Source organism: Podarcis liolepis, assembly GCF_965112155.1.
Source record: "Podarcis liolepis genome assembly, chromosome: 5".
In the NCBI taxonomy this organism is placed as follows: Eukaryota; Metazoa; Chordata; class Lepidosauria; order Squamata; family Lacertidae; genus Podarcis; species Podarcis liolepis.
The window spans coordinates 15,061,297-15,349,654 of record NC_139556.1 but is presented as its reverse complement, the minus strand read 5'-3'; the positions used below and the strand labels follow the sequence as shown (position 1 = coordinate 15,349,654).

Here is a 288,358-nt window from a genome sequence, read left to right as displayed (position 1 = left end):
TTCTCCAATTCACTCAAAGATGGTGCCAAAGTTTTGCAAATACTCCCCTGAAAGGTTTGGCGGTGGAAACAGAAGGCTTTTTTTCATAGGCCAAGAAATCAACCCTCGACAACTTAACCTGTGAAAAAAAAAAATTTCTAAGCCCCGGGGTCACAATTTCAGCAAAAATCTGAAATTCTCCAATTCACTCACAAATGGTGCTAAACTGTTGCACATTCTTCCTGGAAAGGTTTGGCGGTGGAAACAGACGGCTTTTTATCATAGGACATGAAATCAGCCCTCGACAACTTAACCTGTGAAAAAAAAAAAAAAAGCCCCGGGGTCACAACTTCAGCAAAAATCTGAAATTCTCCAATTCACTCAAAAATGGTGCTAAACTGTTGTAAATTCTCCCCTGAAAGTTTTGGCGGTGGAAACAGAAGGCTTTTTATCATAGGCCAAGAAATCAACCCTTGACAACTTAACCTGTGAAAAAAAAAAATTCTAAGCCCCGGGGTCACAACTTCAGCAAAAATCTGAAATTCTCCAATTCACTCAAAAATGGTGCCAAAGTTTTGCAAATACTCCCCTGAAAGGTTTGGCGGTGGAAACAGAAGGCTTTTTATCATAGGCCAAGAAATCAACCCTCGACAACTTAACCTGTGAAAAAAAAAAAATTTCTAAGCCCCAGGGTCACAACTTCAGCAAAAATCTGAAATTCTCCAATTCACTCAAAAATGGTGCCAAAGTTTTGCAAATATTCCATTGAAGGTTTTGGCGGTGGAAACAGAAGGCTTTTTATCATAGGACATGAAATCAGCCCTCGACAACTGAACCTGTGGAAATAAAAATTTCTAAGCCCCGGGGTCACAATTTCTGCAAAAATCTGAAATTCTCCAATTCACTCAAAAATGGTGCTAAACTGTTGCACATTCTTCCTGGAAAGGTTTGGCGGTGGAAACAGACGGCTTTTTATCATAGGACATGAAATCAGCCCTCGACAACTTAACCTGTGGAAAAAAAAATTTCTAAGCCCCGGGGTCACAACTTCAGCAAAAATCTGAAATTCTGCAATTCACTCAAAAATGGTGCTAAACTGTTGGAAATTCTCCCCTGAAAGGATTGGCGGTGGAAACAGAAGGCTTCTTATCATAGGCCAAGAAATCAACCCTCGACAACTTCAACTGTGAAAAAAAAAATTTCTAAGCCCCGGGGTCACAACTTCAGCAAAAATCTGAAATTCTCCAATTCACTCAAAAATGGTGCTAAACTGTTGCGCATTCTTCCTGGAAAGGTTTGGCGGTGGAAACAGACGGCTTTTTATCATAGGACATGAAATCAGCCCTCGACAACTTAACCTGTGAAAAAAAAAAATTCTAAGCCCCGGGGTCACAACTTCAGCAAAAATCTGAAATTCTCCAATTCACTCAAAAATGCTGCTAAACTGTTGCACATTCTTCATGGAAAGGTTTGGCGGTGGAAACAGACGGCTTTTTATCATAGGAGATGAAATCAGCCCTCGACAACTTAACGTGTGAAAAAAAAAATTTCTCAACTCCGGGGTCACAACTTCAGCAAAAATCTGAAATTCTCCAATTCACTCAAAGATGGTGCCAACGTGTTGCAAATACTCCCCTGAAAGGTTTGGCGGTGGAAACAGAAGGCTTTTTATCATAGGACATGAAATCAGCCCTCGACAACTTAACCTGTGAAAAAAAAAATTTCTAAGCCCCGAGGTCACAACTTCAGCAAAAATCTGAAATTCTCCAATTCACTCAAAGATGGTGCCAACGTGTTGCAAATACTCCCCTGAAAGGTTTGGCGGTGGAAACAGGAGGCTTTTTATCATAGGACATGAAATCAGCCCTCGACAACTTAACCTGTGAAAAAAAAAATTTCTAAGCCCCGGGGTCACAATTTCAGCAAAAATCTGAAATTCTCCGATTCACTCAAAAATGGTGCTAAACTGTTGCAAATTCTCCCCTGAAAAGTTCGGCGGTGGAAACAGAAGGCTTTTTATGATAGGACATGAAATGAGCCCTCGACAACTTAACCTGTGAAAAAAAAATTTCTAAGCCCCGGGGTCACAACTTCAGCAAAAATCTGAAATTCTCCAATTCACTCAAAAATGGTGCCAAAGTTTTGCAAATACTCCCCTGAAAGGTTTGGCGGTGGAAACAGAAGGCTTTTTATCATAGGACATGAAATCAGCCCTCGACAACTTAACCTGTGGGAAAAAAAAATTTCTAAGCCCCGGGATCACAACTTCAGCAAAAATCTGAAATTCTCCAATTCACTCAAAAATGGTGCTAAACTGTTGCAAATTCTCCCCTGAAAGGTTCAGCGGTGGAAACAGAAGGCTTTTTATCATAGGACATGAAATCAGCCCTCGACAACTTAACCTGTGAAAAAAAAATTTCTAAGCCCCGGGGTCACAACTTCAGCAAAAATCTGAAATTCTCTAATTCACTCAAAAATGGTGCCAAAGTTTTGCAAATACTCCCCTGAAAGGTTTGGCGGTGGAAACAGAAGTCTTTTTATCATAGGCCAAGAAATCAAGCCTCGACAACTTAACCTGTGAAAAAAAAAATTTCTAAGCCCCGGGGTCACAACTTCAGCAAAAATCTAAAATTCTCCAATTCACTCAAAAATGGTGCCAACGTGTTGCAAATACTCCCCTGAAAGGTTTTGGCGGTGGAAACAGAAGGCTTTTTATCATAGGACATGAAATCAGCCCTCGACAACTTAACCTGTGAAAAAAAAAATTTCTAAGCCCCGGGGTCACAATTTCAGCAAAAATCTGAAATTCTCCGATTCACTCAAAAATGGTGCTAAACTGTTGCACATTCTTCCTGGAAAGGTTTGGCGGTGGAAACAGACGGCTTTTTATCATAGGACATGAAATCAGCCCTCGACAACTTAACCTGTGAAAAAAAAAAATTCTAAGCCCCGGGGTCACAACTTCAGCAAAAATCTGAAATTCTCCAATTCACTCAAAAATGCTGCTAAACTGTTGCAAATTCTCCCCTGAAAGGTTCGGCGGCGGAAACAGAAGGCTTTTTATCATAGGATATGAAATCAGCCCTCGACAACTTAACCTGTGAAAAAAAAAATTTCTAAGCCCCGGGGTCACTATTTCAGCAAAAATCTGAAATTCTCCAATTCACTCAAAAATGGTGCTAAACTGTTGCAAATACTCCCCTGAAAGGTTTGGCGGTGGAAACAGAAGGCTTTTTATCATAGGACATGAAATCAGCCCTCGACAACTTAACCTGTGAAAAAAAAAAATTCTAAGCCCCGGGGTCACAACTTCAGTAAAAATGTGAAATTCTCCAATTCACTCAAAGATGGTGCCAACGTGTTGCAAATACTCCCCTGAAAGGTTTGGCGGTGGAAACAGAAGGCCTTTTATCATAGGACATGAAATCAGCCCTCGACAACTAAACCTGTGAAAAAAAAAATTTCTAAGCCCCGGGGTCACAATTTCAGCAAAAATCTGAAATTCTCCAATTCACTCAAAAATGGTGCTAAACTGTTGCACATTCTTCCTGGAAAGGTTTGGCGGTGGAAACAGACGGCTTTTTATCATAGGACATGAAATCAGCCCTCGACAACTTAACCTGTGAAAAAAAAAATTTCTAAGCCCCGGGGTCACAATTTCAGCAAAAATCTGAAATTCTCCAATTCACTCAAAAATGGTGCTAAACTGTTTCAAATTCTCCCCTGAAAGGTTCGGCGGTGGAAACAGAAGGCTTTTTATCATAGGACATGAAATCAGCCCTCGATAACTTAAGCTGTGGGGAAAAAAATTTCTAAGCCCCGGGGTCACAATTTCAGCAAAAATCTGAAATTCTCCAATTCACTCAAAAATGGTGCCAAAGTTTTGCAAATACTCCCCTGAAAGGTTTGGCGGTGGAAACAGAAGGCTTTTTATCATAGGACATGAAATCAGCCCTCGACAACTAAACCTGTGGAAAAAAAAATTTCTAAGCCCCGGGGTCACAATTTCAGCAAAAATCTGAAATTCTCCAATTCATTCAAAGATGGTGCCAACGTGTTGCAAATACTCCCCTGAAAGGTTTCGCGGTGGAAACAGAAGGCCTTTTATCATAGGACATGAAATCAGCCCTCGACAACTTAACCTGTGAAAAAAAAAAATTCTAAGCCCCGGGGTCACAATTTCAGCAAAAATCTGAAATTCTCCAATTCACTCAAAAATGGTGCTAAACTGTTGCACATTCTTCCTGGAAAGGTTTGGCGGTGGAAACAGACGGCTTTTTATCATAGGACATGAAATCAGCCCTCGACAACTTAACCTGTGGAAAAAAAAATTTCTAAGCCCCGGGGTCACAATTTCAGCAAAAATCTGAAATTCTCCAATTCACTCAAAAATGGTGCTAAACTGTTTCAAATTCTCCCCTGAAAGGTTCGGCGGTGGAAACAGAAGGCTTTTTATCATAGGACATGAAATCAGCCCTCGATAACTTAAGCTGTGGGAAAAAAAATTTCTAAGCCCCGGGGTCACAATTTCAGCAAAAATCTGAAATTCTCCAATTCACTCAAAAATGGTGCCAAAGTTTTGCAAATACTCCCCTGAAAGGTTTGGCGGTGGAAACAGAAGGCTTTTTATCATAGGCCAAGAAATCAAGCCTCGACAACTTAACCTGTGGAAAAAAAAAATTCTAAGCCCCGGGGTCACAATTTAAGCAAAAATCTGAAATTCTCCAATTCATTCAAAGATGGTGCCAACGTGTTGCAAATACTCCCCTGAAAGGTTTCGCGGTGGAAACAGAAGGCCTTTTATCATAGGACATGAAATCAGCCCTCGACAACTTAACCTGTGAAAAAAAAAATTTCTAAGCCCCAGGGTCACAACTTCAGTAAAAATGTGAAATTCTCCAATTCACTCAAAGATGGTGCCAACGTGTTGCAAATACTCCCCTGAAAGGTTTGGCGGTGGAAACAGAAGGCCTTTTATCATAGGACATGAAATCAGCCCTCGACAACTAAACCTGTGGAAAAAAAAATTTCTAAGCCCCGGGGTCACAATTTCAGCAAAAATCTGAAATTCTCCAATTCACTCAAAAATGCTGCTAAACAGTTGCAAATTCTCCCCTGAAAGGTTCGGCGGTGGAAACAGAAGGCTTTTTATCATAGGACATGAAATCAGCCCTCGACAACTTAACCTGTGAAAAAAAAAATTTCTAAGCCCCGGGGTCACAACTTCAGCAAAAATCTGAAATTCTCCAATTCACTCAAAAATGGTGCCAAAGTTTTGCAAATACTCCCCTGAAAGGTTTGGCGGTGGAAACAGAAGGCTTTTTATCATAGGACATGAAATCAGCCCTCGACAACTTAACCTGTGAAAAAAAAAATTTCTAAGCCCCGGGGTCACAACTTCAGCAAAAATCTGAACTTCTCCAATTCACTCTAAAATGGTGCCAAAGTTTCGCAAATACTCCCCTGAAAGGTTTGGCGGTGGAAACAGAAGGCTTTTTATCATAGGACATGAAATCAGCCCTCGACAACTAAACCTGTGAAAAAAAAAATTTCTAAGCCCCGGGGTAACAATTTCAGCAAAAATCTGAAATTCTCCAATTCACTCAAAAATGGTGCTAAACTGTTGCACATTCTTCCTGGAAAGGTTTGGCGGTGGAAACAGACGGCTTTTTATCATAGGACATGAAATCAGCCCTCGACAACTTAACCTGTGGAAAAAAAATTTCTAAGCCCCGGGGTCACAACTTCAGCAAAAATCTGAAATTCTCCAATTCACTCAAAAATGCTGCTAAACTGTTGCAAATTCTCCCCTGAAAGGTTCGGCGGTGGAAACAGAAGGCTTTTTATCATAGGACATGAAATCAGCCCTCGACAACTTAACCTGTGAAAAAAAAAATTTCTAACCCCCGGGGTCACAACTTCAGCAAAAATCTGAAATTCTCCAATTCACTCTAAAATGGTGCCAAAGTTTCGCAAATACTCCCCTGAAAGGTTTGGCGGTGGAAACAGAAGGCTTTTTATCATAGGACATGAAATCAGCCCTCGACAACTAAACCTGTGAAAAAAAAAATTTCTAAGCCCCGGGGTCACAATTTCAGCAAAAATCTGAAATTCTCCAATTCACTCAAAAATGGTGCTAAACTGTTGCACATTCTTCCTGGAAAGGTTTGGCGGTGGAAACAGACGGCTTTTTATCATAGGACATGAAATCAGCCCTCGACAACTTAACCTGTGGAAAAAAAATTTCTAAGCCCCGGGGTCACAACTTCAGCAAAAATCTGAAATTCTCCAATTCACTCAAAAATGCTGCTAAACTGTTGCAAATTCTCCCCTGAAAGGTTCGGCGGTGGAAACAGAAGGCTTTTTATCATAGGACATGAAATCAGCCCTCGACAACTTAACCTGTGAAAAAAAAAATTTCTAACCCCCGGGGTCACAACTTCAGCAAAAATCTGAAATTCTCCAATTCACTCAAAAATGGTGCCAAAGTTTTGCAAATACTCCCCTGAAAGGTTTGGCGGTGGAAACAGAAGGCTTTTTATCATAGGACATGAAATCAGCCCTCGACAACTTAACCTGTGAAAAAAAAAATTTCTAAGCCCCGGGGTCACAACTTCAGCAAAAATCTGAACTTCTCCAATTCACTCTAAAATGGTGCCAAAGTTTCGCAAATACTCCCCTGAAAGGTTTGGCGGTGGAAACAGAAGGCTGTTTATCATAGGACATGAAATCAGCCCTCGACAACTTAACCTGTGAAAAAAAAAATTTCTAAGCCCCGGGGTCACAACTTCAGCAAAAATCTGAAATTCTCCAATTCACTCAAAAATGGTGCCAAAGTTTTGCAAATACTCCCCTGAAAGGTTTGGCGGTGGAAACAGAAGGCTTTTTATCATAGGACATGAAATCAGCCCTCGACAACTTAACCTGTGAAAAAAAAAATTTCTAAGCCCCGGGGTCAAAACTTCAGCAAAAATCTGAAATTCTCCAATTCACTCTAAAATGGTGCCAAAGTTTCGCAAATACTCCCCTGAAAGGTTTGGCGGTGGAAACAGAAGGCTTTTTATCATAGGACATGAAATCAGCCCTCGACAACTTAACTTGTGAAAAAAAAAATTTCTAAGCCCCGGGGTCAAAACTTCAGCAAAAATCTGAAATTCTCCAATTCACTCAAAGATGGTGCCAACGTGTTGCAAATACTCCCCTGAAAGGTTTGGCGGTGGAAACAGAAGGCCTTTTATCATAGGACATGAAATCAGCCCTCGACAACTAAACCTGTGAAAAAAAAAAATTCTAAGCCCCGGGGTCACAATTTCAGCAAAAATCTGAAATTCTCCAATTCACTCAAAAATGCTGCTAAACTGTTGCAAATTCTCCCCTGAAAGGTTCGGCGGTGGAAACAGAAGGCTTTTTATCATAGGACATGAAATCAGCCCTCGACAACTTAACCTGTGAAAAAAAAAATTTCTAAGCCCCGGGGTCACAACTTCAGCAAAAATCTGAAATTCTCCAATTCACTCAAAAATGGTGCCAAAGTTTTGCAAATACTCCCCTGAAAGGTTTGGCGGTGGAAACAGAAGGCTTTTTATCATAGGACATGAAATCAGCCCTCGACAACTTAACCTGTGAAAAAAAAAAATTTCTAAGCCCCGGGGTCACAACTTCAGCAAAAATCTGAACTTCTCCAATTCACTCTAAAATGGTGCCAAAGTTTCGCAAATACTCCCCTGAAAGGTTTGGCGGTGGAAACAGAAGGCTTTTTATCATAGGACATGAAATCAGCCCTCGACAACTAAACCTGTGAAAAAAAAAATTTCTAAGCCCCGGGGTCACAATTTCAGCAAAAATCTGAAATTCTCCAATTCACTCAAAAATGGTGCTAAACTGTTGCACATTCTTCCTGGAAAGGTTTGGCGGTGGAAACAGACGGCTTTTTATCATAGGACATGAAATCAGCCCTCGACAACTTAACCTGTGGAAAAAAAATTTCTAAGCCCCGGGGTCACAACTTCAGCAAAAATCTGAAATTCTCCAATTCACTCAAAAATGCTGCTAAACTGTTGCAAATTCTCCCCTGAAAGGTTCGGCGGTGGAAACAGAAGGCTTTTTATCATAGGACATGAAATCAGCCCTCGACAACTTAACCTGTGAAAAAAAAAATTTCTAACCCCCGGGCTCACAACTTCAGCAAAAATCTGAAATTCTCCAATTCACTCAAAAATGGTGCCAAAGTTTTGCAAATACTCCCCTGAAAGGTTTGGCGGTGGAAACAGAAGGCTTTTTATCATAGGACATGAAATCAGCCCTCGACAACTTAACCTGTGAAAAAAAAAATTTCTAAGCCCCGGGGTCACAACTTCAGCAAAAATCTGAACTTCTCCAATTCACTCTAAAATGGTGCCAAAGTTTCGCAAATACTCCCCTGAAAGGTTTGGCGGTGGAAACAGAAGGCTGTTTATCATAGGACATGAAATCAGCCCTCGACAACTTAACCTGTGAAAAAAAAAAAATTCTAAGCCCCGGGGTCACAACTTCAGCAAAAATCTGAAATTCTCCAATTCACTCAAAAATGGTGCCAAAGTTTTGCAAATACTCCCCTGAAAGGTTTGGCGGTGGAAACAGAAGGCTTTTTATCATAGGACATGAAATCAGCCCTCGACAACTTAACCTGTGAAAAAAAAAATTTCTAAGCCCTGGGGTCAAAACTTCAGCAAAAATCTGAAATTCTCCAATTCACTCTAAAATGGTGCCAAAGTTTCGCAAATACTCCCCTGAAAGGTTTGGCGGTGGAAACAGAAGGCTTTTTATCATAGGACATGAAATCAGCCCTCGACAACTTAACTTGTGAAAAAAAAAATTTCTAAGCCCCGGGGTCAAAACTTCAGCAAAAATCTGAAATTCTCCAATTCACTCAAAAATGGTGTCAAAGTTTTGCAAATACTCCACTGAAGGTTTTGGCGGTGGAAACAGAAGGCTTTTTATCATAGGACATGAAATCAGCCCTCGACAACTTAACCTGTGAAAAAAAAAATTTCTAAGCCCCGGGGTCACAATTTCAGCAAAAATCTGAAATTCTCCAATTCACTCAAAAATGGTGCTAAACTGTTGCAAATTCTCCCCTGAAAGGTTCGGCGGTGGAAACAGAAGGCTTTTTATCATAGGCCAAGAAATCAAGCCTCGACAACTTAACCTGTGGAAAAAAAAATTTCTAAGCCCCGGGGTCACAATTTCAGCAAAAATCTGAAATTCTCCAATTCATTCAAAGATGGTGCCAACGTGTTGCAAATACTCCCCTGAAAGGTTTGGCGGTGGAAACAGAAGGACTTTTATCATAGGACATGAAATCAGCCCTCGACAACTTAACCTGTGAAAAAAAAAATTTCTAAGCCCCGGGGTCACAATTTCAGCAAAAATCTGAAATTCTCCAATTCACTCAAAAATGGTGCTAAACTGTTGCACATTCTTCCTGGAAAGGTTTGGCGGTGGAAACAGACGGCTTTTTATCATAGGACATGAAATCAGCCCTCGACAACTTAACCTGTGGAAAAAAAAATTTCTAAGCCCCGGGGTCACAACTTCAGCAAAAATCTGAAATTCTCCAATTCACTCAAAAATGCTGCTAAACTGTTGCAAATTCTCCCCTGAAAGGTTCGGCGGTGGAAACAGAAGGCTTTTTATCATAGGACATGAAATCAGCCCTCGACAACTTAACCTGTGAAAAAAAAATTTCTAAGCCCCGGGGTCACAACTTCAGCAAAAATCTGAAATTCTCCAATTCACTCAAAAATGGTGCCAACGTGTTGCAAATACTCCCCTGAAAGGTTTGGCGGTGGAAACAGAAGGCTTTTTATCATAGGACATGAAATCAGCACTCGACAACTTAACCTGTGAAAAAAAAAATTTCTAAGCCCCGGGGTCACAACTTCAGCAAAAATCTGAAATTCTCCAATTCACTCAAAAATGGTGCTAAACTGTTGTAAATTCTCCGCTGAAAGGTTCGGCGGTGGAAACAGAAGGCTTTTTATCATAGGCCAAGAAATCAACCCTCGACAACTTAACCTGTGAAAAAAAAATTTTCTAAGCCCCAGGGTCACAACTTCAGCAAAAATCTGAAATTTTCCAATTCACTCAAAAATGGTGCTATACTGTTGCACATTCTTCCTGGAAAGGTTTGGCGGTGGAAACAGACGGCTTTTTATCATAGGACATGAAATCATCCCTCGACAACTTAACCTGTGAAAAAAAAAATTTCTAAGCCCCGGGGTCACAACTTCAGCAGAAATCTGAAATTCTCCAATTCACTCAAAAATGGTGCTAAACTGTTGTAAATTCTCCCCTGAAAGTTTTGGCGGTGGAAACAGAAGGCTTTTTATCATAGGCCAAGAAATCAGCCCTCGACAACTTAACCTGTGAAAAAAAAAATTTCTAAGCCCCGGGGCCACAATTTCAGCAAAAATCTGAAATTCTCCAATTCACTGAAAAATGGTGCTAAATTGTTGCACATTCTTCCTGGAAAGGTTTGGCGGTGGAAACAGACGGCTTTTTATCATAGGATATGAAATCAGCCCTCGACAACTTAACCTGTGAAAAAAAAAATTTCTAAGCCCCGGGGTCACAATTTCAGCAAAAATCTGAATTCTCCAATTCACTCAAAAATGGTGCTAAACTGTTGCAAATTCTCCACTGAAAGGATTGGCGGTGGAAACAGAAGGCTTTTTATTATAGGACATGAAATCAGCCCTCGACAACTTAACCTGTGAAAAAAAAAATTTCTAAGCCCCGGGGTCACAACTTCAGCAAAAATCTGAAATTCTCCAATTCACTCAAAAATGGTGCTAAACTGTTGCAAATACTCCCCTGAAAGGTTTGGCGGTGGAAACAAAAGGCTTTTTATCATAGGCCAAGAAATCAACCCTCGACAACTTAACCTGTGGAAAAAAAAATTTCTAAGCCCCGGGGTCACAATTTTAGCAAAAATCTGAAATTCTCCAATTCACTGAAAAATGGTGCTAAACTGTTGCACATTCTTCCTGGAAAGGTTTGGCGGTGGAAACAGAAGCCTTTTAGTCATAGGACATGAATTCAGCCCTCGACAACTTAACCTGTGAAAAAAAAAATTTCTAAGCCCCGGGGTCACAATTTCAGCAAAAATCTGAAATTCTCCAGTTCACTCAAAAATGGTGCTAAACTGTTGTAAATTCTCCCCTGAAAGTTTTGGCGGTGGAAACAGAAGGCTTTTTATCATAGGCAAAGAAATCAACCCTCGACAACTTAACCTGTGAAAAAAAAAATTCTAAGCCCCAGGATCACAACTTAAGCAAAAATCTGAAATTCTCCAATTCACTCAAAAATGGTGCCAAAGTTTTGCAAATACTCCACTGAAGGTTTTGGCGGTGGAAACAGAAGGCTTTTTATCATAGGACATGAAATCAGCCCTCGACAACTTAACCTGTGAAAAAAAAAATTCTAAGCCCAGGGGTCACAATTTCAGCAAAAATCTGAAATTCTCCAATTCACTCAAAAATGGTGCTAAACTGTTGCAAATTCTCCCTTGAAAGGTTCGGCGGTGGAAACAGACGGCTTTTTATCATAGGACGTGAAATCAGCCCTCGACAACTTAACCTGTGAAAAAAAAAATTTCTAAGCCCCGGGGTCACAACTTCAGCAAAAATCTGAAATTCTCCTATTCAATCAAAAATGGTGCCAAAGTTTTGCAGATACTCCCCTGAAAGGTTTGGCGGTGGAAACAGAAGGCTTTTTATCATAGGACATGAAATCAGCCCTCGACAACTTAACCTGTGAAAAAAAAAATTTCTAAGCCCCGGGGTCACAATTTCAGCAAAAATCTGAAATTCTCCAATTCACTCAAAGATGGTGCCAAAGTTTTGCAAATACTCCCCTGAAAGGTTTGGCGGTGGAAACAGAAGGCTTGTTATCATAGGCCAAGAAATCAACCCTCGACAATTTAACCTGTGAAAAAAAAAATTTCTAAGCCCCGGGGTCACAATTTCAGCAAAAATCTGAAATTCTCCAATTCACTGAAAAATGGTGGTAAACTGTTGCACATTCTTCCTGGAAAGGTTTGGCGGTGGAAACAGACGGCTTTTTATCATAGGACATGAAATCAGCCCTCGACAACTTAACCTGTGAAAAAAAAAATTTCTAAGCCCCGGGGTCACAATTTCAGCAAAAATCTGAAATTCTCCAGTTCACTCAAAAATGGTGCTAAACTGTTGTAAATTCTCCCCTGAAAGTTTTGCCGGTGGAAACAGAAGGCTTTTTATCATAGGCCAAGAAATCAACCCTCGACAACTTAACCTGTGAAAAAAAAAATTCTAAGCCCCGGGGTCACAACTTCAGCAAAAATCTGAAATTCTCCAATTCACTCAAAAATGGTGCCAAAGTTTTGCAAATACTCCACTGAAGGTTTTGGCGGTGGAAACAGAAGGCTTTTTATCATAGGACATGAAATCAGCCCTCGACAACTTAACCTGTGAAAAAAAAAATTCTAAGCCCCGGGGTCACAATTTCAGCAAAAAATCTGAAATTCTCCAATTCACTCAAAAATGGTGCTAAACTGTTGCAAATTATCCCCTGAAAGGTTCGGCGGTGGAAACAGACGGCTTTTTATCATAGGACGTGAAATCAGCCCTCGACAACTTAACCTGTGAAAAAAAAAAATTCTAAGCCCCGGGGTCACAACTTCAGCAAAAATCTGAAATTCTCCTATTCAATCAAAAATGGTGCCAAAGTTTTGCGGATACTCCCCTGAAAGGTTTGGCGGTGGAAACAGAAGGCTTTTTATCATAGGACATGAAATCAGCCCTCGACAACTTAACCTGTGAAAAAAAAAATTTCTAAGCCCCGGGGTCACAATTTCAGCAAAAATCTGAAATTCTCCAATTCACTCAAAAATGGTGCTAAACTGTTGCAAATTATCCCCTGAAAGGTTCGGCGGTGGAAACAGAAGGCTTTTTATCATAGGACATGAAATCAGCCCTCGACAACTTAACCTGTGAAAAAAAAAATTTCTAAGCCCCGGGGTCACAATTTCAGCAAAAATCTGAAATTCTCCAATTCACTCAAAGATGGTGCCAAAGTTTTGCAAATACTCCCCTGAAAGGTTTGGCGGTGGAAACAGAAGGCTTGTTATCATAGGCCAAGAAATCAACCCTCGACAATTTAACCTGTGAAAAAAAAAATTTCTAAGCCCCGGGGTCACAACTTCAGCAAAAATCTGAAATTCTCCAATTCACTCAAAAATGGTGCTAAACTGTTGCAAATACTCCCCTGAAAGGTTTGGCGGTGGAAACAAAAGGCTTTTTATCATAGGCCAAGAAATCAACCCTCGACAACTTAACCTGTGAAAAAAAAATTTCTAAGCCCCGGGGTCACAATTTCAGCAAAAATCTGAAATTCTCCAATTCACTGAAAAATGGTGGTAAACTGTTGCACATTCTTCCTGGAAAGGTTTGGCGGTGGAAACAGACGGCTTTTTATCATAGGACATGAAATCAGCCCTCGACAACTTAACCTGTGAAAAAATAAATTTCTAAGCCCCGGGGTCACAATTTCAGCAAAAATCTGAAATTCTCCAGTTCACTCAAAAATGGTGCTAAACTGTTGTAAATTCTCCCCTGAAAGTTTTGGCGGTGGAAACAGAAGGCTTTTTATCATAGGACATGAAATCAGCCCTCGACAACTTAACCTGTGAAAAAAAAAATTCTAAGCCCCGGGGTCACAATTTCAGCAAAAATCTGAAATTCTCCAATTCACTCAAAAATGGTGCTAAACTGTTGCAAATTATCCCCTGAAAGGTTCGGCGGTGGAAACAGACGGCTTTTTATCATAGGACATGAAATCAGCCCTCGACAACTTAAACTGTGAAAAAAAAAATTTCTAAGCCCCAGGGTCACAATTTCAGCAAAAATCTGAAATTCTCCAATTCACTCAAAAATGGTGCCAAAGTTTTGCAAATACTCCCCTGAAAGGTTCGGCGGTGGAAACAGAAGGCTTTTTATCATAGGACATGAAATCAGCCCTCGACAACTTAACCTGTGAAAAAAAAAAATTCTAAGCCCCGGGGTCACAATTCCACAAAAATCTGAAATTCTCCAATTCACTCAAAAATGGTGCTAAACTGTTGCAAATTCTCCCCTGAAAGGTTCGGCGGTGGAAACAGAAGGCTTTTTATCATAGGATATGAAATCAGCCCTCGACAACTTAACCTGTGAAAAAAAAATTTCTAAGCCCCGGGGTCACAATTTCAGCAAAAATCTGAAATTCTCCAATTCACTGAAAAATGGTGGTAAACTGTTGCACATTCTTCCTGGAAAGGTTTGGCGGTGGAAACAGACGGCTTTTTATCATAGGACATGAAATCAGCCCTCGACAACTTAACCTGTGAAAAAAAAAATTTCTAAGCCCCGGGGTCACAATTTCAGCAAAAATCTGAAATTCTCCAGTTCACTCAAAAATGGTGCTAAACTGTTGTAAATTCTCCCCTGAAAGTTTTGGCGGTGGAAACAGAAGGCTTTTTATCATAGGCCAAGAAATCAACCCTCGACAACTTAACCTGTGAAAAAAAAAATTCTAAGCCCCGGGGTCACAACTTCAGCAAAAATCTGAAATTCTCCAATTCACTCAAAAATGGTGCCAAAGTTTTGCAAATACTCCACTGAAGGTTTTGGCGGTGGAAACAGAAGGCTTTTTATCATAGGACATGAAATCAGCCCTCGACAACTTAACCTGTGAAAAAAAAAATTCTAAGCCCCGGGGTCACAATTTCAGCAAAAATCTGAAATTCTCCAATTCACTCAAAAATGGTGCTAAACTGTTGCAAATTATCCCCTGAAAGGTTCGGCGGTGGAAACAGACGGCTTTTTATCATAGGACATGAAATCAGCCCTCGACAACTTAACCTGTGAAAAAAAAAATTTCTAAGCCCCGGGGTCACAATTTCAGCAAAAATCTGAAATTCTCCAATTCACTCAAAAATGGTGCCAAAGTTTTGCAAATACTCCCCTGAAAGGTTCGGCGGTGGAAACAGAAGGCTTTTTATCATAGGACATGAAATCAGCCCTCGACAACTTAACCTGTGAAAAAAAAAAATTCTAAGCCCCGGGGTCACAATTCCACAAAAATCTGAAATTCTCCAATTCACTCAAAAATGGTGCTAAACTGTTGCAAATTCTCCCCTGAAAGGTTCGGCGGTGGAAACAGAAGGCTTTTTATCATAGGATATGAAATCAGCCCTCGACAACTTAACCTGTGAAAAAAAAATTTCTAAGCCCCGGGGTCACAATTTCAGCAAAAATCTGAAATTCTCCAATTCACTCAAAAATGGTGCTAAACTGTTGTAAATTCTCCCCTGAAAGGTTCGGCGGTGGAAACAGAAGGCTTTTTATCATAGGCCAAGAAATCAACCCTCGACAACGTAACCTGTGAAAAAAAAAAATTCTAAGCCCCGGGGTCACAATTTCAGCAAAAATCTGAAATTCTCCAATTCACTGAAAAATGGTGCTAAACTGTTGCACATTCTTCCTGGAAAGGTTTGGCGGTGGAAACAGACGGCTTTTTATCATAGGACATGAAATCAGCCCTCGACAACTTAACCTGTGAAAAAAAAAATTTCTAAGCCCCGGGGTCACAATTTCAGCAAAAATCTGAAATTCTCCAGTTCACTCAAAAATGGTGCTAAACTGTTACACATTCTTCCTGGAAAGGTTTGGCGGTGGAAACAGAAGGCTTTTTATCATAGGCAAAGAAATCAACCCTCGACAACTTAACCTGTGAAAAAAAAAATTCTAAGCCCCGGGGTCACAACTTCAGCAAAAATCTGAAATTCTCCAATTCACTCAAAAATGGTGCTAAACTGTTGCAAATTTTCCCCTGAAAGGTTCGGCGGTGGAAACAGACGGCTTTTTATCATAGGACGTGAAATCAGCCCTCGACAACTTAACCTGTGAAAAAAAAAATTTCTAAGCCCCGGGGTCACAACTTCAGCAAAAATCTGAAATTCTCCAATTCACTCAAAAATGGTGCCAAAGTTTTGCAAATACTCCCCTGAAAGGTTTGGCGGTGGAAACAGAAGGCTTGTTATCATAGGCCAAGAAATCAACCCTCGACAATTTAACCGGTGAAAAAAAAAATTTCTAAGCCCCGGGGTCACAACTTCAGCAAAAATCTGAAATTCTCCAATTCACTCAAAAATGGTGCTAAACTGTTGCAAATACTCCCCTGAAAGGTTTGGCGGTGGAAACAGAAGGCTTTTTATCATAGGACATGAAATCAGCCCTCGACAACTTAACCTGTGAAAAAAAAATATTTCTAAGCCCCGGGGTCACAACTTCAGTAAAAATGTGAAATTCTCCAATTCACTCAAAGATGGTGCCAACGTGTTGCAAATACTCCCCTGAAAGGTTTGGCGGTGGAAACAGAAGGCCTTTTATCATAGGACATGAAATCAGCCCTCGACAACTAAACCTGTGAAAAAAGAAATTTCTAAGCCCCGGGGTCACAATTTCAGCAAAAATCTGAAATTCTCCAGTTCACTCAAAAATGGTGCTAAACTGTTGTAAATTCTCCCCTGAAAGTTTTGGCGGTGGAAACAGAAGGCTTTTTATCATAGGCCAAGAAATCAACCCTCGACAACTTAACCTGTGAAAAAAAAAATTCTAAGCCCCGGGGTCACAACTTCAGCAAAAATCTGAAATTCTCCAATTCACTCAAAAATGGTGCCAAAGTTTTGCAAATACTCCACTGAAGGTTTTGGCGGTGGAAACAGAAGGCTTTTTATCATAGGACATGAAATCAGCCCTCGACAACTTAACCTGTGAAAAAAAAAATTCTAAGCCCCGGGGTCACAATTTCAGCAAAAATCTGAAATTCTCCAATTCACTCAAAAATGGTGCCAAAGTTTTGCAAATACTCCCCTGAAAGGTTTGGCGTTGGAAACAGAAGGCTTGTTATCATAGGCCAAGAAATCAACCCTCGACAACTTAACCTGTGAAAAAAAAAATTTCTAACCCCGGGGTCACAACTTCAGCAAAAATCTGAAATTCTCCAATTCACTCAAAAATGGTGCTAAACTGTTGCAAATACTCCCCTGAAAGGTTTGGCAGTGGAAACAAAAGGCTTTTTATCATAGGCCAAGAAATCAACCCTCGACAACTTAACCTGTGAAAAAAAAAATTCTAAGCCCCGGGGTCACAACTTCAGCAAAAATCTGAAATTCTCCAATTCACTCAAAAATGGTGCCAAAGTTTTGCAAATACTCCACTGAAGGTTTTGGCGGTGGAAACAGAAGGCTTTTTATCATAGGACATGAAATCAGCCCTCGACAACTTAACCTGTGAAAAAAAAAATTCTAAGCCCCGGGGTCACAATTTCAGCAAAAATCTGAAATTCTCCAATTCACTCAAAAATGGTGCTAAACTGTTGCAAATTCTCCCCTGAAAGGTTCAGCGGTGGAAACAGACGGCTTTTTATCATAGGACGTGAAATCAGCCCTCGACAACTTAACCTGTGAAAAAAAATATTTCTAAGCCCCGGGGTCACAACTTCAGCAAAAATCTGAAATTCTCCAATTCACTCAAAAATGGTGCCAAAGTTTTGCAAATACTCCCCTGAAAGGTTTGGCGGTGGAAACAGAAGGCTTGTTATCATAGGCCAAGAAATCAACCCTCGACAATTTAACCTGTGAAAAAAAAAATTTCTAAGCCCCGGGGTCACAACTTCAGCAAAAATCTGAAATTCTCCAATTCACTCAAAAATGGTGCTAAACTGTTGCAAATACTCCCCTGAAAGGTTTGGCGGTGGAAACAGAAGGCTTTTTATCATAGGACATGAAATCAGCCCTCAACAACTTAACCTGTGAAAAAAAAAATTTCTAAGCCCCGGGGTCACAACTTCAGTAAAAATGTGAAATTCTCCAATTCACTCAAAGATGGTGCCAACGTGTTGCAAATACTCCCCTGAAAGGTTTGGCGGTGGAAACAGAAGGCCTTTTATCATAGGACATGAAATCAGCCCTCGACAACTAAACCTGTGAAAAAAAAAATTTCTAAGCCCCGGGGTCACAATTTCAGCAAAAATCTGAAATTCTCCAGTTCACTCAAAAATGGTCCTAAACTGTTGTAAATTCTCCCCTGAAAGTTTTGGCGGTGGAAACAGAAGGCTTTTTATCATAGGCCAAGAAATCAACCCTCGACAACTTAACCTGTGAAAAAAAAAATTCTAAGCCCCGGGGTCACAACTTCAGCAAAAATCTGAAATTCTCCAATTCACTCAAAAATGGTGCCAAAGTTTTGCAAATACTCCACTGAAGGTTTTGGCGGTGGAAACAGAAGGCTTTTTATCATAGGACATGAAATCAGCCCTCGACAACTTAACCTGTGAAAAAAAAAATTCTAAGCCCCGGGGTCACAATTTCAGCAAAAATCTGAAATTCTCCAATTCACTCAAAAATGGTGCCAAAGTTTTGCAAATACTCCCCTGAAAGGTTTGGCGTTGGAAACAGAAGGCTTGTTATCATAGGCCAAGAAATCAACCCTCGACAACTTAACCTGTGAAAAAAAAAATTTCTAACCCCGGGGTCACAACTTCAGCAAAAATCTGAAATTCTCCAATTCACTCAAAAATGGTGCTAAACTGTTGCAAATACTCCCCTGAAAGGTTTGGCAGTGGAAACAAAAGGCTTTTTATCATAGGCCAAGAAATCAACCCTCGACAACTTAACCTGTGAAAAAAAAAATTCTAAGCCCCGGGGTCACAACTTCAGCAAAAATCTGAAATTCTCCAATTCACTCAAAAATGGTGCCAAAGTTTTGCAAATACTCCCCTGAAAGGTTTGGCGGTGGAAACAGAAGGCTTTTTATCATAGGCCAAGAAATCAACCCTCGACAACTTAACCTGTGAAAAAAAAAATTTCTAAGCCCCGGGGTCACAACTTCAGCAAAAATCTGAAATTCTCCAATTCACTCAAAAATGGTGCCAAAGTTTTGCAAATACTCCCCTGAAAGGTTCGGCGGTGGAAACAGAAGGCTTTTTATCATAGGATATGAAATCAGCCCTCGACAACTTAACCTGTGAAAAAAAAAATTTCTAAGCCCCGGGGTCACAACTTCAGCAAAAATCTGAAATTCTCCAATTCACTCAAAAATGGTGCCAAAGTTTTGCAAATACTCCCCTGAAAGGTTTGGCGGTGGAAACAGAAGGCTTTTTATCATAGGACATGAAATCAGCCCTCGACAACTTAACCTGTGAAAAAAAAAATTTCTAATCCCCGGGGTCACAATTTCAGCAAAAATCTGAAATTCTCCAATTCACTCAAAGATGGTGCCAAAGTTTTGCAAATACTCCGCTGAAAGGTTTGGCGGTGGAAACAGAAGGCTTGTTATCATAGGCCAATAAATCAACCCTCGACAATTTAACCTGTGAAAAAAAAAAATTCTAAGCCCCGGGGTCACAACTTCAGCAAAAATCTGAAGTTCTCCAATTCACTCAAAAATGGTGCTAAACTGTTGCAAATACTCCCCTGAAAGGTTCGGCGGTGGAAACAAAAGGCTTTTTATCATAGGCCAAGAAATCAACCCTCGACAACTTAACCTGTGAAAAAAAAAATTTCTAAGCCCCGGGGTCACAATTTCAGCAAAAATCTGAAATTCTCCAATTCACTGAAAAATGGTGCTAAACTGTTGCACATTCTTCCTGGAAAGGTTTGGCGGTGGAAACAGAAGGCTTGTTATCATAGGCCAAGAAATCAGCCCTCGACAACTTAACCTGTGAAAAAAAAAATTCTAAGCCCCGGGGTCACAACTTCAGCAAAAATCTGAAATTCTCCAATTCACTCAAAAATGGTGCTAAACTGTTGCACATTCTTCCTGGAAAGGTTTGGCGGTGGAAACAGAAGGCTTGTTATCATAGGCCAAGAAATCAGCCCTAGACAACTTAACCTGTGAAAAAAAAAATTCTAAGCCCCGGGGTCACAACTTCAGCAAAAATCTGAAATTCTCCAATTCACTCAAAAATGGTGCCAAAGTTTTGCAAATACTCCCCTGAAAGGTTTGGCGGTGGAAACAGAAGGCTTTTTATCATAGGCCAAGAAATCAACCCTCGACAACTTAACCTGTGAAAAAAAAAATTTCTAAGCCCCGGGGTCACAACTTCAGCAAAAATCTGAAATTCTCCAATTCACTCAAAAATGGTGCCAAAGTTTTGCAAATACTCCCCTGAAAGGTTCGGCGGTGGAAACAGAAGGCTTTTTATCATAGGATATGAAATCAGCCCTCGACAACTTAACCTGTGAAAAAAAAAATTTCTAAGCCCCGGGGTCACAACTTCAGCAAAAATCTGAAATTCTCCAATTCACTCAAAAATGGTGCCAAAGTTTTGCAAATACTCCCCTGAAAGGTTCGGCGGTGGAAACAGAAGGCTTTTTATCATAGGACATGAAATCAGCCCTCGACAACTTAACCTGTGGAAAAAAAAATTTCTAAGCCCCGGGGTCACAATTTCAGCAAAAATCTGAAATTCTCCAGTTCACTCAAAAATGGTGCTAAACTGTTGTAAATTCTCCCCTGAAAGTTTTGGCGGTGGAAACAGAAGGCTTTTTATCATAGGCCAATAAATCAACCCTCGACAACTTAACCTGTGAAAAAAAAAATTCTAAGCCCCGGGGTCACAACTTCAGCAAAAATCTGAAATTCTCCAATTCACTCAAAAATGGTGCCAAAGTTTTGCAAATACTCCCCTGAAAGGTTCGGCGGTGGAAACAGAAGGCTTTTTATCATAGGATATGAAATCAGCCCTCGACAACTTAACCTGTGAAAAAAAAAATTTCTAAGCCCCCGGGGTCACAATTTCAGCAAAAATCTGAAATTCTCCAATTCACTCAAAAATGGTGCTAAACTGTTGCAAATTCTCCCCTGAAAGGTTCGGCGGTGGAAACAGAAGGCTTTTTATCATAGGACATGAAATCAGCCCTCGACAACTTAACCTGTGAAAAAAAAAATTTCTAAGCCCCGGGGTCACAACTTCAGCAAAAATCTGAAATTCTCCAATTCACTCAAAAATGGTGCCAAAGTTTTGCAAATACTCCCCTGAAAGGTTTGGCGGTGGAAACAGAAGGCTTTTTATCATAGGACATTAAATCAGCCCTCGACAACTTAACCTGTGGAAAAAAAAATTTCTAAGCCCCGGGGTCACAACTTCAGCAAAAATCTGAAATTCTCCAATTCACTCAAAAATGGTGCTAAACTGTTGCACATTCTTCCTGGAAAGGTTCGGCGGTGGAAACAGAAGGCTTTTTATTGTAGGCCAAGAAATCAACCCTCGACAACTTAACCTGTGAAAAAAAAAATTTCTAAGCCCCCGGGGTCACAACTTCAGCAAAAATCTGAAATTCTCCAATTCATTCAAAAATGGTGCCAAAGTTTTGCAAATACTCCCCTGAAAGGTTTGGCGATGGAAACAGAAGGCTTTTTATCATAGGACATGAAATCAGCCCTCGACAACTTAACCTGTGAAAAAAAAAAATTTCTAAGCCCCGGGGTCACAACTTCAGCAAAAATCTGAAATTCTCCAATTCACTCAAAAATGGTGCTAAACTGTTGCACATTCCTCCTGGAAAGGTTTGGCGGTGGAAACAGACGACTTTTTATCATAGGACATGAAATCAGCCCTCGACAACTTAACCTGTGGAAAAAAAAAATTCTAAGCCCCGGGGTCACAACTTCAGCAAAAATCTGAAATTCTCCAATTCACTCAAAAATGCTGCTAAACTGTTGCAAATTCTCCCCTGAAAGGTTCGGCGTTGGAAACAGAAGGCTTTTTATCATAGGACATGAAATCAGCCCTCGACAACTTAACCTGTGAAAAAAAAAATTTCTAAGCCCCGGGGTCACAACTTCAGCAAAAATCTGAAATTCTCCAATTCACTCAAAAATGCTGCCAAAGTTTTCCAAATACTCCCCTGAAAGGTTCGGCGGTGGAAACAGAAGGCTTTTTATCATAGGATATGAAATCAGCCCTCGACAACTTAACCTGTGAAAAAAAAAATTTCTAAGCCCCGGGGTCACAACTTCAGCAAAAATCTGAAATTCTCCAATTCACTCAAAAATGGTGCCAAAGTTTTGCAAATACTCCCCTGAAAGGTTCGGCGGTGGAAACAGAAGGCTTTTTATCATAGGCCAAGAAATCAACCCTCGACAACTTAACCTGTGAAAAAAAAAATTCTAAGCCCCGGGGTCACAACTTCAGCAAAAATCTGAAATTCTCCAATTCACTCAAAAATGGTGCTAAACTGTTGCACATTATTCCTGGAAAGGTTTGGCGGTGGAAACAGATGGCTTTTTATCATAGGACATGAAATCAGCCCTCGGCAACTTAACTTGTGAAAAAAATTTTTTCTAAGCCCCGGGGTCACAACTTCAGCAAAAATCTGAAATTCTCCAATTCACTCAAAAATGGTGCTAAACTGTTGTAAATTCTCCCCTGAAAGGTTCGGCGGTGGAAACAGAAGGCTTTTTATCATAGGCCAAGAAATCAACCCTCGACAACTTAACCTGTGAAAAAAAAAATTCTAAGCCCCGGGGTCACAACTTCAGCAAAAATCTGAAATTCTCCAATTCACTCAAAAATGGTGCCAAAGTTTTGCAAATACTCCACTGAAGGTTTTGGCGCTGGAAACAGAAGGCTTTTTATCATTGGACATGAATTCAGCCCTCGACAACTTAACCTGTGAAAAAAAAAATTCTAAGCCCCGGGGTCACAATTTCAGCAAAAATCTGAAATTCTCCAATTCACTCAAAAATGGTGCTAAACTGTTGCAAATTCTCCCCTGAAAGGTTCGGCGGTGGAAACAGACGGCTTTTTATCATACGACATGAAATCAGCCCTCGACAACTTAACCTGTGAAAAAAAATAATTCTAAGCCCCGGGGTCACAACATCAGCAAAAATCTGAAATTCTCCAATTCACTCAAAAATGGTGCCAAAGTTTTGCAAATACTCCCCTGAAAGGTTTCGCGGTGGAAACAGAAGGCTTTTTATCATAGGACATGAAATCAGCCCTCGATAACTTAACCTGTGAAAAAAAAAAATTCTAAGCCCCGGGGTCACAATTTCAGCAAAAATCTGAAATTCTCCAGTTCACTCAAAAATGGTGCTAAACTGTTGTAAATTCTCCCCTGAAAGTTTTGGCGGTGGAAACAGAAGGCTTTTTATCATAGGCCAATAAATCAACCCTCGACAACTTAACCTGTGAAAAAAAAAATTCTAAGCCCCGGGGTCACAACTTCAGCAAAAATCTGAAATTCTCCAATTAACTCAAAAATGGTGCCAAAGTTTTGCAAATACTCCCCTGAAAGGTTCGGCGGTGGAAACAGAAGGCTTTTTATCATAGGATATGAAATCAGCCCTCGACAACTTAACCTGTGAAAAAAAAAATTTCTAAGCCCCCGGGGTCACAATTTCAGCAAAAATCTGAAATTCTCCAATTCACTCAAAAATGGTGCTAAACTGTTGCAAATTCTCCCCTGAAAGGTTCGGCGGTGGAAACAGAAGGCTTTTTATCATAGGACATGAAATCAGCCCTCGACAACTTAACCTGTGAAAAAAAAAATTTCTAAGCCCCGGGGTCACAACTTCAGCAAAAATCTGAAATTCTCCAATTCACTCAAAAATGGTGCCAAAGTTTTGCAAATACTCCCCTGAAAGGTTTGGCGGTGGAAACAGAAGGCTTTTTATCATAGGACATTAAATCAGCCCTCGACAACTTAACCTGTGGAAAAAAAAATTTCTAAGCCCCGGGGTCACAACTTCAGCAAAAATCTGAAATTCTCCAATTCACTCAAAAATGGTGCTAAACTGTTGCACATTCTTCCTGGAAAGGTTCGGCGGTGGAAACAGAAGGCTTTTTATTGTAGGCCAAGAAATCAACCCTCGACAACTTAACCTGTGGGAAAAAAAAATTTCTAAGCCCCCGGGGTCACAACTTCAGCAAAAATCTGAAATTCTCCAATTCACTCAAAAATGGTGCCAAAGTTTTGCAAATACTCCCCTGAAAGGTTTGGCGATGGAAACAGAAGGCTTTTTATCATAGGACATGAAATCAGCCCTCGACAACTTAACCTGTGAAAAAAAAAAATTTCTAAGCCCCGGGGTCACAACTTCAGCAAAAATCTGAAATTCTCCAATTCACTCAAAAATGGTGCTAAACTGTTGCACATTCCTCCTGGAAAGGTTTGGCGGTGGAAACAGACGGCTTTTTATCATAGGACATGAAATCAGCCCTCGACAACTTAACCTGTGGAAAAAAAAAATTCTAAGCCCCGGGGTCACAACTTCAGCAAAAATCTGAAATTCTCCAATTCACTCAAAAATGCTGCTAAACTGTTGCAAATTCTCCCCTGAAAGGTTTGGCGGTGGAAACAGAAGGCTTTTTATCATAGGCCAAGAAATCAACCCTCGACAACTTAACCTGTGAAAAAAAAAAAATTTCTAAGCCCCGGGGTCACAACTTCAGCAAAAATCTGAAATTCTCCAATTAACTCAAAAATGGTGCCAAAGTTTTGCAAATACTCCCCTGAAAGGTTCGGCGGTGGAAACAGAAGGCTTTTTATCATAGGACATGAAATCAGCCCTCGACAACTTAACCTGTGAAAAAAAAAATTTCTAAGCCCCGGGGTCACAATTTCAGCAAAAATCTGAAATTCTCCAGTTCACTCAAAAATGGTGCTAAACTTTTGTAAATTCTCCCCTGAAAGTTTTGGCGGTGGAAACAGAAGGCTTTTTATCATAGGCCAAGAAATCAACCCTCGACAACTTAACCTGTGAAAAAAAAAATTTCTAAGCCCCGGGGTCACAATTTCAGCAAAAATCTGAAATTCTCCAATTCACTCAAAAATGGTGCTAAACTGTTGCACATTCTTCGTGGAAAGGTTTGGCGGTGGAAACAGACGGCTTTTTATCATAGGACATGAAATCAGCCCTCGACAACTTAACCTGTGAAAAAAAAAATTTGTAAGCCCCGGGGTCACAACTTCAGCAAAAATCTGAAATTCTCCAATTCACTCAAAAATGGTGCCAAAGTTTTGCAAATACTGCCCTGAAAGGTTTGGCAGTGGAAACAGAAGGCTTTTTATCATAGGACATGAAATCAGCCCTCGACAACTTAAGCTGTGGAAAAAAAAGATTTCTAAGCCCCGGGGTCACAATTTCAGCAAAAATCTGAAATTCTCCAATTCACTCAAAAATGGTGCTAAACTGTTGTAAATTCTCCCCTGAAAGGTTCGGCGGTGGAAACAGAAGGGTTTTTATCATAGGCCAAGAAATCGACCCTCGAAAACTTAACCTGTGAAAAAAAAAAATTCTAAGCCCCGGGGTCACAACTTCAGCAAAAATCTGAAATTCTCCAATTCACTCAAAAATGGTGCCAAAGTTTTGCAAATACTCCCCTGAAAGGTTTGGCGGTGGAAACAGAAGGCTTTTTATCATAGGACATTAAATCAGCCCTCGACAACTTAACCTGTGAAAAAAAAAATTTCTAAGCCCCGGGGTCACAACTTCAGCAAAAATCTGAAATTCTCCAATTCACTCAAAAATGGTGCTAAACTGTTGCACATTCTTCCTGGAAAGGTTCGGCGGTGGAAACAGAAGGCTTTTTATTGTAGGCCAAGAAATCAACCCTCGACAACTTAACCTGTGAAAAAAAAAATTTCTAAGCCCCCGGGGTCACAACTTCAGCAAAAATCTGAAATTCTCCAATTCATTCAAAAATGGTGCCAAAGTTTTGCAAATACTCCCCTGAAAGGTTTGGCGATGGAAACAGAAGGCTTTTTATCATAGGACATGAAATCAGCCCTCGACAACTTAACCTGTGAAAAAAAAAAATTTCTAAGCCCCGGGGTCACAACTTCAGCAAAAATCTGAAATTCTCCAATTCACTCAAAAATGGTGCTAAACTGTTGCACATTCCTCCTGGAAAGGTTTGGCGGTGGAAACAGACGACTTTTCATCATAGGACATGAAATCAGCCCTCGACAAATTAACCTGTGGAAAAAAAAAATTCTAAGCCCCGGGGTCACAACTTCAGCAAAAATCTGAAATTCTCCAATTCACTCAAAAATGCTGCTAAACTGTTGCAAATTCTCCCCTGAAAGGTTCGGCGTTGGAAACAGAAGGCTTTTTATCATAGGACATGAAATCAGCCCTCGACAACTTAACCTGTGAAAAAAAAAATTTCTAAGCCCCGGGGTCACAATTTCAGCAAAAATCTGAAATTCTCCAATTCACTCAAAAATGGTGCTAAACTGTTGTAAATTCTCCCGTGAAAGGTTCGGCGGTGGAAACAGAAGGGTTTTTATCATAGGCCAAGAAATCGACCCTCGAAAACTTAACCTGTGAAAAAAAAAAATTCTAAGCCCCGGGGTCACAACTTCAGCAAAAATCTGAAATTCTCCAATTCACTCAAAAATGGTGCCAAAGTTTTGCAAATACTCCCCTGAAAGGTTTGGCGGTGGAAACAGAAGGCTTTTTATCATAGGACATTAAATCAGCCCTCGACAACTTAACCTGTGAAAAAAAAAATTTCTAAGCCCCGGGGTCACAACTTCAGCAAAAATCTGAAATTCTCCAATTCACTCAAAAATGGTGCTAAACTGTTGCACATTCTTCCTGGAAAGGTTCGGCGGTGGAAACAGAAGGCTTTTTATTGTAGGCCAAGAAATCAACCCTCGACAACTTAACCTGTGAAAAAAAAAATTTCTAAGCCCCCGGGGTCACAACTTCAGCAAAAATCTGAAATTCTCCAATTCATTCAAAAATGGTGCCAAAGTTTTGCAAATACTCCCCTGAAAGGTTTGGCGATGGAAACAGAAGGCTTTTTATCATAGGACATGAAATCAGCCCTCGACAACTTAACCTGTGAAAAAAAAAAATTTCTAAGCCCCGGGGTCACAACTTCAGCAAAAATCTGAAATTCTCCAATTCACTCAAAAATGGTGCTAAACTGTTGCACATTCCTCCTGGAAAGGTTTGGCGGTGGAAACAGACGACTTTTTATCATAGGACATGAAATCAGCCCTCGACAACTTAACCTGTGGAAAAAAAAAATTCTAAGCCCCGGGGTCACAACTTCAGCAAAAATCTGAAATTCTCCAATTCACTCAAAAATGCTGCTAAACTGTTGCAAATTCTCCCCTGAAAGGTTCGGCGTTGGAAACAGAAGGCTTTTTATCATAGGATATGAAATCAGCCCTCGACAACTTAACCTGTGAAAAAAAAAATTTCTAAGCCCCGGGGTCACAACTTCAGCAAAAATCTGAAATTCTCCAATTCACTCAAAAATGGTGCCAAAGTTTTGCAAATACTCCCCTGAAAGGTTCGGCGGTGGAAACAGAAGGCTTTTTATCATAGGCCAAGAAATCAACCCTCGACAACTTAACCTGTGAAAAAAAAAATTCTAAGCCCCGGGGTCACAACTTCAGCAAAAATCTGAAATTCTCCAATTCACTCAAAAATGGTGCTAAACTGTTGCACATTATTCCTGGAAAGGTTTGGCGGTGGAAACAGACGGCTTTTTATCATAGGACATGAAATCAGCCCTCGGCAACTTAACTTGTGAAAAAAATTTTTTCTAAGCCCCGGGGTCACAACTTCAGCAAAAATCTGAAATTCTCCAATTCACTCAAAAATGGTGCTAAACTGTTGTAAATTCTCCCCTGAAAGGTTCGGCGGTGGAAACAGAAGGCTTTTTATCATAGGCCAAGAAATCAACCCTCGACAACTTAACCTGTGAAAAAAAAAATTCTAAGCCCCGGGGTCACAACTTCAGCAAAAATCTGAAATTCTCCAATTCACTCAAAAATGGTGCCAAAGTTTTGCAAATACTCCACTGAAGGTTTTGGCGCTGGAAACAGAAGGCTTTTTATCATTGGACATGAATTCAGCCCTCGACAACTTAACCTGTGAAAAAAAAAATTCTAAGTCCCGGGGTCACAATTTCAGCAAAAATCTGAAATTCTCCAATTCACTCAAAAATGGTGCTAAACTGTTGCAAATTCTCCCCTGAAAGGTTCGGCGGTGGAAACAGACGGCTTTTTATCATACGACATGAAATCAGCCCTCGACAACTTAACCTGTGAAAAAAAATAATTCTAAGCCCCGGGGTCACAACATCAGCAAAAATCTGAAATTCTCCAATTCACTCAAAAATGGTGCCAAAGTTTTGCAAATACTCCCCTGAAAGGTTTCGCGGTGGAAACAGAAGGCTTTTTATCATAGGACATGAAATCAGCCCTCGACAACTTAACCTGTGAAAAAAAAAATTTCTAAGCCCCGGGGTCACAATTTCAGCAAAAATCTGAAATTCTCCAATTCACTCAAAAATGGTGCTAAACTGTTGTAAATTCTCCCCTGAAAGGTTCGGCGGTGGAAACAGAAGGCTTTTTATCATAGGCCAAGAAATCAACCCTCGACAACTTAACCTGTGAAAAAAAAAATTCTAAGCCCCGGGGTCAAAACTTCAGCAAAAATCTGAAATTCTCCAATTCACTCAAAAATGGTGCCAAAGTTTTGCAAATACTCCACTGAAGGTTTTCGCGGTGGAAACAGAAGGCTTTTTATCATAGGACATGAAATCAGCCCTCGACAACTTAACCTGTGAAAAAAAAAATTCTAAGCCCCGGGGTCACAATTTCAGCAAAAATCTGAAATTCTCCAATTCACTCAAAAATGGTGCTAAACTGTTGCACATTCTCCCCTGAAAGGTTCGGCGGTGGAAACAGAAGGCTTTTTATCATAGGACATGAAATCAGCCCTCGACAACTTAACCTGTGAAAAAAAAATTTCTAAGCCCCGGGGTCACAACTTCAGCAAAAATCTGAAATTCTCCAATTCACTCAAAAATGGTGCCAAAGTTTTGCAAATACTCCCCTGAAAGGTTTGGCGGTGGAAACAGACGGCTTTTTATCATAGGACATGAAATCAGCCCTCGACAACTTAACCTGTGGAAAAAAAAATTTCTAAGCCCCGGGGTCACAACTTCAGCAAAAATCTGAAATTCTCCAATTCACTCAAAAATGGTGCTAAACTGTTGCACATTCTTCCTGGAAAGGTTTGGCGGTGGAAACAGAAGGCTTTTTATCATAGGACATGAAATCAGCCCTCAACAACTTAACCTGTGAAAAAAAAATTTCTAAGCCCCGGGTTCACAATTTCAGGAAAAATCTGAAATTCTCCAATTCACTCAAAAATGGTGCTAAACTGTTGCATATTCTTCCTGGAAAGGTTTGGCGGTGGAAACAGACGGCTTTTTAGCATAGGACATGAAATCAGCCCTCGACAACTTAACCTGTGAAAAAAAAAATTTCTAAGCCCCGGGGTCACAACTTCAGCAAAAATCTGAAATTCTCCAATTCACTCAAAAATTGTGCTAAACTGTTGTAAATTCTCCCATGAAAGGTTTGGCGGTGGAAACAGAAGGCTTTTTATCATAGGCCAAGAAATCAACCCTCGACAACTTAACCTGTGAAAAAAAAAATTTCTAAGCCCCGGGGTCACACATTCAGCAAAAATCTGAAATTCTCCAATTCACTCAAAGATGGTGCCAACGAGTTGCAAATACTCCCCTGAAAGGTTTGGCGGTGGAAACAGAAGGCTTTTTATCATAGGACATGAAATCAGCCCTCGACAACTTAACCTGTGAAAAAAAAAATTTCTAAGCCCCGGGATCACAACTTCAGCAAAAATCTGAAATTCTCCAATTCACTCAAAAATGGTGCTAAACTGCTGCACATTCTTCCTGGAGAGGTTTGGCGCTGGAAACAGACGGCTTTTTATCATAGGACATGAAATCAGCCCTCGACAACTTAACCTGTGAAAAAAAAAAATTCTAAGCCCCGGGGTCACAACTTCAGCAAAAATCTGAAATTCTCCAATTCACTCAAAAATGGTGCTAAACTGTTGTAAATTCTCCCCTAAAAGCTTTGGCGGTGGAAACAGAAGGCTTTTTATCATAGGCCAAGAAATCAACCCTCGACAACTTAAATTGTGGAAAAAAAAATTTCTAAGCCCCGGGGTCACAACTTCAGCAAAAATCTGAAATTCTCCAATTCACTCAAAGATGGTGCCAACGAGTTGCAAATACTCCCCTGAAAGGTTTGGCGGTGGAAACAGACGGCTTTTTATCATAGGACATGAAATCAGCCCTCGACAACTTAACCTGTGAAAAAAAAAATTTCTAAGCCCCGGGGTCACAATTTCAGCAAAAATCTGAAATTCTCCAATTCACTCAAAGATGGTGCCAAACTTTTGCAAATACTCCCCTGAAAGGTTTGGCGGTGGATACAGAAGGCTTTTTATCATAAGCCAAGAAATCAACCCTCGACAACTTAACCTGTGAAAAAAAAAATTTCTAAGCCCCGGGGTCACAATTTCAGCAAAAATCTGAAATTCTCCAATTCACTCAAAGATGGTGCCAAAGTTTTGCAAATACTGCCCTGAAAGGTTTGGCGGTGGAAACAGAAGGCTTTTTATCATAGGCCAAGAAATCAACCCTCAACAACTTAACCTGTGAAAAACAAAATTCTAAGCCCCGGGGTCACAACTTCAGCAAAAATCTGAAATTCTCCAATTCACTCAAAAATGGTGCTAAACTGTTGCACATTCTTCCTGGAAAGGTTTGGCGGTGGAAACAGAAGGCTTTTTATCATAGGAGATGAAATCAGCCCTCAACAACTTAACCTGTGGAAAAAAAAATTTCTAAGCCCCGGGGTCACAATTTCAGCAAAAATCTGAAATTCTCCAATTCACTCAAAAATGGTGCTAAACTGTTGCACATTCTTCCTGGAAAGGTTTGGCGCTGGAAACAGACGGCTTTTTATCATAGGACATGAAATCAGCCCTCGACAACTTAACCTGTGAAAAAAAAAAATTCTAAGTCCCGGGGTCACAACTTCAGCAAAAATCTGAAATTCTCCAATTCACTCAAAAATGGTCCCAAAGTTTTGCAAATACTCCCCTGAAAGGTTTGGCGGTGGAAACAGAAGGCTTTTTATCATAGGCCAAGAAATCAACCCTCGACAACTTAAATTGTGGAAAAAAAAATTTCTAAGCCCCGGGGTCACAACTTCAGCAAAAATCTGAAATTCTCCAATTCACTCAAAGATGGTGCCAACGAGTTGCAAATACTCCCCTGAAAGGTTTGGCGGTGGAAACAGATGGCTTTTTATCATAAGCCAAGAAATCAACCCTCGACAACTTAACCTGTGAAAAAAAAAATTTCTAAGCCCCGGGGTCACAACTTCAGCAAAAATCTGAAATTCTCCAATTCACTCAAAGATGCTGCCAACGTGTTGCAAATACTCCCCTGAAAGGTTTGGCGGTGGAAACAGAAGGCTTTTTATCATAGGACATGAAATCAGCCCTCGACAACTTAACCTGTGAAAAACAAAATTTCTAAGCCCCGGGGTCACAACTTCAGCAAAAATCTGAAATTCTCCAATTCACTCAAAGATGGTGCCAACTTGTTGCAAATACTCCCCTGAAAGGTTTGGCGGTGGAAACAGAAGGCTTTTTATCATAGGACATGAAATCAGCCCTCGACAACTTAACCTGTGAAAAACAAAATTTCTAAGCCCCGGGGTCACAACTTCAGCAAAAATCTGAAATTCTCCAATTCACTCAAAGATGGTGCCAACGTGTTGCAAATACTCCCCTGAAAGGTTTGGCGGTGGAAACAGAAGGCTTTTTATCATAGGACATGAAATCAGCCCTCGACAACTTAACCTGTGAAAAACAAAATTTCTAAGCCCCGGGGTCACAACTTCAGCAAAAATCTGAAATTCTCCAAATCACTCAAAGATGGTGCCAACGTGTTGCAAATACTCCCCTGAAAGGTTTGGCGGTGGAAACAGAAGGCTTTTTATCATAGGACATGAAATCAGCCCTCGACAACTTAACCTGTGAAAAAAAAATATTCTAAGCCCCGGGGTCACAATTTCAACAAAAATCTGAAATTCTCCAATTCACTCAAAAATGGTGATAAACTGTTGCATATTCTTCCTGGAAAGGTTTGGCGGTGGAAACAGAAGGCTTTTTATCATAGGACATGAAATCAGCCCTCAACAACTTAACCTGTGAAAAAAAAAATTTCTAAGCCCCGGGGTCACAATTTCAGCAAAAATCTGAAATTCTCCAATTCACTCAAAAATGGTGCTAAACTGTTGCACATTCTTCCTGGAAAGGTTTGGCGGTGGAAACAGACGGCTTTTTATCATAGGACATGAAATCAGCCCTCGACAACTTAACCTGTGAAAAAAAAAAATTCTAAGCCCCGGGGTCACAACTTCAGCAAAAATCTGAAATTCTCCAATTCACTCAAAAATGGTGCTAAACTGTTGCACATTCTTCCTGGAAAGGTTTGGCGGTGGAAACAGAAGGCTTTTTATCATAGGACATGAAATCAGCCCTCGACAACTTAACCTGTGAAAAAAAAAAATTCTAAGCCCCGGGGTCACAACTTCAGCAAAAATCTGAAATTCTCCAATTCACTCAAAAATGGTGCCAAAGTTTTGCAAATACTCCCCTGAAAGGTTTGGCGGTGGATACAGAAGGCTTTTTATCATAGGCCAAGAAATCAACCCTCGACAACTTAACCTGTGAAAAAAAAAATTTCTAAGCCCCGGGGTCACAACTTCAGCAAAAATCTGAAATTATCCAATTCACTCAAAAATGGTGCCAAAGTTTTGCAAATACTCCCCTGAAAGGTTTGGCGGTGGAAACAGAAGGCTTTTTATCATAGGACATGAAATCAGCCCTCGACAACTTAACCTGTGAAAAAAAAATTTTCTAAGCCCCGGGGTCACAACTTCAGCAAAAATCTGAAATTCTCCAATTCACTCAAAGATGGTGCCAACGTGTTGCAAATACTCCCCTGAAAGGTTTGGCGGTGGAAACAGAAGGCTTTTTATCATAGGACATGAAATCAGCCCTCGACAACTTAACCTGTGAAAAACAAAATTTCTAAGCCCCGGGGTCACAACTTCAGCAAAAATCTGAAATTCTCCAATTCTCTCAAAAATGGTGCTAAACTGTTGCACATTCTTCCTGGAAAGGTTTGGCGTTGGAAACAGATGGCTTTTTATCATAGGACATGAAATCAGCCCTCGACAACTTAACCTGTGAAAAAAAAAAATTCTAAGCCCCGGGGTCACAATTTCAGCAAAAATCTGAAATTCTCCAATTCACTCAAAGATGGTGCCAAAGTTTTGCAAATACTCCCCTGAAAGGTTTGGCGGTGGAAACAGAAGGCTTTTTATCATAGGACATGAAATCAGCCCTCGACAACTTACCCTGTGGGGAAAAAAATTTCTAAGCCCCGGGGTCACAACTTCAGCAAAAATCTGAAATTCTCCAATTCACTCAAAGATGGTGGCAACGTGTTGCAAATACTCCCCTGAAAGGTTTGGCGGTGGAAACAGAAGGCTTTTTATCATAGGACATGAAATCAGCCCTCGACAACTTAACCTGTTGAAAAAAAAATTTCTAAGCCCCGGGGTCACAATTTCAGCAAAAATCTGAAATTCTCCAATTCACTCAAAAATTGAGCTAAACTGTTGCACATTCTTCCTGGAAAGGTTTGGCGGTGGAAACAGAAGGCTTTTTATCATAGGACATGAAATCAGCCCTCGACAACTTAACCTGTGAAAAAAAAAAATTCTAAGCCCCGGGGTCACAATTTCAGCAAAAATCTGAAATTCTCCAATTCACTCAAAGATGGTGCCAAAGTTTTGCAAATACTCCCCTGAAAATTTTGGCGGTGGAAACAGAAGGCTTTTTATCATAGGCCAAGAAATCAACCCTCGACAACTTAACCTGTGAAAAAAAAAATTTCTAAGCCCCGGGGTCACAACTTCAGCAAAAATCTGAAATTCTCCAATTCTCTCAAAAATGGTGCCAAAGTTTTGCAAATACTCCCCTGAAAGGTTTGGCGGTGGAAACAGAAGGCTTTTTATCATAGGACATGAAATCAGCCCTCGACAACTTAACCTGTGAAAAAAAAAATTTCTAAGCCCCGGGGTCACAAGTTCAGCAAAAATCTGAAATTCTCCAATTCACTCAAAAATGGTGCTAAACTGTTGCACATTCTTCCTGGAAAGGTTTGGCGGTGGAAACAGAAGGCTTTTTATCATAGGACATGAAATCAGCCCTCGACAACTTAACCTGTGGGAAAAAAAATTTCTAAGCCCCGGGGTCACAATTTCAGCAAAAATCTGAAATTCTCCAATTCACTCAAAAATGGTGCTAAACTGTTGGACATTCTTCCTGGAAAGGTTTGGCGGTGGAAACAGACGGCTTTTTATCATAGGACATGAAATCAGCCCTCGACAACTTAACCTGTGGGGAAAAAAATTTCTAAGCCCCGGGGTCACAACTTCAGCAAAAATCCGAAATTCTCCAATTCACTCAAAGATGGTGCCAACGTGTTGCAAATACTCCCCTGAAAGGTTTCGCGGTGGAAACAGAAGGCTTTTTATCATAGGACATGAAATCAGCCCTCGACAACTTAACCTGTGAAAAAAAAAAATTTCTAAGCCCCGGGGTCACAACTTCAGCAAAAATCTGAAATTCTCCAATTCACTCAAAAATGGTCCCAAAGTTTTGCAAATACTCCCCTGAAAGGTTTGGCGGTGGAAAGAGAAGGCTTTTTATCATAGGACATGAAATCAGCCCTCGACAACTTAACCTGTGGAAGAAAAAATTTCTAAGCCCCGGGGTCACAACTTCAGCAAAAATCTGAAATTCTCCAATTCACTCAAAAATGGTGCTAAACTGTTGGACATTCTTCCTGGAAAGGTTTGGCGGTGGAAACAGAAGGCTTTTTATCATAGGACATGAAATCAGCCCTCGACAACTTAACCTGAGAAAAAAAAAATTTCTAAGCCCCGGGGTCACAATTTCAGCAAAAATCTGAAATTCTCCAATTCACTCAAAGATGGTGCCAAAGTTTTGCAAATACTCCCCTGAAAGGTTTGGCGGTGGATACAGAAGGCTTTTTATCATAGGCCAAGAAATCAACCCTCGACAACTTAACTTGTGAAAAAAAAAATTTCTAAGCCCCGGGGTCACAACTTCAGCAAAAATCTGAAATTCTCCAATTCACTCAAAGATGGTGCCAACGTGTTGCAAATACTCCCCTGAAAGGTTTGGCGGTGGAAACAGAAGGCTTTTTATCATAGGACATGAAATCAGCCCTCGACAACTTAACCTGTGAAAAACAAAATTTCTAAGCCCCGGGGTCACAACTTCAGCAAAAATCTGAAATTCTCCAATTCTCTCAAAAATGGTGCTAAACTGTTGCACATTCTTCCTGGAAAGGTTTGGCGGTGGAAACAGATGGCTTTTTATCATAGGACATGAAATCAGCCCTCGACAACTTAACCTGTGAAAAAAAAAAATTCTAAGCCCCGGGGTCACAACTTCAGCAAAAATCTGAAATTCTCCAATTCACTCAAAGATGGTGCCAACGTGTTGCAAATACTCCCCTGAAAGGTTTGGCGGTGGAAACAGAAAGCTTTTTATCATAGGACATGAAATCAGCCCTCGACAACTTATCCTGTGAAAAAAAAAAATTTAAGCCCCGGGGTCACAGTTTCAGCAAAAATCTGAAATTCTCCAATTCACTCAAAAATGGTGCAAAATTGTTGTAAATTCTCCCCTGAAAGGTTTGGCGGTGGAAACAGAAGGCTTTTTATCATAGGCCAAGAAATCAGCCCTCGACAACTTAACCTGTGAAAAAAAAAATTTCTAAGCCCCGGGGTCACAATTTCAGCAAAAATCTGAAATTCTCCAATTCACTCAAAAATGGTGCTAAACTGTTGCACATTCTTCCTGGAAAGGTTTGGCGGTGGTAACAGAAGGCTTTTTATCATAGGACATGAAATCAGCCCTCGACAACTTAACCTGTGAAAAAAAAAAATTCTAAGCCCCGGGGTCACAATTTCAGCAAAAATCTGAAATTCTCCAATTCACTCAAAAATCGTGCTAAACTGTTGCACATTCTTCCTGGAAAGGTTTGGCAGTGGAAACAGACGGCTTTTTATCATAGGACATGAAATCAGCCCTCGACAACTTAACCTGTGAAAAAAAAAATTTTAAGCCCCGGGGTCACAGCTTCAGCAAAAATCTGAAATTCTCCAATTCACTCAAAAATGGTGCAAAATTGTTGTAAATTCTCCCCTGAAAGGTTTGGCGGTGGAAACAGAAGGCTTTTTATCATAGGCCAAGAAATCAGCCCTCGACAACTTAACCTGTGAAAAAAAAAATTTCTAAGCCCCGGGGTCACAATTTCAGCAAAAATCTGCAATTCTCCAATTCACTCAAAAATGGTGCTAAACTGTTGCACATTCTTCCTGGAAAGGTTTGGCGGTGGTAACAGAAGGCTTTTTATCATAGGACATGAAATCAGCCCTCGACAACTTAACCTGTGAAAAAAAAAATTTCTAAGCCCCGGGGTCACAATTTCAGCAAAAATCTGACATTCTCCAATTCACTCAAAAATGGTGCTAAACTGTTGCACATTCTTCCTGGAAAGGTTTGGCGGTGGAAACAGACGCCTTTTTATCATAGGACATGAAATCAGCCCTCGACAACTTAACCTGTGAAAAAAAAAATTTCTAAGCCCCGGGGTCACAACTTCAGCAAAAATCTGAAATTCTCCAATTCACACAAAGAGGGTGCCAAAGTTTTGCAAATACTCCCCTGAAAGGTTTGGAGGTGGAAACAGAAGGCTTTTTATCATAGGACATGAAATCAGCCCTCGACAACTTAACCTGTGAAAAAAAAAAATTCTATGCCCCGGGGTCACAACTTCAGCAAAAATCTGAAATTCTCCAATTCACTCAAAAATCGTGCTAAACTGTTGCACATTCTTCCTGGAAAGGTTTGGCGGTGGAAACAGACGGCTTTTTATCATAGGACATGAAATCAGCCCTCGACAACTTAACCTGTGAAAAAAAAAATTTTAAGCCCCGGGGTCACAGCTTCAGCAAAAATCTGAAATTCTCCAATTCACTCAAAAATGGTGCAAAATTGTTGTAAATTCTCCCCTGAAAGGTTTGGCGGTGGAAACAGAAGGCTTTTTATCATAGGCCAAGAAATCAGCCCTCGACAACTTAACCTGTGAAAAAAAAAATTTCTAAGCCCCGGGGTCACAATTTCAGCAAAAATCTGCAATTCTCCAATTCACTCAAAAATGGTGCTAAACTGTTGCACATTCTTCCTGGAAAGGTTTGGCGGTGGTAACAGAAGGCTTTTTATCATAGGACATGAAATCAGCCCTCGACAACTTAACCTGTGAAAAAAAAAAATTCTAAGCCCCGGGGTCACAATTTCAGCAAAAATCTGACATTCTCCAATTCACTCAAAAATGGTGCTAAACTGTTGCACATTCTTCCTGGAAAGGTTTGGCGGTGGAAACAGACGGCTTTTTATCATAGGACATGAAATCAGCCCTCGACAACTTAACCTGTGAAAAAAAAAATTTCTAAGCCCCGGGGTCACAACTTCAGCAAAAATCTGAAATTCTCCAATTCACACAAAGAGGGTGCCAAAGTTTTGCAAATACTCCCCTGAAAGGTTTGGAGGTGGAAACAGAAGGCTTTTTATCATAGGACATGAAATCAGCCCTCGACAACTTAACCTGTGAAAAAAAAAAATTCTATGCCCCGGGGTCACAACTTCAGCAAAAATCTGAAATTCTCCAATTCACTCAAAGATGGTGCCAACGTGTTGCAAATACTCCCCTGAAAGGTTTGGCGGTGGAAACAGAAGGCTTTTTATCATAGGACATGAAATCAGCCCTCGACAACTTAACCTGTGAAAAAAAAAATTTCTAAGCCCCGGGGACACAACTTCAGCAAAAATCTGAAATTCTCCAATTCACTCAAAAATGGTGCTAAACTGTTGCACATTCTTCCTGGAAAGGTTTGGCGGTGGAAACAGAAGGCTTTTTATCATAGGACATGAAATCAGCCCTCGACAACTTAACCTGTGGGACAAAAAATTTCTAAGCCCCGGGGTCACAATTTCAGCAAAAATCTGAAATTCTCCAATTCACTCAAAAATGGTGCTAAACTGTTGCACATTCTTCCTGGAAAGGTTTGGCGGTGGAAACAGACGGCTTTTTATCATAGGACATGAAATCAGCCCTCGACAACTTAACCTGTGGGAAAAAAAATTTCTAAGCCCCGGGGTCACAACTTCAGCAAAAATCTGAAATTCTCCAATTCACTCAAAGATGGTGCCAACGTGTTGCAAATACTCCCCTGAAAGGTTTGGCGGTGGAAACAGAAGGCTTTTTATCATAGGACATAAAATCAGCCGTCGACAACTTAGCCTGTGAAAAAGAAAAATTCTAAGCCCCGTGGTCACAATTTCAGCAAAAATCTGAAATTCTCCAATTCACTCAAAAATGGTGCCAAAGTTTTGCAAATACTCCCCTGAAAGGTTTGGCGGTGGAAACAGAAGGCTTTTTATCATAGGACATGAAATCAGCCCTCGACAACTTAACCTGTGAAAAAAAAAAATTCTAAGCCCCGGGGTCACAACTTCAGCAAAAATCTGAAATTCTCCAATTCACTCAAAAATGGTGCCAATGTTTTGCAAATACTCCCCTGAAAGGTTTGGCGGTGGAAACAGAAGGCTTTTTATCATAGGACATGAAATCAGCCCTCGACAACTTAACCTGTGAAAAACAAAATTTCTAAGCCCCGGGGTCACAACTTCAGCAAAAATCTGAAATTCTCCAATTCACTCAAAAATGGTGCAAAATTGTTGTAAATTCTCCCCTGAAAGGTTTGGCGGTGGAAACAGAAGGCTTTTTATCATAGGCCAAGAAATCAGCCCTCGACAACTTAACCTGTGAAAAAAAAAATTTCTAAGCCCCGGGGTCACAATTTCAGCAAAAATCTGCAATTCTCCAATTCACTCAAAAATGGTGCTAAACTGTTGCACATTCTTCCTGGAAAGGTTTGGCGGTGGTAACAGAAGGCTTTTTATCATAGGACATGAAATCAGCCCTCGACAACTTAACCTGTGAAAAAAAAAAATTCTAAGCCCCGGGGTCACAATTTCAGCAAAAATCTGACATTCTCCAATTCACTCAAAAATGGTGCTAAACTGTTGCACATTCTTCCTGGAAAGGTTTGGCGGTGGAAACAGACGGCTTTTTATCATAGGACATGAAATCAGCCCTCGACAACTTAACCTGTGAAAAAAAAAATTTCTAAGCCCCGGGGTCACAACTTCAGCAAAAATCTGAAATTCTCCAATTCACACAAAGAGGGTGCCAAAGTTTTGCAAATACTCCCCTGAAAGGTTTGGAGGTGGAAACAGAAGGCTTTTTATCATAGGACATGAAATCAGCCCTCGACAACTTAACCTGTGAAAAAAAAAAATTCTATGCCCCGGGGTCACAACTTCAGCAAAAATCTGAAATTCTCCAATTCACTCAAAGATGGTGCCAACGTGTTGCAAATACTCCCCTGAAAGGTTTGGCGGTGGAAACAGAAGGCTTTTTATCATAGGACATGAAATCAGCCCTCGACAACTTAACCTGTGAAAAAAAAAATTTCTAAGCCCCGGGGACACAACTTCAGCAAAAATCTGAAATTCTCCAATTCACTCAAAAATGGTGCTAAACTGTTGCACATTCTTCCTGGAAAGGTTTGGCGGTGGAAACAGAAGGCTTTTTATCATAGGACATGAAATCAGCCCTCGACAACTTAACGTGTGGGACAAAAAATTTCTAAGCCCCGGGGTCACAATTTCAGCAAAAATCTGAAATTCTCCAATTCACTCAAAAATGGTGCTAAACTGTTGCACATTCTTCCTGGAAAGGTTTGGCGGTGGAAACAGACGGCTTTTTATCATAGGACATGAAATCAGCCCTCGACAACTTAACCTGTGGGAAAAAAAATTTCTAAGCCCCGGGGTCACAACTTCAGCAAAAATCTGAAATTCTCCAATTCACTCAAAGATGGTGCCAACGTGTTGCAAATACTCCCCTGAAAGGTTTGGCGGTGGAAACAGAAGGCTTTTTATCATAGGACATAAAATCAGCCCTCGACAACTTAGCCTGTGAAAAAGAAAAATTCTAAGCCCCGTGGTCACAATTTCAGCAAAAATCTGAAATTCTCCAATTCACTCAAAAATGGTGCTATACTGTTGTAAATTCTCCCCTGAAAGGTTTGGCGGTGGAAACAGAAGGCTTTTTATAATAGGACATGAAATCAGCCCTCGGCAACTTAACCTGTGAAAAAAAAAATTTCTAAGCCCCGGGGTCACAACTTCAGCAAAAATCTGAAATTCTCCAATTCACTCAAAGATGGTGCCAAAGTTTTGCAAATACTCCCCTGAAAGGTTTGGCGGTGGAAACAGAAGGCTTTTTATCATAGGCCACGAAATCAACCCTCGAAAACTTAACCTGTGGAAAAAAAAAATTCTAAGCCCCGGGGTCACAACTTCAGCAAAAATCTGAAATTCTCCAATTCACTCAAAAATGGTGCCAAAGTTTTGCAAATACTCCCCTGAAAGGTTTGGCGGTGGAAACAGAAGGCTTTTTATCATAGGACATGAAATCAGCCCTCGACAACTTAACCTGTGAAAAAAAAAAATTCTAAGCCCCGGGGTCACAACTTCAGCAAAAATCTGAAATTCTCCAATTCACTCAAAAATGGTGCCAATGTTTTGCAAATACTCCCCTGAAAGGTTTGGCGGTGGAAACAGAAGGCTTTTTATCATAGGACATGAAATCAGCCCTCGACAACTTAACCTGTGAAAAACAAAATTTCTAAGCCCCGGGGTCACAACTTCAGCAAAAATCTGAAATTCTCCAATTCACTCAAAGATGGTGCCAACGTGTTGCAAATACTCCCCTGAAAGGTTTGGCGGTGGAAACAGAAGGCTTTTTATCATAGGACATGAAATCAGCCCTCGACAACTTAACCTGTGAAAAACAAAATTTCTAAGCCCCGGGGTCACAACTTCAGCAAAAATCTGAAATTCTCCAATTCACTCAAAGATGGTGCCAACGTGTTGCAAATACTCCCCTGAAAGGTTTGGCGGTGGAAACAGAAGGCTTTTTATCATAGGACATGAAATCAGCCCTCGACAACTTAACCTGTGAAAAAAAAAATATTCTAAGCCCCGGGGTCACAATTTCAACAAAAATCTGAAATTCTCCAATTCACTCAAAAATGGTGATAAACTGTTGCACATTCTTCCTGGAAAGGTTTGGCGGTGGAAACAGAAGGCTTTTTATCATAGGACATGAAATCAGCCCTCAACAACTTAACCTGTGAAAAAAAAAATTTCTAAGCCCCGGGGTCACAATTTCAGCAAAAATCTGAAATTCTCCAATTCACTCAAAAATGGTGCTAAACTGTTGCACATTCTTCCTGGAAAGGTTTGGCGGTGGAAACAGACGGCTTTTTATCATAGGACATGAAATCAGCCCTCGACAACTTAACCTGTGAAAAAAAAAAATTCTAAGCCCCGGGGTCACAACTTCAGCAAAAATCTGAAATTCTCCAATTCACTCAAAAATGGTGCTAAACTGTTGCACATTCTTCCTGGAAAGGTTTGGCGGTGGATACAGAAGGCTTTTTATCATAGGCCAAGAAATCAACCCTCGACAACTTAACCTGTGAAAAAAAAAATTTCTAAGCCCCGGGGTCACAACTTCAGCAAAAATCTGAAATTCTCCAATTCACTCAAAGATGGTGCCAACGTGTTGCAAATACTCCCCTGAAAGGTTTGGCGGTGGAAACAGAAGGCTTTTTATCATAGGACATGAAATCAGCCCTCGACAACTTAACCTGTGAAAAACAAAATTTCTAAGCCCCGGGGTCACAACTTCAGCAAAAATCTGAAATTCTCCAATTCTCTCAAAAATGGTGCTAAACTGTTGCACATTCTTCCTGGAAAGGTTTGGCGTTGGAAACAGATGGCTTTTTATCATAGGACATGAAATCAGCCCTCGACAACTTAACCTGTGAAAAAAAAAAATTCTAAGCCCCGGGGTCACAATTTCAGCAAAAATCTGAAATTCTCCAATTCACTCAAAGATGGTGCCAAAGTTTTGCAAATACTCCCCTGAAAGGTTTGGCGGTGGAAACAGAAGGCTTTTTATCATAGGACATGAAATCAGCCCTCGACAACTTACCCTGTGGGGAAAAAAATTTCTAAGCCCCGGGGTCACAACTTCAGCAAAAATCTGAAATTCTCCAATTCACTCAAAGATGGTGGCAACGTGTTGCAAATACTCCCCTGAAAGGTTTGGCGGTGGAAACAGAAGGCTTTTTATCATAGGACATGAAATCAGCCCTCGACAACTTAACCTGTTGAAAAAAAAATTTCTAAGCCCCGGGGTCACAATTTCAGCAAAAATCTGAAATTCTCCAATTCACTCAAAAATCGAGCTAAACTGTTGCAGATTCTTCCTGGAAAGGTTTGGCGGTGGAAACAGAAGGCTTTTTATCATAGGACATGAAATCAGCCCTCGACAACTTAACCTGTGAAAAAAAAAAATTCTAAGCCCCGGGGTCACAATTTCAGCAAAAATCTGAAATTCTCCAATTCACTCAAAGATGGTGCCAAAGTTTTGCAAATACTCCCCTGAAAATTTTGGCGGTGGAAACAGAAGGCTTTTTATCATAGGCCAAGAAATCAAGCCTCGACAACTTAACCTGTGAAAAAAAAAAATTTCTAAGCCCCGGGGTCACAACTTCAGCAAAAATCTGAAATTCTCCAATTCACTCAAAAATGGTGCAAAATTGTTGTAAATTCTCCCCTGAAAGGTTTGGCGGTGGAAACAGAAGGCTTTTTATCATAGGCCAAGAAATCAGCCCTCGACAACTTAACCTGTGAAAAAAAAAATTTCTAAGCCCCGGGGTCACAATTTCAGCAAAAATCTGAAATTCTCCAATTCACTCAAAAATGGTGCTAAACTGTTGCACATTCTTCCTGGAAAGGTTTGGCGGTGGTAACAGAAGGCTTTTTATCATAGGACATGAAATCAGCCCTCGACAACTTAACCTGTGAAAAAAAAAAATTCTAAGCCCCGGGGTCACAATTTCAGCAAAAATCTGAAATTCTCCAATTCACTCAAAAATCGTGCTAAACTGTTGCACATTCTTCCTGGAAAGGTTTGGCAGTGGAAACAGACGGCTTTTTATCATAGGACATGAAATCAGCCCTCGACAACTTAACCTGTGAAAAAAAAAATTTTAAGCCCCGGGGTCACAGCTTCAGCAAAAATCTGAAATTCTCCAATTCACTCAAAAATGGTGCAAAATTGTTGTAAATTCTCCCCTGAAAGGTTTGGCGGTGGAAACAGAAGGCTTTTTATCATAGGCCAAGAAATCAGCCCTCGACAACTTAACCTGTGAAAAAAAAAATTTCTAAGCCCCGGGGTCACAATTTCAGCAAAAATCTGCAATTCTCCAATTCACTCAAAAATGGTGCTAAACTGTTGCACATTCTTCCTGGAAAGGTTTGGCGGTGGTAACAGAAGGCTTTTTATCATAGGACATGAAATCAGCCCTCGACAACTTAACCTGTGAAAAAAAAAATTTCTAAGCCCCGGGGTCACAATTTCAGCAAAAATCTGACATTCTCCAATTCACTCAAAAATGGTGCTAAACTGTTGCACATTCTTCCTGGAAAGGTTTGGCGGTGGAAACAGACGCCTTTTTATCATAGGACATGAAATCAGCCCTCGACAACTTAACCTGTGAAAAAAAAAATTTCTAAGCCCCGGGGTCACAACTTCAGCAAAAATCTGAAATTCTCCAATTCACACAAAGAGGGTGCCAAAGTTTTGCAAATACTCCCCTGAAAGGTTTGGAGGTGGAAACAGAAGGCTTTTTATCATAGGACATGAAATCAGCCCTCGACAACTTAACCTGTGAAAAAAAAAAATTCTATGCCCCGGGGTCACAACTTCAGCAAAAATCTGAAATTCTCCAATTCACTCAAAAATCGTGCTAAACTGTTGCACATTCTTCCTGGAAAGGTTTGGCGGTGGAAACAGACGGCTTTTTATCATAGGACATGAAATCAGCCCTCGACAACTTAACCTGTGAAAAAAAAAATTTTAAGCCCCGGGGTCACAGCTTCAGCAAAAATCTGAAATTCTCCAATTCACTCAAAAATGGTGCAAAATTGTTGTAAATTCTCCCCTGAAAGGTTTGGCGGTGGAAACAGAAGGCTTTTTATCATAGGCCAAGAAATCAGCCCTCGACAACTTAACCTGTGAAAAAAAAAATTTCTAAGCCCCGGGGTCACAATTTCAGCAAAAATCTGCAATTCTCCAATTCACTCAAAAATGGTGCTAAACTGTTGCACATTCTTCCTGGAAAGGTTTGGCGGTGGTAACAGAAGGCTTTTTATCATAGGACATGAAATCAGCCCTCGACAACTTAACCTGTGAAAAAAAAAAATTCTAAGCCCCGGGGTCACAATTTCAGCAAAAATCTGACATTCTCCAATTCACTCAAAAATGGTGCTAAACTGTTGCACATTCTTCCTGGAAAGGTTTGGCGGTGGAAACAGACGGCTTTTTATCATAGGACATGAAATCAGCCCTCGACAACTTAACCTGTGAAAAAAAAAATTTCTAAGCCCCGGGGTCACAACTTCAGCAAAAATCTGAAATTCTCCAATTCACACAAAGAGGGTGCCAAAGTTTTGCAAATACTCCCCTGAAAGGTTTGGAGGTGGAAACAGAAGGCTTTTTATCATAGGACATGAAATCAGCCCTCGACAACTTAACCTGTGAAAAAAAAAAATTCTATGCCCCGGGGTCACAACTTCAGCAAAAATCTGAAATTCTCCAATTCACTCAAAGATGGTGCCAACGTGTTGCAAATACTCCCCTGAAAGGTTTGGCGGTGGAAACAGAAGGCTTTTTATCATAGGACATGAAATCAGCCCTCGACAACTTAACCTGTGAAAAAAAAAATTTCTAAGCCCCGGGGTCACAACTTCAGCAAAAATCTGAAATTCTCCAATTCACTCAAAAATGGTGCTAAACTGTTGCACATTCTTCCTGGAAAGGTTTGGCGGTGGAAACAGAAGGCTTTTTATCATAGGACATGAAATCAGCCCTCGACAACTTAACCTGTGGGACAAAAAATTTCTAAGCCCCGGGGTCACAATTTCAGCAAAAATCTGAAATTCTCCAATTCACTCAAAAATGGTGCTAAACTGTTGCACATTCTTCCTGGAAAGGTTTGGCGGTGGAAACAGACGGCTTTTTATCATAGGACATGAAATCAGCCCTCGACAACTTAACCTGTGGGAAAAAAAATTTCTAAGCCCCGGGGTCACAACTTCAGCAAAAATCTGAAATTCTCCAATTCACTCAAAGATGGTGCCAACGTGTTGCAAATACTCCCCTGAAAGGTTTGGCGGTGGAAACAGAAGGCTTTTTATCATAGGACATAAAATCAGCCGTCGACAACTTAGCCTGTGAAAAAGAAAAATTCTAAGCCCCGTGGTCACAATTTCAGCAAAAATCTGAAATTCTCCAATTCACTCAAAAATGGTGCTATACTGTTGTAAATTCTCCCCTGAAAGGTTTGGCGGTGGAAACAGAAGGCTTTTTATAATAGGACATGAAATCAGCCCTCGGCAACTTAACCTGTGAAAAAAAAAATTTCTAAGCCCCGGGGTCACAACTTCAGCAAAAATCTGAAATTCTCCAATTCACTCAAAGATGGTGCCAAAGTTTTGCAAATACTCCCCTGAAAGGTTTGGCGGTGGAAACAGAAGGCTTTTTATCATAGGCCACGAAATCAACCCTCGAAAACTTAACCTGTGGAAAAAAAAAATTCTAAGCCCCGGGGTCACAACTTCAGCAAAAATCTGAAATTCTCCAATTCACTCAAAAATGGTGCCAAAGTTTTGCAAATACTCCCCTGAAAGGTTTGGCGGTGGAAACAGAAGGCTTTTTATCATAGGACATGAAATCAGCCCTCGACAACTTAACCTGTGAAAAAAAAAAATTCTAAGCCCCGGGGTCACAACTTCAGCAAAAATCTGAAATTCTCCAATTCACTCAAAAATGGTGCCAATGTTTTGCAAATACTCCCCTGAAAGGTTTGGCGGTGGAAACAGAAGGCTTTTTATCATAGGACATGAAATCAGCCCTCGACAACTTAACCTGTGAAAAACAAAATTTCTAAGCCCCGGGGTCACAACTTCAGCAAAAATCTGAAATTCTCCAATTCACTCAAAAATGGTGCAAAATTGTTGTAAATTCTCCCCTGAAAGGTTTGGCGGTGGAAACAGAAGGCTTTTTATCATAGGCCAAGAAATCAGCCCTCGACAACTTAACCTGTGAAAAAAAAAATTTCTAAGCCCCGGGGTCACAATTTCAGCAAAAATCTGCAATTCTCCAATTCACTCAAAAATGGTGCTAAACTGTTGCACATTCTTCCTGGAAAGGTTTGGCGGTGGTAACAGAAGGCTTTTTATCATAGGACATGAAATCAGCCCTCGACAACTTAACCTGTGAAAAAAAAAAATTCTAAGCCCCGGGGTCACAATTTCAGCAAAAATCTGACATTCTCCAATTCACTCAAAAATGGTGCTAAACTGTTGCACATTCTTCCTGGAAAGGTTTGGCGGTGGAAACAGACGGCTTTTTATCATAGGACATGAAATCAGCCCTCGACAACTTAACCTGTGAAAAAAAAAATTTCTAAGCCCCGGGGTCACAACTTCAGCAAAAATCTGAAATTCTCCAATTCACACAAAGAGGGTGCCAAAGTTTTGCAAATACTCCCCTGAAAGGTTTGGAGGTGGAAACAGAAGGCTTTTTATCATAGGACATGAAATCAGCCCTCGACAACTTAACCTGTGAAAAAAAAAAATTCTATGCCCCGGGGTCACAACTTCAGCAAAAATCTGAAATTCTCCAATTCACTCAAAGATGGTGCCAACGTGTTGCAAATACTCCCCTGAAAGGTTTGGCGGTGGAAACAGAAGGCTTTTTATCATAGGACATGAAATCAGCCCTCGACAACTTAACCTGTGAAAAAAAAAATTTCTAAGCCCCGGGGACACAACTTCAGCAAAAATCTGAAATTCTCCAATTCACTCAAAAATGGTGCTAAACTGTTGCACATTCTTCCTGGAAAGGTTTGGCGGTGGAAACAGAAGGCTTTTTATCATAGGACATGAAATCAGCCCTCGACAACTTAACCTGTGGGACAAAAAATTTCTAAGCCCCGGGGTCACAATTTCAGCAAAAATCTGAAATTCTCCAATTCACTCAAAAATGGTGCTAAACTGTTGCACATTCTTCCTGGAAAGGTTTGGCGGTGGAAACAGACGGCTTTTTATCATAGGACATGAAATCAGCCCTCGACAACTTAACCTGTGGGAAAAAAAATTTCTAAGCCCCGGGGTCACAACTTCAGCAAAAATCTGAAATTCTCCAATTCACTCAAAGATGGTGCCAACGTGTTGCAAATACTCCCCTGAAAGGTTTGGCGGTGGAAACAGAAGGCTTTTTATCATAGGACATAAAATCAGCCCTCGACAACTTAGCCTGTGAAAAAGAAAAATTCTAAGCCCCGTGGTCACAATTTCAGCAAAAATCTGAAATTCTCCAATTCACTCAAAAATGGTGCTATACTGTTGTAAATTCTCCCCTGAAAGGTTTGGCGGTGGAAACAGAAGGCTTTTTATAATAGGACATGAAATCAGCCCTCGGCAACTTAACCTGTGAAAAAAAAAATTTCTAAGCCCCGGGGTCACAACTTCAGCAAAAATCTGAAATTCTCCAATTCACACAAAGAGGGTGCCAAAGTTTTGCAAATACTCCCCTGAAAGGTTTGGAGGTGGAAACAGAAGGCTTTTTATCATAGGACATGAAATCAGCCCTCGACAACTTAACCTGTGAAAAAAAAAAATTCTATGCCCCGGGGTCACAACTTCAGCAAAAATCTGAAATTCTCCAATTCACTCAAAGATGGTGCCAACGTGTTGCAAATACTCCCCTGAAAGGTTTGGCGGTGGAAACAGAAGGCTTTTTATCATAGGACATGAAATCAGCCCTCGACAACTTAACCTGTGAAAAAAAAAATTTCTAAGCCCCGGGGACACAACTTCAGCAAAAATCTGAAATTCTCCAATTCACTCAAAAATGGTGCTAAACTGTTGCACATTCTTCCTGGAAAGGTTTGGCGGTGGAAACAGAAGGCTTTTTATCATAGGACATGAAATCAGCCCTCGACAACTTAACCTGTGGGACAAAAAATTTCTAAGCCCCGGGGTCACAATTTCAGCAAAAATCTGAAATTCTCCAATTCACTCAAAAATGGTGCTAAACTGTTGCACATTCTTCCTGGAAAGGTTTGGCGGTGGAAACAGACGGCTTTTTATCATAGGACATGAAATCAGCCCTCGACAACTTAACCTGTGGGAAAAAAAATTTCTAAGCCCCGGGGTCACAACTTCAGCAAAAATCTGAAATTCTCCAATTCACTCAAAGATGGTGCCAACGTGTTGCAAATACTCCCCTGAAAGGTTTGGCGGTGGAAACAGAAGGCTTTTTATCATAGGACATAAAATCAGCCCTCGACAACTTAGCCTGTGAAAAAGAAAAATTCTAAGCCCCGTGGTCACAATTTCAGCAAAAATCTGAAATTCTCCAATTCACTCAAAAATGGTGCTATACTGTTGTAAATTCTCCCCTGAAAGGTTTGGCGGTGGAAACAGAAGGCTTTTTATAATAGGACATGAAATCAGCCCTCGGCAACTTAACCTGTGAAAAAAAAAATTTCTAAGCCCCGGGGTCACAACTTCAGCAAAAATCTGAAATTCTCCAATTCACTCAAAGATGGTGCCAAAGTTTTGCAAATACTCCCCTGAAAGGTTTGGCGGTGGAAACAGAAGGCTTTTTATCATAGGCCACGAAATCAACCCTCGAAAACTTAACCTGTGGAAAAAAAAAATTCTAAGCCCCGGGGTCACAACTTCAGCAAAAATCTGAAATTCTCCAATTCACTCAAAAATGGTGCCAAAGTTTTGCAAATACTCCCCTGAAAAGTTTGGCGGTGGAAACAGAAGGCTTTTTATCATAGGACATGAAATCAGCCCTCGACAACTTAACCTGTGAAAAAAAAAAATTCTAAGCCCCGGGGTCACAACTTCAGCAAAAATCTGAAATTCTCCAATTCACTCAAAAATGGTGCCAATGTTTTGCAAATACTCCCCTGAAAGGTTTGGCGGTGGAAACAGAAGGCTTTTTATCATAGGACATGAAATCAGCCCTCGACAACTTAACCTGTGAAAAACAAAATTTCTAAGCCCCGGGGTCACAACTTCAGCAAAAATCTGAAATTCTCCAATTCACTCAAAGATGGTGCCAACGTGTTGCAAATACTCCCCTGAAAGGTTTGGCGGTGGAAACAGAAGGCTTTTTATCATAGGACATGAAATCAGCCCTCGACAACTTAACCTGTGAAAAACAAAATTTCTAAGCCCCGGGGTCACAACTTCAGCAAAAATCTGAAATTCTCCAATTCACTCAAAGATGGTGCCAACGTGTTGCAAATACTCCCCTGAAAGGTTTGGCGGTGGAAACAGAAGGCTTTTTATCATAGGACATGAAATCAGCCCTCGACAACTTAACCTGTGAAAAAAAAAATATTCTAAGCCCCGGGGTCACAATTTCAACAAAAATCTGAAATTCTCCAATTCACTCAAAAATGGTGATAAACTGTTGCACATTCTTCCTGGAAAGGTTTGGCGGTGGAAACAGAAGGCTTTTTATCATAGGACATGAAATCAGCCCTCAACAACTTAACCTGTGAAAAAAAAAATTTCTAAGCCCCGGGGTCACAATTTCAGCAAAAATCTGAAATTCTCCAATTCACTCAAAAATGGTGCTAAACTGTTGCACATTCTTCCTGGAAAGGTTTGGCGGTGGAAACAGACGGCTTTTTATCATAGGACATGAAATCAGCCCTCGACAACTTAACCTGTGAAAAAAAAAAATTCTAAGCCCCGGGGTCACAACTTCAGCAAAAATCTGAAATTCTCCAATTCACTCAAAAATGGTGCTAAACTGTTGCACATTCTTCCTGGAAAGGTTTGGCGGTGGAAACAGAAGGCTTTTTATCATAGGACATGAAATCAGCCCTCGACAACTTAACCTGTGAAAAAAAAAAATTCTAAGCCCCGGGGTCACAACTTCAGCAAAAATCTGAAATTCTCCAATTCACTCAAAGATGGTGCCAAAGTTTTGCAAATACTCCCCTGAAAGGTTTGGCGGTGGATACAGAAGGCTTTTTATCATAGGCCAAGAAATCAACCCTCGACAACTTAACCTGTGAAAAAAAAAATTTCTAAGCCCCGGGGTCACAACTTCAGCAAAAATCTGAAATTATCCAATTCACTCAAAAATGGTGCCAAAGTTTTGCAAATACTCCCCTGAAAGGTTTGGCGGTGGAAACAGAAGGCTTTTTATCATAGGACATGAAATCAGCCCTCGACAACTTAACCTGTGAAAAAAAAAATTTCTAAGCCCCGGGGTCACAACTTCAGCAAAAATCTGAAATTCTCCAATTCACTCAAAGATGGTGCCAACGTGTTGCAAATACTCCCCTGAAAGGTTTGGCGGTGGAAACAGAAGGCTTTTTATCATAGGACATGAAATCAGCCCTCGACAACTTAACCTGTGAAAAACAAAATTTCTAAGCCCCGGGGTCACAACTTCAGCAAAAATCTGAAATTCTCCAATTCTCTCAAAAATGGTGCTAAACTGTTGCACATTCTTCCTGGAAAGGTTTGGCGTTGGAAACAGATGGCTTTTTATCATAGGACATGAAATCAGCCCTCGACAACTTAACCTGTGAAAAAAAAAAATTCTAAGCCCCGGGGTCACAATTTCAGCAAAAATCTGAAATTCTCCAATTCACTCAAAGATGGTGCCAAAGTTTTGCAAATACTCCCCTGAAAGGTTTGGCGGTGGAAACAGAAGGCTTTTTATCATAGGACATGAAATCAGCCCTCGACAACTTACCCTGTGGGGAAAAAAATTTCTAAGCCCCGGGGTCACAACTTCAGCAAAAATCTGAAATTCTCCAATTCACTCAAAGATGGTGGCAACGTGTTGCAAATACTCCCCTGAAAGGTTTGGCGGTGGAAACAGAAGGCTTTTTATCATAGGACATGAAATCAGCCCTCGACAACTTAACCTGTTGAAAAAAAAATTTCTAAGCCCCGGGGTCACAATTTCAGCAAAAATCTGAAATTCTCCAATTCACTCAAAAATCGAGCTAAACTGTTGCAGATTCTTCCTGGAAAGGTTTGGCGGTGGAAACAGAAGGCTTTTTATCATAGGACATGAAATCAGCCCTCGACAACTTAACCTGTGAAAAAAAAAAATTCTAAGCCCCGGGGTCACAATTTCAGCAAAAATCTGAAATTCTCCAATTCACTCAAAGATGGTGCCAAAGTTTTGCAAATACTCCCCTGAAAATTTTGGCGGTGGAAACAGAAGGCTTTTTATCATAGGCCAAGAAATCAACCCTCGACAACTTAACCTGTGAAAAAAAAAATTTCTAAGCCCCGGGGTCACAACTTCAGCAAAAATCTGAAATTCTCCAATTCTCTCAAAAATGGTGCCAAAGTTTTGCAAATACTCCCCTGAAAGGTTTGGCGGTGGAAACAGAAGGCTTTTTATCATAGGACATGAAATCAGCCCTCGACAACTTAACCTGTGAAAAAAAAATTTTCTAAGCCCCGGGGTCACAAGTTCAGCAAAAATCTGAAATTCTCCAATTCACTCAAAAATGGTGCTAAACTGTTGCACATTCTTCCTGGAAAGGTTTGGCGGTGGAAACAGAAGGCTTTTTATCATAGGACATGAAATCAGCCCTCGACAACTTAACCTGTGGGAAAAAAAATTTCTAAGCCCCGGGGTCACAATTTCAGCAAAAATCTGAAATTCTCCAAATCACTCAAAAATGGTGCTAAACTGTTGGACATTCTTCCTGGAAAGGTTTGGCGGTGGAAACAGACGGCTTTTTATCATAGGACATGAAATCAGCCCTCGACAACTTAACCTGTGGGGAAAAAAATTTCTAAGCCCCGGGGTCACAACTTCAGCAAAAATCCGAAATTCTCCAATTCACTCAAAGATGGTGCCAACGTGTTGCAAATACTCCCCTGAAAGGTTTCGCGGTGGAAACAGAAGGCTTTTTATCATAGGACATGAAATCAGCCCTCGACAACTTAACCTGTGAAAAAAAAAAAATTTCTAAGCCCCGGGGTCACAACTTCAGCAAAAATCTGAAATTCTCCAATTCACTCAAAAATGGTCCCAAAGTTTTGCAAATACTCCCCTGAAAGGTTTGGCGGTGGAAACAGAAGGCTTTTTATCATAGGACATGAAATCAGCCCTCGACAACTTAACCTGTGGAAGAAAAAATTTCTAAGCCCCGGGGTCACAACTTCAGCAAAAATCTGAAATTCTCCAATTCACTCAAAAATGGTGCTAAACTGTTGGACATTCTTCCTGGAAAGGTTTGGCGGTGGAAACAGAAGGCTTTTTATCATAGGACATGAAATCAGCCCTCGACAACTTAACCTGAGAAAAAAAAAAATTCTAAGCCCCGGGGTCACAATTTCAGCAAAAATCTGAAATTCTCCAATTCACTCAAAGATGGTGCCAAAGTTTTGCAAATACTCCCCTGAAAGGTTTGGCGGTGGATACAGAAGGCTTTTTATCATAGGCCAAGAAATCAACCCTCGACAACTTAACTTGTGAAAAAAAAAATTTCTAAGCCCCGGGGTCACAACTTCAGCAAAAATCTGAAATTCTCCAATTCACTCAAAGATGGTGCCAACGTGTTGCAAATACTCCCCTGAAAGGTTTGGCGGTGGAAACAGAAGGCTTTTTATCATAGGACATGAAATCAGCCCTCGACAACTTAACCTGTGAAAAACAAAATTTCTAAGCCCCGGGGTCACAACTTCAGCAAAAGTCTGAAATTCTCCAATTCTCTCAAAAATGGTGCTAAACTGTTGCACATTCTTCCTGGAAAGGTTTGGCGGTGGAAACAGATGGCTTTTTATCATAGGACATGAAATCAGCCCTCGACAACTTAACCTGTGAAAAAAAAAAATTCTAAGCCCCGGGGTCACAACTTCAGCAAAAATCTGAAATTCTCCAATTCACTCAAAGATGGTGCCAACGTGTTGCAAATACTCCCCTGAAAGGTTTGGCGGTGGAAACAGAAAGCTTTTTATCATAGGACATGAAATCAGCCCTCGACAACTTAGCCTGTGAAAAAAAAAATTTTAAGCCCCGGGGTCACAGTTTCAGCAAAAATCTGAAATTCTCCAATTCACTCAAAAATGGTGCAAAATTGTTGTAAATTCTCCCCTGAAAGGTTTGGCGGTGGAAACAGAAGGCTTTTTATCATAGGCCAAGAAATCAGCCCTCGACAACTTAACCTGTGAAAAAAAAAATTTCTAAGCCCCGGGGTCACAATTTCAGCAAAAATCTGAAATTCTCCAATTCACTCAAAAATGGTGCTAAACTGTTGCACATTCTTCCTGGAAAGGTTTGGCGGTGGTAACAGAAGGCTTTTTATCATAGGACATGAAATCAGCCCTCGACAACTTAACCTGTGAAAAAAAAAATTTCTAAGCCCCGGGGTCACAATTTCAGCAAAAATCTGACATTCTCCAATTCACTCAAAAATGGTGCTAAACTGTTGCACATTCTTCCTGGAAAGGTTTGGCGGTGGAAACAGACGCCTTTTTATCATAGGACATGAAATCAGCCCTCGACAACTTAACCTGTGAAAAAAAAAATTTCTAAGCCCCGGGGTCACAACTTCAGCAAAAATCTGAAATTCTCCAATTCACACAAAGAGGGTGCCAAAGTTTTGCAAATACTCCCCTGAAAGGTTTGGAGGTGGAAACAAAAGGCTTTTTATCATAGGACATGAAATCAGCCCTCGACAACTTAACCTGTGAAAAAAAAAAATTCTATGCCCCGGGGTCACAACTTCAGCAAAAATCTGAAATTCTCCAATTCACTCAAAAATCGTGCTAAACTGTTGCACATTCTTCCTGGAAAGGTTTGGCGGTGGAAACAGACGGCTTTTTATCATAGGACATGAAATCAGCCCTCGACAACTTAACCTGTGAAAAAAAAAATTTTAAGCCCCGGGGTCACAGCTTCAGCAAAAATCTGAAATTCTCCAATTCACTCAAAAATGGTGCAAAATTGTTGTAAATTCTCCCCTGAAAGGTTTGGCGGTGGAAACAGAAGGCTTTTTATCATAGGCCAAGAAATCAGCCCTCGACAACTTAACCTGTGAAAAAAAAAATTTCTAAGCCCCGGGGTCACAATTTCAGCAAAAATCTGCAATTCTCCAATTCACTCAAAAATGGTGCTAAACTGTTGCACATTCTTCCTGGAAAGGTTTGGCGGTGGTAACAGAAGGCTTTTTATCATAGGACATGAAATCAGCCCTCGACAACTTAACCTGTGAAAAAAAAAAATTCTAAGCCCCGGGGTCACAACTTCAGCAAAAATCTGAAATTCTCCAATTCACACAAAGAGGGTGCCAAAGTTTTGCAAATACTCCCCTGAAAGGTTTGGAGGTGGAAACAGAAGGCTTTTTATCATAGGACATGAAATCAGCCCTCGACAACTTAACCTGTGAAAAAAAAAAATTCTATGCCCCGGGGTCACAACTTCAGCAAAAATCTGAAATTATCCAATTCACTCAAAGATGGTGCCAACGTGTTGCAAATACTCCCCTGAAAGGTTTGGCGGTGGAAACAGAAGGCTTTTTATCATAGGCCAAGAAATCAGCCCTCGACAACTTAACCTGTGAAAAAAAAAATTTCTAAGCCCCGGGGTCACAATTTCAGCAAAAATCTGCAATTCTCCAATTCACTCAAAAATGGTGCTAAACTGTTGCACATTCTTCCTGGAAAGGTTTGGCGGTGGTAACAGAAGGCTTTTTATCATAGGACATGAAATCAGCCCTCGACAACTTAACCTGTGAAAAAAAAAAATTCTAAGCCCCGGGGTCACAACTTCAGCAAAAATCTGAAATTCTCCAATTCACACAAAGAGGGTGCCAAAGTTTTGCAAATACTCCCCTGAAAGGTTTGGAGGTGGAAACAGAAGGCTTTTTATCATAGGACATGAAATCAGCCCTCGACAACTTAACCTGTGAAAAAAAAAAATTCTATGCCCCGGGGTCACAACTTCAGCAAAAATCTGAAATTATCCAATTCACTCAAAGATGGTGCCAACGTGTTGCAAATACTCCCCTGAAAGGTTTGGCGGTGGAAACAGAAGGCTTTTTATCATAGGACATGAAATCAGCCCTCGACAACTTAACCTGTGAAAAAAAAAATTTCTAAGCCCCGGGGACACAACTTCAGCAAAAATCTGAAATTCTCCAATTCACTCAAAAATGGTGCTAAACTGTTGCACATTCTTCCTGGAAAGGTTTGGCGGTGGAAACAGAAGGCTTTTTATCATAGGACATGAAATCAGCCCTCGACAACTTAACCTGTGGGACAAAAAATTTCTAAGCCCCGGGGTCACAATTTCAGCAAAAATCTGAAATTCTCCAATTCACTCAAAAATGGTGCTAAACTGTTGCACATTCTTCCTTGAAAGGTTTGGCGGTGGAAACAGACGGCTTTTTATCATAGGACATGAAATCAGCCCTCGACAACTTAACCTGTGGGAAAAAAAATTTCTAAGCCCCGGGGTCACAACTTCAGCAAAAATCTGAAATTCTCCAATTCACTCAAAGATGGTGCCAACGTGTTGCAAATACTCCCCTGAAAGGTTTGGCGGTGGAAACAGAAGGCTTTTAATCATAGGACATGAAATCAGCCCTCGACAACTTAACCTGTGGGGAAAAAAAAATTCTAAGCCCCGGGGTCACAACTTCAGCAAAAATCTGAAATTCTCCAATTCACTCAAAGATGGTGCCAACGTGTTGCAAATACTCCCCTGAAAGGTTTGGCGGTGGAAACAGAAGGCTTTTTATCATAGGACATAAAATCAGCCCTCGACAACTTAGCCTGTGAAAAAAAAAAATTCTAAGCCCCGTGGTCACAATTTCAGCAAAAATCTGAAATTCTCCAATTCACTCAAAAATGGTGCTATACTGTTGTAAATTCTCCCCTGAAAGGTTTGGCGGTGGAAACAGAAGGCTTTTTATAATAGGACATGAAATCAGCCCTCGGCAACTTAACCTGTGAAAAAAAAAATTCTAAGCCCCGGGGTCACAACTTCAGCAAAAATCTGAAATTCTCCAATTCACTCAAAGATGGTGCCAAAGTTTTGCAAATACTCCCCTGAAAGGTTTGGCGGTGGAAACAGAAGGCTTTTTATCATAGGCCACGAAATCAACCCTCGAAAACTTAACCTGTGGGAAAAAAAAATTCTAAGCCCCGGGGTCACAACTTCAGCAAAAATCTGAAATTCTCCAATTCACTCAAAAATGGTGCCAAAGTTTTGCAAATACTCCCCTGAAAGGTTTGGCGGTGGAAACAGAAGGCTTTTTATCATAGGACATGAAATCAGCCCTCGACAACTTAACCTGTGAAAAAAAAAAATTCTAAGCCCCGGGGTCACAACTTCAGCAAAAATCTGAAATTCTCCAATTCACTCAAAAATGGTGCCAACGTGTTACAAATACTCCCCTGAAAGGTTTGGCGGTGGAAACAGAAGGCTTTTTATCATAGGACATGAAATCAGCCCTTGACAACTTAACTTGTGAAAAAAAAAATTTCTAAGCCTCGGGGTCACAACTTCAGCAAAAATCTGAAATTCTCCAATTCACTCAAAAATGGTCACATAGTTTTGCAAATACTCCCCTGAAAGGGTTGGCGGTGGAAACAGAAGGCTTTTTATCATAGGACATGAAATCAGCCCTCGACAACTTAACCTGTGGAAAAAAAAAATTCTAAGCCCCGGGGTGACAACTTCAGCAAAAATCTGAAATTCTCCAATTCACTCAAAGATGGTGCCAACGTGTTGCAAATACTCCCCTGAAAGGTTTGGCGGTGGAAACAGAAGGCTTTTTATCATAGGACATGAAATCAGCCCTCGACAACTTAACCTGTGAAAAAAAAAATTTCTAAGTCCCGTGGTCACAATTTCAGCAAAAATCTGAAATTCTCCAATTCACTCAAAAATGGTGCTAAACTGTTGCACATTCTTCCTGGAAAGGTTTGGCGGTGGAAACAGAAGGCTTTTTATCATAGGACATGAAATCAGTCCTCGACAACTTAACCTGTGAAAAAAAAATTTTCTAAGCCCCGGGGTCACAACTTCAGCAAAAATCTGAAATTCTCCAATTCACTCAAAAATGGTGCTAAACTGTTGTAAATTCTCCCCTGAAAGGTTTGGCGGTGGAAACAGAAGGCTTTTTATCATAGGACATTAAATCAGCCCTCGACAACTTAGCCTGTGAAAAAAAAAATTTCTAAGCCCCAGGATCACAATTTCAGCAAAAATCTGAAATTCTCCAATTCACTCAAAAATAGTGCTAAACTGTTGCACATTCTTCCTGGAAAGGTTTGGCGGTGGAAACAGAAGGCTTGTTATCATAGGACATGAAATCAGCCCTCGACAACTTAACCTGTGAAAAAAAAATTCTAAGCCCCGGGGTCACAATTTCAGCAAAAATCTGAAATTCTCCAATTCACTCAAAAATGGTGCTAAACTGTTGTAAATTCTCCCCTGAAAGGTTTGGCGGTGGAAACAGAAGGCTTTTTATCATAGGACATGAAATCAGCCCTCGACAGCTTAACCTGTGAAAAAAAAAAATTCTAAGCCCCGGGGTCACAACTTCAGCAAAAATCTGAAATTCTCCAATTCACTCAAAGATGGTGCCAAAGTTTTGCAAATACTCCCCTGAAAGGTTTGGCGGTGGAAACAGAAGGCTTTTTATCATAGGCCAAGAAATCAACGCTCGACAACTTCACCTGTGAAAAAAAAAAAATTCTAAGCCCCGGGGTCACAACTTCAGCAAAAATCTGAAATTCTCCAATTCACTCAAAAATGGTGCCAAAGTTTTCCAAATACTCCCCTGAAAGGTTTGGCGGTGGAAACAGATGGCTTTTTATCATACGACATGAAATCAGCCCTCGACAACTTAACCTGTGGAAAAAAAAATTTCTAAGCCCCTGGGTCACAACTTCAGCAAAAATCTGAAATTCTCCAATTCACTCAAAAATGGTGCCAAAGTTTTGCAAATACTCCCCTGAAAGGTTTGGCGGTGGAAACAGAAGGCTTTTTATCATAGGACATGAAATCAGCCCTCGACAACTTAACCTGTGAAAAAAAAAAATTCTAAGCCCCGGGGTCACAACTTCAGCAAAAATCTGAAATTCTCCAATTCACTCAAAGATGGTGCCAACGTGTTGCACATTCTTCCTGGAAAGGTTTGGCGGTGGAAACAGATGGCTTTTTATCATACGACATGAAATCAGCCCTCGACAACTTAACCTGAGGAAAAAAAAATTTCTAAGCCCCTGGGTCACAACTTCAGCAAAAATCTGAAATTCTCCAATTCACTCAAAGACGGTGCCAACGTGTTGCAAATACTCCCCTGAAAGGTTTGGCGGTGGAAACAGAAGGCTTTTTATCATAGGACATGAAATCAGCCCTCGACAACTTAACCTGTGAAAAAAAAAAGTTCTAAGCCCCGGGGTCACAACTTCAGCAAAAATCTGAAATTCTCCAATTCACTCAAAGATGGTGCCAACGTGTTGCACATTCTTCCTGGAAAGGTTTGGCGGTGGAAACAGAAGGCTTTTTATCAAACGACATGAAATCAGCCCTCGACAACTTAACCTGTGAAAAAAAAATTCTAAGCCCCGGGGTCACAATTTCAGCAAAAATCTGAAATTCTCCAATTCACTCAAAAATGGTGGAAAACTGTTGTAAATTCTCCCCTGAAAGGTGTGGCGGTGGAAACAGAAGGCTTTTTATCATAGGACATGAAATCAGCCCTCGACAACTTAACATGTGAAAAAAAAAATTTCTAAACCCCGGGGTCTCAACTTCAGCAAAAATCTGAAATTCTCCAATTCACTCAAAAATGGTGCCAAAGTTTTGCAAATACTCCCCTGAAAGGTTTGGCGGTGGAAACAGAAGGCTTTTTATCATAGGCCAAGAAATCAACCCTCGACATCTTAACCTGTGAAAAAAAAAATTTCTAAGCCCCGGGGACACAACTTCAGCAAAAATCTGAAATTCTCCAATTCACTCAAAAATGGTGCTAAACTGTTGCACATTCTTCCTGGAAAGGTTTGGCGGTGGAAACAGAAGGCTTTTTATCATAGGACATGAAATCAGCCCTCGACAACTTAACCTGTGGGACAAAAAATTTCTAAGCCCCGGGGTCACAATTTCAGCAAAAATCTGAAATTCTCCAATTCACTCAAAAATGGTGCTAAACTGTTGCACATTCTTCCTGGAAAGGTTTGGCGGTGGAAACAGACGGCTTTTTATCATAGGACATGAAATCAGCCCTCGACAACTTAACCTGTGGGAAAAAAAAATTCTAAGCCCCGGGGTCACAACTTCAGCAAAAATCTGAAATTCTCCAATTCACTCAAAGATGGTGCCAACGTGTTGCAAATACTCCCCTGAAAGGTTTGGCGGTGGAAACAGAAGGCTTTTAATCATAGGACATGAAATCAGCCCTCGACAACTTAACCTGTGGGGAAAAAAAATTTCTAAGCCCCGGGGTCACAACTTCAGCAAAAATCTGAAATTCTCCAATTCACTCAAAGATGGTGCCAACGTGTTGCAAATACTCCCCTGAAAGGTTTGGCGGTGGAAACAGAAGGCTTTTTATCATAGGACATAAAATCAGCCCTCGACAACTTAGCCTGTGGAAAAAAAAAATTCTAAGCCCCGTGGTCACAATTTCAGCAAAAATCTGAAATTCTCCAATTCACTCAAAAATGGTGCTAAACTGTTGCACATTCTTCCTGGAAAGGTTTGGCGGTGGAAACAGAAGGCTTTTTATCATAGGACATGAAATCAGTCCTCGACAACTTAACCTGTGAAAAAAAAATTCTAAGCCCCGGGGTCACAATTTCAGCAAAAATCTGAAATTCTCCAATTCACTCAAAAATGGTGCTGTACTGTTGTAAATTCTCCCCTGAAAGGTTTGGCGGTGGAAATAGAAGGCTTTTTATAATAGGACATGAAATCAGCCCTCGGCAACTTAACCTGTGAAAAAAAAAATTTCTAAGCCCCGGGGTCACAACTTCAGCAAAAATCTGAAATTCTCCAATTCACTCAAAGATGGTGCCAACGTGTTGCACATTCTTCCTGGAAAGGTTTGGCGGTGGAAACAGATGGTTTTTGTCATACGACATGAAATCAGCCCTAGACAACTTAACCTGTGGAAAAAAAAAATTTCTAAGCCCCTGGGTCACAACTTCAGCAAAAATCTGAAATTCTCCAATTCACTCAAAGACGGTGCTAAACTGTTGCACATTCTTCCTGGAAAGGTTTGGCGGTGGAAACAGAAGGCTTGTTATCATAGGACATGAAATTAGCCCTCGACAACTTAACCTGTGGGACAAAAAATTTCTAAGCCCCGGGGTCACAATTTCAGCAAAAATCTGAAATTCTCCAATTCACTCAAAAATGGTGCTAAACTGTTGCACATTCTTCCTTGAAAGGTTTGGCGGTGGAAACAGACGGCTTTTTATCATAGGACATGAAATCAGCCCTCGACAACTTAACCTGTGGGAAAAAAAATTTCTAAGCCCCGGGGTCACAACTTCAGCAAAAATCTGAAATTCTCCAATTCACTCAAAGATGGTGCCAACGTGTTGCAAATACTCCCCTGAAAGGTTTGGCGGTGGAAACAGAAGGCTTTTAATCATAGGACATGAAATCAGCCCTCGACAACTTAACCTGTGGGGAAAAAAAATTTCTAAGCCCCGGGGTCACAACTTCAGCAAAAATCTGAAATTCTCCAATTCACTCAAAGATGGTGCCAACGTGTTGCAAATACTCCCCTGAAAGGTTTGGCGGTGGAAACAGAAGGCTTTTTATCATAGGACATAAAATCAGCCCTCGACAACTTAGCCTGTGAAAAAAAAAAATTCTAAGCCCCGTGGTCACAATTTCAGCAAAAATCTGAAATTCTCCAATTCACTCAAAAATGGTGCTATACTGTTGTAAATTCTCCCCTGAAAGGTTTGGCGGTGGAAACAGAAGGCTTTTTATAATAGGACATGAAATCAGCCCTCGGCAACTTAACCTGTGAAAAAAAAAATTCTAAGCCCCGGGGTCACAACTTCAGCAAAAATCTGAAATTCTCCAATTCACTCAAAGATGGTGCCAAAGTTTTGCAAATACTCCCCTGAAAGGTTTGGCGGTGGAAACAGAAGGCTTTTTATCATAGGCCACGAAATCAACCCTCGAAAACTTAACCTGTGGGAAAAAAAAATTCTAAGCCCCGGGGTCACAACTTCAGCAAAAATCTGAAATTCTCCAATTCACTCAAAAATGGTGCCAAAGTTTTGCAAATACTCCCCTGAAAGGTTTGGCGGTGGAAACAGAAGGCTTTTTATCATAGGACATGAAATCAGCCCTCGACAACTTAACCTGTGAAAAAAAAAATTTCTAAGCCCGGGGTCACAACTTCAGCAAAAATCTGAAATTCTCCAATTCACTCAAAAATGGTGCCAACGTGTTACAAATACTCCCCTGAAAGGTTTGGCGGTGGAAACAGAAGGCTTTTTATCATAGGACATGAAATCAGCCCTTGACAACTTAACCTGTGAAAAAAAAAATTTCTAAGCCTCGGGGTCACAACTTCAGCAAAAATCTGAAATTCTCCAATTCACTCAAAAATGGTCACATAGTTTTGCAAATACTCCCCTGAAAGGGTTGGCGGTGGAAACAGAAGGCTTTTTATCATAGGACATGAAATCAGCCCTCGACAACTTAACCTGTGGAAAAAAAAAATTCTAAGCCCCGGGGTGACAACTTCAGCAAAAATCTGAAATTCTCCAATTCACTCAAAGATGGTGCCAACGTGTTGCAAATACTCCCCTGAAAGGTTTGGCGGTGGAAACAGAAGGCTTTTTATCATAGGACATGAAATCAGCCCTCGACAACTTAACCTGTGAAAAAAAAAATTTCTAAGTCCCGTGGTCACAATTTCAGCAAAAATCTGAAATTCTCCAATTCACTCAAAAATGGTGCTAAACTGTTGCACATTCTTCCTGGAAAGGTTTGGCGGTGGAAACAGAAGGCTTTTTATCATAGGACATGAAATCAGTCCTCGACAACTTAACCTGTGAAAAAAAAATTTTCTAAGCCCCGGGGTCACAACTTCAGCAAAAATCTGAAATTCTCCAATTCACTCAAAAATGGTGCTAAACTGTTGTAAATTCTCCCCTGAAAGGTTTGGCGGTGGAAACAGAAGGCTTTTTATCATAGGACATTAAATCAGCCCTCGACAACTTAGCCTGTGAAAAAAAAAATTTCTAAGCCCCAGGATCACAATTTCAGCAAAAATCTGAAATTCTCCAATTCACTCAAAAATAGTGCTAAACTGTTGCACATTCTTCCTGGAAAGGTTTGGCGGTGGAAACAGAAGGCTTGTTATCATAGGACATGAAATCAGCCCTCGACAACTTAACCTGTGAAAAAAAAATTCTAAGCCCCGGGGTCACAATTTCAGCAAAAATCTGAAATTCTCCAATTCACTCAAAAATGGTGCTAAACTGTTGTAAATTCTCCCCTGAAAGGTTTGGCGGTGGAAACAGAAGGCTTTTTATCATAGGACATGAAATCAGCCCTCGACAGCTTAACCTGTGAAAAAAAAAAATTCTAAGCCCCGGGGTCACAACTTCAGCAAAAATCTGAAATTCTCCAATTCACTCAAAGATGGTGCCAAAGTTTTGCAAATACTCCCCTGAAAGGTTTGGCGGTGGAAACAGAAGGCTTTTTATCATAGGCCAAGAAATCAACGCTCGACAACTTCACCTGTGAAAAAAAAAAAAATTCTAAGCCCCGGGGTCACAACTTCAGCAAAAATCTGAAATTCTCCAATTCACTCAAAAATGGTGCCAAAGTTTTCCAAATACTCCCCTGAAAGGTTTGGCGGTGGAAACAGATGGCTTTTTATCATACGACATGAAATCAGCCCTCGACAACTTAACCTGTGGAAAAAAAAATTTCTAAGCCCCTGGGTCACAACTTCAGCAAAAATCTGAAATTCTCCAATTCACTCAAAAATGGTGCCAAAGTTTTGCAAATACTCCCCTGAAAGGTTTGGCGGTGGAAACAGAAGGCTTTTTATCATAGGACATGAAATCAGCCCTCGACAACTTAACCTGTGAAAAAAAAAAATTCTAAGCCCCGGGGTCACAACTTCAGCAAAAATCTGAAATTCTCCAATTCACTCAAAGATGGTGCCAACGTGTTGCACATTCTTCCTGGAAAGGTTTGGCGGTGGAAACAGATGGCTTTTTATCATACGACATGAAATCAGCCCTCGACAACTTAACCTGAGGAAAAAAAAATTTCTAAGCCCCTGGGTCACAACTTCAGCAAAAATCTGAAATTCTCCAATTCACTCAAAGACGGTGCCAACGTGTTGCAAATACTCCCCTGAAAGGTTTGGCGGTGGAAACAGAAGGCTTTTTATCATAGGACATGAAATCAGCCCTCGACAACTTAGCCTGTGAAAAAAAAAATTTCTATGCCCCGGGGTCACAATTTCAGCAAAAATCTGAAATTCTCCAATTCACTCAAAAATGGTGCTAAACTGTTGCACATTCTTCCTGGAAAGGTTTGGCGGTGGAAACAGAAGGCTTGTTATCATAGGACATGAAATCAGCCCTCGACAACTTAACCTGTGAAAAAAAATTCTAAGCCCCGGGGTCACAATTTCAGCAAAAATCTGAAATTCTCCAATTCACTCAAAAATGGTGCTAAACTGTTGTAAATTCTCCCCTGAAAGGTTTGGCGGTGGAAACAGAAGGCTTTTTATCATAGGACATGAAATCAGCCCTCGACAACTTAACCTGTGAAAAAAAAAAGTTCTAAGCCCCGGGGTCACAACTTCAGCAAAAATCTGAAATTCTCCAATTCACTCAAAGATGGTGCCAACGTGTTGCACATTCTTCCTGGAAAGGTTTGGCGGTGGAAACAGAAGGCTTTTTATCAAACGACATGATATCAGCCCTCGACAACTTAACCTGTGAAAAAAAAATTCTAAGCCCCGGGGTCACAATTTCAGCAAAAATCTGAAATTCTCCAATTCACTCAAAAATGGTGGAAAACTGTTGTAAATTCTCCCCTGAAAGGTGTGGCGGTGGAAACAGAAGGCTTTTTATCATAGGACATGAACTCAGCCCTCGACAACTTAACATGTGAAAAAAAAAATTTCTAAACCCCGGGGTCACAACTTCAGCAAAAATCTGAAATTCTCCAATTCACTCAAAAATGGTGCCAAAGTTTTGCAAATACTCCCCTGAAAGGTTTGGCGGTGGAAACAGAAGGCTTTTTATCATAGGCCAAGAAATCAACCCTCGACATCTTAACCTGTGAAAAAAAAAATTTCTAAGCCCCGGGGACACAACTTCAGCAAAAATCTGAAATTCTCCAATTCACTCAAAAATGGTGCTAAACTGTTGCACATTCTTCCTGGAAAGGTTTGGCGGTGGAAACAGAAGGCTTTTTATCATAGGACATGAAATCAGCCCTCGACAACTTAACCTGTGGGACAAAAAATTTCTAAGCCCCGGGGTCACAATTTCAGCAAAAATCTGAAATTCTCCAATTCACTCAAAAATGGTGCTAAACTGTTGCACATTCTTCCTGGAAAGGTTTGGCGGTGGAAACAGACGGCTTTTTATCATAGGACATGAAATCAGCCCTCGACAACTTAACCTGTGGGAAAAAAAAATTCTAAGCCCCGGGGTCACAACTTCAGCAAAAATCTGAAATTCTCCAATTCACTCAAAGATGGTGCCAACGTGTTGCAAATACTCCCCTGAAAGGTTTGGCGGTGGAAACAGAAGGCTTTTAATCATAGGACATGAAATCAGCCCTCGACAACTTAACCTGTGGGGAAAAAAAATTTCTAAGCCCCGGGGTCACAACTTCAGCAAAAATCTGAAATTCTCCAATTCACTCAAAGATGGTGCCAACGTGTTGCAAATACTCCCCTGAAAGGTTTGGCGGTGGAAACAGAAGGCTTTTTATCATAGGACATAAAATCAGCCCTCGACAACTTAGCCTGTGGAAAAAAAAAATTCTAAGCCCCGTGGTCACAATTTCAGCAAAAATCTGAAATTCTCCAATTCACTCAAAAATGGTGCTAAACTGTTGCACATTCTTCCTGGAAAGGTTTGGCGGTGGAAACAGAAGGCTTTTTATCATAGGACATGAAATCAGTCCTCGACAACTTAACCTGTGAAAAAAAAATTCTAAGCCCCGGGGTCACAATTTCAGCAAAAATCTGAAATTCTCCAATTCACTCAAAAATGGTGCTGTACTGTTGTAAATTCTCCCCTGAAAGGTTTGGCGGTGGAAATAGAAGGCTTTTTATAATAGGACATGAAATCAGCCCTCGGCAACTTAACCTGTGAAAAAAAAAAATTCTAAGCCCCGGGGTCACAACTTCAGCAAAAATCTGAAATTCTCCAATTCACTCAAAGATGGTGCCAAAGTTTTGCAAATACTCCCCTGAAAGGTTTGGCGGTGGAAACAGAAGGCTTTTTATCATAGGCCACGAAATCAACCCTCGAAAACTTAACCTGTGGAAAAAAAAAATTCTAAGCCCCGGGGTCACAACTTCAGCAAAAATCTGAAATTCTCCAATTCACTCAAAAATGGTGCCAAAGTTTTGCAAATACTCCCCTGAAAGGTTTGGCGGTGGAAACAGAAGGCTTTTTATCATAGGACATGAAATCAGCCCTCGACAACTTAACCTGTGAAAAAAAAAAATTCTAAGCCCCGGGGTCACAACTTCAGCAAAAATCTGAAATTCTCCAATTCACTCAAAAATGGTGCCAACGTGTTACAAATACTCCCCTGAAAGGTTTGGCGGTGGAAACAGAAGGCTTTTTATCATAGGACATGAAATCAGCCCTTGACAACTTAACCTGTGAAAAAAAAAATTTCTAAGCCCCGGGGTCACAACTTCAGCAAAAATCTGAAATTCTCCAATTCACTCAAAAATGGTCACAAAGTTTTGCAAATACTCCCCTGAAAGGTTTGGCGGTGGAAACAGAAGGCTTTTTATCATAGGACATGAAATCAGCCCTCGACAACTTAACCTGTGAAAAAAAAAATTTCTAAGCCCCGGGGTCACAACTTCAGCAAAAATCTGAAATTCTCCAATTCACTCAAAGATGGTGCCAACGTGTTGCAAATACTCCCCTGAAAGGGTTGGCGGTGGAAACAGAAGGCTTTTTATCATAGGACATGAAATCAGCCCTCGACAACTTAACCTGTGAAAAAAAAAATTTCTAAGCCCCGGGGTCACAACTTCAGCAAAAATCTGAAATTCTCCAATTCACTCAAAGATGGTGCCAACGTGTTGCAAATACTCCCCTGAAAGGTTTGGCGGTGGAAACAGAAGGCTTTTTATCATAGGACATGAAATCAGCCCTCGACAACTTAACCTGTGAAAAAAAAAATTTCTAAGTCCCGTGGTCACAACTTCAGCAAAAATCTGAAATTCTCCAATTCACTCAAAAATGGTGCTAAACTGTTGTAAATTCTCCCCTGAAAGGTTTGGCGGTGGAAACAGAAGGCTTTTTATCATAGGACATGAAATCAGCCCTCGACAACTTAACCTGTGAAAAAAAAATTCTAAGCCCCGGGGTCACAATTTCAGCAAAAATCTGAAATTCTCCAATTCACTCAAAGATGGTGCCAAAGTTTTGCAAATACTCCCCTGAAAGGTTTGGCGGTGGAAACAGAAGGCTTTTTATCATAGGCCACGAAATCAACCCTCGAAAACTTAACCTGTGGAAAAAAAAAATTCTAAGCCCCGGGGTCACAACTTCAGCAAAAATCTGAAATTCTCCAATTCACTCAAAAATGGTGCCAAAGTTTTGCAAATACTCCCCTGAAAGGTTTGGCGGTGGAAACAGAAGGCTTTTTATCATAGGACATGAAATCAGCCCTCGACAACTTAACCTGTGAAAAAAAAAAATTCTAAGCCCCGGGGTCACAACTTCAGCAAAAATCTGAAATTCTCCAATTCACTCAAAAATGGTGCCAACGTGTTACAAATACTCCCCTGAAAGGTTTGGCGGTGGAAACAGAAGGCTTTTTATCATAGGACATGAAATCAGCCCTTGACAACTTAACCTGTGAAAAAAAAAATTTCTAAGCCTCGGGGTCACAACTTCAGCAAAAATCTGAAATTCTCCAATTCACTCAAAAATGGTCACAAAGTTTTGCAAATACTCCCCTGAAAGGTTTGGCGGTGGAAACAGAAGGCTTTTTATCATAGGACATGAAATCAGCCCTCGACAACTTAACCTGTGAAAAAAAAAATTTCTAAGCCCCGGGGTCACAACTTCAGCAAAAATCTGAAATTCTCCAATTCACTCAAAGATGGTGCCAACGTGTTGCAAATACTCCCCTGAAAGGGTTGGCGGTGGAAACAGAAGGCTTTTTATCATAGGACATGAAATCAGCCCTCGACAACTTAACCTGTGAAAAAAAAAATTTCTAAGCCCCGGGGTCACAACTTCAGCAAAAATCTGAAATTCTCCAATTCACTCAAAGATGGTGCCAACGTGTTGCAAATACTCCCCTGAAAGGTTTGGCGGTGGAAACAGAAGGCTTTTTATCATAGGACATGAAATCAGCCCTCGACAACTTAACCTGTGAAAAAAAAATTTCTAAGTCCCGTGGTCACAATTTCAGCAAAATTCTGAAATTCTCCAATTCACTCAAAAATGGTGCTAAACTGTTGCACATTCTTCCTGGAAAGGTTTGGCGGTGGAAACAGAAGGCTTTTTATCATAGGACATGAAATCAGTCCTCGACAACTTAACCTGTGAAAAAAATTTTTTCTAAGCCCCGGGGTCACAACTTCAGCAAAAATCTGAAATTCTCCAATTCACTCAAAAATGGTGCTAAACTGTTGTAAATTCTCCCCTGAAAGGTTTGGCGGTGGAAACAGAAGGCTTTTTATCATAGGACATGAAATCAGCCCTCGACAACTTAGCCTGTGAAAAAAAAAATTTCTAAGCCCCGGGGTCACAATTTCAGCAAAAATCTGAAATTCTCCAATTCACTCAAAAATAGTGCTAAACTGTTGCACATTCTTCCTGGAAAGGTTTGGCGGTGGAAACAGAAGGCTTGTTATCATAGGACATGAAATCAGCCCTCTACAACTTAACCTGTGAAAAAAAAATTCTAAGCCCCGGGGTCACAATTTCAGCAAAAATCTGAAATTCTCCAATTCACTCAAAAATGGTGCTAAACTGTTGTAAATTCTCCCCTGAAAGGTTTGGCGGTGGAAACAGAAGGCTTTTTATCATAGGACATGAAATCAGCCCTCGACAGCTTAACCTGTGAAAAAAAAAAATTCTAAGCCCCGGGGTCACAACTTCAGCAATAATCTGAAATTCTCCAATTCACTCAAAGATGGTGCCAAAGTTTTGCAAATACTCCCCTGAAAGGTTTGGCGGTGGAAACAGAAGGCTTTTTATCATAGGACATGAAATCAGCCCTCGACAACTTAATCTGTGAAAAAAAAAATTTCTAAGCCTCGGGGTCACAACTTCAGCAAAAATCTGAAATTCTCCAATTCACTCAAAAATGGTCACAAAGTTTTGCAAATACTCCCCTGAAAGGTTTGGCGGTGGAAACAGAAGGCTTTTTATCATAGGACATGAAATCAGCCCTCGACAACTTAACCTGTGAAAAAAAAAATTTCTAAGCCCCGGGGTCACAACTTCAGCAAAAATCTGAAATTCTCCAATTCACTCAAAGATGGTGCCAACGTGTTGCAAATACTCCCCTGAAAGGGTTGGCGGTGGAAACAGAAGGCTTTTTATCATAGGACATGAAATCAGCCCTCGACAACTTAACCTGTGGAAAAAAAAATTTCTAAGCCCCGGGGTCACAATTTCAGCAAAAATCTGAAATTCTCCAATTCACTCAAAAATGGTGCTAAACTGTTGCACATTCTTCCTGGAAAGGTTTGGCGGTGGAAACAGAAGGCTTTTTATCATAGGACATGAAATCAGTCCTCGACAACTTAACCTGTGAAAAAAAATTTTTCTAAGCCCCGGGGTCACAACTTCAGCAAAAATCTGAAATTCTCCAATTCACTCAAAAATGGTGCTAAACTGTTGTAAATTCTCCCCTGAAAGGTTTGGCGGTGGAAACAGAAGGCTTTTTATCATAGGACATGAAATCAGCCCTCGACAACTTAGCCTGTGAAAAAAAAAATTTCTAAGCCCCGGGGTCACAATTTCAGCAAAAATCTGAAATTCTCCAATTCACTCAAAAATAGTGCTAAACTGTTGCACATTCTTCCTGGAAAGGTTTGGCGGTGGAAACAGAAGGCTTGTTATCATAGGACATGAAATCAGCCCTCGACAACTTAACCTGTGAAAAAAAAATTCTAAGCCCCGGGGTCACAATTTCAGCAAAAATCTGAAATTCTCCAATTCACTCAAAAATGGTGCTAAACTGTTGTAAATTCTCCCCTGAAAGGTTTGGCGGTGGAAACAGAAGGCTTTTTATCATAGGACATGAAATCAGCCCTCGACAGCTTAACCTGTGAAAAAAAAAATTTCTAAGCCCCGGGGTCACAACTTCAGCAAAAATCTGAAATTCTCCAATTCACTCAAAAATGGTGCCAAAGTTTTGCAAATACTCCCCTGAAAGGTTTGGCGGTGGAAACAGATGGCTTTTTATCATACGACATGAAATCAGCCCTCGACAACTTAACCTGTGGAAAAAAAAATTTCTAAGCCCCTGGGTCACAACTTCAGCAAAAATCTGAAATTCTCCAATTCACTCAAAAATGGTGCCAAAGTTTTGCAAATACTCCCCTGAAAGGTTTGGCGGTGGAAACAGAAGGCTTTTTATCATAGGACATGAAATCAGCCCTCGACAACTTAACCTGTGAAAAAAAATTCTAAGCCCCGGGGTCACAATTTCAGCAAAAATCTGAAATTCTCCAATTCACTCAAAAATGGTGCTAAACTGTTGTAAATTCTCCCCTGAAAGGTTTGGCGGTGGAAACAGAAGGCTTTTTATCATAGGACATGAAATCAGCCCTCGACAACTTAACCTGTGAAAAAAAAAATTTCTAAGCCCCGGGGTCACAACTTCAGCAAAAATCTGAAATTCTCCAATTCACTCAAAAATGGTGCCAAAGTTTTGCAAATACTCCCCTGAAAGGTTTGGCGGTGGAAACAGATGGCTTTTTATCATACGACATGAAATCAGCCCTCGACAACTTAACCTGTGGAAAAAAAAATTTCTAAGCCCCTGGGTCACAACTTCAGCAAAAATCTGAAATTCTCCAATTCACTCAAAAATGGTGCCAAAGTTTTGCAAATACTCCCCTGAAAGGTTTGGCGGTGGAAACAGAAGGCTTTTTATCATAGGACATGAAATCAGCCCTCGACAACTTAACCTGTGAAAAAAAAAAATTCTAAGCCCCGGGGTCACAACTTCAGCAAAAATCTGAAATTCTCCAATTCACTCAAAGATGGTGCCAACGTGTTGCACATTCTTCCTGGAAAGGTTTGGCGGTGGAAACAGATGGCTTTTTATCATACGACATGAAATCAGCCCTCGACAACTTAACCTGAGGAAAAAAAAATTTCTAAGCCCCTGGGTCACAACTTCAGCAAAAATCTGAAATTCTCCAATTCACTCAAAGACGGTGCCAACGTGTTGCAAATACTCCCCTGAAAGGTTTGGCGGTGGAAACAGAAGGCTTTTTATCATAGGACATGAAATCAGCCCTCGACAACTTAGCCTGTGAAAAAAAAAATTTCTATGCCCCGGGGTCACAATTTCAGCAAAAATCTGAAATTCTCCAATTCACTCAAAAATGGTGCTAAACTGTTGCACATTCTTCCTGGAAAGGTTTGGCGGTGGAAACAGAAGGCTTGTTATCATAGGACATGAAATCAGCCCTCGACAACTTAACCTGTGAAAAAAAATTCTGAGCCCCGGGGTCACAATTTCAGCAAAAATCTGAAATTCTCCAATTCACTCAAAAATGGTGCTAAACTGTTGTAAATTCTCCCCTGAAAGGTTTGGCGGTGGAAACAGAAGGCTTTTTATCATAGGACATGAAATCAGCCCTCGACAACTTAACCTGTGAAAAAAAAAAGTTCTAAGCCCCGGGGTCACAACTTCAGCAAAAATCTGAAATTCTCCAATTCACTCAAAGATGGTGCCAACGTGTTGCACATTCTTCCTGGAAAGGTTTGGCGGTGGAAACAGAAGGCTTTTTATCAAACGACATGAAATCAGCCCTCGACAACTTAACCTGTGAAAAAAAAATTCTAAGCCCCGGGGTCACAATTTCAGCAAAAATCTGAAATTCTCCAATTCACTCAAAGATGGTGCCAAAGTTTTGCAAATACTCCCCTGAAAGGTTTGGCGGTGGAAACAGAAGGCTGTTTATCATAGGCCAAGAAATCAGCCCTCGACAACTTAACCTGTGAAAAAAAAAATTTCTAAGCCCCGGGGTCACAACTTCAGCAAAAATCTGAAATTCTCCAATTCACTCAAAGATGGTGCCAACGTGTTGCACATTCTTCCTGGAAAGGTTTGGCGGTGGAAACAGATGGCTTTTTGTCATACGACATGAAATCAGCCCTAGACAACTTAACCTGTGGAAAAAAAAAATTTCTAAGCCCCTGGGTCACAACTTCAGCAAAAATCTGAAATTCTCCAATTCACTCAAAAATGGTGCTAAACTGTTGCACATTCTTCCTGGAAAGGTTTGGCGGTGGAAACAGAAGGCTTGTTATCATAGGACATGAAATCAGCCCTCGACAACTTAACCTGTGAAAAAAAATTCTAAGCCCCGGGGTCACAATTTCAGCAAAAATCTGAAATTCTCCAATTCACTCAAAAATGGTGCTAAACTGTTGTAAATTCTCCCCTGAAAGGTTTGGCGGTGGAAACAAAAGGCTTTTTATCATAGGACATGAAATCAGCCCTCGACAACTTAACCTGTGAAAAAAAAAAGTTCTAAGCCCCGGGGTCACAACTTCAGCAAAAATCTGAAATTCTCCAATTCACTCAAAGATGGTGCCAACGTGTTGCACATTCTTCCTGGAAAGGTTTGGCGGTGGAAACAGAAGGCTTTTTATCAAACGACATGAAATCAGCCCTCGACAACTTAACCTGTGAAAAAAAAATTCTAAGCCCCGGGGTCACAATTTCAGCAAAAATCTGAAATTCTCCAATTCACTCAAAAATGGTGGAAAACTGTTGTAAATTCTCCCCTGAAAGGTTTGGCGGTGGAAACAGAAGGCTTTTTATCATAGGATATGAAATCAGCCCTCGACAACTTAACCTGTGAAAAAAAAAATTTCTAAGCCCCGGGGTCACAATTTCAGCAAAAATCTGAAATTCTCCAATTCACTCAAAAATGGTGCTAAACTGTTGCAAATTCTTCCCGGAAAGGTTTGGCGGTGGAAACAGAAGGCTTTTTATCATAGGACATGAAATCAGCCCTCGACAACTTAACCTGTGGAAAAAAAAATTTCTAAGCCCCGGGGTCACAACTTCAGCAAAAATCTGAAATTCTATAATTCACTCAAAGATGGTGCCAACGTGTTGCAAATACTCCCCTGAAAGGTTTGGCGGTGGAAACAGAAGGCTTTTTATCATAGGACATGAAATCAGCCCTCGACAACTTAACCTGTGAAAAAAAAAATTTCTAAGCCCCAGGGTCACAACTTCAGCAAAAATCTGAAATTCTCCAATTCACTCAAAGATGGTGCCAACGTGATGCAAAAACTCCCCTGAAAGGTTCGGCAGTGGAAAGAGAAGGCGTTTTATCATAGGATATGAAATCAGCCCTCGACAACTTAACCTGTGAAAAAAAAAATTTCTAAGCCCCGGGGTCACAATTTCAGCAAAAATCTGAAATTCTCCAATTCACTCAAAAATGGTGCTAAACTGTTGCAAATTCTTCCCGGAAAGGTTTGGCGGTGGAAACAGAAGGCTTTTTATCATAGGACATGAAATCAGCCCTCGACAACTTAACCTGTGGAAAAAAAAATTTCTAAGCCCCGGGGTCACAACTTCAGCAAAAATCTGAAATTCTCCAATTCACTCAAAGATGGTGCCAAAGTTTTGCAAATACTCCCCTGAAAGGTTTGGCGGTGGAAACTGAAGGCTTTTTATCATAGAACATGAAATCAGCCCTCGACAACTTAACCTGTGGAAAAAAAATTTTCTAAGCCCCGGGGTCACAATTTCAGCAAAAATCTGAAATTCTCCAATTCACTCAAAGATGGTGCCAACGTTTTGCAAATACTCCCCTGAAAGGTTTGGCGGTGGAAACAGAAGGCTTTTTATCATAGGACATGAAATCAGCCCTCGACAACCTGTGAAAAAAAAATTTTCTAAGCCCCGGGGTCACAACTTCAGCAAAAATCTGAAATTCTCCAATGCGCTCAAAAATGGTGCCAAAGTTTGGCAAATACTGCCCTGAAAGGTTTGGCGGTGGAAACAGAAGGCTTTTTATCATAGGACATGAAATCAGCCCTCGACAACTTAACCTGTGTAAAAAAAAATTTCTAAGCCCCGGGGTCACAACTTCAGCAAAAATCTGAAATTCTCCAATTCACTCAAAGCTGGTGCCAACGTGTTGCAAATACTCCCCTGAAAGGTTTGGTGGTGGAAACAGAAGGCTTTTTATCATAGGACATGAAATCAGCCCTCGACAACTTTACCTGTGAAAAAAAAAATTTCTAAGCCCCGGGGTCACAATTTCAGAAAAAATCTGAAATTCTCCAATTCTCTCAAAAATGGTGCTAAACTGTTGCAAATTCTTCCCGGAAAGGTTTGGCGGTGGAAACAGAAGGCTTTTTATCATAGGACATGAAATCAGCCCTCGACAACTTTACCTGTGAAAAAAAAAATTTCAAAGCCCCGGGGTCACAACTTTAGCAAAAATCTGAAATTCTCCAATTCACTCAAAGATGGTGCTAAGCTGTTGTAAATTCTCCCATGAAAGGTTCGGCGGTGGAAACAGAAGGCTTTTTATCATAGGCCAAGAAATCAGCCCTCAACAACATAACCTGTGAAAAAAAAAATTTCTAAGCCCTGGGGTCACAATTTCAGAAAAAATCTGAAATTCTCCAATTCTCTCAAAAATGGTGCTAAACTGTTGCAAATTCTTCCCGGAAAGGTTTGGCGGTGGAAACAGAAGGCTTTTTATCATAGGACATGAAATCAGCCCTCGACAACTTAACCTGTGAAAAAAAAAATTTCTAAGCCCCGGGGTCACAACTTCAGCAAAAATCTGAAATTCTCCAATTCACTCAAAGATGGTGCCAACGTGTTGCAAATACTCCCCTGAAAGGTTCGGCAGTGGAAACAAAAGGCGTTTTATCATAGGACATGAAATCAGCCCTCGACAACTTAACCTGTGAAAAAAAAAAATTCTAAGCCCCGGGGTCACAATTTCAGCAAAAATCTGAAATTCTCCAATTCACTCAAAAATGGTGCTAAACTGTTGCACATTCTTCCTGGAAAGGTTTGGCGGTGGAAACAGAAGGCTTTTTATCATAGGACATGAAATCAGCCCTCGACAACTGAACCTGTGGGAAAAAAAATTTCCATGCCCCGGGGTCACAATTTCAGCAAAAATCTGAAATTCTCCAATTCACTCAAAAATGGTGCTAAACTGTCGCAAATTCTTCCCGGAAAGGATTGGCGGTGGAAACAGAAGGCTTTTTATCATAGGACATGAAATCAGCCCTCGACAACTTAACCTGTGGAAAAAAAAAATTCTAAGCCCCGGGGTCACAACTTCAGCAAAAATCTGAAATTCTTCAATTCACTCAAAGATGGTGCCAACGTGTTGCAAATATTCCCCTGAAAGGTTTGGCGGTGGAAACAGACGGCTTTTTATCATAGGACATGAAATCAGCCCTCGACAACTTAACCTGTGAAAAAAAAAATTTCTAAGCCCCGGGGTCACAACTTCAGCAAAAATCTGAAATTCTCCAATGCGCTCAAAAATGGTGCCAAAGTTTGGCAAATACTCCCCTGAAAAGTTTGGCGGTGGAAACAGAAGGCTTTTTATCATAGGATATGAAATCAGCCCTCGACAACTTAACCTGTGGAAAAAAAAATTTCTAAGCCCCGGGGTCACAATTTCAGCAAAAATCTGAAATTCTCCAATTCACTCAAAAATGGTGCTAAACTGTTGTAAATTCTCCCCTGAAAGGTTCGGCGGTGGAAACAGAAGGCTTTTTATCATAGGCCAAGAAATCAACCCTCGACAACTTAACCTGTGAAAAAAAAATTTCTAAGCCCCGGGGTCACAACTTCAGCAAAAATCTGAAATTCTCCAATTCACTCAAAAATGGTGCCAAAGTTTTGCAAATACTCCCCTGAAAGGTTTGGCGGTGGAAACAGAAGGCTTTTTATCATAGAACATGAAATCAGCCCTCGACAACTTAACCTGTGAAAAAAAAAATTCTAAGCCCCGGGGTCACAACTTCAGCAAAAATCTGAAATTCTCCAATTCACTCAAAGATGGTGCCAACGTGTTGCAAATACTCTCCTGAAAGGTTTGGCGGTGGAAACAGAAGGCTTTTTATCATAGGCCAAGAAATCAGCCCTCGACAACTTAACCTGTGGAAAAAAAATTTTCTAAGCCCCGGGGTCACAATTTCAGCAAAAATCTGAAATTCTCCAATTCACTCAAAGATGGTGCCAACGTTTTGCAAATACTCCCCTGAAAGGTTTGGCGGTGGAAACAGAAGGCTTTTTATCATAGGACATGAAATCAGCCCTCGACAACTTAACCTGTGAAAAAAAAAATTTCTAAGCCCCGGGGTCACAACTTCAGCAAAAATCTGAAATTCTCCAATGCGCTCAAAAATGGTGCCAAAGTTTGGCAAATACTGCCCTGAAAGGTTTGGCGGTGGAAACAGAAGGCTTTTTATCATAGGACATGAAATCAGCCCTCGACAACTTAACCTGTGTAAAAAAAAATTTCTAAGCCCCGGGGTCACAACTTCAGCAAAAATCTGAAATTCTCCAATTCACTCAAAGCTGGTGCCAACGTGTTGCAAATACTCCCCTGAAAGGTTTGGCGGTGGAAACAGAAGGCTTTTTATCATAGGACATGAAATCAGCCCTCGACAACTTTACCTGTGAAAAAAAAAATTTCTAAGCCCCGGGGTCACAATTTCAGAAAAAATCTGAAATTCTCCAATTCTCTCAAAAATGGTGCTAAACTGTTGCAAATTCTTCCCGGAAAGGTTTGGCGGTGGAAACAGAAGGCTTTTTATCATAGGACATGAAATCAGCCCTCGACAACTTAACCTGTGAAAACAAAAATTTCTAAGCCCCGGGGTCACAACTTTAGCAAAAATCTGAAATTCTCCAATTCACTCAAAGATGGTGCTAAGCTGTTGTAAATTCTCCCATGAAAGGTTCGGCGGTGGAAACAGAAGGCTTTTTATCATAGGCCAAGAAATCAGCCCTCAACAACTTAACCTGTGAAAAAAAAAATTTCTAAGCCCTGGGGTCACAATTTCAGCAAAAATCTGAAATTCTCCAATTCACTCAAAGATGGTGCCAACGTGTTGCAAATACTCCCCTGAAAGGTTCGGCAGTGGAAACAAAAGGCGTTTTATCATAGGACATGAAATCAGCCCTCGACAACTTAACCTGTGAAAAAAAAAAATTCTAAGCCCCGGGGTCACAACTTCAGCAAAAATCTGAAATTCTCCAATTCACTCAAAGATGGTGCCAACGTGTTGCAAATATTCCCCTGAAAGGTTTGGCGGTGGAAACAGACGGCTTTTTATCATAGGACATGAAATCAGCCCTCGACAACTTAACCTGTGAAAAAAAAAATTTCTAAGCCCCGGGGTCACAATTTCAGCAAAAATCTGAAATTCTCCAATTCACTCAAAAATGGTGCTAAACTGTTGCACATTCTTCCTGGAAAGGTTTGGCGGTGGAAACAGACGGCTTTTTATCATAGGACATGAAATCAGCCCTCGACAACTTAACCTGTGGAAAAAAAATAAATTCTAAGCCCCGGGGTCACAACTTCAGCAAAAATCTGAAATTCTCCAATTCACTCAAAAATGGTGCCAAAGTTTTGCAAATACTCCCCTGAACGGTTTGGCGGTGGAAACAGAAGGCTTTTTATCATAGGACTTGAAATCAGCCCTCGACAACTTAACCTGTGAAAAAAAAAATTCTAAGCCCCAGGGTCACAACTTCACCAAAAATCTGAAATTCTCCAATTCACTCAAAGATGGTGCCAAAGTTTTGCAAATACTCCCCTGAAAGGTTTGGCGGTGGAAACAGACGGCTTTTTATCATAGGACATGAAATCAGCCCTCGACAACTTAACCTGTGAAAAAAAAAAAATTCTAAGCCCCGGGGTCACAACTTCAGCAAAAATCTGAAATTCTCCAATTCACTCAAAAATGGTGCCAAAGTTTTGCAAATACTCCCCTGAACGGTTTGGCGGTGGAAACAGAAGGCTTTTTATCATAGGACATGAAATCAGCCCTCGACAACTGAACCTGTGGGGAAAAAAATTTCCATGCCCCGGGGTCACAATTTCAGCAAAAATCTGAAATTCTCCAATTCACTCAAAAATGGTGCTAAACTGTCGCAAATTCTTCCCGGAAAGGTTTGGCGGTGGAAACAGAAGGCTTTTTATCATAGGACATGAAATCAGCCCTCGACAACTTAACCTGTGAAAAAAAAATTTCTGAGCCCCGGGGTCACAACTTCAGCAAAAATCTGAAATTCTTCAATTCACTCAAAGATGGTGCCAACGTGTTGCAAATATTCCCCTGAAAGGTTTGGCGGTGGAAACAGACGGCTTTTTATCATAGGACATGAAATCAGCCCTCGACAACTTAACCTGTGGAAAAAAAAATTTCTAAGCCCCGGGGTCACAATTTCAGCAAAATCTGAAATTCTCCAATTCACTCAAAAATGGTGCTAAACTGTTGCAAATTCTTCCCGGAAAGGTTTGGCGGTGGAAACAGAAGGCTTTTTATCATAGGACATGAAATCAGCCCTCGACAACTTTACCTGTGAAAAAAAAAATTTCTAAGCCCCGGGGTCACAACTTTAGCAAAAATCTGAAATTCTCCAATTCACTCAAAGATGGTGCTAAGCTGTTGTAAATTCTCCCATGAAAGGTTCGGCGGTGGAAACAGAAGGCTTTTTATCATAGGCCAAGAAATCAGCCCTCAACAACTTAACCTGTGAAAAAAAAAATTTCTAAGCCCTGGGGTCACAATTTCAGAAAAAATCTGAAATTCTCCAATTCTCTCAAAAATGGTGCTAAACTGTTGCAAATTCTTCCCGGAAAGGTTTGGCGGTGGAAACAGAAGGCTTTTTATCATAGGACATGAAATCAGCCCTCGACAACTTAACCTGTGAAAAAAAAAATTTCTAAGCCCCGGGGTCACAACTTCAGCAAAAATCTGAAATTCTCCAATTCACTCAAAAATGGTGCTAAACTGTTGCAAATTCTTCCCGGAAAGGTTTGGCGGTGGAAACAGAAGGCTTTTTATCATAGGACATGAAATCAGCCCTCGACAACTTTACCTGTGAAAAAAAAAATTTCAAAGCCCCGGGGTCACAACTTTAGCAAAAATCTGAAATTCTCCAATTCACTCAAAGATGGTGCTAAGCTGTTGTAAATTCTCCCATGAAAGGTTCGGCGGTGGAAACAGAAGGCTTTTTATCATAGGCCAAGAAATCAGCCCTCAACAACTTAACCTGTGAAAAAAAAAATTTCTAAGCCCTGGGGTCACAATTTCAGAAAAAATCTGAAATTCTCCAATTCTCTCAAAAATGGTGCTAAACTGTTGCAAATTCTTCCCGGAAAGGTTTGGCGGTGGAAACAGAAGGCTTTTTATCATAGGACATGAAATCAGCCCTCGACAACTTAACCTGTGAAAAAAAAAATTTCTAAGCCCCGGGGTCACAACTTCAGCAAAAATCTGAAATTCTCCAATTCACTCAAAGATGGTGCCAACGTGTTGCAAATACTCCCCTGAAAGGTTCGGCAGTGGAAACAAAAGGCGTTTTATCATAGGACATGAAATCAGCCCTCGACAACTTAACCTGTGAAAAAAAAAAATTCTAAGCCCCGGGGTCACAATTTCAGCAAAAATCTGAAATTCTCCAATTCACTCAAAAATGGTGCTAAACTGTTGCACATTCTTCCTGGAAAGGTTTGGCGGTGGAAACAGAAGGCTTTTTATCATAGGACATGAAATCAGCCCTCGACAACTGAACCTGTGGGAAAAAAAATTTCCATGCCCCGGGGTCACAATTTCAGCAAAAATCTGAAATTCTCCAATTCACTCAAAAATGGTGCTAAACTGTCGCAAATTCTTCCCGGAAAGGATTGGCGGTGGAAACAGACGGCTTTTTATCATAGGACATGAAATCAGCCCTCGACAACTTAACCTGTGAAAAAAAAAATTTCTAAGCCCCGGGGTCACAACTTCAGCAAAAATCTGAAATTCTCCAATGCGCTCAAAAATGGTGCCAAAGTTTGGCAAATACTCCCCTGAAAAGTTTGGCGGTGGAAACAGAAGGCTTTTTATCATAGGATATGAAATCAGCCCTCGACAACTTAACCTGTGGAAAAAAAAATTTCTAAGCCCCGGGGTCACAATTTCAGCAAAAATCTGAAATTCTCCAATTCACTCAAAAATGGTGCTAAACTGTTGTAAATTCTCCCCTGAAAGGTTCGGCGGTGGAAACAGAAGGCTTTTTATCATAGGCCAAGAAATCAACCCTCGACAACTTAACCTGTGAAAAAAAAATTTCTAAGCCCCGGGGTCACAACTTCAGCAAAAATCTGAAATTCTCCAATTCACTCAAAAATGGTGCCAAAGTTTTGCAAATACTCCCCTGAAAGGTTTGGCGGTGGAAACAGAAGGCTTTTTATCATAGAACATGAAATCAGCCCTCGACAACTTAACCTGTGAAAAAAAAAATTCTAAGCCCCGGGGTCACAACTTCAGCAAAAATCTGAAATTCTCCAATTCACTCAAAGATGGTGCCAACGTGTTGCAAATACTCTCCTGAAAGGTTTGGCGGTGGAAACAGAAGGCTTTTTATCATAGGCCAAGAAATCAGCCCTCGACAACTTAACCTGTGGAAAAAAAATTTTCTAAGCCCCGGGGTCACAATTTCAGCAAAAATCTGAAATTCTCCAATTCACTCAAAGATGGTGCCAACGTTTTGCAAATACTCCCCTGAAAGGTTTGGCGGTGGAAACAGAAGGCTTTTTATCATAGGACATGAAATCAGCCCTCGACAACTTAACCTGTGAAAAAAAAAATTTCTAAGCCCCAGGGTCACAACTTCGGCAAAAATCTGAAATTCTCCAATTCACTCAAAGATGGTGCCAACGTGATGCAAATACTCTCCTGAAAGGTTCGGCAGTGGAAACAGAAGGCTTTTTATCATAGGACATGAAATCAGCCCTCGACAACTTAACCTGTGAAAAAAAAAATTTCTAAGCCCCGGGGTCACAACTTCAGCAAAAATCTGAAATTCTCCAATGCGCTCAAAAATGGTGCCAAAGTTTGGCAAATACTGCCCTGAAAGGTTTGGCGGTGGAAACAGAAGGCTTTTTATCATAGGACATGAAATCAGCCCTCGACAACTTAACCTGTGTAAAAAAAAATTTCTAAGCCCCGGGGTCACAACTTCAGCAAAAATCTGAAATTCTCCAATTCACTCAAAGCTGGTGCCAACGTGTTGCAAATACTCCCCTGAAAGGTTTGGCGGTGGAAACAGAAGGCTTTTTATCATAGGACATGAAATCAGCCCTCGACAACTTTACCTGTGAAAAAAAAAATTTCTAAGCCCCGGGGTCACAATTTCAGAAAAAATCTGAAATTCTCCAATTCTCTCAAAAATGGTGCTAAACTGTTGCAAATTCTTCCCGGAAAGGTTTGGCGGTGGAAACAGAAGGCTTTTTATCATAGGACATGAAATCAGCCCTCGACAACTTAACCTGTGAAAAAAAAAATTTCTAAGCCCCGGGGTCACAACTTTAGCAAAAATCTGAAATTCTCCAATTCACTCAAAGATGGTGCTAAGCTGTTGTAAATTCTCCCATGAAAGGTTCGGCGGTGGAAACAGAAGGCTTTTTATCATAGGCCAAGAAATCAGCCCTCAACAACTTAACCTGTGAAAAAAAAAATTTCTAAGCCCTGGGGTCACAATTTCAGAAAAAATCTGAAATTCTCCAATTCTCTCAAAAATGGTGCTAAACTGTTGGAAATTCTTCCCGGAAAGGTTTGGCGGTGGAAACAGAAGGCTTTTTATCATAGGACATGAAATCAGCCCTCGACAACTTAACCTGTGAAAAAAAAAATTTCTAAGCCCCGGGGTCACAACTTCAGCAAAAATCTGAAATTCTCCAATTCACTCAAAGATGGTGCCAACGTGTTGCAAATACTCCCCTGAAAGGTTCGGCAGTGGAAACAAAAGGCGTTTTATCATAGGACATGAAATCAGCCCTCGACAACTTAACCTGTGAAAAAAAAAAATTCTAAGCCCTGGGGTCACAACTTCAGCAAAAATCTGAAATTCTCCAATTCACTCAAAGATGGTGCCAACGTGTTGCAAATATTCCCCTGAAAGGTTTGGCGGTGGAAACAGACGGCTTTTTATCATAGGACATGAAATCAGCCCTCGACAACTTAACCTGTGAAAAAAAAAATTTCTAAGCCCCGGGGTCACAATTTCAGCAAAAATCTGAAATTCTCCAATTCACTCAAAAATGGTGCTAAACTGTTGCACATTCTTCCTGGAAAGGTTTGGCGGTGGAAACAGACGGCTTTTTATCATAGGACATGAAATCAGCCCTCGACAACTTAACCTGTGGAAAAAAAATGAATTCTAAGCCCCGGGGTCACAACTTCAGCAAAAATCTGAAATTCTCCAATTCACTCAAAAATGGTGCCAAAGTTTTGCAAATACTCCCCTGAACGGTTTGGCGGTGGAAACAGAAGGCTTTTTATCATAGGACTTGAAATCAGCCCTCGACAACTTAACCTGTGAAAAAAAAAATTCTAAGCCCCAGGGTCACAACTTCACCAAAAATCTGAAATTCTCCAATTCACTCAAAGATGGTGCCAAAGTTTTGCAAATACTCCCCTGAAAGGTTTGGCGGTGGAAACAGACGGCTTTTTATCATAGGACATGAAATCAGCCCTCGACAACTTAACCTGTGAAAAAAAAAAATTCTAAGCCCCGGGGTCACAACTTCAGCAAAAATCTGAAATTCTCCAATTCACTCAAAAATGGTGCCAAAGTTTTGCAAATACTCCCCTGAACGGTTTGGCGGTGGAAACAGAAGGCTTTTTATCATAGGACATGAAATCAGCCCTCGACAACTGAACCTGTGGGAAAAAAAATTTCCATGCCCCGGGGTCACAATTTCAGCAAAAATCTGAAATTCTCCAATTCACTCAAAAATGGTGCTAAACTGTCGCAAATTCTTCCCGGAAAGGTTTGGCGGTGGAAACAGAAGGCTTTTTATCATAGGACATGAAATCAGCCCTCGACAACTTAACCTGTGAAAAAAAAATTTCTAAGCCCCGGGGTCACAACTTCAGCAAAAATCTGAAATTCTTCAATTCACTCAAAGATGGTGCCAACGTGTTGCAAATATTCCCCTGAAAGGTTTGGCGGTGGAAACAGACGGCTTTTTATCATAGGACATGAAATCAGCCCTCGACAACTTAACCTGTGGAAAAAAAAAATTCTAAGCCCCGGGGTCACAATTTCAGCAAAATCTGAAATTCTCCAATTCACTCAAAAATGGTGCTAAACTGTTGCAAATTCTTCCCGGAAAGGTTTGGCGGTGGAAACAGAAGGCTTTTTATCATAGGACATGAAATCAGCCCTCGACAACTTTACCTGTGAAAAAAAAAATTTCTAAGCCCCGGGGTCACAACTTTAGCAAAAATCTGAAATTCTCCAATTCACTCAAAGATGGTGCTAAGCTGTTGTAAATTCTCCCATGAAAGGTTCGGCGGTGGAAACAGAAGGCTTTTTATCATAGGCCAAGAAATCAGCCCTCAACAACTTAACCTGTGAAAAAAAAAATTTCTAAGCCCTGGGGTCACAATTTCAGAAAAAATCTGAAATTCTCCAATTCTCTCAAAAATGGTGCTAAACTGTTGCAAATTCTTCCCGGAAAGGTTTGGCGGTGGAAACAGAAGGCTTTTTATCATAGGACATGAAATCAGCCCTCGACAACTTAACCTGTGAAAAAAAAAATTTCTAAGCCCCGGGGTCACAACTTCAGCAAAAATCTGAAATTCTCCAATTCACTCAAAGATGGTGCCAACGTGTTGCAAATACTCCCCTGAAAGGTTCGGCAGTGGAAACAAAAGGCGTTTTATCATAGGACATGAAATCAGCCCTCGACAACTTAACCTGTGAAAAAAAAAATTTCTAAGCCCCGGGGTCACAACTTCAGCAAAAATCTGAAATTCTCCAATTCACTCAAAGATGGTGCCAACGTGTTGCAAATATTCCCCTGAAAGGTTTGGCGGTGGAAACAGACGGCTTTTTATCATAGGACATGAAATCAGCCCTCGACAACTGAACCTGTGGGAAAAAAAATTTCCATGCCCCGGGGTCACAATTTCAGCAAAAATCTGAAATTCTCCAATTCACTCAAAAATGGTGCTAAACTGTCGCAAATTCTTCCCGGAAAGGTTTGGCGGTGGAAACAGAAGGCTTTTTATCATAGGACATGAAATCAGCCCTCGACAACTTAACCTGTGAAAAAAAAATTTCTATGCCCCGGGGTCACAACTTCAGCAAAAATCTGAAATTCTTCAATTCACTCAAAGATGGTGCCAACGTGTTGCAAATATTCCCCTGAAAGGTTTGGCGGTGGAAACAGACGGCTTTTTATCATAGGACATGAAATCAGCCCTCGACAACTTAACCTGTGAAAAAAAAAAATTTCTAAGCCCCGGGGTCACAACTTCAGCAAAAATCTGAAATTCTTCAATGCGCTCAAAAATGGTGCCAAAGTTTGGCAAATACTCCCCTGAAAAGTTTGGCGGTGGAAACAGAAGGCTTTTTATCATAGGATATGAAATCAGCCCTCGACAACTTAACCTGTGGAAAAAAAAATTTCTAAGCCCCGGGGTCACAATTTCAGCAAAAATCTGAAATTCTCCAATTCACTCAAAAATGGTGCTAAACTGGTGCAAATTCTCCCCTGAAAGGATTGGCGGTGGAAACAGAAGGCTTTTTATCATAGGATATGAAATTAGCCCTCGACAACTTAACCTGTGGAAAAAAAAATTTCTAAGCCCCGGGGTCACAATTTCAGCAAAAATCTGAAATTCTCCAATTCACTCAAAAATGGTGCTAAACTGTTGTAAATTCTCCCCTGAAAGGTTCGGCGGTGGAAACAGAAGGCTTTTTATCATAGGCCAAGAAATCAACCCTCGACAACTTAACCTGTGAAAAAAAAATTTCTAAGCCCCGGGGTCACAACTTCAGCAAAAATCTGAAATTCTCCAATTCACTCAAAAATGGTGCCAAAGTTTTGCAAATACTCCCCTGAAAGGTTTGGCGGTGGAAACAGAAGGCTTTTTATCATAGGACATGAAATCAGCCCTCGACAACTTAACCTGTGAAAAAAAAAATTTCTAAGCCCCGGGGTCACAACTTCAGCAAAAATCTGAAATTCTCCAATTCACTCAAAAATGGTGCTAAACTGTTGCAAATTCTTCCTGGAAAGGTTTGGCGGTGGAAACAGACGGCTTTTTATCATAGAACATGAAATCAGCCCTCGACAACTTAACCTGTGAAAAAAAAAATTTCTAAGCCCCGGGGTCACAACTTCAGCAAAAATCTGAAATTCTCCAATTCACTCAAAAATGCTGCTAAACTGTTGCAAATTCTCCCCTGAAAGGTTCGGCGGTGGAAACAGAAGGCTTTTTATCATAGGACATGAAATCAGCCCTCGACAACTTAACCTGTGAAAAAAAAAATTTCTAAGCCCCGGGGTCACAACTTCAGCAAAAATCTGAAATTCTCCAATTCACTCAAAAATGGTGCTAAACCGTTGCAAATTCTCCCCTGAAAGGTTTGGAGGTGGAAACAGAAGGCTTTTTATCATAGGACATGAAATCAGCCCTCGACAACTTAACCTGTGAAAAAAAAAAATTCTAAGCCCCGGGGTCACAACTTCAGCAAAAATCTGAAATTCTCCTATTCACTCAAAAATGCTGCTAAACCGTTGCAAATTCTCCCCTGAAAGGTTTGGAGGTGGAAACAGAAGGCTTTTTATCATAGGACATGAAATCAGCCCTCGACAACTTAACCTGTGAAAAAAAAAAATTCTAAGCCCTGGGGTCACAACTTCAGCAAAAATCTGAAATTCTCCAATTCACTCAAAAATGCTGCTAAACTGTTGCAAATTCTCCCCTGAAAGGTTTGGCGGTGGAAACAGATGTCTTTTTATCATAGGCCAAGAAATCAACCCTCGACAACTTAACCTGTGGAAAAAAAAAATTCTAAGCCCCGGGGTCACAATTTCAGCAAAAATCTGAAATTCTCCAATTCTCTCAAAAATGGTGCTAAACTGTTGCAAATTCTTCCCGGAAAGGTTTGGCGGTGGAAACAGAAGGCTTTTTATCATAGGACATGAAATCAGCCCTCGACAACTTAACCTGTGGAAAAAAAAATTTCTAAGCCCCGGGGTCACAATTTCAGCAAAAATCTGAAATTCTCCAATTCACTCAAAAATGGTGCTAAACTGTTGTAAATTCTCCCCTGAAAGGTTCGGCGGTGGAAACAGAAGGCTTTTTATCATAGGCCAAGAAATCAACCCTCGACAACTTAACCTGTGAAAAAAAAATTTCTAAGCCCCGGGGTCACAACTTCAGCAAAAATCTGAAATTCTCCAATTCACTCAAAAATGGTGCCAAAGTTTTGCAAATACTCCCCTGAAAGGTTTGGCGGTGGAAACAGAAGGCTTTTTATCATAGGACATGAAATCAGCCCTCGACAACTTAACCTGTGAAAAAAAAAATTTCTAAGCCCCGGGGTCACAACTTCAGCAAAAATCTGAAATTCTCCAATTCACTCAAAAATGGTGCTAAACTGTTGCACATTCTTCCTGGAAAGGTTTGGCGGTGGAAACAGACGGCTTTTTATCATAGAACATGAAATCAGCCCTCGACAACTTAACCTGTGAAAAAAAAAATTTCTAAGCCCCGGGGTCACAACTTCAGCAAAAATCTGAAATTCTCCAATTCACTCAAAAATGCTGCTAAACTGTTGCAAATTCTCCCCTGAAAGGTTCGGCGGTGGAAACAGAAGGCTTTTTATCATAGGACATGAAATCAGCCCTCGACAACTTAACCTGTGAAAAAAAAAATTTCTAAGCCCCGGGGTCACAACTTCAGCAAAAATCTGAAATTCTCCAATTCACTCAAAAATGGTGCTAAACCGTTGCAAATTCTCCCCTGAAAGGTTTGGAGGTGGAAACAGAAGGCTTTTTATCATAGGACATGAAATCAGCCCTCGACAACTTAACCTGTGAAAAAAAAAAATTCTAAGCCCCGGGGTCACAACTTCAGCAAAAATCTGAAATTCTCCTATTCACTCAAAAATGCTGCTAAACCGTTGCAAATTCTCCCCTGAAAGGTTTGGAGGTGGAAACAGAAGGCTTTTTATCATAGGACATGAAATCAGCCCTCGACAACTTAACCTGTGAAAAAAAAAAATTCTAAGCCCTGGGGTCACAACTTCAGCAAAAATCTGAAATTCTCCAATTCACTCAAAAATGCTGCTAAACTGTTGCAAATTCTCCCCTGAAAGGTTTGGCGGTGGAAACAGATGTCTTTTTATCATAGGCCAAGAAATCAACCCTCGACAACTTAACCTGTGGAAAAAAAAAATTCTAAGCCCCGGGGTCACAATTTCAGCAAAAATCTGAAATTCTCCAATTCTCTCAAAAATGGTGCTAAACTGTTGCAAATTCTTCCCGGAAAGGTTTGGCGGTGGAAACAGAAGGCTTTTTATCATAGGACATGAAATCAGCCCTCGACAACTTAACCTGTGGAAAAAAAAATTTCTAAGCCCCGGGGTCACAATTTCAGCAAAAATCTGAAATTCTCCAATTCACTCAAAAATGGTGCTAAACTGTTGTAAATTCTCCCCTGAAAGGTTCGGCGGTGGAAACAGAAGGCTTTTTATCATAGGCCAAGAAATCAACCCTCGACAACTTAACCTGTGAAAAAAAAATTTCTAAGCCCCGGGGTCACAACTTCAGCAAAAATCTGAAATTCTCCAATTCACTCAAAAATGGTGCCAAAGTTTTGCAAATACTCCCCTGAAAGGTTTGGCGGTGGAAACAGAAGGCTTTTTATCATAGGACATGAAATCAGCCCTCGACAACTTAACCTGTGAAAAAAAAAATTTCTAAGCCCCGGGGTCACAACTTCAGCAAAAATCTGAAATTCTCCAATTCACTCAAAAATGGTGCTAAACTGTTGCACATTCTTCCTGGAAAGGTTTGGCGGTGGAAACAGACGGCTTTTTATCATAGAACATGAAATCAGCCCTCGACAACTTAACCTGTGAAAAAAAAAATTTCTAAGCCCCGGGGTCACAACTTCAGCAAAAATCTGAAATTCTCCAATTCACTCAAAAATGCTGCTAAACTGTTGCAAATTCTCCCCTGAAAGGTTCGGCGGTGGAAACAGAAGGCTTTTTATCATAGGACATGAAATCAGCCCTCGACAACTTAACCTGTGAAAAAAAAAATTTCTAAGCCCCGGGGTCACAACTTCAGCAAAAATCTGAAATTCTCCAATTCACTCAAAAATGGTGCTAAACCGTTGCAAATTCTCCCCTGAAAGGTTTGGAGGTGGAAACAGAAGGCTTTTTATCATAGGACATGAAATCAGCCCTCGACAACTTAACCTGTGAAAAAAAAAAATTCTAAGCCCCGGGGTCACAACTTCAGCAAAAATCTGAAATTCTCCTATTCACTCAAAAATGCTGCTAAACCGTTGCAAATTCTCCCCTGAAAGGTTTGGAGGTGGAAACAGAAGGCTTTTTATCATAGGACATGAAATCAGCCCTCGACAACTTAACCTGTGAAAAAAAAAATTTCTAAGCCCCAGGGTCACAACTTCAGCAAAAATCTGAAATTCTCCAATTCACTCAAAGATGGTGCCAACGTGATGCAAATACTCCCCTGAAAGGTTCGGCAGTGGAAACAGAAGGCTTTTTATCATAGAACATGAAATCAGCCCTCGACAACTTAACCTGTGAAAAAAAAATTTCTAAGCCCCGGGGTCACAACTTCAGCAAAAATCTGAAATTCTCCAATTCACTCAAAGATGGTGCCAACGTGTTGCAAATATTCCCCTGAAAGGTTTGGCGGTGGAAACAGACGGCTTTTTATCATAGGACAAGAAATCAGCCCTCGACAACTTAACCTGTGAAAAAAAAAATTTCTAAGCCCCGGGGTCACAACTTCAGCAAAAATCTGAAATTCTCCAATGCGCTCAAAAATGGTGCCAAAGTTTGGCAAATACTGCCCTGAAAGGTTTGGCGGTGGAAACAGAAGGCTTTTTATCATAGGACATGAAATCAGCCCTCGACAACTTAACCTGTGAAAAAAAAAATTTCTAAGCCCCGGGGTCACAACTTCAGCAAAAATCTGAAATTCTCCAATTCACTCAAAGCTGGTGCCAACGTGTTGCAAATACTCCCCTGAAAGGTTTGGCGGTGGAAACAGAAGGCTTTTTATCATAGGACATGAAATCAGCCCTCGAAAACTTTACCTGTGAAAAAAAAAATTTCTAAGCCCCGGGGTCACAATTTCAGAAAAAATCTGAAATTCTCCAATTCTCTCAAAAATGCTGCTAAACTGTTGCAAATTCTTCCCGGAAAGGTTTGGCGGTGGAAACAGAAGGCTTTTTATCATAGGACATGAAATCAGCCCTCGACAACTTAACCTGTGAAAAAAAAAATTTCTAAGCCCCGGGGTCACAACTTTAGCAAAAATCTGAAATTCTCCAATTCACTCAAAGATGGTGCTAAACCGTTGCAAATTCTCCCCTGAAAGGTTTGGAGGTGGAAACAGAAGGCTTTTTATCATAGGACATGAAATCAGCCCTCGACAACTTAACCTGTGAAAAAAAAAAATTCTAAGCCCCGGGGTCACAACTTCAGCAAAAATCTGAAATTCTCCTATTCACTCAAAAATGCTGCTAAACCGTTGCAAATTCTCCCCTGAAAGGTTTGGAGGTGGAAACAGAAGGCTTTTTATCATAGGACATGAAATCAGCCCTCGACAACTTAACCTGTGAAAAAAAAAATTTCTAAGCCCTGGGGTCACAACTTCAGCAAAAATCTGAAATTCTCCAATTCACTCAAAAATGCTGCTAAACTGTTGCAAATTCTCCCCTGAAAGGTTTGGCGGTGGAAACAGATGTCTTTTTATCATAGGCCAAGAAATCAACCCTCGACAACTTAACCTGTGGAAAAAAAAATTTCTAAGCCCCGGGGTCACAACTTCAGCAAAAATCTGAAATTCTCCAATTCACTCAAAGATGGTGCCAAAGTTTTGCAAATACTCCCCTGAAAGGTTTGGCGGTGGAAACTGAAGGCTTTTTATCATAGAACATGAAATCAGCCCTCGACAACTTAACCTGTGAAAAAAAAAAATTCTAAGCCCCAGGGTCACAACTTCAGCAAAAATCTGAAATTCTCCAATTCACTCAAAGATGGTGCTAAACTGTTGCGCATTCTTCCTGGAAAGGTTTGGCGGTGGAAACAGACGGCTTTTTATCATAGGACATGAAATCAGCCCTCGACAACTTAACCTGTGAAAAAAAAAAATTTCTAAGCCCCGGGGTCACAACTTCAGCAAAAATCTGAAATTCTCCAATTCACTCAAAATTGGTGCCAAAGTTTTGCAAATACTCCCCTGAAAGGTTTGGCGGTGGAAACAGAAGGCTTTTTATCATAGGCCAAGAAATCAACCCTCGACAACTTAACCTGTGGAAAAAAAAAAATTCTAAGCCCCGGGGTCACAACTTCAGCAAAAATCTGAAATTCTCCAATTCACTCAAAGATGGTGCCAACGTTTTGCAAATACTCCCCTGAAAGGTTTGGCGGTGGAAACAGAAGGCTTTTTATCATAGGACATGAAATCAGCCCTCGACAACTTAACCTGTGAAAAAAAAAATTTCTAAGCCCCAGGGTCACAACTTCAGCAAAAATCTGAAATTCTCCAATTCACTCAAAGATGGTGCCAACGTGATGCAAATACTCCCCTGAAAGGTTCGGCAGTGGAAACAGAAGGCTTTTTATCATAGAACATGAAATCAGCCCTCGACAACTTAACCTGTGAAAAAAAAATTTCTAAGCCCCGGGGTCACAACTTCAGCAAAAATCTGAAATTCTCCAATTCACTCAAAGATGGTGCCAAAGTTTTGCAAATACTCCCCTGAAAGGTTTGGCGGTGGAAACTGAAGGCTTTTTATCATAGAACATGAAATCAGCCCTCGACAACTTAACCTGTGAAAAAAAAAAATTCTAAGCCCCAGGGTCACAACTTCAGCAAAAATCTGAAATTCTCCAATTCACTCAAAGATGGTGCTAAACTGTTGCGCATTCTTCCTGGAAAGGTTTGGCGGTGGAAACAGACGGCTTTTTATCATAGGACATGAAATCAGCCCTCGACAACTTAACCTGTGAAAAAAAAAAATTTCTAAGCCCCGGGGTCACAACTTCAGCAAAAATCTGAAATTCTCCAATTCACTCAAAATTGGTGCCAAAGTTTTGCAAATACTCCCCTGAAAGGTTTGGCGGTGGAAACAGAAGGCTTTTTATCATAGGCCAAGAAATCAACCCTCGACAACTTAACCTGTGGAAAAAAAAAAATTCTAAGCCCCGGGGTCACAACTTCAGCAAAAATCTGAAATTCTCCAATTCACTCAAAGATGGTGCCAACGTTTTGCAAATACTCCCCTGAAAGGTTTGGCGGTGGAAACAGAAGGCTTTTTATCATAGGACATGAAATCAGCCCTCGACAACTTAACCTGTGAAAAAAAAAATTTCTAAGCCCCAGGGTCACAACTTCAGCAAAAATCTGAAATTCTCCAATTCACTCAAAGATGGTGCCAACGTGATGCAAATACTCCCCTGAAAGGTTCGGCAGTGGAAACAGAAGGCTTTTTATCATAGAACATGAAATCAGCCCTCGACAACTTAACCTGTGAAAAAAAAATTTCTAAGCCCCGGGGTCACAACTTCAGCAAAAATCTGAAATTCTCCAATTCACTCAAAGATGGTGCCAACGTGTTGCAAATATTCCCCTGAAAGGTTTGGCGGTGGAAACAGACGGCTTTTTATCATAGGACAAGAAATCAGCCCTCGACAACTTAACCTGTGAAAAAAAAAATTTCTAAGCCCCGGGGTCACAACTTCAGCAAAAATCTGAAATTCTCCAATGCGCTCAAAAATGGTGCCAAAGTTTGGCAAATACTGCCCTGAAAGGTTTGGCGGTGGAAACAGAAGGCTTTTTATCATAGGACATGAAATCAGCCCTCGACAACTTAACCTGTGAAAAAAAAAATTTCTAAGCCCCGGGGTCACAACTTCAGCAAAAATCTGAAATTCTCCAATTCACTCAAAGCTGGTGCCAACGTGTTGCAAATACTCCCCTGAAAGGTTTGGCGGTGGAAACAGAAGGCTTTTTATCATAGGACATGAAATCAGCCCTCGAAAACTTTACCTGTGAAAAAAAAAATTTCTAAGCCCCGGGGTCACAATTTCAGAAAAAATCTGAAATTCTCCAATTCTCTCAAAAATGCTGCTAAACTGTTGCAAATTCTTCCCGGAAAGGTTTGGCGGTGGAAACAGAAGGCTTTTTATCATAGGACATGAAATCAGCCCTCGACAACTTAACCTGTGAAAAAAAAAATTTCTAAGCCCCGGGGTCACAACTTTAGCAAAAATCTGAAATTCTCCAATTCACTCAAAGATGGTGCTAAACCGTTGCAAATTCTCCCCTGAAAGGTTTGGAGGTGGAAACAGAAGGCTTTTTATCATAGGACATGAAATCAGCCCTCGACAACTTAACCTGTGAAAAAAAAAAATTCTAAGCCCCGGGGTCACAACTTCAGCAAAAATCTGAAATTCTCCTATTCACTCAAAAATGCTGCTAAACCGTTGCAAATTCTCCCCTGAAAGGTTTGGAGGTGGAAACAGAAGGCTTTTTATCATAGGCCAAGAAATCAACCCTCGACAACTTAACCTGTGGAAAAAAAAAAATTCTAAGCCCCGGGGTCACAACTTCAGCAAAAATCTGAAATTCTCCAATTCACTCAAAGATGGTGCCAACGTTTTGCAAATACTCCCCTGAAAGGTTTGGCGGTGGAAACAGAAGGCTTTTTATCATAGGACATGAAATCAGCCCTCGACAACTTAACCTGTGAAAAAAAAAATTTCTAAGCCCCAGGGTCACAACTTCAGCAAAAATCTGAAATTCTCCAATTCACTCAAAGATGGTGCCAACGTGATGCAAATACTCCCCTGAAAGGTTCGGCAGTGGAAACAGAAGGCTTTTTATCATAGAACATGAAATCAGCCCTCGACAACTTAACCTGTGAAAAAAAAATTTCTAAGCCCCGGGGTCACAACTTCAGCAAAAATCTGAAATTCTCCAATTCACTCAAAGATGGTGCCAAAGTTTTGCAAATACTCCCCTGAAAGGTTTGGCGGTGGAAACTGAAGGCTTTTTATCATAGAACATGAAATCAGCCCTCGACAACTTAACCTGTGAAAAAAAAAAATTCTAAGCCCCAGGGTCACAACTTCAGCAAAAATCTGAAATTCTCCAATTCACTCAAAGATGGTGCTAAACTGTTGCGCATTCTTCCTGGAAAGGTTTGGCGGTGGAAACAGACGGCTTTTTATCATAGGACATGAAATCAGCCCTCGACAACTTAACCTGTGAAAAAAAAAAATTTCTAAGCCCCGGGGTCACAACTTCAGCAAAAATCTGAAATTCTCCAATTCACTCAAAATTGGTGCCAAAGTTTTGCAAATACTCCCCTGAAAGGTTTGGCGGTGGAAACAGAAGGCTTTTTATCATAGGCCAAGAAATCAACCCTCGACAACTTAACCTGTGGAAAAAAAAAAATTCTAAGCCCCGGGGTCACAACTTCAGCAAAAATCTGAAATTCTCCAATTCACTCAAAGATGGTGCCAACGTTTTGCAAATACTCCCCTGAAAGGTTTGGCGGTGGAAACAGAAGGCTTTTTATCATAGGACATGAAATCAGCCCTCGACAACTTAACCTGTGAAAAAAAAAATTTCTAAGCCCCAGGGTCACAACTTCAGCAAAAATCTGAAATTCTCCAATTCACTCAAAGATGGTGCCAACGTGATGCAAATACTCCCCTGAAAGGTTCGGCAGTGGAAACAGAAGGCTTTTTATCATAGAACATGAAATCAGCCCTCGACAACTTAACCTGTGAAAAAAAAATTTCTAAGCCCCGGGGTCACAACTTCAGCAAAAATCTGAAATTCTCCAATTCACTCAAAGATGGTGCCAACGTGTTGCAAATATTCCCCTGAAAGGTTTGGCGGTGGAAACAGACGGCTTTTTATCATAGGACAAGAAATCAGCCCTCGACAACTTAACCTGTGAAAAAAAAAATTTCTAAGCCCCGGGGTCACAACTTCAGCAAAAATCTGAAATTCTCCAATGCGCTCAAAAATGGTGCCAAAGTTTGGCAAATACTGCCCTGAAAGGTTTGGCGGTGGAAACAGAAGGCTTTTTATCATAGGACATGAAATCAGCCCTCGACAACTTAACCTGTGAAAAAAAAAATTTCTAAGCCCCGGGGTCACAACTTCAGCAAAAATCTGAAATTCTCCAATTCACTCAAAGCTGGTGCCAACGTGTTGCAAATACTCCCCTGAAAGGTTTGGCGGTGGAAACAGAAGGCTTTTTATCATAGGACATGAAATCAGCCCTCGAAAACTTTACCTGTGAAAAAAAAAATTTCTAAGCCCCGGGGTCACAATTTCAGAAAAAATCTGAAATTCTCCAATTCTCTCAAAAATGCTGCTAAACTGTTGCAAATTCTTCCCGGAAAGGTTTGGCGGTGGAAACAGAAGGCTTTTTATCATAGGACATGAAATCAGCCCTCGACAACTTAACCTGTGAAAAAAAAAATTTCTAAGCCCCGGGGTCACAACTTTAGCAAAAATCTGAAATTCTCCAATTCACTCAAAGATGGTGCTAAACCGTTGCAAATTCTCCCCTGAAAGGTTTGGAGGTGGAAACAGAAGGCTTTTTATCATAGGACATGAAATCAGCCCTCGACAACTTAACCTGTGAAAAAAAAAAATTCTAAGCCCCGGGGTCACAACTTCAGCAAAAATCTGAAATTCTCCTATTCACTCAAAAATGCTGCTAAACCGTTGCAAATTCTCCCCTGAAAGGTTTGGAGGTGGAAACAGAAGGCTTTTTATCATAGGACATGAAATCAGCCCTCGACAACTTAACCTGTGAAAAAAAAAATTTCTAAGCCCTGGGGTCACAACTTCAGCAAAAATCTGAAATTCTCCAATTCACTCAAAAATGCTGCTAAACTGTTGCAAATTCTCCCCTGAAAGGTTTGGCGGTGGAAACAGATGTCTTTTTATCATAGGCCAAGAAATCAACCCTCGACAACTTAACCTGTGGGAAAAAAAATTTCTAAGCCCCGGGGTCACAACTTCAGCAAAAATCTGAAATTCTCCAATTCACTCAAAGATGGTGCCAAAGTTTTGCAAATACTCCCCTGAAAGGTTTGGCGGTGGAAACTGAAGGCTTTTTATCATAGAACATGAAATCAGCCCTCGACAACTTAACCTGTGAAAAAAAAAAATTCTAAGCCCCAGGGTCACAACTTCAGCAAAAATCTGAAATTCTCCAATTCACTCAAAGATGGTGCTAAACTGTTGCGCATTCTTCCTGGAAAGGTTTGGCGGTGGAAACAGACGGCTTTTTATCATAGGACATGAAATCAGCCCTCGACAACTTAACCTGTGAAAAAAAAAATTCTAAGCCCCGGGGTCACAACTTCAGCAAAAATCTGAAATTCTCCAATTCACTCAAAATTGGTGCCAAAGTTTTGCAAATACTCCCCTGAAAGGTTTGGCGGTGGAAACAGAAGGCTTTTTATCATAGGCCAAGAAATCAACCCTCGACAACTTAACCTGTGGAAAAAAAAAAATTCTAAGCCCCGGGGTCACAACTTCAGCAAAAATCTGAAATTCTCCAATTCACTCAAAGATGGTGCCAACGTTTTGCAAATACTCCCCTGAAAGGTTTGGCGGTGGAAACAGAAGGCTTTTTATCATAGGACATGAAATCAGCCCTCGACAACTTAACCTGTGAAAAAAAAAATTCTAAGCCCCGGGGTCACAACTTCAGCAAAAATCTGACATTCTCCAATTCACTCAAAGATGGTGCCAACGTGTTGCAAATATTCCCCTGAAAGGTTTGGAGGTGGAAACAGACGGCTTTTTATCATAGGACATGAAATCAGCCCTCGACAACTTAACCTGTGAAAAAAAAAATTTCTAAGCCCCGGGGTCACAACTTCAGCAAAAATCTGAAATTCTCCAATGCGCTCAAAAATGGTGCCAAAGTTTGGCAAATACTGCCCTGAAAGGTTTGGCGGTGGAAACAGAAGGCTTTTTATCATAGGACATGAAATCAGCCCTCGACAACTTAACCTGTGAAAAAAAAAATTTCTAAGCCCCGGGGTCACAACCTCAACAAAAATCTGAAATTCTCCAATTAACTCAAACATGGTGCTAAACTGTTGCAAATTCTCCCCAGAAAGGTTTGGCGGTGGAAACAGAAGGCTTTTTATCATAGGACATGAAATCAGCCCTCGACAACTTTACCTGTGAAAAAAAAAATTTCTAAGCCCCGGGGTCACAATTTCAGAAAAAATCTGAAATTCTCCAATTCTCTCAAAAATGGTGCTAAACTGTTGCAAATTCTTCCCGGAAAGGTTTGGCGGTGGAAACAGAAGGCTTTTTATCATAGGACATGAAATCAGCCCTCGACAACTTAACCTGTGAAAAAAAATTTTCTAAGCCCCGGGGTCACAACTTTAGCAAAAATCTGAAATTCTCCAATTCACTCAAAGATGGTGCTAAGCTGTTGTAAATTCTCCCATGAAAGGTTCGGCGGTGGAAACAGAAGGCTTTTTATCATAGGCCAAGAAATCAGCCCTCAACAACTTAACTTGTGAAAAAAAAAATTTCTAAGCCCTGGGGTCACAATTTCAGAAAAAATCTGAAATTCTCCAATTCTCTCAAAAATGGTGCTAAACTGTTGCAAATTCTTCCCGGAAAGGTTTGGCGGTGGAAACAGAAGGCTTTTTATCATAGGACATGAAATCAGCCCTCGACAACTTAACCTGTGAAAAAAAAAATTTCTAAGCCCCGGGGTCACAACTTCAGCAAAAATCTGAAATTCTCCAATTCACTCAAAGATGGTGCCAACGTGTTGCAAATACTCCCCTGAAAGGTTCGGCAGTGGAAACAAAAGGCGTTTTATCATAGGACATGAAATCAGCCCTCGACAACTTAACCTGTGGGAAAAAAAAATTCTAAGCCCCGGGGTCACAACTTCAGCAAAAATCTGAAATTCTCCAATTCACTCAAAGATGGTGCCAACGTGTTGCAAATATTCCCCTGAAAGGTTTGGCGGTGGAAACAGACGGCTTTTTATCATAGGACATGAAATCAGCCCTCGACAACTTAACCTGTGAAAAAAAAAAATTTCTAAGCCCCGGGGTCACAATTTCAGCAAAAACCTGAAATTCTCCAATTCACTCAAAAATGGTGCTAAACTGTTGCACATTCTTCCTGGAAAGGTTTGGCGGTGGAAACAGACGGCTTTTTATCATAGGACATGAAATCAGCCCTCGACAACTTAACCTGTGGAAAAAAAATAAATTCTAAGCCCCGGGGTCACAACTTCAGCAAAAATCTGAAATTCTCCAATTCACTCAAAAATGGTGCCAAAGTTTTGCAAATACTCCCCTGAACGGTTTGGCGGTGGAAACAGAAGGCTTTTTATCATAGGACTTGAAATCAGCCCTCGACAACTTAACCTGTGAAAAAAAAAAATTCTAAGCCCCGGGGTCACAACTTCAGCAAAAATCTGAAATTCTCCAATTCACTCAAAGATGGTGCCAAAGTTTTGCAAATACTCCCCTGAAAGGTTTGGCGGTGGAAACAGACGGCTTTTTATCATAGGACATGAAATCAGCCCTCGACAACTTAACCTGTGAAAAAAAAAAAATTCTAAGCCCCGGGTTACAACTTCAGCAAAAATCTGAAATTCTCCAATTCACTCAAAAATGGTGCCAAAGTTTTGCAAATACTCCCCTGAACGGTTTGGCGGTGGAAACAGAAGGCTTTTTATCATAGGACATGAAATCAGCCTTCGACAACTTAACCTGTGGAAAAAAAAATTTCTAAGCCCCGGGGTCACAATTTCAGCAAAAATCTGAAATTCTCCAATTCACTCAAAAATGGTGCTAAACTGGTGCAAATTCTCCCCTGAAAGGATTGGCGGTGGAAACAGAAGGCTTTTTATCATAGGATATGAAATCAGCCCTCGACAACTTAACCTGTGGAAAAAAAAATTTCTAAGCCCCGGGGTCACAATTTCAGAAAAAATCTGAAATTCTCCAATTCACTCAAAAATGGTGCTAAACTGTTGTAAATTCTCCCCTGAAAGGATTGGCGGTGGAAACAGAAGGCTTTTTATCATAGGACATGAAATCAGCCCTCGACAACTTAACCTGTGGGAAAAAAAAATTCTAAGCCCCGGGGTCACAACTTCAGCAAAAATCTGAAATTCTCCAATTCACTCAAAGATGGTGCCAACGTGTTGCAAATACTCCCCTGAAAGGTTTGGCGGTGGAAACAGAAGGCTTTTTATCATAGGATATGAAATCAGCCCTCGGCAACTTAACCTGTGAAAAAAAAAATTTCTAAGCCCCGGGGTCACAACTTCAGCAAAAATCTGAAATTCTCCAATTCACTTTAAAATGGTGCCAAAGTTTTGCAAATACTCCCCTGAAAGGTTTGGAGGTGGAAACAGAAGGCTTTTTATAATAGGACATGAAATCAGCCCTCGACAACTTAACCTGTGAAAAAAAAAAAATTCTAAGCCCCGGGGTCACAACTTCAGCAAAAATCTGAAATTCTCCAATTCACTCAAAAATGGTGCCAAAGTTTTGCAAATACTCCCCTGAAAGGTTTGGAGGTGGAAACAGAAGGCTTTTTATCATAGGACATGAAATCAGCCCTCGACAACTTAACCTGTGGGGAAAAAAATTTCTAAGCCCCGGGGTCACAATTTCAGCAAAAATCTGAAATTCTCCAATTCACTCAAAAATGGTGCTAAACTGTTGCAAATTAACCCCTGAAAGGATTGGCGGTGGAAACAGAAGGCTTTTTATCATAATACATGAAATCAGCCCTCGACAACTTAACCTGTGAAAAAAAAAATTTCTAAGCCCCGGGGTCACAACTTTAGCAAAAATCCGAAATTCTCCAATTCACTCAAAGATGGTGCTAAGCTGTTGTAAATTCTCCCATGAAAGGTTCGGCGGTGGAAACAGAAGGCTTTTTATCATAGGCCAAGAAATCAGCCCTCAACAACTTAACCTGTGAAAAAAAAAATTTCTAAGCCCTGGGGTCACAATTTCAGAAAAAATCTGAAATTCTCCAATTCTCTCAAAAATGGTGCTAAACTGTTGCAAATTCTTCCCGGAAAGGTTTGGCGGTGGAAACAGAAGGCTTTTTATCATAGGACATGAAATCAGCCCTCGACAACTTAACCTGTGAAAAAAAAAATTTCTAAGCCCCGGGGTCACAACTTCAGCAAAAATCTGAAATTCTCCAATTCACTCAAAGATGGTGCCAACGTGTTGCAAATACTCCCCTGAAAGGTTCGGCAGTGGAAACAAAAGGCGTTTTATCATAGGACATGAAATCAGCCCTCGACAACTTAACCTGTGGGAAAAAAAAATTCTAAGCCCCGGGGTCACAACTTCAGCAAAAATCTGAAATTCTCCAATTCACTCAAAGATGGTGCCAACGTGTTGCAAATATTCCCCTGAAAGGTTTGGCGGTGGAAACAGACGGCTTTTTATCATAGGACATGAAATCAGCCCTCGACAACTTAACCTGTGAAAAAAAAAAAATTCTAAGCCCCGGGTTACAACTTCAGCAAAAATCTGAAATTCTCCAATTCACTCAAAAATGGTGCCAAAGTTTTGCAAATACTCCCCTGAACGGTTTGGCGGTGGAAACAGAAGGCTTTTTATCATAGGACATGAAATCAGCCCTCGACAACTGAACCTGTGGGGAAAAAAAATTCCATGCCCCGGGGTCACAATTTCAGCAAAAATCTGAAATTCTCCAATTCACTCAAAAATGGTGCTAAACTGTCGCAAATTCTTCCCGGAAAGGTTTGGCGGTGGAAACAGAAGGCTTTTTATCATAGGACATGAAATCAGCCCTCGACAACTTAACCTGTGAAAAAAAAAATTTCTAAGCCCCGGGGTCACAACTTCAGCAAAAATCTGAAATTCTCCAATGCGCTCAAAAATGGTGCCAAAGTTTGGCAAATACTCCCCTGAAAAGTTTGGCGGTGGAAACAGAAGGCTTTTTATCATAGGATATGAAATCAGCCTTCGACAACTTAACCTGTGGAAAAAAAAATTTCTAAGCCCCGGGGTCACAATTTCAGCAAAAATCTGAAATTCTCCAATTCACTCAAAAATGGTGCTAAACTGGTGCAAATTCTCCCCTGAAAGGATTGGCGGTGGAAACAGAAGGCTTTTTATCATAGGATATGAAATCAGCCCTCGACAACTTAACCTGTGGGAAAAAAAATTTCTAAGCCCCGGGGTCACAATTTCAGCAAAAATCTGAAATTCTCCAATTCACTCAAAAATGGTGCTAAACTGTTGTAAATTCTCCCCTGAAAGGATTGGCGGTGGAAACAGAAGGCTTTTTATCATAGGACATGAAATCAGCCCTCGACAACTTAACCTGTGGGGAAAAAAAATTCTAAGCCCCGGGGTCACAACTTCAGCAAAAATCTGAAATTCTCCAATTCACTCAAAGATGGTGCCAACGTGTTGCAAATACTCCCCTGAAAGGTTTGGCGGTGGAAACAGAAGGCTTTTTATCATAGGATATGAAATCAGCCCTCGGCAACTTAACCTGTGAAAAAAAAAATTTCTAAGCCCCGGGGTCACAACTTCAGCAAAAATCTGAAATTCTCCAATTCACTCAAAAATGGTGCCAAAGTTTTGCAAATACTCCCCTGAAAGGTTTGGAGGTGGAAACAGAAGGCTTTTTATAATAGGACATGAAATCAGCCCTCGACAACTTAACCTGTGAAAAAAAAAAAATTCTAAGCCCCGGGGTCACAACTTCAGCAAAAATCTGAAATTCTCCAATTCACTCAAAAATGGTGCCAAAGTTTTGCAAATACTCCCCTGAAAGGTTTGGAGGTGGAAACAGAAGGCTTTTTATCATAGGACATGAAATCAGCCCTCGACAACTTAACCTGTGGGGAAAAAAATTTCTAAGCCCCGGGGTCACAATTTCAGCAAAAATCTGAAATTCTCCAATTCACTCAAAAATGGTGCTAAACTGTTGCAAATTAACCCCTGAAAGGATTGGCGGTGGAAACAGAAGGCTTTTTATCATAATACATGAAATCAGCCCTCGACAACTTAACCTGTGAAAAAAAAAATTTCTAAGCCCCGGGGTCACAACTTCAGCAAAAATCTGAAATTCTCCAATTCACTCAAAAATGCTGCTAAACTGTTGTAAATTCTCCCCTGAAAGGTTCGGCGGTGAAAACAGAAGGCTTTTTATCATAGGCCAAGAAATCAACCCTCGACAACTTAACCTGTGAAAAAAAAAATTTCTAAGCCCCGGGATCACAACTTCAGCAAAAATCTGAAATTCTCCAGTTCACTCAAAAATGGTGCTAAACTGTTGCACATTCTTCCTCTAAAGGTTTGGCGGTGGAAACAGACGGCTTTTTATCATAGGACATGAAATCAGCCCTCGACAACTTAACCTGTGAAAAAAAAAATTTCTAAGCCCCGGGGTCACAACTTCAGCAAAAATCTGAAATTCTCCAATTCACTCAAAAATGGTGCCAAAGTTTTGCAAATACTCCCCTGAAAGGTTTGGAGGTGGAAACAGAAGGCTTTTTATCATAGGACATGAAATCAGCCCTCGACAACTTAACCTGTGAAAAAAAAAAAATTCTAAGCCCCGGGGTCACAACTTCAGCAAAAATCTGAAATTCTCCAATTCACTCAAAAATGCTGCTAAACTGTTGCAAATTCTCCCCTGAAAGGTTCGGAGGTGGAAACAGAAGGCTTTTTATCATAGGACATGAAATCAGCCCTCGACAACTTAACCTGTGAAGAAAAAAAATTTCTAAGCCCCGGGGTCACAACTTCAGCAAAAATCTGAAATTCTCCAATTCACTCAAAAATGGTGCCAAAGTTTTGCAAATACTCCCCTGAAAGGTTTGGAGGTGGAAACAGAAGGCTTTTTATCATAGGACATGAAATCAACCCTCGACAACTTAACCTGTGAAAAAAAAAAATTTCTAAGCCCCGGGGTCACAACTTCAGCAAAAATCTGAAATCCTCCAATTCACTCAAAAATGGTGCTAAACTGTTGTAAATCCTCCCCTGAAAGGTTCGGCGGTGAAAACAGAATGCTTTTTATCATAGGCCAAGAAATCAACCCTCGACAACTTAACCTGTGAAAAAAAAAAATTTCTAAGCCCCGGGGTCACAACTTCAGCAAAAATCTGAAATTCTCCAATTCACTCAAAAATGGTGCCAAAGTTTTGCAAATACTCCCCTGAAAGGTTTGGCGGTGGAAACAGAAGGCTTTTTATCATAGGACATGAAATCAGCCCTCGACAACTTAACCTGTGAAAAAAAAAATTTCTAAGCCCCGGGGTCACAACTTCAGCAAAAATCTGAAATTCTCCAATTCACTCAAAAATGCTGCTAAACTGTTGCACTTTCTCCCCTGAAAGGATTGGCGGTGGAAACAGAAGGCTTTTTATCATAGGACATGAAATCAGCCCTCGACAACTTAACCTGTGAAAAAAAAAATTTTGAAGCCCCGGGGTCACAACTTCAGCAAAAATCTGAAATTCTCCAATTCACTCAAAAATGCTGCTAAACTGTTGCAAATTCTCCCCTGAAAGGTTCGGCGGTGGAAACAGAAGGCTTTTTATCATAGGCCAAGAAATCAACCCTCGACAACTTAACCTGTGAAAAAAAAAATTTCTAAGCCCCGGGTTCACAACTTCAGCAAAAATCTGAAATTCTCCAATTCACTCAAAAATGGTGCCAAAGTATTGCAAATACTCCCCTGAAAGGTTTGGCGGTGGAAACAGAAGGCTTTTTATCATAGGACATGAAATCAGCCCTCGACAACTTAACCTGTGAAAAAAAAAAATTCTAAGCCCCGGGGTCACAACTTCAGCAAAAATCTGAAATTCTCCAATTCACTAAAAAATGGTGCTAAACAGTTGCACATTCTTCCTGGAAAGGTTTGGCGGTGGAAACAGACGGCTTTTTATCATAGGACATGAAATCAGCCCTCGACAACTTAACCTGTGAAAAAAAAAAAATTCTAAGCCCCGGGGTCACAACTTCAGCAAAAATCTGAAATTCTCCAATTCACTCAAAAATGCTGCTAAACTGTTGCACTTTCTCCCCTGAAAGGATTGGCGGTGGAAACAGAAGGCTTTTTATCATAGGACATGAAATCAGCCCTCGACAACTTAACCTGTGAAAAAAAAAATTTCGAAGCCCCGGGGTCACAACTTCAGCAAAAATCTGAAATTCTCCAATTCACTCAAAGATGGTGCCAACGTGTTGCAAATACTCCCCTGAAAGGTTTGGCGGTGGAAACAGAAGGCTTTTTATCATAGGATATGAAATCAGCCCTCGACAACTTAACCTGTGAAAAAAAAAATTTCTAAGCCCCGGGGTCACAACTTCAGCAAAAATCTGAAATTCTCCAATTCACTCAAAAATGGTGCCAAAGTTTTGCAAATACTCCCCTGAAAGGTTTGGAGGTGGAAACAGAAGGCTTTTTATCATAGGACATGAAATCAGCCCTCGACAACTTAACCTGTGAAAAAAAAAAATTTCTAAGCCCCGGGGTCACAATTTCAGCAAAAATCTGAAATTCTCCAATTCACTCAAAGATGGTGCCAACGTGTTGCACATTCTTCCTGGAAAGGTTTGGCGGTGGAAACAGAAGGCTTTTTATCATAGGACATGAAATCAGCCCTCGACAACTTAACCTGTGAAAAAAAAAAATTCTAAGCCCTGGGGTCACAATTTCAGCAAAAATCTGAAATTCTCCAATGCACTCAAAAATGGTGCTAAACTGTTGTAAATTCTCCCCTGAAAGGTTCGGCGGTGGAAACAGAATGCTTTTTATCATAGGACATGAAATCAGCCCTCGACAACTTAACCTGTGAAAAAAAAAATTTCTAAGCCCCGGGGTCACAATTTCAGCAAAAATCTGAAATTCTCCAATTCACTCAAAGATGGTGCCAAAGTTTTGCAAATACTCCCCTGAAAGGTTTGGCGGTGGAAACAGAAGGCTTTTTATCATAGGCCAAGAAATCAAGCCTCGACAACTTAACCTGTGAAAAAAAAATTTCTAAGCCCCGGGGTCACAATTTCAGCAAAAATCTGAAATTCTCCAATTCACTCAAAAATGGTGCCAAAGTTTTGAAAATACTCCCCTGAAAGGTTTGGCGGTGGAAACAGAAGGCTTTTTATCATAGGACATGAAATCAGCCCTCGACAACTTAACCTGTGAAAAAAAAAATTTCTAAGCCCCGGGGTCACAACTTCAGCAAAAATCTGAAATTCTCCAATTCACTCAAAAATGGTGCTAAACTGTTGTAAATTCTCCCCTGAAAGGTTCGGAGGTGAAAACAGAAGGCTTTTTATCATAGGCCAAGAAATCAGCCCTCGACAACTTAACCTGTGAAAAAAAAAATTTCTAAGCCCCGGGGTCACAACTTCAGCAAAAATCTGAAATTCTCCAATTCACTCAAAAATGGTGCCAAAGTTTTGCAAATACTCCCCTGAAAGGTTTGGAGGTGGAAACAGAAGGCTTTTTATCATAGGACATGAAATCAGCCCTCGACAACTTAACCTGTGAAAAAAAAAATTTCTAAGCCCCGGGGTCACAACTTCAGCAAAAATCTGAAATTCTCCAATTCACTCAAAGATGGTGCCAACGTGTTGCACATTCTTCCTGGAAAGGTTTGGCGGTGGAAACAGAAGGCTTTTTATCATAGGACATGAAATCAGCCCTCGACAACTTAACCTGTGAAAAAAAAAATTCTAAGCCCTGGGGTCACAATTTCAGCAAAAATCTGAAATTCTCCAATGCACTCAAAGATGGTGCCAAAGTTTTGCAAATACTCCCCTGAAAGGTTTGGCGGTGGAAACAGAAGGCTTTTTATCATAGGCCAAGAAATCAAGCCTCGACAACTTAACCTGTGAAAAAAAAATTTCTAAGCCCCGGGGTCACAATTTCAGCAAAAATCTGAAATTCTCCAATTCACTCAAAGATGGTGCCAAAGTTTTGCAAATACTCCCCTGAAAGGTTTGGCGGTGGAAACAGAAGGCTTTTTATCATAGGACATGAAATCAGCCCTCGACAACTTAACCTGTGAAAAAAAAAAATTCTAAGCCCCGTGGTCACAATTTCAGCAAAAATCTGAAATTCTCCAATTCACTCAAAAATGGTGCTAAACTGTTGCAAATTCTCCCCTGAAAGGTTTGGCGGTGGAAACAGAAGGCTTTTTATCATAGGCCAAGAAATCAACCCTCGACAACTTAACCTGTGAAAAAAAAAAATTTCTAAGCCCCGGGGTCACAACTTCAGCAAAAATCTGAAATTCTCCAATTCACTCAAAGATGGTGCCAAAGTTTTGCAAATACTCCCCTGAAAGGTTTGGCGGTGGAAACAGAAGGCTTGTTATCATAGGCCAAGAAATCAACCCTCGGCAATTTAACCTGTGAAAAAAAAAATTTCTAAGCCCCGTGGTCACAACTTCAGCAAAAATCTGAAATTCTCCAATTCACTCAAAAATGGTGCTAAACTGTTGTAAATTCTCCCCTGAAAGGTTCGGAGGTGAAAACAGAAGGCTTTTTATCATAGGCCATGAAATCAGCCCTCGACAACTTAACCTGTGAAAAAAAAAAATTCTAAGCCCCGGGGTCACAACTTCAGCAAAAATCTGAAATTCTCCAATTCACTCAAAAATGGTGCCAAAGTTTTGCACATTCTTCCTGGAAAGGTTTGGCGGTGGAAACAGAAGGCTTTTTATCATAGGACATGAAATCAGCCCTCGACAACTTAACCTGTGAAAAAAAAAAATTCTAAGCCCTGGGGTCACAATTTCAGCAAAAATCTGAAATTCTCCAATGCACTCAAAGATGGTGCCAAAGTTTTGCAAATACTCCCCTGAAAGGTTTGGCGGTGGAAACAGAAGGCTTTTTATCATAGGACATGAAATCAGCCCTCGACAACTTAACCTGTGAAAAAAAAAATTTCTAAGCCCCGGGGTCACAATTTCAGCAAAAATCTGAAATTCTCCAATTCACTCAAAAATGGTGCTAAACTGTTGTAAATTCTCCCCTGAAAGGTTCGGAGGTGAAAACAGAAGGCTTTTTATCATAGGACATGAAATCAGCCCTCGACAACTTAACCTGTGAAAAAAAAAATTTCTAAGCCCCGGGGTCACAACTTCAGCAAAAATCTGAAATTCTCCAATTCACTCAAAAATGGTGCTAAACTGTTGCAAATTCTCCCCTGAAAGGTTTGGCGGTGGAAACAGAAGGCTTTTTATCATAGGCCAAGAAATCAACCCTCGACAACTTAACCTGTGAAAAAAAAAAATTTCTAAGCCCCGGGGTCACAATTTCAGCAAAAATCTGAAATTCTCCAATTCACTCAAAGATGGTGCCAAAGTTTTGCAAATACTCCCCTGAAAGGTTTGGCGGTGGAAACAGAAGGCTTGTTATCATAGGCCAAGAAATCAACCCTCGACAATTTAACCTGTGAAAAAAAAAATTTCTAAGCCCCGGGGTCACAACTTCAGCAAAAATCTGAAATTCTCCAATTCACTCAAAGATGGTGCCAACGTGTTGCAAATACTCCCCTGAAAGGTTTGGCGGTGGAAACAGAAGGCTTTTTATCATAGGACATGAAATCAGACCTCGACAACTTAACCTGTGAAAAAAAAAAATTCTAAGCCCCGGGGTCACAATTTCAGCAAAAATCTGAAATTCTCCAATTCACTCAAAAATGGTGCTAAACTGTTGCACATTCTTCCTGGAAAGGTTTGGCGGTGGAAACAGACGGCTTTTTATCATAGGAAATGAAATCAGCCCTCAACAACTTAACCTGTGAAAAAAAAAATTCTAAGCCCCGGGGTCACAATTTCAGCAAAAATCTGAAATTCTCCAATTCACTCAAAAATGGTGCCAAAGTTTTGCAAATACTCCCCTGAAAGGTTTGGCGGTGGAAACAGAAGGCTTTTTATCATAGGACATGAAATCAGCCCTCGACAACTTAACCTGTGAAAAAAAAAATTTCTAAGCCCCGGGGTCACAACTTCAGCAAAAATCTGAAATTCTCCAGTTCACTCAAAAATGGTGCTAAACTGTTGCACATTCTTCCTCTAAAGGTTTGGCGGTGGAAACAGACGGCTTTTTATCATAGGACATGAAATCAGCCCTCGACAACTTAACCTGTGAAAAAAAAAATTTCTAAGCCCCGGGGTCACAACTTCAGCAAAAATCTGAAATTCTCCAATTCACTCAAAAATGGTGCCAAAGTTTTGCAAATACTCCCCTGAAAGGTTTGGAGGTGGAAACAGAAGGCTTTTTATCATAGGACATGAAATCAGCCCTCGACAACTTAACCTGTGAAAAAAAAAAATTTCTAAGCCCCGGGGTCACAACTTCAGCAAAAATCTGAAATTCTCCAATTCACTCAAAAATGGTGCCAATGTTTTGCAAATACTCCCCTGAAAGGTTTGGCGGTGGAAACAGAAGGCTTTTTATCATAGGACATGAAATCAGACCTCGACAACTTAACCTGTGAAAAAAAAAAATTTCTAAGCCCCGGGGTCACAACTTCAGCAAAAATCTGAAATTCTCCAATTCACTCAAAAATGGTGCCAAAGTTTTGCAAAGACTCCCCTGAAAGGTTTGGAGGTGGAAACAGAAGGCTTTTTATCATAGGACATGAAATCAGCCCTCGACAACTTAACCTGTGAAAAAAAAAATTTCTAAGCCCCGGGGTCACAACTTCAGCAAAAATCTGAAATTCTCCAATTCACTCAAAAATGCTGCTAAACTGTTGGAAATTCTCCCCTGAAAGGTTCGGCGGTGGAAACAGAAGGCTTTTTATCATAGGCCAAGAAATCAACCCTCGACAACTTAACCTGTGAAAAAAAAAATTTCTAAGCCCCGGGGTCACAACTTCAGCAAAAATCTGAAATTCTCCAATTCACTCAAAAATGGTGCCAAAGTATTGCAAATACTCCCCTGAAAGGTTTGGCGGTGGAAACAGAAGGCTTTTTATCATAGGACATGAAATCAGCCCTCGACAACTTAACCTGTGAAAAAAAAAATTTCTAAGACCCGGGGTCACAATTTCAGCAAAGATCTGAAATTCTCCAATTCACTCAAAAATGGTGCTAAACTGTTGCAAATTCTCCCCTGAAAGGTTCGGCGGTGGAAACAGACGGCTTTTTATCATAGGACATGAAATCAGCCCTCGACAACTTAACCTGTGAAAAAAAAAATTTCTAAGCCCCGGGGTCACAACTTCAGCAAAAATCTGAAATTCTCCAGTTCACTCAAAAATGGTGCTAAACTGTTGCACATTCTTCCTCTAAAGGTTTGGCGGTGGAAACAGACGGCTTTTTATCATAGGACATGAAATCAGCCCTCGACAACTTAACCTGTGAAAAAAAAAATTTCTAAGCCCCGGGGTCACAACTTCAGCAAAAATCTGAAATTCTCCAGTTCACTCAAAAATGGTGCTAAACTGTTGCAAATTCTCCCCTGAAAGGTTCGGCGGTGGAAACAGAAGGCTTTTTATCATAGGCCAAGAAATCAACCCTCGACAACTTAACCTGTGAAAAAAAAAATTTCTAAGCCCCGGGGTCACAACTTCAGCAAAAATCTGAAATTCTCCAATTCACTCAAAAATGCTGCTAAACTGTTGCAAATACTCCCCTGAAAGGTTTGGCGGTGGAAACAGAAGGCTTTTTATCATAGGACATGAAATCAGCCCTCGACAACTTAACCTGTGAAAAAAAAAATTTCTAAGCCCCGGGGTCACAACTTCAGCAAAAATCTGAAATTCTCCAATTCACTCAAAAATGGTGCCAATGTTTTGCAAATACTCCCCTGAAAGGTTTGGCGGTGGAAACAGAAGGCTTTTTATCATAGGACATGAAATCAGACCTCGACAACTTAACCTGTGAAAAAAAAAATTTTCTAAGCCCCGGGGTCACAACTTCAGCAAAAATCTGAAATTCTCCAATTCACTCAAAAATGGTGCCAAAGTTTTGCAAAGACTCCCCTGAAAGGTTTGGAGGTGGAAACAGAAGGCTTTTTATCATAGGACATGAAATCAGCCCTCGACAACTTAACCTGTGAAAAAAAAAATTTCTAAGCCCCGGGGTAACAACTTCAGCAAAAATCTGAAATTCTCCAATTCACTCAAAAATGCTGCTAAACTGTTGCAAATTCTCCCCTGAAAGGTTCGGCGGTGGAAACAGAAGGCTTTTTATCATAGGCCAAGAAATCAACCCTCGACAACTTAACCTGTGAAAAAAAAAATTTCTAAGCCCCGGGGTCACAACTTCAGCAAAAATCTGAAATTCTCCAATTCACTCAAAAATGCTGCTAAACTGTTGCAAATACTCCCCTGAAAGGTTTGGCGGTGGAAACAGAAGGCTTTTTATCATAGGACATGAAATCAGCCCTCGACAACTTAACCTGTGAAAAAAAAAATTTCTAAGTCCCGGGGTCACAATTTCAGCAAAAATCTGAAATTCTCCAATTCACTCAAAAATGGTGCTAAACTGTTGCAAATTCTCCCCTGAAAGGTTCGGCGGTGGAAACAGACGGCTTTTTATCATAGGACATGAAATCAGCCCTCGACAACTTAACCTGTGAAAAAAAAAATTTCTAAGCCCCGGGGTCACAACTTCAGCAAAAATCTGAAATTCTCCAGTTCACTCAAAAATGGTGCTAAACTGTTGCACATTCTTCCTCTAAAGGTTTGGCGGTGGAAACAGACGGCTTTTTATCATAGGACATGAAATCAGCCCTCAACAACTTAACCTGTGAAAAAAAAAATTTCTAAGCCCCGGGGTCACAACTTCAGCAAAAATCTGAAATTCTCCAGTTCACTCAAAAATGGTGCTAAACTGCTGCACATTCTTCCTCTAAAGGTTTGGCGGTGGAAACAGACGGCTTTTTATCATAGGACATGAAATCAGCCCTCGACAACTTAACCTGTGAAAAAAAAATTTCTAAGCCCCGGGGTCACAACTTCAGCAAAAATCTGAAATTCTCCAATTCACTCAAAAATGGTGCTAAACTGTTGCACATTCTTCCTGGAAAGGTTTGGCGGTGGAAACAGACGGCTTTTTATCATAGGACATGAAATCAGCCCTCGACAACTTAACCTGTGAAAAAAAAAATTCTAAGCCCCGGGGTCACAACTTCAGCAAAAATCTGAAATTCTCCAATTCACTCAAAAATGCTGCTAAACTGTTGCAAATTCTCCCCTAAAAGGTTCGGCGGTGGAAACAGAAGGCTTTTTATCAAAGTTCAAGAAATCAACCCTCGACAACTTAACCTGTGAAAAAAAAAATTTCTAAGCCCCGGGGTCACAACTTCAGCAAAAATCTGAAATTCTCCAATTCACTCAAAAATGGTGCCAAAGTATTGCAAATACTCCCCTGAAAGGTTTGGCGGTGGAAACAGAAGGCTTTTTATCATAGGACATGAAATCAGCCCTCGACAACTTAACCTGTGAAAAAAAAAATTTCTAAGCCCCGGGGTCACAACTTCAGCAAAAATCTGAAATTCTCCAATTCACTCAAAAATGGTGCTAAACAGTTGCACATTCTTCCTGGAAAGGTTTGGCGGTGGAAACAGACGGCTTTTTATCATAGGACATGAAATCAGCCCTCGACAACTTAACCTGTGAAAAAAAAAAATTCTAAGCCCCGGGGTCACAACTTCAGCAAAAATCTGAAATTCTCCAATTCACTCAAAAATGCTGCTAAACTGTTGCACTTTCTCCCCTGAAAGGATTGGCGGTGGAAACAGAAGGCTTTTTATCATAGGACATGAAATCAGCCCTCAACAACTTAACCTGTGAAAAAAAAAATTTCGAAGCCCCGGGGTCACAACTTCAGCAAAAATCTGAAATTCTCCAATTCACTCAAAGATGGTGCCAACGTGTTGCAAATACTCCCCTGAAAGGTTTGGCGGTGGAAACAGAAGGCTTTTTATCATAGGATATGAAATCAGCCCTCGACAACTTAACCTGTGAAAAAAAAAATTTCTAAGCCCCGGGGTCACAACTTCAGCAAAAATCTGAAATTCTCCAATTCACTCAAAGATGGTGCCAAAGTTTTGCAAATACTCCCCTGAAAGGTTTGGAGGTGGAAACAGAAGGCTTTTTATCATAGGACATGAAATCAGCCCTCGACAACTTAACCTGTGAAAAAAAAAATTTCTAAGCCCCGGGGTCACAACTTCAGCAAAAATCTGAAATTCTCCAATTCACTCAAAAATGGTGCTAAACAGTTGCACATTCTTCCTGGAAAGGTTTGGCGGTGGAAACAGACGGCTTTTTATCATAGGACATGAAATCAGCCCTCGACAACTTAACCTGTGAAAAAAAAAAATTCTAAGCCCCGGGGTCACAACTTCAGCAAAAATCTGAAATTCTCCAATTCACTCAAAAATGCTGCTAAACTGTTGCACTTTCTCCCCTGAAAGGATTGGCGGTGGAAACAGAAGGCTTTTTATCATAGGACATGAAATCAGCCCTCGACAACTTAACCTGTGAAAAAAAAAAAATTCTAAGCCCCGTGGTCACAATTTCAGCAAAAATCTGAAATTCTCCAATTCACTCAAAAATGGTGCTAAACTGTTGCACATTCTTCCTCTAAAGGTTTGGCGGTGGAAACAGACGGCTTTTTATCATAGGAAATGAAATCAGCCCTCGACAACTTAACCTGTGAAAAAAAAAATTTCTAAGCCCCGGGGTCACAACTTCAGCAAAAATCTGAAATTCTCCAATTCACTCAAAAATGGTGCCAAAGTTTTGCAAATACTCCCCTGAAAGGTTTGGAGGTGGAAACAGAAGGCTTTTTATCATAGGACATGAAATCAGCCCTCGACAACTTAACCTGTGAAAAAAAAAAATTCTAAGCCCCGGGGTCACAACTTCAGCAAAAATCTGAAATTCTCCAATTCACTCAAAAATGGTGCCAAAGTTTTGCAAATACTCCCCTGAAAGGTTTGGCGGTGGAAACAGAAGGCTTTTTATCATAGGACATGAAATCAGACCTCGACAACTTAACCTGTGAAAAAAAAAAATTTCTAAGCCCCGGGGTCACAACTTCAGCAAAAATCTGAAATTCTCCAATTCACTCAAAAATGGTGCCAAAGTTTTGCAAAGACTCCCCTGAAAGGTTTGGAGGTGGAAACAGAAGGCTTTTTATCATAGGACATGAAATCAGCCCTCGACAACTTAACCTGTGAAAAAAAAAATTTCTAAGCCCCGGGGTAACAACTTCAGCAAAAATCTGAAATTCTCCAATTCACTCAAAAATGCTGCTAAACTGTTGCAAATTCTCCCCTGAAAGGTTCGGCGGTGGAAACAGAAGGCTTTTTATCATAGGCCAAGATATCAACCCTCGACAACTTAACCTGTGAAAAAAAAAATTTCTAAGCCCCGGGGTCACAACTTCAGCAAAAATCTGAAATTCTCCAATTCACTCAAAAATGGTGCCAAAGTATTGCAAATACTCCCCTGAAAGGTTTGGCGGTGGAAACAGAAGGCTTTTTATCATAGGACATGAAATCAGCCCTCGACAACTTAACCTGTGAAAAAAAAATTTCTAAGCCCCGGGGTCACAACTTCAGCAAAAATCTGAAATTCTCCAATTCACTCAAAAATGGTGCTAAACTGTTGCACATTCTTCCTGGAAAGGTTTGGCGGTGGAAACAGACGGCTTTTTATCATAAGACATGAAATCAGCCCTCGACAACTTAACCTGTGAAAAAAAAAAATTCTAAGCCCCGGGGTCACAACTTCAGCAAAAATCTGAAATTCTCCAATTCACTCAAAAATGCTGCTAAACTGTTGCAAATTCTCCCCTGAAAGGTTCGGCGGTGGAAACAGAAGGCTTTTTATCATAGGACATGAAATCAGCCCTCGACAACTTAACCTGTGAAAAAAAAAATTTCTAAGCCCTGGGGTCACAATTTCAGCAAAAATCTGAAATTCTCTAATTCACTCAAAAATGGTGCTAAACTGTTGCACATTCTTCCTGGAAAGGTTTGGCGGTGGAAACAGACGGCTTTTTATCATAGGACATGAAATCAGCCCTCGACAACTTAACCTGTGGAAAAAAAAATTTCTAAGCCCCGGGGTCACAACTTCAGCAAAAATCTGAAATTCTCCAATTCACTCAAAAATGGTGCTAAACTGTTGTAAATTCTCCCCTGAAAGTTTTGGCGGTGGAAACAGAAGGCTTTTTATCATAGGCCAAGAAATCAACCCTAGACAACTTAACCTGTGAAAAAAAAACTTCTAAGCCCCGGGGTCACAACTTCAGCAAAAATCTGAAATTCTCCAATTCACTCAAAGATGGTGCCAACGTGTTGCACATTCTTCTTGGAAAGGTTTGGCGGTGGAAACAGAAGGCTTGTTATCATAGGCCAAGAAATCAGCCCTCGACAACTTAACCTGTGAAAAAAAAAATTTCTAAGACCCGGGGTCACAATTTCAGCAAAAATCTGAAATTCTCCAATTCACTCAAAAATGGTGCTAAACTGTTGCAAATTCTCCCCTGAAAGGTTCGGCGGTGGAAACAGACGGCTTTTTATCATAGGACATGAAATCAGCCCTCGACAACTTAACCTGTGAAAAAAAAAATTCTAAGCCCCGGGGTCACAACTTCAGCAAAAATCTGAAATTCTCCAATTCACTCAAAAATGCTGCTAAACTGTTGCAAATTCTCCCCTGAAAGGTTCGGCGGTGGAAACAGAAGGCTTTTTATCATAGGACATGAAATCAGCCCTCGACAACTTAACCTGTGAAAAAAAAAATTTCTAAGCCCTGGGGTCACAATTTCAGCAAAAATCTGAAATTCTCTAATTCACTCAAAAATGGTGCTAAACTGTTGCACATTCTTCCTGGAAAGGTTTGGCGGTGGAAACAGACGGCTTTTTATCATAGGACATGAAATCAGCCCTCGACAACTTAACCTGTGGAAAAAAAAATTTCTAAGCCCCGGGGCCACAACTTCAGCAAAAATCTGAAATTCTCCAATTCACTCAAAAATGGTGCTAAACTGTTGTAAATTCTCCCCTGAAAGTTTTGGCGGTGGAAACAGAAGGCTTTTTATCATAGGCCAAGAAATCAACCCTAGACAACTTAACCTGTGAAAAAAAAACTTCTAAGCCCCGGGGTCACAACTTCAGCAAAAATCTGAAATTCTCCAATTCACTCAAAGATGGTGCCAACGTGTTGCACATTCTTCTTGGAAAGGTTTGGCGGTGGAAACAGAAGGCTTTTTATCATAGGACATGAAATCAGCCCTCGACAACTTAACCTGTGAAAAAAAAAATTTCTAAGACCCGGGGTCACAATTTCAGCAAAAATCTGAAATTCTCCAATTCACTCAAAAATGGTGCTAAACTGTTGCAAATTCTCCCCTGAAAGGTTCGGCGGTGGAAACAGACGGCTTTTTATCATAGGACATGAAATCAGCCCTCGACAACTTAACCTGTGAAAAAAAAAATTTCTAAGCCCCGGGGTCACAACTTCAGCAAAAATCTGAAATTCTCCAGATCACTCAAAAATGGTGCTAAACTGTTGCACATTCTTCCTCTAAAGGTTTGGCGGTGGAAACAGACGGCTTTTTATCATAGGACATGAAATCAGCCCTCGACAACTTAACCTGTGAAAAAAAAAAATTCTAAGCCCCGGGGTCACAACTTCAGCAAAAATCTGAAATTCTCCAATTCACTCAAAAATGGTGCCAAAGTTTTGCAAAGACTCCCCTGAAAGGTTTGGAGGTGGAAACAGAAGGCTTTTTATCATAGGACATGAAATCAGCCCTCGACAACTTAACCTGTGAAAAAAAAAATTTCTAAGCCCCGGGGTAACAACTTCAGCAAAAATCTGAAATTCTCCAATTCACTCAAAAATGCTGCTAAACTGTTGCAAATTCTCCCCTGAAAGGTTCGGCGGTGGAAACAGAAGGCTTTTTATCATAGGCCAAGAAATCAACCCTCGACAACTTAACCTGTGGGAAAAAAAATTTCTAAGCCCCGGGGTCACAACTTCAGCAAAAATCTGAAATTCTCCAATTCACTCAAAAATGGTGCCAAAGTATTGCAAATACTCCCCTGAAAGGTTTGGCGGTGGAAACAGAAGGCTTTTTATCATAGGACATGAAATCAGCCCTCGACAACTTAACCTGTGAAAAAAAAATTTCTAAGCCCCGGGGTCACAACTTCAGCAAAAATCTGAAATTCTCCAATTCACTCAAAAATGGTGCTAAACTGTTGCACATTCTTCCTGGAAAGGTTTGGCGGTGGAAACAGACGGCTTTTTATCATAGGACATGAAATCAGCCCTCGACAACTTAATCTGTGAAAAAAAAAATTCTAAGCCCCGGGGTCACAACTTCAGCAAAAATCTGAAATTCTCCAATTCACTCAAAAATGCTGCTAAACTGTCGCAAATTCTCCCCTGAAAGGTTCGGCGGTGGAAACAGAAGGCTTTTTATCATAGGACATGAAATCAGCCCTCGACAACTTAACCTGTGGGAAAAAAAATTTCTAAGCCCCGGGGTCACAACTTCAGCAAAAATCTGAAATTCTCCAATTCACTCAAAAATGGTGCTAAACTGTTGTAAATTCTCCCCTGAAAGTTTTGGCGGTGGAAACAGAAGGCTTTTTATCATAGGACATGAAATCAGCCCTCGACAACTTAACCTGTGAAAAAAAAAATATCTAAGCCCCGGGGTCACAATTTCAGCAAAAATCTGAAATTCTCCAATTCACTCAAAAATGGTGCTAAACTGTTGCAAATTCTCCCCTGAAAGGTTTGGCGGTGGAAACAGAAGGCTTTTTATCATAGGCCAAGAAATCAACCCTCGACAACTTAACCTGTGAAAAAAAAAAATTTCTAAGCCCCGGGGTCACAATTTCAGCAAAAATCTGAAATTCTCCAATTCACTCAAAGATGGTGCCAAAGTTTTGCAAATACTCCCCTGAAAGGTTTGGCGGTGGAAACAGAAGGCTTGTAATCATAGGCCAAGAAATCAACCCTCGACAATTTAACCTGTGAAAAAAAAAATTTCTAAGACCCTGTGTCACAATTTCAGCAAAAATCTGAAATTCTCCAATTCACTCAAAAATGGTGCTAAACTGTTGCAAATTCTCCCCTGAAAGGTTCGGCGGTGGAAACAGACGGCTTTTTATCATAGGACATGAAATCAGCCCTCGACAACTTAACCTGTGAAAAAAAAAATTTCTAAGCCCCGGGGTCACAACTTCAGCAAAAATCTGAAATTCTCCAGATCACTCAAAAATGGTGCTAAACTGTTGCACATTCTTCCTCTAAAGGTTTGGCGGTGGAAACAGACGGCTTTTTATCATAGGACATGAAATCAGCCCTCGACAACTTAACCTGTGAAAAAAAAAAATTCTAAGCCCCGGGGTCACAACTTCAGCAAAAATCTGAAATTCTCCAATTCACTCAAAAATGGTGCCAAAGTTTTGCAAAGACTCCCCTGAAAGGTTTGGAGGTGGAAACAGAAGGCTTTTTATCATAGGACATGAAATCAGCCCTCGACAACTTAACCTGTGAAAAAAAAAATTTCTAAGCCCCGGGGTAACAACTTCAGCAAAAATCTGAAATTCTCCAATTCACTCAAAAATGCTGCTAAACTGTTGCAAATTCTCCCCTGAAAGGTTCGGCGGTGGAAACAGAAGGCTTTTTATCATAGGCCAAGAAATCAACCCTCGACAACTTAACCTGTGGAAAAAAAATTTCTAAGCCCCGGGGTCACAACTTCAGCAAAAATCTGAAATTCTCCAATTCACTCAAAAATGGTGCCAAAGTATTGCAAATACTCCCCTGAAAGGTTTGGCGGTGGAAACAGAAGGCTTTTTATCATAGGACATGAAATCAGCCCTCGACAACTTAACCTGTGAAAAAAAAATTTCTAAGCCCCGGGGTCACAACTTCAGCAAAAATCTGAAATTCTCCAATTCACTCAAAAATGGTGCTAAACTGTTGCACATTCTTCCTGGAAAGGTTTGGCGGTGGAAACAGACGGCTTTTTATCATAGGACATGAAATCAGCCCTCCACAACTTAATCTGTGAAAAAAAAAATTCTAAGTCCCGGGGTCACAACTTCAGCAAAAATCTGAAATTCTCCAATTCACTCAAAAATGCTGCTAAACTGTCGCAAATTCTCCCCTGAAAGGTTCGGCGGTGGAAACAGAAGGCTTTTTATCATAGGACATGAAATCAGCCCTCGACAACTTAACCTGTGGGAAAAAAAATTTCTAAGCCCCGGGGTCACAACTTCAGCAAAAATCTGAAATTCTCCAATTCACTCAAAAATGGTGCTAAACTGTTGTAAATTCTCCCCTGAAAGTTTTGGCGGTGGAAACAGAAGGCTTTTTATCATAGGACATGAAATCAACCCTAGACAACTTAACCTGTGAAAAAAAAAATATCTAAGCCCCGGGGTCACAATTTCAGCAAAAATCTGAAATTCTCCAATTCACTCAAAGATGGTGCCAAAGTTTTGCAAATACTCCCCTGAAAGGTTTGGCGGTGGAAACAGAAGGCTTGTAATCATAGGCCAAGAAATCAACCCTCGACAATTTAACCTGTGAAAAAAAAAATTTCTAAGCCCCGGGGTCACAACTTCAGCAAAAATCTGAAATTCTCCAATTCACTCAAAGATGGTGCCAACGTGTTGCAAATACTCCCCTGAAAGGTTTGGCGGTGGAAACAGAAGGCTTTTTATCATAGGATATGAAATCAACCCTCAACAACTTAACCTGTGGAAAAAAAAAATTCTAAGCCCCGGGGTCACAATTTCAGCAAAAATCTGAAATTCTCCAATTCACTCAAAATGGTGCTAAACTGTTGCACATTCTTCCTGGAAAGGTTTGGCGGTGGAAACAGACGGCTTTTTATCATAGGAAATGAAATCAGCCCTCAACAACTTAACCTGTGGGAAAAAAAAAATTCTAAGCCCCGGGGTCACAATTTCAGCAAAAATCTTAAATTCTCCAATTCACTCAAAAATGGTGCCAAAGTTTTGCAAATACTCCCCTGAAAGGTTTGGCGGTGGAAACAGAAGGCTTTTTATCATAGGACATGAAATCAGCCCTCGACAACTTAACCTGTGAAAAAAAAAAATTCTAAGCCCCGGGGTCACAACTTCAGCAAAAATCTGAAATTCTCCAATTCACTCAAAGATGGTGCCAACGTGTTGCAAATACTCCCCTGAAAGGTTTGGTGGTGGAAACAGAGACTTTTTATCATAGGACATGAAATCAGCCCTCGACAACTTAACCTGTGAAAAAAAAATTTCTAAGCCCCGGGGTCACAATTTCAGCAAAAATCTGAAATTCTCCAATTCACTCAAAAATGGTGCTAAACTGTTGCAAATTCTCCCCTGAAAGGTTTGGCGGTGGAAACAGAAGGCTTTTTATCATAGGCCAAGAAATCAACCCTCGACAACTTAACCTGTGAAAAAAAAAATTTCTAAGCCCCGGGGTCACAATTTCAGCAAAAATCTGAAATTCTCCAATTCACTCAAAAATGGTGCTAAACTGTTGCACATTCTTCCTGGAAAGGTTTGGCGGTGGAAACAGACAGCTTTTTATCATAGGACATAAAATCAGCCCTCGACAACTATACCTGTGAAAAAAAAAATTTCTAAGCCCCGGGGTCACAATTTCAGCAAAAATCTGAAATTCTCCAATTCACTCAAAGATGGTGCCAAAGTTTTGCAAATACTCCCCTGAAAGGATTGGCGGTGGAAACAGAAGGCTTGTTATCATAGGCCAAGAAATCAACCCTCGACAATTTAACCTGTGAAAAAAAAAAATTCTAAGCCCCGGGGTCACAATTTCAGCAAAAATCTGAAATTCTCCAATTCACTGAAAAATGGTGCTAAACTGTTGCACATTCTTCCTGGAAAGGTTTGGCGGTGGAAACAGACGGCTTTTTATCATAGGACATGAAATCAGCCCTCGACAACTTAACCTGTGGAAAAAAAAAATTTCTAAGCCCCGGGGTCACAATTTCAGCAAAAATCTGAAATTCTCCAATTCACTCAAAAATGGTGCTAAACTGTTGCAAATTCTCCCCTGAAAGGTCCGGCGGTGGAAACAGACGGCTTTTTATCATAGGACATGAAATCAGCCCTCGACAACTTAACCTGTGAAAAAAAACTTTCTAAGCCCCGGGGTCACAACTTCAGCAAAAATCTGAAATTCTCCAATTCACTCAAAAATGGTGCCAAAGTTTTGCAAATACTCCCCTGAAAGGTTTGGCGGTGGAAACAGAAGGCTTTTTATCATAGGACATGAAATCAGCCCTCGACAACTTAACCTGTGGAAAAAAAAAATTCTAAGCCCTGGGGTCACAACTTCAGCAAAAATCTGAAATTCTCCAATTCACTCAAAAATGGTACTAAACTGTTGTAAATTCTCCCCTGAAAGTTTTGGCGGTGGAAACAGAAGGCTTTTTATCATAGGCCAAGAAATCAACCCTAGACAACTTAACCTGTGAAAAAAAAAATTTCTAAGCCCCGGGGTCACAACTTCAGCAAAAATCTGAAATTCTCCAATTCACTGAAAAATGGTGCTAAACTGTTGCACATTCTTCCTGGAAAGGTTTGGCGGTGGAAACAGACGGCTTTTTATCATAGGACATGAAATCAACCCTAGACAACTTAACCTGTGAAAAAAAAAATTTCCAAGCCCCGGGGTCACAACTTCAGCAAAAATCTGAAATTCTCCAATTCACTCAAAGATGGTGCCAACGTGTTGCAAATACTCCCCTGAAAGGTTTGGCGGTGGAAACAGAAGGCTTGTTATCATAGGCCAAGAAATCAACCCTCGACAATTTAACCTGTGAAAAAAAAAAAATTCTAAGCCCCGGGGTCACAACTTCAGCAAAAATCTGAAATTCTCCAATTCACTGAAAAATGGTGCTAAACTGTTGCACATTCTTCCTGGAAAGGTTTGGCGGTGGAAACAGACGGCTTTTTATCATAGGACATGAAATCAACCCTAGACAACTTAACCTGTGAAAAAAAAAATTTCCAAGCCCCGGGGTCACAACTTCAGCAAAAATCTGAAATTCTCCAATTCACTCAAAGATGGTGCCAACGTGTTGCAAATACTCCCCTGAAAGGTTTGGCGGTGGAAACAGAAGGCTTTTTATCATAGGATATGAAATCAGCCCTCGACAACTTAACCTGTGAAAAAAAAATTTCTAAGCCCCGGGGTCACAATTTCAGCAAAAATCTGAAATTCTCCAATTCACTCAAAGATGGTGCCAAAGTTTTGCAAATACTCCCCTGAAAGGTTTGGTGGTGGAAACAGAGACTTTTTATCATAGGACATGAAATCAGCCCTCGACAACTTAACCTGTGAAAAAAAAAATTTCTAAGCCCCGGGGTCACAATTTCAGCAAAAATCTGAAATTCTCCAATTCACTCAAAGATGGTGCCAAAGTTTTGCAAATACTCCCCTGAAAGGTTTGGCGGTGGAAACAGAAGGCTTGTTATCATAGGCCAAGAAATCAACCCTCGACAATTTAACCTGTGAAAAAAAAAAAATTCTAAGCCCCGGGGTCACAATTTCAGCAAAAATCTGAAATTCTCCAATTCACTGAAAAATGGTGCTAAACTGTTGCACATTCTTCCTGGAAAGGTTTGGCGGTGGAAACAGACGGCTTTTTATCATAGGACATGAAATCAGCCCTCGACAACTTAACCTGTGGAAAAAAAAAATTTCTAAGCCCCGGGGTCACAATTTCAGCAAAAATCTGAAATTCTCCAATTCACTCAAAAATGGTGCTAAACTGTTGCAAATTCTCCCCTGAAAGGTCCGGCGGTGGAAACAGACGGCTTTTTATCATAGGACATGAAATCAGCCCTCGACAACTTAACCTGTGAAAAAAAACTTTCTAAGCCCCGGGGTCACAATTTCAGCAAAAATCTGAAATTCTCCAATTCACTCAAAAATGGTGCCAAAGTTTTGCAAATACTCCCCTGAAAGGTTTGGCGGTGGAAACAGAAGGCTTTTTATCATAGGACATGAAATCAGCCCTCGACAACTTAACCTGTGAAAAAAAAAAATTCTAAGCCCTGGGGTCACAATTTCAGCAAAAATCTGAAATTCTCCAATTCACTCAAAAATGGTGCTAAACTGTTGTAAATTCTCCCCTGAAAGTTTTGGCGGTGGAAACAGAAGGCTTTTTATCATAGGCCAAGAAATCAACCCTAGACAACTTAACCTGTGAAAAAAAAAATTTCTAAGCCCCGGGGTCACAACTTCAGCAAAAATCTGAAATTCTCCAATTCACTGAAAAATGGTGCTAAACTGTTGCACATTCTTCCTGGAAAGGTTTGGCGGTGGAAACAGAAGGCTTTTTATCATAGGACATGAAATCAACCCTAGACAACTTAACCTGTGAAAAAAAAAATTTCCAAGCCCCGGGGTCACAACTTCAGCAAAAATCTGAAATTCTCCAATTCACTCAAAGATGGTGCCAACGTGTTGCAAATACTCCCCTGAAAGGTTTGGCGGTGGAAACAGAAGGCTTGTTATCATAGGCCAAGAAATCAACCCTCGACAATTTAACCTGTGAAAAAAAAAAATTCTAAGCCCCGGGGTCACAACTTCAGCAAAAATCTGAAATTCTCCAATTCACTAAAAAATGGTGCTAAACAGTTGCACATTCTTCCTGGAAAGGTTTGGCGGTGGAAACAGACGGCTTTTTATCATAGGACATGAAATCAGCCCTCGACAACTTAACCTGTGAAAAAAAAAATTTCTAAGCCCCGGGGTCACAACTTCAGCAAAAATCTGAAGGTTCGGCGGTGGAAACAGAAGGCTTTTTATCATAGGACATGAAAGCAGCCCTCGACAACTTAACCTGTGAAAAAAAAAAATTCTAAGCCCCGGGGTCACAACTTCAGCAAAAATCTGAAATTCTCCAATTCACTCAAAAATGGTGCTAAACTGTTGCACATTCTTCCTGGAAAGGTTTGGCGGTGGAAACAGACGGCTTTTTATCATAGGACATGAAATCAGCCGTCGACAACTTAACCTGTGGAAAAAAAAATTTCTAAGCCCCGGGGTCACAACTTCAGCAAAAATCTGAAATTCTCCAATTCACTCAAAAATGCTGCTAAACTGTTGCAAATACTCCCCTGAAAGGTTTGGAGGTGGAAACAGAAGGCTTTTTATCATAGGACATGAAATCAGCCCTCGACAACTTAACCTGTGAAAAAAAAAAAATTCTATGCCCCGGGGTCACAACTTCAGCAAAAATCTGAAATTCTCCAATTCACTCAAAAATGGTGCCAAAGTTTTGCAAATACTCCCCTGAAAGGTTTGGCGGTGGAAACAGAAGGCTGTTTATCATAGGACATGAAATCAGCCCTCGACAACTTAACCTGTGAAAAAAAAAATTTCTAAGCCCCGGGGTCACAACTTCAGCAAAAATCTGAAATTCTCCAATTCACTCAAAAATGGTGCTAAACTGTTGCACATTCTTCGTGGAAAGGTTTGGCGGTGGAAACAGACGGCTTTTTATAATAGGACATGAAATCAGCCCTCGACAACTTAACCTGTGAAAAAAAAAATTTCTAAGCCACAACTTCAGCAAAAATCTGAAATTCTCCAATTCACTCAAAAATGGTGCTAAACTGTTGCACATTCTCCCCAGAAAGGTTTGGCGGTGGAAACAGACGGCTTTTTATCATAGGACATGAAATCAGCCCTCGACAACTTAACCTGTGAAAAAAAAAATTTCTAAGCCCCGGGGTCACAACTTCAGCAAAAATCTGAAATTCTCCAATTCACTCAAAAATGGTGCCAAAGTTTTGCAAATACTCCCCTGAAAGGTTTTGCGGTGGAAACAGAAGGCTTTTTATCATAGGACATGAAATCAGCCCTCGACAACTTAACCTGTGAAAAAAAAATTTTCTAAGCCCCGGGGTCACAACTTCAGCAAAAATCTGAAATTCTCCAATTCACTCAAAAATGGTGCCAAAGTTTTGCAAATACTCCCCTGAAAGGTTTGGCGGTGGAAACAGAAGGCTGTTTATCATAGGACATGAAATCAGCCCTCGACAACTTAACCTGTGAAAAAAAAATTTTCTAAGCCCCGGGGTCACAACTTCAGCAAAAATCTGAAATTCTCCAATTCACTCAAAAATGGTGCTAAACTGTTGCACATTCTTCCTGGAAAGGTTTGGCGGTGGAAACAGACGGCTTTTTATCATAGGACATGAAATCAGCCGTCGACAACTTAACCTGTGGAAAAAAAAATTTCTAAGCCCCGGGGTCACAACTTCAGCAAAAATCTGAAATTCTCCAATTCACTCAAAAATGCTGCTAAACTGTTGCAAATACTCCCCTGAAAGGTTTGGAGGTGGAAACAGAAGGCTTTTTATCATAGGACATGAAATCAGCCCTCGACAACTTAACCTGTGAAAAAAAAAAAATTCTATGCCCCGGGGTCACAACTTCAGCAAAAATCTGAAATTCTCCAATTCACTCAAAAATGGTGCCAAAGTTTTGCAAATACTCCCCTGAAAGGTTTGGCGGTGGAAACAGAAGGCTGTTTATCATAGGACATGAAATCAGCCCTCGACAACTTAACCTGTGAAAAAAAAAATTTCTAAGCCCCGGGGTCACAACTTCAGCAAAAATCTGAAATTCTCCAATTCACTCAAAAATGGTGCTAAACTGTTGCACATTCTTCGTGGAAAGGTTTGGCGGTGGAAACAGACGGCTTTTTATAATAGGACATGAAATCAGCCCTCGACAACTTAACCTGTGAAAAAAAAAATTTCTAAGCCACAACTTCAGCAAAAATCTGAAATTCTCCAATTCACTCAAAAATGGTGCTAAACTGTTGCACATTCTCCCCAGAAAGGTTTGGCGGTGGAAACAGACGGCTTTTTATCATAGGACATGAAATCAGCCCTCGACAACTTAACCTGTGAAAAAAAAAATTTCTAAGCCCCGGGGTCACAACTTCAGCAAAAATCTGAAATTCTCCAATTCACTCAAAAATGGTGCCAAAGTTTTGCAAATACTCCCCTGAAAGGTTTTGCGGTGGAAACAGAAGGCTTTTTATCATAGGACATGAAATCAGCCCTCGACAACTTAACCTGTGAAAAAAAAATTTTCTAAGCCCCGGGGTCACAACTTCAGCAAAAATCTGAAATTCTCCAATTCACTCAAAAATGGTGCCAAAGTTTTGCAAATACTCCCCTGAAAGGTTTGGCGGTGGAAACAGAAGGCTGTTTATCATAGGACATGAAATCAGCCCTCGACAACTTAACCTGTGAAAAAAAAATTTTCTAAGCCCCGGGGTCACAACTTCAGCAAAAATCTGAAATTCTCCAATTCACTCAAAAATGGTGCTAAACTGTTGCACATTCTTCCTGGAAAGGTTTGGCGGTGGAAACAGACGGCTTTTTATAATAGGACATGAAATCAGCCCTCGACAACTTAACCTGTGAAAAAAAAAATTTCTAAGCCCCGGGGCCACAACTTCAGCAAAAATCTGAAATTCTCCAATTCACTCAAAAATGGTGCTAAACTGTTGCACATTCTCCCCAGAAAGGTTTGGCGGTGGAAACAGACGGCTTTTTATCATAGGACATGAAATCAGCCCTCGACAACTTAACCTGTGGAAAAAAAAAATTCTAAGCCCCGGGGTCACAACTTCAGCAAAAATCTGAAATTCTCCAATTCACTCAAAAATGGTGCCAAAGTTTTGCAAATACTCCCCTGAAAGGTTTGGCGGTGGAAACAGAAGGCTTTTTATCATAGGACATGAAATCAGCCCTCGACAACTTAACCTGTGAAAAAAAAAATTTCTAAGCCCCGGGGTCACAATTTCAGCAAAAATCTGAAATCCTCCAATTCACTCAAAAATGGTGCTAAATTGTTGCAAATTCTCCCCTGAAAGGATTGGCGGTGGAAACAGAAGGCTTTTTATCATAGGACATGAAATCAGCCCTCGACAACTTAACCTGTGAAAAAAAAATTTCTAAGCCCCGGGGTCACAATTTCAGCAAAAATCTGAAATTCTCCAATTCACTCAAAAATGGTGCTAAACTGTTGCAAATTCTCCCCTGAAAGGTTTGGCGGTGGAAACAGAAGGCTTTTTATCATAGGCCAAGAAATCAACCCTCGACAACTAAACCTGTGAAAAAAAAAATTTCTAAGCCCCGGGGTCACAATTTCAGCAAAAATCTGAAATTCTCCAATTCACTCAAAAATGGTGCTAAACTGTTGCAGATTCTTCCTGGAAAGGTTTGGCGGTGGAAACAGACGGCTTTTTATCATAGGACATGAAATCAGCCCTCGACAACTATACCTGTGAAAAAAAAAATTTCTAAGCCCCGGGGTCACAATTTCAGCAAAAATCTGAAATTCTCCAATTCACTCAAAGATGGTGCCAAAGTTTTGCAAATACTCCCCTGAAAGGATTGGCGGTGGAAACAGAAGGCTTGTTATCATAGGCCAAGAAATCAACCCTCGACAATTTAACCTGTGAAAAAAAAAAATTCTAAGCCCCGGGGTCACAATTTCAGCAAAAATCTGAAATTCTCCAATTCACTGAAAAATGGTGCTAAACTGTTGCACATTCTTCCTGGAAAGGTTTGGCGGTGGAAACAGACGGCTTTTTATCATAGGACATGAAATCAGCCCTCGACAACTTAACCTGTGGAAAAAAAAAATTTCTAAGCCCCGGGGTCACAATTTCAGCAAAAATCTGAAATTCTCCAATTCACTCAAAAATGGTGCTAAACTGTTGCAAATTCTCCCCTGAAAGGTCCGGCGGTGGAAACAGACGGCTTTTTATCATAGGACATGAAATCAGCCCTCGACAACTTAACCTGTGAAAAAAAACTTTCTAAGCCCCGGGGTCACAACTTCAGCAAAAATCTGAAATTCTCCAATTCACTCAAAAATGGTGCCAAAGTTTTGCAAATACTCCCCTGAAAGGTTTGGCGGTGGAAACAGAAGGCTTTTTATCATAGGACATGAAATCAGCCCTCGACAACTTAACCTGTGAAAAAAAAAAATTCTAAGCCCTGGGGTCACAACTTCAGCAAAAATCTGAAATTCTCCAATTCACTCAAAAATGGTGCTAAACTGTTGTAAATTCTCCCCTGAAAGTTTTGGCGGTGGAAACAGAAGGCTTTTTATCATAGGCCAAGAAATCAACCCTAGACAACTTAACCTGTGAAAAAAAAAATTTCTAAGCCCCGGGGTCACAACTTCAGCAAAAATCTGAAATTCTCCAATTCACTCAAAAATGGTGCCAAAGTTTTGCAAATACTCCCCTGAAAGGTTTTGCGGTGGAAACAGAAGGCTTTTTATCATAGGACATGAAATCAACCCTAGACAACTTAACCTGTGAAAAAAAAAATTTCCAAGCCCCGGGGTCACAACTTCAGCAAAAATCTGAAATTCTCCAATTCACTCAAAGATGGTGCCAACGTGTTGCAAATACTCCCCTGAAAGGTTTGGCGGTGGAAACAGAAGGCTTGTTATCATAGGCCAAGAAATCAACCCTCGACAATTTAACCTGTGAAAAAAAAAAATTCTAAGCCCCGGGGTCACAACTTCAGCAAAAATCTGAAATTCTCCAATTCACTCAAAAATGGTGCTAAACTGTTGCACATTCTTCGTGGAAAGGTTTGGCGGTGGAAACAGACGGCTTTTTATAATAGGACATGAAATCAGCCCTCGACAACTTAACCTGTGAAAAAAAAAATTTCTAAGCCCCGGGGCCACAACTTCAGCAAAAATCTGAAATTCTCCAATTCACTCAAAAATGGTGCTAAACTGTTGCACATTCTCCCCAGAAAGGTTTGGCGGTGGAAACAGACGGCTTTTTATCATAGGACATGAAATCAGCCCTCGACAACTTAACCTGTGAAAAAAAAAATTTCTAAGCCCCGGGGTCACAACTTCAGCAAAAATCTGAAATTCTCCAATTCACTCAAAAATGGTGCCAAAGTTTTGCAAATACTCCCCTGAAAGGTTTTGCGGTGGAAACAGAAGGCTTTTTATCATAGGACATGAAATCAGCCCTCGACAACTTAACCTGTGAAAAAAAAATTTTCTAAGCCCCGGGGTCACAACTTCAGCAAAAATCTGAAATTCTCCAATTCACTCAAAAATGGTGCCAAAGTTTTGCAAATACTCCCCTGAAAGGTTTGGCGGTGGAAACAGAAGGCTGTTTATCATAGGACATGAAATCAGCCCTCGACAACTTAACCTGTGAAAAAAAAATTTTCTAAGCCCCGGGGTCACAACTTCAGCAAAAATCTGAAATTCTCCAATTCACTCAAAAATGGTGCTAAACTGTTGCACATTCTTCCTGGAAAGGTTTGGCGGTGGAAACAGACGGCTTTTTATAATAGGACATGAAATCAGCCCTCGACAACCTGTGAAAAAAAAAATTTCTAAGCCCCGGGGCCACAACTTCAGCAAAAATCTGAAATTCTCCAATTCACTCAAAAATGGTGCTAAACTGTTGCACATTCTCCCCAGAAAGGTTTGGCGGTGGAAACAGACGGCTTTTTATCATAGGACATGAAATCAGCCCTCGACAACTTAACCTGTGGAAAAAAAAAATTCTAAGCCCCGGGGTCACAACTTGAGCAAAAATCTGAAATTCTCCAATTCACTCAAAAATGGTGCCAAAGTTTTGCAAATACTCCCCTGAAAGGTTTGGCGGTGGAAACAGAAGGCTTTTTATCATAGGACATGAAATCAGCCCTCGACAACTTAACCTGTGAAAAAAAAAAATTCTAAGCCCCGGGGTCACAATTTCAGCAAAAATCTGAAATCCTCCAATTCACTCAAAAATGGTGCTAAATTGTTGCAAATTCTCCCCTGAAAGGATTGGCGGTGGAAACAGAAGGCTTTTTATCATAGGACATGAAATCAGCCCTCGACAACTTAACCTGTGAAAAAAAAATTTCTAAGCCCCGGGGTCACAACTTCAGCAAAAATCTGAAATTCTCCAATTCACTCAAAGATGGTGCCAACGTGTTGCAAATACTCCCCTGAAAGGTTTGGCGGTGGAAACAGAGACTTTTTATCATAGGCCAAGAAATCAACCCTCGACAACTTAACCTGTGAAAAAAAAAATTTCTAAGCCCCGGGGTCACAATTTCAGCAAAAATCTGAAATTCTCCAATTCACTCAAAAATGGTGCTAAACTGTTGCAGATTCTTCCTGGAAAGGTTTGGCGGTGGAAACAGAAGGCTTTTTATCATAGGACATGAAATCAGCCCTCGACAACTATACCTGTGAAAAAAAAAATTTCTAAGCCCCGGGCTCACAATTTCAGCAAAAATCTGAAATTCTCCAATTCACTCAAAGATGGTGCCAAAGTTTTGCAAATACTCCCCTGAAAGGATTGGCGGTGGAAACAGAAGGCTTGTTATCATAGGCCAAGAAATCAACCCTCGACAATTTAACCTGTGAAAAAAAAATATTCTAAGCCCCGGGGTCACAATTTCAGCAAAAATCTGAAATTCTCCAATTCACTGAAAAATGGTGCTAAACTGTTGCACATTCTTCCTGGAAAGGTTTGGCGGTGGAAACAGACGGCTTTTTATCATAGGACATGAAATCAGCCCTCGACAACTTAACCTGTGGAAAAAAAAAATTTCTAAGCCCCGGGGTCACAATTTCAGCAAAAATCTGAAATTCTCCAATTCACTCAAAAATGGTGCTAAACTGTTGCAAATTCTCCCCTGAAAGGTCCGGCGGTGGAAACAGACGGCTTTTTATCATAGGACATGAAATCAGCCCTCGACAACTTAACCTGTGAAAAAAAACTTTCTAAGCCCCGGGGTCACAACTTCAGCAAAAATCTGAAATTCTCCAATTCACTCAAAAATGGTGCCAAAGTTTTGCAAATACTCCCCTGAAAGGTTTGGCGGTGGAAACAGAAGGCTTTTTATCATAGGACATGAAATCAGCCCTCGACAACTTAACCTGTGAAAAAAAAAAATTCTAAGCCCTGGGGTCACAACTTCAGCAAAAATCTGAAATTCTCCAATTCACTCAAAAATGGTGCTAAACTGTTGTAAATTCTCCCCTGAAAGTTTTGGCGGTGGAAACAGAAGGCTTTTTATCATAGGCCAAGAAATCAACCCTAGACAACTTAACCTGTGAAAAAAAAAATTTCTAAGCCCCGGGGTCACAACTTCAGCAAAAATCTGAAATTCTCCAATTCACTGAAAAATGGTGCTAAACTGTTGCACATTCTTCCTGGAAAGGTTTGGCGGTGGAAACAGACGGCTTTTTATCATAGGACATGAAATCAACCCTAGACAACTTAACCTGTGAAAAAAAAAATTTCCAAGCCCCGGGGTCACAACTTCAGCAAAAATCTGAAATTCTCCAATTCACTCAAAGATGGTGCCAACGTGTTGCAAATACTCCCCTGAAAGGTTTGGCGGTGGAAACAGAAGGCTTGTTATCATAGGCCAAGAAATCAACCCTCGACAATTTAACCTGTGAAAAAAAAAAATTCTAAGCCCCGGGGTCACAACTTCAGCAAAAATCTGAAATTCTCCAATTCACTGAAAAATGGTGCTAAACTGTTGCACATTCTTCCTGGAAAGGTTTGGCGGTGGAAACAGACGGCTTTTTATCATAGGACATGAAATCAACCCTAGACAACTTAACCTGTGAAAAAAAAAATTTCCAAGCCCCGGGGTCACAACTTCAGCAAAAATCTGAAATTCTCCAATTCACTCAAAAATGGTGCTAAACTGTTGCAAATTCTCCCCTGAAAGGTTTGGCGGTGGAAACAGAAGGCTTTTTATCATAGGCCAAGAAATCAACCCTCGACAACTTAACCTGTGAAAAAAAAAATTTCTAAGCCCCGGGGTCAAAATTTCAGCAAAAATCTGAAATTCTCCAATTCACTCAAAAATGGTGCTAAACTGTTGCACATTCTTCCTGGAAAGGTTTGGCGGTGGAAACAGACGGCTTTTTATCATAGGACATGAAATCAGCCCTCGACAACTATACCTGTGAAAAAAAAAATTTCTAAGCCCCGGGGTCACAATTTCAGCAAAAATCTGAAATTCTCCAATTCACTCAAAGATGGTGCCAAAGTTTTGCAAATACTCCCCTGAAAGGATTGGCGGTGGAAACAGAAGGCTTGTTATCATAGGCCAAGAAATCAACCCTCGACAATTTAACCTGTGAAAAAAAAAAATTCTAAGCCCCGGGGTCACAATTTCAGCAAAAATCTGAAATTCTCCAATTCACTGAAAAATGGTGCTAAACTGTTGCACATTCTTCCTGGAAAGGTTTGGCGGTGGAAACAGACGGCTTTTTATCATAGGACATGAAATCAGCCCTCGACAACTTAACCTGTGGGAAAAAAAAATTTCTAAGCCCCGGGGTCACAATTTCAGCAAAAATCTGAAATTCTCCAATTCACTCAAAAATGGTGCTAAACTGTTGCAAATTCTCCCCTGAAAGGTCCGGCGGTGGAAACAGACGGCTTTTTATCATAGGACATGAAATCAGCCCTCGACAACTTAACCTGTGAAAAAAAACTTTCTAAGCCCCGGGGTCACAACTTCAGCAAAAATCTGAAATTCTCCAATTCACTCAAAAATGGTGCCAAAGTTTTGCAAATACTCCCCTGAAAGGTTTGGCGGTGGAAACAGAAGGCTTTTTATCATAGGACATGAAATCAGCCCTCGACAACTTAACCTGTGAAAAAAAAAAATTCTAAGCCCTGGGGTCACAACTTCAGCAAAAATCTGAAATTCTCCAATTCACTCAAAAATGGTGCTAAACTGTTGTAAATTCTCCCCTGAAAGTTTTGGCGGTGGAAACAGAAGGCTTTTTATCATAGGCCAAGAAATCAACCCTAGACAACTTAACCTGTGAAAAAAAAAATTTCTAAGCCCCGGGGTCACAACTTCAGCAAAAATCTGAAATTCTCCAATTCACTGAAAAATGGTGCTAAACTGTTGCACATTCTTCCTGGAAAGGTTTGGCGGTGGAAACAGACGGCTTTTTATCATAGGACATGAAATCAACCCTAGACAACTTAACCTGTGAAAAAAAAAATTTCCAAGCCCCGGGGTCACAACTTCAGCAAAAATCTGAAATTCTCCAATTCACTCAAAGATGGTGCCAACGTGTTGCAAATACTCCCCTGAAAGGTTTGGCGGTGGAAACAGAAGGCTTGTTATCATAGGCCAAGAAATCAACCCTCGACAATTTAACCTGTGAAAAAAAAAAATTCTAAGCCCCGGGGTCACAACTTCAGCAAAAATCTGAAATTCTCCAATTCACTGAAAAATGGTGCTAAACTGTTGCACATTCTTCCTGGAAAGGTTTGGCGGTGGAAACAGACGGCTTTTTATCATAGGACATGAAATCAACCCTAGACAACTTAACCTGTGAAAAAAAAAATTTCCAAGCCCCGGGGTCACAACTTCAGCAAAAATCTGAAATTCTCCAATTCACTCAAAGATGGTGCCAACGTGTTGCAAATACTCCCCTGAAAGGTTTGGCGGTGGAAACAGAAGGCTTTTTATCATAGGATATGAAATCAGCCCTCGACAACTTAACCTGTGAAAAAAAAATTTCTAAGCCCCGGGGTCACAATTTCAGCAAAAATCTGAAATTCTCCAATTCACTCAAAGATGGTGCCAAAGTTTTGCAAATACTCCCCTGAAAGGTTTGGTGGTGGAAACAGAGACTTTTTATCAGAGGACATGAAATCAGCCCTCGACAACTTAACCTGTGAAAAAAAAAATTTCTAAGCCCCGGGGTCACAATTTCAGCAAAAATCTGAAATTCTCCAATTCACTCAAAAATGGTGCTAAACTGTTGCAAATTCTCCCCTGAAAGGTTTGGCGGTGGAAACAGAAGGCTTTTTATCATAGGCCAAGAAATCAACCCTCGACAACTTAACCTGTGAAAAAAAAAATTTCTAAGCCCCGGGGTCACAATTTCAGCAAAAATCTGAAATTCTCCAATTCACTCAAAAATGGTGCTAAACTGTTGCACATTCTTCCTGGAAAGGTTTGGCGGTGGAAACAGACGGCTTTTTATCATAGGACATGAAATCAGCCCTCGACAACTATACCTGTGAAAAAAAAAATTTCTAAGCCCCGGGGTCACAATTTCAGCAAAAATCTGAAATTCTCCAATTCACTCAAAGATGGTGCCAAAGTTTTGCAAATACTCCCCTGAAAGGTTTGGCGGTGGAAACAGAAGGCTTGTTATCATAGGCCAAGAAATCAACCCTCGACAATTTAACCTGTGAAAAAAAAAAATTCTAAGCCCCGGGGTCACAATTTCAGCAAAAATCTGAAATTCTCCAATTCACTGAAAAATGGTGCTAAACTGTTGCACATTCTTCCTGGAAAGGTTTGGCGGTGGAAACAGACGGCTTTTTATCATAGGACATGAAATCAGCCCTCGACAACTTAACCTGTGGGAAAAAAAAATTTCTAAGCCCCGGGGTCACAACTTCAGCAAAAATCTGAAATTCTCCAATTCACTCAAAAATGGTGCCAAAGTTTTGCAAATACTCCCCTGAAAGGTTTTGCGGTGGAAACAGAAGGCTTTTTATCATAGGACATGAAATCAGCCCTCGACAACTTAACCTGTGAAAAAAAAAATTTCTAAGCCCCGGGGTCACAACTTCAGCAAAAATCTGAAATTCTCCAATTCACTCAAAGATGGTGCCAAAGTTTTGCAAATACTCCCCTGAAAGGTTTGGCGGTGGAAACAGAAGGCTTGTTATCATAGGCCAAGAAATCAACCCTCGACAATTTAACCTGTGAAAAAAAAATTTTCTAAGCCCCGGGGTCACAACTTCAGCAAAAATCTGAAGGTTCGGCGGTGGAAACAGAAGGCTTTTTATCATAGGACATGAAAGCAGCCCTCGACAACTTAACCTGTGAAAAAAAAAATTTCTAAGCCCCGGGGTCACAACTTCAGCAAAAATCTGAAATTCTCCAATTCACTCAAAAATGGTGCTAAACTGTTGCACATTCTTCCTGGAAAGGTTTGGCGGTGGAAACAGACGGCTTTTTATCATAGGACATGAAATCAGCCCTCGACAACTTAACCTGTGAAAAAAAAAATTTCTAAGCCCCGGGGTCACAACTTCAGCAAAAATCTGAAATTCTCCAATTCACTCAAAAATGCTGCTAAACTGTTGCAAATACTCCCCTGAAAGGTTTGGAGGTGGAAACAGAAGGCTTTTTATCATAGGACATGAAATCAGCCCTCGACAACTTAACCTGTGAAAAAAAAAAAATTCTATGCCCCGGGGTCACAACTTCAGCAAAAATCTGAAATTCTCCAATTCACTCAAAAATGGTGCCAAAGTTTTGCAAATACTCCCCTGAAAGGTTTGGCGGTGGAAACAGAAGGCTGTTTATCATAGGACATGAAATCAGCCCTCGACAACTTAACCTGTGAAAAAAAAAATTTCTAAGCCCCGGGGTCACAACTTCAGCAAAAATCTGAAATTCTCCAATTCACTCAAAAATGGTGCTAAACTGTTGCACATTCTTCGTGGAAAGGTTTGGCGGTGGAAACAGACGGCTTTTTATAATAGGACATGAAATCAGCCCTCGACAACTTAACCTGTGAAAAAAAAAATTTCTAAGCCCCGGGGCCACAACTTCAGCAAAAATCTGAAATTCTCCAATTCACTCAAAAATGGTGCTAAACTGTTGCACATTCTCCCCAGAAAGGTTTGGCGGTGGAAACAGACGGCTTTTTATCATAGGACATGAAATCAGCCCTCGACAACTTAACCTGTGAAAAAAAAAATTTCTAAGCCCCGGGGTCACAACTTCAGCAAAAATCTGAAATTCTCCAATTCACTCAAAAATGGTGCCAAAGTTTTGCAAATACTCCCCTGAAAGGTTTTGCGGTGGAAACAGAAGGCTTTTTATCATAGGACATGAAATCAGCCCTCGACAACTTAACCTGTGAAAAAAAAAATTTCTAAGCCCCGGGGTCACAACTTCAGCAAAAATCTGAAATTCTCCAATTCACTCAAAAATGGTGCCAAAGTTTTGCAAATACTCCCCTGAAAGGTTTGGCGGTGGAAACAGAAGGCTGTTTATCATAGGACATGAAATCAGCCCTCGACAACTTAACCTGTGAAAAAAAAATTTTCTAAGCCCCGGGGTCAAAACTTCAGCAAAAATCTGAAATTCTCCAATTCACTCAAAAATGGTGCTAAACTGTTGCACATTCTTCGTGGAAAGGTTTGGCGGTGGAAACAGACGGCTTTTTATAATAGGACATGAAATCAGCCCTCGACAACTTAACCTGTGAAAAAAAAAATTTCTAAGCCCCGGGGCCACAACTTCAGGAAAAATCTGAAATTCTCCAATTCACTCAAAAATGGTGCTAAACTGTTGCACATTCTCCCCAGAAAGGTTTGACGGTGGAAACAGACGGCTTTTTATCATAGGACATGAAATCAGCCCTCGACAACTTAACCTGTGAAAAAAAAAATTTCTAAGCCCCGGGGTCACAACTTCAGCAAAAATCTGAAATTCTCCAATTCACTCAAAAATGGTGCCAAAGTTTTGCAAATACTCCCCTGAAAGGTTTTGCGGTGGAAACAGAAGGCTTTTTATCATAGGACATGAAATCAGCCCTCGACAACTTAACCTGTGAAAAAAAAAATTTCTAAGCCCCGGGGTCACAACTTCAGCAAAAATCTGAAATTCTCCAATTCACTCAAAAATGGTGCCAAAGTTTTGCAAATACTCCCCTGAAAGGTTTGGCGGTGGAAACAGAAGGCTGTTTATCATAGGACATGAAATCAGCCCTCGACAACTTAACCTGTGAAAAAAAAATTTTCTAAGCCCCGGGGTCAAAACTTCAGCAAAAATCTGAAATTCTCCAATTCACTCAAAAATGGTGCTAAACTGTTGCACATTCTTCCTGGAAAGGTTTGGCGGTGGAAACAGACGGCTTTTTATAATAGGACATGAAATCAGCCCTCGACAACTTAACCTGTGAAAAAAAAAATTTCTAAGCCCCGGGGCCACAACTTCAGCAAAAATCTGAAATTCTCCAATTCACTCAAAAATGGTGCTAAACTGTTGCACATTCTCCCCAGAAAGGTTTGGCGGTGGAAACAGACGGCTTTTTATCATAGGACATGAAATCAGCCCTCGACAACTTAACCTGTGGAAAAAAAAAATTCTAAGCCCCGGGGTCACAACTTCAGCAAAAATCTGAAATTCTCCGATTCACTCAAAAATGGTGCCAAAGTTTTGCAAATACTCCCCTGAAAGGTTTGGCGGTGGAAACAGAAGGCTTTTTATCATAGGACATGAAATCAGCCCTTGACAACTTAACCTGTGAAAAAAAAAATTTCTAAGCCCCGGGGTCACAATTTCAGCAAAAATCTGAAATCCTCCAATTCACTCAAAAATGGTGCTAAATTGTTGCAAATTCTCCCCTGAAAGGATTGGCGGTGGAAACAGAAGGCTTTTTATCATAGGACATGAAATCAGCCCTCGACAACTTAACCTGTGAAAAAAAAAATTTCTAAGGCCCGGGGTCACAATTTCAGCAAAAATCTGAAATTCTCCAATTCACTCAAAAATGGTGCTAAACTGTTGTAAATTCTCCCCTGAAAGTTTTGGCGGTGGAAACAGAAGGCTTTTTATCATAGGACATGAAATCAGCCCTCGACAACTTAACCTGTGAAAAAAAAAAAATTCTAAGCAAAAATCTGAAATTCTCCAATTCACTCAAAAATGGTGCTAAACTGTTGTAAATTCTCCCCTGAAAGTTTTGGCGGTGGAAATAGAAGGCTTTTTATCATAGGCCAAGATATCAACCCTCGACAACTTAACCTGTGAAAAAAAAAATTTCTAAGCCCCGGGGTCACAACTTCAGCAAAAATCTGAAATTCTCCAATTCACTCAAAAATGGTGCCAAAGTTTTGCAAATACTCCCCTGAAAGGTTTGGCGGTGGAAACAGAAGGCTGTTTATCATAGGACATGAAATCAGCCCTCGACAACTTAACCTGTGAAAAAAAAATTTTCTAGGCCCCGGGGTCAAAACTTCAGCAAAAATCTGAAATTCTCCAATTCACTCAAAAATGGTGCTAAACTGTTGCACATTCTTCCTGGAAAGGTTTGGCGGTGGAAACATACGGCTTTTTATAATAGGACATGAAATCAGCCCTCGACAACTTAACCTGTGAAAAAAAAAATTTCTAAGCCCCGGGGCCACAACTTCAGCAAAAATCTGAAATTCTCCAATTCACTCAAAAATGGTGCTAAACTGTTGCACATTCTCCCCAGAAAGGTTTGGCGGTGGAAACAGACGGCTTTTTATCATAGGACATGAAATCAGCCCTCGACAACTTAACCTGTGGAAAAAAAAAATTCTAAGCCCCGGGGTCACAACTTCAGCAAAAATCTGAAATTCTCCAATTCACTCAAAAATGGTGCCAAAGTTTTGCAAATACTCCCCTGAAAGGATTGGCGGTGGAAACAGAAGGCTTATCATAGGACATGAAATCAGCCCTCGACAACTTAACCTGTGAAAAAAAAAATTTCTAAGCCCCGGGGTCACAATTTCAGCAAAAATCTGAAATTCTCCAATTCACTCAAAAATGGTGCTAAACTGTTGCAAATTCTCCCCTGAAAGGTTTGGAGGTGGAAACAGAAGGCTTTTTATCATAGGCCAAGAAATCAAGCCTCGACAACTTAACCTGTGAAAAAAAAAATTTCTAAGCCCCGGGGTCACAACTTCAGCAAAAATCTGAAATTATCCAATTCACTCAAAAATGGCGCTAAACTGTTGCAAATTCTCCCCTGAAAGGATTGGCGGTGGAAACAGAAGGCTTTTTATCATAGGACATGAAATCAGCCCTCGACAACTTAACCTGTGAAAAAAAAAAATTCTAAGCAAAAATCTGAAATTCTCCAATTCACTCAAAGATGGTGCCAAAGTTTTGCAAATACTTCCCTGAAAGGTTTGGCGGTGGAAACAGACGGCTTTTTATCATAGGACATGAAATCAGCCCTCGACAACTTAACCTGTGAAAAAAAAAATTTCTAAGCCCCGGGGTCACAACTTCAGCAAAAATCTGAAATTCTCCAATTCACACAAAATGGTGCCAAAGTTTTGCAAATACTCCCCTGAAAGGTTTGGAGGTGGAAACAGAAGGCTTTTTATCATAGGACATGAAATCAGCCCTCGACAACTTAACCTGTGAAAAAAAAAATTTTCTAAGCCCCGGGGTCACAATTTCAGCAAAAATCTGAAATTCTCCAATTCACTCAAAAATGGTGCTAAACTGTTGCAAATTCGCCCCTGAAAGGTTTGGCGGTGGAAACAGAAGGCTTTTTATCATAGGCCAAGAAATCAACCCTCAACAATTTAACATGTGAAAAAAAAAATTTCTAAGCCCCGGGGTCACAACTTCAGCAAAAATCTGAAATTCTCCAATTCACTCAAAAATGGTGCCAAAGTTTTGCAAATACTCCCCTGAAAGGTTTGGCGGTGGAAACAGAAGGCTTTTTATCATAGGATATGAAATCAGCCCTCGACAACTTAACCTGTGAAAAAAAAAATTTCTAAGCCCCGGAGTCACAACTTCAGCAAAAATCTGAAATTCTCCAATTCACTCAAAAATGGTGCTAAACTGTTGCACATTCTTCCCTGAAAGGTTCGGCGGTGGAAACAGAAGGCTTTTTATCATAGGACATGAAATCAGCCCTCGACAACTTAACCTGTGAAAAAAAAAATTTCTAAGCCCCGGGGTCACAACTTCAGCAAAAATCTGAAATTCTCCAATTCACTCAAAAATGGTGCCAAAGTTTTGCAAATACTCCCCTGAAAGGTTTGGAGGTGGAAACAGAAGGCTTTTTATCATAGGACATGAAATCAGCCCTCGACAACTTAACCTGTGAAAAAAAAAAAATTCTAAGCCCCGGGGTCACAACTTCAGCAAAAATCTGAAATTCTCCAATTCACTCAAAAATGGTGCTAAACTGTTGCACATTCTCCCCTGAAAGGTTCGGCGGTGGAAACAGAAGGCTTTTTATCATAGGACATGAAATCAGCCCTCGACAACTTAACCTGTGAAAAAAAAAATTTCTAAGCCCCGGGGTCACAACTTCAGCAAAAATCTGAAATTCTCCAATTCACTCAAAAATGCTGCTAAACTGTTGCAAATTCTCCCTTGAAAGGTTCGGCGGTGGAAACAGAAGGCTTTTTATCATAGGACATGAAATCAGCCCTCGACAACTTAACCTGTGAAAAAAAAAATTTCTAAGCCCCGGGGTCAAAAATTCAGCAAAAATATGAAATTCTCCAATTCACTCAAAAATGGTGCCAAAGTTTTGCAAATACTCCCCTGAAAGGTTTGGAGGTGGAAACAGAAGGCTTTTTATAATAGGACATGAAATCAGCCCTCGACAACTTAACCTGTGAAAAAAAAAAATTCTAAGCCCCGGGGCCACAACTTCAGCAAAAATCTGAAATTCTCCAATTCACTCAAAAATGGTGCCAAAGTTTTGCAAATACTCCCCTGAAAGGTTTGGCGGTGGAAACAGAAGGCTTTTTATCATAGGATATGAAATCAGCCCTCGACAACTTAACCTGTGAAAAAAAAAATTTCTAAGCCCCGGAGTCACAACGTCAGCAAAAATCTGAAATTCTAAAAATTCACTCAAAAATGCTGCTAAACTGTTGCAAATTCTCCCCTGAAAGGTTCGGCGGTGGAAACAGAAGGCTTTTTATCATAGGACATGAAATCAGCCCTCGACAACTTAACCTGTGAAAAAAAAAATTTCTAAGCCCCGGGGTCACAACTTCAGCAAAAATCTGAAATTCTCCAATTCACTCAAAAATGGTGCCAAAGTTTTGCAAATACTCCCCTGAAAGGTTTGGAGGTGGAAACAGAACGATTTTTATCATAGGACATGAAATCAGCCCTCGACAACTTAACCTGTGAAAAAAAAAAAATTCTAAGCCCCGGGGTCACAACTTCAGCAAAAATCTGAAATTCTCCAATTCACTCAAAAATGGTGCTAAACTGTTGCACATTCTCCCCTGAAAGGTTCGGCGGTGGAAACAGAAGGCTTTTTATCATAGGACATGAAATCAGCCCTCGACAACTTAACCTGTGAAAAAAAAAATTTCTAAGCCCCGGGGTCACAACTTCAGCAAAAATCTGAAATTCTCCAATTCACTCAAAAATGCTGCTAAACTGTTGCAAATTCTCCCCTGAAAGGTTCGGCGGTGGAAACAGAAGGCTTTTTATCATAGGACATGAAATCAGCCCTCGACAACTTAACCTGTGAAAAAAAAAAATTTCTAAGCCCCGGGGTCACAACTTCAGCAAAAATCTGAAATTCTCCAATTCACTCAAAAATGGTGCTAAACTGTTGCACATTCTTCCTGGAAAGGTTTGGCGGTGGAAACAGACGGCTTTTTATCATAGGACATGAAATCAGCCGTCGACAACTTAACCTGTGAAAAAAAAAATTCTAAGCCCCGGGGCCACAACTTCAGCAAAAATCTGAAATTCTCCAATTCACTCAAAAATGGTGCCAAAGTTTTGCAAATACTCCCCTGAAAGGTTTGGCGGTGGAAACAGAAGGCTTTTTATCATAGGATATGAAATCAGCCCTCGACAACTTAACCTGTGAAAAAAAAAATTTCTAAGCCCCGGAGTCACAACGTCAGCAAAAATCTGAAATTCTCCAATTCACTCAAAAATGCTGCTAAACTGTTGCAAATTCTCCCCTGAAAGGTTCGGCGGTGGAAACAGAAGGCTTTTTATCATAGGACATGAAATCAGCCCTCGACAACTTAACCTGTGAAAAAAAAAATTTCTAAGCCCCGGGGTCACAACTTCAGCAAAAATCTGAAATTCTCCAATTCACTCAAAAATGCTGCTAAACTGTTGCAAATTCTCCCCTGAAAGGTTCGGCGGTGGAAACAGAAGGCTTTTTATCATAGGACATGAAATCAGCCCTCGACAACTTAACCTGTGAAAAAAAAAAATTTCTAAGCCCCGGGGTCACAACTTCAGCAAAAATCTGAAATTCTCCAATTCACTCAAAAATGGTGCTAAACTGTTGCACATTCTTCCTGGAAAGGTTTGGCGGTGGAAACAGACGGCTTTTTATCATAGGACATGAAATCAGCCCTCGACAACTTAACCTGTGAAAAAAAAAATTTCTAAGCCCCGGGGTCACAACTTCAGCAAAAATCTGAAATTCTCCAATTCACTCAAAAATGGTGCCAAAGTTTTGCAAATACTCCCCTGAAAGGTTTGGAGGTGGAAACAGAAGGCTTTTTATCATAGGACATGAAATCAGCCCTCGACAACTTAACCTGTGAAAAAAAAAAATTCTAAGCCCCGGGGACACAACTTCAGCAAAAATCTGAAATTCTCCAATTCACTCAAAAATGGTGCTAAACTGTTGCACATTCTCCCCTGAAAGGTTCGGCGGTGGAAACAGAAGGCTTTTTATCATAGGACATGAAATCAGCCCTCGACAACTTAACCTGTGAAAAAAAAAATTTCTAAGCCCCGGGGTCACAACTTCAGCAAAAATCTGAAATTCTCCAATTCACTCAAAAATGCTGCTAAACTGTTGCAAATTCTCCCCTGAAAGGTTCGGCGGTGGAAACAGAAGGCTTTTTATCATAGGACATGAAATCAGCCCTCGACAACTTAACCTGTGAAAAAAAAAAATTTCTAAGCCCCGGGGTCACAACTTCAGCAAAAATCTGAAATTCTCCAATTCACTCAAAAATGGTGCCAAAGTTTTGCAAATACTCTCCTGAAAGGTTTGGAGGTGGAAACAGAAGGCTTTTTATCATAGGACATGAAATCAGCCCTCGACAACTTAACCTGTGGAAACAAAAAAATTCTATGCCCCGGGGTCACAACTTCAGCAAAAATCTGAAATTCTCCAATTCACTCAAAAATGGTGCTAAACTGTTGCACATTCTTCCTGGAAAGGTTTGGCGGTGGAAACAGACGGCTTTTTATAATAGGACATGAAATCAGCCCTCGACAACTTAACCTGTGAAAAAAAAAATTTCTAAGCCCCGGGGCCACAACTTCAGCAAAAATCTGAAATTCTCCAATTCTCTCAAAAATGGTGCCAAAGTTTTGCAAATACTCCCCTGAAAGGTTTGGCGGTGGAAACAGAAGGCTTTTTATCATAGGACATGAAATCAGCCCTCGACAACTTAACCTGTGAAAAAAAAAAAATTCTAAGCCCCGGGGTCACAACTTCAGCAAAAATCTGAAATTCTCCAATTCACTCAAAAATGGTGCTAAACTGTTGCACATTCTCCCCTGAAAGGTTCAGCGGTGGAAACAGAAGGCTTTTTATCATAGGACATGAAATCAGCCCTCGACAACTTAACCTGTGAAAAAAAAAATTTCTAAGCCCCGGGGTCACAAATTCAGCAAAAATATGAAATTCTCCAATTCACTCAAAAATGGTGCCAAAGTTTTGCAAATACTCCCCTGAAAGGTTTGGAGGTGGAAACAGAAGGCTTTTTATAATAGGACATGAAATCAGCCCTCGACAACTTAACCTGTGAAAAAAAAAAATTCTAAGCCCCGGGGCCACAACTTCAGCAAAAATCTGAAATTCTCCAATTCACTCAAAAATATTGCTAAACTGTTGTAAATTCTCCCCTGAAAGGTTTGGCGGTGGAAACAGAAGGGTTTTTATCATAGGCCAAGAAATCAACCCTCGAGAACTTAACCTGTGAAAAAAAAAATTTCTAAGCCCCGGGGTCACAACTTCAGCAAAAATCTGAAATTCTCCAATTCACTCAAAAATGGTGCCAAAGTTTTGCAAATACTCCCCTGAACGGTTTGGCGGTGGAAACAGAAGGCTTTTTATCATAGGACATGAAATCAGCCCTCGACAACTTAACCTGTGAAAAAAAAAAATTTCTAAGCCCCGGGGTCACAACTTCAGCAAAAATCTGAAATTCTCCAATTCACTCAAAAATGGTGCTAAACTGTTGCACATTCTCCCCTGAAAGGTTCGGCGGTGGAAACAGAAGGCTTTTTATCATAGGACATGAAATCAGCCCTCGACAACTTAACCTGTGAAAAAAAAATTTTCTAAGCCCCGGGGTCACAACTTCAGCAAAAATCTGAAATTCTCCAATTCACTCAAAAATGGTGCCAAAGTTTTGCAAATACTCCCCTGAAAGGTTTGGCGGTGGAAACAGAAGGCTTTTATATCATAGGACATGAAATCAGCCCTCGACAACTTAACCTGTGAAAAAAAAAATTTCTAAGCCCCGGGGTCACAACTTCTGCAAAAATCTGAAATTCTCCAATTCACTCAAAAATGGTGCTTAAACTGTTGCACATTCTTCCTGGAAAGGTTTGGCGGTGGAAACAGACGGCTTTTTATCATAGGACATGAAATCAGCCCTCGACAACTTAACCTGTGGAAAAAAAAATTTCTAAGCCCCGGGGTCACAACTTCAGCAAAAATCTGAAATTCTCCAATTCACTCAAAAATGCTGCTAAACTGTTGCAAATTCTCCCCTGAAAGGTTCGGCGGTGGAAACAGAAGGCTTTTTATCATAGGACATGAAATCAGCCCTCGACAACTTAACCTGTGAAAAAAAAAATTTCTAAGCCCCGGGGTCACAACTTCAGCAAAAATCTGAAATTCTCCAATTCACTCAAAAATGGTGCCAAAGTTTTGCAAATACTCCCCTGAAAGGTTTGGCGGTGGAAACAGAAGGCTTTTATATCATAGGACATGAAATCAGCCCTCGACAACTTAACCTGTGAAAAAAAAAATTTCTAAGCCCCGGGGTCACAACTTCAGCAAAAATCTGAAATTCTCCAATTCACTCAAAAATGGTGCTAAACTGTTGCACATTCTTCCTGGAAAGGTTTGGCGGTGGAAACAGACGGCTTTTTATCATAGGACATGAAATCAGCCCTCGACAACTTAACCTGCGGGAAAAAAAATTTCTAAGCCCCGGGGTCACAACTTCAGCAAAAATCTGAAATTCTCCAATTCACTCAAAAATGCTGCTAAACTGTTGCAAATTCTCCCCTGAAAGGTTCGGCGGTGGAAACAGAAGGCTTTTTATCATAGGACATGAAATCAGCCCTCGACAACTTAACCTGTGAAAAAAAAAATTTCTAAGCCCCGGCGTCACAACTTCAGCAAAAATCTGAAATTCTCCAATTCACTCAAAAATGGTGATAAACTGTTGCAAATTCTCCCCTGAAAGGTTTGGCGGTGGAAACAGACGGCTTTTTATCATAGGACATGAAATCAGCCCTCGACAACTTAACCTGTGGAAAAAAAAATTTCTAAGCCCCGGGGTCACAACTTCAGCAAAAATCTGAAATTCTCCAATTCACTCAAAAATGCTGCTAAACTGTTGCAAATTCTCCCCTGAAAGGTTCGGCGGTGGAAACAGAAGGCTTTTTATCATAGGACATGAAATCAGCCCTCGACAACTTAACCTGTGAAAAAAAAAATTTCTAAGCCCGGGGTCACAACTTCAGCAAAAATCTGAAATTCTCCAATTCACTCAAAAATGCTGCTAAACTGTTGCACATTCTTCCTGGAAAGGTTTGGCGGTGGAAACAGACGGCTTTTTTTAATAGGACATGAAATCAGCCCTCGACAACTTAACCTGTGAAAAAAAAAAATTTCTAAGCCCCGGGGCCACAACTTCAGCAAAAATCTGAAATTCTCCAATTCACTCAAAAATGGTGCTAAACTGTTGTAAATTCTCCCCTGAAAGGTTCGGCGGTGGAAACAGAAGGCTTTTTATCATAGGACATGAAATCAGCCCTCGACAACTTAACCTGTGAAAAAAAAAATTTCTAAGCCCCGGGGTCACAACTTCAGCAAAAATCTGAAATTCTCCAATTCACTCATAAATGGTGCTAAACTGTTGCACATTCTTCCTGGAAAGGTTTGGCGGTGGAAACAGACGGCTTTTTATCATAGGACATGAAATCAGCCCTCGACAACTTAACCTGTGGAAAAAAAAATTTCTAAGCCCCGGGGTCACAACTGCAGCAAAAATCTGAAATTCTCCAATTCACTCAAAAATGGTGCCAAAGTTTTGCAAATACTCCCCTGAAAGGTTTGGCGGTGGAAACAGAAGGCTTTTTATCATAGGACATGAAATCAGCCCTCGACAACTTAACCTGTGAAAAAAAAAATTTTCTAAGCCCCGGGGTCACAACTTCAGCAAAAATCTGAAATTCTCCAATTCACTCAAAAAGAGTGCTAAACTGTTGCACATTCTCCCCTGAAAGGTTCGGCGGTGGAAACAGAAGGCTTTTTATCATAGGACATGAAATCAGCCCTCGACAACTTAACCTGTGAAAAAAAAAATTTCTAAGCCCCGGGGTCACAACTGCAGCAAAAATCTGAAATTCTCCAATTCACTCAAATATGGTGCCAAAGTTTTGCAAATACTCCCCTGAAAGGTTTGGCGGTGGAAACAGAAGGCTTTTTATCATAGGACATGAAATCAGCCCTCGACAACTTAACCTGTGAAAAAAAAAATTTCTAAGCCCCGGGGTCAAAACTTCAGCAAAAATCTGAAATTCTCCAATTCACTCAAAAATGGTGCCAAAGTTTTGCAAATACTCCCCTGAAAGGTTTGGCGGTGGAAACAGAAGGCTTTTTATCATAGGACATGAAATCAGCCCTCGACAACTTAACCTGTGAAAAAAAAAAATTTCTAAGCCCCGGGGTCACAACTTCAGCAAAAATCTGAAATTCTCCAATTCACTCAAAAAGAGTGCTAAACTGTTGCACATTCTCCCCTGAAAGGTTTGGCGGTGGAAACAGAAGGCTTTTTATCATAGGACATGAAATCAGCCCTCGACAACTTAACCTGTGAAAAAAAAAATTTCTAAGCCCCGGGGTCAAAACTTCAGCAAAAATCTGAAATTCTCCAATTCACTCAAAAATGGTGCCAAAGTTTTGCAAATACTCCCCTGAAAGGTTTGGCGGTGGAAACAGAAGGCTTTTTATCATAGGACATGAAATCAGCCCTCGACAACTTAACCTGTGAAAAAAAAAATTCTAAGCCCCGGGGTCACAACTTCAGCAAAAATCTGAAATTCTCCAATTCACTCAAAAATGGTGCCAAAGTTTTGCAAATACTCCCCTGAAAGGTTTGGCGGTGGAAACAGAAGGCTTTTTATCATAGGACATGAAATGAGCCCTCGACAACTTAACCTGTGAAAAAAAAAAATTTCTAAGCCCCGGGGTAACAACTTCAGCAAAAATCTGAAATTCTCCAATTCACTCAAAAATGGTGCTAAACTGTTGCACATTCTCCCCAGAAAGGTTTGGCGGTGGAAACAGACGGCTTTTTATCATAGGACATGAAATCAGCCCTCGACAACTTAACCTGTTAAAAAGAAAATTTCTAAGCCCCGGGGTCACAACTTCAGCAAAAATCTGAAATTCTCCAATTCACTCAAAAATGGTGCCAAAGTTTTGCAAATACTCCCCTGAAAGGTTTGGCGGTGGAAACAGAAGGCTTTTTATAATAGGACATGAAATCAGCCCTCGACAACTTAACCTGTGAAAAAAAAAAATTTCTAAGCCCGGGGTCACAACTTCAGCAAAAATCTGAAATTCTCCAATTCACTCAAAAATGGTGCTAAACTGTTGCACATTCTTCCTGGAAAGGTTCGGCGGTGGAAACAGAAGGCTTTTTATCATAGGCCAAGAAATCAACCCTCGACAACTTAACCTGTGAAAAAAAAAATTTCTAAGCCCCGGGGTCACAACTTCAGCAAAAATCTGAAATTCTCCAATTCACTCAAAAATGGTGCCAATGTTTTGCAAATACTCCCCTGAAAGGTTTGGAGGTGGAAACAGAAGGCTTTTTATCATAGGACATGAAATCAGCCCTCGACAATTTAACCTGTGAAAAAAAAAATTTCTAAGCCCCGGGGTCACAACTTCAGCAAAAATCTGAAATCCTCCAATTCACTCAAAAATGGTGCTAAACTGTTGCACATTCTTCCTGGAAAGGTTTGGCGGTGGAAACAGACGGCTTTTTATAATAGGACATGAAATCAGCCCTCGACAACTTAACCTGTGAAAAAAAAAATTTCTAAGCCCCGGGGCCACAACTTCAGCAAAAATGTGAAATTCTCCAATTCACTCAAAAATGGTGCTAAACTGTTGTAAATTCTCCCCTGAAAGGTTCGGCGGTGGAAACAGAAGGCTTTTTATCATAGGCCAAGAAATCAACCCTCGACAACTTAACCTGTGAAAAAAAAAATTTCTAAGCCCCGGGGTCACAACTTCAGCAAAAATCTGAAATTCTCCAATTCACTCAAAAATGGTGCTAAACTGTTGCACATTCTCCCCTGAAAGGTTCGGCGGTGGAAACAGAAGGCTTTTTATCATAGGACATGAAATCAGCCCTCGACAACTTAACCTGTGAAAAAAAAAATTTCTAAGCCCCGGGGTCACAACTTCAGCAAAAATCTGAAATTCTCCAATTCACTCAAAAATGGTGCCAAAGTTTTGCAAATACTCCCCTGAAATGTTTGGCGGTGGAAACAGACAGCTTTTTATAATAGGACATGAAATCAGCCCTCGACAACTTAACCTGTGAAAAAAAAAATTTCTAAGCCCCGGGGCCACAACTTCAGCAAAAATCTGAAATTCTCCAATTCACTCAAAAATGGTGCTAAACTGTTGTAAATTCTCCCCTGAAAGGTTCGGCGGTGGAAACAGAAGGCTTTTTATCATAGGCCAAGAAATCAACCCTCGACAACTTAACCTGTGAAAAAAAAAATTTCTAAGCCCCGGGGTCACAACTGCAGCAAAAATCTGAAATTCTCCAATTCACTCAAAAATGGTGCCAAAGTTTTGCAAATACTCCCCTGAAAGGTTTGGCGGTGGAAACAGAAGGCTTTTTATCATAGGACATGAAATCAGCCCTCGACAACTTAACCTGTGAAAAAAAAAATTTCTAAGCCCCGGGGTCACAACTGCAGCAAAAATCTGAAATTCTCCAATTCACTCAAAAATGGTGCCAAAGTTTTGCAAATACTCCCCTGAAAGGTTTGGCGGTGGAAACAGAAGGCTTTTCATCATAGGACATGAAATCAGCCCTCGACAACTTAACCTGTGAAAAAAAAAAATTTCTAAGCCCCGGGGTCAAAACTTCAGCAAAAATCTGAAATTCTCCAATTCACTCAAAAATGGTGCCAAAGTTTTGCAAATACTCCCCTGAAAGGTTTGGCGGTGGAAACAGAAGGCTTTTTATCATAGGACTTGAAATCAGCCCTCAACAACTTAACCTGTGAAAAAAAAAATTTCTAAGCCCCGGGGTCACAATTTCAGCAAAAATCTGAAATTCTCCAATTCACTCAAAAATAGTGCTAAACTGTTGTAAATTCTCCCCTGAAAGTTTTGGCGGTGGAAACAGAAGGCTTTTTATCATAGGCCAAGAAATCAACCCTCGACAACTTAACCTGTGAAAAAAAAAATTTCTAAGCCCCGGGGTCACAACTTCAGCAAAAATCTGAAATTCTCCAATTCACTCAAAAATGGTGCGAAAGTTTTGCAAATACTCCCCTGAAAGGTTTGGCGGTGGAAACAGAAGGCTTTTTATCATAGGACATGAAATCAGCCCTCGACAACTTAACCTGTGAAAAAAAAAATTTTCTAAGCCCCGGGGTCACAACTTCAGCAAAAATCTGAAATTCTCCAATTCACTCAAAAATGGTGCTAAACTGTTGCACATTCTCCCCAGAAAGGTTTGGCGGTGGAAACAGACGGCTTTTTATCATAGGACATGAAATCAGCCCTCGACAACTTAACCTGGGGGAAAAAAAATTTCTAAGCCCCGGGGTCACAACTTCAGCAAAAATCTGAAATTCTCCAATTCACTCAAAAATGCTGCTAAACTGTTGCAAATTCTCCCCTGAAAGGTTTGGCGGTGGAAACAGAAGGCTTTTTATCATAGGACATGAAATCAGCCCTCGACAACTTAACCTGTGAAAAAAAAAATTTCTAAGCCCGGGGTCACAACTTCAGCAAAAATCTGAAATTCTCCAATTCACTCAAAAATGGTGCTAAACTGTTGCACATTCTTCCTGGAAAGGTTTGGCGGTGGAAACAGACGGCTTTTTTTAATAGGACATGAAATCAGCCCTCGACAACTTAACCTGTGAAAAAAAAAATTTCTAAGCCCCGGGGCCACAACTTCAGCAAAAATCTGAAATTCTCCAATTCACTCAAAAATGGTGCTAAACTGTTGTAAATTCTCCCCTGAAAGGTTCGGCGGTGGAAACAGAAGGCTTTTTATCATAGGCCAAGAAATCAACCCTCGACAACTTAACCTGTGAAAAAAAAAATTTCTAAGCCCCGGGGTCACAACTGCAGCAAAAATCTGAAATTCTCCAATTCACTCAAAAATGGTGCCAAAGTTTTGCAAATACTCCCCTGAAAGGTTTGGAGGTGGAAACAGAAGGCTTTTTATCATAGGACATGAAATCAGCCCTCGACAATTTAACCTGTGAAAAAAAAAATTTCTAAGCCCCGGGGTCACAACTTCAGCAAAAATCTGAAATCCTCCAATTCACTCAAAAATGGTGCTAAACTGTTGCACATTCTCCCCTGAAAGGTTCGGCGGTGGAAACAGAAGGCTTTTTATCATAGGACATGAAATCAGCCCTCGACAACTTAACCTGTGAAAAAAAAAATTTCTAAGCCCCGGGGTCACAACTTCAGCAAAAATCTGAAATTCTCCAATTCACTCAAAAATGGTGCTAAACTGTTGTAAATTCTCCCCTGAAAGGTTCGGCGGTGGAAACAGAAGGCTTTTTATCATAGGCCAAGAAATCAGCCCTCGACAACTTAACCTGTGAAAAAAAAAATTTCTAAGCCCGGGGTCACAACTTCAGCAAAAATCTGAAATTCTCCAATTCACTCAAAAATGGTGCTAAACTGTTGCACATTCTTCCTGGAAAGGTTTGGCGGTGGAAACAGACGGCTTTTTTTAATAGGACATGAAATCAGCCCTCGACAACTTAACCTGTGAAAAAAAAAATTTCTAAGCCCCGGGGCCACAACTTCAGCAAAAATCTGAAATTCTCCACTTCACTCAAAAATGGTGCTAAACTGTTGTAAATTCTCCCCTGAAAGGTTCGGCGGTGGAAACAGAAGGCTTTTTATCATAGGCCAAGAAATCAACCCTCGACAACTTAACCTGTGAAAAAAAAAATTTCTAAGCCCCGGGGTCACAACTGCAGCAAAAATCTGAAATTCTCCAATTCACTCAAAAATGGTGCCAAAGTTTTGCAAATACTCCCCTGAAAGGTTTGGAGGTGGAAACAGAAGGCTTTTTATCATAGGACATGAAATCAGCCCTCGACAATTTAACCTGTGAAAAAAAAAATTTCTAAGCCCCGGGGTCACAACTTCAGCAAAAATCTGAAATACTCCAATTCACTCAAAAATGGTGCTAAACTGTTGCACATTCTCCCCTGAAAGGTTCGGCGGTGGAAACAGAAGGCTTTTTATCATAGGACATGAAATCAGCCCTCGACAACTTAACCTGTGAAAAAAAAAATTTCTAAGCCCCGGGGTCACAACTTCAGCAAAAATCTGAAATCCTCCAATTCACTCAAAAATGGTGCCAAAGTTTTGCAAATACTCCCCTGAAATGTTTGGCGGTGGAAACAGACAGCTTTTTATAATAGGACATGAAATCAGCCCTCGACAACTTAACCTGTGAAAAAAAATATTTCTAAGCCCCGGGGCCACAACTTCAGCAAAAATCTGAAATTCTCCAATTCACTCAAAAATGGTGCTAAACTGTTGTAAATTCTCCCCTGAAAGGTTCGGCGGTGGAAACAGAAGGCTTTTTATCATAGGCCAAGAAATCAACCCTCGACAACTTAACCTGTGAAAAAAAAAATTTCTAAGCCCCGGGGTCACAACTGCAGCAAAAATCTGAAATTCTCCAATTCACTCAAAAATGGTGCCAAAGTTTTGCAAATACTCCCCTGAAAGGTTTGGCGGTGGAAACAGAAGGCTTTTTATCATAGGACATGAAATCAGCCCTCGACAACTTAACCTGTGAAAAAAAAAATTTCTAAGCCCCGGGGTCACAACTGCAGCAAAAATCTGAAATTCTCCAATTCACTCAAAAATGGTGGCAAGGTTTTGCAAATACTCCCCTGAAAGGTTTGGCGGTGGAAACAGAAGGCTTTTTATCATAGGACATGAAATCAGCCCTCGACAACTTAACCTGTGAAAAAAAAAATTTCTAAGCCCCGGGGTCACAACTTCAGCAAAAATCTGAAATTCTCCAATTCACTCAAAAAGAGTGCTAAACTGTTGCACATTCTCCCCTGAAAGGTTCGGCGGTGGAAACAGAAGGCTTTTTATCATAGGAAATGAAATCAGCCCTCGACAACTTAACCTGTGAAAAAAAAAATTTCTAAGCCCCGGGGTCACAACTGCAGCAAAAATCTGAAATTCTCCAATTCACTCAAAAATGGTGCCAAAGTTTTGCAAATACTCCCCTGAAAGGTTTGGCGGTGGAAACAGAAGGCTTTTTATAATAGGACATGAAATCAGCCCTCGACAACTTAACCTGTGAAAAAAAAAATTTCTAAGCCCCGGGGTCAAAACTTCAGCAAAAATCTGAAATTCTCCAATTCACTCAAAAATGGTGCCAAAGTTTTGCAAATACTCCCCTGAAAGGTTTGGCGGTGGAAACAGAAGGCTTTTTATCATAGGACATGAAATCAGCCCTCGACAACTTAACCTGTGAAAAAAAAAATTTCTAAGCCCCGGGGTCACAACTGCAGCAAAAATCTGAAATTCTCCAATTCACTCAAAAATGGTGGCAAGGTTTTGCAAATACTCCCCTGAAAGGTTTGGCGGTGGAAACAGAAGGCTTTTTATCATAGGACATGAAATCAGCCCTCGACAACTTAACCTGTGAAAAAAAAAATTTCTAAGCCCCGGGGTCACAACTTCAGCAAAAATCTGAAATTCTCCAATTCACTCAAAAAGAGTGCTAAACTGTTGCACATTCTCCCCTGAAAGGTTCGGCGGTGGAAACAGAAGGCTTTTTATCATAGGAAATGAAATCAGCCCTCGACAACTTAACCTGTGAAAAAAAAAATTTCTAAGCCCCGGGGTCACAATTTCAGCAAAAATCTGAAATTCTCCAATTCACTCAAAAATGGTGCTAAACTGTTGTAAATTCTCCCCTGAAAGTTTTGGCGGTGGAAACAGAAGGCTTTTTATCATAGGCCAAGAAATCAACCCTCGACAACTTAACCTGTGAAAAAAAAATTTCTAAGCCCCGGGGTCACAACTTCAGCAAAAATCTGAAATTCTCCAATTCACTCAAAAATGGTGCCAAAGTTTTGCAAATACTCCCCTGAAAGGTTTGGCGGTGGAAACAGAAGGCTTTTTATCATAGGACATGAAATCAGCCCTCGACAACTTAACCTGTGAAAAAAAAAATTTTCTAAGCCCCGGGGTCACAACTTCAGCAAAAATCTGAAATTCTCCAATTCACTCAAAAATGGTGCTAAACTGTTGCACATTCTCCCCAGAAAGGTTTGGCGGTGGAAACAGACGGCTTTTTATCATAGGACATGAAATCAGGCCTCGACAACTTAACCTGTGAAAAAAAAAATTTCTAAGCCCCGGGGTCACAACTTCAGCAAAAATCTGAAATTCTCCAATTCACTCTAAAATGGTGCCAAAGTTTTGCAAATACTCCCCTGAAAGGTTTGGCGGTGGAAACAGAAGGCTTTTTATCATAGGACATGAAATCAGCCCTCAACAACTTAACCTGTGAAAAAAAAAATTTCTAAGCCCCGGGGTCACAATTTCAGCAAAAATCTGAAATTCTCCAATTCACTCAAAAATGGTGCTAAACTGTTGTAAATTCTCCCCTGAAAGTTTTGGCGGTGGAAACAGAAGGCTTTTTATCATAGGCCAAGAAATCAACCCTCGACAACTTAACCTGTGAAAAAAAAAATTTCTAAGCCCCGGGGTCACAACTTCAGCAAAAATCTGAAATTCTCCAATTCACTCAAAAATGGTGCCAAAGTTTTGCAAATACTCCCCTGAAAGGTTTGGCGGTGGAAACAGAAGGCTTTTTATCATAGGACATAAAATCAGCCCTCAACAACTTAACCTGTGGAAAAAAAAATTTCTAAGCCCCGGGGTCACAATTTCAGCAAAAATCTGAAATTCTCCAATTCACTCAAAAATGGTGCTAAACTGTTGTAAATTCTCCCCTGAAAGTTTTGGCGGTGGAAACAGAAGGCTTTTTATCATAGGCCAAGAAATCAACCCTCGACAACTTAACCTGTGAAAAAAAAAATTTCTAAGCCCCGGGGTCACAACTTCAGCAAAAATCTGAAATTCTCCAATTCACTCAAAAATGGTGCCAAAGTTTTGCAAATACTCCCCTGAAAGGTTTGGCGGTGGAAACAGAAGGCTTTTTATCATAGGACATGAAATCAGCCCTCGACAACTTAACCTGTGAAAAAAAAAATTTTCTAAGCCCCGGGGTCACAACTTCAGCAAAAATCTGAAATTCTCCAATTCACTCAAAAATGGTGCTAAACTGTTGCACATTCTCCCCAGAAAGGTTTGGCGGTGGAAACAGACGGCTTTTTATCATAGGACATGAAATCAGGCCTCGAAAACTTAACCTGTGAAAAAAAAAATTTCTAAGCCCCGGGGTCACAACTTCAGCAAAAATCTGAAATTCTCCAATTCACTCAAAAATGGTGCCAAAGTTTTGCAAATACTCCCCTGAAAGGTTTGGCGGTGGAAACAGAAGGCTTTTTATCATAGGACATGAAATCAGCCCTCAACAACTTAACCTGTGAAAAAAAAAATTTCTAAGCCCCGGGGTCACAATTTCAGCAAAAATCTGAAATTCTCCAATTCACTCAAAAATGGTGCTAAACTGTTGTAAATTCTCCCCTGAAAGTTTTGGCGGTGGAAACAGAAGGCTTTTTATCATAGGCCAAGAAATCAACCCTCGACAACTTAACCTGTGAAAAAAAAAATTTCTAAGCCCCGGGGTCACAACTTCAGCAAAAATCTGAAATTCTCCAATTCACTCAAAAATGGTGCCAAAGTTTTGCAAATACTCCCCTGAAAGGTTTGGCGGTGGAAACAGAAGGATTTTTATCATAGGACATGAAATCAGCCCTCGACAACTTAACCTGTGAAAAAAAAAATTTTCTAAGCCCCGGGGTCACAACTTCAGCAAAAATCTGAAATTCTCCAATTCACTCAAAAATGGTGCTAAACTGTTGCACATTCTCCCCAGAAAGGTTTGGCGGTGGAAACAGACGGCTTTTTATCATAGGACATGAAATCAGGCCTCGACAACTTAACCTGTGAAAAAAAAAAATTCTAAGCCCCGGGGTCACAACTTAAGCAAAAATCTGAAATTCTCCAATTCACTCAAAAATGGTGCCAAAGTTTTGCAAATACTCCCCTGAAAGGTTTGGCGGTGGAAACAGAAGGCTTTTTATCATAGGACATGAAATCAGCCCTCGACAACTTAACCTGTGAAAAAAAAAATTTTCTAAGCCCCGGGGTCACAACTTCAGCAAAAATCTGAAATTCTCCAATTCACTCAAAAATGGTGCTAAACTGTTGCACATTCTCCCCAGAAAGGTTTGGCGGTGGAAACAGACGGCTTTTTATCATAGGACATGAAATCAGCCCTCGACAACTTAACCTGTGAAAAAAAAAATTTCTAAGCCCCGGGGTCACAACTTCAGCAAAAATCTGAAATTCTCCAATTCACTCAAAAATGGTGCCAAAGTTTTGCAAATTCTCCCCTGAAAGGTTTGGCGGTGGAAACAGAAGGCTTTTTATCATAGGACATGAAATCAGCCCTCGACAACTTAACCTGTGAAAAAAAAAATTTCTAAGCCCGGGGTCACAACTTCAGCAAAAATCTGAAATTCTCCAATTCACTCAAAAATGGTGCTAAACTGTTGCACATTCTTCCTGGAAAGGTTTGGCGGTGGAAACAGACGGCTTTTTTTAATAGGACATGAAATCAGCCCTCGACAACTTAACCTGTGAAAAAAAAAATTTCTAAGCCCCGGGGCCACAACTTCAGCAAAAATCTGAAATTCTCCAATTCACTCAAAAATGGTGCTAAACTGTTGTAAATTCTCCCCTGAAAGGTTCGGCGGTGGAAACAGAAGGCTTTTTATCATAGGCCAAGAAATCAACCCTCGACAACTTAACCTGTGAAAAAAAAAATTTCTAAGCCACGGGGTCACAACTGCAGCAAAAATCTGAAATTCTCCAATTCACTCAAAAATGGTGCCAAAGTTTTGCAAATACTCCCCTGAAAGGTTTGGAGGTGGAAACAGAAGGCTTTTTATCATAGGACATGAAATCAGCCCTCGACAATTTAACCTGTGAAAAAAAAAAATTCTAAGCCCCGGGGTCACAACTTCAGCAAAAATCTGAAATCCTCCAATTCACTCAAAAATGGTGCTAAACTGTTGCACATTCTCCCCTGAAAGGTTCGGCGGTGGAAACAGAAGGCTTTTTATCATAGGACATGAAATCAGCCCTCGACAACTTAACCTGTGAAAAAAAAAATTTCTAAGCCCCGGGGTCACAACTTCAGCAAAAATCTGAAATTCTCCAATTCACTCAAAAATGGTGCTAAACTGTTGCACATTCTTCCTGGAAAGGTTTGGCGGTGGAAACAGACGGCTTTTTTTAATAGGACATGAAATCAGCCCTCGACAACTTAACCTGTGAAAAAAAAAATTTCTAAGCCCCGGGGCCACAACTTCAGCAAAAATCTGAAATTCTCCACTTCACTCAAAAATGGTGCTAAACTGTTGTAAATTCTCCCCTGAAAGGTTCGGCGGTGGAAACAGAAGGCTTTTTATCATAGGCCAAGAAATCAACCCTCGACAACTTAACCTGTGAAAAAAAAAATTTCTAAGCCCCGGGGTCACAACTGCAGCAAAAATCTGAAATTCTCCAATTCACTCAAAAATGGTGCCAAAGTTTTGCAAATACTCCCCTGAAAGGTTTGGAGGTGGAAACAGAAGGCTTTTTATCATAGGACATGAAATCAGCCCTCGACAATTTAACCTGTGAAAAAAAAAATTTCTAAGCCCCGGGGTCACAACTTCAGCAAAAATCTGAAATCCTCCAATTCACTCAAAAATGGTGCTAAACTGTTGCACATTCTCCCCTGAAAGGTTCGGCGGTGGAAACAGAAGGCTTTTTATCATAGGACATGAAATCAGCCCTCGACAACTTAACCTGTGAAAAAAAAAATTTCTAAGCCCCGGGGTCACAACTTCAGCAAAAATCTGAAATTCTCCAATTCACTCAAAAATGGTGCCAAAGTTTTGCAAATACTCCCCTGAAATGTTTGGCGGTGGAAACAGACAGCTTTTTATAATAGGACATGAAATCAGCCCTCGACAACTTAACCTGTGAAAAAAAAAATTTTCTAAGCCCCGGGGCCACAACTTCAGCAAAAATCTGAAATTCTCCAATTCACTCAAAAATGGTGCTAAACTGTTGCACATTCTCCCCTGAACGGTTCGGCGGTGGAAACAGAAGGCTTTTTATCATAGGACATGAAATCAGGCCTCGACAACTTAACCTGTGAAAAAAAAAATTTCTAAGCCCCGGGGTCACAACTGCAGCAAAAATCTGAAATTCTCCAATTCACTCAAAAATGGTGCCAAAGTTTTGCAAATACTCCCCTGAAAGGTTTGGCGGTGGAAACAGAAGGCTTTTTATCATAGGACATGAAATCAGCCCTTGACAACTTAACCTGTGAAAAAAAAAATTTTCTAAGCCCCGGGGTCACAATTTCAGCAAAAATCTGAAATTCTCCAATTCACTCAAAAATGGTGCTAAACTGTTGTAAATTCTCCCCTGAAAGGTTCGGCGGTGGAAACAGAAGGCTTTTTATCATAGGCCAAGAAATCAACCCTCGACAACTTAACCTGTGAAAAAAAAAATTTCTAAGCCCCGGGGTCACAACTGCAGCAAAAATCTGAAATTCTCCAATTCACTCAAAAATGGTGGCAAGGTTTTGCAAATACTCCCCTGAAAGGTTTGGCGGTGGAAACAGAAGGCTTTTTATCATAGGACATGAAATCAGCCCTCGACAACTTAACCTGTGAAAAAAAAAATTTTCTAAGCCCCGGGGTCACAACTTCAGCAAAAATCTGAAATTCTCCAATTCACTCAAAAATGGTGCTAAACTGTTGCACATTCTCCCCAGAAAGGTTTGGCGGTGGAAACAGACGGCTTTTTATCATAGGACATGAAATCAGGCCTCGACAACTTAACCTGTGAAAAAAAAAAATTCTAAGCCCCGGGGTCACAACTTCAGCAAAAATCTGAAATTCTCCAATTCACTCAAAAATGGTGCCAAAGTTTTGCAAATACTCCCCTGAAAGGTTTGGCGGTGGAAACAGAAGGCTTTTTATCATAGGACATGAAATCAGCCCTCGACAACTTAACCTGTGAAAAAAAAAATTTCTAAGCCCGGGGTCACAACTTCAGCAAAAATCTGAAATTCTCCAATTCACTCAAAAATGGTGCTAAACTGTTGCACATTCTTCCTGGAAAGGTTTGGCGGTGGAAACAGACGGCTTTTTTTAATAGGACATGAAATCAGCCCTCGACAACTTAACCTGTGAAAAAAAAAAATTCTAAGCCCCGGGGCCACAACTTCAGCAAAAATCTGAAATTCTCCAATTCACTCAAAAATGGTGCTAAACTGTTGCACATTTTCCCCAGAAAGGTTTGGCGGTGGAAACAGACGGCTTTTTATCATAGGACATGAAATCAGGCCTCGACAACTTAACCTGTGAAAAAAAAAATTTCTAAGCCCCGGGGTCACAACTTCAGCAAAAATCTGAAATTCTCCAATTCACTCAAAAATGGTGCCAAAGTTTTGCAAATACTCCCCTGAAAGGTTTGGCGGTGGAAACAGAAGGCTTTTTATCATAGGACATGAAATCAGCCCTCGACAACTTAACCTGTGAAAAAAAAAATTTCTAAGCCCGGGGTCACAACTTCAGCAAAAATCTGAAATTCTCCAATTCACTCAAAAATGGTGCTAAACTGTTGCACATTCTTCCTGGAAAGGTTTGGCGGTGGAAACAGACGGCTTTTTTTAATAGGACATGAAATCAGCCCTCGACAACTTAACCTGTGAAAAAAAAAAATTCTAAGCCCCGGGGCCACAACTTCAGCAAAAATCTGAAATTCTCCAATTCACTCAAAAATGGTGCTAAACTGTTGTAAATTCTCCCCTGAAAGGTTCGGCGGTGGAAACAGAAGGCTTTTTATCATAGGCCAAGAAATCAAGCCTCGACAACTTAACCTGTGAAAAAAAAAATTTCTAAGCCCCGGGGTCACAATTTCAGCAAAAATCTGAAATTCTCCAATTCACTCAAAAATGGTGCCAAAGTTTTGCAAATACTCCCCTGAAAGGTTTGGCGGTGGAAACAGAAGGCTTTTTATCATAGGACATGAAATCAGCCCTCGACAACTTAACCTGTGAAAAAAAAAATTTCTAAGCCCCGGGGTCACAACTTCAGCAAAAATCTGAAATTCTCCAATTCACTCAAAAAGAGTGCTAAACTGTTGCACATTCTCCCCTGAAAGGTTCGGCGGTGGAAACAGAAGGCTTTTTATCATAGGACATGAAATCAGCCCTCGACAACTTAACCTGTGAAAAAAAAAATTTCTAAGCCCCGGGGTCACAATTTCAGCAAAAATCTGAAATTCTCCAATTCACTCAAAAATGGTGCCAAAGTTTTGCAAATACTCCCCTGAAAGGTTTGGCGGTGGAAACAGAAGGCTTTTTATCATAGGACATGAAATCAGCCCTCGACAACTTAACCTGTGAAAAAAAAAATTTCTAAGCCCCGGGGTCACAACTTCAGCAAAAATCTGAAATTCTCCAATTCACTCAAAAAGGGTGCTAAACTGTTGCACATTCTTCCTGGAAAGGTTTGGCGGTGGAAACAGACGGCTTTTTATAATAGGACATGAAATCAGCCCTCGACAACTTAACCTGTGAAAAAAAAAAATTCTAAGCCCCGGGGCCACAACTTCAGCAAAAATCTGAAATTCTCCAATTCACTCAAAAATGGTGCTAAACTGTTGCACATTCTCCCCAGAAAGGTTTGGCGGTGGAAACAGACGGCTTTTTATCATAGGACATGAAATCAGGCCTCGACAACTTAACCTGTGAAAAAAAAAATTTCTAAGCCCCGGGGTCACAACTTCAGCAAAAATCTGAAATTCTCCAATTCACTCAAAAATGGTGCCAAAGTTTTGCAAATACTCCCCTGAAAGGTTTGGCGGTGGAAACAGAAGGCTTTTTATCATAGGACATGAAATCAGCCCTCGACAACTTAACCTGTGAAAAAAAAAATTTCTAAGCCCGGGGTCACAACTTCAGCAAAAATCTGAAATTCTCCAATTCACTCAAAAATGGTGCTAAACTGTTGCACATTCTTCCTGGAAAGGTTTGGCGGTGGAAACAGACGGCTTTTTTTAATAGGACATGAAATCAGCCCTCGACAACTTAACCTGTGAAAAAAAAAATTCTAAGCCCCGGGGCCACAACTTCAGCAAAAATCTGAAATTCTCCAATTCACTCAAAAATGGTGCTAAACTGTTGTAAATTCTCCCCTGAAAGGTTCGGCGGTGGAAACAGAAGGCTTTTTATCATAGGCCAAGAAATCAAGCCTCGACAACTTAACCTGTGAAAAAAAAAATTTCTAAGCCCCGGGGTCACAATTTCAGCAAAAATCTGAAATTCTCCAATTCACTCAAAAATGGTGCCAAAGTTTTGCAAATACTCCCCTGAAAGGTTTGGCGGTGGAAACAGAAGGCTTTTTATCATAGGACATGAAATCAGCCCTCGACAACTTAACCTGTGAAAAAAAAAATTTCTAAGCCCCGGGGTCACAACTTCAGCAAAAATCTGAAATTCTCCAATTCACTCAAAAAGAGTGCTAAACTGTTGCACATTCTCCCCTGAAAGGTTCGGCGGTGGAAACAGAAGGCTTTTTATCATAGGACATGAAATCAGCCCTCGACAACTTAACCTGTGAAAAAAAAAATTTCTAAGCCCCGGGGTCACAACTGCAGCAAAAATCTGAAATTCTCCAATTCACTCAAAAATGGTGCCAAAGTTTTGCAAATACTCCCCTGAAAGGTTTGGCGGTGGAAGCAGAAGGCTTTTTATCATAGGACATGAAATCAGCCCTCGACAACTTAACCTGTGAAAAAAAAAATTTCTAAGCCCCGGGGCCACAACTTCAGCAAAAATCTGAAATTCTCCAATTCACTCAAAAATGGTGCTAAACTGTTGTAAATTCTCCCCTGAAAGGTTCGGCGGTGGAAACAGAAGGCTTTTTATCATAGGCCAAGAAATCAACCCTCGACAACTTAACCTGTGAAAAAAAAAATTTCTAAGCCCCGGGGTCACAATTTCAGCAAAAATCTGAAATTCTCCAATTCACTCAAAAATGGTGCCAAAGTTTTGCAAATACTCCCCTGAAAGGTTTGGCGGTGGAAACAGAAGGCTTTTTATCATAGGACATGAAATCAGCCCTCGACAACTTAACCTGTGAAAAAAAAAATTTCTAAGCCCCGGGGTCACAACTTCAGCAAAAATCTGAAATTCTCCAATTCACTCAAAAAGGGTGCTAAACTGTTGCACATTCTTCCTGGAAAGGTTTGGCGGTGGAAACAGACGGCTTTTTATAATAGGACATGAAATCAGCCCTCGACAACTTAACCTGTGAAAAAAAAATTTTTTAAGCCCCGGGGCCACAACTTCAGCAAAAATCTGAAATTCTCCAATTCACTCAAAAATGGTGCTAAACTGTTGTAAATTCTCCCCTGAAAGGTTCGGCGGTGGAAACAGAAGGCTTTTTATCATAGGCCAAGAAATCAACCCTCGACAACTTAACCTGTGAAAAAAAAAAATTCTAAGCCCCGGGGTCACAACTTCAGCAAAAATCTGAAATTCTCCAATTCACTCAAAAATGGTGCTAAACTGTTGCACATTCTCCCCTGAAAGGTTCGGCGGTGGAAACAGAAGGCTTTTTATCATAGGACATGAAATCAGCCCTCGACAACTTAACCTGTGAAAAAAAAAATTTCTAAGCCCCGGGGTCACAACTTCAGCAAAAATCTGAAATTCTCCAGTTCACTCAAAAATGGTGCTAAACTGTTGCACATTCTTCCTCTAAAGGTTTGGCGGTGGAAACAGACGGCTTTTTATCATAGGACATGAAATCAGCCCTCGACAACTTAACCTGTGAAAAAAAAAAATTCTAAGCCCCGGGGTCACAAGTTCAGCAAAAATCTGAAATTCTCCAATTCACTCAAAAATGGTGCCAAAGTTTTGCAAATACTCCCCTGAAAGGTTTGGAGGTGGAAACAGAAGGCTTTTTATCATAGGACATGAAATCAGCGCTCGACAACTTAACCTGTGAAAAAAAAAAATTCTAAGCCCCGGGGTCACAACTTCAGCAAAAATCTGAAATTCTCCAATTCACTCAAAAATGGTCCTAAACTGTTGTAAATTCTCCCCTGAAAGGTTCGGCGGTGGAAACAGAAGGCTTTTTATCATAGGCCAAGAAATCAACCCTCGACAACTTAACCTGTGAAAAAAAAAATTTCTAAGCCCCGGGGTCACAACTTCAGCAAAAATCTGAAATTCTCCAATTCACTCAAAAATGGTGCTAAACTGTTGTAAATTCTCCCCTGAAAGGTTCGGCGGTGGAAACAGAAGGCTTTTTATCATAGGCCAAGAAATCAACCCTCGACAACTTAACCTGTGAAAAAAAAAATTTCTAAGCCCCGGGGTCACAACTTCAGCAAAAATCTGAAATTCTCCAATTCACTCAAAAATGGTGCTAAACTGTTGCACATTCTCCCCTGAAAGGTTCGGCGGTGGAAACAGAAGGCTTTTTATCATAGGACATGAAATCAGCCCTCGACAACTTAACCTGTGAAAAAAAAAATTTCTAAGCCCCGGGGTCACAACTTCAGCAAAAATCTGAAATTCTCCAATTCACTCAAAAATGGTGCCAAATTTTTGCAAATACTCCCCTGAAATGTTTGGCGGTGGAAACAGACAGCTTTTTATAATAGGACATGAAATCAGCCCTCGACAACTTAACCTGTGAAAAAAAAAATTTCTAAGCCCCGGGGCCACAACTTCAGCAAAAATCTGAAATTCTCCAATTCACTCAAAAATGGTGCTAAACTGTTGTAAATTCTCCCCTGAAAGGTTCGGCGGTGGAAACAGAAGGCTTTTTATCATAGGCCAAGAAATCAACCCTCGACAACTTAACCTGTGAAAAAAAAAATTTCTAAGCCCCGGGGTCACAACTGCAGCAAAAATCTGAAATTCTCCAATTCACTCAAAAATGGTGCCAAAGTTTTGCAAATACTCCCCTGAAAGGTTTGGCGGTGGAAACAGAAGGCTTTTTATCATAGGACATGAAATCAACCCTCGACAACTTAACCTGTGAAAAAAAAAAAATTCTAAGCCCCGGGGTCACAACTTCAGCAAAAATCTGAAATTCTCCAATTCACTCAAAAAGAGTGCTAAACTGTTGCACATTCTCCCCTGAAAGGTTCGGCGGTGGAAACAGAAGGCTTTTTATCATAGGACATGAAATCAGCCCTCGACAACTTAACCTGTGAAAAAAAAAATTTCTAAGCCCCGGGGTCACAACTGCAGCAAAAATCTGAAATTCTCCAATTCACTCAAAAATGGTGCCAAAGTTTTGCAAATACTCCCCTGAAAGGTTTGGCGGTGGAAACAGAAGGCTTTTTATCATAGGACATGAAATCAGCCCTCAACAACTTAACCTGTGAAAAAAAAAATTTCTAAGCCCCGGGGTCACAATTTCAGCAAAAATCTGAAATTCTCCAATTCACTCAAAAATGGTGCTAAACTGTTGTAAATTCTCCCCTGAAAGTTTTGGCGGTGGAAACAGAAGGCTTTTTATCATAGGCCAAGAAATCAACCCTCGACAACTTAACCTGTGAAAAAAAAAATTTCTAAGCCCCGGGGTCACAACTTCAGCAAAAATCTGAAATTCTCCAATTCACTCAAAAATGGTGCCAAAGTTTTGCAAATACTCCCCTGAAAGGTTTGGCGGTGGAAACAGAAGGCTTTTTATCATAGGACATGAAATCAGCCCTCGACAACTTAACCTGTGAAAAAAAAAATTTCTAAGCCCGGGGTCACAACTTCAGCAAAAATCTGAAATTCTCCAATTCACTCAAAAATGCTGCTAAACTGTTGCACATTCTTCCTGGAAAGGTTTGGCGGTGGAAACAGACGGCTTTTATTAATAGGACATGAAATCAGTCCTCGACAACTTAACCTGTGAAAAAAAAAATTTCTAAGCCCCGGGGCCACAACTTCAGCAAAAATCTGAAATTCTCCAATTCACTCAAAAATGGTGCTAAACTGTTGTAAATTCTCCCCTGAAAGGTTCGGCGGTGGAAACAGAAGGCTTTTTATCATAGGCCAAGAAATCAACCCTCGACAACTTAACCTGTGAAAAAAAAAATTTCTAAGCCCCGGGGTCACAACTTCAGCAAAAATCTGAAATTCTCCAATTCACTCAAAAATGGTGCCAATGTTTTGCAAATACTCCCCTGAAAGGTTTGGAGGTGGAAACAGAAGGCTTTTTATCATAGGACATGAAATCAGCCCTCGACAATTTAACCTGTGAAAAAAAAAAATTCTAAGCCCCGGGGTCACAACTTCAGCAAAAATCTGAAATTCTCCAATTCACTCAAAAATGGTGCCAATGTTTTGCAAATACTCCCCTGAAAGGTTTGGAGGTGGAAACAGAAGGCTTTTTATCATAGGCCAAGAAATCAACCCTCGACAACTTAACCTGTGAAAAAAAAAATTTCTAAGCCCCGGGGTCACAACTTCAGCAAAAATCTGAAATTCTCCAATTCACTCAAAAATGGTGCTAAACTGTTGCACATTCTCCCCTGAAAGGTTCGGCGGTGGAAACAGAAGGCTTTTTATCATAGGACATGAAATCAGCCCTCGACAACTTAACCTGTGAAAAAAAAAATTTCTAAGCCCCGGGGTCACAACTTCAGCAAAAATTTGAAATTCTCCAATTCACTCAAAAATGGTGCCAAAGTTTTGCAAATACTCCCCTGAAATGTTTGGCGGTGGAAACAGACAGCTTTTTATAATAGGACATGAAATCAGCCCTCGACAACTTAACCTGTGAAAAAAAAAATTTCTAAGCCCCGGGGCCACAACTTCAGCAAAAATCTGAAATTCTCCAATTCACTCAAAAATGGTGCTAAACTGTTGTAAATTCTCCCCTGAAAGGTTCGGCGGTGGAAACAGAAGGCTTTTTATCATAGGCCAAGAAATCAACCCTCGACAACTTAACCTGTGAAAAAAAAAATTTTCTAAGCCCCGGGGTCACTACTTCAGCAAAAATCTGAAATTCTCCAATTCACTCAAAAATGGTGCTAAACTGTTGCACATTCTCCCCAGAAAGGTTTGGCGGTGGAAAGAGACGGCTTTTTTTAATAGGACATGAAATCAGCCCTCGACAACTTAACCTGTGAAAAAAAAAAAATTTCTAAGCCCCGGGGCCACAACTTCAGCAAAAATCTGAAATTCTCCAATTCACTCAAAAATGGTGCTAAACTGTTGTAAATTCTCCCCTGAAAGGTTCGGCGGTGGAAACAGAAGGCTTTTTATCATAGGCCAAGAAATCAACCCTCAACAACTTAACCTGTGAAAAAAAAATTTTCTAAGCCCCGGGGTCACAACTTCAGCAAAAATCTGAAATTCTCCAATTCACTCAAAAATGGTGCCAATGTTTTGCAAATACTCCCCTGAAAGGTTTGGAGGTGGAAACAGAAGGCTTTTTATCATAGGACATGAAATCAGCCCTCGACAATTTAACCTGTGAAAAAAAAAATTTCTAAGCCCCGGGGTCACAACTTCAGCAAAAATCTGAAATCCTCCAATTCACTCAAAAATGGTGCTAAACTGTTGCACATTCTTCCTGGAAAGGTTTGGCGGTGGAAACAGACGGCTTTTTATAATAGGACATGAAATCAGCCCTCGACAACTTAACCTGTGAAAAAAAAAATTTCTAAGCCCCGGGGCCACAACTTCAGCAAAAATCTGAAATTCTCCAATTCACTCAAAAATGGTGCTAAACTGTTGTAAATTCTCCCCTGAAAGGTTCGGCGGTGGAAACAGAAGGCTTTTTATCATAGGCCAAGAAATCAACCCTCGACAACTTAACCTGTGAAAAAAAAAATTTCTAAGCCCCGGGGTCACAACTTCAGCAAAAATCTGAAATTCTCCAATTCACTCAAAAATGGTGCCAAAGTTTTGCAAATACTCCCCTGAAAGGTTTGGCGGTGGAAACAGAAGGCTTTTTATCATAGGACATGAAATCAGCCCTCGACAACTTAACCTGTGAAAAAAAAATTTTCTAAGCCCCGGGGTCACAACTTCAGCAAAAATCTGAAATTCTCCAATTCACTCAAAAATGGTGCTAAACTGTTGCACATTCTCCCCAGAAAGGTTTGGCGGTGGAAACAGACGGCTTTTTATCATAGGACATGAAATCAGCCCTCGACAACTTAACCTGTGAAAAAAAAAATTTCTAAGCCCCGGGGTCACAACTTCAGCAAAAATCTGAAATTCTCCAATTCACTCAAAAATGGTGCCAAAGTTTTGCAAATACTCCCCTGAAAGGTTTGGCGGTGGAAACAGAAGGCTTTTTATCATAGGACATGAAATCAGCCCTCGACAACTTAACCTGTGAAAAAAAAAAATTTCTAAGCCCCGGGGCCACAACTTCAGCAAAAATCTGAAATTCTCCAATTCACTCAAAAATGGTGCTAAACTGTTGTAAATTCTCCCCTGAAAGGTTCGGCGGTGGAAACAGAAGGCTTTTTATCATAGGCCAAGAAATCAACCCTCGACAACTTAACCTGTGAAAAAAAAAATTTCTAAGCCCCGGGGTCACAACTTCAGCAAAAATCTGAAATTCTCCAATTCACTCAAAAATGGTGCCAATGTTTTGCAAATACTCCCCTGAAAGGTTTGGAGGTGGAAACAGAAGGCTTTTTATCATAGGACATGAAATCAGCCCTCGACAATTTAACCTGTGAAAAAAAAAATTTCTAAGCCCCGGGGTCACAACTTCAGCAAAAATCTGAAATCCTCCAATTCACTCAAAAATGGTGCTAAACTGTTGCACATTCTTCCTGGAAAGGTTTGGCGGTGGAAACAGACGGCTTTTTATAATAGGACATGAAATCAGCCCTCGACAACTTAACCTGTGAAAAAAAAAATTTCTAAGCCCCGGGGCCACAACTTCAGCAAAAATCTGAAATTCTCCAATTCACTCAAAAATGGTGCTAAACTGTTGTAAATTCTCCCCTGAAAGGTTCGGCGGTGGAAACAGAAGGCTTTTTATCATAGGCCAAGAAATCAACCCTCGACAACTTAACCTGTGAAAAAAAAAATTTCTAAGCCCCGGGGTCACAACTTCAGCAAAAATCTGAAATTCTCCAATTCACTCAAAAATGGTGCCAAAGTTTTGCAAATACTCCCCTGAAAGGTTTGGCGGTGGAAACAGAAGGCTTTTTATCATAGGACATGAAATCAGCCCTCGACAACTTAACCTGTGAAAAAAAAATTTTCTAAGCCCCGGGGTCACAACTTCAGCAAAAATCTGAAATTCTCCAATTCACTCAAAAATGGTGCTAAACTGTTGCACATTCTCCCCAGAAAGGTTTGGCGGTGGAAACAGACGGCTTTTTATCATAGGACATGAAATCAGCCCTCGACAACTTAACCTGTGAAAAAAAAAATTTCTAAGCCCCGGGGTCACAACTTCAGCAAAAATCTGAAATTCTCCAATTCACTCAAAAATGGTGCCAAAGTTTTGCAAATACTCCCCTGAAAGGTTTGGCGGTGGAAACAGAAGGCTTTTTATCATAGGACATGAAATCAGCCCTCGACAACTTAACCTGTGAAAAAAAAAATTTCTAAGCCCGGGGTCACAACTTCAGCAAAAATCTGAAATTCTCCAATTCACTCAAAAATGGTGCTAAACTGTTGCACATTCTTCCTGGAAAGGTTTGGCGGTGGAAACAGACGGCTTTTTTTAATAGGACATGAAATCAGCCCTCAACAACTTAACCTGTGAAAAAAAAAATTTCTAAGCCCCGGGGTCACAATTTCAGCAAAAATCTGAAATTCTCCAATTCACTCAAAAATGGTGCTAAACTGTTGTAAATTCTCCCCTGAAAGTTTTGGCGGTGGAAACAGAAGGCTTTTTATCATAGGCCAAGAAATCAACCCTCGACAACTTAACCTGTGAAAAAAAAAATTTCTAAGCCCCGGGGTCACAACTTCAGCAAAAATCTGAAATTCTCCAATTCACTCAAAAATGGTGCCAAAGTTTTGCAAATACTCCCCTGAAAGGTTTGGCGGTGGAAACAGAAGGCTTTTTATCATAGGACATGAAATCAGCCCTCGACAACTTAACCTGTGAAAAAAAAAATTTCTAAGCCCGGGGTCACAACTTCAGCAAAAATCTGAAATTCTCCAATTCACTCAAAAATGCTGCTAAACTGTTGCACATTCTTCCTGGAAAGGTTTGGCGGTGGAAACAGACGGCTTTTATTAATAGGACATGAAATCAGTCCTCGACAACTTAACCTGTGAAAAAAAAAATTTCTAAGCCCCGGGGCCACAACTTCAGCAAAAATCTGAAATTCTCCAATTCACTCAAAAATGGTGCTAAACTGTTGTAAATTCTCCCCTGAAAGGTTCGGCGGTGGAAACAGAAGGCTTTTTATCATAGGCCAAGAAATCAACCCTCGACAACTTAACCTGTGAAAAAAAAAATTTCTAAGCCCCGGGGTCACAACTTCAGCAAAAATCTGAAATTCTCCAATTCACTCAAAAATGGTGCCAATGTTTTGCAAATACTCCCCTGAAAGGTTTGGAGGTGGAAACAGAAGGCTTTTTATCATAGGACATGAAATCAGCCCTCGACAATTTAACCTGTGAAAAAAAAAAATTCTAAGCCCCGGGGTCACAACTTCAGCAAAAATCTGAAATTCTCCAATTCACTCAAAAATGGTGCCAATGTTTTGCAAATACTCCCCTGAAAGGTTTGGAGGTGGAAACAGAAGGCTTTTTATCATAGGCCAAGAAATCAACCCTCGACAACTTAACCTGTGAAAAAAAAAATTTCTAAGCCCCGGGGTCACAACTTCAGCAAAAATCTGAAATTCTCCAATTCACTCAAAAATGGTGCTAAACTGTTGCACATTCTCCCCTGAAAGGTTCGGCGGTGGAAACAGAAGGCTTTTTATCATAGGACATGAAATCAGCCCTCGACAACTTAACCTGTGAAAAAAAAAATTTCTAAGCCCCGGGGTCACAACTTCAGCAAAAATTTGAAATTCTCCAATTCACTCAAAAATGGTGCCAAAGTTTTGCAAATACTCCCCTGAAATGTTTGGCGGTGGAAACAGACAGCTTTTTATAATAGGACATGAAATCAGCCCTCGACAACTTAACCTGTGAAAAAAAAAATTTCTAAGCCCCGGGGCCACAACTTCAGCAAAAATCTGAAATTCTCCAATTCACTCAAAAATGGTGCTAAACTGTTGTAAATTCTCCCCTGAAAGGTTCGGCGGTGGAAACAGAAGGCTTTTTATCATAGGCCAAGAAATCAACCCTCGACAACTTAACCTGTGAAAAAAAAAATTTTCTAAGCCCCGGGGTCACTACTTCAGCAAAAATCTGAAATTCTCCAATTCACTCAAAAATGGTGCTAAACTGTTGCACATTCTCCCCAGAAAGGTTTGGCGGTGGAAAGAGACGGCTTTTTTTAATAGGACATGAAATCAGCCCTCGACAACTTAACCTGTGAAAAAAAAAAAATTTCTAAGCCCCGGGGCCACAACTTCAGCAAAAATCTGAAATTCTCCAATTCACTCAAAAATGGTGCTAAACTGTTGTAAATTCTCCCCTGAAAGGTTCGGCGGTGGAAACAGAAGGCTTTTTATCATAGGCCAAGAAATCAACCCTCAACAACTTAACCTGTGAAAAAAAAATTTTCTAAGCCCCGGGGTCACAACTTCAGCAAAAATCTGAAATTCTCCAATTCACTCAAAAATGGTGCCAATGTTTTGCAAATACTCCCCTGAAAGGTTTGGAGGTGGAAACAGAAGGCTTTTTATCATAGGACATGAAATCAGCCCTCGACAATTTAACCTGTGAAAAAAAAAATTTCTAAGCCCCGGGGTCACAACTTCAGCAAAAATCTGAAATCCTCCAATTCACTCAAAAATGGTGCTAAACTGTTGCACATTCTTCCTGGAAAGGTTTGGCGGTGGAAACAGACGGCTTTTTATAATAGGACATGAAATCAGCCCTCGACAACTTAACCTGTGAAAAAAAAAATTTCTAAGCCCCGGGGCCACAACTTCAGCAAAAATCTGAAATTCTCCAATTCACTCAAAAATGGTGCTAAACTGTTGTAAATTCTCCCCTGAAAGGTTCGGCGGTGGAAACAGAAGGCTTTTTATCATAGGCCAAGAAATCAACCCTCGACAACTTAACCTGTGAAAAAAAAAATTTCTAAGCCCCGGGGTCACAACTTCAGCAAAAATCTGAAATTCTCCAATTCACTCAAAAATGGTGCCAAAGTTTTGCAAATACTCCCCTGAAAGGTTTGGCGGTGGAAACAGAAGGCTTTTTATCATAGGACATGAAATCAGCCCTCGACAACTTAACCTGTGAAAAAAAAATTTTCTAAGCCCCGGGGTCACAACTTCAGCAAAAATCTGAAATTCTCCAATTCACTCAAAAATGGTGCTAAACTGTTGCACATTCTCCCCAGAAAGGTTTGGCGGTGGAAACAGACGGCTTTTTATCATAGGACATGAAATCAGCCCTCGACAACTTAACCTGTGAAAAAAAAAATTTCTAAGCCCCGGGGTCACAACTTCAGCAAAAATCTGAAATTCTCCAATTCACTCAAAAATGGTGCCAAAGTTTTGCAAATACTCCCCTGAAAGGTTTGGCGGTGGAAACAGAAGGCTTTTTATCATAGGACATGAAATCAGCCCTCGACAACTTAACCTGTGAAAAAAAAAAATTTCTAAGCCCCGGGGCCACAACTTCAGCAAAAATCTGAAATTCTCCAATTCACTCAAAAATGGTGCTAAACTGTTGTAAATTCTCCCCTGAAAGGTTCGGCGGTGGAAACAGAAGGCTTTTTATCATAGGCCAAGAAATCAACCCTCGACAACTTAACCTGTGAAAAAAAAAATTTCTAAGCCCCGGGGTCACAACTTCAGCAAAAATCTGAAATTCTCCAATTCACTCAAAAATGGTGCCAATGTTTTGCAAATACTCCCCTGAAAGGTTTGGAGGTGGAAACAGAAGGCTTTTTATCATAGGACATGAAATCAGCCCTCGACAATTTAACCTGTGAAAAAAAAAATTTCTAAGCCCCGGGGTCACAACTTCAGCAAAAATCTGAAATCCTCCAATTCACTCAAAAATGGTGCTAAACTGTTGCACATTCTTCCTGGAAAGGTTTGGCGGTGGAAACAGACGGCTTTTTATAATAGGACATGAAATCAGCCCTCGACAACTTAACCTGTGAAAAAAAAAATTTCTAAGCCCCGGGGCCACAACTTCAGCAAAAATCTGAAATTCTCCAATTCACTCAAAAATGGTGCTAAACTGTTGTAAATTCTCCCCTGAAAGGTTCGGCGGTGGAAACAGAAGGCTTTTTATCATAGGCCAAGAAATCAACCCTCGACAACTTAACCTGTGAAAAAAAAAATTTCTAAGCCCCGGGGTCACAACTTCAGCAAAAATCTGAAATTCTCCAATTCACTCAAAAATGGTGCCAAAGTTTTGCAAATACTCCCCTGAAAGGTTTGGCGGTGGAAACAGAAGGCTTTTTATCATAGGACATGAAATCAGCCCTCGACAACTTAACCTGTGAAAAAAAAATTTTCTAAGCCCCGGGGTCACAACTTCAGCAAAAATCTGAAATTCTCCAATTCACTCAAAAATGGTGCTAAACTGTTGCACATTCTCCCCAGAAAGGTTTGGCGGTGGAAACAGACGGCTTTTTATCATAGGACATGAAATCAGCCCTCGACAACTTAACCTGTGAAAAAAAAAATTTCTAAGCCCCGGGGTCACAACTTCAGCAAAAATCTGAAATTCTCCAATTCACTCAAAAATGGTGCCAAAGTTTTGCAAATACTCCCCTGAAAGGTTTGGCGGTGGAAACAGAAGGCTTTTTATCATAGGACATGAAATCAGCCCTCGACAACTTAACCTGTGAAAAAAAAAATTTCTAAGCCCGGGGTCACAACTTCAGCAAAAATCTGAAATTCTCCAATTCACTCAAAAATGGTGCTAAACTGTTGCACATTCTTCCTGGAAAGGTTTGGCGGTGGAAACAGACGGCTTTTTTTAATAGGACATGAAATCAGCCCTCGACAACTTAACCTGTGAAAAAAAAAAATTTCTAAGCCCCGGGGCCACAACTTCAGCAAAAATCTGAAATTCTCCAATTCACTCAAAAATGGTGCTAAACTGTTGTAAATTCTCCCCTGAAAGGTTCGGCGGTGGAAACAGAAGGCTTTTTATCATAGGCCAAGAAATCAACCCTCGACAACTTAACCTGTGAAAAAAAAAATTTCTAAGCCCCGGGGTCACAACTTCAGCAAAAATCTGAAATTCTCCAATTCACTCAAAAATGGTGCCAATGTTTTGCAAATACTCCCCTGAAAGGTTTGGAGGTGGAAACAGAAGGCTTTTTATCATAGGACATGAAATCAGCCCTCGACAATTTAACCTGTGAAAAAAAAAATTTCTAAGCCCCGGGGTCACAACTTCAGCAAAAATCTGAAATCCTCCAATTCACTCAAAAATGGTGCTAAACTGTTGCACATTCTTCCTGGAAAGGTTTGGCGGTGGAAACAGACGGCTTTTTATAATAGGACATGAAATCAGCCCTCGACAACTTAACCTGTGAAAAAAAAAATTTCTAAGCCCCGGGGCCACAACTTCAGCAAAAATCTGAAATTCTCCAATTCACTCAAAAATGGTGCTAAACTGTTGTAAATTCTCCCCTGAAAGGTTCGGCGGTGGAAACAGAAGGCTTTTTATCATAGGCCAAGAAATCAACCCTCGACAACTTAACCTGTGAAAAAAAAAATTTCTAAGCCCCGGGGTCACAACTTCAGCAAAAATCTGAAATTCTCCAATTCACTCAAAAATGGTGCCAAAGTTTTGCAAATACTCCCCTGAAAGGTTTGGCGGTGGAAACAGAAGGCTTTTTATCATAGGACATGAAATCAGCCCTCGACAACTTAACCTGTGAAAAAAAAAATTTTCTAAGCCCCGGGGTCACAACTTCAGCAAAAATCTGAAATTCTCCAATTCACTCAAAAATGGTGCTAAACTGTTGCACATTCTCCCCTGAAAGGTTCGGCGGTGGAAACAGAAGGCTTTTTATCATAGGACATGAAATCAGCCCTCGACAACTTAACCTGTGAAAAAAAAAAATTTCTAAGCCCCGGGGTCACAACTTCAGCAAAAATCTGAAATTCTCCAATTCACTCAAAAATGGTGCCAAAGTTTTGCAAATACTCCCCTGAAATGTTTGGCGGTGGAAACAGACAGCTTTTTATAATAGGACATGAAATCAGCCCTCGACAACTTAACCTGTGAAAAAAAAAATTTCTAAGCCCCGGGGCCACAACTTCAGCAAAAATCTGAAATTCTCCAATTCACTCAAAAATGGTGCTAAACTGTTGTAAATTCTCCCCTGAAAGGTTCGGCGGTGGAAACAGAAGGCTTTTTATCATAGGCCAAGAAATCAACCCTCGACAACTTAACCTGTGAAAAAAAAAATTTCTAAGCCCCGGGGTCACAACTGCAGCAAAAATCTGAAATTCTCCAATTCACTCAAAAATGGTGCTAAACTGTTGCACATTCTCCCCAGAAAGGTTTGGCGGTGGAAACAGACGGCTTTTTATCATAGGACATGAAATCAGCCCTCGACAACTTAACCTGTGAAAAAAAAAATTTCTAAGCCCCGGGGTCACAACTTCAGCAAAAATCTGAAATTCTCCAATTCACTCAAAAATGGTGCCAATGTTTTGCAAATACTCCCCTGAAAGGTTTGGAGGTGGAAACAGAAGGCTTTTTATCATAGGACATGAAATCAGCCCTCGACAATTTAACCTGTGAAAAAAAAAAATTCTAAGCCCCGGGGTCACAACTTCAGCAAAAATCTGAAATCCTCCAATTCACTCAAAAATGGTGCTAAACTGTTGCACATTCTTCCTGGAAAGGTTTGGCGGTGGAAACAGACGGCTTTTTATAATAGGACATGAAATCAGCCCTCGACAACTTAACCTGTGAAAAAAAAAATTTCTAAGCCCCGGGGCCACAACTTCAGCAAAAATCTGAAATTCTCCAATTCACTCAAAAATGGTGCTAAACTGTTGTAAATTCTCCCCTGAAAGGTTCGGCGGTGGAAACAGAAGGCTTTTTATCATAGGCCAAGAAATCAACCCTCGACAACTTAACCTGTGAAAAAAAAAATTTCTAAGCCCCGGGGTCACAACTTCAGCAAAAATCTGAAATTCTCCAATTCACTCAAAAATGGTGCCAAAGTTTTGCAAATACTCCCCTGAAAGGTTTGGCGGTGGAAACAGAAGGCTTTTTATCATAGGACATGAAATCAGCCCTCGACAACTTAACCTGTGAAAAAAAAAATTTTCTAAGCCCCGGGGTCACAACTTCAGCAAAAATCTGAAATTCTCCAATTCACTCAAAAATGGTGCTAAACTGTTGCACATTCTCCCCTGAAAGGTTCGGCGGTGGAAACAGAAGGCTTTTTATCATAGGACATGAAATCAGCCCTCGACAACTTAACCTGTGAAAAAAAAAAATTTCTAAGCCCCGGGGTCACAACTTCAGCAAAAATCTGAAATTCTCCAATTCACTCAAAAATGGTGCCAAAGTTTTGCAAATACTCCCCTGAAATGTTTGGCGGTGGAAACAGACAGCTTTTTATAATAGGACATGAAATCAGCCCTCGACAACTTAACCTGTGAAAAAAAAAATTTCTAAGCCCCGGGGCCACAACTTCAGCAAAAATCTGAAATTCTCCAATTCACTCAAAAATGGTGCTAAACTGTTGTAAATTCTCCCCTGAAAGGTTCGGCGGTGGAAACAGAAGGCTTTTTATCATAGGCCAAGAAATCAACCCTCGACAACTTAACCTGTGAAAAAAAAAATTTCTAAGCCCCGGGGTCACAACTGCAGCAAAAATCTGAAATTCTCCAATTCACTCAAAAATGGTGCCAAAGTTTTGCAAATACTCCCCTGAAAGGTTTGGCGGTGGAAACAGAAGGCTTTTTATCATAGGACATGAAATCAGCCCTCGACAACTTAACCTGTGGAAAAAAAAAATTTCTAAGCCCCAGGGTCACAACTTCAGCAAAAATCTGAAATTCTCCAATTCACTCAAAAAGAGTGCTAAACTGTTGCACATTCTCCCCAGAAAGGTTTGGCGGTGGAAACAGACGGCTTTTTATCATAGGACATGAAATCAGCCCTCGACAACTTAACCTGTGAAAAAAAAAATTTCTAAGCCCCGGGGTCACAACTTCAGCAAAAATCTGAAATTCTCCAATTCACTCAAAAATGGTGCCAAAGTTTTGCAAATACTCCCCTGAAAGGTTTGGCGGTGGAAACAGAAGGCTTTTTATCATAGGACATGAAATCAGCCCTCGACAACTTAACCTGTGAAAAAAAAAATTTCTAAGCCCCGGGGTCACAACTTCAGCAAAAATCTGAAATTCTCCAATTCACTCAAAAATGGTGCCAAAGTTTTGCAAATACTCCCCTGAAAGGTTTGGCGGTGGAAACAGAAGGCTTTTTATCATAGGACATGAAATCAGCCCTCGACAACTTAACCTGTGAAAAAAAAAATTTCTAAGCCCGGGGTCACAACTTCAGCAAAAATCTGAAATTCTCCAATTCACTCAAAAATGGTGCTAAACTGTTGCACATTCTTCCTGGAAAGGTTTGGCGGTGGAAACAGACGGCTTTTTTTAATAGGACATGAAATCAGCCCTCGACAACTTAACCTGTGAAAAAAAAAATTTCTAAGCCCCGGGGCCACAACTTCAGCAAAAATCTGAAATTCTCCAATTCACTCAAAAATGGTGCTAAACTGTTGTAAATTCTCCCCTGAAAGGTTCGGCGGTGGAAACAGAAGGCTTTTTATCATAGGCCAAGAAATCAACCCTCGACAACTTAACCTGTGGAAAAAAAAATTTCTAAGCCCCGGGGTCACAACTTCAGCAAAAATCTGAAATTCTCCAATTCACTCAAAAATGGTGCCAAAGTTTTGCAAATACTCCCCTGAAAGGTTTGGCGGTGGAAACAGAAGGCTTTTTATCATAGGACATGAAATCAGCCATCGACAACTTAACCTGTGAAAAAAAAATTTTCTAAGCCCCGGGGTCACAACTTCAGCAAAAATCTGAAATTCTCCAATTCACTCAAAAATGGTGCTAAACTGTTGCACATTCTCCCCAGAAAGGTTTGGCGGTGGAAACAGACGGCTTTTTATCATAGGACATGAAATCAGCCCTCGACAACTTAACCTGTGAAAAAAAAAATTTCTAAGCCCCGGGGTCACAACTTCAGCAAAAATCTGAAATTCTCCAATTCACTCAAAAATGGTGCCAAAGTTTTGCAAATACTCCCCTGAAAGGTTTGGCGGTGGAAACAGAAGGCTTTTTATCATAGGACATGAAATCAGCCCTCGACAATTTAACCTGTGAAAAAAAAAATTTCTAAGCCCCGGGGTCACAACTTCAGCAAAAATCTGAAATCCTCCAATTCACTCAAAAATGGTGCTAAACTGTTGCACATTCTTCCTGGAAAGGTTTGGCGGTGGAAACAGACGGCTTTTTATAATAGGACATGAAATCAGCCCTCGACAACTTAACCTGTGAAAAAAAAAATTTCTAAGCCCCGGGGCCACAACTTCAGCAAAAATCTGAAATTCTCCAATTCACTCAAAAATGGTGCTAAACTGTTGTAAATTCTCCCCTGAAAGGTTCGGCGGTGGAAACAGAAGGCTTTTTATCATAGGCCAAGAAATCAACCCGCGACAACTTAACCTGTGAAAAAAAAAATTTCTAAGCCCCGGGGTCACAACTTCAGCAAAAATCTGAAATTCTCCAATTCACTCAAAAATGGTGCCAAAGTTTTGCAAATACTCCCCTGAAAGGTTTGGCGGTGGAAACAGAAGGCTTTTTATCATAGGACATGAAATCAGCCCTCGACAACTTAACCTGTGAAAAAAAAAATTTTCTAAGCCCCGGGGTCACAACTTCAGCAAAAATCTGAAATTCTCCAATTCACTCAAAAATGGTGCTAAACTGTTGCACATTCTCCCCTGAAAGGTTCGGCGGTGGAAACAGAAGGCTTTTTATCATAGGACATGAAATCAGCCCTCGACAACTTAACCTGTGAAAAAAAAAAATTTCTAAGCCCCGGGGTCACAACTTCAGCAAAAATCTGAAATTCTCCAATTCACTCAAAAATGGTGCCAAAGTTTTGCAAATACTCCCCTGAAATGTTTGGCGGTGGAAACAGACAGCTTTTTATAATAGGACATGAAATCAGCCCTCGACAACTTAACCTGTGAAAAAAAAAATTTCTAAGCCCCGGGGCCACAACTTCAGCAAAAATCTGAAATTCTCCAATTCACTCAAAAATGGTGCTAAACTGTTGTAAATTCTCCCCTGAAAGGTTCGGCGGTGGAAACAGAAGGCTTTTTATCATAGGCCAAGAAATCAACCTTCGACAACTTAACCTGTGAAAAAAAAAATTTCTAAGCCCCGGGGTCACAACTGCAGCAAAAATCTGAAATTCTCCAATTCACTCAAAAATGGTGCCAAAGTTTTGCAAATACTCCCCTGAAAGGTTTGGCGGTGGAAACAGAAGGCTTTTTATCATAGGACATGAAATCAGCCCTCGACAACTTAACCTGTGGAAAAAAAAAATTTCTAAGCCCCGGGGTCACAACTTCAGCAAAAATCTGAAATTCTCCAATTCACTCAAAAAGAGTGCTAAACTGTTGCACATTCTCCCCAGAAAGGTTTGGCGGTGGAAACAGACGGCTTTTTATCATAGGACATGAAATCAGCCCTCGACAACTTAACCTGTGAAAAAAAAAATTTCTAAGCCCCGGGGTCACAACTTCAGCAAAAATCTGAAATTCTCCAATTCACTCAAAAATGGTGCCAAAGTTTTGCAAATACTCCCCTGAAAGGTTTGGCGGTGGAAACAGAAGGCTTTTTATCATAGGACATGAAATCAGCCCTCGACAACTTAACCTGTGAAAAAAAAAATTTCTAAGCCCCGGGGTCACAACTTCAGCAAAAATCTGAAATTCTCCAATTCACTCAAAAATGGTGCCAAAGTTTTGCAAATACTCCCCTGAAAGGTTTGGCGGTGGAAACAGAAGGCTTTTTATCATAGGACATGAAATCAGCCCTCGACAACTTAACCTGTGAAAAAAAAAATTTCTAAGCCCGGGGTCACAACTTCAGCAAAAATCTGAAATTCTCCAATTCACTCAAAAATGGTGCTAAACTGTTGCACATTCTTCCTGGAAAGGTTTGGCGGTGGAAACAGACGGCTTTTTTTAATAGGACATGAAATCAGCCCTCGACAACTTAACCTGTGAAAAAAAAAATTTCTAAGCCCCGGGGCCACAACTTCAGCAAAAATCTGAAATTCTCCAATTCACTCAAAAATGGTGCTAAACTGTTGTAAATTCTCCCCTGAAAGGTTCGGCGGTGGAAACAGAAGGCTTTTTATCATAGGCCAAGAAATCAACCCTCGACAACTTAACCTGTGGAAAAAAAAATTTCTAAGCCCCGGGGTCACAACTTCAGCAAAAATCTGAAATTCTCCAATTCACTCAAAAATGGTGCCAAAGTTTTGCAAATACTCCCCTGAAAGGTTTGGCGGTGGAAACAGAAGGCTTTTTATCATAGGACATGAAATCAGCCCTCGACAACTTAACCTGTGAAAAAAAAATTTTCTAAGCCCCGGGGTCACAACTTCAGCAAAAATCTGAAATTCTCCAATTCACTCAAAAATGGTGCTAAACTGTTGCACATTCTCCCCAGAAAGGTTTGGCGGTGGAAACAGACGGCTTTTTATCATAGGACATGAAATCAGCCCTCGACAACTTAACCTGTGAAAAAAAAAATTTCTAAGCCCCGGGGTCACAACTTCAGCAAAAATCTGAAATTCTCCAATTCACTCAAAAATGGTGCCAAAGTTTTGCAAATACTCCCCTGAAAGGTTTGGCGGTGGAAACAGAAGGCTTTTTATCATAGGACATGAAATCAGCCCTCGACAACTTAACCTGTGAAAAAAAAAATTTCTAAGCCCGGGGTCACAACTTCAGCAAAAATCTGAAATTCTCCAATTCACTCAAAAATGGTGCTAAACTGTTGCACATTCTTCCTGGAAAGGTTTGGCGGTGGAAACAGACGGCTTTTTTTAATAGGACATGAAATCAGCCCTCGACAACTTAACCTGTGAAAAAAAAAAAAAATTTCTAAGCCCCGGGGCCACAACTTCAGCAAAAATCTGAAATTCTCCAATTCACTCAAAAATGGTGCTAAACTGTTGTAAATTCTCCCCTGAAAGGTTCGGCGGTGGAAACAGAAGGCTTTTTATCATAGGCCAAGAAATCAACCCTCGACAACTTAACCTGTGAAAAAAAAAATTTCTAAGCCCCGGGGTCACAACTTCAGCAAAAATCTGAAATTCTCCAATTCACTCAAAAATGGTGCCAATGTTTTGCAAATACTCCCCTGAAAGGTTTGGAGGTGGAAACAGAAGGCTTTTTATCATAGGACATGAAATCAGCCCTCGACAATTTAACCTGTGAAAAAAAAAATTTCTAAGCCCCGGGGTCACAACTTCAGCAAAAATCTGAAATCCTCCAATTCACTCAAAAATGGTGCTAAACTGTTGCACATTCTTCCTGGAAAGGTTTGGCGGTGGAAACAGACGGCTTTTTATAATAGGACATGAAATCAGCCCTCGACAACTTAACCTGTGAAAAAAAAAATTTCTAAGCCCCGGGGCCACAACTTCAGCAAAAATCTGAAATTCTCCAATTCACTCAAAAATGGTGCTAAACTGTTGTAAATTCTCCCCTGAAATGTTCGGCGGTGGAAACAGAAGGCTTTTTATCATAGGCCAAGAAATCAACCCTCGACAACTTAACCTGTGAAAAAAAAAATTTCTAAGCCCCGGGGTCACAACTTCAGCAAAAATCTGAAATTCTCCAATTCACTCAAAAATGGTGCCAAAGTTTTGCAAATACTCCCCTGAAAGGTTTGGCGGTGGAAACAGAAGGCTTTTTATCATAGGACATGAAATCAGCCCTCGACAACTTAACCTGTGAAAAAAAAAAATTTCTAAGCCCCGGGGTCACAACTTCAGCAAAAATCTGAAATTCTCCAATTCACTCAAAAATGGTGCTAAACTGTTGCACATTCTCCCCAGAAAGGTTTGGCGGTGGAAACAGACGGCTTTTTATCATAGGACATGAAATCAGCCCTCGACAACTTAACCTGTGAAAAAAAAAATTTCTAAGCCCCGGGGTCACAACTTCAGCAAAAATCTGAAATTCTCCAATTCACTCAAAAATGGTGCCAAAGTTTTGCAAATACTCCCCTGAAAGGTTTGGCGGTGGAAACAGAAGGCTTTTTATCATAGGACATGAAATCAGCCCTCGACAACTTAACCTGTGAAAAAAAAAATTTCTAAGCCCGGGGTCACAACTTCAGCAAAAATCTGAAATTCTCCAATTCACTCAAAAATGGTGCTAAACTGTTGCACATTCTTCCTGGAAAGGTTTGGCGGTGGAAACAGACGGCTTTTTTTAATAGGACATGAAATCAGCCCTCGACAACTTAACCTGTGAAAAAAAAAATTTCTAAGCCCCGGGGCCACAACTTCAGCAAAAATCTGAAATTCTCCAATTCACTCAAAAATGGTGCTAAACTGTTGTAAATTCTCCCCTGAAAGGTTCGGCGGTGGAAACAGAAGGCTTTTTATCATAGGCCAAGAAATCAACCCTCGACAACTTAACCTGTGGAAAAAAAAATTTCTAAGCCCCGGGGTCACAACTTCAGCAAAAATCTGAAATTCTCCAATTCACTCAAAAATGGTGCCAAAGTTTTGCAAATACTCCCCTGAAAGGTTTGGCGGTGGAAACAGAAGGCTTTTTATCATAGGACATGAAATCAGCCCTCGACAACTTAACCTGTGAAAAAAAAATTTTCTAAGCCCCGGGGTCACAACTTCAGCAAAAATCTGAAATTCTCCAATTCACTCAAAAATGGTGCTAAACTGTTGCACATTCTCCCCAGAAAGGTTTGGCGGTGGAAACAGACGGCTTTTTATCATAGGACATGAAATCAGCCCTCGACAACTTAACCTGTGAAAAAAAAAATTTCTAAGCCCCGGGGTCACAACTTCAGCAAAAATCTGAAATTCTCCAATTCACTCAAAAATGGTGCCAAAGTTTTGCAAATACTCCCCTGAAAGGTTTGGCGGTGGAAACAGAAGGCTTTTTATCATAGGACATGAAATCAGCCCTCGACAACTTAACCTGTGAAAAAAAAAATTTCTAAGCCCGGGGTCACAACTTCAGCAAAAATCTGAAATTCTCCAATTCACTCAAAAATGGTGCTAAACTGCTGCACATTCTTCCTGGAAAGGTTTGGCGGTGGAAACAGACGGCTTTTTTTAATAGGACATGAAATCAGCCCTCGACAACTTAACCTGTGAAAAAAAAAAATTTCTAAGCCCCGGGGCCACAACTTCAGCAAAAATCTGAAATTCTCCAATTCACTCAAAAATGGTGCTAAACTGTTGTAAATTCTCCCCTGAAAGGTTCGGCGGTGGAAACAGAAGGCTTTTTATCATAGGCCAAGAAATCAACCCTCGACAACTTAACCTGTGAAAAAAAAAATTTCTAAGCCCCGGGGTCACAACTTCAGCAAAAATCTGAAATTCTCCAATTCACTCAAAAATGGTGCCAATGTTTTGCAAATACTCCCCTGAAAGGTTTGGAGGTGGAAACAGAAGGCTTTTTATCATAGGACATGAAATCAGCCCTCGACAATTTAACCTGTGAAAAAAAAAATTTCTAAGCCCCGGGGTCACAACTTCAGCAAAAATCTGAAATCCTCCAATTCACTCAAAAATGGTGCTAAACTGTTGCACATTCTCCCCAGAAAGGTTTGGCGGTGGAAACAGACGGCTTTTTATCATAGGACATGAAATCAGCCCTCGACAACTTAACCTGTGAAAAAAAAAATTTCTAAGCCCCGGGGCCACAACTTCAGCAAAAATCTGAAATTCTCCAATTCACTCAAAAATGGTGCCAAAGTTTTGCAAATACTCCCCTGAAAGTTTTGGCGGTGGAAACAGAAGGCTTTTTATCATAGGACATGAAATCAGCCCTCGACAACTTAACCTGTGAAAAAAAATTTTTTCTAAGCCCCGGGGTCACAACTTCAGCAAAAATCTGAAATTCTCCAATTCACTCAAAAATGGTGCTAAACTGTTGCACATTCTCCCCTGAAAGGTTCGGCGGTGGAAACAGAAGGCTTTTTATCATAGGACATGAAATCAGCCCTCGACAACTTAACCTGTGAAAAAAAAAATTTCTAAGCCCCGGGGTCACAACTTCAGCAAAAATCTGAAATTCTCCAATTCACTCAAAAATGGTGCCAAAGTTTTGCAAATACTCCCCTGAAATGTTTGGCGGTGGAAACAGACAGCTTTTTATAATAGGACATGAAATCAGCCCTCGACAACTTAACCTGTGAAAAAAAAAATTTCTAAGCCCCGGGGCCACAACTTCAGCAAAAATCTGAAATTCTCCAATTCACTCAAAAATGGTGCTAAACTGTTGTAAATTCTCCCCTGAAAGGTTCGGCGGTGGAAACAGAAGGCTTTTTATCATAGGCCAAGAAATCAACCCTCGACAACTTAACCTGTGAAAAAAAAAATTTCTAAGCCCCGGGGTCACAACTGCAGCAAAAATCTGAAATTCTCCAATTCACTCAAAAATGGTGCCAAAGTTTTGCAAATACTCCCCTGAAAGGTTTGGCGGTGGAAACAGAAGGCTTTTTATCATAGGACATGAAATCAGCCCTCGACAACTTAACCTGTGGAAAAAAAAATTTCTAAGCCCCGGGGTCAAAACTTCAGCAAAAATCTGAAATTCTCCAATTCACTCAAAAATGGTGCCAAAGTTTTGCAAATACTCCCCTGAAAGGTTTGGCGGTGGAAACAGAAGGCTTTTTTTAATAGGACATGAAATCAGCCCTCAACAACTTAACCTGTGAAAAAAAAAATTTCTAAGCCCCGGGGTCACAATTTCAGCAAAAATCTGAAATTCTCCAATTCACTCAAAAATGGTGCTAAACTGTTGTAAATTCTCCCCTGAAAGTTTTGGCGGTGGAAACAGAAGGCTTTTTATCATAGGCCAAGAAATCAACCCTCGACAACTTAACCTGTGAAAAAAAAAAATTTCTAAGCCCCGGGGTCACAACTTCAGCAAAAATCTGAAATTCTCCAATTCACTCAAAAATGGTGCCAAAGTTTTGCAAATACTCCCCTGAAAGGTTTGGCGGTGGAAACAGAAGGCTTTTTATCATAGGACATGAAATCAGCCCTCGACAACTTAACCTGTGAAAAAAAAAATTTTCTAAGCCCCGGGGTCACAACTTCAGCAAAAATCTGAAATTCTCCAATTCACTCAAAAATGGTGCTAAACTGTTGCACATTCTCCCCAGAAAGGTTTCGCGGTGGAAACAGACGGCTTTTTATCATAGGACATGAAATCAGCCCTCGACAACTTAACCTGTGAAAAAAAAAATTTCTAAGCCCCGGGGTCACAACTTCAGCAAAAATCTGAAATTCTCCAATTCACTCAAAAATGGTGCCAAAGTTTTGCAAATACTCCCCTGAAAGGTTTGGCGGTGGAAACAGAAGGCTTTTTATCATAGGACATGAAATCAGCCCTCGACAACTTAACCTGTGAAAAAAAAAATTTCTAAGCCCGGGGTCACAACTTCAGCAAAAATCTGAAATTCTCCAATTCACTCAAAAATGGTGCTAAACTGTTGCACATTCTTCCTGGAAAGGTTTGGCGGTGGAAACAGACGGCTTTTTTTAATAGGACATGAAATCAGCCCTCGACAACTTAACCTGTGAAAAAAAAAAATTTCTAAGCCCCGGGGCCACAACTTCAGCAAAAATCTGAAATTCTCCAATTCACTCAAAAATGGTGCTAAACTGTCGTAAATTCTCCCCTGAAAGGTTCGGCGGTGGAAACAGAAGGCTTTTTATCATAGGCCAAGAAATCAACCCTCGACAACTTAACCTGTGGGAAAAAAAATTTCTAAGCCCCGGGGTCACAACTTCAGCAAAAATCTGAAATTCTCCAATTCACTCAAAAATGGTGCCAAAGTTTTGCAAATACTCCCCTGAAAGGTTTGGAGGTGGAAACAGAAGGCTTTTTATCATAGGACATGAAATCAGCCCTCGACAACTTAACCTGTGAAAAAAAAAAATTCTAAGCCCCGGGGTCACAACTTCAGCAAAAATCTGAAATTCTCCAATTCACTCAAAAATGGTGCTAAACTGTTGCACATTCTTCCTGGAAAGGTTTGGCGGTGGAAACAGACGGCTTTTTATAATAGGACATGAAATCAGTCCTCGACAACTTAACCTGTGAAAAAAAAAATTTCTAAGCCCCGGGGCCACAACTTCAGCAAAAATCTGAAATTCTCCAATTCACTCAAAAATGGTGCTAAACTGTTGTAAATTCTCCCCTAAAAGGTTCGGCGGTGGAAACAGAAGGCTTTTTATCATAGGACATGAAATCAACCCTCGACAACTTAACCTGTGAAAAAAAAAAATTCTAAGCCCCGGGGTCACAACTTCAGCAAAAATCTGAAATTCTCCAATTCACTCAAAAATGGTGCCAAAGTTTTGCAAATACTCCCCTGAAAGGTTTGGCGGTGGAAACAGAAGGCTTTTTATCATAGGACATGAAATCAGCCCTCGACAACTTAACCTGTGGAAAAAAAAAATTTCTAAGCCCCGGGGTCACAACTTCAGCAAAAATCTGAAATTCTCCAATTCACTCAAAAAGGGTGCTAAACTGTTGCACATTCTTCCTGGAAAGGTTTGGCGGTGGAAACAGACGGCTTTTTATAATAGGACATGAAATCAGCCCTCGACAACTTAACCTGTGAAAAAAAAAATTTCTAAGCCCCGGGGTCACAACTTCAGCAAAAATCTGAAATTCTCCAATTCACTCAAAAATGGTGCCAAAGTTTTGCAAATACTCCCCTGAAAGGTTTGGCGGTGGAAACAGAAGGCTTTTTATCATAGGACATGAAATCAGCCCTCGACAACTTAACCTGTGGGAAAAAAAAATTCTAAGCCCCGGGGTCACAACTTCAGCAAAAATCTGAAATTCTCCAATTCACTCAAAAATGGTGCTAAACTGTTGCACATTCTCCCCTGAAAGGTTCGGCGGTGGAAACAGAAGGCTTTTTATCATAGGACATGAAATCAGCCCTCGACAACTTAACCTGTGAAAAAAAAAATTTCTAAGCCCCGGGGTCACAACTTCAGCAAAAATCTGAAATTCTCCAATTCACTCAAAAATGGTGCCAAAGTTTTGAAAATACTCCCCTGAAAGGTTTGGAGGTGGAAACAGAAGGCTTTTTATCATAGGACATGAAATCAGCCCTCGACAACTTAACCTGTGAAAAAAAAAATTTCTAAGCCCCGGGGTCAAAACTTCAGCAAAAATCTGAAATTCTCCAATTCACTCAAAAATGGTGCCAAAGTTTTGCAAATACTCCCCTGAAAGGTTTGGCGGTGGAAACAGAAGGCTTTTTATTATAGGACATGAAATCAGCCCTCAACAACTTAACCTGTGAAAAAAAAAATTTCTAAGCCCCGGGGTCACAATTTCAGCAAAAATCTGAAATTCTCCAATTCACTCAAAAATGGTGCTAAACTGTTGTAAATTCTCCCCTGAAAGTTTTGGCGGTGGAAACAGAAGGCTTTTTATCATAGGACATGAAATCAGCCCTCGACAACTTAACCTGTGAAAAAAAAAAATTCTAAGCCCGGGGTCACAACTTCAGCAAAAATCTGAAATTCTCCAATTCACTCAAAAATGGTGCTAAACTGTTGCACATTCTTCCTGGAAAGGTTTGGCGGTGGAAGCAGACGGCTTTTTTTAATAGGACATGAAATCAGCCCTCGACAACTTAACCTGTGAAAAAAAAAAATTTCTAAGCCCCGGGGCCACAACTTCAGCAAAAATCTGAAATTCTCCAATTCACTCAAAAATGGTGCTAAACTGTTGTAAATTCTCCCCTGAAAGGTTCGGCGGTGGAAACAGACGGCTTTTTATCATAGGCCAAGAAATCAACCCTCGACAACTTAACCTGTGGAAAAAAAAATTTCTAAGCCCCGGGGTCACAACTTCAGCAAAAATCTGAAATTCTCCAATTCACTCAAAAATGGTGCCAAAGTTTTGCAAATACTCCCCTGAAAGGTTTGGAGGTGGAAACAGAAGGCTTTTTATCATAGGACATGAAATCAGCCCTCGACAACTTAACCTGTGAAAAAAAAAATTTCTAAGCCCCGGGGTCACAACTTCAGCAAAAATCTGAAATTCTCCAATTCACTCAAAAATGGTGCTAAACTGTTGCACATTCTTCCTGGAAAGGTTTGGCGGTGGAAACAGACGGCTTTTTATAATAGGACATGAAATCAGCCCTCGACAACTTAACCTGTGGAAAAAAAAATTTCTAAGCCCCGGGGCCACAACTTCAGCAAAAATCTGAAATTCTCCAATTCACTCAAAAATGGTGCTAAACTGTTGTAAATTCTCCCCTGAAAGGTTCGGCGGTGGAAACAGAAGGCTTTTTATCATAGGCCAAGAAATCAACCCTCGACAACTTAACCTGTGAAAAAAAAAATTTCTAAGCCCCGGGGTCACAACTTCAGCAAAATCTGAAATTCTCCAATTCACTCAAAAATAGTGCTAAACTGTTGCACATTCTCCCCTGAAAGGTTCGGCGGTGGAAACAGAAGGCTTTTTATCATAGGACATGAAATCAGCCCTCGACAACTTAACCTGTGAAAAAAAAAATTTCTAAGCCCCGGGGTCACAACTGCAGCAAAAATCTGAAATTCTCCAATTCACTCAAAAATAGTGCTAAACTGTTGCACATTCTCCCCTGAAAGGTTCGGCGGTGGAAACAGAAGGCTTTTTATCATAGGACATGAAATCAGCCCTCGACAACTTAACCTGTGAAAAAAAAAATTTCTAAGCCCCGGGGTCACAACTTCAGCAAAAATCTGAAATTCTCCAATTCACTCAAAAATGGTGCTAAACTGTTGCACATTCTTCCTGGAAAGGTTTGGCGGTGGAAACAGACGGCTTTTTATAATAGGACATGAAATCAGCCCTCGACAACTTAACCTGTGAAAAAAAAAATTTCTAAGCCCCGGGGCCACAACTTCAGCAAAAATCTGAAATTCTCCAATTCACTCAAAAATGGTGCTAAACTGTTGTAAATTCTCCCCTGAAAGGTTCGGCGGTGGAAACAGAAGGCTTTTTATCATAGGCCAAGAAATCAACCCTCGACAACTTAACCTGTGAAAAAAAAAATTTCTAAGCCCCGGGGTCACAACTTCAGCAAAAATCTGAAATTCTCCAATTCACTCAAAAATGGTGCCAAAGTTTTGCAAATACTCCCCTGAAAGTTTTGGCGGTGGAAACAGAATGCTTTTTATCATAGGACATGAAATCAGCCCTCGACAACTTAACCTGTGGAAAAAAAAATTTTCTAAGCCCCGGGGTCACAACTTCAGCAAAAATCTGAAATTCTCCAATTCACTCAAAAATAGTGCTAAACTGTTGCACATTCTCCCCTGAAAGGTTCGGCGGTGGAAACAGAAGGCTTTTTATCATAGGACATGAAATCAGCCCTCGACAACTTAACCTGTGAAAAAAAAAATTTCTAAGCCCCAGGGTCACAACTGCAGCAAAAATCTGAAATTCTCCAATTCACTCAAAAATGGTGCCAAAGTTTTGCAAATACTCCCCTGAAAGGTTTGGCGGTGGAAACAGAAGGCTTTTTATCATAGGACATGAAATCAGCCCTCGACAACTTAACCTGTGAAAAAAAAAATTTTCTAAGCCCCGGGGTCACAACTTCAGCAAAAATCTGAAATTCTCCAATTCACTCAAAAATGGTGCTAAACTGTTGCACATTCTCCCCTGAAAGGTTCGGCGGTGGAAACAGAAGGCTTTTTATCATAGGACATGAAATCAGCCCTCGACAACTTAACCTGTGAAAAAAAAAATTTCTAAGCCCCGGGGTCACAACTTCAGCAAAAATCTGAAATTCTCCAATTCACTCAAAAATGGTGCCAAAGTTTTGCAAATACTCCCCTGAAAGGTTTGGAGGTGGAAACAGAAGGCTTTTTATCATAGGACATGAAATCAGCCCTCGACAACTTAACCTGTGAAAAAAAAAAATTCTAAGCCCCGGGGTCAAAACTTCAGCAAAAATCTGAAATTCTCCAATTCACTCAAAAATGGTGCCAAAGTTTTGCAAATACTCCCCTGAAATGTTTGGCGGTGGAAACAGAAGGCTTTTTATCATAGGACATGAAATCAGCCCACGACAACTTAACATGTGAAAAAAAAAAATTCTAAGCCCCGGGGTCACAATTTCAGCAAAAATCTGAAATTCTCCAATTCACTCAAAAATGGTGCTAAACTGTTGTAAATTCTCCCCAGAAAGGTTCGGCGGTGGAAACAGAAGGCTTTTTATCATAGGCCAAGAAATCAACCCTCGACAACTTAACCTGTGAAAAAAAAAATTTCTAAGCCCCAGGGTCACAACTTCAGCAAAAATCTGAAATTCTCCAAATCACTCAAAAATGGTGCCAAAGTTTTGCAAATACTCCCCTGAAAGTTTTGGCGGTGGAAACAGAATGCTTTTTATCATAGGACATGAAATCAGCCCTCGACAACTTAACCTGTGAAAAATAAAATTTTCTAAGCCCCGGGGTCACAACTTCAGCAAAAATCTGAAATTCTCCAATTCACTCAAAAATAGTGCTAAACTGTTGCACATTCTCCCCTGAAAGGTTCGGCGGTGGAAACAGAAGGCTTTTTATCATAGGACATGAAATCAGCCCTCGACAACTTAACCTGTGAAAAAAAAAATTTCTAAGCCCCAGGGTCACAACTGCAGCAAAAATCTGAAATTCTCCAATTCACTCAAAAATGGTGCCAAAGTTTTGCAAATACTCCCCTGAAAGGTTTGGCGGTGGAAACAGAAGGCTTTTTATCATAGGACATGAAATCAGCCCTCGACAACTTAACCTGTGAAAAAAAAAATTTTCTAAGCCCCGGGGTCACAACTTCAGCAAAAATCTGAAATTCTCCAATTCACTCAAAAATGGTGCTAAACTGTTGCACATTCTCCCCTGAAAGGTTCGGCGGTGGAAACAGAAGGCTTTTTATCATAGGACATGAAATCAGCCCTCGACAACTTAACCTGTGAAAAAAAAAATTTCTAAGCCCCGGGGTCACAACTTCAGCAAAAATCTGAAATTCTCCAATTCACTCAAAAATGGTGCCAAAGTTTTGCAAATACTCCCCTGAAAGGTTTGGAGGTGGAAACAGAAGGCTTTTTATCATAGGACATGAAATCAGCCCTCGACAACTTAACCTGTGAAAAAAAAAAATTCTAAGCCCCGGGGTCAAAACTTCAGCAAAAATCTGAAATTCTCCAATTCACTCAAAAATGGTGCCAAAGTTTTGCAAATACTCCCCTGAAATGTTTGGCGGTGGAAACAGAAGGCTTTTTATCATAGGACATGAAATCAGCCCACGACAACTTAACCTGTGAAAAAAAAAAATTCTAAGCCCCGGGGTCACAATTTCAGCAAAAATCTGAAATTCTCCAATTCACTCAAAAATGGTGCTAAACTGTTGTAAATTCTCCCCTGAAAGTTTTGGCGGTGGAAACAGAAGGCTTTTTATCATAGGCCAAGAAATCAACCCTCGACAACTTAACCTGTGAAAAAAAAAATTTCTAAGCCCCGGGGTCACAACTTCAGCAAAAATCTGAAATTCTCCAATTCACTCAAAAATGGTGCCAAAGTTTTGCAAATACTCCCCTGAAAGGTTTGGCGGTGGAAACAGAAGGCTTTTTATCATAGGACATGAAATCAGCCCTCGACAACTTAACCTGTGGAAAAAAAAATTTCTAAGCCCCGGGGTCACAACTTCAGCAAAAATCTGAAATTCTCCAATTCACTCAAAAATGGTGCCAAAGTTTTGCAAATACTCCCCTGAAAGGTTTGGCGGTGGAAACAGAAGGCTTTTTATCATAGGACATGAAATCAGCCCTCGACAACTTAACCTGTGGAAAAAAAAATTTCTAAGCCCCGGGGTCACAATTTCAGCAAAAATCTGAAATCCTCCAATTCACTCAAAAATGGTGCTAAATTGTTACAAATTCTCCCCTGAAAGGATTGGCGGTGGAAACAGAAGGCTTTTTATCATAGGACATGAAATCAGCCCTCGACAACTTAACCTGTGAAAAAAAAAATTTCTAAGCCCCGGGGTCACAACTTCAGCAAAAATCTGAAATTATCCAATTCACTCAAAAATGGCGCTAAACTGTTGCAAATTCTCCCCTGAAAGGATTGGCGGTGGAAACAGAAGGCTTTTTATCATAGGACATGAAATCAGCCCTCGACAACTTAACCTGTGAAAAAAAAAAAATTCTAAGCAAAAATCTGAAATTCTCCAATTCACTCAAAAATGGTGCTAAACTGTTGCACATTCTCCCCTGAAAGGTTCGGCGGTGGAAACAGAAGGCTTTTTATCATAGGACATGAAATCAGCCCTCGACAACTTAACCTGTGAAAAAAAAAATTTTCTAAGCCCCGGGGTCACAACTTCAGCAAAAATCTGAAATTCTCCAATTCACTCAAAAATGGTGCTAAACTGTTGCACATTCTCCCCTGAAAGGTTCGGCGGTGGAAACAGAAGGCTTTTTATCATAGGACATGAAATCAGCCCTCGACAACTTAACCTGTGAAAAAAAAAATTTCTAAGCCCCGGGGTCACAACTTCAGCAAAAATCTGAAATTCTCCAATTCACTCAAAAATGGTGCCAAAGTTTTGCAAATACTCCCCTGAAAGGTTTGGAGGTGGAAACAGAAGGCTTTTTATCATAGGACATGAAATCAGCCCTCGACAACTTAACCTGTGAAAAAAAAAAATTCTAAGCCCCGGGGTCAAAACTTCAGCAAAAATCTGAAATTCTCCAATTCACTCAAAAATGGTGCCAAAGTTTTGCAAATACTCCCCTGAAATGTTTGGCGGTGGAAACAGAAGGCTTTTTATCATAGGACATGAAATCAGCCCACGACAACTTAACCTGTGAAAAAAAAAAATTCTAAGCCCCGGGGTCACAATTTCAGCAAAAATCTGAAATTCTCCAATTCACTCAAAAATGGTGCTAAACTGTTGTAAATTCTCCCCTGAAAGTTTTGGCGGTGGAAACAGAAGGCTTTTTATCATAGGCCAAGAAATCAACCCTCGACAACTTAACCTGTGAAAAAAAAAATTTCTAAGCCCCGGGGTCACAACTTCAGCAAAAATCTGAAATTCTCCAATTCACTCAAAAATGGTGCCAAAGTTTTGCAAATACTCCCCTGAAAGGTTTGGCGGTGGAAACAGAAGGCTTTTTATCATAGGACATGAAATCAGCCCTCGACAACTTAACCTGTGGAAAAAAAAATTTCTAAGCCCCGGGGTCACAACTTCAGCAAAAATCTGAAATTCTCCAATTCACTCAAAAATGGTGCCAAAGTTTTGCAAATACTCCCCTGAAAGGTTTGGCGGTGGAAACAGAAGGCTTTTTATCATAGGACATGAAATCAGCCCTCGACAACTTAACCTGTGGAAAAAAAAATTTCTAAGCCCCGGGGTCACTATTTCAGCAAAAATCTGAAATCCTCCAATTCACTCAAAAATGGTGCTAAATTGTTACAAATTCTCCCCTGAAAGGATTGGCGGTGGAAACAGAAGGCTTTTTATCATAGGACATGAAATCAGCCCTCGACAACTTAACCTGTGAAAAAAAAAATTTCTAAGCCCCGGGGTCACAACTTCAGCAAAAATCTGAAATTATCCAATTCACTCAAAAATGGCGCTAAACTGTTGCAAATTCTCCCCTGAAAGGATTGGCGGTGGAAACAGAAGGCTTTTTATCATAGGACATGAAATCAGCCCTCGACAACTTAACCTGTGAAAAAAAAAAAATTCTAAGCAAAAATCTGAAATTCTCCAATTCACTCAAAAATGGTGCTAAACTGTTGTAAATTCTCCCCTGAAAGTTTTGGCGGTGGAAACAGAAGGCTTTTTATCATAGGCCAAGAAATCAACCCTCGACAACTTAACCTGTGAAAAAAAAAATTTCTAAGCCCCGGGGTCACAACTTCAGCAAAAATCTGAAATTCTCCAATTCACTCAAAAATGGTGCTAAACTGTTGCAAATTCTCCCCTGAAAGGTTTGGAGGTGGAAACAGAAGGCTTTTTATCATAGGCCAAGAAATCAAGCCTCGACAACTTAACCTGTGAAAAAAAAAATTTCTAAGCCCCGGGGTCACAACTTCAGCAAAAATCTGAAATTATCCAATTCACTCAAAAATGGCGCTAAACTGTTGCAAATTCTCCCCTGAAAGGATTGGCGGTGGAAACAGAAGGCTTTTTATCATAGGACATGAAATCAGCCCTCGACAACTTAACCTGTGAAAAAAAAATTTCTAAGCCCCGGGGTCACAATTTCAGCAAAAATCTGAAATTCTCCAATTCACTCAAAAATGGTGCTAAACTGTTGCAAATTCTCCCCTGAAAGGATTGGCGGTGGAAACAGAAGGCTTTTTATCATAGGACATGAAATCAGCCCTCGACAACTTAACCTGTGAAAAAAAAAATTTCTAAGCCCCGGGGTCACAACTTCAGCAAAAATCTGAAATTCTCCAATTCACTCAAAAATGGTGCTAAACTGTTGCACATTCTTTCTGGAAAGGTTTGGCGGTGGAAACAGACGGCATTTTATCATAGGACATGAAATCAGCCCTCGACAACTTAACCTGTGAAAAAAAAAATTTCTAAGCCCCGGGGTCACAACTTCAGCAAAAATCTGAAATTCTCCAATTCACTCAAAAATGCTGCTAAACTGTTGCAAATTCTCCCCTGAAAGGTTCGGCGGTGGAAACAGAAGGCTTTTTATCATAGGACATGAAATCAGCATTCGACAACTTAACCTGTGAAAAAAAAAATTTCTAAGCCCCGGGGTCACAACTTCAGCAAAAATCTGAAATTCTCCAATTCACTCAAAAATGGTGCCAAAGTTTTGCAAATACTCCCCTGAAAGGTTTGGCGGTGGAAACAGAAGGCTTTTTATCATAGGACATGAAATCAGCCCTCGACAACTTAACCTGTGAAAAAAAAAATTTCAAAGCCCCGGGGTCACAATTTCAGCAAAAATCTGAAATTCTCCAATTCACTCAAAAATGGTGCTAAACTGTTGCAAATTCTCCCCTGAAAGGATTGGCGGTGGAAACAGAAGGCTTTTTATCATAGGACATGAAATCAGCCCTCGACAACTTAACCTGTGAAAAAAAAAAATTTCTAAGCCACGGGGTCACAATTTCAGCAAAAATCTGAAATTCTCCAATTCACTCAAAAATGCTGCTAAACTGTTGTAAATTCTCCCCTGATAGTTTTGGCGGTGGAAACAGAAGCCTTTTTATCATAGGCAAAGAAATCAACCCTCGACAACTTAACCTGTGAAAAAAAAATTTCTAAGCCCCGGGGTCACAATTTCAGCAAAAATCTGAAATTCTCCAATTCACTCAAAAATGGTGCTAAACTGTTGCAAATTCTCCCCTGAAAGGTTCGGCGGTGGAAACAGAAGGCTTGTTATCATAGGACATGAAATCAGCCCTCGACAACTTAACCTGTGAAAAAAAAAATTTCTAAGCCCCGGGGTCACAATTTCAGCAAAAATCTGAAATTCTTCAATTCACTCAAAAATGGTGCTAAACTGTTGCAAATTCTCCCCTGAAAGGATTGGCGGTGGAAACAGAAGGCTTTTTATCATAGGACATGAAATCAGCCCTCGACAACTTAACCTGTGAAAAAAAAAATTTCTAAGCCCCGGGGTCACAATTTCAGCAAAAATCTGAAATTCTCCAATTCACTCAAAAATGGTGCCAAAGTTTTGCAAATACTCCCCTGAAAGGTTTGGCGGTGGAAACAGAAGGCTTTTTATCATAGGACATGAAATCAGCCCTCGACAACTTAACCTGTGAAAAAAAAAATTTCTAAGCCCCGGGGTCACAATTTCAGCAAAAATCTAAGCAAAAATCTGAAATTCTCCAATTCACTCAAAAATGGTGCTAAACTGTTGCACATTCTCCCCTGAAAGGTTTGGCGGTGGAAACAGAAGGCTTTTTATCATAGGATATGAAATCAACCCTCAACAACTTAACCTGTGGAAAAAAAAATTTCTAAGCCCCGGGGTCACAACTTCAGCAAAAATCTGAAATTCTCCAATTCACTCAAAAATGGTGCCAAAGTTTTGCAAATACTCCCCTGAAAGGTTTGGCGGTGGAAACAGAAGGCTTGTTATCATAGGACATGAAATCAGCCCTCGACAACTTAACCTGTGAAAAAAAAAATTTCTAAGCCCCGGGGTCACAATTTCAGCAAAAATCTGAAATTCTTCAATTCACTCAAAAATGGTGCTAAACTGTTGCAAATTCTCCCCTGAAAGGATTGGCGGTGGAAACAGAAGGCTTTTTATCATAGGACATGAAATCAGCCCTCGACAACTTAACCTGTGAAAAAAAAAATTTCTAAGCCCCGGGGTCACAATTTCAGCAAAAATCTGAAATTCTCCAATTCACTCAAAAATGGTGCCAAAGTTTTGCAAATACTCCCCTGAAAGGTTTGGCGGTGGAAACAGAAGGCTTTTTATCATAGGACATGAAATCAGCCCTCGACAACTTAACCTGTGAAAAAAAAAATTTCTAAGCCCCGGGGTCACAATTTCAGCAAAAATCTGAAATTCTCCAATTCACTCAAAAATGGTGCCAAAGTTTTGCAAATACTCCCCTGAAAGGTTTGGCGGTGGAAACAGAAGGCTTTTTATCATAGGACATGAAATCAGCCCTCGACAACTTAACCTGTGAAAAAAAAAAATTGTAAGCCCCGGGGTCACAACTTCAGCAAAAATCTGAAATTCTCCAATTCACTCAAAAATGGTTCTAAACTGTTGCAAATTCTCCCCTGAAAGGATTGGCGGTGGAAACAGAAGGCTTTTTTATCATAGGACATGAAATCAGCCCTCAACAACTTAACCTGTGAAAAAAAAAATTTCTAAGCCCCGGGGTCACAACTTCAGCAAAAATCTGAAATTCTCCAATTCACTCAAAAATGCTGCTAAACTGTTGCAAATTCTCCCCTGAAAGGTTCGGCGGTGGAAACAGAAGGCTTTTTATCATAGGCCAAGAAATCAACCCTCGACAACTTAACGTGTGAAAAAAAAAAATTCTAAGCCCCGGGGTTACAACTTCAGCAGAAATCTGAAATTCTCCAATTCACTCAAAAATGGTGCCAAAGTTTTGCAAATACTCCCCTGAAAGGTTTGGCGGTGGAAACAGAAGGCTTTTTATCATAGGACATGAAATCAGCCCTCGACAACTTAACCTGTGAAAAAAAAAATTTTTAAGCCCCGGGGTCACAACTTCAGCAAAAATCTGAAATTCTCCAATTCACTCAAAAATGGTGCCAAAGTTTTGCAAATACTCCCCTGAAAGGTTTGGCGGTGGAAACAGAAGGCTTTTTATCATAGGACATGAAATCAGCCCTCGACAACTTAACCTGTGAAAAAAAAAATTTCTAAGCCCCGGGGTCACAATTTCAGCAAAAATCTGAAATTCTCCAATTCACTCAAAAATGCTGCTAAGCTGTTGTAAATTCTCCCCTGAAAGTTTTGGCGGTGGAAACAGAAGGCTTTTTATCATAGGATATGAAATCAGCCCTCGACAACTTAACCTGTGAAAAAAAAAATTTCTAAGCCCCGGGGTCACAACTTCAGCAAAAATCTGAAATTCTCCAATTCACTCAAAAATGGTGCCAAAGTTTTGCAAATACTCCCCTGAAAGGTTTGGCGGTGGAAACAGAAGGCTTTTTATCATAGGACATGAAATCAGCCCTCGACAACTTAACCTGTGAAAAAAAAAATTTCTAAGCCCCGGGGTCACAACTTCAGCAAAAATCTGAAATTCTCCAGTTCACTCAAAAATGGTGCCAAAGTTTTGCAAATACTCCCCTGAAAGGTTTGGCGGTGGAAACAGAAGGCTTTTTATCATAGGACATGAAATCAGCCCTCGACAACTTAACCTGTGAAAAAAAAAATTTCTAAGCCCCGGGGTCACAATTTCAGCAAAAATCTGAAATTCTTCAATTCACTCAAAAATGGTGCTAAACTGTTGCAAATTCTCCCCTGAAAGGATTGGCGGTGGAAACAGAAGGCTTTTTATCATAGGACATGAAATCAGCCCTCGACAACTTAACCTGTGAAAAAAAAAATTTCTAAGCCCCGGGGTCACAATTTCAGCAAAAATCTGAAATTCTCCAATTCACTCAAAAATGGTGCCAAAGTTTTGCAAATACTCCCCTGAAAGGTTTGGCGGTGGAAACAGAAGGCTTTTTATCATAGGACATGAAATCAGCCCTCGACAACTTAACCTGTGAAAAAAAAAATTTCTAAGCCCCGGGGTCACAATTTCAGCAAAAATCTGAAATTCTCCAATTCACTCAAAAATGGTGCCAAAGTTTTGCAAATACTCCCCTGAAAGGTTTGGCGGTGGAAACAGAAGGCTTTTTATCATAGGACATGAAATCAGCCCTCGACAACTTAACCTGTGAAAAAAAAAAATTGTAAGCCCCGGGGTCACAACTTCAGCAAAAATCTGAAATTCTCCAATTCACTCAAAAATGGTTCTAAACTGTTGCAAATTCTCCCCTGAAAGGATTGGCGGTGGAAACAGAAGGCTTTTTTATCATAGGACATGAAATCAGCCCTCAACAACTTAACCTGTGAAAAAAAAAATTTCTAAGCCCCGGGGTCACAACTTCAGCAAAAATCTGAAATTCTCCAATTCACTCAAAAATGCTGCTAAACTGTTGCAAATTCTCCCCTGAAAGGTTCGGCGGTGGAAACAGAAGGCTTTTTATCATAGGCCAAGAAATCAACCCTCGACAACTTAACGTGTGAAAAAAAAAAATTCTAAGCCCCGGGGTTACAACTTCAGCAGAAATCTGAAATTCTCCAATTCACTCAAAAATGGTGCCAAAGTTTTGCAAATACTCCCCTGAAAGGTTTGGCGGTGGAAACAGAAGGCTTTTTATCATAGGACATGAAATCAGCCCTCGACAACTTAACCTGTGAAAAAAAAAATTTTTAAGCCCCGGGGTCACAACTTCAGCAAAAATCTGAAATTCTCCAATTCACTCAAAAATGGTGCCAAAGTTTTGCAAATACTCCCCTGAAAGGTTTGGCGGTGGAAACAGAAGGCTTTTTATCATAGGACATGAAATCAGCCCTCGACAACTTAACCTGTGAAAAAAAAAATTTCTAAGCCCCGGGGTCACAATTTCAGCAAAAATCTGAAATTCTCCAATTCACTCAAAAATGCTGCTAAGCTGTTGTAAATTCTCCCCTGAAAGTTTTGGCGGTGGAAACAGAAGGCTTTTTATCATAGGATATGAAATCAGCCCTCGACAACTTAACCTGTGAAAAAAAAAATTTCTAAGCCCCGGGGTCACAACTTCAGCAAAAATCTGAAATTCTCCAATTCACTCAAAAATGGTGCCAAAGTTTTGCAAATACTCCCCTGAAAGGTTTGGCGGTGGAAACAGAAGGCTTTTTATCATAGGACATGAAATCAGCCCTCGACAACTTAACCTGTGAAAAAAAAAATTTCTAAGCCCCGGGGTCACAACTTCAGCAAAAATCTGAAATTCTCCAGTTCACTCAAAAATGGTGCCAAAGTTTTGCAAATACTCCCCTGAAAGGTTTGGCGGTGGAAACAGAAGGCTTTTTATCATAGGACATGAAATCAGCCCTCGACAACTTAACCTGTGAAAAAAAAAATTTCTAAGCCCCGGGGTCACAACTTCAGCAAAAATCTGAAATTCTCCAATTCACTCAAAAATGGTGCCAAAGTTTTGCAAATACTCCCCTGAAAGGATTGGCGGTGGAAACAGAAGGCTTTTTATCATAGGACATGAAATCAGCCCTCGACAACTTAACCTGTGAAAAAAAAAATTTCTAAGCCCCGGGGTCACAATTTCAGCAAAAATCTGAAATTCTCCAATTCACTCAAAAATGGTGCTAAACTGTTGCAAATTCTCCCCTGAAAGGATTGGCGGTGGAAACAGAAGGCTTTTTATCATAGGACATGAAATCAGCCCTCGACAACTTAACCTGTGCAAAAAAAAAATTTCTAAGCCCCGGGGTCACAATTTCAGCAAAAATCTGAAATTCTCCAATTCACTCAAAAATGGTGCTAAACTGTTGCAAATTCTCCCCTGAAAGGTTCGGCGGTGGAAACAGACGGTTTTTATCATAGGACATGAAATCAGCCCTCGACAACTTAAACTGTGAAAAAAAAAAATTCTAAGCCCCGGGGTCACAACTTCAGCAAAAATCTGAAATTCTCCAATTCACTCAAAAATGGTGCCAAAGTTTTGCAAATACTCCCCTGAAAGGTTTGGCGGTGGAAACAGAAGGCTTTTTATCATAGGATATGAAATCAACCCTCAACAACTTAACCTGTGAAAAAAAAAATTTCTAAGCCCCGGGGTCACAACTTCAGCAAAAATCTGAAATTCTCCAATTCACTCAAAAATGGTGCCAAAGTTTTGCAAATACTCCCCTGAAAGGTTTGGCGGTGGAAACAGAAGGCTTGTTATCATAGGACATGAAATCAGCCCTCGACAACTTAACCTGTGAAAAAAAAAAATTCTAAGCCTTGGGGTCACAACTTCAGCAAAAATCTGAAATTCTCCAATTCACTCAAAAATGGTGCCAAAGTTTTGCAAATACTCCCCTGAAAGGATTGGCGGTGGAAACAGAAGGCTTTTTATCATAGGACATGAAATCAGCCCTCGACAACTTAACGTGTGAAAAAAAAAAATTCTAAGCCTTGGGGTCACAACTTCAGCAAAAATCTGAAATTCTCCAATTCACTCAAAAATGGTGCCAAAGTTTTGCAAATACTCCCCTGAAAGGATTGGCGGTGGAAACAGAAGGCTTTTTATCATAGGACATGAAATCAGCCCTCAACAACTTAACCTGTGAAAAAAAAAAATTCTAAGCCCCGGGGTCACAATTTCAGCAAAAATCTGAAATTCTCCAATTCACTCAAAAATGGTGCTAAACTGTTGCAAATTCTCCCCTGAAAGGATTGGCGGTGGAAACAGAAGGCTTTTTATCATAGGACATGAAATCAGCCCTCGACAACTTAACCTGTGGGAAAAAAAAATTTCTAAGCCCTGGGGTCACAATTTCAGCAAAAATCTGAAATTCTCCAATTCACTCAAAAATGCTGCTAAACTGTTGTAAATTCTCCCCTGATAGTTTTGGCGGTGGAAACAGAAGCCTTTTTATCATAGGCCAAGAAATCAACCCTCGACAACTTAACCTGTGAAAAAAAAATTTCTAAGCCCCGGGGTCACAATTTCAGCAAAAATCTGAAATTCTCCAATTCACTCAAAAATGGTGCCAAAGTTTTGCAAATACTCCCCTGAAAGGTTTGGCGGTGGAAACAGAAGGCTTTTTATCATAGGATATGAAATCAACCCTCAACAACTTAACCTGTGGGAAAAAAAATTTCTAAGCCCCGGGGTCACAACTTCAGCAAAAATCTGAAATTCTCCAATTCACTCAAAAATGGTGCCAAAGTTTTGCAAATACTCCCCTGAAAGGTTTGGCGGTGGAAACAGAAGGCTTGTTATCATAGGACATGAAATCAGCCCTCGACAACTTAACCTGTGAAAAAAAAAATTTCTAAGCCCCGGGGTCACAATTTCAGCAAAAATCTGAAATTCTCCAATTCACTCAAAAATGGTGCTAAACTCTTGCAAATTCTCCCCTGAAAGGATTGGCGGTGGAAACAGAAGGCTTTTTATCATAGGACATGAAATCAGCCCTCGACAACTTAACCTGTGAAAAAAAAAATTTCTAAGCCCCGGGGTCACAATTTCAGCAAAAATCTGAAATTCTCCAATTCACTCAAAAATGGTGCTAAACTGTTGTAAATTCTCCCCTGAAAGTTTTGGCGGTGGAAACAGAAGGCTTTTTATCATAGGCCAAGAAATCAACCCTCGACAACTTAACCTGTGAAAAAAAAAAAATCTAAGCCCCGGGGTCACAACTTCAGCAAAAATCTGAAATTCTCCAATTCACTCAAAAATGGTGCCAAAGTTTTGCAAATACTCCCCTGAAAGGTTTGGCGGTGGAAACAGAAGGCTTTTTATCATAGGACATGAAATCAGCCCTCGACAACTTAACCTGTGAAAAAAAAAAATTCTAAGCCTTGGGGTCACAACTTCAGCAAAAATCTGAAATTCTCCAATTCACTCAAAAATGGTGCCAAAGTTTTGCAAATACTCCCCTGAAAGGATTGGCGGTGGAAACAGAAGGCTTTTTATCATAGGACATGAAATCAGCCCTCGACAACTTAACGTGTGAAAAAAAAAAATTCTAAGCCTTGGGGTCACAACTTCAGCAAAAATCTGAAATTCTCCAATTCACTCAAAAATGGTGCCAAAGTTTTGCAAATACTCCCCTGAAAGGATTGGCGGTGGAAACAGAAGGCTTTTTATCATAGGACATGAAATCAGCCCTCAACAACTTAACCTGTGAAAAAAAAAAATTCTAAGCCCCGGGGTCACAATTTCAGCAAAAATCTGAAATTCTCCAATTCACTCAAAAATGGTGCTAAACTGTTGCAAATTCTCCCCTGAAAGGATTGGCGGTGGAAACAGAAGGCTTTTTATCATAGGACATGAAATCAGCCCTCGACAACTTAACCTGTGGAAAAAAAAAATTTCTAAGCCCTGGGGTCACAATTTCAGCAAAAATCTGAAATTCTCCAATTCACTCAAAAATGCTGCTAAACTGTTGTAAATTCTCCCCTGATAGTTTTGGCGGTGGAAACAGAAGCCTTTTTATCATAGGCCAAGAAATCAACCCTCGACAACTTAACCTGTGAAAAAAAAATTTCTAAGCCCCGGGGTCACAATTTCAGCAAAAATCTGAAATTCTCCAATTCACTCAAAAATGGTGCCAAAGTTTTGCAAATACTCCCCTGAAAGGTTTGGCGGTGGAAACAGAAGGCTTTTTATCATAGGATATGAAATCAACCCTCAACAACTTAACCTGTGGGAAAAAAAATTTCTAAGCCCCGGGGTCACAACTTCAGCAAAAATCTGAAATTCTCCAATTCACTCAAAAATGGTGCCAAAGTTTTGCAAATACTCCCCTGAAAGGTTTGGCGGTGGAAACAGAAGGCTTTTTATCATAGGACATGAAATCAGCCCTCGACAACTTAACCTGTGAAAAAAAAAATTTCTAAGCCCCGGGGTCACAATTTCAGCAAAAATCTGAAATTCTCCAATTCACTCAAAAATGGTGCTAAACTGTTGCAAATTCTCCCCTGAAAGGATTGGCGGTGGAAACAGAAGGCTTTTTATCATAGGACATGAAATCAGCCCTCGACAACTTAACCTGTGAAAAAAAAAATTTCTAAGCCCCGGGGTCACAATTTCAGCAAAAATCTGAAATTCTCCAATTCACTCAAAAATGGTGCTAAACTGTTGTAAATTCTCCCCTGAAAGTTTTGGTGGTGGAAACAGAAGGCTTTTTATCATAGGCCAAGAAATCAACCCTCGACAACTTAACCTGTGGAAAAAAAAAATTCTAAGCCCCGGGGTCACAACTTCAGCAAAAATCTGAAATTCTCCAATTCACTCAAAAATGGTGCCAAAGTTTTGCAAATACTCCCCTGAAAGGTTTGGCGGTGGAAACAGAAGGCTTTTTATCATAGGACATGAAATCAGCCCTCGACAACTTAACCTGTGAAAAAAAAAAATTCTAAGCCCCGGGGTCACAAGTTCAGCAAAAATCTGAAATTCTCCAATTCACTCCAAAATGGTTCTAAACTGTTGCAAATTCTCCCCTGAAAGGATTGGCGGTGGAAACAGAAGGCTTTTTATCATAGGACATGAAATCAGCCCTCAACAACTTAACCTGTGAAAAAAAAAATTTCTAAGCCCCGGGGTCACAACTTCAGCAAAAATCTGAAATTCTCCAATTCACTCAAAAATGGTGCTAAACTGTTGCAAATTCTCCCCTGAAAGGTTCGGCGGTGGAAACAGAAGGCTTTTTATCATAGGCCAAGAAATCAACCCTCGACAACTTAACGTGTGAAAAAAAAAATTTCTAAGCCCCGGGGTCACAACTTCAGCAAAAATCTGAAATTCTCCAATTCACTCAAAAATGGTGCCAAAGTTTTGCAAATACTCCCCTGAAAGGATTGGCGGTGGAAACAGAAGGCTTTTTATCATAGGACATGAAATCAGCCCTCGACAACTTAACCTGTGAAAAAAAAAATTTCTAAGCCCCGGGGTCACAATTTCAGCAAAAATCTGAAATTCTCCAATTCACTCAAAAATGGTGCTAAACTGTTGCAAATTCTCCCCTGAAAGGATTGGCGGTGGAAACAGAAGGCTTTTTATCATAGGACATGAAATCAGCCCTCGACAACTTAACCTGTGCAAAAAAAAAATTTCTAAGCCCCGGGGTCACAATTTCAGCAAAAATCTGAAATTCTCCAATTCACTCAAAAATGGTGCTAAACTGTTGCAAATTCTCCCCTGAAAGGTTCGGCGGTGGAAACAGACGGTTTTTATCATAGGACATGAAATCAGCCCTCGACAACTTAACCTGTGAAAAAAAAAATTTCTAAGCCCCGGGGTCACAACTTCAGCAAAAATCTGAAATTCTCCAATTCACTCAAAAATGGTGCCAAAGTTTTGCAAATACTCCCCTGAAAGGTTTGGCGGTGGAAACAGAAGGCTTTTTATCATAGGATATGAAATCAACCCTCAACAACTTAACCTGTGAAAAAAAAAATTTCTAAGCCCCGGGGTCACAACTTCAGCAAAAATCTGAAATTCTCCAATTCACTCAAAAATGGTGCCAAAGTTTTGCAAATACTCCCCTGAAAGGTTTGGCGGTGGAAACAGAAGGCTTGTTATCATAGGACATGAAATCAGCCCTCGACAACTTAACCTGTGAAAAAAAAAATTTCTAAGCCCCGGGGTCACAATTTCAGCAAAAATCTGAAATTCTCCAATTCACTCAAAAATGGTGCTAAACTCTTGCAAATTCTCCCCTGAAAGGATTGGCGGTGGAAACAGAAGGCTTTTTATCATAGGACATGAAATCAGCCCTCGACAACTTAACCTGTGAAAAAAAAAATTTCTAAGCCCCGGGGTCACAATTTCAGCAAAAATCTGAAATTCTCCAATTCACTCAAAAATGGTGCTAAACTGTTGTAAATTCTCCCCTGAAAGTTTTGGCGGTGGAAACAGAAGGCTTTTTATCATAGGCCAAGAAATCAACCCTCGACAACTTAACCTGTGAAAAAAAAAAAATCTAAGCCCCGGGGTCACAACTTCAGCAAAAATCTGAAATTCTCCAATTCACTCAAAAATGGTGCCAAAGTTTTGCAAATACTCCCCTGAAAGGTTTGGCGGTGGAAACAGAAGGCTTTTTATCATAGGACATGAAATCAGCCCTCGACAACTTAACCTGTGAAAAAAAAAAATTCTAAGCCTTGGGGTCACAACTTCAGCAAAAATCTGAAATTCTCCAATTCACTCAAAAATGGTGCCAAAGTTTTGCAAATACTCCCCTGAAAGGATTGGCGGTGGAAACAGAAGGCTTTTTATCATAGGACATGAAATCAGCCCTCGACAACTTAACGTGTGAAAAAAAAAAATTCTAAGCCTTGGGGTCACAACTTCAGCAAAAATCTGAAATTCTCCAATTCACTCAAAAATGGTGCCAAAGTTTTGCAAATACTCCCCTGAAAGGATTGGCGGTGGAAACAGAAGGCTTTTTATCATAGGACATGAAATCAGCCCTCAACAACTTAACCTGTGAAAAAAAAAAATTCTAAGCCCCGGGGTCACAATTTCAGCAAAAATCTGAAATTCTCCAATTCACTCAAAAATGGTGCTAAACTGTTGCAAATTCTCCCCTGAAAGGATTGGCGGTGGAAACAGAAGGCTTTTTATCATAGGACATGAAATCAGCCCTCGACAACTTAACCTGTGGGAAAAAAAAATTTCTAAGCCCTGGGGTCACAATTTCAGCAAAAATCTGAAATTCTCCAATTCACTCAAAAATGCTGCTAAACTGTTGTAAATTCTCCCCTGATAGTTTTGGCGGTGGAAACAGAAGCCTTTTTATCATAGGCCAAGAAATCAACCCTCGACAACTTAACCTGTGAAAAAAAAATTTCTAAGCCCCGGGGTCACAATTTCAGCAAAAATCTGAAATTCTCCAATTCACTCAAAAATGGTGCCAAAGTTTTGCAAATACTCCCCTGAAAGGTTTGGCGGTGGAAACAGAAGGCTTTTTATCATAGGATATGAAATCAACCCTCAACAACTTAACCTGTGGGAAAAAAAATTTCTAAGCCCCGGGGTCACAACTTCAGCAAAAATCTGAAATTCTCCAATTCACTCAAAAATGGTGCCAAAGTTTTGCAAATACTCCCCTGAAAGGTTTGGCGGTGGAAACAGAAGGCTTTTTATCATAGGACATGAAATCAGCCCTCGACAACTTAACCTGTGAAAAAAAAAATTTCTAAGCCCCGGGGTCACAATTTCAGCAAAAATCTGAAATTCTCCAATTCACTCAAAAATGGTGCTAAACTGTTGCAAATTCTCCCCTGAAAGGATTGGCGGTGGAAACAGAAGGCTTTTTATCATAGGACATGAAATCAGCCCTCGACAACTTAACCTGTGAAAAAAAAAATTTCTAAGCCCCGGGGTCACAATTTCAGCAAAAATCTGAAATTCTCCAATTCACTCAAAAATGGTGCTAAACTGTTGTAAATTCTCCCCTGAAAGTTTTGGTGGTGGAAACAGAAGGCTTTTTATCATAGGCCAAGAAATCAACCCTCGACAACTTAACCTGTGGAAAAAAAAAATTCTAAGCCCCGGGGTCACAACTTCAGCAAAAATCTGAAATTCTCCAATTCACTCAAAAATGGTGCCAAAGTTTTGCAAATACTCCCCTGAAAGGTTTGGCGGTGGAAACAGAAGGCTTTTTATCATAGGACATGAAATCAGCCCTCGACAACTTAACCTGTGAAAAAAAAAAATTCTAAGCCCCGGGGTCACAAGTTCAGCAAAAATCTGAAATTCTCCAATTCACTCCAAAATGGTTCTAAACTGTTGCAAATTCTCCCCTGAAAGGATTGGCGGTGGAAACAGAAGGCTTTTTATCATAGGACATGAAATCAGCCCTCAACAACTTAACCTGTGAAAAAAAAAATTTCTAAGCCCCGGGGTCACAACTTCAGCAAAAATCTGAAATTCTCCAATTCACTCAAAAATGGTGCTAAACTGTTGCAAATTCTCCCCTGAAAGGTTCGGCGGTGGAAACAGAAGGCTTTTTATCATAGGCCAAGAAATCAACCCTCGACAACTTAACGTGTGAAAAAAAAAATTTCTAAGCCCCGGGGTCACAACTTCAGCAAAAATCTGAAATTCTCCAATTCACTCAAAAATGGTGCCAAAGTTTTGCAAATACTCCCCTGAAAGGATTGGCGGTGGAAACAGAAGGCTTTTTATCATAGGACATGAAATCAGCCCTCGACAACTTAACCTGTGAAAAAAAAAATTTCTAAGCCCCGGGGTCACAATTTCAGCAAAAATCTGAAATTCTCCAATTCACTCAAAAATGGTGCTAAACTGTTGCAAATTCTCCCCTGAAAGGATTGGCGGTGGAAACAGAAGGCTTTTTATCATAGGACATGAAATCAGCCCTCGACAACTTAACCTGTGCAAAAAAAAAATTTCTAAGCCCCGGGGTCACAATTTCAGCAAAAATCTGAAATTCTCCAATTCACTCAAAAATGGTGCTAAACTGTTGCAAATTCTCCCCTGAAAGGTTCGGCGGTGGAAACAGACGGTTTTTATCATAGGACATGAAATCAGCCCTCGACAACTTAACCTGTGAAAAAAAAAATTTCTAAGCCCCGGGGTCACAACTTCAGCAAAAATCTGAAATTCTCCAATTCACTCAAAAATGGTGCCAAAGTTTTGCAAATACTCCCCTGAAAGGTTTGGCGGTGGAAACAGAAGGCTTTTTATCATAGGATATGAAATCAACCCTCAACAACTTAACCTGTGAAAAAAAAAATTTCTAAGCCCCGGGGTCACAACTTCAGCAAAAATCTGAAATTCTCCAATTCACTCAAAAATGGTGCCAAAGTTTTGCAAATACTCCCCTGAAAGGTTTGGCGGTGGAAACAGAAGGCTTGTTATCATAGGACATGAAATCAGCCCTCGACAACTTAACCTGTGAAAAAAAAAAATTCTAAGCCTTGGGGTCACAACTTCAGCAAAAATCTGAAATTCTCCAATTCACTCAAAAATGGTGCCAAAGTTTTGCAAATACTCCCCTGAAAGGATTGGCGGTGGAAACAGAAGGCTTTTTATCATAGGACATGAAATCAGCCCTCGACAACTTAACGTGTGAAAAAAAAAAATTCTAAGCCTTGGGGTCACAACTTCAGCAAAAATCTGAAATTCTCCAATTCACTCAAAAATGGTGCCAAAGTTTTGCAAATACTCCCCTGAAAGGATTGGCGGTGGAAACAGAAGGCTTTTTATCATAGGACATGAAATCAGCCCTCAACAACTTAACCTGTGAAAAAAAAAAATTCTAAGCCCCGGGGTCACAATTTCAGCAAAAATCTGAAATTCTCCAATTCACTCAAAAATGGTGCTAAACTGTTGCAAATTCTCCCCTGAAAGGATTGGCGGTGGAAACAGAAGGCTTTTTATCATAGGACATGAAATCAGCCCTCGACAACTTAACCTGTGGGGAAAAAAAATTTCTAAGCCCTGGGGTCACAATTTCAGCAAAAATCTGAAATTCTCCAATTCACTCAAAAATGCTGCTAAACTGTTGTAAATTCTCCCCTGATAGTTTTGGCGGTGGAAACAGAAGCCTTTTTATCATAGGCCAAGAAATCAACCCTCGACAACTTAACCTGTGAAAAAAAAATTTCTAAGCCCCGGGGTCACAATTTCAGCAAAAATCTGAAATTCTCCAATTCACTCAAAAATGGTGCCAAAGTTTTGCAAATACTCCCCTGAAAGGTTTGGCGGTGGAAACAGAAGGCTTTTTATCATAGGATATGAAATCAACCCTCAACAACTTAACCTGTGGGAAAAAAAATTTCTAAGCCCCGGGGTCACAACTTCAGCAAAAATCTGAAATTCTCCAATTCACTCAAAAATGGTGCCAAAGTTTTGCAAATACTCCCCTGAAAGGTTTGGCGGTGGAAACAGAAGGCTTGTTATCATAGGACATGAAATCAGCCCTCGACAACTTAACCTGTGAAAAAAAAAATTTCTAAGCCCCGGGGTCACAATTTCAGCAAAAATCTGAAATTCTCCAATTCACTCAAAAATGGTGCTAAACTGTTGCAAATTCTCCCCTGAAAGGATTGGCGGTGGAAACAGAAGGCTTTTTATCATAGGACATGAAATCAGCCCTCGACAACTTAACCTGTGAAAAAAAAAAATTCTAAGCCCCGGGGTCACAATTTCAGCAAAAATCTGAAATTCTCCAATTCACTCAAAAATGGTGCTAAACTGTTGTAAATTCTCCCCTGAAAGTTTTGGCGGTGGAAACAGAAGGCTTTTTATCATAGGCCAAGAAATCAACCCTCGACAACTTAACCTGTGAAAAAAAAAAAATCTAAGCCCCGGGGTCACAACTTCAGCAAAAATCTGAAATTCTCCAATTCACTCAAAAATGGTGCCAAAGTTTTGCAAATACTCCCCTGAAAGGTTTGGCGGTGGAAACAGAAGGCTTTTTATCATAGGACATGAAATCAGCCCTCGACAACTTAACCTGTGAAAAAAAAAAATTCTAAGCCTTGGGGTCACAACTTCAGCAAAAATCTGAAATTCTCCAATTCACTCAAAAATGGTGCCAAAGTTTTGCAAATACTCCCCTGAAAGGATTGGCGGTGGAAACAGAAGGCTTTTTATCATAGGACATGAAATCAGCCCTCGACAACTTAACGTGTGAAAAAAAAAAATTCTAAGCCTTGGGGTCACAACTTCAGCAAAAATCTGAAATTCTCCAATTCACTCAAAAATGGTGCCAAAGTTTTGCAAATACTCCCCTGAAAGGATTGGCGGTGGAAACAGAAGGCTTTTTATCATAGGACATGAAATCAGCCCTCAACAACTTAACCTGTGAAAAAAAAAAATTCTAAGCCCCGGGGTCACAATTTCAGCAAAAATCTGAAATTCTCCAATTCACTCAAAAATGGTGCTAAACTGTTGCAAATTCTCCCCTGAAAGGATTGGCGGTGGAAACAGAAGGCTTTTTATCATAGGACATGAAATCAGCCCTCGACAACTTAACCTGTGGAAAAAAAAAATTTCTAAGCCCTGGGGTCACAATTTCAGCAAAAATCTGAAATTCTCCAATTCACTCAAAAATGCTGCTAAACTGTTGTAAATTCTCCCCTGATAGTTTTGGCGGTGGAAACAGAAGCCTTTTTATCATAGGCCAAGAAATCAACCCTCGACAACTTAACCTGTGAAAAAAAAATTTCTAAGCCCCGGGGTCACAATTTCAGCAAAAATCTGAAATTCTCCAATTCACTCAAAAATGGTGCCAAAGTTTTGCAAATACTCCCCTGAAAGGTTTGGCGGTGGAAACAGAAGGCTTTTTATCATAGGATATGAAATCAACCCTCAACAACTTAACCTGTGGGGAAAAAAATTTCTAAGCCCCGGGGTCACAACTTCAGCAAAAATCTGAAATTCTCCAATTCACTCAAAAATGGTGCCAAAGTTTTGCAAATACTCCCCTGAAAGGTTTGGCGGTGGAAACAGAAGGCTTTTTATCATAGGACATGAAATCAGCCCTCGACAACTTAACGTGTGAAAAAAAAAAATTCTAAGCCCCGGGGTCACAATTTCAGCAAAAATCTGAAATTCTCCAATTCACTCAAAAATGGTGCCAAAGTTTTGCAAATTCTCCCCTGAAAGGATTGGCGGTGGAAACAGAAGGCTTTTTATCATAGGACATGAAATCAGCCCTCGACAACTTAACCTGTGAAAAAAAAAATTTCTAAGCCCCGGGGTCACAATTTCAGCAAAAATCTGAAATTCTCCAATTCACTCAAAAATGGTGCTAAACTGTTGTAAATTCTCCCCTGAAAGTTTTGGTGGTGGAAACAGAAGGCTTTTTATCATAGGCCAAGAAATCAACCCTCGACAACTTTACCTGTGGAAAAAAAAAATTCTAAGCCCCGGGGTCACAACTTCAGCAAAAATCTGAAATTCTCCAATTCACTCAAAAATGGTGCCAAAGTTTTGCAAATACTCCCCTGAAAGGTTTGGCGGTGGAAACAGAAGGCTTTTTATCATAGGACATGAAATCAGCCCTCGACAACTTAACCTGTGAAAAAAAAAAATTCTAAGCCCCGGGGTCACAAGTTCAGCAAAAATCTGAAATTCTCCAATTCACTCCAAAATGGTTCTAAACTGTTGCAAATTCTCCCCTGAAAGGATTGGCGGTGGAAACAGAAGGCTTTTTATCATAGGACATGAAATCAGCCCTCAACAACTTAACCTGTGAAAAAAAAAATTTCTAAGCCCCGGGGTCACAACTTCAGCAAAAATCTGAAATTCTCCAATTCACTCAAAAATGGTGCTAAACTGTTGCAAATTCTCCCCTGAAAGGTTCGGCGGTGGAAACAGAAGGCTTTTTATCATAGGCCAAGAAATCAACCCTCGACAACTTAACGTGTGAAAAAAAAAAATTCTAAGCCCCGGGGTCACAACTTCAGCAAAAATCTGAAATTCTCCAATTCACTCAAAAATGGTGCCAAAGTTTTGCAAATACTCCCCTGAAAGGTTTGGCGGTGGAAACAGAAGGCTTTTTATCATAGGACATGAAATCAGCCATAGACAACTTAACCTGTGAAAAAAAAAAATTCTAAGCCCCGGGGTCACAACTTCAGCAAAAATCTGAAATTCTCCAATTCACTCAAAAATGGTGCTAAACTGTTGTAAATTCTCCCCTGAAAGTTTTGGCGGTGGAAACAGAAGGCTTTTTATCATAGGCCAAGAAATCAACCCTCGACAACTTAACCTGTGAAAAAAAAAAATTCTAAGCCCCGGGGTCACAACTTCAGCAAAAATCTGAAATTCTCCAATTCACTCAAAAATGGTGCCAAAGTTTTGCAAATACTCCCCTGAAAGGTTTGGCGGTGGAAACAGAAGGCTTTTTATCATAGGACATGAAATCAGCCCTCGACAACTTAACCTGTGAAAAAAAAAAATTCTAAGCCCCGGGGTCACAACTTCAGCAAAAATCTGAAATTCTCCAATTCACTCAAAAATGGTGCCAAAGTTTTGCAAATTCTCCCCTGAAAGGTTCGGCGGTGGAAACAGAAGGCTTTTTATCATAGGCCAAGAAATCAACCCTCGACAACTTAACGTGTGAAAAAAAAAATTCTAAGCCCCGGGGTCACAACTTCAGCAAAAATCTGAAATTCTCCAATTCACTCAAAAATGGTGCCAAAGTTTTGCAAATACTCCCCTGAAAGGTTTGGCGGTGGAAACAGAAGGCTTTTTATCATAGGACATGAAATCAGCCCTAGACAACTTAACCTGTGAAAAAAAAAAATTCTAAGCCCCGGGGTCACAACTTCAGCAAAAATCTGAAATTCTCCAATTCACTCAAAAATGGTGCTAAACTGTTGTAAATTCTCCCCTGAAAGTTTTGGCGGTGGAAACAGAAGGCTTTTTATCATAGGCCAAGAAATCAACCCTCGACAACTTAACCTGTGAAAAAAAAAAAATTCTAAGCCCCGGGGTCACAACTTCAGCAAAAATCTGAAATTCTCCAATTCACTCAAAAATGGTGCCAAAGTTTTGCAAATACTCCCCTGAAACGTTTGGCGGTGGAAACAGAAGGCTTTTTATCATAGGACATGAAATCAGCCCTCGACAACTTAACCTGTGGAAAAAAAAAATTCTAAGCCCCGGGGTCACAATTTCAGCAAAAATCTGAAATTCTCCAACTCACTCAAAAATGGTTCTAAACTGTTGCAAATTCTCCCCTGAAAGGATTGGCGGTGGAAACAGAAGGCTTTTTATCATAGGACATGAAATCAGCCCTCAACAACTTAACCTGTGAAAAAAAAAATTTCTAAGCCCCGGGGTCACAACTTCAGCAAAAATCTGAAATTCTCCAATTCACTCAAAAATGGTGCTAAACTGTTGCAAATTCTCCCCTGAAAGGTTCGGCGGTGGAAACAGAAGGCTTTTTATCATAGGCCAAGAAATCAACCCTCGACAACTTAACGTATGAAAAAAAAAAATTCTAAGCCCCGGGGTCACAACTTCAGCAAAAATCTGAAATTCTCCAATTCACTCAAAAATGGTGCCAAAGTTTTGCAAATACTCCCCTGAAAGGTTTGGCGGTGGAAACAGAAGGCTTTTTATCATAGGACATGAAATCAGCCCTGGACAACTTAACCTGTGGGAAAAAAAATTTCTAAGCCCCGGGGTCACAATTTCAGCAAAAATCTGAAATTCTCCAATTCACTCAAAAATGGTGCCAAAGTTTTGCAAATACTCCCCTGAAAGGTTTGGCGGTGGAAACAGAAGGCTTTTTAGCATAGGACATGAAATCAGCCCTCGACAACTTAACCTGTGAAAAAAAAAAATTCTAAGCCCCGGGGTCACAACTTCAGCAAAAATCTGAAATTCTCCAATTCACTCAAAAATGGTGCCAAAGTTTTGCAAATACTCCCCTGAAAGGTTTGGCGGTGGAAACAGAAGGCTTTTTATCATAGGACATGAAATCAGCCCTCGACAACTTAACCTGTGAAAAAAAAAAATTCTAAGCCCCGGGGTCACAATTTCAGCAAAAATCTGAAATTCTCCAATTCACTCAAAAATGGTGCTAAACTGTTGCAAATTCTCCCCTGAAAGGATTGGCGGTGGAAACAGAAGGCTTTTTATCATAGGACATGAAATCAGCCCTCGACAACTTAACCTGTGAAAAAAAAAAAATCTAAGCCCCGGGGTCACAATTTCAGCAAAAATCTGAAATTCTCCAATTCACTCAAAAATGGTGCTAAACTGTTGCAAATTCTCCCCTGAAAGGTTCGGCGGTGGAAACAGACGGTTTTTATCATAGGACATGAAATCAGCCCTCGACAACTTAACCTGTGAAAAAAAAAATTTCTAAGCCCCGGGGTCACAACTTCAGCAAAAATCTGAAATTCTCCAATTCACTCAAAAATGGTGCCAAAGTTTTGCAAATACTCCCCTGAAAGGTTTGGAGGTGGAAACAGAAGGCTTTTTATCATAGGACATGAAATCAGCCCTCGACAACTTAACCTGTGAAAAAAAAAATTTCTAAGCCCCGGGGTCACAACTTCAGCAAAAATCTGAAATTCTCCAATTCACTCAAAAATGGTGCCAAAGTTTTGCAAATACTCCCCTGAAAGGTTTGGCGGTGGAAACAGAAGGCTTGTTATCATAGGACATGAAATCAGCCCTCGACAACTTAACCTGTGAAAAAAAAAATTTCTAAGCCCCGGGGTCACAATTTCAGCAAAAATCTGAAATTCTCCAATTCACTCAAAAATGGTGCTAAACTGTTGTAAATTCTCCCCTGAAAGTTTTGGCGGTGGAAACAGAAGGCTTTTTATCATAGGCCAAGAAATCAACCCTCGAAAACTTAACCTGTGAAAAAAAAAAATTCTAAGCCTTGGGGTCACAACTTCAGCAAAAATCTGAAATTCTCCAATTCACTCAAAAATGGTGCCAAAGTTTTGCAAATACTCCCCTGAAAGGATTGGCGGTGGAAACAGAAGGCTTTTTATCATAGGACATGAAATCAGCCCTCGACAACTTAACCTGTGGAAAAAAAAATTTCTAATCCCCGGGGTCACAACTTCAGCAAAAATCTGAAATTCTCCAATTCACTCAAAAATGGTGCTAAACTGTTGTAAATTCTCCCCTGAAACGTTCGGCGGTGGAAACAGAAGGCTTTTTATCATAGGCCAAGAAATCAACCCTCGACAACTTAACGTGTGAAAAAAAAAATTCTAAGCCCCGGGGTCACAACTTCAGCAAAAATCTGAAATTCTCCAATTCACTCAAAAATGGTGCCAAAGTTTTTCAAATACTCCCCTGAAAGGTTTGGCGGTGGAAACAGAAGGCTTTTTATCATAGGACATGAAATCAGCCCTAGACAACTTAACCTGTGAAAAAAAAAAATTCTAAGCCCCGGGGTCACAACTTCAGCAAAAATCTGAAATTCTCCAATTCACTCAAAAATGGTGCTAAACTGTTGTAAATTCTCCCCTGAAAGTTTTGGCGGTGGAAACAGAAGGCTTTTTATCATAGGCCAAGAAATCAACCCTCGACAACTTAACCTGTGAAAAAAAAAAAATCTAAGCCCCGGGGTCACAACTTCAGCAAAAATCTGAAATTCTCCAATTCACTCAAAAATGGTGCCAAAGTTTTGCAAATACTCCCCAGAAAGGTTTGGCGGTGGAAACAGAAGGCTTTTTATCATAGGACATGAAATCAGCCCTCGACAACTTAACCTGTGAAAAAAAAAAATTCTAAGCCCCGGGGTCACAAGTTCAGCAAAAATCTGAAATTCTCCAACTCAGTCAAAAATGGTTCTAAACTGTTGCAAATTCTCCCCTGAAAGGATTGGCGGTGGAAACAGAAGGCTTTTTATCATAGGACATGAAATCAGCCCTCAACAACTTAACCTGTGAAAAAAAAAATTTCTAAGCCCCGGGGTCACAACTTCAGCAAAAATCTGAAATTCTCCAATTCACTCAAAAATGGTGCTAAACTGTTGCAAATTCTCCCCTGAAAGTTTCGGCGGTGGAAACAGAAGGCTTTTTATCATAGGCCAAGAAATCAACCCTCGACAACTTAACGTGTGAAAAAAAAATTTCTAAGCCCCGGGGTCACAATTTCAGCAAAAATCTGAAATTCTCCAATTCACTCAAAAATGGTGCCAAAGTTTTGCAAATACTCCCCTGAAAGGTTTGGCGGTGGAAACAGAAGGCTTTTTATCATAGGACATGAAATCAGCCCTCGACAACTTAACCTGTGAAAAAAAAAAATTCTAAGCCCCGGGGTCACAATTTCAGCAAAAATCTGAAATTCTCCAATTCACTCAAAAATGGTGCTAAACTGTTGCAAATTCTCCCCTGAAAGGATTGGCGGTGGAAACAGAAGGCTTTTTATCATAGGACATGAAATCAGCCCTCGACAACTTAACCTGTGAAAAAAAAAATTTCTAAGCCCCGGGGTCACAATTTCAGCAAAAATCTGAAATTCTCCAATTCACTCAAAAATGGTGCCAAAGTTTTGCAAATACTCCCCTGAAAGGTTTGGCGGTGGAAACAGAAGGCTTTTTATCATAGGACATGAAATCAGCCCTAGACAACTTAACCTGTGAAAAAAAAAATTTCTAAGCCCCGGGGTCACAATTTCAGCAAAAATCTGAAATTCTCCAATTCACTCAAAAATGGTGCCAAAGTTTTGCAAATACTCCCCTGAAAGGTTTGGCGGTGGAAACAGAAGGCTTTTTATCATAGGACATGAAATCAGCCCTCGACAACTTAACCTGTGAAAAAAAAAATTTCTAAGCCCCGGGGTCACAATTTCAGCAAAAATCTGAAATTCTCCAATTCACTCAAAAATGGTGCTAAACTGTTGCAAATTCTCCCCTGAAAGGATTGGCGGTGGAAACAGAAGGCTTTTTATCATAGGACATGAAATCAGCCCTCGACAACTTAACCTGTGAAAAAAAAAATTTCTAAGCCCCGGGGTCACAATTTCAGCAAAAATCTGAAATTCTCCAATTCACTCAAAAATGGTGCTAAACTGTTGCAAATTCTCCCCTGAAAGGTTCGGCGGTGGAAACAGACGGTTTTTATCATAGGACATGAAATCAGCCCTCGACAACTTAACCTGTGAAAAAAAAAATTTCTAAGCCCCGGGGTCACAACTTCAGCAAAAATCTGAAATTCTCCAATTCACTCAAAAATGGTGCCAAAGTTTTGCAAATACTCCCCTGAAAGGTTTGGCGGTGGAAACAGAAGGCTTTTTATCATAGGATATGAAATCAACCCTCAACAACTTAACCTGTGAAAAAAAAAATTTCTAAGCCCCGGGGTCACAACTTCAGCAAAAATCTGAAATTCTCCAATTCACTCAAAAATGGTTCCAAAGTTTTGCAAATACTCCCCTGAAAGGTTTGGCGGTGGAAACAGAAGGCTTGTTATCATAGGACATGAAATCAGCCCTCGACAACTTAACCTGTGAAAAAAAAAATTTCTAAGCCCCGGGGTCACAATTTCAGCAAAAATCTGAAATTCTCCAATTCACTCAAAAATGGTGCTAAACTGTTGTAAATTCTCCCCTGAAAGTTTTGGCGGTGGAAACAGAAGGCTTTCTATCATAGGCCAAGAAATCAACCCTCGAAAACTTAACCTGTGAAAAAAAAAAATTCTAAGCCTTGGGGTCACAACTTCAGCAAAAATCTGAAATTCTCCAATTCACTCAAAAATGGTGCCAAAGTTTTGCAAATACTCCCCTGAAAGGATTGGCGGTGGAAACAGAAGGCTTTTTATCATAGGACATGAAATCAGCCCTCGACAACTTAACCTGTGAAAAAAAAAATTTCTAAGCCCCGGGGTCACAACTTCAGCAAAAATCTGAAATTCTCCAATTCACTCAAAAATGGTGCTAAACTGTTGTAAATTCTCCCCTGAAAGGTTCGGCGGTGGAAACAGAAGGCTTTTTATCATAGGCCAAGAAATCAACCCTCGACAACTTAACATGTGAAAAAAAAAAATTCTAAGCCCCGGGGTCACAACTTCAGCAAAAATCTGAAATTCTCCAATTCATTCAAAAATGGGGCCAAAGTTTTGCAAATACTCCCCTGAAAGGTTTGGCGGTGGAAACAGAAGGCTTTTTATCATAGGATATGAAATCAGCCCTCGAAAACTTAACCTGTGAAAAAAAAAAATTTCTAAGCCCCGGGGTCACAACTTCAGCAAAAATCTGAAATTCTCCAATTCACTCAAAAATGGTGCTAAACTGTTGCACATTCTTTCTGGAAAGGTTTGGCGGTGGAAACAGACGGCATTTTATCATAGGACATGAAATCAGCCCTCGACAACTTAACCTGTGAAAAAAAAAATTTCTAAGCCCCGGGGTCACAACTTCAGCAAAAATCTGAAATTCTCCAATTCACTCAAAAATGGTGCTAAACTGTTGCACATTCTTCCTGGAAAGGTTTGGCGGTGGAAACAGACGGCTTTTTATCATAGGACATGAAATTAGCCCTCGACAACTTAACCTGTGAAAAAAAAAATTTCTAAGCCCCGGGGTCACAACTTCAGCAAAAATCTGAAATTCTCCAATTCACTCAAAAATGGTGCCAAAGTTTGGCAAATACTCCCCTGAAAGGTTCGGCGGTGGAAACAGAAGGCTTTTTATCATAGGACATGAAATCAGCCCTCAACAACTTAACCTGTGAAAAAAAAATTTCTAAGCCCCGGGGTCAAAACTTCAGCAAAAATCTGAAATTCTCCAATTCACTCAAAAATGGTGCCAAAGTTATTCAAATACTCCCCTGAAAGGTTTGGCGGTGGAAACAGAAGGCTTTTTATCATAGGACATGAAATCAGCCCTCGACAACGTAACCTGTGAAAAAAAAAATTTCTAAGCCCCGGGGTCACAACTTCAGCAAAAATCTGAAATTCTCCAATTCACTCAAAAATGGTGCCAAAGTTTTGCAAATACTCCCCTGAAAGGTTTGGCGGTGGAAACAGAAGGCTTTTTATCATAGGACATGAAATCAGCCCTCGACAACTTAACCTGTGAAAAAAAAAATTTCTAAGCCCCGGGGTCACAATTTCAGCAAAAATCTGAAATTCTCCAATTTACTCAAAAATGGTGCTAAACTGTTGCAATTTCTCCCCGGAAAGGATTGGCGGTGGAAACAGAAGGCTTTTTATCATAGGACATGAAATCAGCCCTCAACAACTTAACCTGTGAAAAAAAAAATTCTAAGCCCCGGGATCACAACTTCAGCAAAAATCTGAAATTCTCCAATTCATTCAAAAATGGGGCCAAAGTTTTGCAAATACTCCCCTGAAAGGTTTGGCGGTGGAAACAGAAGGCTTTTTATCATAGGATATGAAATCAGCCCTCGAAAACTTAACCTGTGAAAAAAAAAAATTTCTAAGCCCCGGGGTCACAACTTCAGCAAAAATCTGAAATTCTCCAATTCACTCAAAAATGGTGCTAAACTGTTGCACATTCTTTCTGGAAAGGTTTGGCGGTGGAAACAGACGGCATTTTATCATAGGACATGAAATCAGCCCTCGACAACTTAACCTGTGAAAAAAAAAATTTCTAAGCCCCGGGGTCACAACTTCAGCAAAAATCTGAAATTCTCCAATTCACTCAAAAATGGTGCTAAACTGTTGCACATTCTTCCTGGAAAGGTTTGGCGGTGGAAACAGACGGCTTTTTATCATAGGACATGAAATTAGCCCTCGACAACTTAACCTGTGAAAAAAAAAATTTCTAAGCCCCGGGGTCACAACTTCAGCAAAAATCTGAAATTCTCCAATTCACTCAAAAATGGTGCCAAAGTTTGGCAAATACTCCCCTGAAAGGTTCGGCGGTGGAAACAGAAGGCTTTTTATCATAGGACATGAAATCAGCCCTCAACAACTTAACCTGTGAAAAAAAAATTTCTAAGCCCCGGGGTCAAAACTTCAGCAAAAATCTGAAATTCTCCAATTCACTCAAAAATGGTGCCAAAGTTATTCAAATACTCCCCTGAAAGGTTTGGCGGTGGAAACAGAAGGCTTTTTATCATAGGACATGAAATCAGCCCTCGACAACGTAACCTGTGAAAAAAAAAATTTCTAAGCCCCGGGGTCACAACTTCAGCAAAAATCTGAAATTCTCCAATTCACTCAAAAATGGTGCCAAAGTTTTGCAAATACTCCCCTGAAAGGTTTGGCGGTGGAAACAGAAGGCTTTTTATCATAGGACATGAAATCAGCCCTCGACAACTTAACCTGTGAAAAAAAAAATTTCTAAGCCCCGGGGTCACAATTTCAGCAAAAATCTGAAATTCTCCAATTTACTCAAAAATGGTGCTAAACTGTAGCAATTTCTCCCCGGAAAGGATTGGCGGTGGAAACAGAAGGCTTTTTATCATAGGACATGAAATCAGCCCTCAACAACTTAACCTGTGAAAAAAAAAATTCTAAGCCCCGGGATCACAACTTCAGCAAAAATCTGAAATTCTCCAATTCACTCAAAAATGCTGCTAAACTGTTGCAAATTCTCCCCTGAAAGGTTCGGCGGTGGAAACAGAAGGCTTGTTATCATAGGCCAAGAAATCAACCCTCGACAACTTAACGTGTGAAAAAAAAAAATTCTAAGCCCCGGGGTCACAACTTCAGCAAAAATCTGAAATTCTCCAATTCACTCAAAAATGGTGCCAAAGTTTTGCAAATACTCCCCTGAAAGGTTTGGCGGTGGAAACAGAAGGCTTTTTATCATAGGACATGAAATCAGCCCTCGACAACTTAACCTGTGAAAAAAAAAAATTCTAAGCCCCGGGGTCACAATTTCAGCAAAAATCTGAAATTCTCCAATTCACTCAAAAATGGTGCCAAAGTTTTGCAAATACTCCCCTGAAAGGTTTGGCGGTGGAAACAGAAGGCTTTTTATCATAGGCCAAGAAATCAGCCCTCGACAACTTAACCTGTGAAAAAAAAAAAATTTCTAAGCCCCGGGGTCACAATTTCAGCAAAAATCTGAAATTCTCCAATTCACTCAAAAATGGTGCTAAACTGTTGTAAATTCTCCCCTGAAAGTTTTGGCGGTGGAAACAGAAGGCTTTTTATCATAGGACATGAAATCAGCCCTCGACAACTTAACCTGTGAAAAAAAAAATTTCTAAGCCCCGGGGTCACAATTTCAGCAAAAATCTGAAATTCTCCAATTCACTCAAAAATGGTGCCAAAGTTTTGCAAATACTCCCCTGAAAGGTTTGGCGGTGGAAACAGAAGGCTTTTTATCATAGGACATGAAATCAGCCCTCAACAACTTAACCTGTGAAAAAAAAAATTCTAAGCCCCGGGATCACAACTTCAGCAAAAATCTGAAATTCTCCAATTCACTCAAAAATGCTGCTAAACTGTTGCAAATTCTCCCCTGAAAGGTTCGGCGGTGGAAACAGAAGGCTTGTTATCATAGGCCAAGAAATCAACCCTCGACAACTTAACGTGTGAAAAAAAAAAATTCTAAGCCCCGGGGTCACAACTTCAGCAAAAATCTGAAATTCTCCAATTCACTCAAAAATGGTGCCAAAGTTTTGCAAATACTCCCCTGAAAGGTTTGGCGGTGGAAACAGAAGGCTTTTTATCATAGGACATGAAATCAGCCCTCGACAACTTAACCTGTGAAAAAAAAAAATTCTAAGCCCCGGGGTCACAATTTCAGCAAAAATCTGAAATTCTCCAATTCACTCAAAAATGGTGCCAAAGTTTTGCAAATACTCCCCTGAAAGGTTTGGCGGTGGAAACAGAAGGCTTTTTATCATAGGCCAAGAAATCAGCCCTCGACAACTTAACCTGTGAAAAAAAAAAAATTTCTAAGCCCCGGGGTCACAATTTCAGCAAAAATCTGAAATTCTCCAATTCACTCAAAAATGGTGCTAAACTGTTGTAAATTCTCCCCTGAAAGTTTTGGCGGTGGAAACAGAAGGCTTTTTATCATAGGACATGAAATCAGCCCTCGACAACTTAACCTGTGAAAAAAAAAATTTCTAAGCCCCGGGGTCACAATTTCAGCAAAAATCTGAAATTCTCCAATTCACTCAAAAATGGTGCCAAAGTTTTGCAAATACTCCCCTGAAAGGTTTGGCGGTGGAAACAGAAGGCTTTTTATCATAGGACATGAAATCAGCCCTCGACAACTTAACCTGTGAAAAAAAAAAATTCTAAGCCCCGGGGTCACAAGTTCAGCAAAAATCTGAAATTCTCCAATTCACTCAAAAATGGTGCTAAACTGTTGCAAATTCTCCCCTGAAAGGATTGGCGGTGGAAACAGAAGGCTTTTTATCATAGGACATGAAATCAACCCTCGACAACTTAACCTGTGAAAAAAAAAATTTCTAAGCCCCGGGGTCACAACTTCAGCAAAAATCTGAAATTCTCCAATTCACTCAAAAATGGTGCTAAACTGTTGTAAATTCTCCCCTGAAAGGTTCGGCGGTGGAAACAGAAGGCTTTTTATCATAGGCCAAGAAATCAACCCTCGACAACTTAACGTGTGAAAAAAAAAAATTCTAAGCCCCGGGGTCACAACTTCAGCAAAAATCTGAAATTCTCCAATTCACTCAAAAATTGTGCCAAAGTTTTGCAAATACTCCCCTGAAAGGTTTGGCGGTGGAAACAGAAGGCTTTTTATCATAGGATATGAAATCAGCCCTCGACAACTTAACCTGTGAAAAAAAAAATTTTCTAAGCCCCGGGGTCACAACTTCAGCAAAAATCTGAAATTCTCCAATTCACTCAAAAATGGTGCTAAACTGTTGCACATTCTTTCTGGAAAGGTTTGGCGGTGGAAACAGACGGCATTTTATCATAGGACATGAAATCAGCCCTCGACAACTTAACCTGTGAAAAAAAAAATTTCTAAGCCCCGGGGTCACAACTTCAGCAAAAATCTGAAATTCTCCAATTCACTCAAAAATGGTGCTAAACTGTTGCACATTCTTCCTGGAAAGGTTTGGCGGTGGAAACAGACGGCTTTTTATCATAGGACATGAAATCAGCCCTCGACAACTTAACCTGTGAAAAAAAAAATTTCTAAGCCCCGGGGTCACAACTTCAGCAAAAATCTGAAATTCTCCAATTCACTCAAAAATGGTGCCAAAGTTTTGCAAATACTCCCCTGAAAGGTTCGGCGGTGGAAAGAGACGGCTTTTTTTAATAGGACATGAAATCAGCCCTCGACAACTTAACCTGTGAAAAAAAAAAATTTCTAAGCCCCGGGGCCACAACTTCAGCAAAAATCTGAAATTCTCCAATTCACTCAAAAATGGTGCCAAAGTTTTGCAAATACTCCCCTGAAAGGTTTGGCGGTCGAAACAGAAGGCTTTTTATCATAGGACATGAAATCAGCCCTCAACAACGTAACCTGTGAAAAAAAAAATTTCTAAGCCCCGGGGTCACAATTTCAGCAAAAATCTGAAATTCTCCAATTCACTCAAAAATGGTGCTAAACTGTTGCAAATTCTCCCCTGAAAGGATTGGCGGTGGAAACAGAAGGCTTTTTATCATAGGACATGAAATCAGCCCTCGACAACTTAACCTGTGAAAAAAAAAAATTCTAAGCCCCGGGGTCACAATTTCAGCAAAAATCTGAAATTCTCCAATTCACTCAAAAATGGTGCTAAACTGTTGTAAATTCTCCCCTGAAAGTTTTTGGCGGTGGAAACAGAAGGCTTTTTATCATAGGCCAAGAAATCAGCCCTCGACAACTTAACCTGTGAAAAAAAAATTTCTAAGCCCCGGGGTCACAATTTCAGCAAAAATCTGAAATTCTCCAATTCACTCAAAAATGCTGCTAAACTGTTGTAAATTCTCCCCTTAAAGTTTTGGCGGTGGAAACAGAAGGCTTTTTATCATAGGATATGAAATCAACCCTCAACAACTTAACCTGTGAAAAAAAAAATTTCTAAGCCCCGGGGTCACAACTTCAGCAAAAATCTGAAATTCTCCAATTCACTCAAAAATGGTGCCAAAGTTTTGCAAATACTTCCCTGAAAGGTTTGGCGGTGGAAACAGAAGGCTTGTTATCATAGGACATGAAATCAGCCCTCGACAACTTAACCTGTGAAAAAAAAAAATTTCTAAGCCCCGGGGTCACAACTTCAGCAAAAATCTGAAATTCTCCAATTCACTCAAAAATGGTGCCAAAGTTTTGCAAATACTCCCCTGAAAGGTTTGGCGGTGGAAACAGAAGGCTTTTTATCATAGGATATGAAATCAGCCCTCGACAACTTAACCTGTGAAAAAAAAAATTTTCTAAGCCCCGGGGTCACAACTTCAGCAAAAATCTGAAATTCTCCAATTCACTCAAAAATGGTGCTAAACTGTTGCACATTCTTTCTGGAAAGGTTTGGCGGTGGAAACAGACGGCATTTTATCATAGGACATGAAATCAGCCCTCGACAACTTAACCTGTGAAAAAAAAAATTTCTAAGCCCCGGGGTCACAACTTCAGCAAAAATCTGAAATTCTCCAATTCACTCAAAAATGCTGCTAAACTGTTGTAAATTCTCCCCTTAAAGTTTTGGCGGTGGAAACAGAAGGCTTTTTATCATAGGATATGAAATCAACCCTCAACAACTTAACCTGTGAAAAGAAAAATTTCTAAGCCCCGGGGTCACAACTTCAGCAAAAATCTGAAATTCTCCAATTCACTCAAAAATGGTGCCAAAGTTTTGCAAATACTTCCCTGAAAGGTTTGGCGGTGGAAACAGAAGGCTTGTTATCATAGGACATGAAATCAGCCCTCGACAACTTAACCTGTGAAAAAAAAAAATTTCTAAGCCCCGGGGTCACAACTTCAGCAAAAATCTGAAATTCTCCAATTCACTCAAAAATGGTGCCAAAGTTTTGCAAATACTCCCCTGAAAGGTTTGGCGGTGGAAACAGAAGGCTTTTTATCATAGGACATGAAATCAGCCCTCGACAACTTAACCTGTGAAAAAAAAAAAATTCTAAGCCCCGGGGTCACAATTTCAGCAAAAATCTGAAATTCTCCAATTCACTCAAAAATGGTGCTAAACTGTTGCAAATTCTCCCCTGAAAGGTTCGGCAGTGGAAACAGAAGGCTTTTTATCATAGGACATGAAATCAGCCCTCGACAACTTAACCTGTGAAAAAAAAAAATTCTAAACCCCGGGGTCACAATTTCAGCAAAAATCTGAAATTCTCCAATTCACTCAAAAATGGTGCTAAACTGTTGTAAATTCTCCCCTGAAAGTTTTGGCGGTGGAAACAGACGGCTTTTTATCATAGGCCAAGAAATCAACCCTCGACAACTTAACCTGTGAAAAAAAAAAATTCTAAGCCCCGGGGTCACAACTTCAGCAAAAATCTGAAATTTTCCAATTCACTCAAAAATGGTGCTAAACTGTTGCACATTCTTCCTGGAAAGGTTTGGCGGTGGAAACAGAAGGCTTTTTATCATAGGCCAAGAAATCAAGCCTCGACAACTTAACCTGTGGGAAAAAAAATTTCTAAGCCCCGGGGTCACAATTTCAGCAAAAATCTGAAATTCTCCAATTCACTCAAAGATGGTGCCAAAGTTTTGCAAATACTCCCCTGAAAGGTTTGGCGGTGGAAACAGAAGGCTTGTTATCATAGGCCAAGAAATCAACCCTCGACAATTTAACCTGTGAAAAAAAAGAATTCCTAAGCCCCGGGGTCACAACTTCAGCAAAAATCTGAAATTCTCCAATTCACTCAAAAATGCTGCCAAAGTTTTGCAAATACTCCCCTGAAAGGTTTGGCGGTGGAAACAGAAGGCTTTTTATCATAGGACATGAAATCAGCCCTCGACAACTTAACCTGTGAAAAAAAAAAATTCTAAGCCCCGGGGTCACAAGTTCAGCAAAAATCTGAAATTCTCCAATTCACTCAAAAATGGTGCTAAACTGTTGCAAATTCTCCCCTGAAAGGATTGGCGGTGGAAACAGAAGGCTTTTTATCATAGGACATGAAATCAACCCTCGACAACTTAACCTGTGAAAAAAAAAATTTCTAAGCCCCGGGGTCACAACTTCAGCAAAAATCTGAAATTCTCCAATTCACTCAAAAATGGTGCTAAACTGTTGTAAATTCTCCCCTGAAAGGTTCGGCGGTGGAAACAGAAGGCTTTTTATCATAGGCCAAGAAATCAACCCTCGACAACTTAACGTGTGAAAAAAAAAAATTCTAAGCCCCGGGGTCACAACTTCAGCAAAAATCTGAAATTCTCCAATTCACTCAAAAATTGTGCCAAAGTTTTGCAAATACTCCCCTGAAAGGTTTGGCAGTGGAAACAGAAGGCTTTTTATCATAGGATATGAAATCAGCCCTCGACAACTTAACCTGTGAAAAAAAAAATTTTCTAAGCCCCGGGGTCACAACTTCAGCAAAAATCTGAAATTCTCCAATTCACTCAAAAATGGTGCTAAACTGTTGCACATTCTTTCTGGAAAGGTTTGGCGGTGGAAACAGACGGCATTTTATCATAGGACATGAAATCAGCCCTCGACAACTTAACCTGTGGAAAAAAAAATTTCTAAGCCCCGGGGTCACAACTTCAGCAAAAATCTGAAATTCTCTTATTCACTCAAAAATGGTGCTAAACTGTTGCACATTCTTCCTGGAAAGGTTTGGCGGTGGAAACAGATGGCTTTTTATCATAGGACATGAAATCAGCCCTCGACAACTTAACCTGTGAAAAAAAAAAATTCTAAGCCCCGGGGTCACAACTTCAGCAAAAATCTGAAATTCTCCAATTCACTCAAAAATGCTGCTAAACTGTTGCAAATTCTCCCCTGAAAGGTTCGGCGGTGGAAACAGAAGGCTTTTTATCATAGGACATGAAATCAGCCCTCGACAACTTAACCTGTGAAAAAAAAAATTTCTAAGCCCCGGGGTCACAATTTCAGCAAAAATCTGAAATTCTCCAATTCACTCAAAAATGGTGCTAAACTGTTGCACGTTCTTCCTGGAAAGGTTTGGCGGTGGAAACAGAAGGCTTTTTATCATAGGCCAAGAAATCAAGCCTCGACAACTTAACCTGTGGGGAAAAAAATTTCTAAGCCCCGGGGTCACAATTTCAGCAAAAATCTGAAATTCTCCAATTCACTCAAAGATGGTGCCAAAGTTTTGCAAATACTCCCCTGAAAGGTTTGGCGGTGGAAACAGAAGGCTTGTTATCATAGGCCAAGAAATCAACCCTCGACAATTTAACCTGTGAAAAAAAAGAATTTCTAAGCCCCGGGGTCACAACTTCAGCAAAAATCTGAAATTCTCCAATTCACTCAAAAATGGTGCCAAAGTTTTGCAAATACTCCCCTGAAAGGTTTGCCGGTGGAAACAGAAGGCTTTTTATCATAGGACATGAAATCAGCCCTCGACAACTTAACCTGTGAAAAAAAAAATTTCTAAGCCCCGGGGTCATAATTTCAGCAAAAATCTGAAATTCTCCAATTCACTCAAAAATGGTGCTAAACTGTTGCAAATTCTCCCCTGAAAGGTTTGGCGGTGGAAACAGAAGGCTTTTTATCATAGGCCAAGAAATCAACCCTCAACAACTTAACCTGTGAAAAAAAAAATTTCTAAGCCCCGGGGTCACAACTTCAGCAAAAATCTGAAATTCTCCAATTCACTCAAAAATGGTGCCAAAGTTTTGCAAATACTCCCCTGAAATGTTTGGAGGTGGAAACAGAAGGCTTTTTATCATAGGACATGAAATCAGCCCTCGACAACTTAACCTGTGAAAAAAAAAATTTCTAAGCCCCGGGGTCACAACTTCAGCAAAAATCTGAAATTCTCCAATTCACTCAAAAATGGTGCCAAAGTTTTGCAAATACTCCCCTGAAAGGTTTGGCGGTGGAAACAGAAGGCTTTTTATCATAGGATATGAAATCAGCCCTCGACAACTTAACCTGTGAAAAAAAAAAATTCTAAGCCCCGGGGTCACAAGTTCAGCAAAAATCTGAAATTCTCCAATTCACTCAAAAATGCTGCCAAACTGTTGCATTTACTCCCCTGAAAGGTTTGGAGGTCGAAACAGAAGGCTTTTTATCATAGGACATGAAATCAGCCCTCGACAACTTAACCCGTGAAAAAAAAAATTTCTAAGCCCCGGGGTCAAAACTTCAGCAAAAATCTGAAATTCTCCAATTCACTCAAAAATGGTGCCAAAGTTTTGCAAATATTCCCTGAAAGGTTTGGCGGTGGAAACAGAAGGCTTTTTATCATAGGACATGAAATCAGCCCTCGACAACTTAACCTGTGGAAAAAAAAAAATTATAAGCCCCGGGGTCACAACTTCAGCAAAAATCTGAAATTTTCCAATTCACTGAAAAATGCTGCTAAACTGTTGCAAATTCTCCCCTGAAAGGTTCGGCGGTGGAAACAGAAGGCTTTTTATCATAGGACATGAAATCAGCCCTCGACAACTTAACCTGTGGGGAAAAAAATTTCTAAGCCCCGGGGTCACAAATTCAGCAAAAATCTGAAATTCTCCAATTCACTCAAAAATGGTGCCAAAGTTTTGCAAATACTCCCCTGAAAGGTTTGGAGGTGGAAACAGAAGGCTTTTTATCATAGGACATGAAATCTGCCCTCGACAACTTAACCCGTGAAAAAAAAAATTTCTAAGCCCCGGGGTCACAACTTCAGCAAAAATCTGAAATTCTCCAATTCACTCAAAGATTGTGCCAAAGTTTTGCAAATACTCCCCTGAAAGGTTTGGCGGTGGAAACAGACGGCTTTTTATCATAGGACATGAAATCAGCCCTCGACAACTTAACCTGTGAAAAAAAAAAATTCTAAGCCCCGGGGTCACAACTTCAGCAAAAATCTGAAATTCTCCAATTCACTCAAAAATGCTGCTAAACTGTTGCAAATTCTACCCTGAAAGGGTTGGCGGTGGAAACAGAAGGCTTTTTATCATAGGACATGAAATCAGCCCTCGACAACTTAACCTGTGGGAAAAAAAATTTCGAAGCCCCGGGGTCACAACTTCAGCAAAAATCTGAAATTCTCCAATTCACTCAAAAATGGTGCCAAAGTTTTGCAAATACTCCCCTGAAAGGTTTGGCGGTGGAAACAGAAGGCTTTTTATCATAGGACATGAAATCAGCCCTCGACAACTTAACCTGCGAAAAAAAAAAATTCTAAGCCCCGGGGTCACAACTTCAGCAAAAATCTGAAATTCTCCAATTCACTCAAAAATGGTGCTAAACTGCTGCACATTCTTCCTGGAAAGGTTTGGCGGTGGAAACAGACGGCTTTTTATCATAGGACATGAAATCAGCCCTCGACAACTTAACCTGTGAAAAAAAAAATTTCTAAGCCCCGGGGTCACAACTTCAGCAAAAATCTGAAATTCTCCAATTCACTCAAAAATGCTGCCAAACTGTTGCATTTACTCCCCTGAAAGGTTTGGAGGTCGAAACCGAAGGCTTTTTATCATAGGACATGAAATCAGCCCTCGACAACTTAACCCGTGAAAAAAAAAAATTTCTAAGCCCCGGGGTCAAAACTTCAGCAAAAATCTGAAATTCTCCAATTCACTCAAAAATGGTGCCAAAGTTTTGCAAATACTCCCCTGAAAGGTTTGGCGGTGGAAACAGAAGGCTTTTTATCATAGGACATGAAATCAGCCCTCGACAACTTAACCTGTGGAAAAAAAAAAATTTCTAAGCCCCGGGGTCACAACTTCAGCAAAAATCTGAAATTTTCCAATTCACTGAAAAATGCTGCTAAACTGTTGCAAATTCTCCCCTGAAAGGTTCGGCGGTGGAAACAGAAGGCTTTTTATCATAGGACATGAAATCAGCCCTCGACAACTTAACCTGTGGGGAAAAAAATTTCTAAGCCCCGGGGTCACAAATTCAGCAAAAATCTGAAATTCTCCAATTCACTCAAAAATGGTGCCAAAGTTTTGCAAATACTCCCCTGAAAGGTTTGGAGGTGGAAACAGAAGGCTTTTTATCATAGGACATGAAATCTGCCCTCGACAACTTAACCCGTGAAAAAAAAAATTTCTAAGCCCCGGGGTCACAACTTCAGCAAAAATCTGAAATTCTCCAATTCACTCAAAGATTGTGCCAAAGTTTTGCAAATACTCCCCTGAAAGGTTTGGCGGTGGAAACAGACGGCTTTTTATCATAGGACATGAAATCAGCCCTCGACAACTTAACCTGTGAAAAAAAAAATTCTAAGCCCCGCGGTCACAACTTCAGCAAAAATCTGAAATTCTCCAATTCACTCAAAAATGCTGCTAAACTGTTGCAAATTCTACCCTGAAAGGGTTGGCGGTGGAAACAGAAGGCTTTTTATCATAGGACATGAAATCAGCCCTCGACAACTTAACCTGTGGAAAAAAAAATTTCTAAGCCCCGGGGTCACAACTTCAGCAAAAATCTGAAATTCTCCAATTCACTCAAAAATGGTGCCAAAGTTTTGCAAATACTCCCCTGAAAGGTTTGGAGGTGGAAACAGAAGGCTTTTTATCATAGGACATGAAATCAGCCCTCGACAACTTAACCTGTGGGGAAAAAAAATTTCTAAGCCCCGGGGTCACAATTTCAGCAAAAATCTGAAATTCTCCAATTCACTCAAAAATGGTGCTAAACTGTTGCACATTCTTCCTGGAAAGGTTTGGGGGTGGAAACAGACGGCTTTTTATCATAGGACATGAAATCAGCCCTCGACAACTTAACCTGTGAAAAAAAAAATTTCTAAGCCCCGGGGTCACAATTTCAGCAAAAATCTGAAATTCTCCAATTCACTGAAAAATGCTGCTAAACTGTTGCAAATTCTCCCCTGAAAGGTTCGGCGGTGGAAACAGAAGGCTTTTTATCATAGGACATGAAATCAGCCCTCGACAACTTAACCTGTGGAAAAAAAAAAATTCTAAGCCCCGGGGTCACAACTTCAGCAAAAATCTGAAATTCTCCAATTCACTCAAAAATGGTGCCAAAGTTTTGCAAATACTCCCCTGAAAGGTTTGGATGTGGAAACAGAAGGCTTTTTATCATAGGACATGAAATCAGCCCTCGACAACTTAACCGGTAAAAAAAAAAAATTTCTAAGCCCCGGGGTCACAACTTCAGCAAAAATCTGAAATTCTCCAATTCACTCAAAAATGGTGCTAAACTGTTGCACATTCTTCCTGGAAAGGTTTGGCGGTGGAAACAGACGGCTTTTTATCATAGGACATGAAATCAGCCCTCAACAACATAACCTGTGGGAAAAAAAAATGCTAAGCCCCGGGGTCACAACTTCAGCAAAAATCTGAAATTCTCCAATTCACTCAAAAATGGTGCTAAACTGTTGTAAATTCTCCCCTGAAAGGATTGGCGGTGGAAACAGAAGGCTTTTTATCATAGGCCAAGAAATCAACCCTCGACAACTTAACCTGTGAAAAAAAAAATTTCTAAGCCCCGGGGTCACAACTTCAGCAAAAATCTGAAATTCTCCAATTCACTCAAAAATGCTGCCAAACTGTTGCATTTACTCCCCTGAAAGGTTTGGAGGTCGAAACAGAAGGCTTTTTATCATAGGACATGAAATCAGCCCTCGACAACTTAACCCGTGAAAAAAAAAAATTTCTAAGCCCCGGGGTCAAAACTTCAGCAAAAATCTGAAATTCTCCAATTCACTCAAAAATGGTGCCAAAGTTTTGCAAATACTCCCCTGAAAGGTTTGGCGGTGGAAACAGAAGGCTTTTTATCATAGGACATGAAATCAGCCCTCGACAACTTAACCTGTGGAAAAAAAAATTTTCTAAGCCCCGGGGTCACAACTTCAGCAAAAATCTGAAATTTTCCAATTCACTGAAAAATGCTGCTAAACTGTTGCAAATTCTCCCCTGAAAGGTTCGGCGGTGGAAACAGAAGGCTTTTTATCATAGGACATGAAATCAGCCCTCGACAACTTAACCTGTGGGGAAAAAAATTTCTAAGCCCCGGGGTCACAAATTCAGCAAAAATCTGAAATTCTCCAATTCACTCAAAAATGGTGCCAAAGTTTTGCAAATACTCCCCTGAAAGGTTTGGAGGTGGAAACAGAAGGCTTTTTATCATAGGACATGAAATCTGCCCTCGACAACTTAACCCGTGAAAAAAAAAATTTCTAAGCCCCGAAGTCACAACTTCAGCAAAAATCTGAAATTCTCCAATTCACTCAAAGATTGTGCCAAAGTTTTGCAAATACTCCCCTGAAAGGTTTGGCGGTGGAAACAGACGGCTTTTTATCATAGGACATGAAATCAGCCCTCGACAACTTAACCTGTGAAAAAAAAAAATTCTAAGCCCCGGGGTCACAACTTCAGCAAAAATCTGAAATTCTCCAATTCACTCAAAAATGCTGCTAAACTGTTGCAAACTCTCCCCTGAAAGGTTCGGCGGTGGAAACAGAAGGCTTTTTATCATAGGACATGAAATCAGCCCTCGACAACTTAACCTGTGGGAAAAAAAATTTCTAAGCCCCGGGGTCACAACTTCAGCAAAAATCTGAAATTCTCCAATTCACTGAAAAATGCTGCCAAAGTTTTGCAAATACTCCCCTGAAAGGTTTGGCGGTGGAAACAGAAGGCTTTTTATCATAGGACATGAAATCAGCCCTCGACAACTTAACCTGTGGAAAAAAAAATTTCTAAGCCCCGGGGTCACAACTTCAGCAAAAATCTGAAATTCTCCAATTCACTCAAAAATGGTGCCAAAGTTTTGCAAATACTCCCCTGAAAGGTTTGGCGGTGGAAACAGAAGGCTTTTTATCATAGGACATGAAATCAGCCCTCGACAACTTAACCTGCGAAAAAAAAAAAATTCTAAGCCCCGGGGTCACAACTTCAGCAAAAATCTGAAATTCTCCAATTCACTCAAAAATGGTGCTAAACTGCTGCACATTCTTCCTGGAAAGGTTTGGCGGTTGAAACAGACGGCTTTTTATCATAGGACATGAAATCAGCCCTCGACAACTTAACCTGTGAAAAAAAAAAATTCTAAGCCCCGGGGTCACAATTTCAGCAAAAATCTGAAATTCTCCAATTCACTGAAAAATGCTGCTAAACTGTTGCAAATTCTCCCCTGAAAGGTTCGGCGGTGGAAACAGAAGGCTTTTTATCATAGGACATGAAATCAGCCCTCGACAACTTAACCTGTGAAAAAAAAAATTTCTAAGCCCCGGGGTCACAACTTCAGCAAAAATCTAAAATTCTCCAATTCACTCAAAAATGGTGCCAAAGTTTTGCAAATACTCCCCTGAAAGGTTTGGAGGTGGAAACAGAAGGGTTTTTATCATAGGACATGAAATCAGCCCTCGACAACTTAACCTGTGGAAAAAAAAATTTCTAAGCCCCGGGGTCACAATTTCAGCAAAAATCTGAAATTCTCCAATTCACTGAAAAATGCTGCTAAACTGTTGCAAATTCTCCCCTGAAAGTTTCGGCGGTGGAAACAGAAGGCTTTTTATCATAGGACATGAAATCAGCCCTCGACAACTTAACCTGTGGAAAAAAAAAATTTCTAAGCCCCGGGGTCACAACTTCAGCAAAAATCTGAAATTCTCCAATTCACTCAAAAATGGTGCCAAAGTTTTGCAAATACTCCCCTGAAAGGTTTGGATGTGGAAACAGAAGGCTTTTTATCATAGGAGAAGGAATCAACCCTCGACAACTTAACCCGTAAAAAAAAAAAATTTCTAAGCCCCGGGGTCAAAACTTCAGCAAAAATCTGAAATTCTCCAATTCACTCAAAAATGGTGCCAAAGTTTTGCAAATACTCCCCTGAAAGGTTTGGCGGTGGAAACAGAAGGCTTTTTATCATAGGACTTGAAATCAGCCCTCGACATCTTAACCTGTGAAAAAAAAAAATTCTAAGCCCCGGGGTCACAACTTCAGCAAAAATCTGAAATTCTCCAATTCACTCAAAAATGGTGCCAAACTGTTGCACATTCTTCCTGGATAGGTTTGGTGGTGGAAACAGACGGCTTTTTATCATAGGACATGAAATCAGCTCTTGACAACTTAACCTGTGAAAAAAAAAATTTCTAAGCCCCGGGGTCACAACTTCAGCAAAAATCTGAAATTCTCCAATTCACTCAAAAATGCTGCTAAACTGTTGCAAATTCTCCCCTGAAAGGTTCGGCGGTGGAAACAGAAAGCTTTTTATCAAAGGACATGAAATCAGCCCTCGACAACTTAACCTGTGGAAAAAAAATTTTCTAAGCCCCGGGGTCACAACTTCAGCAAAAATCTGAAATTCTCCAATTCACTCAAAAATGGTGCCAAAGTTTTGCAAATACTCCCCTGAAAGGTTTGGCGGTGGAAACAGAAGGCTTTTTATCATAGGACATGAAATCAGCCCTCGACAACTTAACCTGCGAAAAAAAAAAATTTCTAAGCCCCGGGGTCACAACTTCAGCAAAAATCTGAAATTCTCCAATTCACTCAAAAATGGTGCTAAACTGCTGCACATTCTTCCTGGAAAGGTTTGGCGGTGGAAACAGACGGCTTCTTATCATAGGACATGAAACCAGCCTTCGACAACTTAACCTGTGGAAAAAAAAAATTCTAAGCCCCGGGGTCACAATTTCAGCAAAAATCTGAAATTCTCCAATTCACTGGAAAATGCTGCTAAACTGTTGCAAATTCTCCCCTGAAAGGTTCGGCGGTGGAAACAGAAGGCTTTTTATCATAGGACATGAAATCAGCCCTCGACAACTTAACCTGTGAAAAAAAAAATTTCTAAGCCCCGGGGTCACAATTTCAGCAAAAATCTGAAATTCTCCAATTCACTCAAAAATGGTGCTAAACTGTTGCAAATTCTCCCCTGAAAGGTTCGGCGGTGGAAACAGAAGGCTTTTTATCATAGGACATGAAATCAGCCCTCGACACCTTAACCTGTGGGAAAAAAAAATTTCTAAGCCCCGGGGTCACAACTTCAGCAAAAATCTGAAATTCTCCAATTCACTCAAAAATGGTGCCAAAGTTTTGCAAATACTCCCCTGAAAGGTTTGGCGGTGGAAACAGAAGGCTTTTTATCATAGGACATGAAATCAGCCCTCGACAACTTAACCTGTGGGGAAAAAAAATTTCTAAGCCCCGGGGTCACAACTTCAGCAAAAATCTGAAATTCTCCAATTCACTCAAAAGTGGTGCCAAAGTTTTGCAAATACTCCCCTGAAAGGTTTGGCGGTGGAAACAGAAGGCTTTTTATCATAGGATATGAAATCAGCCCTCGCCAACTTAACCTGTGAAAAAAAAAAATTCTAAGCCCCGGGGTTACAAGTTCAGCAAAAATCTGAAATTCTCCAATTCACTCAAAAATGGTACTAAACTGTTGCAAATTCTCCCCTGAAAGGATTGGCGGTGGAAACAGAAGGCTTTTTATCATAGGACATGAAATCAGCCCTCGACAACTTAACCTGTGAAAAAAAAAATTTCTAAGCCCCGGGGTCACAACTTCAGCAAAAATCTGAAATTCTCCAATTCACTCAAAAATGGTGCTAAACTGTTGTAAATTCTCCCCTGAAAGGATTGGCGGTGGAAACAGAAGGCTTTTTATCATAGGCCAAGAAATCAACCCTCGACAACTTAACCTGTGAAAAAAAAATTTCTAAGCCCCGGGGTCACAACTTCAGCAAAAATCTGAAATTCTCCAATTCACTCAAAAATGCTGCCAAACTGTTGCATTTACTCCCCTGAAAGGTTTGGAGGTCGAAACAGAAGGCTTTTTATCATAGGACATGAAATCAGCCCTCGACAACTTAACCCGTGAAAAAAAAAAATTTCTAAGCCCCGGGGTCAAAACTTCAGCAAAAATCTGAAATTCTCCAATTCACTCAAAAATGGTGCCAAAGTTTTGCAAATACTCCCCTGAAAGGTTTGGCGGTGGAAACAGAAGGCTTTTTATCATAGGACATGAAATCAGCCCTCGACAACTTAACCTGTGGAAAAAAAAAATTTCTAAGCCCCGGGGTCACAACTTCAGCAAAAATCCGAAATTTTCCAATTCACTGAAAAATGCTGCTAAACTGTTGCAAATTCTCCCCTGAAAGGTTCGGCGGTGGAAACAGAAGGCTTTTTATCATAGGACATGAAATCAGCCCTCGACAACTTAACCTGTGGGGAAAAAAATTTCTAAGCCCCGGGGTCACAAATTCAGCAAAAATCTGAAATTCTCCAATTCACTCAAAAATGGTGCCAAAGTTTTGCAAATACTCCCCTGAAAGGTTTGGAGGTGGAAACAGAAGGCTTTTTATCGTAGGACATGAAATCTGCCCTCGACAACTTAACCCGTGAAAAAAAAAATTTCTAAGCCCCGGGGTCACAACTTCAGCAAAAATCTGAAATTCTCCAATTCACTCAAAGATTGTGCCAAAGTTTTGCAAATACTCCCCTGAAAGGTTTGGCGGTGGAAACAGACGGCTTTTTATCATAGGACATGAAATCAGCCCTCGACAACTTAACCTGTGAAAAAAAAAAATTCTAAGCCCCGGGGTCACAACTTCAGCAAAAATCTGAAATTCTCCAATTCACTCAAAAATGGTGCTAAACTGTTGTAAATTCTCCCCTGAAAGGATTGGCGGTGGAAACAGAAGGCTTTTTATCATAGGCCAAGAAATCAACCCTCGACAACTTAACCTGTGAAAAAAAAAATTTCTAAGCCCCGGGGTCACAACTTCAGCAAAAATCTGAAATTCTCCAATTCACTCAAAAATGCTGCCAAACTGTTGCATTTACTCCCCTGAAAGGTTTGGCGGTGGAAACAGAAGGCTTTTTATCATAGGACATGAAATCAGCCCTCGACAACTTAACCCGTGAAAAAAAAAAATTTCTAAGCCCCGGGGTCAAAACTTCAGCAAAAATATGAAATTCTCCAATTCACTCAAAAATGGTGCCAAAGTTTTGCAAATACTCCCCTGAAAGGTTTGGCGGTGGAAACAGAAGGCTTTTTATCATAGGACATGAAATCAGCCCTCGACAACTTAACCTGTGGAAAAAAAAAAATTCTAAGCCCCGGGGTCACAACTTCAGCAAAAATCCGAAATTTTCCAATTCACTGAAAAATGCTGCTAAACTGTTGCAAATTCTCCCCTGAAAGGTTCGGCGGTGGAAACAGAAGGCTTTTTATCATAGGACATGAAATCAGCCCTCGACAACTTAACCTGTGGGGAAAAAAATTTCTAAGCCCCGGGGTCACAAATTCAGCAAAAATCTGAAATTCTCCAATTCACTCAAAAATGGTGCCAAAGTTTTGCAAATACTCCCCTGAAAGGTTTGGAGGTGGAAACAGAAGGCTTTTTATCATAGGACATGAAATCTGCCCTCGACAACTTAACCCGTGAAAAAAAAAATTTCTAAGCCCCGGGGTCACAACTTCAGCAAAAATCTGAAATTCTCCAATTCACTCAAAGATTGTGCCAAAGTTTTGCAAATACTCCCCTGAAAGGTTTGGCGGTGGAAACAGACGGCTTTTTATCATAGGACATGAAATCAGCCCTCGACAACTTAACCTGTGGAAAAAAAAATTTCTAAGCCCCGGGGTCAAAACTTCAGCAAAAATCTGAAATTCTCCAATTCACTCAAAAATGGTGCCAAAGTTTTGCAAATACTCCCCTGAAAGGTTTGGCGGTGGAAACAGAAGGCTTTTTATCATAGGACATGAAATCAGCCCTCGACAACTTAACCTGTGGAAAAAAAAATTTCTAAGCCCCGGGGTCAAAACTTCAGCAAAAATCTGAAATTCTCCAATTCACTCAAAAATGGTGCCAAAGTTTTGCAAATACTCCCCTGAAAGGTTTGGCGGTGGAAACAGAAGGCTTTTTATCATAGGACATGAAATCAGCCCTCGACAACTTAACCTGCGAAAAAAAAAAAATTCTAAGCCCCGGGGTCACAACTTCAGCAAAAATCTGAAATTCTCCAATTCACTCAAAAATGGTGCTAAACTGCTGCACATTCTTCCTGGAAAGGTTTGGCGGTGGAAACAGACGGCTTTTTATCATAGGACATGAAATCAGCCCTCGACAACTTAACCTGTGAAAAAAAAAATTTCTAAGCCCCGGGGTCACAATTTCAGCAAAAATCTGAAATTCTCCAATTCACTGAAAAATGCTGCTAAACTGTTGCAAATTCTCCCCTGAAAGGTTTGGCGGTGGAAACAGAAGGCTTTTTATCATAGGACATGAAATCAGCCCTCGACAACTTAACCTGTGGGGAAAAAAAGTTTCTAAGCCCCGGGGTCAAAACTTTAGCAAAAATCTGAAATTCTCCAATTCACTCAAAAATGGTGCCAAAGTTTTGCAAAAACTCCCCTGAAAGGTTTGGCGGTGGAAACAGAAGGCTTTTTATCATAGGACATGAAATCAGCCCTCGACAACTTAACCTGTGAAAAAAAAAAAATTCTAAGCCCCGGGGTCACAACTTCAGCAAAAATCTGAAATTCTCCAATTCACTCAAAAATGGTGCTAAACTGCTGCACATTCTTCCTGGAAAGGTTTGGCGGTGGAAACAGACGGCTTTTTATCATAGGACATGAAATCAGCCCTCGACAACTTAACCTGTGAAAAAAAAAATTTCTAAGCCCCGGGGTCACAATTTCAGCAAAAATCTGAAATTCTCCAATTCACTGAAAAATGCTGCTAAACTGTTGCAAATTCTCCCCTGAAAGGTTTGGCGGTGGAAACAGAAGGCTTTTTATCATAGGACATGAAATCAGCCCTCGACAACTTAACCTGTGGGAAAAAAAAGTTTCTAAGCCCCGGGGTCACAACTTCAGCAAAAATCTGAAATTCTCCAATTCACTCAAAAATGGTGCCAAAGTTTTGCAAATACTCCCCTGAAAGGTTTGGAGGTGGAAACAGAAGGCTTTTTATCATAGGACATGAAATCAGCCCTCGACAACTTAACCTGTGAAAAAAAAAATTTCTAAGCCCCGGGGTCACAACTTCAGCAAAAATCTGAAATTCTCCAATTCACTCAAAAATGGTGCCAAAGTTTTGCAAATACTCCCCTGAAAGGTTTGGATGTGGAAACAGAAGGCTTTTTATCATAGGACATGAAATCAGCCCTCGACAACTTAACCCGTAAAAAAAAAAAAATTCTAAGCCCCGGGGTCAAAACTTCAGCAAAAATCTGAAATTCTCCAATTCACTCAAAAATGGTGCCAAAGTTTTGCAAATACTCCCCTGAAAGGTTTGGCGGTGGAAACAGAAGGCTTTTTATCATAGGACATGAAATCAGCCCTCGACATCTTAACCTGTGAAAAAAAAAAATTCTAAGCCCCGGGGTCACAACTTCAGCAAAAATCTGAAATTCTCCAATTCACTCAAAAATGGTGCCAAACTGTTGCACATTCTTCCTGGAAAGGTTTGGTGGTGGAAACAGACGGCTTTTTATCATAGGACATGAAATCAGCTCTTGACAACTTAACCTGTGAAAAAAAAAAATTCTAAGCCCCGGGGTCACAACTTCAGCAAAAATCTGAAATTCTCCAATTCACTCAAAAATGCTGCTAAACTGTTGGAAATTCTCCCCTGAAAGGTTCGGCGGTGGAAACAGAAGGCTTTTTTTCATAGGACATGAAATCAGCCTTCGACAACTTAACCTGTGAAAAAAAAAAATTCTAAGCCCCGGGGTCACAAAATCAGCAAAAATCTGAAATTCTCCAATTCACTCAAAAATGGTGCTAAACTGTTGCACATTCTTCCTGGAAAGGTTTGGCGGTGGAAACAGATGGCTTTTTATCATAGGACATGAAATCAGCCCTCGACAACATAACCTGTGGGAAAAAAAAATACTAAGCCCCGGGGTCACAACTTCAGCAAAAATCTGAAATTCTCCAATTCACTCAAAAATGCTGCTAAACTGTTGCAAATTATCCCCTGAAAGGTTCGGCGGTGGAAACAGAAGGCCTTTTATCATAGGACATGAAATCAGCCCTCGACAACTTAACCTGTGGAAAAAAAATTTTCTAAGCCCCGGGGTCACAACTGCAGCAAAAATCTGAAATTCTCCAATTCACTCAAAAATGGTGCCAAAGTTTTGCAAATACTCCCCTGAAAGGTTTGGCGGTGGAAACAGAAGGCTTTTTATCATAGGACATGAAATCAGCCCTCGACAACTTAACCTGCGAAAAAAAAAAAATTCTAAGCCCCGGGGTCACAACTTCAGCAAAAATCTGAAATTCTCCAATTCACTCAAAAATGGTGCTAAACTGTTGTAAATTCTCCCCTGAAAGGATTGGCGGTGGAAACAGAAGGCTTTTTATCATAGGCCAAGAAATCAACCCTCGACAACTTAACCTGTGAAAAAAAAAATTTCTAAGCCCCGGGGTCACAACTTCAGCAAAAATCTGAAATTCTCCAATTCACTCAAAAATGCTGCCAAACTGTTGCATTTACTCCCCTGAAAGGTTTGGAGGTCGAAACAGAAGGCTTTTTATCATAGGACATGAAATCAGCCCTCGACAACTTAACCCGTGAAAAAAAAAAATTTCTAAGCCCCGGGTTCAAAACTTCAGCAAAAATCTGAAATTCTCCAATTCACTCAAAAATGGTGCCAAAGTTTTGCAAATACTCCCCTGAAAGGTTTGGCGGTGGAAACAGAAGGCTTTTTATCATAGGACATGAAATCAGCCCTCGACAACTTAACCTGTGGAAAAAAAAAATTTCTAAGCCCCGGGGTCACAACTTCAGCAAAAATCTGAAATTTTCCAATTCACTGAAAAATGCTGCTAAACTGTTGCAAATTCTCCCCTGAAAGGTTCGGCGGTGGAAACAGAAGGCTTTTTATCATAGGACATGAAATCAGCCCTCGACAACTTAACCTGTGGGGAAAAAAATTTCTAAGCCCCGGGGTCACAAATTCAGCAAAAATCTGAAATTCTCCAATTCACTCAAAAATGGTGCCAAAGTTTTGCAAATACTCCCCTGAAAGTTTTGGAGGTGGAAACAGAAGGCTTTTTATCATAGGACATGAAATCTGCCCTCGACAACTTAACCCGTGAAAAAAAAAATTTCTAAGCCCCGGAGTCACAACTTCAGCAAAAATCTGAAATTCTCCAATTCACTCAAAGATTGTGCCAAAGTTTTGCAAATACTCCCCTGAAAGGTTTGGCGGTGGAAACAGACGGCTTTTTATCATAGGACATGAAATCAGCCCTCGACAACTTAACCTGTGAAAAAAAAAAATTCTAAGCCCCGGGGTCACAACTTCAGGAAAAATCTGAAATTCTCCAATTCACTCAAAAATGCTGCTAAACTGTTGCAAATTCTCCCCTGAAAGGTTCGGCGGTGGAAACAGAAGGCTTTTTATCATAGGACATGAAATCAGCCCTCGACAACTTAACCTGTGGGAAAAAAAATTTCTAAGCCCCGGGGTCACAACTTCAGCAAAAATCTGAAATTCTCCAATTCACTGAAAAATGCTGCCAAAGTTTTGCAAATACTCCCCTGAAAGGTTTGGCGGTGGAAACAGAAGGCTTTTTATCATAGGACATGAAATCAGCCCTCGACAACTTAACCTGTGGGAAAAAAAATTTCTAAGCCCCGGGGTCACAACTTCAGCAAAAATCTGAAATTCTCCAATTCACTCAAAAATGCTGCCAAAGTTTTGCAAATACTCCCCTGAAAGGTTTGGCGGTGGAAACAGAAGGCTTTTTATCATAGGACATGAAATCAGCCCTCGACAACTTAACCTGCGAAAAAAAAAAAATTCTAAGCCCCGGGGTCACAACTTCAGCAAAAATCTGAAATTCTCCAATTCACTCAAAAATGGTGCTAAACTGCTGCACATTCTTCCTGGAAAGGTTTGGCGGTGGAAACAGACGGCTTTTTATCATAGGACATGAAATCAGCCCTCGACAACTTAACCTGTGAAAAAAAAAATTTCTAAGCCCCGGGGTCACAATTTCAGCAAAAATCTGAAATTCTCCAATTCACTGAAAAATGCTGCTAAACTGTTGCAAATTCTCCGCTGAAAGGTTCGGCGGTGGAAACAGAAGGCTTTTTATCATAGGACATGAAATCAGCCCTCGACAACTTAACCTGTGGAAAAAAAAATTTCTAAGCCCCGGGGTCACAACTTCAGCAAAAATCTAAAATTCTCCAATTCACTCAAAAATGGTGCCAAAGTTTTGCAAATACTCCCCTGAAAGGTTTGGAGGTGGAAACAGAAGGCTTTTTATCATAGGACATGAAATCAGCCCTCGACAACTTAACCTGTGGGGAAAAAAAATTTCTAAGCCCCGGGGTCACAACTTCAGCAAAAATCTGAAATTCTCAAATTCACTCAAAAATGGTGCTAAACTGTTGCACATTCTTCCTGGAAAGGTTTGGGGGTGGAAACAGACGGCTTTTTATCATAGGACATGAAATCAGCCCTCGACAACTTAACCTATGAAAAAAAAAAATTCTAAGCCCCGGGGTCACAATTTCAGCAAAAATCTGAAATTCTCCAATTCACTGAAAAATGCTGCTAAACTGTTGCAAATTCTCCCCTGAAAGGTTCGGCGGTGGAAACAGAAGGCTTTTTATCATAGGACATGAAATCAGCCCTCGACAACTTAACCTGTGGAAAAAAAAAATTTCTAAGCCCCGGGGTCACAACTTCAGCAAAAATCTGAAATTCTCCAATTCACTCAAAAATGGTGCCAAAGTTTTGCAAATACTCCCCTGAAAGGTTTGGATGTGGAAACAGAAGGCTTTTTATCATAGGACATGAAATCAGCCCTCGACAACTTAACCTGTGGGGAAAAAAATTTCTAAGCCCCGGGGTCACAAATTCAGCAAAAATCTGAAATTCTCCAATTCACTCAAAAATGGTGCCAAAGTTTTGCAAATACTCCCCTGAAAGGTTTGGAGGTGGAAACAGAAGGCTTTTTATCATAGGACATGAAATCTGCCCTCGACAACTTAACCCGTGAAAAAAAAAATTTCTAAGCCCCGGAGTCACAACTTCAGCAAAAATCTGAAATTCTCCAATTCACTCAAAGATTGTGCCAAAGTTTTGCAAATACTCCCCTGAAAGGTTTGGCGGTGGAAACAGATGGCTTTTTATCATAGGACATGAAATCAGCCCTCGACAACTTAACCTGTGAAAAAAAAAAATTCTAAGCCCCGGGGTCACAACTTCAGCAAAAATCTGAAATTCTCCAATTCACTCAAAAATGCTGCTAAACTGTTGCAAATTCTCCCCTGAAAGGTTTGGATGTGGAAACAGAAGGCTTTTTATGATAGGACATGAAATCAGCCCTCGACAACTTAACCTGTGGGGAAAAAAATTTCTAAGCCCCGGGGTCACAAATTCAGCAAAAATCTGAAATTCTCCAATTCACTCAAAAATGGTGCCAAAGTTTTGCAAATACTCGACTGAAAGGTTTGGAGGTGGAAACAGAAGGCTTTTTATCATAGGACATGAAATCTGCCCTCGACAACTTAACCCGTGAAAAAAAAAATTTCTAAGCCCCGGAGTCACAACTTCAGCAAAAATCTGAAATTCTCCAATTCACTCAAAGATTGTGCCAAAGTTTTGCAAATACTCCCCTGAAAGGTTTGGCGGTGGAAACAGATGGCTTTTTATCATAGGACATGAAATCAGCCCTCGACAACTTAACCTGTGAAAAAAAAAAATTCTAAGCCCCGGGGTCACAACTTCAGCAAAAATCTGAAATTCTCCAATTCACTCAAAAATGCTGCTAAACTGTTGCAAATTCTCCCCTGAAAGGTTCGGCGGTGGAAACAGAAGGCTTTTTATTATAGGACATGAAATCAGCCCTCGACAACTTAACCTGTGGGAAAAAAAATTTCTAAGCCCCGGGGTCACAACTTCAGCAAAAATCTGAAATTCTCCAATTCACTGAAAAATGCTGCCAAAGTTTTGCAAATACTCCCCTGAAAGGTTTGGGGGTGGAAACAGAAGGCTTTTTATCATAGGACATGAAATCAGCCCTCGACAACTTAACCTGTGGGAAAAAAAATTTCTAAGCCCCGGGGTCACAACTTCAGCAAAAATCTGAAATTCTCCAATTCACTCAAAAATGCTGCCAAAGTTTTGCAAATACTCCCCTGAAAGGTTTGGCGGTGGAAACAGAAGGCTTTTTATCATAGGACATGAAATCAGCCCTCGACAACTTAACCTGCGAAAAAAAAAAAATTCTAAGCCCCGGGGTCACAACTTCAGCAAAAATCTGAAATTCTCCAATTCACTCAAAAATGGTGCTAAACTGCTGCACATTCTTCCTGGAAAGGTTTGGCGGTGGAAACAGACGGCTTTTTATCATAGGACATGAAATCAGCCCTCGACAACTTAACCTGTGAAAAAAAAAATTTCTAAGCCCCGGGGTCACAATTTCAGCAAAAATCTGAAATTCTCCAATTCACTGAAAAATGCTGCTAAACTGTTGCAAATTCTCCCCTGAAAGGTTCGGCGGTGGAAACAGAAGGCTTTTTATCATAGGACATGAAATCAGCCCTCGACAACTTAACCTGTGGAAAAAAAAATTTCTAAGCCCCGGGGTCACAACTTCAGCAAAAATCTAAAATTCTCCAATTCACTCAAAAATGGTGCCAAAGTTTTGCAAATACTCCCCTGAAAGGTTTGGAGGTGGAAACAGAAGGCTTTTTATCATAGGACATGAAATCAGCCCTCGACAACTTAACCTGTGGGGAAAAAAAATTTCTAAGCCCCGGGGTCACAACTTCAGCAAAAATCTGAAATTCTCAAATTCACTCAAAAATGGTGCTAAACTGTTGCACATTCTTCCTGGAAAGGTTTGGGGGTGGAAACAGACGGCTTTTTATCATAGGACATGAAATCAGCCCTCGACAACTTAACCTGTGAAAAAAAAAATTTCTAAGCCCCGGGGTCACAATTTCAGCAAAAATCTGAAATTCTCCAATTCACTGAAAAATGCTGCTAAACTGTTGCAAATTCTCCCCTGAAAGGTTCGGCGGTGGAAACAGAAGGCTTTTTATCATAGGACATGAAATCAGCCCTCGACAACTTAACCTGTGGAAAAAAAAAATTTCTAAGCCCCGGGGTCACAACTTCAGCAAAAATCTGAAATTCTCCAATTCACTCAAAAATGGTGCCAAAGTTTTGCAAATACTCCCCTGAAAGGTTTGGATGTGGAAACAGAAGGCTTTTTATCATAGGACATGAAATCAGCCCTCGACAACTTAACCCGTAAAAAAAAAAAAAATTCTAAGCCCCGGGGTCAAAACTTCAGCAAAAATCTGAAATTCTCCAATTCACTCAAAAATGGTGCCAAAGTTTTGCAAATACTCCCCTGAAAGGTTTGGCGGTGGAAACAGAAGGCTTTTTATCATAGGACATGAAATCAGCCCTCGACATCTTAACCTGTGAAAAAAAAAAATTCTAAGCCCCGGGGTCACAACTTCAGCAAAAATCTGAAATTCTCCAATTCACTCAAAAATGGTGCCAAACTGTTGCACATTCTTCCTGGATAGGTTTGGTGGTGGAAACAGACGGCTTTTTATCATAGGACATGAAATCAGCTCTTGACAACTTAAACTGTGAAAAAAAAAATTTCTAAGCCCCGGGGTCACAACTTCAGCAAAAATCTGAAATTCTCCAATTCACTCAAAAATGCTGCTAAACTGTTGCAAATTCTCCCCTGAAAGGTTCGGCGGTGGAAACAGAAGGCTTTTTATCATAGGACATGAAATCAGCCCTCGACAACTTAACCTGTGGGAAAAAAAATTTCTAAGCCCCGGGGTCACAACTTCAGCAAAAATCTGAAATTCTCCAATTCACTCAAAAATGGTGCCAAAGTTTTGCAAATACTCCCCTGAAAGGTTTGGCGGTGGAAACAGAAGGCTTTTTATCATAGGACATGAAATCAGCCCTCGACAACATAACCTGTGGGGAAAAAAAATGCTAAGCCCCGGGGTCACAACTTCAGCAAAAATCTGAAATTCTCCAATTCACTCAAAAATGCTGCTAAACTGTTGCAAATTCTCCCCTGAAAGGTTCGGCGGTGGAAACAGAAGGCTTTTTATCATAGGACATGAAATCAGCCCTCGACAACTTAACCTGTGGAAAAAAAATTTTCTAAGCCCCGGGGTCACAACTTCAGCAAAAATCTGAAATTCTCCAATTCACTCAAAAATGGTGCCAAAGTTTTGCAAATACTCCCCTGAAAGATTTGGCGGTGGAAACAGAAGGCTTTTTATCATAGGACATGAAATCAGCCCTCGACAACTTAACCTGCGAAAAAAAAAAATTTCTAAGCCCCGGGGTCACAACTTCAGCAAAAATCTGAAATTCTCCAATTCACTCAAAAATGGTGCTAAACTGCTGCACATTCTTCCTGGAAAGGTTTGGGGGTGGAAACAGACGGCTTTTTATCATAGGACATGAAATCAGCCCTCGACAACTTAACCTGTGAAAAAAAAAATTTCTAAGCCCCGGGGTCACAATTTCAGCAAAAATCTGAAATTCTCCAATTCACTGAAAAATGCTGCTAAACTGTTGCAAATTCTCCCCTGAAAGGTTCGGCGGTGGAAACAGAAGGCTTTTTATCATAGGACATGAAATCAGCCCTCGACACCTTAACCTGTGGGGAAAAAAAATTTCTAAGCCCCGGGGTCACAACTTCAGCAAAAATCTGAAATTCTCCAATTCACTCAAAGATGGTGCTAAGCTGTTGTAAATTCTCCCATGAAAGGTTCGGCGGTGGAAACAGAAGGCTTTTTATCATAGGACATGAAATCAGCCCTCGACAACTTAACCTGTGGGGAAAAAAAATTTCTAAGCCCCGGGGTCACAACTTCAGCAAAAATCTGAAATTCTCCAATTCACTCAAAAGTGGTGCTAAACTGTTGCACATTCTTCCTGGAAAGGTTTGGCGGTGGAAACAGACGGCTTTTTATCATAGGACATGAAATCAGCCTTCGACAACTTAACCTGTGAAAAAAAAAAATTTCTAAGCCCCGGGGTCACAATTTCAGCAAAAATCTGAAATTCTCCAATTCACTGGAAAATGCTGCTAAACTGTTGCAAATTCTCCCCTGAAAGGTTCGGCGGTGGAAACAGAAGGCTTTTTATCATAGGACATGAAATCAGCCCTCGACAACTTAACCTGTGAAAAAAAAAATTTCTAAGCCCCGGGGTCACAATTTCAGCAAAAATCTGAAATTCTCCAATTCACTGGAAAATGCTGCTAAACTGTTGCAAATTCTCCCCTGAAAGGTTCGGCGGTGGAAACAGAAGGCTTTTTATCATAGGACATGAAATCAGCCCTCGACACCTTAACCTGTGGGAAAAAAAAATTTCTAAGCCCCGGGGTCACAACTTCAGCAAAAATCTGAAATTCTCCAATTCACTCAAAAATGGTGCCAAAGTTTTGCAAATACTCCCCTGAAAGGTTTGGCGGTGGAAACAGAAGGCTTTTTATCATAGGACATGAAATCAGCCCTCGACAACTTAACCTGTGGGGAAAAAAAATTTCTAAGCCCCGGGGTCACAACTTCAGCAAAAATCTGAAATTCTCCAATTCACTCAAAAGTGGTGCTAAACTGTTGCACATTCTTCCTGGAAAGGTTTGGCGGTGGAAACAGACGGCTTTTTATCATAGGACATGAAATCAGCCCTCGACAACTTAACCTGTGAAAAAAAAAATTTCTAAGCCCCGGGGTCACAATTTCAGCAAAAATCTGAAATTCTCCAATTCACTGGAAAATGCTGCTAAACTGTTGCAAATTCTCCCCTGAAAGGTTCGGCGGTGGAAACAGAAGGCTTTTTATCATAGGACATGAAATCAGCCCTCGACAACTTAACCCGTGAAAAAAAAAAATTTCTAAGCCCCGGGGTCAAAACTTCAGCAAAAATCTGAAATTCTCCAATTCACTGAAAAATGCTGCTAAACTGTTGCAAATACTCCCCTGAAAGGTTTGGCGGTGGAAACAGACGGCTTTTTATCATAGGACATGAAATCAGCCCTCGACAACTTAACCTGTGAAAAAAAAAATTTCTAAGCAATTTCAGCAAAAATCTGAAATTCTCCAATTCACTGAAAAATGCTGTTAAACTGTTGCAAATTCTCCCATGAAAGGTTCGGCGGTGGAAACAGAAGGATTTTTATCATAGGACATGAAATCAGCCCTCGACAACTTAACCTGTGGGAAAAAAAAATTTCTAAGCCCCGGGGTCACAACTTCAGCAAAAATCTGAAATTCTCCAATTCACTCAAAAATGGTGCTAAACTGTTGCACATTCTTCCTGGAAAGGTTTGGCGGTGGAAACAGACGGCTTTTTATCATAGGACATGAAATCAGCCCTCGACAACTTAACCTGTGAAAAAAAAAATTTCTAAGCCCCGGGGTCACAACTTCAGCAAAAATCTGAAATTCTCCAATTCACTCAAAAATGCTGCTAAACTGTTGCAAATTCTCCCCTGAAAGGTTCGGCGGTGGAAACAGAAGGCTTTTTATCATAGGACATGAAATCAGCCCTCGACAACTTAACCTGAGGAAAAAAAAATTTCTAAGCCCCGGGGTCACAACTTCAGCAAAAATCTGAAATTCTCCAATTCACTCAAAAATGCTGCTAAACTGTTGCAAATTCTCCCCTGAAAGGTTTGGCGGTGGAAACAGAAGGCTTTTCATCATAGGACATGAAATCAGCCCTCGACATCTTAACCTGTGAAAAAAAAAAATTCTAAGCCCCGGGGTCACAACTTCAGCAAAAATCTGAAATTCTCCAATTCACTCAAAAATGGTGCCAAACTGTTGCACATTCTTCCTGGAAAGGTTTGGTGGTGGAAACAGACGGCTTTTTATCATAGGACATGAAATCAGCCCTCGACAACTTAACCCGTGAAAAAAAAAATTTCTAAGCCCCGGGGCACAACTTCAGCAAAAATCTGAAATTCTCCAATTCACTCAAAAATGCTGCTAAACTGTTGCAAATTCTCCCCTGAAAGGTTCGGCGGTGGAAACAGAAAGCTTTTTATCATAGGACATGAAATCAGCCCTCGACAACTTAACCTGTGGAAAAAAAAATTTCTAAGCCCCGGGGTCACAACTTCAGCAAAAATCTGAAATTCTCCAATTCACTCAAAAATGGTGCGAAAGTTTTGCAAATACTCCCCTGAAAGGTTTGGCGGTGGAAACAGAAGGCTTTTTATCATAGGACATGAAATCAGCCCTCGACAACTTAACCTGTGGAAAAAAAAAAATTCTAAGCCCCGGGGTCACAACTTCAGCAAAAATCTGAAATTCTCCAATTCACTCAAAAATGGTGCTAAACTGTTGCACATTCTTCCTGGAAAGGTTTGGCGGTGGAAACAGACGGCTTTTTATCATAGGACATGAAATCAGCCCTCGACAACTTAAGCTGTGAAAAAAAAAAATTCTAAGCCCCGGGGTCACAACTTCAGCAAAAACCTGAAATTCTCCAATTCACTCAAAAATGCTGCTAAACTGTTGCAAATTCTCCCCTGAAAGGTTCGGCGGTGGAAACAGAAGGCTTTTTATCATAGGACATGAAATCAGCCCTCGACAACTTAACCTGTGGGAAAAAAAATTTCTAAGCCCCGGGGTCACAACTTCAGCAAAAATCTGAAATTCTCCAATTCACTCAAAAATGGTGCCAAAGTTTTGCAAATACTCCCCTGAAAGGTTTGGAGGTGGAAACAGAAGGCTTTTTATCATAGGACATGAAATCAGCCCTCGACAACTTAACCTGTGGAAAAAAAAAAATTCTAAGCCCCGGGGTCACAACTTCAGCAAAAATCTGAAATTCTCCAATTCACTCAAAAATGGTGCTAAACTGCTGCACATTCTTCCTGGAAAGGTTTGGCGGTGGAAACAGACGGCTTTTTATCATAGGACATGAAATCAGCCCTCGACAACTTAACCTGTGGAAAAAAAAATTTCTAAGCCCCGGGGTCACAACTTCAGCAAAAATCTGAAATTCTCCAATTCACTCAAAAATGGTGCCAAAGTTTTGCAAATACTCCCCTGAAAGGTTTGGCGGTGGTAACAGAAGGCTTTTTATCATAGGACATGAAATCAGTGTGACATTTGTTATCAGCCGTGACACCCGCTAATTGATTTACGAACCTCGATTAGCGATTTATGGCTGCCCGGCACACTTCCGCTCCGGCTCTCCGTCACGGCTCAGCAGAGTTTCGCACAGCGGTGTAGAACTGTCACGCAGCTTGATTCAGCTTCCAGACAAACACACAGAGTCCAGTTTGTCTATTTACAGCTTTTATTCCAACATTTCTCTGGAATTTCCAGGACTATTTGCAGCCATGCCAAAACTGCATCTGTTCCCCACTGAACACAGAGTGGGACTGGCAATCTTTGCCCAAGCTCCTCCCAGGCTTCCATAATTGACGTCAGAATGGTGTGGCATCATGGGAAGAACTTAACTCGTTAAGTTCCAGCTCCAACACCCCCCTTTGCCGCACCTTCTGACAAGACCCTTTTGAGTTCAACACCTTTCCCTTTGCCTTGTGCTCCTTCCCAGCATCTTTCCCAGGCACCTGTTGAACCCCTTCAACACTCCCAGAATCACACTGTGCGAACCAGGCCCACGCACTTGTCGCTTGGTACCTTTCCGGCGGAATGCCCTTTGTTGAGCGACTAGACCTTCTGGGCACAAACTCAGATGTTACCTCTGACTCACTGCCACCAGGACCTGTGTCCTCAGCCTCACGGGATTCCCCCTCTGACTTAAAACGTTTTCGAATCCTCTCCATTACACTCACAGGAGAACTGGGCTCGCTTTTGGGTGTTCTCTTAACCTGTGGAGAAACTACAGATACCTCCTCCTGTTCCTGACTTTGGTCAGTTACCTGATCGTCATCATCAGACTCAGTTTCTTCTTCCTCCCCCTCAGAATCTTCCTGTTCTGAATCAGAAAGACATTCTGAAAGAACATCACGCTTGTCAGCAGGTTTTGACTTTTCATCCTGCTCATAGAACTCAGCGTGCTTGCTGATCAGTAACTTACTCTGATCACCTGATGGAAATGCAAACCTCCATGCACTCGCTGTTGGCTCATACCCACAGAAGATCATTTTCCGGAACTTGGATCCATCTGGCCCCTGCAAAGCAGCAGGTACTGACACAGATGCACGTGACCCGAACATACGCAAAAAATGAATCTGGGGTTTCCTGCCATGCAACAGCCCAAACGGTGTGTCCCCTACCATGGAATTGTAGGTGCGATTCCAGGTGAAGCTCACATACTTGATTGCCTCCAGCCAAAACCTCGGAGGTAACCCAGAATCTTTCAGCAACACCTGTGCAGTTTTAACCAGAGCCTGACACTTGAGCTCTGCCTCCCCCCTCTGATTGGGTGAAGTCACTGTGTGACGTATCCCTTTCTTGCGAAAGTACTTTTGCAAAGCAGAACCCGTAAACTCAGCTTCCCTGTCACTTGTGACAGCTTGCACTTTGGTGGAAAACCTTACTTCCACCTCCTCAATCCAACGTTTGATCAGCTGTGCTGCATCACCCTTGGATTTGAGACCGTGTGTCCAGGAATTCTGTGTAAAATTATCCTGCATCAAGAGCAGAAACCTTGACCCTCCCAGACTTGGTTCTTTTACAGGACCCCACAAATCTACGTGAATTTGTTCAAAAGGCCTAGTGGTTGTCCTCTCAACTTTTGGATAACTGCATCCTTTTACCTTTGCCAGCTTGCAAGTTTCACAACTTACAGCATGTCCACATTCTAAAATCTTACACCCTTTAGAAACTTCCGGCAGCACCTGTAGTTCTTCTACTGAACTATGAGCCGTCCTAGCATGCCAAATATGGGCACATTGCATATGAGCGGGAATTTCAGCACACAGGGCTTGTGCTTTCTCAACCTTCCCCTCACCCTCCAGAGACGTTTTAAGAATGAAGAGATCATTCTGCCCCTTTTTAACCTTGGCAAGCATCCTCCCTCCTTTGGAGATTGTGCACACATCATTCTGAAAACAAACCATAAATCCCTTTTTCAGTAAATAAGGCACAGATAAAAGACAGTGGTGTATCCCAGGAACGGTACAAAACTTCATCGTCTCCTGTAACACAAACACATGTAAATCAACAATACTGTTTACTTTCTTTTTCTGCCCATTTGCAAACAGCACAGTTTGTCCTTTTGGAACTGCCTTGCAATTCCACATCTCGACTGCAGGGGTCTCTGGAATCAAATTGCGATTAGCTGCAGAGTCAATAACAAAGCAGAACATGGAATTTTCCACACGGCCGTCTTCGAACAAAGCCATGCTCGCAGAGACTTGATAAGACTCGTGTTGTTTACCACGACCACCTGGTTCAGCTCTACGCCTGCCTGCCTTCCCAGGCCTGTTGCCATGGAAACCCGACTGGCTCCCATGAAAAGTGTCCTTGACAACATCCTGCCGCGCCTGTGTGCTCCGGTGGGGGCAACTGCCACGCAGATGTTGAACTCCAGTGGAAAAACACTGCCTGGGGCTCTTTTCAGCTGGCTTGGCCCTCCTTCTTCCGGAAAAGCACTCCTTGCCAGATCCGCCCCCCTTGAACTGCCGCTTCATTCCAGCAGGTTCAGTGGAAAACTTTTCAAACTTGCCTTTGGAACTTTCTGCCCCCCCGACTTGCTCACTAGCACTCCTTGAGGCTAAATCATCAGGAACAGGGGCTCCAGCCATCTCTAGGCTTCCAGCATCAATCTGCCCTTGGCCTCCTGCTGAGCCTTCACACAGACGTTTCAGTATATTCCAGGCAGCCCACGCTGATTTCACACCCTCTAAGTGGGGTCTCAGTGATGCATCAACGCATGCCTTGAGCATCTCCAGCTCTCTTTGCATTTTCTGCTGGCTATCTTCAGGCAACGCAGCATCACAGCCTGCAACGTCTCCAGCCGCTTTAGCGCTGGGTGGTGGTGGTAGTGGCTCCCTCTGGCTTGCTTCCCAAAGCCCATGGACCAGGAACCACCCCTTTATTCTTTGCCTCCAGGTTGCCCAACTCTTTAGAGTGAGCTTTTCCACCGGTACATCCTGGCTCTCTGCCATCTTCTCCCGTTCTCCCAAGGGGCCCCAAGCTGTACTTACAAACGCACCAGCTCCTCCGGCTCCTCAGCTCCGTGGAGAAACGGTACCTTGCTGCCCTCAGCTCTTGGCTCCACAGCAACACAGGCACTCTCTGCGTCTTGCAGCTTGCTTGTTTGCTTCTGTCTGTGCCTCCTGCCGTCTCTGCTGGACACCGCAGATTTCACAGCTCCCGTGACAGTTTTACAAGCGATGATTTAGGACATCCATAACCTGTGACATTTGTTATCAGCCGTGACACCCGCTAATTGATTTACGAACCTCGATTAGCGATTTATGGCTGCCCGGCACACTTCCGCTCCGGCTCTCCGTCACGGCTCAGCAGAGTTTCGCACAGCGGTGTAGAACTGTCACGCAGCTTGATTCAGCTTCCAGACAAACACACAGAGTCCAGTTTGTCTATTTACAGCTTTTATTCCAACATTTCTCAGGAATTTCCAGGACTATTTGCAGCCATGCCAAAACTGCATCTGTTCCCCACTGAACACAGAGTGGGACTGGCAATCTTTGCCCAAGCTCCTCCCAGGCTTCCAAAATTGACGTCAGAATGGTGTGGCATCATGGGAAGAACTTAACTCGTTAAGTTCCAGCTCCAACAATCAGCCCTCGACAACTTAACCTGTGGAAAAAAAAAATTCTAAGCCCCGGGGTCACAACTTCAGCAAAAATCTGAAATTCTCCAATTCACTCAAAAATGGTGCTAAACTGTTGCACATTCTTCCTGGAAAGGTTTGGCGGTGGAAACAGACGGCTTTTTATCATAGGACATGAAATCAGCCCTCGACAACTTAACCTGTGAAAAAAAAAATTTCTAAGCCCCAGGGTCACAACTTCAGCAAAAATCTGAAATTCTCCAATTCACTCAAAAATGCTGCTAAACTGTTGCAAATTCTCCCCTGAAAGGTTCGGCGGTGGAAACAGAAGGCTTTTTATCATAGGACATGAAATCAGCCCTCGACAACTTAACCTGTGGAAAAAAAAATTTCTAAGCCCCGGGGTCACAACTTCAGCAAAAATCTGAAATTCTCCAATTCACTCAAAAATGGTGCCAAAGTTTTGCAAATACTCCCCTGAAAGGTTTGGCGGTGGAAACAGAAGGCTTTTTATCATAGGACATGAAATCAGCCCTCGACAACTTAACCTGTGGGAAAAAAAATTTCTAAGCCCCGGGGTCACAACTTCAGCAAAAATCTGAAATTCTCCAATTCACTCAAAAATGGTGCCAAAGTTTTGCAAATACTCCCCTGAAAGGTTTGGCGGTGGAAACAGAAGGCTTTTTATCATAGGACATGAAATCAGTGTGACATTTGTTATCAGCCATGACACCCGCTAATTGATTTACGAACCTCGATTAGCGATTTATGGCTGCCCGGCACACTTCCGCTCCGGCTCTCCGTCACGGCTCAGCAGAGTTTCGCACAGCGGTGTAGAACTGTCACGCAGCTTGATTCAGCTTCCAGACAAACACACAGAGTCCAGTTTGTCTATTTACAGCTTTTATTCCAACATTTCTCAGGAATTTCCAGGACTATTTGCAGCCATGCCAAAACTGCATCTGTTCCCCACTGAACACAGAGTGGGACTGGCAATCTTTGCCCAAGCTCCTCCCAGGCTTCCAAAATTGACGTCAGAATGGTGTGGCATCATGGGAAGAACTTAACTCGTTAAGTTCCAGCTCCAACACCCCCCTTTGCCGCACCTTCTGACAAGACCCTTTTGAGTTCAACACCTTTCCCTTTGCCTTGTGCTCCTTCCCAGCATCTTTCCCAGGCACCTGTTGAACCCCTTCAACACTCCCAGAATCACACTGTGCGAACCAGGCCCACGCACTTGTCGCTTGGTACCTTTCCGGCGGAATGCCCTTTGTTGAGCGACTAGACCTTCTGGGCACAAACTCAGATGTTACCTCTGACTCACTGCCACCAGGACCTGTGTCCTCAGCCTCACGGGATTCCCCCTCTGACTTAAAACGTTTTCGAATCCTCTCCATTACACTCACAGGAGAACTGGGCTCGCTTTTGGGTGTTCTCTTAACCTGTGGAGAAACTACAGATACCTCCTCCTGTTCCTGACTTTGGTCAGTTACCTGATCGTCATCATCAGACTCAGTTTCTTCTTCCTCCCCCTCAGAATCTTCCTGTTCTGAATCAGAAAGACATTCTGAAAGAACATCACGCTTGTCAGCAGGTTTTGACTTTTCATCCTGCTCATAGAACTCAGCGTGCTTGCTGATCAGTAACTTACTCTGATCACCTGATGGAAATGCAAACCTCCATGCACTCGCTGTTGGCTCATACCCACAGAAGATCATTTTCCGGAACTTGGATCCATCTGGCCCCTGCAAAGCAGCAGGTACTGACACAGATGCACGTGACCCGAACATACGCAAAAAATGAATCTGGGGTTTCCTGCCATGCAACAGCCCAAACGGTGTGTCCCCTACCATGGAATTGTAGGTGCGATTCCAGGTGAAGCTCACATACTTGATTGCCTCCAGCCAAAACCTCGGAGGTAACCCAGAATCTTTCAGCAACACCTGTGCAGTTTTAACCAGAGCCTGACACTTGAGCTCTGCCTCCCCCCTCTGATTGGGTGAAGTCACTGTGTGACGTATCCCTTTCTTGCGAAAGTACTTTTGCAAAGCAGAACCCGTAAACTCAGCTTCCCTGTCACTTGTGACAGCTTGCACTTTGGTGGAAAACCTTACTTCCACCTCCTCAATCCAACGTTTGATCAGCTGTGCTGCATCACCCTTGGATTTGAGACCGTGTGTCCAGGAATTCTGTGTAAAATTATCCTGCATCAAGAGCAGAAACCTTGACCCTCCCAGACTTGGTTCTTTTACAGGACCCCACAAATCTACGTGAATTTGTTCAAAAGGCCTAGTGGTTGTCCTCTCAACTTTTGGATAACTGCATCCTTTTACCTTTGCCAGCTTGCAAGTTTCACAACTTACAGCATGTCCACATTCTAAAATCTTACACCCTTTAGAAACTTCCGGCAGCACCTGTAGTTCTTCTACTGAACTATGAGCCGTCCTAGCATGCCAAATATGGGCACATTGCATATGAGCGGGAATTTCAGCACACAGGGCTTGTGCTTTCTCAACCTTCCCCTCACCCTCCAGAGACGTTTTAAGAATGAAGAGATCATTCTGCCCCTTTTTAACCTTGGCAAGCATCCTCCCTCCTTTGGAGATTGTGCACACATCATTCTGAAAACAAACCATAAATCCCTTTTTCAGTAAATAAGGCACAGATAAAAGACAGTGGTGTATCCCAGGAACGGTACAAAACTTCATCGTCTCCTGTAACACAAACACATGTAAATCAACAATACTGTTTACTTTCTTTTTCTGCCCATTTGCAAACAGCACAGTTTGTCCTTTTGGAACTGCCTTGCAATTCCACATCTCGACTGCAGGGGTCTCTGGAATCAAATTGCGATTAGCTGCAGAGTCAATAACAAAGCAGAACATGGAATTTTCCACACGGCCGTCTTCGAACAAAGCCATGCTCGCAGAGACTTGATAAGACTCGTGTTGTTTACCACGACCACCTGGTTCAGCTCTACGCCTGCCTGCCTTCCCAGGCCTGTTGCCATGGAAACCCGACTGGCTCCCATGAAAAGTGTCCTTGACAACATCCTGCCGCGCCTGTGTGCTCCGGTGGGGGCAACTGCCACGCAGATGTTGAACTCCAGTGGAAAAACACTGCCTGGGGCTCTTTTCAGCTGGCTTGGCCCTCCTTCTTCCGGAAAAGCACTCCTTGCCAGATCCGCCCCCCTTGAACTGCCGCTTCATTCCAGCAGGTTCAGTGGAAAACTTTTCAAACTTGCCTTTGGAACTTTCTGCCCCCCCGACTTGCTCACTAGCACTCCTTGAGGCTAAATCATCAGGAACAGGGGCTCCAGCCATCTCTAGGCTTCCAGCATCAATCTGCCCTTGGCCTCCTGCTGAGCCTTCACACAGACGTTTCAGTATATTCCAGGCAGCCCACGCTGATTTCACACCCTCTAAGTGGGGTCTCAGTGATGCATCAACGCATGCCTTGAGCATCTCCAGCTCTCTTTGCATTTTCTGCTGGCTATCTTCAGGCAACGCAGCATCACAGCCTGCAACGTCTCCAGCCGCTTTAGCGCTGGGTGGTGGTGGTAGTGGCTCCCTCTGGCTTGCTTCCCAAAGCCCATGGACCAGGAACCACCCCTTTATTCTTTGCCTCCAGGTTGCCCAACTCTTTAGAGTGAGCTTTTCCACCGGTACATCCTGGCTCTCTGCCATCTTCTCCCGTTCTCCCAAGGGGCCCCAAGCTGTACTTACAAACGCACCAGCTCCTCCGGCTCCTCAGCTCCGTGGAGAAACGGTACCTTGCTGCCCTCAGCTCTTGGCTCCACAGCAACACAGGCACTCTCTGCGTCTTGCAGCTTGCTTGTTTGCTTCTGTCTGTGCCTCCTGCCATCTCTGCTGGACACCGCAGATTTCACAGCTCCCGTGACAGTTTTACAAGCGATGATTTAGGACATCCATAACCTGTGACATTTGTTATCAGCCGTGACACCCGCTAATTGATTTACGAACCTCAATTAGCGATTTATGGCTGCCCGGCACACTTCCGCTCCGGCTCTCCGTCACGGCTCAGCAGAGTTTCGCACAGCGGTGTAGAACTGTCACGCAGCTTGATTCAGCTTCCAGACAAACACACAGAGTCCAGTTTGTCTATTTACAGCTTTTATTCCAACATTTCTCAGGAATTTCCAGGACTATTTGCAGCCATGCCAAAACTGCATCTGTTCCCCACTGAACACAGAGTGGGACTGGCAATCTTTGCCCAAGCTCCTCCCAGGCTTCCAAAATTGACGTCAGAATGGTGTGGCATCATGGGAAGAACTTAACTCGTTAAGTTCCAGCTCCAACAATCAGCCCTCGACAACTTAACCTGTGGAAAAAAAAAAAATTCTAAGCCCCGGGGTCACAACTTCAGCAAAAATCTGAAATTCTCCAATTCACTCAAAAATGGTGCTAAACTGTTGCACATTCTTCCTGGAAAGGTTTGGCGGTGGAAACAGACGGCTTTTTATCATAGGACATGAAATCAGCCCTCGACAACTTAACCTGTGAAAAAAAAAATTTCTAAGCCCCGGGGTCACAACTTCAGCAAAAATCTGAAATTCTCCAATTCACTCAAAAATGCTGCTAAACTGTTGCAAATTCTCCCCTGAAAGGTTCGGCGGTGGAAACAGAAGGCTTTTTATCATAGGACATGAAATCAGCCCTCGACAACTTAACCTGTGGAAAAGAAAATTTCTAAGCCCCGGGGTCACAATTTCAGCAAAAATCTGAAATTCTCCAATTCACTCAAAAATGCTGCTAAACTGTTGCAAATTCTCCCCTGAAAGGTTTGGCGGTGGAAACAGAAGGCTTTTCATCATAGGACATGAAATCAGCCCTCGACATCTTAACCTGTGAAGAAAAAAAATTCTAAGCCCCAGGGTCACAACTTCAGCAAAAATCTGAAATTCTCCAATTCACTCAAAAATGGTGCCAAACTGTTGCACATTCTTCCTGGAAAGGTTTGGTGGTGGAAACAGACGGCTTTTTATCATAGGACATGAAATCAGCCCTCGACAACTTAACCCGTGAAAAAAACAATTTCTAAGCCCCGGGGCACAACTTCAGCAAAAATCTGAAATTCTCCAATTCACTCAAAAATGCTGCTAAACTGTTGCAAATTCTCCCCTGAAAGGTTCAGCGGTGGAAACAGAAAGCTTTTTATCATAGGACATGAAATCAGCCCTCGACAACTTAACCTGTGGAAAAAAAAATTTCTAAGCCCCGGGGTCACAACTTCAGCAAAAATCTGAAATTCTCCAATTCACTCAAAAATGGTGCCAAAGTTTTGCAAATACTCCCCTGAAAGGTTTGGCGGTGGAAACAGAAGGCTTTTTATCATAGGACATGAAATCAGCCCTCGACAACTTAACCTGTGGAAAAAAAAAAATTCTAAGCCCCGGGGTCACAACTTCAGCAAAAATCTGAAATTCTCCAATTCACTCAAAAATGGTGCTAAACTGTTGCACATTCTTCCTGGAAAGGTTTGGCGGTGGAAACAAACGGCTTTTTGTCATAGGACATGAAATCAGCCCTCGACAACTTAACCTGTGAAAAAAAAAATTTCTAAGCCCCGGGGTCACAACTTCAGCAAAAATCTGAAATTCTCCAATTCACTCAAAAATGCTGCTAAACTGTTGCAAATTCTCCCCTGAAAGGTTCGACGGTGGAAACAGAAGGCTTTTTATCATAGGACATGAAATCAGCCCTCGACAACTTAACCTGTGGAAAAAAAAATTTCTAAGCCCCGGGGTCACAACTTCAGCAAAAATCTGAAATTCTCCAATTCACTCAAAAATGGTGCCAAAGTTTTGCAAATACTCCCCTGAAAGGTTTGGCGGTGGAAACAGAAGGCTTTTTATCATAGGACATGAAATCAGCCCTCGACAACTTAACCTGTGAAAAAAAAAATTTCTAAGCCCCGGGGTCACAACTTCAGCAAAAATCTGAAATTCTCCAATTCACTCAAAAATGGTGCTAAACTGCTGCACATTCTTCCTGGAAAGGTTTGGCGGTGGAAACAGACGGCTTTTTATCATAGGACATGAAATCAGCCCTCGACAACTTAACCTGTGAAAAAAAAAAATTCTAAGCCCCGGGGTCACAATTTCAGCAAAAATCTGAAATTCTCTAATTCACTCAAAAATGCTGCTAAACAGTTGCAAATTCTCCCCTGAAAGGTTCGGCGGTGGAAACAGACGGCTTTTTATCATAGGACATGAAATCAGCCCTCGACAACTTAACTCGTGAAAAAAAAAATTTCTAAGCCCCGGGGTCAAAACTTCAGCAAAAATCTGAAATTCTCCAATTCACTCAAAAATGGTGCCAAAGTTTAGCAAATACTCCCCTGAAAGGTTTGGCGGTGGAAACAGAAGGCTTTTTATCATAGGACATGAAATCAGCCCTCGACAACTTAACCTGTGGAAAAAAAAAATTCTAAGCCCCGGGGTCACAACTTCAGCAAAAATCTGAAATTCTCCAATTCACTCAAATATGGTGCTAAACTGTTGCACATTCTTCCTGGAAAGGTTTGGCGGTGGAAACAGACGGCTTTTTATCATAGGACATGAAATCAGCCCTCGACAACTTAACCTGTGAAAAAAAAAATTTCTAAGCCCCGGGGTCGCAACTTCAGCAAAAATCTGAAATTCTCCAATTCACTCAAAAATGCTGCTAAACTGTTGCAAATTCTCCCCTGAAAGGTTCAGCGGTGGAAACAGAAGGCTTTTTATCATAGGACATGAAATCAGCCCTCGACAACTTAACCTGTGGAAAAAAAAATTTCTAAGCCCCGGGGTCACAACTTCAGCAAAAATCTGAAATTCTCCAATTCACTCAAAAATGGTGCCAAAGTTTAGCAAATACTCCCCTGAAAGGTTTGGCGGTGGAAACAGACGGCTTTTTATCATAGGACATGAAATCAGCCCTCGACAACTTAACCTGTGGAAAAAAAAATTTCTAAGCCCCGGGGCACAACTTCAGCAAAAATCTGAAATTCTCCAATTCACTCAAAAATGCTGCTAAACTGTTGCAAATTCTCCCCTGAAAGGTTCGGCGGTGGAAACAGAAAGCTTTTTATCATAGGACATGAAATCAGCCCTCGACAACTTAACCTGTGGAAAAAAAAATTTCTAAGCCCCGGGGTCACAACTTCAGCAAAAATCTGAAATTCTCCAATTCACTCAAAAATGGTGCCAAAGTTTTGCAAATACTCCCCTGAAAGGTTTGGCGGTGGAAACAGAAGGCTTTTTATCATAGGACATGAAATCAGCCCTCGACAACTTAACCTGTGGAAAAAAAAAAATTCTAAGCCCCGGGGTCACAACTTCAGCAAAAATCTGAAATTCTCCAATTCACTCAAAAATGGTGCTAAACTGTTGCACATTCTTCCTGGAAAGGTTTGGCGGTGGAAACAAACGGCTTTTTGTCATAGGACATGAAATCAGCCCTCGACAACTTAACCTGTGAAAAAAAAAATTTCTAAGCCCCGGGGTCACAACTTCAGCAAAAATCTGAAATTCTCCAATTCACTCAAAAATGCTGCTAAACTGTTGCAAATTCTCCCCTGAAAGGTTCGGCAGTGGAAACAGAAGGCTTTTTATCATAGGACATGAAATCAGCCCTCGACAACTTAACCTGTGGAAAAAAAAATTTCTAAGCCCCGGGGTCACAACTTCAGCAAAAATCTGAAATTCTCCAATTCACTCAAAAATGGTGCCAAAGTTTTGCAAATACTCCCCTGAAAGGTTTGGCGGTGGAAACAGAAGGCTTTTTATCATAGGACATGAAATCAGCCCTCGACAACTTAACCTGTGAAAAAAAAAATTTCTAAGCCCCGGGGTCACAACTTCAGCAAAAATCTGAAATTCTCAAATTCAGTCAAAAATGGTGCTAAACTGCTGCACATTCTTCCTGGAAAGGTTTGGCGGTGGAAACAGACGGCTTTTTATCATAGGACATGAAATCAGCCCTCGACAACTTAACCTGTGAAAAAAAAAAATTCTAAGCCCCGGGGTCACAATTTCAGCAAAAATCTGAAATTCTCTAATTCACTCAAAAATGTTGCTAAACAGTTGCAAATTCTCCCCTGAAAGGTTCGGCGGTGGAAACAGACGGCTTTTTATCATAGGACATGAAATCAGCCCTCGACAACTTAACCCGTGAAAAAAAAAATTTCTAAGCCCCGGGGTCAAAACTTCAGCAAAAATCTGAAATTCTCCAATTCACTCAAAAATGGTGCCAAAGTTTAGCAAATACTCCCCTGAAAGGTTTGGCGGTGGAAACAGAAGGCTTTTTATCATAGGACATGAAATCAGCCCTCGACAACTTAACCTGTGGGAAAAAAAAATTCTAAGCCCCGGGGTCACAACTTCAGCAAAAATCTGAAATTCTCCAATTCACTCAAAAATGGTGCTAAACTGTTGCACATTCTTCCTGGAAAGGTTTGGCGGTGGAAACAGACGGCTTTTTATCATAGGACATGAAATCAGCCCTCGACAACTTAACCTGTGAAAAAAAAAATTTCTAAGCCCCGGGGTCGCAACTTCAGCAAAAATCTGAAATTCTCCAATTCACTCAAAAATGCTGCTAAACTGTTGCAAATTCTCCCCTGAAAGGTTCGGCGGTGGAAACAGAAGGCTTTTTATCATAGGACATGAAATCAGCCCTCGACAACTTAACCTGTGGAAAAAAAAATTTCTAAGCCCCGGGGTCACAACTTCAGCAAAAATCTGAAATTCTCCAATTCACTCAAAAATGGTGCCAAAGTTTAGCAAATACTCCCCTGAAAGGTTTGGCGGTGGAAACAGAAGGCTTTTCATCATAGGACATGAAATCAGCCCTCGACATCTTAACCTGTGAAAAAAAAAAATTCTAAGCCCCGGGGTCACAACTTCAGCAAAAATCTGAAATTCTCCAATTCACTCAAAAATGGTGCCAAACTGTTGCACATTCTTCCTGGAAAGGTTTGGTGGTGGAAACAGACGGCTTTTTATCATAGGACATGAAATCAGCCCTCGACAACTTAACCTGTGGAAAAAAAAAATTCTAAGCCCCGGGGCACAACTTCAGCAAAAATCTGAAATTCTCCAATTCACTCAAAAATGCTGCTAAACTGTTGCAAATTCTCCCCTGAAAGGTTCGGCGGTGGAAACAGAAAGCTTTTTATCATAGGACATGAAATCAGCCCTCGACAACTTAACCTGTGGAAAAAAAAATTTCTAAGCCCCGGGGTCACAACTTCAGCAAAAATCTGAAATTCTCCAATTCACTCAAAAATGGTGCCAAAGTTTAGCAAATACTCCCCTGAAAGGTTTGGCGGTGGAAACAGAAGGCTTTTCATCATAGGACATGAAATCAGCCCTCGACATCTTAACCTGTGAAAAAAAAAAATTCTAAGCCCCGGGGTCACAACTTCAGCAAAAATCTGAAATTCTCCAATTCACTCAAAAATGGTGCCAAACTGTTGCACATTCTTCCTGGAAAGGTTTGGTGGTGGAAACAGACGGCTTTTTATCATAGGACATGAAATCAGCCCTCGACAACTTAACCTGTGGAAAAAAAAAATTCTAAGCCCCGGGGCACAACTTCAGCAAAAATCTGAAATTCTCCAATTCACTCAAAAATGCTGCTAAACTGTTGCAAATTCTCCCCTGAAAGGTTCGGCGGTGGAAACAGAAAGCTTTTTATCATAGGACATGAAATCAGCCCTCGACAACTTAACCTGTGGAAAAAAAAATTTCTAAGCCCCGGGGTCACAACTTCAGCAAAAATCTGAAATTCTCCAATTCACTCAAAAATGGTGCCAAAGTTTTGCAAATACTCCCCTGAAAGGTTTGGCGGTGGAAACAGAAGGCTTTTTATCATAGGACATGAAATCAGCCCTCGACAACTTAACCTGTGGAAAAAAAAAAATTCTAAGCCCCGGGGTCACAACTTCAGCAAAAATCTGAAATTCTCCAATTCACTCAAAAATGGTGCTAAACTGTTGCACATTCTTCCTGGAAAGGTTTGGCGGTGGAAACAAACGGCTTTTTGTCATAGGACATGAAATCAGCCCTCGACAACTTAACCTGTGGAAAAAAAAATTTCTAAGCCCCGGGGTCACAACTTCAGCAAAAATCTGAAATTCTCCAATTCACTCAAAAATGCTGCTAAACTGTTGCAAATTCTCCCCTGAAAGGTTCGGCGGTGGAAACAGAAGGCTTTTTATCATAGGACATGAAATCAGCCCTCGACAACTTAACCTGTGGAAAAAAAAATTTCTAAGCCCCGGGGTCACAACTTCAGCAAAAATCTGAAATTCTCCAATTCACTCAAAAATGGTGCCAAACTGTTGCACATTCTTCCTGGAAAGGTTTGGTGGTGGAAACAGACGGCTTTTTATCATAGGACATGAAATCAGCCCTCGACAACTTAACCTGTGGAAAAAAAAAATTCTAAGCCCCGGGGCACAACTTCAGCAAAAATCTGAAATTCTCCAATTCACTCAAAAATGCTGCTAAACTGTTGCAAATTCTCCCCTGAAAGGTTCGGCGGTGGAAACAGAAAGCTTTTTATCATAGGACATGAAATCAGCCCTCGACAACTTAACCTGTGGAAAAAAAAATTTCTAAGCCCCGGGGTCACAACTTCAGCAAAAATCTGAAATTCTCCAATTCACTCAAAAATGGTGCCAAAGTTTTGCAAATACTCCCCTGAAAGGTTTGGCGGTGGAAACAGAAGGCTTTTTATCATAGGACATGAAATCAGCCCTCGACAACTTAACCTGTGGAAAAAAAAAAATTCTAAGCCCCGGGGTCACAACTTCAGCAAAAATCTGAAATTCTCCAATTCACTCAAAAATGGTGCTAAACTGTTGCACATTCTTCCTGGAAAGGTTTGGCGGTGGAAACAAACGGCTTTTTGTCATAGGACATGAAATCAGCCCTCGACAACTTAACCTGTGGAAAAAAAAATTTCTAAGCCCCGGGGTCACAACTTCAGCAAAAATCTGAAATTCTCCAATTCACTCAAAAATGCTGCTAAACTGTTGCAAATTCTCCCCTGAAAGGTTCGGCGGTGGAAACAGAAGGCTTTTTATCATAGGACATGAAATCAGCCCTCGACAACTTAACCTGTGGGAAAAAAAATTTCTAAGCCCCGGGGTCACAACTTCAGCAAAAATCTGAAATTCTCCAATTCACTCAAAAATGGTGCCAAAGTTTTGCAAATACTCCCCTGAAAGGTTTGGCGGTGGAAACAGAAGGCTTTTTATCATAGGACATGAAATCAGCCCTCGACAACTTAACCTGTGAAAAAAAAAATTTCTAAGCCCCGGGGTCACAACTTCAGCAAAAATCTGAAATTCTCCAATTCACTCAAAAATGGTGCTAAACTGCTGCACATTCTTCCTGGAAAGGTTTGGCGGTGGAAACAGACGGCTTTTTATCATAGGACATGAAATCAGCCCTCGACAACTTAACCTGTGAAAAAAAAAAATTCTAAGCCCCGGGGTCACAATTTCAGCAAAAATCTGAAATTCTCTAATTCACTCAAAAATGCTGCTAAACAGTTGCAAATTCTCCCCTGAAAGGTTCGGCGGTGGAAACAGAAGGCTTTTTATCATAGGACATGAAATCAGCCCTCGACAACTTAACCTGTGGAAAAAAAAAATTCTAAGCCCCGGGGCACAACTTCAGCAAAAATCTGAAATTCTCCAATTCACTCAAAAATGCTGCTAAACTGTTGCAAATTCTCCCCTGAAAAGTTCGGCGGTGGAAACAGAAAGCTTTTTATCATAGGACATGAAATCAGCCCTCGACAACTTAACCTGTGGAAAAAAAAATTTCTAAGCCCCGGGGTCACAACTTCAGCAAAAATCTGAAATTCTCCAATTCACTCAAAAATGGTGCCAAAGTTTTGCAAATACTCCCCTGAAAGGTTTGGCGGTGGAAATAGAAGGCTTTTTATGATAGGACATGAAATCAGCCCTCGACAACTTAACCTGTGGAAAAAAAAAAATTCTAAGCCCCGGGGTCACAACTTCAGCAAAAATCTGAAATTCTCCAATTCACTCAAAAATGGTGCTAAACTGTTGCACCTTCTTCCTGGAAAGGTTTGGCGGTGGAAACAGACGGCTTTTTATCATAGGACATGAAATCAGCCCTCGACAACTTAACCTGTGGAAAAAAAAATTTCTAAGCCCCGGGGTCACAACTTCAGCAAAAATCTGAAATTCTCCAATTCACTCAAAAATGGTGCCAAAGTTTTGCAAATACTCCCCTGAAAGGTTTGGCGGTGGAAACAGAAGGCTTTTTATCATAGGACATGAAATCAGCCCTCGACAACTTAACCTGTGGAAAAAAAAAAATTCTAAGCCCCGGGGTCACAACTTCAGCAAAAATCTGAAATTCTCCAATTCACTCAGAAATGGTGCTAAACTGTTGCACTTTCTTCCTGGAAAGGTTTGGCGGTGGAAACAAACGGCTTTTTGTCATAGGACATGAAATCAGCCCTCGACAACTTAACCTGTGAAAAAAAAAATTTCTAAGCCCCGGGGTCACAACTTCAGAAAAAATCTGAAATTCTCCAATTCACTCAAAAATGCTGCTACACTGTTGCAAATTCTCCCCTGAAAGGTTCGGCGGTGGAAACAGAAGGCTTTTTATCATAGGACATGAAATCAGCCCTCGACAACTTAACCTGTGGAAAAAAAAATTTCTAAGCCCCGGGGTCACAACTTCAGCAAAAATCTGAAATTCTCCAATTCACTCAAAAATGGTGCCAAAGTTTTGCAAATACTCCCCTGAAAGGTTTGGCGGTGGAAACAGAAGGCTTTTTATCATAGGACATGAAATCAGCCCTCGACAACTTAACCTGTGAAAAAAAAAATTTCTAAGCCCCGGGGTCACAACTTCAGCAAAAATCTGAAATTCTCCAATTCACTCAAAAATGGTGCTAAACTGCTGCACATTCTTCCTGGAAAGGTTTGGCGGTGGAAACAGACGGCTTTTTATCATAGGACATGAAATCAGCCCTCGACAACTTAACCTGTGAAAAAAAAAAAATTCTAAGCCCCGGGGTCACAATTTCAGCAAAAATCTGAAATTCTCTAATTCACTCAAAAATGCTGCTAAACAGTTGCAAATTCTCCCCTGAAAGGTTCGGCGGTGGAAACAGACGGCTTTTTATCATAGGACATGAAATCAGCCCTCGACAACTTAACCCGTGAAAAAAAAAATTTCTAAGCCCCGGGGTCAAAACTTCAGCAAAAATCTGAAATTCTCCAATTCACTCAAAAATGGTGCCAAAGTTTAGCAAATACTCCCCTGAAAGGTTTGGCGGTGGAAACAGAAGGCTTTTTATCATAGGACATGAAATCAGCCCTCGACAACTTAACCTGTGGGAAAAAAAATTTCTAAGCCCCGGGGTCACAACTTCAGCAAAAATCTGAAATTCTCCAATTCACTCAAAAATGGTGCCAAAGTTTTGCAAATACTCCCCTGAAAGGTTTGGCGGTGGAAACAGAAGGCTTTTTATCATAGGACATGAAATCAGCCCTCGACAACTTAACCTGTGGAAAAAAAAAATTTCTAAGCCCCGGGGTCACAACTTCAGCAAAAATCTGAAATTCTCCAATACACTCAAAAATGGTGCTAAACTGTTGCACATTCTTCCTGGAAAGGTTTGGCGGTGGAAACAAACGGCTTTTTGTCATAGGACATGAAATCAGCCCTCGACAACTTAACCTGTGAAAAAAAAAATTTCTTAGCCCCGGGGTCACAACTTCAGCAAAAATCTGAAATTCTCCAATTCACTCAAAAATGCTGCTAAACTGTTGCAAATTCTCCCCTGAAAGGTTCGGCGGTGGAAACAGAAGGCTTTTTATCATAGGACATGAAATCAGCCCTCGACAACTTAACCTGTGGGAAAAAAAAATTCTAAGCCCCGGGGTCACAACTTCAGCAAAAATCTGAAATTCTCCAATTCACTCAAAAATGGTGCCAAAGTTTTGCAAATACTCCCCTGAAAGGTTTGGCGGTGGAAACAGAAGGCTATTTATCATAGGACATGAAATCAGCCCTCGACAACTTAACCTGTGGAAAAAAAAATTTCTAAGCCCCGGGGTCACAACTTCAGCAAAAATCTGAAATTCTCCAATTCACTCAAAAATGGTGCCAAAGTTTTGCAAATACTCCCCTGAAAGGTTTGGCGGTGGAAACAGAAGGCTTTTTATGATAGGACATGAAATCAGCCCTCGACAACTTAACCTGTGGAAAAAAAAAAATTCTAAGCCCCGGGGTCACAACTTCAGCAAAAATCTGAAATTCTCCAATTCACTCAAAAATGGTGCTAAACTGTTGCACATTCTTCCTGGAAAGGTTTGGCGGTGGAAACAGACGGCTTTTTATCATAGGACATGAAATCAGCCCTCGACAACTTAACCTGTGAAAAAAAAAAATTCTAAGCCCCGGGGTCACAATTTCAGCAAAAATCTGAAATTCTCTAATTCACTCAAAAATGCTGCTAAACAGTTGCAAATTCTCCCCTGAAAGGTTCGGCGGTGGAAACAGACGGCTTTTTATCATAGGACATGAAATCAGCCCTCGACAACTTAACCCGTGAAAAAAAAAATTTCTACGCCCCGGGGTCAAAACTTCAGCAAAAATCTGAAATTCTCCAATTCACTCAAAAATGGTGTCAAAGTTTAGCAAATACTCCCCTGAAAGGTTTGGCGTTGGAAACAGAAGGCTTTTTATCATAGGACATGAAATCAGCCCTCAACAACTTAACCTGTGGAAAAAAAAAATTTCTAAGCCCTGGGGTCACAACTTCAGCAAAAATCTGAAATTCTCCAATTCACTCAAAAATGGTGCTAAACTGTTGCACATTCTTCCTGGAAAGGTTTGGCGGTGGAAACAGACGGCTTTTTATCATAGGACATGAAATCAGCCCTCGACAACTTAACCTGTGAAAAAAAAAATTTCTAAGCCCCGGGGTCACAACTTCAGCAAAAATCTGAAATTCTCCAATTCACTCAAAAATGCTGCTAAACTGTTGCAAATTCTCCCCTGAAAGGTTCGGCGGTGGAAACAGAAGGCTTTTTATCATAGGCCAAGAAATCAACCCTCGACAACTTAACCTGTGAAAAAAAAAATTTCTAAGCCCCGGGGTCACAACTTCAGCAAAAATCTGAAATTCTCCAATTCACTCAAAAATGGTGCTAAACTGTTGCAAATTCTCCCCTGAAAGGTTTGGCGGTGGAAACAGAAGGCTTTTTATCATAGGCCAAGAAATCAACCCTCAACAACTTAACCTGTGAAAAAAAAAATTTCTAAGCCCCGGGGTCACAACTTCAGCAAAAATCTGAAATTCTCCAATTCACTCAAAAATGGTGCCAAAGTTTTGCAAATACTCCCCTGAAAGGTTTGGCGGTGGAAACAGAAGGCTATTTATCATAGGACATGAAATCAGCCCTCGACAACTTAACCTGTGGAAAAAAAAATTTCTAAGCCCCGGGGTCACAACTTCAGCAAAAATCTGAAATTCTCCAATTCACTCAAAAATGGTGCCAAAGTTTTGCAAATACTCCCCTGAAAGGTTTGGCGGTGGAAACAGAAGGCTTTTTATGATAGGACATGAAATCAGCCCTCGACAACTTAACCTGTGGAAAAAAAAAAATTCTAAGCCCCGGGGTCACAACTTCAGCAAAAATCTGAAATTCTCCAATTCACTCAAAAATGGTGCTAAACTGTTGCACATTCTTCCTGGAAAGGTTTGGCGGTGGAAACAGACGGCTTTTTATCATAGGACATGAAATCAGCCCTCGACAACTTAACCTGTGAAAAAAAAAAATTCTAAGCCCCGGGGTCACAATTTCAGCAAAAATCTGAAATTCTCTAATTCACTCAAAAATGCTGCTAAACAGTTGCAAATTCTCCCCTGAAAGGTTCGGCGGTGGAAACAGACGGCTTTTTATCATAGGACATGAAATCAGCCCTCGACAACTTAACCCGTGAAAAAAAAAATTTCTAAGCCCCGGGGTCAAAACTTCAGCAAAAATCTGAAATTCTCCAATTCACTCAAAAATGGTGTCAAAGTTTAGCAAATACTCCCCTGAAAGGTTTAGCGTTGGAAACAGAAGGCTTTTTATCATAGGACATGAAATCAGCCCTCAACAACTTAACCTGTGGAAAAAAAAATTTCTAAGCCCTGGGGTCACAACTTCAGCAAAAATCTGAAATTCTCCAATTCACTCAAAAATGGTGCTAAACTGTTGCACATTCTTCGTGGAAAGGTTTGGCGGTGGAAACAGACGGCTTTTTATCATAGGACATGAAATCAGCCCTCGACAACTTAACCTGTGAAAAAAAAAATTTCTAAGCCCCGGGGTCACAACTTCAGCAAAAATCTGAAATTCTCCAATTCACTCAAAAATGCTGCTAAACTGTTGCAAATTCTCCCCTGAAAGGTTCGGCGGTGGAAACAGAAGGCTTTTTATCATAGGCCAAGAAATCAACCCTCGACAACTTAACCTGTGAAAAAAAAAATTTCTAAGCCCCGGGGTCACAACTTCAGCAAAAATCTGAAATTCTCCAATTCACTCAAAAATGGTGCTAAACTGTTGCAAATTCTCCCCTGAAAGGTTTTGCGGTGGAAACAGAAGGCTTTTTATCATAGGCCAAGAAATCAACCCTCAACAACTTAACCTGTGAAAAAAAAAATTTCTAAGCCACGGGGTCACAACTTCAGCAAAAATCTGAAATTCTCCAATTCACTCAAAAATGGTGCCAAAGTTTTGCAAATACTCCCCTGAAAGGTTTGGCGGTGGAAACAGAAGGCTATTTATCATAGATCATGAAATCAGCCCTCGACAACTTAACCTGTGGAAAAAAAAAATTCTAAGCCCCGGGGTCACAATTTCAGCAAAAATCTGAAATTCTCCAATTCACTCAAAAATGGTGCTAAACTGTTGCAAATTCTCCCCTGAAAGGTTTGGCGGTGGAAACAGAAGGCTTTTTATCATAGGCCAAGAAATCAACCCTCAACAACTTAACCTGTGTAAAAAAAAATTTCTAAGCCCCGGGGTCACAACTTCAGCAAAAATCTGAAATTCTCCAATTCACTCAAAAATGGTGCCAAAGTTTTGCAAATACTCCCCTGAAAGGTTTGGCGGTGGAAACAGAAGGCTTTTTATCATAGGACATGAAATCAGCCCTCGACAACTTAACCTGTGAAAAAAAAAATTTCTAAGCCCCAGGGTCACAACTTCAGCAAAATCTGAAATTCTCCAATTCACTCAAAAATGCTGCTAAACTGTTGCAAATACTCCCCTGAAAGGTTTGGCGGTGGAAACAGAAGGCTTTTTATCATAGGACATGAAATCAGCCCTCGACAACTTAACCTGTGAAAAAAAAAAATTCTAAGCTCCGGGGTCACAACTTCAGCAAAAATCTGAAATTCTCCAATTCACTCAAAAATGGTGCCAAAGTTTTGCAAATACTCCCATGAAAGGTTTGGCGGTGGAAACAGAAGGCTTTTTATCATAGGACATGAAATCAGCCCTCGACAACTTAACCTGTGAAAAAAAAAATTTCTAAGCCCCGGGGTCACAATTTCAGCAAAAATCTGAAATTCTCCAATTCACTCAAAAATGGTGCCAAAGTTTTGCAAATACTCCCCTGAAAGGTTTGGCGGTGGAAACAGAAGGCTTTTTATCATAGGCCAAGAAATCAAGCCTCGACAACGTAACCTGTGAAAAAAAAAGATTTCTAAGCCCCGGGGTCACAATTTCAGCAAAAATCTGAAATTCTCCAATTCACTCAAAGATGGTGCCAAAGTTTTGCAAATACTCCCCTGAAAGGTTTGGCGGTGGAAACAGAAGGCTTGTTATCATAGGCCAAGAAATCAACCCTCGACAATTTAACCTGTGAAAAAAAAAATTTCTAAGCCCCGGGGTCACAACTTCAGCAAAAATCTGAAATTCTCCAATTCACTCAAAAATGGTGCCAAAGTTTTGCAAATACTCCCCTGAAAGGTTTGGCGGTGGAAACAGAAGGCTTTTTATCATAGGACATGAAATCAGGCCTCGACAATTTAACCCGTGAAAAAAACAATTTCTAAGCCCCGGGGTCACAATTTCAGCAAAAATCTGAAATTCTCCAATTCACTCAAAAATGGTGCTAAACTGTTGCAAATTCTCCCCTGAAAGGTTTTGCGGTGGAAACAGAAGGCTTTTTATCATAGGCCAAGAAATCAACCCTCAACAACTTAACCTGTGAAAAAAAAAATTTCTAAGCCCCGGGGTCACAACTTCAGCAAAAATCTGAAATTCTCCAATTCACTCAAAAATGGTGCCAAAGTTTTGCAAATACTCCCCTGAAAGGTTTGGCGGTGGAAACAGAAGGCTTGTTATCATAGGCCAAGAAATCAACCCTCGACAATTTAACCTGTGAAAAAAAAAAATTTCTAAGCCCCTGGGGTCACAACTTCAGCAAAAATCTGAAATTCTCCAATTCACTCAAAAATGGTGCCAAAGTTTTGCAAATACTCCCCTGAAAGGTTTGGCGGAGGAAACAGAAGGCTTTTTATCATAGGACATGAAATCAGCCCTCGACAACTTAACCTGTGAAAAAAAAAAATTCTAAGCCCCGGGGTCACAATTTCAGCAAAAATCTGAAATTCTCCAATTCACTCAAAAATGGTGCTAAACTGTTGCAAATTCTCCCCTGAAAGGTTTGGCGGTGGAAACAGAAGGCTTTTTATCATAGGACATGAAATCAGCCCTCAACAACTTAACCTCTGGGAAAAAAAATTTCTAAGTCCCGGGGTCACAATTTCAGCAAAAATCTGAAATTCTCCAATTCACTCAAAGATGATGCCAAAGTTTTGCAAATACTCCCCTGAAAGGTTTGGCGGTGGAAACAGAAGGCTTTTTATCATAGGCCAAGAAATCAAGCCTCGACAATTTAACCTGTGAAAAAAAAAAATTTCTAAGCCCCGGGGTCACAACTTCAGCAAAAATCTGAAATTCACCAATTCACTCAAAAATGGTGCCAAAGTTTTGCAAATACTCCCCTGAAAGGTTTGGCGGTGGAAACAGAAGGCTTTTTATCATAGGACATGAAATCAGCCCTCGACAACTTAACCTGTGAAAAAAAAAATTTCTAAGCCCCGGGGTCACAACTTCAGCAAAAATCTGAAATTCTCCAATTCACTCAAAAATGCTGCTAAACTGTTGCAAATTCTCCCCTGAAAGGTTTGGCGGTGGAAACAGAAGGCTTTTTATCATAGGACATGAAATCAGCCCTCGACAACTTAACCTGTGGGAAAAAAAATTTCTAAGCCCCGGGGTCACAATTTCAGCAAAAATCTGAAATTCTCCAATTCACTCAAAGATGGTGCCAAAGTTTTGCAAATACTCCCCTGAAAGGTTTGGCGGTGGAAACAGAAGGCTTTTTATCATAGGCCAAGAAATCAAGCCTCGACAATTTAACCTGTGAAAAAAAAAAAATTTCTAAGCCCCGGGGTCACAACTTCAGCAAAAATCTGAAATTCTCCAATTCACTCAAAAATGGTGCCAAAGTTTTGCAAATACTCCCCTGAAAGGTTTGGCGGTGGAAACAGAAGGCTTTTTATCATAGGACATGAAATCAGCCCTCGACAACTTAACCTGTGAAAAAAAAAATTTCTAAGCCCCGGGGTCACAACTTCAGCAAAAATCTGAATTTCTCCAATTCACTCAAAAATGCTGCTAAACTGTTGCAAATTCTCCCCTGAAAGGTTTGGCGGTGGAAACAGAAGGCTTTTTATCATAGGACATGAAATAAGCCCTCGACAACTTAACCTGTGAAAAAAAAAATTTCTAAGCCCCGGGGTCACAACTTCAGCAAAAATCTGAAATTCTCCAATTCACTCAAAGATGGTGCCAAAGTTTTGCAAATACTCCCCTGAAAGGTTTGGCGGTGGAAACAGAAGGCTTTTTATCATAGGCCAAGAAATCAAGCCTCGACAACGTAACCTGTGAAAAAAAAAGATTTCTAAGCCCCGGGGTCACAATTTCAGCAAAAATCTGAAATTCTCCAATTCACTCAAAGATGGTGCCAAAGTTTTGCAAATACTCCCCTGAAAGGTTTGGCGGTGGAAACAGAAGGCTTGTTATCATAGGCCAAGAAATCAACCCTCGACAATTTAACCTGTGAAAAAAAAAATTTCTAAGCCCCGGGGTCACAACTTCAGCAAAAATCTGAAATTCTCCAATTCACTCAAAAATGGTGCCAAAGTTTTGCAAATACTCCCCTGAAAGGTTTGGCGGTGGAAACAGAAGGCTTTTTATCATAGGACATGAAATCAGCCCTCGACAACTTAACCTGTGAAAAAAAAAAATTCTAAGCCCCGTTGTCACAATTTCAGCAAAAATCTGAAATTCTCCAATTCACTCAAAAATGGTGCTAAACTGTTGCAAATTCTCCCCTGAAAGGTTTTGCGGTGGAAACAGAAGGCTTTTTATCATAGGCCAAGAAATCAACCCTCAACAACTTAACCTGTGAAAAAAAAAATTTCTAAGCCCCGGGGTCACAACTTCAGCAAAAATCTGAAATTCTCCAATTCACTCAAAAATGGTGCAAAAGTTTTGCAAATACTCCACTGAAGGTTTTGGCGGTGGAAACAGAAGGCTTTTTATCATAGGACATGAAATCAGCCCTCAACAACTTAACCTGTGAAAAAAAAAATTTCTAAGCCCCGTTGTCACAATTTCAGCAAAAATCTGAAATTCTCCAATTCACTCAAAAATGGTGCTAAACTGTTGCAAATTCTCCCCTGAAAGGTTCGGCGGTGGAAACAGAAGGCTTTTTATCATAGGACATGAAATCAGCCCTCGACAACTTAACCTGTGAAAAAAAAAATTTCTAAGCCCCGGGGTCACAATTTCAGCAAAAATCTGAAATTCTCCAATTCACTCAAAGATGGTGCCAAAGTTTTGCAGATACTCCCCTGAAAGGTTTGGCGATGGAAACAGAAGGCTTTTTATCATAGGCCAAGAAATCAAGCCTCGACAATTTAACCCGTGAAAAAAAAAATTTCTAAGCCCCGGGGTCACAACTTCAGCAAAAATCTGAAATTCTCCAATTCACTCAAAAATGGTGCCAAAGTTTTGCAAATACTCCCCTGAAAGGTTTGGCGGTGGAAACAGAAGGCTTTTTATCATAGGACATGAAATCAGCCCTCGACAACTTAACCTGTGAAAAAAAAAAATTCTAAGCCCCGGGGTCACAATTTCAGCAAAAATCTGAAATTCTCCAATTCACTCAAAAATGGTGCTAAACTGTTGCAAATTCTCCCCTGAAAGGTTTGGCGGTGGAAACAGAAGGCTTTTTATCATAGGCCAAGAAATCAACCCTCAACAACTTAACCTGTGGAAAAAAAAATTTCTAAGCCCCGGGGTCACAACTTCAGCAAAAATCTGAAATTCTCCAATTCACTCAAAGATGGTGCCAAAGTTTTGCAAATACTCCCCTGAAAGGTTTGGCGGTGGAAACAGAAGGTTTTTTATCATAGGACATGAAATCAGCCCTCGACAACTTAACCTGTGAAAAAAAAAATTTCTAAGCCCCGGGGTCACAACTTCAGCAAAAATCTGAAATTCTCCAATTCACTCAAAAATGGTGCCAAAGTTTTGCAAATACTCCCCTGAAAGGTTTGGCGGTGGAAACAGAAGGCTTTTTATCATAGGACATGAAATCAGCCCTCGACAACTTAACCTGTGAAAAAAAAAATTTCTAAGCCCCGGGGTCACAATTTCAGCAAAAATCTGAAATTCTCCAATTCACTCAAAAATGGTGCTAAACTGTTGCAAATTCTCCCCTGAAAGGTTTTGCGGTGGAAACAGAAGGCTTTTTATCATAGGCCAAGAAATCAACCCTCAACAACTTAACCTGTGAAAAAAAAAATTTCTAAGCCCCGGGGTCACAACTTCAGCAAAAATCTGAAATTCTCCAATTCACTCAAAAATGGTGCAAAAGTTTTGCAAATACTCCACTGAAGGTTTTGGCGGTGGAAACAGAAGGCTTTTTATCATAGGACATGAAATCAGCCCTCAACAACTTAACCTGTGAAAAAAAAAATTTCTAAGCCCCGTTGTCACAATTTCAGCAAAAATCTGAAATTCTCCAATTCACTCAAAAATGGTGCCAAAGTTTTGCAAATACTCCCCTGAAAGGTTTGGCGGTGGAAACAGAAGGTTTTTTATCATAGGACATGAAATCAGCCCTCGACAACTTAACCTGTGAAAAAAAAAATTTCTAAGCCCCGGGGTCACAATTTCAGCAAAAATCTGAAATTCTCCAATTCACTCAAAGATGGTGCCAAAGTTTTGCAGATACTCCCCTGAAAGGTTTGGCGGTGGAAACAGAAGGCTTTTTATCATAGGCCAAGAAATCAAGCCTCGACAACTTAACCTGTGAAAAAAAAAAATTCTAAGCCCCGGGGTCACAATTTCAGCAAAAATCTGAAATTCTCCAATTCACTCAAAGATGGTGCCAAAGTTTTGCAAATACTCCCCTGAAAGGTTTGGCGGTGGAAACAGAAGGCTTTTTATCATAGGACATGAAATCAGCCGTCGACAACTTAACCTGTGAAAAAAAAAATTTCTAAGCCCCGGGGTCACAATTTCAGCAAAAATTTGAAATTCTCCAATTCACTCAAAAATGGTGCTAAACTGTTGCAAATACTCCCCTGAAAGGTTTGGCGGTGGAAACAGAAGCCTTTTTATCATAGGCCAAGAAATCAAGCCTCGACAATTTAACCTGTGGGAAAAAAAATTTCTAAGCCCCGGGGTCACAACTTCAGCAAAAATCTGAAATTCTCCAATTCACTCAAAAATGGTGCCAAAGTTTTGCAAATACTCCCCTGAAAGGTTTGGCGGTGGAAACAGAAGGCTTTTTATCATAGGACATGAAATCAGCCCTCGACAACTTAACCTGTGAAAAAAAAAAATTCTAAGCCCCGGGGTCACAACTTCAGCAAAAATCTGAAATTCTCCAATTCACTCAAAAATGCTGCTAAACTGTTGCAAATTCTCCCCTGAAAGGTTTGGCGGTGGAAACAGAAGGCTTTTTATCATAGGACATGAAATCAGCCCTCGACAACTTAACCTGTGGGAAAAAAAATTTCTAAGCCCCGGGGTCACAATTTCAGCAAAAATCTGAAATTCTCCAATTCACTCAAAGATGGTGCCAAAGTTTTGCAAATACTCCCCTGAAAGGTTTGGCGGTGGAAACAGAAGGCTTGTTATCATAGGCCAAGAAATCAACCCTCGACAATTTAACCTGTGAAAAAAAAAATTTCTAAGCCCCGGGGTCACAACTTCAGCAAAAATCTGAAATTCTCCAATTCACTCAAAAATGGTGCCAAAGTTTTGCAAATACTCCCCTGAAAGGTTTGGCGGTGGAAACAGAAGGCTTTTTATCATAGGACATGAAATCAGCCCTCGACAACTTAACCTGTGAAAAAAAAAAATTCTAAGCCCCGGGGTCACAATTTCAGCAAAAATCTGAAATTCTCCAATTCACTCAAAAATGGTGCTAAACTGTTGCAAATTCTCCCCTGAAAGGTTTTGCGGTGGAAACAGAAGGCTTTTTATCATAGGCCAAGAAATCAACCCTCAACAACTTAACCTGTGAAAAAAAAAATTTCTAAGCCCCGGGGTCACAACTTCAGCAAAAATCTGAAATTCTCCAATTCACTCAAAAATGGTGCAAAAGTTTTGCAAATACTCCACTGAAGGTTTTGGCGGTGGAAACAGAAGGCTTTTTATCATAGGACATGAAATCAGCCCTCAACAACTTAACCTGTGAAAAAAAAAATTTCTAAGCCCCGGGGTCACAATTTCAGCAAGAATCTGAAATTCTCCAATTCACTCAAAAATGGTGCTAAACTGTTGCAAATTCTCCCCTGAAAGGTTCGGCGGTGGAAACAGAAGGCTTTTTATCATAGGACATGAAATCAGCCCTCGACAACTTAACCTGTGAAAAAAAAAATTTCTAAGCCCCGGGGTCACAATTTCAGCAAAAATCTGAAATTCTCCAATTCACTCAAAGATGGTGCCAAAGTTTTGCAGATACTCCCCTGAAAGGTTTGGCGATGGAAACAGAAGGCTTTTTATCATAGGCCAAGAAATCAAGCCTCGACAATTTAACCCGTGAAAAAAAAAATTTCTAAGCCCCGGGGTCACAACTTCAGCAAAAATCTGAAATTCTCCAATTCACTCAAAAATGGTGCCAAAGTTTTGCAAATACTCCCCTGAAAGGTTTGGCGGTGGAAACAGAAGGCTTTTTATCATAGGACATGAAATCAGCCCTCGACAACTTAACCTGTGGAAAAAAAAAATTCTAAGCCCCGGGGTCACAATTTCAGCAAAAATCTGAAATTCTCCAATTCACTCAAAAATGGTGCTAAACTGTTGCAAACTCTCCCCTGAAAGGTTTGGCGGTGGAAACAGAAGGCTTTTTATCATAGGCCAAGAAATCAACCCTCAACAACTTAACCTGTGTAAAAAAAAATTTCTAAGCCCCGGGGTCACAACTTCAGCAAAAATCTGAAATTCTCCAATTCACTCAAAAATGGTGCCAAAGTTTTGCAAATACTCCCCTGAAAGGTTTGGCGGTGGAAACAGAAGGCTTTTTATCATAGGACATGAAATCAGCCCTCGACAACTTAACCTGTGAAAAAAAAAATTTCTAAGCCCCAGGGTCACAACTTCAGCAAAATCTGAAATTCTCCAATTCACTCAAAAATGCTGCTAAACTGTTGCAAATTCTCCCCTGAAAGGTTCGGCGGTGGAAACAGAAGGCTTTTTATCATAGGCCAAGAAATCAAGCCTCGACAACGTAACCTGTGAAAAAAAAAGATTTCTAAGCCCCGGGGTCACAATTTCCGCAAAAATCTGAAATTCTCCAATTCACTCAAAAATGCTGCTAAACTGTTGCAAATTCTCCCCTGAAAGGTTCGGCGGTGGAAACAGAAGGCTTTTTATCATAGGCCAAGAAATCAAGCCTCGACAACGTAACCTGTGAAAAAAAAAGATTTCTAAGCCCCGGGGTCACAATTTCCGCAAAAATCTGAAATTCTCCAATTCACTCAAAGATGGTGCCAAAGTTTTGCAAATACTCCCCTGAAAGGTTTGGCGGTGGAAACAGAAGGCTTGTTATCATAGGCCAAGAAATCAACCCTCGACAATTTAACCTGTGAAAAAAAAAAATTCTAAGCCCCGGGGTCACAATTTCAGCAAAAATCTGAAATTCTCCAATTCACTGAAAAATGGTGCTAAACTGTTGCACATTCTTCCTGGAAAGGTTTGGCGGTGGAAACAGACGGCTTTTTATCATAGGACATGAAATCAGCCCTCGACAACTTAACCTGTGGAAAAAAAAAATTTCTAAGCCCCGGGGTCACAATTTCAGCAAAAATCTGAAATTCTCCAATTCACTCAAAAATGGTGCCAAAGTTTTGCTAATACTCCCATGAAAGGTTTGGCGGTGGAAACAGAAGGCTTTTTATCATAGGACATGAAATCAGCCCTCGACAACTTAACCTGTGGGGAAAAAAAATTTCTAAGCCCCGGGGTCACAATTTCAGCAAAAATCTGAAATTCTCCAATTCACTCAAAAATGGTGCTAAACTGTTGCAAATTCTCCCCTGAAAGGTTTTGCGGTGGAAACAGAAGGCTTTTTATCATAGGCCAAGAAATCAGCCCTCAACAACTTAACCTGTGAAAAAAAAAATTTCTAAGCCCCGGGGTCACAACTTCAGCAAAAATCTGAAATTCTCCAATTCACTCAAAAATGGTGCAAAAGTTTTGCAAATACTCCACTGAAGGTTTTGGCGGTGGAAACAGAAGGCTTTTTATCATAGGACATGAAATCAGCCCTCGACAACTTAACCTGTGAAAAAAAAAATTTCTAAGCCCCGGGGTCACAATTTCAGCAAAAATCTGAAATTCTCCAATTCACTCAAAAATGCTGCTAAACTGTTGCAAATTCTCCCCTGAAAGGTTCGGCGGTGGAAACAGAAGGCTTTTTATCATAGGACATGAAATCAGCCCTCGACAACTTAACCTGTGAAAAAAAAAAATTCTAAGCCCCGGGGTCACAATTTCAGCAAAAATCTGAAATTCTCCAATTCACTCAAAGATGGTGCCAAAGTTTTGCAGATACTCCCCTGAAAGGTTTGGCGGTGGAAACAGAAGTCTTTTTATCATAGGCCAAGAAATCAAGCCTCGACAACTTAACCTGTGAAAAAAAAAAATTCTAAGCCCCGGGGTCACAATTTCAGCAAAAATCTGAAATTCTCCAATTCACTCAAAGATGGTGCCAAAGTTTTGCAAATACTCCCCTGAAAGGTTTGGCGGTGGAAACAGAAGGCTTGTTATCATAGGCCAAGAAATCAACCCTCGACAATTTAACCTGTGGAAAAAAAAATTTCTAAGCCCCGGGGTCACAACTTCAGCAAAAATCTGAAATTCTCCAATTCACTCAAAAATGGTGCCAAAGTTTTGCAAATACTCCCCTGAAAGGTTTGGCGGTGGAAACAGAAGGCTTTTTATCATAGGACATGAAATCAGCCCTCGACAACTTAACCTGTGAAAAAAAAAATTTCTAAGCCCCGGGGTCACAATTTCAGCAAAAATCTGAAATTCTCCAATTCACTCAAAGATGGTGCCAAAGTTTTGCAGATACTCCCCTGAAAGGTTTGGCGGTGGAAACAGAAGGCTTTTTATCATAGGCCAAGAAATCAAGCCTCGACAACTTAACCTGTGAAAAAAAAAAATTCTAAGCCCCGGGGTCACAATTTCAGCAAAAATCTGAAATTCTCCAATTCACTCAAAGATGGTGCCAAAGTTTTGCAAATACTCCCCTGAAAGGTTTGGCGGTGGAAACAGAAGGCTTGTTATCATTGGCCAAGAAATCAACCCTCGACAATTTAACCTGTGAAAAAAAAAATTTCTAAGCCCCGGGGTCACAACTTCAGCAAAAATCTGAAATTCTCCAATTCACTCAAAAATGGTGCCAAAGTTTTGCAAATACTCCCCTGAAAGGTTTGGCGGTGGAAACAGAAGGCTTTTTATCATAGGACATGAAATCAGCCCTCGACAACTTAACCTGTGAAAAAAAAAATTTCTAAGCCCCGGGGTCACAATTTCAGCAAAAATCTGAAATTCTCCAATTCACTCAAAGATGGTGCCAAAGTTTTGCAGATACTCCCCTGAAAGGTTTGGCGGTGGAAACAGAAGGCTTTTTATCATAGGCCAAGAAATCAAGCCTCGACAACTTAACCTGTGAAAAAAAAAAATTCTAAGCCCCGGGGTCACAATTTCAGCAAAAATCTGAAATTCTCCAATTCACTCAAAGATGGTGCCAAAGTTTTGCAAATACTCCCCTGAAAGGTTTGGCGGTGGAAACAGAAGGCTTGTTATCATTGGCCAAGAAATCAACCCTCGACAATTTAACCTGTGAAAAAAAAAATTTCTAAGCCCCGGGGTCACAACTTCAGCAAAAATCTGAAATTCTCCAATTCACTCAAAAATGGTGCCAAAGTTTTGCAAATACTCCCCTGAAAGGTTTGGCGGTGGAAACAGAAGGTTTTTTATCATAGGGCATGAAATCAGCCCTCGACAACTTAACCTGTGAAAAAAAAAATTTCTAAGCCCCGGGGTCACAACTTCAGCAAAAATCTGAAATTCTCCAATTCACTCAAAAATGCTGCTAAACTGTTGCAAATTCTCCCCTGAAAGGTTTGGCGGTGGAAACAGAAGGCTTTTTATCATAGGACATGAAATCAGCCCTCAACAACTTAACCTCTGAAAAAAAAAATTTCTAAGCCCCGGGGTCACAATTTCAGCAAAAATCTGAAATTCTCCAATTCACTCAAAGATGGTGCCAAAGTTTTGCAAATACTCCCCTGAAAGGTTTGGCGGTGGAAACAGAAGGCTTCTTATCATAGGCCAAGAAATCAAGCCTCGACAATTTAACCTGTGAAAAAAAAAATTTCTAAGCCCCGGGGTCACAACTTCAGCAAAAATCTGAAATTCTCCAATTCACTCAAAAATGGTGCCAAAGTTTTGCAAATACTCCCCTGAAAGGTTTGGCGGTGGAAACAGAAGGCTTTTTATCATAGGACATGAAATCAGCCCTCGACAACTTAACCTGTGAAAAAAAAAATTTCTAAGCCCCGGGGTCACAACTTCAGCAAAAATCTGAAATTCTCCAATTCACTCAAAAATGCTGCTAAACTGTTGCAAATTCTCCCCTGAAAGGTTTGGCGGTGGAAACAGAAGGCTTTTTATCATAGGACATGAAATCAGCCCTCGACAACTTAACCTGTGAAAAAAAAAATTTCTAAGCCCCGGGGTCACAATTTCAGCAAAAATCTGAAATTCTCCAATTCACTCAAAGATGGTGCCAAAGTTTTGCAAATACTCCCCTGAAAGGTTTGGCGGTGGAAACAGAAGGCTTTTTATCATAGGCCAAGAAATCAAGCCTCGACAATTTAACCTGTGAAAAAAAAAAATTTCTAAGCCCCGGGGTCACAACTTCAGCAAAAATCTGAAATTCTCCAATTCACTCAAAAATGGTGCCAAAGTTTTGCAAATACTCCCCTGAAAGGTTTGGCGGTGGAAACAGAAGGCTTTTTATCATAGGACATGAAATCAGCCCTCGACAACTTAACCTGTGAAAAAAAAAAATTTCTAAGCCCCGGGGTCACAACTTCAGCAAAAATCTGAAATTCTCCAATTCACTCAAAAATGCTGCTAAACTGTTGCAAATTCTCCCCTGAAAGGTTTGGCGGTGGAAACAGAAGGCTTTTTATCATAGGACATGAAATCAGCCCTCGACAACTTAACCTGTGAAAAAAAAAATTTCTAAGCCCCGGGGTCACAACTTCAGCAAAAATCTGAAATTCTCCAATTCACTCAAAAATGGTGCCAAAGTTTTGCAAATACTCCCATGAAAGGTTTGGCGGTGGAAACAGAAGGCTTTTTATCATAGGACATGAAATCAGCCCTCGACAACTTAACCTGTGAAAAAAAAAATTTCTAAGCCCCGGGGTCACAATTTCAGCAAAAATCTGAAATTCTCCAATTCACTCAAAAATGGTGCCAAAGTTTTGCAAATACTCCCCTGAAAGGTTTGGCGGTGGAAACAGAAGGCTTTTTATCATAGGCCAAGAAATCAAGCCTCGACAACTTAACCTGTGAAAAAAAAAAATTTCTAAGTCCCGGGGTCACAACTGCAGCAAAAATCTGAAATTCTCCAATTCACTCAAAAATGGTGCTAAACTGTTGGAAATTCTCCCCTGAAAGGTTTGGCGGTGGAAACAGAAGGCTTTTTATCATAGGACATGAAATCAGCCCTCGACAACTTAACCTGTGGAAAAAAAAATTTCTAAGCCCCGGGGTCACAACTTCAGCAAAAATCTGAAATTCTCCAATTCACTCAAAAATGCTGCTAAACTGTTGCAAATTCTCCCCTGAAAGGTTCGGCGGTGGAAACAGAAGGCTTTTTATCATAGGCCAAGAAATCAACCCTCGACAACTTAACCTGTGAAAAAAAAAATTTCTAAGCCCCGGGGTCACAACTTCAGCAAAAATCTGAAATTCTCCAATTCACTCAAAAATGGTGCCAAAGTTTTGCAAATACTCCACTGAAGGTTTTGGCGGTGGAAACAGACGGCTTTTTATCATAGGACATGAAATCAGCCCTCGACAACTTAACCTGTGAAAAAAAAAATTCTAAGCCCCGGGGTCACAACTTCAGCAAAAATCTGAAATTCTCCAATTCACTCAAAAAAGGTGGCAAAGTTTTGCAAATACTCCCCTGAAAGTTTGGCGGTGGAAACAGAAGGCTTTTTATCATAGGACATGAAATCAGCCCTCGACAACTTAACCTGTGAAAAAAAAAATTTCTAAGCCCCGGGGTCACAATTTCAGCAAAAATCTGAAATTCTCCAATTCACTCAAAAATGGTGCCAAAGTTTTGCAAATACTCCCCTGAAAGGTTTGGCGGTGGAAACAGAAGGCTTTTTATCATAGGCCAAGAAATCAAGCCTCGACAACTTAACCTGTGAAAAAAAAAAATTCTAAGCCCCGGGGTCACAATTTCAGCAAAAATCTGAAATTCTCCAATTCACTCAAAAATGCTGCTAAACTGTTGCAAATTCTCCCCTGAAAGGTTCGGCGGTGGAAACAGAAGGCTTTTTATCATAGGCCAAGAAATCAAGCCTCGACAACGTAACCTGTGAAAAAAAAAGATTTCTAAGCCCCGGGGTCACAATTTCCGCAAAAATCTGAAATTCTCCAATTCACTCAAAGATGGTGCCAAAGTTTTGCAAATACTCCCCTGAAAGGTTTGGCGGTGGAAACAGAAGGCTTGTTATCATAGGCCAAGAAATCAACCCTCGACAATTTAACCTGTGAAAAAAAAAAATTCTAAGCCCCGGGGTCACAATTTCAGCAAAAATCTGAAATTCTCCAATTCACTGAAAAATGGTGCTAAACTGTTGCACATTCTTCCTGGAAAGGTTTGGCGGTGGAAACAGACGGCTTTTTATCATAGGACATGAAATCAGCCCTCGACAACTTAACCTGTGGAAAAAAAAAATTTCTAAGCCCCGGGGTCACAATTTCAGCAAAAATCTGAAATTCTCCAATTCACTCAAAAATGGTGCCAAAGTTTTGCTAATACTCCCATGAAAGGTTTGGCGGTGGAAACAGAAGGCTTTTTATCATAGGACATGAAATCAGCCCTCGACAACTTAACCTGTGGGGAAAAAAAATTTCTAAGCCCCGGGGTCACAATTTCAGCAAAAATCTGAAATTCTCCAATTCACTCAAAAATGGTGCTAAACTGTTGCAAATTCTCCCCTGAAAGGTTTTGCGGTGGAAACAGAAGGCTTTTTATCATAGGCCAAGAAATCAGCCCTCAACAACTTAACCTGTGAAAAAAAAAATTTCTAAGCCCCGGGGTCACAACTTCAGCAAAAATCTGAAATTCTCCAATTCACTCAAAAATGGTGCAAAAGTTTTGCAAATACTCCACTGAAGGTTTTGGCGGTGGAAACAGAAGGCTTTTTATCATAGGACATGAAATCAGCCCTCGACAACTTAACCTGTGAAAAAAAAAATTTCTAAGCCCCGGGGTCACAATTTCAGCAAAAATCTGAAATTCTCCAATTCACTCAAAAATGCTGCTAAACTGTTGCAAATTCTCCCCTGAAAGGTTCGGCGGTGGAAACAGAAGGCTTTTTATCATAGGACATGAAATCAGCCCTCGACAACTTAACCTGTGAAAAAAAAAAATTCTAAGCCCCGGGGTCACAATTTCAGCAAAAATCTGAAATTCTCCAATTCACTCAAAGATGGTGCCAAAGTTTTGCAGATACTCCCCTGAAAGGTTTGGCGGTGGAAACAGAAGGCTTTTTATCATAGGCCAAGAAATCAAGCCTCGACAACTTAACCTGTGAAAAAAAAAAATTCTAAGCCCCGGGGTCACAATTTCAGCAAAAATCTGAAATTCTCCAATTCACTCAAAGATGGTGCCAAAGTTTTGCAAATACTCCCCTGAAAGGTTTGGCGGTGGAAACAGAAGGCTTGTTATCATAGGCCAAGAAATCAACCCTCGACAATTTAACCTGTGAAAAAAAAAATTTCTAAGCCCCGGGGTCACAACTTCAGCAAAAATCTGAAATTCTCCAATTCACTCAAAAATGGTGCCAAAGTTTTGCAAATACTCCCCTGAAAGGTTTGGCGGTGGAAACAGAAGGCTTTTTATCATAGGACATGAAATCAGCCCTCGACAACTTAACCTGTGAAAAAAAAAATTTCTAAGCCCCGGGGTCACAATTTCAGCAAAAATCTGAAATTCTCCAATTCACTCAAAGATGGTGCCAAAGTTTTGCAGATACTCCCCTGAAAGGTTTGGCGGTGGAAACAGAAGGCTTTTTATCATAGGCCAAGAAATCAAGCCTCGACAACTTAACCTGTGAAAAAAAAAAATTCTAAGCCCCGGGGTCACAATTTCAGCAAAAATCTGAAATTCTCCAATTCACTCAAAGATGGTGCCAAAGTTTTGCAAATACTCCCCTGAAAGGTTTGGCGGTGGAAACAGAAGGCTTGTTATCATTGGCCAAGAAATCAACCCTCGACAATTTAACCTGTGAAAAAAAAAATTTCTAAGCCCCGGGGTCACAACTTCAGCAAAAATCTGAAATTCTCCAATTCACTCAAAAATGGTGCCAAAGTTTTGCAAATACTCCCCTGAAAGGTTTGGCGGTGGAAACAGAAGGTTTTTTATCATAGGGCATGAAATCAGCCCTCGACAACTTAACCTGTGAAAAAAAAAATTTCTAAGCCCCGGGGTCACAACTTCAGCAAAAATCTGAAATTCTCCAATTCACTCAAAAATGCTGCTAAACTGTTGCAAATTCTCCCCTGAAAGGTTTGGCGGTGGAAACAGAAGGCTTTTTATCATAGGACATGAAATCAGCCCTCAACAACTTAACCTCTGAAAAAAAAAATTTCTAAGCCCCGGGGTCACAATTTCAGCAAAAATCTGAAATTCTCCAATTCACTCAAAGATGGTGCCAAAGTTTTGCAAATACTCCCCTGAAAGGTTTGGCGGTGGAAACAGAAGGCTTCTTATCATAGGCCAAGAAATCAAGCCTCGACAATTTAACCTGTGAAAAAAAAAATTTCTAAGCCCCGGGGTCACAACTTCAGCAAAAATCTGAAATTCTCCAATTCACTCAAAAATGGTGCCAAAGTTTTGCAAATACTCCCCTGAAAGGTTTGGCGGTGGAAACAGAAGGCTTTTTATCATAGGACATGAAATCAGCCCTCGACAACTTAACCTGTGAAAAAAAAAATTTCTAAGCCCCGGGGTCACAACTTCAGCAAAAATCTGAAATTCTCCAATTCACTCAAAAATGCTGCTAAACTGTTGCAAATTCTCCCCTGAAAGGTTTGGCGGTGGAAACAGAAGGCTTTTTATCATAGGACATGAAATCAGCCCTCGACAACTTAACCTGTGAAAAAAAAAATTTCTAAGCCCCGGGGTCACAATTTCAGCAAAAATCTGAAATTCTCCAATTCACTCAAAGATGGTGCCAAAGTTTTGCAAATACTCCCCTGAAAGGTTTGGCGGTGGAAACAGAAGGCTTTTTATCATAGGCCAAGAAATCAAGCCTCGACAATTTAACCTGTGAAAAAAAAAAATTTCTAAGCCCCGGGGTCACAACTTCAGCAAAAATCTGAAATTCTCCAATTCACTCAAAAATGGTGCCAAAGTTTTGCAAATACTCCCCTGAAAGGTTTGGCGGTGGAAACAGAAGGCTTTTTATCATAGGACATGAAATCAGCCCTCGACAACTTAACCTGTGAAAAAAAAAAATTTCTAAGCCCCGGGGTCACAACTTCAGCAAAAATCTGAAATTCTCCAATTCACTCAAAAATGCTGCTAAACTGTTGCAAATTCTCCCCTGAAAGGTTTGGCGGTGGAAACAGAAGGCTTTTTATCATAGGACATGAAATCAGCCCTCGACAACTTAACCTGTGAAAAAAAAAATTTCTAAGCCCCGGGGTCACAACTTCAGCAAAAATCTGAAATTCTCCAATTCACTCAAAAATGGTGCCAAAGTTTTGCAAATACTCCCATGAAAGGTTTGGCGGTGGAAACAGAAGGCTTTTTATCATAGGACATGAAATCAGCCCTCGACAACTTAACCTGTGAAAAAAAAAATTTCTAAGCCCCGGGGTCACAATTTCAGCAAAAATCTGAAATTCTCCAATTCACTCAAAAATGGTGCCAAAGTTTTGCAAATACTCCCCTGAAAGGTTTGGCGGTGGAAACAGAAGGCTTTTTATCATAGGCCAAGAAATCAAGCCTCGACAACTTAACCTGTGAAAAAAAAAAATTTCTAAGTCCCGGGGTCACAACTGCAGCAAAAATCTGAAATTCTCCAATTCACTCAAAAATGGTGCTAAACTGTTGGAAATTCTCCCCTGAAAGGTTTGGCGGTGGAAACAGAAGGCTTTTTATCATAGGACATGAAATCAGCCCTCGACAACTTAACCTGTGGAAAAAAAAATTTCTAAGCCCCGGGGTCACAACTTCAGCAAAAATCTGAAATTCTCCAATTCACTCAAAAATGCTGCTAAACTGTTGCAAATTCTCCCCTGAAAGGTTCGGCGGTGGAAACAGAAGGCTTTTTATCATAGGCCAAGAAATCAACCCTCGACAACTTAACCTGTGAAAAAAAAAATTTCTAAGCCCCGGGGTCACAACTTCAGCAAAAATCTGAAATTCTCCAATTCACTCAAAAATGGTGCCAAAGTTTTGCAAATACTCCACTGAAGGTTTTGGCGGTGGAAACAGACGGCTTTTTATCATAGGACATGAAATCAGCCCTCGACAACTTAACCTGTGAAAAAAAAAATTCTAAGCCCCGGGGTCACAACTTCAGCAAAAATCTGAAATTCTCCAATTCACTCAAAAAAGGTGGCAAAGTTTTGCAAATACTCCCCTGAAAGTTTGGCGGTGGAAACAGAAGGCTTTTTATCATAGGACATGAAATCAGCCCTCGAGAACTTAACCTGTGAAAAAAAAAATTTCTAAGCCCCGGGGTCACAATTTCAGCAAAAATCTGAAATTCTCCAATTCACTCAAAAATGGTGCCAAAGTTTTGCAAATACTCCCCTGAAAGGTTTGGCGGTGGAAACAGAAGGCTTTTTATCATAGGCCAAGAAATCAAGCCTCGACAACTTAACCTGTGAAAAAAAAAAATTCTAAGCCCCGGGGTCACAATTTCAGCAAAAATCTGAAATTCTCCAATTCACTCAAAAATGCTGCTAAACTGTTGCAAATTCTCCCCTGAAAGGTTTGGCGGTGGAAACAGAAGGCTTGTTATCATAGGCCAAGAAATCAACCCTCGACAACTTAACCTGTGAAAAAAAAAATTTCTAAGCCCCGGGTCACAACTTCAGCAAAAATCTGAAATTCTCCAATTCACTCAAAAATGGTGCCAAAGTTTTGCAAATTCTCCCCTGAAAGGTTTGGCGGTGGAAACAGAAGGCTTTTTATCATAGGACATGAAATCAGCCCTCGACAACTTAACCTGTGAAAAAAAAAATTTCTAAGCCCCGGGGTCACAATTTCAGCAAAAATCTGAAATTCTCTAATTCACTCAAAAATGGTGCTAAACTGTTGGAAATTCTCCCCTGAAAGGTTCGGCGGTGGAAACAGAAGGCTTTTTATCATAGGACATGAAATCAGCCCTCGACAACTTAACCTGTGAAAAAAAAAATTCTAAGCCCCGGGGTCACAATTTCAGCAAAAATCTGAAATTCTCCAATTCACTCAAAAATGGTGCTAAACTGTTGGAAATTCTCCCCTGAAAGGTTCGGCGGTGGAAACAGAAGGCTTTTTATCATAGGACATGAAATCAGCCCTCGACAACTTAACCTGTGAAAAAAAAAATTTCTAAGCCCCGGGGTCACAATTTCAGCAAAAATCTGAAATTCTCCAATTCACTCAAAAATGGTGCCAAAGTTTTGCAAATACTCCCCTGAAAGGTTTGGCGGTGGAAACAAAAGGCTTTTTATCATAGGCCAAGAAATCAAGCCTCGACAACTTAACCTGTGAAAAAAAAAAATTCTAAGCCCCGGGGTCACAATTTCAGCAAAAATCTGAAATTCTCCAATTCACTCAAAAATGCTGCTAAACTGTTGCAAATTCTCCCCTGAAAGGTTTGGCGGTGGAAACAGAAGGCTTGTTATCATAGGCCAAGAAATCAACCCTCGACAACTTAACCTGTGAAAAAAAAAATTTCTAAGCCCCGGGTCACAACTTCAGCAAAAATCTGAAATTCTCCAATTCACTCAAAAATGGTGCCAAAGTTTTGCAAATTCTCCCCTGAAAGGTTTGGCGGTGGAAACAGAAGGCTTTTTATCATAGGACATGAAATCAGCCCTCGACAACTTAACCTGTGAAAAAAAAAATTTCTAAGCCCCGGGGTCACAATTTCAGCAAAAATCTGAAATTCTCTAATTCACTCAAAAATGGTGCTAAACTGTTGGAAATTCTCCCCTGAAAGGTTCGGCGGTGGAAACAGAAGGCTTTTTATCATAGGACATGAAATCAGCCCTCGACAACTTAACCTGTGAAAAAAAAAATTCTAAGCCCCGGGGTCACAATTTCAGCAAAAATCTGAAATTCTCCAATTCACTCAAAAATGGTGCTAAACTGTTGGAAATTCTCCCCTGAAAGGTTCGGCGGTGGAAACAGAAGGCTTTTTATCATAGGACATGAAATCAGCCCTCGACAACTTAACCTGTGAAAAAAAAAATTTCTAAGCCCCGGGGTCACAATTTCAGCAAAAATCTGAAATTCTCCAATTCACTCAAAAATGGTGCCAAAGTTTTGCAAATACTCCCCTGAAAGGTTTGGCGGTGGAAACAAAAGGCTTTTTATCATAGGCCAAGAAATCAAGCCTCGACAACTTAACCTGTGAAAAAAAAAAATTCTAAGCCCCGGGGTCACAATTTCAGCAAAAATCTGAAATTCTCCAATTCACTCAAAAATGCTGCTAAACTGTTGCAAATTCTCCCCTGAAAGGTTTGGCGGTGGAAACAGAAGGCTTGTTATCATAGGCCAAGAAATCAACCCTCGACAACTTAACCTGTGAAAAAAAAAATTTCTAAGCCCCGGGTCACAACTTCAGCAAAAATCTGAAATTCTCCAATTCACTCAAAAATGGTGCCAAAGTTTTGCAAATTCTCCCCTGAAAGGTTTGGCGGTGGAAACAGAAGGCTTTTTATCATAGGACATGAAATCAGCCCTCGACAACTTAACCTGTGAAAAAAAAAAATTTCTAAGCCCCGGGGTCACAATTTCAGCAAAAATCTGAAATTCTCCAATTCACTCAAAAATGGTGCTAAACTGTTGCAAATTCTCCCCTGAAAGGTTTTGCGGTGGAAACAGAAGGCTTTTTATCATAGGCCAAGAAATCAGCCCTCAACAACTTAACCTGTGAAAAAAAAAATTTCTAAGCCCCGGGGTCACAACTTCAGCAAAAATCTGAAATTCTCCAATTCACTCAAAAATGGTGCAAAAGTTTTGCAAATACTCCACTGAAGGTTTTGGCGGTGGAAACAGAAGGCTTTTTATCATAGGACATGAAATCAGCCCTCGACAACTTAACCTGTGAAAAAAAAAATTTCTAAGCCCCGGGGTCACAATTTCAGCAAAAATCTGAAATTCTCCAATTCACTCAAAAATGCTGCTAAACTGTTGCAAATTCTCCCCTGAAAGGTTCGGCGGTGGAAACAGAAGGCTTTTTATCATAGGACATGAAATCAGCCCTCGACAACTTAACCTGTGAAAAAAAAAAATTCTAAGCCCCGGGGTCACAATTTCAGCAAAAATCTGAAATTCTCCAATTCACTCAAAGATGGTGCCAAAGTTTTGCAGATACTCCCCTGAAAGGTTTGGCGGTGGAAACAGAAGGCTTTTTATCATAGGCCAAGAAATCAAGCCTCGACAACTTAACCTGTGAAAAAAAAAAATTCTAAGCCCCGGGGTCACAATTTCAGCAAAAATCTGAAATTCTCCAATTCACTCAAAGATGGTGCCAAAGTTTTGCAAATACTCCCCTGAAAGGTTTGGCGGTGGAAACAGAAGGCTTGTTATTATAGGCCAAGAAATCAACCCTCGACAATTTAACCTGTGAAAAAAAAAATTTCTAAGCCCCGGGGTCACAACTTCAGCAAAAATCTGAAATTCTCCAATTCACTCAAAAATGGTGCCAAAGTTTTGCAAATACTCCCCTGAAAGGTTTGGCGGTGGAAACAGAAGGCTTTTTATCATAGGACATGAAATCAGCCCTCG

The 288,358-nt window shown here is 40.6% G+C and overlaps 2 protein-coding genes across 2 annotated transcripts; both read right to left on the bottom strand.

Moving 5' to 3' along the window:
- Nucleotides 1-51,331: 51,331 nt before the first annotated feature.
- Nucleotides 51,332-249,856, bottom strand: LOC310707866 (uncharacterized protein; the record flags this gene model as incomplete). Its single annotated transcript, XM_083505322.1, has 3 exons — nt 248,747-249,856; nt 247,691-247,858; nt 51,332-51,352 (listed from the first exon to the last, which is right to left on the bottom strand). The coding sequence occupies exons 1-3, from the start codon at nt 249,797-249,799 to the stop codon at nt 51,332-51,334; spliced, it is 1,242 nt and encodes a 413-aa protein (XP_083361448.1). The 5' UTR covers nt 249,800-249,856.
- Nucleotides 249,857-249,998: 142 nt separating this feature from the next.
- Nucleotides 249,999-254,171, bottom strand: LOC310707865 (uncharacterized protein; the record flags this gene model as incomplete). Its single annotated transcript, XM_083505321.1, has 3 exons — nt 253,062-254,171; nt 252,011-252,173; nt 249,999-250,048 (listed from the first exon to the last, which is right to left on the bottom strand). Exons 1-3 carry the CDS (start codon nt 254,112-254,114, stop codon nt 249,999-250,001), a joined length of 1,266 nt encoding a protein of 421 aa, XP_083361447.1. The 5' UTR covers nt 254,115-254,171.
- Between the last annotated feature and the right edge of the window lie 34,187 nt (nt 254,172-288,358).